Source organism: Hyperoodon ampullatus, assembly GCF_949752795.1.
Source record: "Hyperoodon ampullatus genome assembly, chromosome: 1".
Taxonomy (NCBI): domain Eukaryota; kingdom Metazoa; phylum Chordata; class Mammalia; order Artiodactyla; family Ziphiidae; genus Hyperoodon; species Hyperoodon ampullatus.
Window position 1 is genome coordinate 174,531,337 of NC_136914.1, and position 288,358 is coordinate 174,819,694.

The following is a 288,358-nucleotide window of genomic DNA, read 5'->3' on the forward strand; positions in this document are numbered from 1 at the left end:
ACTTGGCTATTCCAAACAAGCATCTTTGGTTTTTATTTTAATATATGTAACATTGACATCAATGTTGAGACATGGGCATAGAGCTTATGAGAAGTGACATTTTGCGGGGGGGGACTTAATCGTACTGTCTGTAATTGGCTCTTTACTTGTCTAGCAGCCCCGACAAATCACTTGAGTCCAGATACTGATTTATGTTCATGAATAAACTTCCTAGCTAGCACCCTGTCATGACTGAGCAAAGTCACTGAATCAAGCTTCCACCATGGCAAAGGCACTCCTCTTTAATGGGCCCCAGGAAAATCCAGCTCTGCACCCTTTGCTATCACTTCTCTGGCTGTTGTGTGCACCCCTCCATGGAAACCCATAACTAGGACTATTCTAAGTTTTCTTCCATCTCCGAGGATGCCTGAAAGTCTCTGTATCTTTTTCATTCCTTAGAGATTTAGGGCACTGTTATTTTCAGGTGGACAGTTAGCAGTTGAACAACATATCTGGGCTGGTTCATGTTAAAATTTACCATTGAGAATAGAAAGAGACAACTGATATTAATAGAACGACTAATATAGGCATCTGCTCTCCAGGAGCTTTAGGTAACTTTAGTTTCATTCATGATAATGCTGATAGGACATTAAGTTTTGATGAGGAGAAAAGGGGTAGGAACATTGATAGTTTAAGTAGTGATTAAAAGTGCGAACTCTGGAGTCAGAAGATCAAGGTTCAAACCTTCGTCCCAAACATATAAGCTGCCTGATCATTGGCAAGTTGCTTCAAAACTCTAAGCCTCAGTTTTCTCAGCTCTAAAATGCGGATGATAATAGTATGTACATCTCAGGGTTGTTAGGTGATGTATGACTTAAAAGGTGAAAGGGCCCTAAGAATCATGCCTGACACATAATAAATATTAGCTGTCATTATTATTGTTGATCTGGAGGCTAAGACCTTTGGGGCATGAAAGCTCTAGATTAGATGCGGGGAGGGCTGGAAAGTGGAAGGAGGAGTTGGCAAGGTAAGACTCTCTTGAATAATTTTGTATACCTGAAACGCTATCAGTGTGTGTGTGTGTGTGTGTGTGCGCCTGTGGTGTGTGTGTGTGTGTGTGTGTGCATGTGCGTGTTTTGATGGGAGCTGAAGAGAGCAGAGAGGAAAGAAGGTGATCTGAAGTTTGGAGAAGGAAGGGAACAATAAAGGAAGTCACCAATTTCCCTCCTATTATGTCTGGTTCTTAGATCCCTAATCCCTTTCTGGGGTTTTCTTAGGCAAAGATTCAGAAATTAACAAGCAGGAAGGATTGCGGACACCCATCTTTCTTTTTCTTTTCTTTTTGTTTCTTTTTTTTTTTTGGCTGTGTCGCGCAGCTTGTGGGATCTTAGTTCCCTGACCAGAGATTGAACCTGGGCCCTCGGCAGTGAGAGCACGGAGTCCTATCCCCTGAGCTGCCAGGGAATTCCCCGACACATCTTTCTGCTCCGCTTTCCTGAGAACTACCAACACGCTGTCGCCCGCCCAGTCTGCACACACCTCCCTCACCCTCACTCTGACTTAGGTGCTGAGAATTCCAATATCTTGGATTGGGCCTCGGAAACCCTGCTGAAACAGTTCCCTAATTCTGCCAGGATACTGTGGTCTCTGGGTGGACAAGAAGTAGCCTTCTTGCTTTTTGCTTCTCTTTACTGCATCTTAGCCCTGATCACAGGTAGGGGTGTACTTCCTCTGTATCTCCAACTTACAGTCATCAGAGCAGGAGCGGTTGTGTGGGCAGTTTGCAACACAGAGCAGAATTACAACCCTTTGACAGGAGAATAAGGGGGGGAAATGCCTCATATCACAAATCAGAAGAGGCAAAGGGAAAACTCGCTGGGCAAAGCTAATGGCATGTTGTTGCTCATCTAAGCATCTCAGATATTTGGGAGAAATGAACACATGTATGCAAGCTCCAACGTGCATAAAAGGAGATTCCATTCCTCATTAGCGATGTTTTCCAGCTTTAATCTCTCATTTCACCCCAGATTCCTTTATTCTTATAGTTTTGCTTTCTAGCAACCAATTAATACTTTTTTCTGATAAATGTTCCTTTTTAAGAATAATCTGTCTTTGATGTTTAAGCTCAACATTCTTCTAACTTCTAAAAGAATAGAAGCTGTGTAAGACTAAAGAGCTGGGGAGAAAAATACAACGTGTTTCCTACCTGGATCTTGAAATATCAGCTCCAACTAGTTGGATTTAAACACTTCTAATTTTTTCTTTTATTCATGACAGTCCCTCACAAAGTTAGTCAGAATTTTAATGTATGTCCATACAGGGCAAAACGGAAAAGACAAAATTTGGAATCCACATTCATACATGGTTTTGCCTAGAGAATGATGAACGTTTAGCTATGCTCAGTGCTCTCCAGGAAAATTTAAATAGAAATATAAAAAGAGATCTGAGAGGACACAGAATAAATTTTTGTGTTGTGCTGATTAAAATTAGAGTACGTTGCAGGGCAAACAGTGGGCTATAATACATCTAGAATTTAAACTATCTTATGGTTTTGTTAATTTTTGGAGACACAACTTGGTCTCACCATATTTCAGCCTAGAATTCAGAAAAGAATTGTTAAAATCATTCCCAAATTAATTGTGAGATTTTCTGTTCTTTTCATTTTGAAGGAGTATGCATTGCTTTGTTTGGTTTTCTCTGCAGAGCACACACTGGTAGTCACTGAACTAGCCTGTATATTGAAGATGTTGGGTAAGATGCATAACTTCATTCTGTTCTCATTATGAGAATTTTAGTGGGTTTCATCATTAGAGATAATGATGACTCTGCCTAATTCACTACGGTATAGATTACAGAACAGGGTGGTATTCATTGTTTCATTTAATGATATGCTGCAGGAGTTATAACTACTTTGTAAAAACCTGTGCTCCTACTTGCTTTTCATTAATATGCTTCTGGAATTAACTTTTGCAGTTTATACACACAGTCTAGACTTAGAAAACTGGAGTGAGACACGTTTGCTAGGCTGGGAGACAATCAGGATATGTCCCAGTGATCTTGGTACCGATGTGTTTAGTTTTTCCAGGACACTTGATCATTTGTGTTTCATCAGAGACTTCGGATACGTACTTACAGGCGTTCTCTATGGACTCAAGAATAAAATCCTCCAATATTGGCTTGTTTAAAGTGAGTCCCCTGTATGATCTGGCAGCTGTGAAGCTATTCACACATTTTAAAAACTTGATGCAGGTATTTATATATTTCAGAGCTAAAAAGGAAAAAAAAACTAGACCTTATCTTCTCTTTCATTTCTTTGACTTTCCATTCTGTGGACACAAATTAAATTCTGTTTTTACATCTTTAAAGATACAAGCATTCAGGGCACAATGAAAAATAAAGGCCTTATTACTTCATAATATGTTTGGAATTGTGCATAACTACTTTGAGTTGATTAGATGGCTATAGTAATTGCAGGACCATACAGTAACTGAAATTAGAAATGGAAAATACCCATTGGGTATCATTATCCTTCTTCCTGTCAAGGCAAGACTGTTTTCTGACATGCTGTGTGTGTGTGTGTATGTGTGTGCTTGAGAATTCTCTCTTAGCTACATAAATACACAATTTGATAAACTTGTTTAGCAAAATTGTGACAAGAACTGAGCATCAAACCAAATAAGATAGAACTAATAGAGTGTTGAATAAAAGGATAGAAAATAACCACAAAAGTAGTAGTAGCAGCAGGAGGGGTAGTAGTAAATATTTATAGAGCACCAACTATAAGCCATCTCTAATATAAATATCAATCATTCCAATCAGATATTATCATTCCCATTTTATACATGAGGAGGTGGTATAAATAAGAATACATGGGAGGGGTGGTGGTGGTGGTGGTGGTGGGATGAATTGGGCGATTGGGATTGACATGTATACAATGATGTGTATAAAATGGATGACTAATAAGAACCTGTTGTATAAAAAAAATAAAATAAAATAAAATTCAAAAGAAAAAGGGCTTCCCTTGGTGGCACAGTGGTTGAGAGTCCGCATGACGATGCAGGGGACACGGGTTTGTGCCCCGGTCTGGGAAGATCCCACATGCCGTGGTGCGGCTGGGCCCGTGAGCCATGGCCACTGAGCCTGCGTGTCCGGAGCCTGTGCTCCGCAACGGGAGAGGCCACAGCAGTGAGAGGCCCGCATACCACAAAACAAACAAACAAACAAACAAACAAATAAATAAAAAAGAATTTACTGTATAACACGGCGAACAATATTCGATATTTTGTAATAACATATAGTGGAAAATAACCTGAAAAAAATAATAGATATATATACCTGAATCACTTTACTGTACACCTAAAACTAACACAATATTGCAAATCAACTATACTTCAATAAAAATGTTCTTAAATTAAAAAAATAAAAAAGAATACATGATTTAAACAAGGTCAGATGATTTGCAAAAGATCCTACAGCTATAGGTAGTGGAGCCCAAATTCAAACTCTGGTCACCCAGCCTGCAAGCTCTGTTCCTTCCCCCCACTATGGAAGTGAGGGGAAAAGGGATGACTTTGGCAGCAGTAGGGCTCCTGGGTAGGCCCACAACCTAACGCAGAACAGAGAGTGAGAAAAGAGTGTTGTCAGATGATGTCGATGTCACCAAGATGGTGGAGTACGAGACCCCAGCCTCTGTCTTCCCACAAAGAACAATAATTAGACAGCTACCCATGAATGAAAGAGCTCTAGGAGAGCTCTGGAGTCCACTTAAGAAACTTCAGTGTCACAGTGGAGCAAAAAACCTGGGAATAGCCACACAAAAAGGGTAGGAAGAACAGTTTCATTTTGCCTGCATCATCCCATCCCCCAGATGGCACTGTCCAGTGCCAAGAGGGAACTTCCTGGACCAAGAGACTTCCCCTCACCAGGGTGAGCTTCCCCTTCCCCAGTTTTTTGGGCACTGCCTGAAGGACCCACTTTCGTTACACCTTCCTCAAAGACTGGCAGAGTGAGACATCTAGAGATGGATAGGAACAAGGAAGAGGGTCAGGGGTACCAGTATCAGTCACAGGGTTTGAGAAACTGTAGCTCCCAGTGGACTGCTCTGCAGAGGACTCCAGCAACCTTCACCACTGAGGACCTCAAGAGCCCTTGTGGATCCTCTGTAAATTTCATCCCTGAGGACTCCATCATGGACTCCAGGGAACTGCTCCACAGAGGACTCCAGCAGCTTTATGCCACTGAGGAGAGCAATGGCCAGCAAAGCCACTGTGGATCCCCTGCAGATTTCATCCCCAAGGGCTCCATGGGTTTTTGCATTTGTGGACTTCAGCTACCTGAGTCCCTCTCTTTCCCCACCTCCTGCCAGAACCCCCAGCTAGTGCTGCCAGAGATGCCCTGGGGTCTGGGTCCTGGTATTCACTCTGCTGCAGGCAGCCAGCCTCCGCTCTGTAGCTGTGTGTGTGCACGATGCCAGTCCAGGTCCCCACAGCCGACCCTCACTGCCACTCATGTGCCCGTGGCTAACCCTACAGCCACACAAGTGCACATCAGCAGCTCAGATCCCCACAACTGCTCATGAATCAGACTCTGGTCCTGACTTCTGACACAAGCCTTCACTGCCACATACCTGCAGCCAGCGACTGGCACGCTATCAGCCCTGACTCCTGTCATGGGTACTCACCACTGTGCATGAGCTCAGATTTTGTCCCAAAGCTGCTTCTGAGCCCAGATCTGGACCTGATTCTAGCCACTGACGTGCACTACCAGTAAAATTGTCTGTTTGCAGATGACATGACAAGTGGCCATTAGGTATATAAAAAGATGCTCAACATCACTAATCATCAGGGAGTAAAATATTAATAAACAGAAACTTCAGTTAAATAGCATTAGAAGACCCACAATAGGAAGAAGTAGAGCCCAATAGAAAGAAGAAATTCTCATCTTCTTTCCTGGCAAGAACTCAGCCACTAAAAAGCCATGAACTCTATTTACTATAGAGTAATAGTAAATAGAGTATAGTGTGCTATAGACTCCCAACTTCCTTTTCCTTTCTATAAAAGTGTTCTCCTTCCCTTGCCATGTGGGAACTTGCATATGGCTTGCAATTGTTGCAGACCTCGAATTGCCATTCTCTGCTGATCTTGAATAAACCCATCTTTGCTGGAGAAATACCTGGTGGTCTATTTCTTTTAGGTCAACAAGGGACATGCAAATCAGAAGCATACTGAGACATCACCTCGTACTTGTTAGGATGGCTATTAACAAAAAGTCAAAAGATAACAAGTATTGGTGAGGATGTGAAGGAAAGGGAATCCTTGCGCATTGCTAGTGGGGATGTAAATTGGTACAGCCAATGGAAATTAGTATGGATTAAAAAATTTAATTAAAAAATTAAAAATAAGACTACCATATGATCCAGCAATCCCATTTCTGGGTGTATATCCAAAGGAAATAAAATCACAAAAAGATACCTGTCCTCCCATGTTCGTTGCAGCATTATTCATGGTAGACAAGAAACAGAAACAACCTAAGTGTCCATCCACAGATGAATGGATAAAGAAAATATCATGTGTATTATGATATTATTATTAAGACATTATGCTAACTAAAGCAAGTCAGGCACAGAAAGAAAATATTGCATGATTTCACTTATATGTGGAATCAAAAAAAAATGTTGAACTCACAGTAACAGAGAGTAGAATGGTGGTTATCAGAGGCTGGGTGGGAGGTGAAGGAAATGGGGGGCGGGGATGTTGGTCAAAGGCTACTAACTTTCAGTTATAAGTTAAATAAGTTCTGGAGACCTAATGTACAGCATGGTGACTATAGAGTTAATAATAATGCATAGTATACTTGAATTTGCTAAGAGTAGGTTTCAAGTCTTCACCCCTCACCCCCTGCACACACACACAATGGTAACTACGGGAGGTGATGGATCTATTAATTAGTTTGACTGTGGTAATTATTTCACAATGTATACCTATACCAAACATCACATCGTATACTGTAAATATATATATATATATATACTTTTTATTTGTCAAAAATAAATAAATAGAAATTAAAAAAATAAAGTGTGTAGAGTGTAGTCTACTTAACAAAGACTTGTTCCTTGACCAAAGTTGAGTCAGGTTCCTCTGAGTCCTGTTTTTGACTTGACTCTGACCTGGGGAATCTGTCCTGGGCCTGCGTAGTCCAGTTTCAGCAAGAAATCTCCTGGGTCAGTTTAGCAAAAGTCCTCCACCTTTGATAACTGATCAAATTTCTTATCCCCCATTCTCAATATCTTATTACCGCTTGCCTTACCCAAGGATCCTGTCAAGTTGGACTAGCCTTGATGTATCCGTCCTCTGCCCTCCACCCTGCATATTGGGCTCTCTCTGCCTGGTCCTAGGTTGGAAGCAGGGGAAAAAGTAGGGAAGCTGTCAGTTATTAATCGAATCCTGGCCACTTGGGGCTGACCATTACAGATTTTTATTTTAGCTTCCTGGATTGTCACTGGAGATAACAATCTGACTTTCTGCAAGTCTGACTTACAGCAGGCTGGCTTCCAGGGCTGTTTATTGTAGATAAGGGGATTGATCTCCTGGGCAGGTTGCTGAAGGGTGTGGGTCAGAGTTCTATTTTTATACCTGGTCTGGCCATTGTCTGTTGGTATATTCAGTCTCTCAGTGTTTAGGATTAAGGGAAAGGGAAGCAAAGGGTGGATGTGAGGTGTAGACAGAGCTTGAATGTGTGGGCTGTGGAGTCTACACACACTAGCATGAAACCCTCTGGGTCTGGGATGAAGCTAGGGGTGGAAAGAAAATGGGATCACATCACAGCTGGGAACTGGGAGCCAGGGTCGACAATCCCTACGGAACAGAATTCTAAATCTTAGACTCGCTTTCCAGTTGTTACAAAGGAATATGTTTTTCAAGGTGAGAGGGCAGAACATGTTTTATTTTCTTTAAGAATTTGTTAACGTTTCTTACAACTTCTAATATTCAGCCATGTCATATGTGGCCCTCCAATTTTACTCTTGTCCTTCACTCTGCAAATATAAGGAGTAGAACTGTGCACAAGTCCCAGGGTCTTTGGTAAAAATCCTGATATTGGGGCAGCCTCCCAGGTTACCAGTATCTGATCTCTCTTGTCATACCAGAGCACCATCATCTGAATCAAAATGGTACCTTCAGGTCAGGGCCAGGTCCATAATTTGTGGGGGTCAAGTGCAAATGAAAATACAAGGTCTGTTTGAAAAAGCTGGAAAAAAATGTTAAAGGTGATAAAATAGGAAGTTTTTTCCTTTCTTCCATAAGCTTTCTCTTAAACCTTCATAGTGTTTTTTATTTTCCATATTTCATGTCTTCCTAAGTGAAGAAAAATCGAAATTTTAAATGATTAGCATAGATTTTGCCATTCATCTTTATAGTGTACAATATCAGTTTTAAATGTGACTTTAAGAGCACTTATCTAATGTGTAGAATCACTAAAATGACATAATTTTTAAATTGAAGTATAGTAGATTTATAATTTTGTGTTGGTTTCAGGTGTATAGCAAAGTGATTCAGTTTATACATATATATCTCTCTCTCTATATATATATATATTCAGATTCTTTTCCATTGTAGGTTATTACTAGGTTTTGAATACAGTTCCCTATGCCATACAGTAAATTCTTGTTGTTCATCTATTTTATATATAATAGTGTGTATCTGTTAATCCCATACTCCTAATTTGTACCTTTCCCTGCCCTTTCCCCTTTGGTAATCACAAGTTTGTTTTCTATGTCTGTGAGCCTGTTTATGTTTTATAAATAAGTTCATTTGTATTATTTTTTTAAGATTTTTTTAGTGATATCATATAATATTTGTCTTTCTTTTTCTGACTTGCTTCACTTAGTATGATAATCTCTAGGTCCACCCACGTTGCTGCAGATGGCAATATTTCATTCTTTTATATGGCTGAGTAATATTCCATTGTTTATATATATCACATCTTTTTTTATCCATTCATCTGTTGATGAACACTTAGGTTGCTTCCATGTCTCATAATTTATTTTATAGCTCGTACATGGATATTAAGAAGGGAGTTGGACAATGAGAGGAAGAATATTGTTGATACCATGAGGTATTGGGTTGGCCAAAAAGTTCATTTGGGTCTTTCCATAACATCCTATGGAAAACCCGAACGAACTTTTTGGCCACCCCAATAATTCGGTTTGAGAGTTCAGTTTATGAGTTCAGTGAGATACTTACATGGACTTTGAGTTAATTATGGAAGACTTTGCAGAAATCAGGGAATCCAGTAGGAACAGATAGTTCTAAATTTAGAAAATTTGGGCCATCAGTTAGTATGATGTCTTTTTTGCCCAGTGGGATATGAACACTAAGGGAATTTTAGTGAAATTAAATGTAAAATGAAAAAGTGGAATAATAATCACTTCTTTATATTGCTTTCTAGATTCATCTCTAAAAACTTCGTGCTAGGTATCACAGTTCTTTCTTGCTCACTTATTTAATATGCTTTTTTTGTGTGTGTGGTACGTGGGCCTCTCACTGTTGTGGCCTCTCCCGTTGTGGAGCACAGGCTCCGGACGTGCAGGCTCAGTGGCCATGGCTCATGGGCCCAGCCGCTCCGCGGCATGTGGGATCTTCCCAGACCGGGGCACAAACCCGTGTCCCCTGCATTGGCAGGCAGACTCTCAACCACTGCGCCACCAGGGAAGCCCTAATATACTTTTTTAAAATCTCTCTCTTTATGTTTTAACAGCTTTATCAAAGTGCAATTTACATATCATAAAATTCACCCATTATAACTACAATTCAATAATTTTTAATAAATTTACAGGGTTGTGCAACCATCAACACAATCTCACTTTTGAACATTTTCAGCAACACAAAGAGTTCCCCTGTATCTATTTGCACTGTTCAATTCAGTCCCAGGGAACCATTGATCTGCTTTCTGTCTGTATGAATTTGCTTTTCTGGAAGTTTGATTTACATCATACAATATTCTAAGTCATTTGTGTCTGACATTTCACTAAGCATAATGTTTTTGAAGATCATTCATGTAGTAGTATGTAAAAGTAATCCATTCCTTTTTGTTAGTGGCTAGTGTTCCATTGTATGGATATATCACATTTTGTTTGTTTATTTACCAGTTGATAGATATTTGGACTGTTTCCAGTTCTGGGCTATGATGAGTAATGCTCCTATGGTCATTTACATATTTGGGTGGACGTAAGTTTTCATTTCTCTCAAGTACGTACCTAGGGATGGAACTACTGGGTTGTATGGTAAGTCTATGTTTAACTTTTTAAAAAACAGCCACATTGGTTCCCAGAGTTTCCAGACTATTTTTCCACCAGCAAAGCACAAGAGATCCAGTTTTTTTCATATTCTGGCTAATATTTGGTACAGTCTTTTTGATTATAGCCATTCTAGTTGCTATGTAGTAGTAGTTCATGTAGTTTTAATTTCTCTTTCCCTGATGACTGCTGACGTTGAACATCTTTTCATGTGTTTATCAATCATGTGTATATTTTTCTTTGTGTGTATTCAAATCTTTTGTCTATTTTTTTAGTTGGGTTACTTGGCACCTTATTGAGTTTCAAGAATCCGTTTTACGTCCTGAATAAAAGCCCTTTGTCAGATATGTGTTATGTATATTTTATCCCAATCTATGTGCTACCTTTTCATTATCTAGCTGCATATTTTGAAGACCAAAATGTTTTAATTTTGGTGAAATTTGTGAAAAATATCCATCCAGTTTATCAATTTTTTATTTTATGGATTCTACTTTTGGTGTCATATCTAAGAAATATATGTCTAGTCCACAATCTCAAAGATTACCTTCTATGATTTCTCTAGAAGTTTTGTAGTTTTAACTCTGACATTTATGTCCATGATCGATTTTGAATTTATTTTTATATATGGTGTGAATATGAACCAAAGTTTATATTATTGGCATATGAATATCCAGTTGTCTTGGCACTTTCCTTTCTCCATTGATTTGCCCTGAAATCTTTGCCCCCAAATCTCTTGACCATTAATGCAAGGGTTCAACTTCTTCTATATTACATTTAATCTCCTTTCTCCTACATTAGGAATTCTAGTTCTCAAGGACACAGAGGATGGCTGAATATCCCACAGTACACTTGTGTGTTATCCCCTATTACACCCAGTAGTTTCATAATAGCAACATTTTTCATTGAAATATAGTTGATGGGGCTTCCCTGGTGGCACAGTGGTTGAGAGTCCGCCTGCCGATGCAGGAGACACGGGTTCGTGCCCTGGTCCGGGAAGATCCCACATGCCGCGGAGCGGCTGGGCCCGTGAGCCATGGCCGCTGAGCCTGCGCATCCGGAGCCTGTGCTCTGCAACGGGAGAGGCCACAACAGTGAGAGGCCCGCGTACCGCAAAAAAAAAAAAAAAAAAGAAAGAAATATAGTTGATGTACAATATTATGTAAGTTACAGGTGTACCATATAGTGATTCACAATTTTTAAATGTTATACTCCATTTACAGTTATTACAAAATTTTGACTATATTCCCTGTGTTGTACAATATATCCTTGTAGCTTATTTTATACATAATAGATTTTACTTCTTACACCCCTACCCCTCTATCGTCCCTACACTCTTCCCTCTCTCTACTGGTGACCACTAGTTTGTTCTTTATATCTGTGAGTCTGTTTCCTTCTTGTTATATTCACAAATAAGTTTGTTGTATTTTAGATTCCACATATAAGCATTATCATACCGCACTTATCTTCTCTGTCTGACTTACTTCACTTACCATAATAATATTAATAATAGCAATATTAATACTACCAACACCAGTATGATTTTCCATTCATTTTTTTCTTTCAGATTTTAAAGCTGTTTTTTTCTTTTTTTAACATTTTTATTGGAGTATAATTGCTTTACAATGGTGTGTTAGTTTCTGCTTTATAACAAAGTGAATCAGTTATACATATACATATATCCCCATACCTCTTCCCTCTTGTGTCTCCCTCCCTCCCACCCTCCCTATCCCACCCCTCTAGGTGGTCACAAACCACCGAGCTGATACCCCTGTGCTATGCGGCTGCTTCCCACTAGCTATCTATTTTACATTTGGTAGTGTATATATGTCCATGCCACTCTCTCAGTTCATCCCAGCTTACCCTTCCCCCTCCCTGTGTCCTCTAGTCCATTCTCTACGTCTGTGTCTTTATTCCTGTCCTGCCCCTAGGTTCTTCATGACCATTTTTTTTTTAAGATTCCACATATATGTTAGCATACAGTATTTGTTTTTCTCTTTCAGACTTACTTCACTCTGTATGACAGTCTCTAAGTCCATCCATCTCACTACAAATAACTCAATTCGTTTCTTTTTATGGCTGAGTAATATTCCATTGTATATATGTGCCTCATCTTCTTTATCCATTCATCTGTTGATGGACACTTAGGTTGCTTCCATTCATTTTTAAAAGTGATGCACTGAAACACTGACTGGAAGCTCTGGAGCAAGGGTGGAGCATTCCAATTATGGGCTTCACTTTGGTGTGATGTGGCTGCTCTGTTTCATTGAGAAACTCCCCAAATGCCCTGTCTATTGATCTTTCTTCTTGGGTTTCAGTTTGCTCATAAAGGATTCTCCAATCTCCAGCCAAGAGGAAAAAGGGGCTGTACCATAAATACATTTCCATGTAGTCCTTCTTTTCAGTGCTGTGCCTCCTCCCTGAGTAAGCTTCAAATCTCCGAGTCCTATGTCTCTCTGGAAAGTTTTCATAGAATAGCTGCAGAAAAAGAAGAATAAATCCTCTCCTGCTTAATTGGGTCTAACCAGAGGTGTGCTGGAGCCAGCGTGAATCAGCTCTCTAGAGGTGGTATGCTCATCCCTTCCCAAGTCTGAGTTCAGTAACATTATATTAGTAGCTTGAAATTACCGATGATGGAAGTATTTACACCATGAAAATTGGTAAACAGGGCTTTGTGTGTGTGTGTGTGTGGTGGGGGGAGTGAACAGGGGCAAGTAGAGAGCTGGGTACTGCACACTGTTTGTTCTTGCTTCTTATTAGAAAACCTTTCAATAAACTCTCCAGTTTTCAGCCCTATGTGTAGTGTCACTTTTAGATTTTGGAATTCCAAGGACTAAATCAGCTTGCTTCTGGGCTGGTTTCCATGTCTCTTGTTTTGCTAAGTCTGTTACAACTTGTCCATTTGCTTTCTATCTTCTTAAACTTTGTTGCTACTATCTCTTTTCCCATTCCTTTTGACCTTGTGAGTTTATCCCTACATTGTTATTTCATAGGATATTGAAAAGAAGCATGCATTGAGCACAAAGTAAATAAGTATTCACTTCATCATATTTAATTTTAAGTCCCCTTTAGTTTTAAATGTTCTCTTTGACTCTCTACACACATGCAAATACAAACGGGTACTGGGTCCTATCTTTTTTGCTCCCTCGGATCTACTCTGTAGATATTAAAAGTGGGTTTTAAAAAAGTCATTTTGTGTTTTATGGAAGGATACTGTGAAGAAAGATGTAATGAAATGGGCTTCTCATGTTTAAATGAACAAAACATAACACACTAAGGGACAGGATGTATTCCAAGATGTTAAATGTTAGCTACCTCCGGGAGTGGGATTTTTCTCTTCTTATTTTTGTTTCTCTATTCTTTCTCATGTATCTACAATAATTCTTCATTTATTTTATAAATAAGAAAAAAAGTTATTTTAAGTTGACTAAAACCCACACACACATGCACATAGACACACATTCAAAAGAAACTGACAAGTGTTAAGGTAGAATTATTGGGGGGTTTACTGAGCTCAGAAAGGCAGATGTAACATTAGAACATAATGTTATTCTAAGGTCTAATTCCAAGACATGTTGTGTATTTCTGGCCTGACCCTCATTCCTCACGCATACATACTTTTCAGGGTTTCTAAAAGTACAATATTATTACCTGAGTTGTGGTGGTAAGTGACAAGTTGCAAACTGTTGTCGCTTTGAGTTTCACATTTCTCAGAGTAAATGGAGGAAGCCATTATTTCTCTTCCTCATCAGGTGAAAATTCCATAAACATTGAGCACACATGTACTGTAACACAAAACCTTTCCATGTGTCAGTATACACTCCTAGGGTGGCAATATCATTATCCCTTTTTCTGTAAAAGGGTGGGATTTTGAAACTCAGGACTTTGCTTTTTACTCTGAGGAAAATCAGGAAGAAAAAAACTAAAAGGGACCCTCTAGTTTCCTGCCAATTCCAACTTTCTAGTCCCTGTCCCTCCCAGGGATGCCCAGTGTTTTAATTGTAGTAGAATTTTCTAGGCATTTCCTACTGGCTGCAGCTCTGCTAATGACCAAGCTGACAGCTTTATTCTTACTTGTTAGTGTTAAGAGCACATTTAGATTACATTTGGACTGACGAAGAATGGGTAGCCAGAGTCCATTTTGAGTGACAGCTTTCAAATGCTGCCAAAGATATAAAACCCAGACGTGAAAACGGGTAGAATTTGCAGGGGTCAAGGAGTTTGGACCGATATGTCAGTTGTCCACAGAGGACCTGTCTCTGAGATCTCCCCAGGGGATCAATCGTTGACATCCTTTCTTGGCGACACTCCTGAGGCCAGAAGCCAGACCATCAGCTACTGGGCAGCACTGGACAGAGGAAAAGTGTGTTTAGAGGAATCAGGACAGTTGGCCAAGGACTCCGCCATCCAGGAGTTTGACATATGATAGGTTAAGAGTAATAAATCTCTTAAGTGAGATGCGGTTAGAGTGTCTACTTTGTTCTCAGCAAATCTCTAAGGAGAGAAAAAATTAATTCACAGGATCGAAGGAATGGGACTAGATGCTACAATTAGGCTCCAAGTCCTGAGTGGGCCATCAAGAGATGAGGTAAGCAGGGAGCCTGTGTGATTCAAATGAGGACCTCCAGGCTCTGAAGAGGCTCCAAATTTGTTAGAATTGGAGCTGATATGGGCGTGCTTGGCCTTGGGCAGGCTGACAGTGCACCATTGCATTGTGATTGCTATGATTGAAGGTGATGTTAGTGTAAAGACTCTGTGCTCTGTGACAATGGGCAGCCGTCCTCTGCCATTCTAGTTTCTGAGGGTTCCCTTTAACGACTCTCAACCTTAATCTTTTCTTTTTCCTCTGAGCTTTTAATTTTTCTCAAAAGTCAATATATATATATATATATATATATATATATATATATATATATAATTTTATTTATTTATTTTTTGCGGTACGCGGGCCTCTCACTGCCGTGGCCTCTCCCGTTGCAGAGCACAGGCTCCGGACGCACAGGCTCAGTGGCCATGGCTCACAGGCCCAGCCGCTCCACGGCATGTGGGATCTTCCCGGACCAGGGCACGAACCTGTGTCCCCTGCATCAGCAGGTGGACTCTCAACCACTGCGCCACCAGGGAAGCCCCCTATATATATTTTTTAACATCTTTATTGGAGTATAATTGCTTTACAATGCTGTGTCAGTTTCTGCTTTATAACGAAGCGAATCAGCTATACATATACATATATCCCCATATCTCCTCCCACTTGTGTCTCCCTCCCACACTCCCTATCCCACCCCTCTAGGTGGTCACAAAGCACTGAGCTCACCTCCCTGTGCTATGCGGCTGCTTCCCACTAGCTATCTATTTTACATTTGGTAGTGTATATATGTCCATGCCACTCTCTCACTTTGTCCCAGCTTGCCCTTCCCCCTCCCCATGTCCTCAAGTCCATTCTCTAGGTCTGCATCTTTATTCCTGTCCTACCCCCAGGTTCATCAGAACCATTTTTTTTTTTTTTTAGATTCCATATATATGTGTTAACATACAGCATTTGTTTTTCTCTTTCTGACTTATTTCACTCTGTATGACAGACTCTAGGTCCATCCACCTCATTACAAATAACTCAATTTTGTTTCTTTTTATGGCTGAGTAATCTTCCATTGTATATATGTGCCACATCTTCTGTCGTTGGACAGTTAGGTTGCTTCCATGTTCTGGCTATTGTAAATAGAGTTGCAATGAACATTGTGGTACATGACTCTTTTTGAATTATGGTTTTCTCAGGGTATATGCCCAGTAGTGGGATTGCTGGGTCATATGGTAGTTCTATTTTTAGTTTTTTAAGGAAACTCCATACTGTTCTACATAGTGGCTGTATCCATTTATATTCCCGCCAACAGTGCAAGAGGGTTCCCTTTTCTCCACATTCTCTCCAGCATTTATTGTTTGTAGATTTTTGGATGCTGGCCATTCTGACCCATGGCCAGAATGTGGGTATGAGGTGATACCTCATTGTAGTTTTGATTTGCATTTCTCTAATGATTAATGATGTTGAGCATTCTTTCATGTGTGTGTTGGCAATCTGTATATCTTCTTTGGAGAAATGTCTATTTAGGTCTTCTGCCCATTTTTGGATTGGGTTGTTTGTTTTTTTGCTATTGAGCTGCATGAAATGCTTGTAAATTTTGGAGATTAATCCTTTGTCAGTTGCTTCCTTTGCAAATATTTTCTCCCATTCTGAGTGTTGTCTTTTGGTCTTGTTTATGGTTTCCTTTGCTGTGCAAAAGCTTTTAAATTTCATGAGGTCCCATTTGTTTATTTTTGTTTTTATTTCCATTTCTCTAGGAGGTGGGTCAGAAAGGATCTTGCTGTGATTATGTCATAGAGTGTTCCTCCTATGTTTTCCTCTAAGAGTTTTGTAGTGTCTGGCCTTATATTTAGGTCTTTAATCATTTTGAGTTTATTTCAAAAGTCAGTCTTGATTGAACTTCTTAATCATGCTAGCTTCTCTTCTTTAAAATTACTTCCCTTTGACAATCTCTTAATAGTAACTAAGGCATCTATGCAGAAAATTAGAAATGTGTTGCTCATCCACCTCCCATGCTCATCCCCCATGCAGTGAGTGGGCACTGTTGGCTGGAGCCCAAGGTTTTTTTTTTTTTTTGCAGTACGCGGGCCTCTCACTGCTGTGGTCTCTCCCATTGAGGAGCACAGGCTCCGGACGCGCAGGCTCAGCGGCCATGGATCACAGGCCCAGCCGCTCAGCGGCATGTGGAATCTTCCCGGACTGGGGCACGAACCCGTGTCCCCTTCATCGACAGGCGGACTCTCAACCACTATGCCACCAGGGAAGCCTGAGCCCAAGGTTTTGAGAGAAGCAGAAAGATGCCTTCAAGAAAGAAGAAACCATATTATGTCACTATACCATTCTTGGAATCCATGTCTCCCTCCCCCTGCCTCCCACCACCTTTTTTTCTTCCTCTTTCTCTTCCCCTCCTCCTCCTTCCTCCTCTTTTCTTCTTCTTCTTCTTCTTCTTCTTCTTCTTCTTCTTCTTCTTCTTCTTCTCCTTCTCCTTCTCCTTCTTCTCCTTCTCCTTCTTTTCCTTCTCCTTTTCCTTCTCCTTCTCCTTCTTCTTCTCCTTCTCCTCCTTCTCCTTCTTCTCCTTCTCCTTCTCCTCCTCCTCCTCCTCCTTCTCCTTCTCCTTCTCCTTCTCCTTCTTCTTCTTCTTCTTCTTCTTCTTCTTCTTCTTCTTCTTCTTCTTCCTCCTCTGCCTCCTCCTCCTCCTCTTTCTCTTACCCTCCTTCTCATTCTCCTTCTTCTTCTTCTGAATTTATTAGCTGTTAGGCAAGGGGTTCTGTACTAGGTATTAGAAAGTGATACAGAAATCAGAGCAATATATTGCTTCTGTTCTAAAGAAATACTCAACCTGGTAGGAAAGCTGCTAAGATATAGTAATGAAAGATTCAGGATTTGGAGTCAGAGAAGCCGAATTCCAATCTTGCTCTTCTACTTCCTGGCTATAGGTCCTAGGGAAAATTATATACCCTTAATAAATCTATGTTTCCTCAGCTGTGAGATGGGGTTAATAAAATAACACCTTTCTTATATGGTTGTTGTGTGAGGATTAAATGATAGAGAGTGGTGTCTGATACATATTAAGCACTTAAAAATGTTGGCTGTTTTTAGGGGAGGTAGGATGAATATACACATCATTTAAATAGTATAAAATTAACATTATACAAGTGAAAAATAATGAAAATGAAATAGCTACAAAGAATCAGTTATTTAAAAACATTTTCAGGAAGGCACCCAGTAGCATACATTTTATGAAATAGGTAATTTACAGTTCAAAAATTCAAAACTAAATTGTGTCCTAAAAGCTCTTCTAGCGAGAGTCAAAAATAATAATATGGTGCTTCATTTGCCTGTTAAAAGTAAAACTCACTGTTACCTTTAATGCAGCCGTATTTGAAGTGAGTAAACAGACAAGTGTCCAAGATAATGTGGACTGGGAAAGATATTAGAATCTACAGAAAGTGAAACATGTCAGAAGGTGACACCCTCTGTTAGCTGTCAGGACCATAATCAAGATGCAGTCAGGAGATGACCCCATTGAAAATGTCTTTCCTTGGTGTTGAAATCGAATATGTGATATTGTAATACATAGAATACTGGGGAATAATGAAAAACAGTGGCTCAGAGTAAGAATATGCCATGTTTTCAGGCTTAAACTGAGAACCAATGGACTCTAATTCTAATGAGCAGCTCCTCTTTATTTCCTATTTAATTTAAAAATATAGCTATGAATATTATGTACTCTTTGAAGGAAAGGAACATGCCTCATACTTTGTCATCTCTCCATGGAACCCAGCAAGGTGCTGAACATTTTGAAGTCCCAGAAGGACTCTTAGAAAAGAGATAGTAAAAAAGGTCTTGCTTTACAAATGCCAAACTTGAGACCCTCAACAAATATCTTGGTTGATTGTAGAGACTGAGAAGTGTTTTTAGGGGGAAAAGTATCCAGAAGAATATATGAGGCAATATTTTTTTTGACCCATAGGGAGATTGCTGATAGAGAATTTGATAGATTATTTCATTGCATACAAAGAAATTTTGACTATTGGTCCAGATACATTTTTCAGCACATTTTGAAAAAAGATGGAATCTCTTTTATCTGCCTCCTGGAGTTCAGTTCACAGGGACTGGAGTGAATGATGGAATCAAATTTCCTGCCCAAGCAAGGCTGAGAACAGGCTCTTGCAGCTGAAATAATCTCATCAGGTCAATAGAATAATTATTAATATCTGTAGAGTATTTTACACACTACTCATTTCTTCATTTAAGAAGTGTTTATATAGCATCTTCTATGTTCTATACTTAGCTACTGTATATTATATTTATTTGTAACAAAGAAATAATAACTGCATATGTTGAGAAGTCTCTATGTCCTATACTTTTTTTTCTGAGCTTCTTATTTATACTCATTGGATCCTTACAACAACTTCCCACATAGGTAGTATTATCTGCATATTACAGGTAGTAAAATTGGGGCATAAAGAGATGAGGCATCTTGCTCTGTGACCCACAGCTCATAAGTTACAGAGCTGATATTTAAACCCAGGTGTGTGTTTGTCAGGCTCTAAGACACTTATGCTCCATGATAGCTACCTTCTGGGGGCTCGTGATACAGAAGGAACAGCAATAAAAGAGCAATTGTGGGGCTTCCCTGGTGGCGCAGTGGTTGAGAGTCCACCTGCCAATGCAGGGGACACGGGTTCATGCCCCAGTCCGGGAAGATCCCACATGCTGCGGAGCGGCTGGGCCCGTGAGCCATGGCTGCTGAGTCTGCGCGTCCGGAGCCTGTGCTCCACAACAGGAGAGGCCACAACAGTGAGAGGCCCGTGTACCGCAAAAAAAAAAAAAAAAAAGCAATTGTGATGTATGATAGGAACTAACACAGAGTTATGTGAAAATATGTATGATTTTTTTATTCTTTAAATGTGCATGTGCTTTATTCACAATGCTGCAAATTCTCATGATTTTGTAAGTTATTGTAGTAGTCACTTCCGAACATTAATATTCTCTTTTTCAATCTCTTGCTCTATTTTTGGTGGAGGAAATGACTTTAGAGTAGGTTTAACTGACAATTAAAATTATCAGAGTAATAAGTGAGTGAGCTAGGATTCAAACACAGGGTTGTCAAGTGTCAAAAACTACCTTCTACTGCTTTTTGAAGCGCTCGGAGTCTTTGGTGTTATGAGATGATAGGAAGGGTTTACTCAACCCTGCCTGGGGGAGTCCTGGCTGACAAAGCAGCTCTTGGACTAAGGTTTGCAGGTTTAGAAGCCCAGTAAGTGAATGAGAGGATGGAGGGCATCTCAGATTGTAGAGTCAGCATGTGCAAACTCTCCCAGGAGAGAAAAGTAGAACTGATTTGGGGAAGAGCATGCCATTTGCTACAGCTGTTGACATGCAGTGGCTTTGATTTCCCACGACATCATAAATAAAGCACCAGCACAGTTCAGAGAAGTTAAGAAAGTAATGTTGACTCTAGGAGAATTAGATAAGATCTCATAGGAGTGACATTTGAGCCTTGGAGGATGAGTAAGAATTGGACAGATGGGGATGGAGAGGAAAAAGCATTCCACAGGTCAGGAATAATATTAGAAAGGGAATAAATAAATATTCAGTCTGTGAACAGAAATCATGACTAATCACTCAGTTTGACCAGACTTGGGGAAATAAGACTGAGAAGGATACTTTGCCAGATCCGGGAAAGCCTTGACTATGGGCACAGGAATTTTATTTTACTTGTAGAAATCACCAGAGGAGAGACATGAACACAACTGTGCTTTAAGATGTTGGAAGTTGATATAGAATTAATTTATAACACCCTTTAGTAAAAGCCATTGTTGGAATAATTTGGTAAAAATTAACACCTAGACAAATAACCAAACTGGATTTTGTATCACCTTTTTAAGTTTATGACCCATTTCAGCTAAGGATTCATTTGATCCTTAAGCAATTTTGGATGCAGGCAGATGAGGAACCTTGAAAAACGAGATTTTAGGAGATGTTCCAAAACTCACCCTGTTCTTACAGAGGGCATTCAGATCTTCTGACTCCATGTTCCCTATCTTCTGAGTATTGTTATGGTAGGCATTGGCATTTTACATTTCTTTGTTTTCTTCTTTAGATCATCTTGTTCTTCCCACAAAGAAATTGATAAAAGTCTGCAATGTCTATTTCAGCAAAAATGATAAAAGCTAATATTAATGATTATTGTATATCAGGCACAATGATAAATGTTCTCTGTGAATGAGATAAATTAATCATAACAACTATCCAAAGTAAGTAACTTTTCCATTTTATAGTTTGCCCCAAGTACTTGAAGCTATTAAGTGACAGAGTCTGGATTTGAACTCATGGAGTAGGGCTTCTGTGTGTATTGTATCACCGTGCCTTACTATTTTTCCAAGAGCAAGAGTTTTTTGAGGGTTTGGTTAATATAAATGCAAAATAAGCAACATTTTAAAGACAATAGAATTATTTCCGGGCTTGACAGGATATATATAACAATACTTCGCAATAATAATCATAATATAAATCTATACAGTGATTTATTTGAAAGTAACGGTTCAGATTTATAGATTTTCCAGGGGCTGTTGAGATGATCTTTGTAGCATTTTGATCCCTTTATGAGCCAACCTAGATTTGTGCACTGGTGACAGTAAGAGGAAGGCAATGGTTTATAGGATCTATTCCCATTGGTCTTAGTGGTTAGTAGCAAGTGTCTTAAAGTCATTCTTTATAAAATAAAGAAAGCAGAAATAATCTCTAAGAAACTTTCTGATTGTCGATAAAAGCATCCAGTATTCTCTCTTTATCTGCTTTCTCTTTATATCATTATATCAATAGGTACATCCACCCACTGATGTGATACCTGCCACGGGCATCAGATCCAGCTTGTTGAACTATTTTCCCAGAGTGACTTATATAATCATGAACAGGTCACAAATCATGAGATCTTAGGGTCTGGGCTTGTCCACTAATAGAAAATTACATTTTGCTGATGGAATAATTTGAACCACATCTGAGTAATCGTCTATCTAATTTATGGTTTTAAAAAGATAAAAGGAGGCATCAAGATGAGAAAGAGAATAACCAAGATGATTCATGGAAAATGAATTTGAAAACGTGTGGCAGAGCTTAGAAAGCTTGGAAAAGCAGTAGCTATTCCGCCCACCCCCCGCCTTTTCTTTTTTTTTTTGTTAGCCAAAACTTGTCTCTTTCCTTCTAATCCTCCCTCCCCTAGTTGCCTGCCTTATTCAAGAGAACTATCAACATGCAAGTTCAGGTTCTTTGTAGATGTCAAGTCAGTTAAGACAGGGCCCAAGTACTCAATGAGCTTAAAATCTACCTTTGGAAAGAGACTGAAAGCCTCTGTTATACATAGGAAGCAGTCTCTGGGAGGTAGAGTTTTTTATTTTTATTTATTTATTATTTTTTTAGGAGATTTTATTTTTATTTATTTATTTATTTATTTATTTATTTATTTATTTATTTATTTTTAAAGCAGAGGTCTTCTTAGAAGCCCATATGATTTAAATTTATTTATTTATTATTTATGGCTGTGTTGGGTCTTCCTTTCTGTGCGAGGGCTTTCTCTAGTTGCGGCAAGAGGGGGCCACTCTTCATTGCAGTGCGCGGGCCTCTTACTATTGCAGCCTCTCTTGTTGCGGAGCACAGGCTCCAGACGCGCAGGCTCAGTAGTTGTGGCTCACGGCCGCAGTTGCTCTGCGGCATGTGGGATCTTCCTAGACCAGGGCTCGAACCCGTGTCCCCCTGCATTGGCAGGCAGCTTCTCAACCACTGCGCCACCAGGGAAGCCCTATTTATTTATTTTTATTGGCGTATAGTTGTTTTACAATGTTGTGTTAGTTTCTACTATACAGCGAAGTGAAGCAGAGTTCCCTGTGCTATACAGCAGGTTCTCATTATTTATCTATTTTATACATATTAGTGTATACATGTTAGTCCCAATCTCCCAATTCATCCCACCCTGCCTTTCCCCCTTGGTGTCCATATATTTATTCTTTACATCTGTGTCTCTATTTCTCCCTTGGAAACCAGTTCATCTGTACCATTTTTCTAGATTCCACAAATATTTGTTAATATGCAGTATTTGTTTTTCCCTTTCTGGCTTACTTCACTCTGTATGACAGTCTCTAGGTCCATCCACATCTCTACAAATGACCCAATTTTGTTCCTTTTTATGGCTGAGTAATAAAAATAATAATTTTTTCGGCAATGTTGGGTCTTCGTTGTTGTGCGTGGGCTTTCTCTAGTTGCGGCGAGTGGGGGCTACTCTTTGTTGTGGTGCTTGGGCTTCTCATTGTGGTGGCTTCTCTGGTTGCGGAGCAGGGGCTCTAGGTGCGCAGGCTTCAGTAGTTGCAGCATACAGGCTCAGTAGTTGTGGTGCACGGGTTTAGTTGCTCTGTGGCATGTGGGACCTTCCTGGACCAGGGATTGAACCCGTGTCCCCTGCATTGGCAGGTGGATTCTTCTTTCTTTTTTTGGAAATGATTGCTGTCTCTTTTATTTTATTTTATTTTTTTAACATCTTTATTGGAGTATAATTGCTTTGCAATTCTGTGTTTGTTTCTGCTTTATAACAAAGTGAATCAGTTATACATATACATATGTTCCCATATCTCTTCCCTCTTGCATCTCCCTCCCTCCCACCCTCCCTATCCCACCCCTCTAGGTGGTCACAAAGCACTGAGCTGATCTCCCTGTGCTATGCGGCTGCTTCCCACTAGCTATCTATTTTACGTTTGGTAGTGTATATATGTCCATGCCACTCTCTCACTTTGTCCCAGCTTACCCTTCCCCCTCCCCATATCCTCAAGTCCATTCTCTAGTAGGTCTGTGTCTTTATTCCCGTCTTGCCCCTAGGTTCTTCATGACCTTTTTTTCCTTAGATTCCATATATATGTGTTAGCATACAGTATTTGTTTTTCTCTTTCTGACTTCACTCTGTATGACAGACTTTAGGTCCATCCACCTCACTACAAATAGCTCAATTTCGTTTCTTTTTATGGCTGAGTAATATTCCATTGTATATATGTGCCACATCTTCTTTATTCATTCATCGGTCAATGGACACTTAGGTTGCTTCCATGTCCTGGCTATTGTAAATAGAGCTGCAATGAACATTTTGGTGCATGACTCGTTTTGAATTATGGTTTCCTCAGTAGTGAGATTGCTGGGTCGTATGGTATTTCTATTTTTAGTTTTTTAAGAAACCTCCATACTGTTCTCCATAGTGGCTGTATCAATTTACATTCCCACCAACAGTGCAAGAGTGTTCCCTTTTCTCCACACCCTCTCCAGCATTTATTGTTTCTAGATTTTTTGATGATGGCCATTCTGACCAGTGTGAGATGATATCTCATTGTACTTTTGATATGCATTTCTCTAATGATTAATGATGTTGAGCATTCTTTCGTGTGTTTGTTGGCAATCTGTATATCTTCTTTGGAGAAATGTCTATTTAGGTCTTCTGCCCATTTTTGGATTGGGTTGTTTGTTTTTTTGCTATTGAGCTGCGTGAGCTGCTTGTAAATTTTGGAGATTAATCCTTTGTCAGTTGCTTCATTTACAAATATTTTCTCCCATTCTGAGGGTTGTCTTTTGGTCTTGTTTATGGTTTCCTTTGCTGTGCTAAAGGTTTTAAGTTTCATTAGGTCCCATTTGTTTATTTTTATTTCTATTTCCATTTCTCTAGGAGGTGGGTCAAAAAGGATCTTGCTGTGATGTATGTCATAGAGTGTTCTGCCTATGTTTTCCTCTAAGAGTTTGATGCTGTCTGGCCTTACATTTAGGTCTTTAATCCATTTTGAGTTTATTTTTGTATATGGTGTTAGGGAGTGTTCTAATTTCATACTTTCACATGTAGTCAGGTGGATTCTTAACCACTGCGCCACCAGGGAAGTCCCTGGGAGGTAGAGTTTTTTTAAAATGAAGGTGTTAATAGTCCAGGAGGTCTGAAGCTCCAAAGGAAATGATCTCTGTAACAGCTGATATCTAATAAAAAGAGAGGATGGAAAATGTCACTGGAATTTTGCTAAGAATTGCACTGAATCTGTAGATTGCTTTTAGTAGTATGGACATTTTAATAATATTAATTTTCCCAATCCATGAGCATCAAATGTCTTTTCATCTATTTGTGTTTTCTTCAGTTTCTTTTATTACCGTTGGTGGGCATGTAAATTGGTGTAGCCACTATGGAAAACAGTATGGAGTTTCCTCAAAAAGTTAAAAATAGGTCTACCATACGATCCAGTGATTCCTCTCCTGGGTATCAATCTGAAGAAAATAAAAACACTAATTTGAAAAGATATTTGCACTCCTATGTTTATTGCAGAATTATTTACAGTAGTCAAAATATGGAAACAACCTAAGTGTCCATTGATGAGTAAATGGATAAAGAAGATGTGATATGTATAAACAGTGGAATACTACTAGGTTATAAAAAAGACTGAAATCTTGCCATTTACATCAACATGGATGGAGCTTGAGGGTATTATGCTCAGTGAAATAAGTCAGACAGAGAAAGACAAATATCACATGATTTTACTTATATGTGGAATCTAAAAAACAAAACAAACAAACAAACAAAACCCAGACTCATAGATACAGAAAACAAATTGGTAGTTGCCAGAGGGAAGGGAATGTGGGTGGGGTGAAATGGGTAAAGGGGGTAGGTACAAGTTTCCAATTATAAAATAAATGTTGTGGAGATGTAAAGTACGGCATGAGGAATATAGTCAGTAATATTGTAATCACTTTGTATGGTGACAGATGGTAGGTAGACTGATTTGGTAATCATTTCACAATATCTACAAGTATTGGATCACTATGTTGTACACCTGAAACTAATATAATATTGAATGTCAGATATATACATACATATATTAGTGTATGTGTGTGTGTATATGTGTATGTATATATACATAGATAATATATATATATTATCTATGTATATAGATGGCTTTCTTGGGCTTTTGTCTCAGTGACTACTGCAATGGAAATCAGGTAGATTTCTACATGGCTCTTTTTTTTCACCCATCAATATGAATACACAATCCCACCCCAGGGGCTAATCCTCCTCCTTCCCAGCCACCATTTGCTTAGAAGAATCTGGATTTTGCCAAAATGAAAAATACTGATATGTTAAGAATTCAGGTTCACAGAAAGAACAGGTATGGGCCTGAGGCTTGTCTTCTTGCCTAGGGGTGAAGAGCTAAAATCTTCACACATTCTTCACACATTGAAGATTAGCTTTGAGTGTCATGATTTGGGACAAAGCCAATAGGTCTTACTGTCAAGGAAATCCCTATGCCACTCTTCTTCAACTTCGAACTGAGCAAGTTGAGCAAGTTGCTAAACCTTGATAACCCTCCATTTCTGTTATTTATTTATTTATTTATTTATTTTTTGTGATATGTGGGCCTCTCACTGTTGTGGCCTCTCCTGTTGCAGAGCACAGGCTCTGGACGTGCAGGCCCAGAAGCCATGGCTCACGGGCCCAGCCGCTCCGCGACACGTGGGATCCTCCCTGACCAGGGCACGAACCTGTGTCCCCTGCATAGGCAGGCAGACTCTCAACCACTGTGCCACCAGGGAAGCCCACCCTCCATTTCTTAATCTTTAGAGAGAGAATAAGACTTCTTGGTCTTCAGGATTGTTGTGAAGAGGAACTAAGTTTGCTTTGCAAAGTAGGTATAAGATGATGCCTGGTCTACACCTGTTGGTTCTCTTCACCCTTCCTCATAAATACCTCATTTCACTGTGAAGAATGGGAAAAGCTTTAAGACAGAGTGAAGTGGTTAAAGTTGCCAGAGGTCTGGGCATTGGGAACCCAAGTCCCATACATATTGCCAATAGTCATTGAAAGAATATCTCTGTTTTTCCAACCTCTCCTTCGTCCTTGAAACATCCGTAGTTTATTTGTGAACTTCTTGCACTTGTGTTAGGTGTTTGTGAAGAGAGAAACGAGGAGAAAAGTAAATGGTCAATTCTTGGCTTGGAAAACCTACTGTACTCTCGTATCCAAAACTGACCTTGTAGTACAGCTTCTAGAATCAGGCTGTGTTTGGAACATGAGTCCAAGCTGAAGAGGGAAACTCAAGTGCTAGAACCAATCTGATCTGACTGAGGGAACCATGACTTTTTCCGTCTCTGTCGAAGGCAAGCTCTCTGGCTATCTTCAAAAAAGTATTATTCTAATCTGCATAAATTTACCCAAGTATAGATTTTTTTTTCTCTTTATAGAATCATTTAAATCATGGAAAAAAAATTTTAAGCATTTTTTTTAAGCATAATGTTGGTCCAACAAAATGGAGTGCCAGAATTCTGGCTGCATGTGGACCCTGGCAAGAGATATTTGTCCAAAATGTGCTGATCACTTGAAATCTCTCTCCTGGTTTGGAGACCCGGTTCCCTGTTTTCCAGTCAGGGTGCTACCACTTCATTTTTTTTTTTTTTTTTGCGGTATGCGGGCCTCTCACTGTTGTGGCCTCTCCCGTTGCAGAGCACAGGCTCCGGATGCGCAGGCTCAGCGGCCATGGCTCACGGGTCCAGCCGCTCTGCGGCATGTGGGATCTTCCCGGACTGGGGCACGAACCTGCGTGCCCTGCATCGGCAGGCGGACTCTCAACCACTGTGCCACCAGGGAAGCCCTACCACTTCATTTTGGGTGTGCTGAGATCTCATGAGTTTCTTTTATTCAGTGTGTGAAACCCAGTGCCAGGTATATATCAACAAATATTTTCGGATTTGTTTCTCCCTTTGCCATTTTTACTTTTATACAAGGGAGAGAGAAGGAAAGAGTAGAGGAGATGATTAAAAAAAAATGCATGGAGTGAAGAAACTTTGGCCAGGAGTGGAATTTTCATGATCCTTTGGGTTATGGTTAGCTATATGCCTGTTAGAATGTGGAAAGACCAAGTAAAGACAAATGCCTGTAAAAAGCTAAAAAAAAAAAAACAAAAATTAAAGAAATTTTGGGAGAAGCTCTTCTAGTACAAGGGCTTTATGGTAGAAGTGTGTTGTGCCTTCTAGAATAGTAATAAAACTGTATTTCCAAATGGAATGGAACTGCTGGAATGAGACAGGACTTGGAATGGAAACACCTGGACCCGAGTTCTTGCTTTGCTGACTTATAACAGTGCTTTTTCAGGCAAGTCTCTGGCCATCTTCTTCATTTATAAATGATTGCATCTACCTAAATGACCTTTAATATGATTTCCAACTCAGAAGACTCCATGATCCTAACTGAGGCTTCCTGTCCAGACTCCATGTATAGGGCCCTTTCAGTTCTCTGTTTTATGATTCTGAATGAAGGTCTCACTTCCACTTCACCACTGTGTGGAAAGGGAGGAGAAAGGTCTGGAAAGGTCTGCCATCTGGCACAAAGAACAGCTGTACTACCAGAATTTCTTCTTCATAAAAAAATACGATATGTGGAAGTGGACAGAGAAAGACCACGGAGTAGAAGGGCTGGAGCCTCTGGAATGTTTGTTTTATTTAGCTCCTAGCGATTGGCAGCCAGCTGTGACATTATTACTCAGTGCATCTATGTTGCCATTCAAAACATTTGTTGCAAGTGCTCAAAAGAGAACAGTGGGCCTGTGTAGCTCTGTTTTCTCTCTCTCCTAAGGGGTGGGGAGGGATGCTTACAAAACTTGCTTTGAAGAATATTAGTGGTTCGAATCAGGGTCTGGTGATGGTTGGTAGAATTTCTCTAACTCCTCATGTGGTCTCATTTTAAGAAAAATGCTTTCCTCCTTCTGATATATTCATAGCGTATACCGATTGCCCATCAGAATCATAACTTCAACACCAAGACATCACTACATTTTGGAAAAAGATTTCATAAGAAATAGATCAATAACAAGCCAAAGGGGGCTGGGAGGTAGGAGACACATACATCCACATAGGAAAACAGACCTGGAGAAGTTAAGCAACCTTTGCGACATGTACAGATTCTTTATACTACACCACACTTCCTCCGGGGCTCAGTTAAATCTTTCAGAAGAGTGAAAGCACTGTTGACACTGAAAAGCTAAAGTCAGGACTTGGGATAAGGCAATGTTGTACTCTAGTTCTGAGAGAAGAAAAGAATCACAGTGCACACCAGGAAAATAATTTTGGAAACTTAGTTAATTGTGAAGGTGATGCTGAGCCAGCTTGTGGCTAGAGACAAAGGAAATATTGTTCACTTCCCATAAATGATTTCCCATATGTAAAGTGAAGCTGATCCTAGCAGGTGACTTCAGAGATGTGGAAATATTTAATCACATATGAATAAATCTTGCAAACACTTAAAAAAATGCAAAATGTAACCTTTAAAATAAAATCATGGCTGTCACATTTTAAGACTGAAAGCTCTAAAAGTAGAGCTTGTTTATAGCAACCACAAAGGCCAGAGACCTGTGGTTTTATTGGATTTCTCATCCCAAGAAAATATTTACACTTGGAGGAGATGATGTGTTTTTAACTATAAAAGCCATACGTAGAATATTTGTGGAGAATGTTGAAAATAAAAATGTTTTTTCCCTTCAGGCTGGCAAAATTGACAGTTCTGCTTAAGGCATCAAAAAATAGGTAAAATAAAGAATTGTGTTCCTTTTAAATGGGTGAAGTTTTAAAAGTCTTAGTGGGGAGGTGTTTGGTTGATTGCCATGAAGGAAAAAAAGATCTTTGGGGAGCCTCCTGCTTTCTACTGTCACAAAATTCCAGTCACTAGAGTTATTGGAAGCTCAGATACATGAGAGGGAGAGAACAGAAAACCACAAGACAGAATGAGAAAAAAATAGTTAGCGTAGATATAGCTCAACAGACCATAGGCAAAGTGGAATAAGTGAACATTGTAGGGAAATAAAGGCAATTTGGGGGAATTTAACAATGTTTGCCATTCAATCATTACAATCCAATTAAAAAAAACCCAATTACTGATTTAAGGATCAATTGGTTTGTGGAAAGAAAAACACCCCAGACAAAATATTTGCCTTTTGCCTTACCCATTATGCCATAAAATAAAGTTTTTATTTTAAGCGGAAGCCTCCAGGCTTCTAAATAACAGAGGCAGAAATAAAACAAAAGCTGCAAGCTGGAAAAAGTGATCCAGAAAAGGATGTGGCAACACATGCTGGTATTTTGTCCTAACAAAAGTAATATCCAAATGCACTAAAATGGAAGGAGCCAGACCTCTGCCTTAATATTCCCTATTGCTTCTCTCACTTTTATAGTTTCTGAATGCCTCTCTAAAGAATATAAGGCCAACCCCATGACAAAACTGTATAAAGAACTTCTCAAACTGTATTGCTGGACTGACATTTAATTGTAGCAAATGTAACAAATATTGCTTGGAATATAGAAATGAATGATCTCAAGAATTCAGTGTTTTTTTGATTATACTGTTGTGAATTAAAGAAATCACTGATGTGATTATATATATGCTTCTCTCTCTCCAGTTCCTGACACAGAGCTCCTAAAATCCTTGTAGTTTCCTATTCTAACGGGGTGACTCTTGGTGGGCTCCTGGGTGGGGTCTGGTCATGAGAAAGACCAAGCCATGATTAAAAGTTTGGAATTTTTGCACACACACAGCCCCCAACCCCCAGAGTGGGGAGAGGGCCTGGAAGTGGAGATAATAATCGATCATGCCGGTGTGATGAAGCCTCCATAAAAATCCCTACAGTATGGTGTTTGGAGAGCTTCCAGGTTGGTGAACATGTCCAAGCTGGGATGGTGACACACCCAATTCCATGGGGACAAAAGGTCTTGCAATTGGAACCCTTCTGGACCTCACTCTATATATCTCTTCATCTGGCTGTTCATCTCTATCCTTGATCATAGCCTTTATTATAGAGTACAATGATAAACATAAGTATTGTCTCTGAGTCTGTGAGCTGTTCTAACAAACTATAGAACCCAAGAAGACAGGTGTGGGAACCCCAATTTATAGCTGGCTGGTCAGAAGTACAGGTGACTATCTGGGATTTTTGAAGTGTGGACCGCCTGTGGGACTGAGCATGTAACTCGTGGGTTCTGACGCCAACTCTAGGTAGACTGTGTCAGGACTGGGTCAAATTGCCGGTTACCCAGCTGGCGTCAGATAATTGGTGGGTGTGGGAAAACCCTCACATCTGATATCAGAAGTCTTGTGAGTGTGAGAGTAAAGGAAAACAGTGAGTTTTTCCTAGACAAATGAGATATTTATTTTCACAGTGTTTGTTAGACCACACTGGGACTTGATTGGAATAACAAATGTAAAAGGCCACAAGTCCAGCAAAAGAGGGGGCACCTAAGGCTTCACGCTAATTGGAAGGAGTTAGCAGAGGACATTTTTCCATACGCCCATGTGACTTCTGTTCTGGCTCAATTCCTTGGCCAGATGTGTGTAAACTAGAGCAGATACTTGTAAAAGTGGGAGAATCCACTTCAGAGAGGTTGTGCTAATGAGAGACGACATTCATTTACCTGTGTGAGTTGTGGAAAAATATGGCTCCTCTATGCCTCATAATCGTAAATTTTAACACTTTCTTTAAGTCCAGGGATGAGCCCCTCCTGCCAGCCCTCCTCCTACTGCCGAGTTAAATGGACTGAGGGAATTAGCTTCCTTTAGCTGTTATATCTAAAACAATCCCTGCCCAACCCAGTTTATGGCTGTCTTTATAGCCCTCTGAATGGCAAACTGCTACCTTTTTTTTTTTTTAACATTTTATTTTGAAATAGTTGTAGATCCATAGGCAGTTGCACAGAAATGTACAAGGAGGTCTTGTGCGCCCTTCACCAAGCATCCCGCAATGTTAATGTCTTACATAAGACATTATAGTACAATATTAAAACTAGGAAGTTGATATTGTACAATTCCATTGTCACCAGTTAAACATATCTCATTGTGTGTATGTGTGTGTGTGACTCTATGCAGTAACCACCACCATAATTAGCTACTTTACCATCACCATAAGGGTCCCATCTATCTGCTGTCCCTTTATAGCCAGCCCCGATCCCTAATCCCAGGCAGCCCCTAATCGGTTCTTCATTTTATAATTATGTTATTTCACAGAAGTGAACTAAGAGTGGAATCATATGCTATTCAAACTTCTACCTTGAATACATAACAATGTCTTACCCATGACAGTTTTTGATGGAGTGTCAGCTGCGGGCCTAGCACTTTTCTTATTGCTTTCCATATATTGTCTCATTTAATGCTCACAACAGGGTTAAACTAAGAATGCTCACTAGTTTACAGATGGGAAAACTTGTTCAGAGAGGTAAGTGCATCCAAGCTTACACAGCTAGCAAACATTGTACCGTACTCACATGGGGGCCATGGGTTGACACCCAAGCCCACATACCTCTGCTACTGACTGTTTTAGAAAAGAGAGATTACCTGTAGTTTGAAAATACTAAATATTCCAATTTCCTTCCCAGTAAAAATCATCAAAGGGAAAGCTAATCAACATCTTCTTTATTGTCAAAATACATGTAAGATAGAGGGAAAATTATTGTTTGGGCATGGGTTGAAAATGGATGAAAATAATGGCCTAAGAGCTACACAAATTTCAGACCTTTGGATACCACCTTTAACATTTTTGCTGTAGCTTTGTAATACCTGCATTACTACTTATTTTACATGGACTTATCTTTTTTTTTTAACTTAAAATTGTATTTATAAAGAAAAAGTTATATCATGGTGCTGTATGGAAAACTAGCATCATGTATTGTAAGTAAAACGTAACCAGAAAAATATATAATGAAAACATGGCAACTTTATTAAGTTTTAGCTCCCTCCATTTTTGGATTTCCTCCCTCAGTTTCTAGCCCCTCTTCTCCCTCAAGTTCCTTTCTCTTTCTCCCACTACACCAGATGGATAGAGGTTTTCTGTTTGAATTCTCTTAGGAGTATCCTCAGGGTAAACATCTTGAAAAATGAATGGCACTCTGGTTCACTTCCCTTCTTTCATGTTTTGACTCTTTCCCAGTTGCTACCCACTCTTGCATCATCTTCAATGCCTTTAAAAAGTTGTCTTTGGTGTTAAGAGTTTGCGATTGAAATTTGCAAAAGGATAATTCTGACGTAAGCTACTCTGCCATGATCAGAAGCTAGAACTTCTCTTTTATCATAGTTAGAAATAGATTTCTGTGTTTTTGTTTGTTTGCTGGTTTGTGTGTATAATGTCTATCTCTTCCATGAAACTCTAAGCACAGGAAATGAATGTTATAAAAAGAGGTCCTCAGGAAAAATTCTCATTTGTCACAAGCTCCTTCTTACTGACCTTAACTGTTTTGCCTATTTTAATGGCCTCACCTTGATTTCAGGAGTAATATTAATAAATTGCTCATTCTTTATCCATTTTGATTATTATAAATGAAGGTTATAATGCAAGAAATCTTTAATCAGAATGCAACAACAGGGGCTTCCCTGGTGGTCCAGTGGTAAAGAATCCACCTTCCAATGCAGGGGATGTGGGTTCTATCCCTCGTCAGGGAACTAAGATCCCACATACCACAGAGCAACGAAGCCCTCGCACCACAACTACTGAGCTTGCGTGCCTCAAACTAGAGCCCACGCACCCTGGAACCGGCGCACCACAACTACAGAGCCTGCTTGCCCTAGAGCTCGTGCGCCGAAACTAGAACGGGAAAACCCACATGCCATGATTAGAGAGAAGCCTGAGCACTGCAACGAAAAATCCTGCATGCCTCAACAAAGATCCCACATGCTGCAACTAAGACCCGACGCAGCCAAAAATAAATAAATAAATAAAAAATAAATCTTAAAAAAAAGAATGCAACAACATAAAACACCCATGAAATAAGGCTAGAATAATAATCTTTTATAATCATTTAAAATGAGCAAAGTATATTTTAGCTCTAAATGTTATGAACAGAAACATGAGTTGAGGGCTGGTGTTGTCCAAGGAAAGGGGATCCCAAATAAAAGGACTGTGGGTCCAGTACGGTGTTGCCTTCTGGAAGACAAGGAGAAGGGCTTCCTGGTCAGAGGCTGAGATGCCCCACACCGTTAGTACTTCACAATGGCCGGGTGGATCTTTGCACAATCTACTCTAAGACCCAGAAGTTTGACAGACAACTTTTCAGGTGGAGTTCTCTGAAGAACAGCCTTACTGTCTGCTCCCTGAGCCTAAATCCTAAATCCACTTCAGCCAGTGGTTTCAGAGGGTTCCTTTTTCCCTTGGTGACCTCACAGGCAACAGAGTAGAAGTAGTATTGGCTATATTCTTTCCCCCTTCCTAACCATCTCCTTTCTCTACTCTGAATCTATAAGGAATTGAGGGGTGGGAAGGGGTGGCAATAATACATTTAGGAAAACTACAGGTAACTCTCTACTTACTCTTTGATTCTTCCCTGAGTAACTCAGAATAAAAATGGGATGCTTTTAAAACAAAGTTGGGGTGCTTTAATTAGTAGATTGGAAAATGATTCAAACCCTGACAGTATGTTCAGGGACTGACTTGTTGAGTTGGTTCACTTGTTTCCTCATAGGGTTTAGCATGGTGGTTGACTCATTGTAAATGCTGACTATTATTCACTTGGTAAATGAATCAATGAATTTAGGGAAATAATATACTAAATGAGCTTTGGTATATTATCTTAGCTTGCATGGTTAAGGCAAGCCCTGTTCTCAGAAAAGTTATAAATCAATGGGGAAGTCAGACAGCTAATAAAATACCATGAGTGTCATGATAAGAGGTACACAAGATACAAGGGAACATGGGACAGGGGGACCTAGCTTGTTTTGGGGAATGTGTCCTTAAAAAAGTAACTTTCAGCGGGCCAATCAAAGAGGAGTAAGAGTTAGCACAGATAAAGTGAGAAAAAGTTCCCAGCAGAGAAGGCACCATTTGCCAAGAATCAGTGTGGAGAAAGAGCACGAAGCATGGTAGACTTGGAAAGCTGAAAAAGGCTAAAAGAGCTTATGTGAGGAACACTGGTGTGAATGTGCAGGGAAGGGAGGTGGGAACCAGGTCACGCAGGCTTTGTATAGATCAACAAGTTTGAACTTGGGCAGAGGACGATCTCCGAACAATGTGTATTTTAGAAAGATGACTCAGGCTGCAGTAGAATCTGTTGGTTGGGAGTCCATTTGGAGGTTTCCAGACTTAAGAGGATTTCCACTGACTTTGCACAGAGTAGAGGCCACAGGGATGAAGGGAAATTGACATATGTAAGACATATCAATGAGTTAGAGTCAACAGTGTTTGGACGTGGGCTGCACGTGGCAGGAAGGAGAGGAGGACAAGAGAAAGGCTCAGGATGGTATCTAGGCCGTGCAGTGGTCTTGGATTGAGGATCTGAGAGAGAGGTCTGTGCAGGTTCTTCTAGACCGTCCATCTCATGCCACACAGAAGACTGTGCTTGCTCTCCAATGTAGCTCATCTAAAACAATTTGATGATCACCGAAATTGTTCTCTTTCAATCTGATTTTCCATTTTATTTGGTTCAATTTCACTCTTTGATGCTTCCTTTCCTGATTGTGGGTCTCCAATGCATTGCTTTATTCACTGTGGGAAGAAAATACTTCTGAAGTTCCAAACCAATCCCTGAAGCAAGATGAACAATTAAAGACACTCTCAAATGCACAAACCGTCACGGGATTTAGGTGGATTAGCTACAGTTTAGTCCTGAGGCATATGACACACCTGTGCATTGTCACAAAGAGTTTAGAAATAAAACCCATTCATGACCTGCAGCAAAGCCTTCGAACCTGAATGTTCTCTTTCTGGTATTTAACACCTGGGCCAAAGCTGAGAGCACACACCTCCTTGAATTTTGCATCCTGGGCCCCTCACTTGCTTCATCCTAATTCCAGTTTTGTTTAACATGTCTCCAAATAGTTCATAGGAATGTAAGTGGAGTTTAGATTGTTTTGATGGAGAGGTGTTTATAGGAGGATGATCTGAGTGGCTAAATCTGTGTTGGTGGAATAACAGTTCTGGTGAATTTAAATCATGTTGATGAGGTAGACAGACCCCCTGGCAGCTGCGCCCGAGAAGCACTGTTATTAGAATCTGATACCACAGCTGTGGGCGTGAGCTGGAACGCTCCCAAAAGGCTTTCTATGGGCTCTGCCTCTACTGAGTGCTTTTTGTTCTTAGTGCTTCTAAACTCAACGGTTGAGCTTTGAGTGGTATTGAGTGGTTCTTGTGATTACTTGTATGCCATTGTTAGTACTGGCCTGTCAGCACCTTGAAGGCAGAGCATTTTCTGTTTGTTCTGAAAATTACTCAATAATAAATCCTTAATTATATAGCAGTATGGCTTTTTGAAATGTTGAGTGATGCACTGCTGTTGTTTTATGTTGCTTTCATGCTAAATCTTACGGTGTGTATGGCCTTCAATCAATAAATGCAAATAATGTAATGTAATCCCACTTGAGTCTGCCATTAATTATCTCACAGATATCTTCATTGCAGTTCTGGTGATATGGGCCAACAGTCAAGACAGCTAGAAAAAAATATCCACTAAAGTTTCTTTATTTGGAGGGGATTTATGATCTGTAGAGACACATGAATCATGTATATATACACACTTCCACTTTCATGTACCTAGGTCTATACTCACTCATACATATTTACATAAAACCACATGTGTGGATAAATAGACATAAACATGCAAATATATATTATACATATGGACACATATGCATATATATGTATCTATGTATATATAGATACATGTACACACACCTCAAATATATATGTGTACAGTATACGAATCTTTTGGTTGCAAGTAGCAGGAAACTCGACCCAAATAGACCTAAACCATAAAAGGAATTTATTTGTTCTCAAAGTTTTGGTTTCTTCCATCTTTCCTCCAGATCCGAAAGCTAGTCCTCTTCATATTTATGAAATGGCTGCCAAAACCTTCCACATTAGCAGGAAGAGCATGACTTTTTAGACAGTTTCTATGAAAGAGTGAGAAGCTTCTTTCTTAGAAACCCTAACATACATTTTCTCATGTCTCATTGGGTTTCAAGCCCAGCTCTGATTTAATCCCAGTAACTAATGAGATGAGGTGTGAAAATGGCCTTAAATTAATCCCTGGAGCTTGTGGGTTATTGGGTGGGGTGCAGTGTCAGCATGTCCAGAAGCACAGAGTCTGCATAGGGGAGAGGCAGATACCCAAAGGAAAATCAGATTCGGTTACTAAGAGAACCCTGAGAGTTGACTGCATTCTAGATGGCCCAGATTAAGAAATGCCTCAGCTGCTGGCTTCCACACATACATCACAGTTGTCAGAATCTTCACAGTCAAAGATTTCTTTTATAACTGATTTACTTTCTGGACTTCATGTTTTGACAGATTCTATCTGCTAAGAAACTGAGAGCATTGTTATAACTAACTCATTTTTGCATTTTCATGCATGAGAAGCTGGTATTATTACCAAAATGAGTTTACATAATTCAGCCTAAAGCAATAAAATGAATGTTTTAGATAGCCTGGGAGACCTGATAGGAAGTAAATATACAATTGCAATTATAAATACTGAAATATTAAAAATAGCTTGATGAGTCTCAGGAGTCCAGGGCCTTGTTTGGGGTGACTTTTGTAAAATATACATCCTTAGGTCGGGATTTGAGCAGATCTTTCTTGGCAAAGGCGAAAATCAAGATGAATAATTCACTCCACACACAACTGAGGGTAGAATTGCCCTTTGGTGTGCCTCACCCCACCTGGCCCTCCTTCACTTCCTGTTTCACTTCCTTTTTCCTCTAGTGACAGGATATCACCAAGAGGCTCCCCTGCTGGAAAAGAGTATTTTGAAGTCACCAAACTTTTTCCTCTGGCTTTTTGGTTTAAAACATAGTCATTATTTGGTAGTCAGAGAGCGTATTTATCAGCCAGTCCCCGATCTCAGTGGTTTAGCAAAGTAAACATTTATTTCTCATTCACACCACAGTGCAAAGTGGGCTGCTTGTGGGGTAGGTATTGGGGTCTGCTCTACGCGTTGATATAGGGAACCAGGCCTCTTCTATCTAAGGAGTTCCTAGGACATCGGAGTTCTCCAGTGGCACCTTTAAATCCGATCTGTGGATGAAGGGCAATGATGACATATGGACAAAACACAGATGATTGTGTGGGCAGATTTCAGTGATCTAGCTTGGAAACGGTACATATTCTTTCTGCCCACATTCCACTAACTGCAAGGGAGGTGACACATGTGGTCTAATTGTGTGCCCAGATGGAAAAGGAACTAGGATTTGGCTAACCCATGGCAATCTTTGCTGCAGATAGAAAAATGCTTATTTAGAACCTTACTTTTCTCCTGATACAGGTACACAGGAACATTGTGAATGCCAGGAGTTTTGAATCTTGGCATTTCAAATTGGGAGGGTCAAAGTCTTGACTGATGGAGCTGAATCCCTATTGAGTAACAGCTTGTATTGCAGTTAAGAAAGAGTTTCTGTGAGATATATTTTTACCCCAGAGGGCACTGCATTTATAGTCTCTGAGCACTCCAGGACTTCTAGAGAGAGCACACCAGTAGCCAAACCCATAATGCAAGTAACATATTCATTTCCCTCCAGCTTGGAATGTGGACAGAGTTTGGTGGCTGTCCTGAATAGCAGGATTTGGTGTGCTGTTCTGAGGCAGTACCCTGGGAAGTTGGCAGGATCTCAAAGGGATTACTGTGTGGTTTTGAAAGGGAGTTGAACCTAAGGGCTTAGATTTACACCCTTAAAGTATTCCCATGTCTCAAAAGCAGAGAGTCAGTGGACTGGAAGGGACAATGGCAGGCGTGGAGACTGGATAGTGGACATGTTGGCATTAACCAGTAGGGACCAAAATTGGGAGGTGAGAGAATGGGGCCACTAGGCATTAAAAAAAATTTGCTCTTCACAAGACCTTAATTATCTTGTATGGCCCTAAAATGGAGTGGAGAGGACTCAATGACAAATTAAATTACCAGCCAGATTTGCTAGATGAGCCCATGAAATCAGACATCTTTTTGTATAAAGAAAACAAAGAAATAAAAAAATTTTTTTTCTTACTCAAGATGGGGGCTGTGAATTCATAGGTCTTACAATCAGAAGGGCTTTAATGCAGGAGTGTTAGTGGAATGAGCTCTCTGTAAGGTGAGAATACAGAGAGATTGTGGGCAGCAATGGAAGCTACTAGAGAGAGTGTTGGGAGAACTAAGGTTCCCTTGGGCCCCTCAAGACCCTTTTGGGGGCCCACACTTATACTAAGAAAAGATTTGCCTTTTTCACTCTCATCTTTCTTTCCTCTATGAGTATACAGTAGAGTTCTCCAGAGGCAACGAATCAAATGAGAAGTAGATATAAACATCCAGCTGTCTTCTCTTAAGCCAGGCATAAAAGAGATTTGCAAAAATGCAAAACACTCTTCTCACTAAACATTCTTTGTTTATGATTATATGATTACTTCTCATAAAATATTTATGCTCACATGCTTTTTATTGCTGTTTTAAATGAAGTCATAAGTAAATATTCTTAAAATTTCAGTTTTAACTTCAAATAGAGTAAATAGAGATAAATACAACCTACTTTTAAAAAGCTCTTTAGAGGTTTCAATTCTTTTTAAGAATGTAAAGAGATCCTGACACCAAAATGCTTGAGAATGCTAGACTGGAGAATTCTATCAGAGCTGAGAAAAATTAAATTCCGCCATTTGTGGTCTAATAATTTCAGAGAATGTGGAGCACTGAGAGAGTAGAGTTTTTCTTTCTAGAGAAAAATCATTATAAGAGCAGTCACAATTAGCTAGAGGTTATGGTGTAGATGGCCATTGGTGGGATAACTAAATTTTAATAACACTTCATCCAGCTATTTGTAAACCTAAAAAATTACAATACTGCCATCTAGTGCTCCATAATGAAAATATTTTAATATTTATTTATTTTTCATTCAACTTATGATTGCTTCAGAACTGAAAGACTATAAGGACTTTAATTTAATACCATGCCCTGTATTTTTTTTTAACATCTTTATTGGAGTATAATAGCTTTACAATGGTGTGTTAGTTTCTGCTTTACAACAAAGTGAATCAGTTATACATATACATATGTCCCCATATCCCTTCCCTCTTGCATCTCCCTCCCTATCCCACGCCTCTAGGTGGTCACAAAGCACCGAGCTGATCTCCCTGTGCTATGCGGCTGCTTGCCACTAGCTCTCTATTTTACATTTGGTAGTGTATATATGTCCATGCCACTCTCTCACTTTGTCGCAGCTTACTCTTCCCCCTCCCTGTGTCCTCTAGTCCATTCTCTAGTAGGTCTGCGTCTTTATTCCCGTCTTGCCCCTAGGTTCTCCATGACCATTTTTTTTTTTTTTTTAGATTCCATATATATGCGTTAGCATACAGTATTTGTTTTTCTCTTTCTGATTTACTTCACTCTGTGTGACAGTCTCTAGGTCCATCCACCTCACTACAAACAACTCAGTTTCGTTCCTTTTTATGGCTGAGTAATATTCCATTGTATATATGTGCCACATCTTTATCCATTCATCTGTTGAGGGACACTTAGGTTGCTTCCATGTCCTGGCTATTGTAAATAGAGCTGCAATGAACATTTTGGTACATGACTCCTTTTGACTTATGTTTTTTGCAGGGTATATGTCCAGTAGTGGGATTGCTGGGTCGTATGGTAGTTCTATTTTTATTTTAAGGAGCGTCCATACTGTTCTCCATAGTGGCTGTTTTTATTCTCACCAACAGTGCAAGAGTGTTCCCTTTACTCCAAACCCTCTCCAGCATTTATTGTTTCTAGATGTTTTGATGATGGCCATTCTGACAGTGTGAGATGATATTTCATTGTAGTTTTGATTTGCATTTCTCTAATAATTAATGATTTTGAGCATTCTTTCATGTGTGTGTTGGCAATCTGTATATCTTCCTTGGAGAAATTTCTATTTAGGTCTTCTGCCCATTTTTGGAATGGGTTGTTTGTTTTGTTAATATTGAGCTGCATGAGCTGCTTGTAAATTTTGGAGATTAATCCTTTGTCAGTTGCTTCATGTGCAAATATTTTTTCCCATTCTGAGGGTTGTCTTTTCATCTTGTTTATGGTTTCCTTTGCTGTGCAAAAGCTTTTAAGTTTCATTAGGTCTCATTTGTTTATTTTTGTTTTTATTTCCATTTCTCTAGGAGGTGGGTCAAAAGGATCTTGCTGTGACTTACGTCATAGAGTATTCTGCCTATGTTTTCCTCTAAGAGTTTGATGGTGTCTGGCCTTACATTTAGGTCTTTAAACCATTTTGAGTTTATATTTGTGTATGGTATTAGGGAGTGTTCTAATTTCATTCTTTTACATGTAGCTGTCCAGTTTTCCCAGCACCACTTATTGAAGAGGCTGTCTTTTCTCCACTGTATATTCTTGCCTCCTTTATCAAAAATAAGGTGACCATATGTGCATGGGTTTACTTCTGGGCTTTCTATCCTTTTCTATTGATCTACATTTCTGTTTTGTTCCAGTACCATACTGTCTTGATTACTGTAGCTTTGTAGTATAGTCTGAAGTCAGGGAGCCTGATTCCTCCAGCTCCATTTTTCTTTCTCAAGATTGCTTTGGCTATTCGGGGTTTTTTGTGTTTCCATACAGATTGTGAATTTTTTTGTTCTAGTTCTGTGAAAAATGCCAGTGGTAGTTTGATAGGGATTGCATTGAATCTGTAGATTGCTTTGGGTTTAAGAGTCACTTTCACAATGTTGATTCTTCCAATCCAAGAACATGGTATATCTCTCCATCTATTTGTATTATCTTTAGTTTCTTTAATCAGTGTCATAATTTTCTGCACACATGTCTTTTGTCTACTTAGGTAGGTTTATTCCTAGATATTTTATTCTTTTTGTTGCAATGGTAAATGGGAGTGTTTTCTTAACTTCACTTTCAGATTTTTCATCATTAGTATATAGGAATGCCAGAGATTTCTGTGCATTAATTTTGTATCCTGCTACTTTACCAAATTCATTGATTAGCTCTAGTAGGTTTCTGGTAGCATCTTTAGGAGTCTTGTGTGTAGTATCATGTCATTTGCAAACAGTGACAGCTTTACTCCTTTTTTTCCAATTTGGATTCCTGTTATTTCTTTTTCTTCTCTGATTGCTCTGGCAAAGCTTCCAAAACTATGTTGAATAATAGTGGTTGTCTTATTCTTGATCTTAGAGGAAATGGTTTCAATGTTTCACCATTGAGGATGATATTGGCTGTGGGTTTGTCATATATGGGCTTTACTATGTTGAGGTAAGTTCCCTCTATGCCTACTTTCTGGAGGTTTTTTTTTTTTTAATCGTAAATGGGTGTTGAATTTTGTTGAAAGTTTTTTCTGCATCTATTGAGATGATCATATGGTTTTTCTCCTTCAATTTGTTAATATGGTGTATCACGTTGATTGATTTGCGTATATTAAAGAATCCTTGCATTCCTGGGATAAACCCCACTTGATCATAGTGTATGATCCTTTTAATATGCTGTTGGATTCTGTTTGCTAGTATTTTGTTGAGGATTTTTGCATCTATGTTCATCAGTGAAATTGGCCTGTAGTTTTCTTTCTTTGTGACATCCTTGTCTGGTTTTGGTATCAGAGTGATGGTGGACTTGTAGAATGTGTTTGGGAGTTTTCCTCCCTCTGTTATATTTTGGAAGAGTTTGAGAAGCATAGGTGTTAGTTCTTCTCTAGATGTTTGATAGAATTCGCCTCTGAAGCCATCTGGTCCTGGGATTTTGTTTGTTGGAAGATTTTTAATCACAGTTTTAATTTCAGTGCTTGTGATTGGTCTGTTCATATTTTCTGTTTCTTCCTGGTTCAGTCTCAGAAGGTTGTGAATTTCTAAGAATTTGTCCATTTCTTCCAGGTTGTCCATTTTATTGACATACTGTTGCTTGTAGTAATCTCTCATGGTCCTTTCTATTTCTGGAGTGTCAGTTGTTACTTCTCCTTTTTCATTTCTATTTCTATTGATTTGAGTCTTCTCCCTTTTTTTCCTGATAAGTGGCTAATGGTTTATCAATTTTGTTTATTTTCTCAAAGAACCAGCTTTTAGTTTTATTGACCTTTGCTATCATTTCCTTCATTTCTTTTTCATTTATTTCTGATCAGATCTTTGTGATTTCTTCTTCTAACTTTGGGGTTTTTTGGTTCTTCTTTCTTTAATTGCTTTAGGTGTAAGGTTAGGTTGTTTATTTTTTATGTTTCTTGTTTCTTAAGGTAGGATTGTATTGCTATATACTTCCCTCTTAGAACTGCTTTTTCTGCATCCCATAGGTTTTGGGTCATCGTGTTTTCATTGTCATTTGTTTCTAGGTGTTTTTTGATTTCCTCTTTGATTTCTTCAGTGATCTGTTGGTTATTAAGCAGTGTGTTGTTTAGCCTCCATGTGTTTGTATTTCTTACAGATTTTTGCCTGTAATTGATATCTAGTCTCATAGCGTTGTGGTCGGAAAAGATACTTCATTTGATTTCAATTTTCTTAAATTTACCAAGGCTTGATTTGCGACCCATGATATGATCTATCCTGGAGAATGTTCCATGAGCACTTGAGAAGAATGTGTATTCTGTTGTTTTTGGATGGAATGTCCTGTAAATATCAATTAAGTCCATCTTGTTTAATGTATCATTTAAAGCTTGTGTTTCCTTATTTATTTTCAGTTTGGATGATCTGTCCATTGGTGATAGTGGGGTGTTAAAGTCCCCTACTATGATTGTGTTACTGTCGATTTCCCTTTTTATGGCTGTTAGCATTTGCCTTATGTATTGAGGTGCTCCTATGTTGGGTGCATAAATATTTACAATTGTTATATCTTCTTCCTGGATTGATCCCTTGATCATTATGTAGTGTCCTTCTCTGTCTCCTGTAATAGTCTTTGTTTTAAAGTCTATTTTGTCTGATATGAGAATTGCTACTCCAGCTTTCTTTTGATTTCCATTTGCATTGACTATCTTTTTCCATCCCCTCACTTTCAGCCTGTATGTGTCCCTAGGTCTGAAGTGGGTCTCTTGTAGACAGCATATATATGGGTCTTGTTTTTGTATCCATTCAGCCAATGTATGTCTTTTGGTTTGAGCATTTAATCCATTTACATTTAAGGTAATTATTGATATGTATATTCCTATTCCCTTTTTCTTAATTGTTTTGGGTTTGTCATTGGAGGTCTTTTCCTTCTCTTGTGTTTCCTACCTAGAGAAGTTCCTTTAGCATTTGTTGTAAAGCTGGTTTGGTGGTGCTGAATTCTCTCAGCTTTTACTTGTCTGTAAAGGTTTTAATCTTTCTTTGAAATCTGAATGAGATCCTTGTTGGGTACAGTAATCTTGGTTGTGGGTTATTCTCCTTCATCACATTAAATATGTCCTGCCACTCCCTTCTGGCTTGCAGAGTTTCTGCTGAAAGATCAGCTGTTAACCTTATGGGGATTCCCTTATGTGCTATTTGTTGTTTTTCCCTTGCTGCTTTTAATATTTGTTCTTTGTATTTACTTTTTGTTAATTTAATTAATATGTGTCTTGGCATGTTTCTCCTTAGATTCATCCTGTATGGGACTCTCTGTGCTTCCTGGAGTTGATTAACTATTTCCTTTCCCATATTAGGGAAATTTTCAATTATAATCTCTTCAAATATTTTCTCAGTCCCTTTCTTTTTATCTTCTTCTTCTGGGACCCCTATAATTCGAATGTTGGTGCATTTAATATTGTCCCAAAGGTCTCTGAGACTGTTTTCAATTCTTTTGATTCTTTTTTCTTTATTTTGCTCTGCAGTAGTTATTTCCACTATTTTATCTTCCAGGTCACTTATCCGTTCTTTTGCCTCAGTTATTCTTCTTTTGATCCCTTCTAGAGAATTTTAAATTTAATTTATTGTGTTGTTCATCACTGTTTGTTTGCTCTTTAGTTCTTCTAGGTCCTTGTTAAACGTTTCTTTTATTTTCTCCATTCTTTTTCCAAGATTTTGGATCATCCTTACTATCATTATTCTGAATTCTTTTTCAGGTAGACTGCCTATTTACTCTTCATTTGTTAGGTCTGCTGGGGTTTGCCTTGCTACTTCATCTGCTGTGTGTTTCTGTGTCTTCTCATTTTGCTTAACTTACTGTGTTTGGGGTCTCCTTTTCACAGCCTCCAGGTTCGTAGTTCCCATTGTTTTTGGTGTGTGTCACCAGCGGCTAAGGTTGGTTCAATGGGTTGTGTAGACTTCCTGGTGGAGGGGACGAGTGCCTGTGTTCTGGTGGATGAGGCTGGATCTTGTCTTTCTGGTGGGCAGGTCCATGTCTGGTGGTGTGTTTTGCAGTGTCTGTGGCCTTATTATGATTTTAGGCAGCTTCTGTGCTAATGGATGGGGTTGTGTTCCTGTCTTGCTAGTTGTTTGGCATGGGGTGTCCAGCACTGTAGCTTGCTGGTCATTGAGTGGAGCTGGGTCTTGGTGTTGAGATGGAGATCTCTGGGAGATTTCTGCCATTCGATATTACGTGGAGCTGGGAGGTCTCTTGCGGTCCAGTGTCCTGAAGTTGGCTCTCCCACCTCAGTGGTACAGCCCTGATGCCTGGCTGGAGCACCAAGAGCCTGTCCTCCACATGGCTCAGAATAAAAGGAAGGAAAAAAAGAAAGCAGAAGATAAAATAAAGTAAAATAAAATAAAGTTATTAATATAAAAATAATTATTAAGAAAAAATTGTTTTTAAGTAATAAAAAAAAACCCAAACCAGACAGAACCTTAGGACAAATGGTAAAAGCAAAGCTATACAGACAAAATCACATACAGAAACATACACATACACACTGACAAAAAGAGAAAAAGGGGGAAAAAAAATATATCGCTGCTCCCAAAGTCCACCTCCTCAATTTGGGATGATTCGTTGTCTATTCAGGTATTCCACAGATGCAGGGTACATCAAGTTGATTGTGGAGATTTAATCCGTGGCTCCTGAGGCTGCGGGGAGAGATTTCCCTTTCTCTTCTTTGTTCGCACAGCTCCCGGGGTTCAGTTTGGGATTTGGCCCCGCCTCTGCGTGTAGGTCGGCTGAGGGTGTCTGTTCTTTGCTCAGACACGACAGGGTTAAAGGAGCAGCTGATTCGGGGGCCCTGGCTCACTCAGGCCGGGGGGAGGGAGGGGCACAGAGTGCGCGGCGAGACTGCGCCTGCAGAGGCCGGCGTGACGTTGCAACAGCGTGAGGCATGCCATGCGTTCTCCCGGGGAGGTTGTCCCTGGATCACGGGACCTTGGCAGTGGTGGGCTGTACAGGCTCCCGGGAGGGGAGGTGTGGATAGTGGGCTGTGCTCGCACACAGGCTTCTTGGTAGCGGCAGCAGCAGCCTTAGCGTCTCATGCCCGTGTCTGGGGTTCGCGCTGTTAGCCGCAGCTCGTGCCCGTCTCTGGAGCTCCTTTAAGCGGCACTCTTAATCTCCTCTCTTCGCGCACCAGGAAAGCAAGAGGTAAGAAAAAGTCTCTTGCCTCTTCGGCAGCTCCAGACTTTTTCCCGGACTCCCTCCCGGCTAGCCGTGGCGCACTAATCCCCTGCAGGCTGTGTTCACGCCGCCAACCCCAGTCCTCTCCCTGTGCTCCTACCGAAGCCCGAGCCTCAGCTCCCAGCCCCGCCTGCCCTGGCAGGTGAGCAGACAAGCCTCTCAGGCTGATGAGTGCCGGTCGGCACTGATCTTCTGTGCGGGAATCTCCCCGCTTTGCCCTCAGCACCCCTGTTGCTGCGCTCTCCTCCGCGGCTCTGAAGCTCCCCCACTCCGCCACCCGCAGTCTCCGCCCGCAAAGGGGCTTCCTAGTGTGTGGAAACCTTTCCTCCTTCACGGCTCCCTCCCACTGGTGCAGGTCCCGTCCCTATTCTTTTGTCTCTGTTTTTTCTTTTGCCCTACCCAGGTATGTGGGGAGTTTCTTGCCTTTTGGGAGGTCTGAGGTCCTCTGCCAGCGTTCAGTAGGTGTTCTGTAGGAGTTGTTCCACATGTAGATGTATTTCTGATGTATCTGTGGGGAGGAAGGTGATCTCCGTGCCTTACTCTTCCGCCATCTTGAAGCTCCTCCGCCCTGTATTTTTAATGTTTATTTCACCAAACACATACCCTTTAAATATCTTCTCTCATCTCCTTTGATAGTTAACCTCTTCTTTCTTCTTAGGATTAGGATAACTAGAGAGGGTAGGATTTCAACCTAGTTATACCTCATTCCAATCGTGTGTTCCTGTCATTACACAGTGTAGGATGAATTACTGCTGTCTTAGGGGAACTGAATCAGTAACTCTCTTCACTTTGAAATTTCCTAACTCCTCTTTTCACAGGCATTAAAAAAAAAACAACTTAATTTTGGATCAATTTTAGATGTACAGGAACGTTGCAAAGATAGTACAGAGTATTCCCGTGTATCCCTCTCCCAGCTTCCCCTATTGTCAACATCCTGCATGACTGTGGTCCACAGGCTGAGTGTCTGGCACAGTGGATGAGCAATTCCACATCAAGCATGTGACTGTGAAATTTCAGAAACAGAAGCTTGGGGAGCAGGGAGGGTGGGCTGGGGCACAAAACAGGTGACATATGAAAGACTAGGACTTGGATTGTCATTAGACTTCTCAGTCGCCACACTGGAAGCTAGAAAACCGTAAACTGATGCTTTCAAAATTCTGAATGAAAATTATTTCTGCCATAAAATCCCATAGTAGTCAAACTACATATCAAGTGTGACATTAGAATAAAGATAATTGCAGAACTACAGGGTTTCAAAAAACGTGCTTCCCATGCCCATTTTATCAGAAAGTTATTCAAGGATCTGTTTCTCTAAAAAGGGAAAGGAAAAAAAGACGGAAAAAGCCCAGGAGACTGGTGAGGGAAGTTAAAGACTACATAGCTCTGTGGCTGCCTAAGAAACAAACTGCAGAGTGGAACAAGCAAACAGAGGTGTTTAAACATAGATTCATAGTCCTGTCAGACTGTTTGGGGATAAATTAGTGATAAGAATAGAGGAATTTAAATATAAAATCCAGACAGTTGATGAACCCTGGAGAAAATGAAAAGTTGCCTGTAAGCATGGTATACTACACAGCTCAGCTTTGAGTCATATGCAGTCATATTTATGTAAATATCGAATATTTATTTAAACAGAAGAGGTAATCTAACCACATTGGGTGGATGGAGGAACGGGAGAGAGAGAGAGCACACATGCTAAGATCTTCCACCCTTATATCCAGAAGTCAATAGTTACTATCTAAAATTGAAAAACAAATTAAGAGGCACCAATCTCAGCCTGTTATTTGACAACATGGGAATAAATATCACAAGAAACAGTTGAAAATGGTGGCCTCTAGGGAATGGGGATAAGGAATTGGGAGGAATTGGCCAAGGGAAAGTTCTAGTAGGATTATGTGACTTAAAAATAATGTCCATGTGTTTCATTAAAAGGGAAAAGATTAGATGAATGGGTGCCCTGCCAAAGCAGGGACCTGGTCTGTCCCCAGGCTGGCCCAACTCTGTTAAAAATTGGGAAGTGTCTGGAGAAGAACAATATAAATGGTCCCTCTGAACCAAGTGTCTTGGCTTCAAATCAAGGCTGTGGCCAGTCAAGTGGGATGCTTTAATCAGGTTCCCTTCTTGTTTGCGTACTCGTTTGCATTCTGAGACTACGGTCAGGGTGAGAGTTCACTTACTGTTTGCACAGCTGCTGGACTCCTCTGCCTGAAGAGTGCAGCTCTGTTGCCTGAGTGTTCCGGTCGGCCGTCTTCTGAAAGCATGGATTTTCCTGCAGGATTTGGATGGGGGGCAGTCACCTCAGCTTATCAAGTGGAAGGTAGGAGAAGCTTCTTCCCCTTCTCCAGAGCTGGGATGGCTTACTTCTCATGGATTCTGTATGTCTGGGGAAGAAGGTCGGGTGAGGAGGCGAAAAGAAGAGAAGCAAAAGGACTGAAGAGCCCATAACTGCATAAATGAAACTATCCCTTTTCACATAGAAGACACTTGCTTTCCATGTCCCTTTCCTTAGGCACAAGGGTGGTGGTGACGAGGGGCTGAAGACCCCTCTGCGGCTGTAATTTTGGTCCGTTCCAGCTCATCTGAGACATCAGTGTACACTGGACCAGCTGCTTTCATCACTGGTTTCTTGAACACATTTTCCATAACCTCCCTAAAAATGATAACAATTTCTCCTATTGGTTAGAAAAATGTTGACTAAATTCCTTCAAGGAGTCCAAGAGACATCACTGAAAGATGTTCTTCAGTTGGGAGAGATTCCCTGTTCTATTTCAAGGCCCCCCCATGTCCTGGGTGGCTGAGAATTAACTGTGAGATGGCAAAGAGCACCCAGAGTGGAGTTGGAGGTCTGAGTTCTGGTCTCCATCCTGCCAGGCATGAGCTTGTGAGTCTGGTCTCCTCCTCGAGTCTCAGTTTCTTCCTATGTAAAATAGGAAGATTAGATTAGCTTTTTCCTATATATATTTTCCACCTAAGGAATTAGGGATTGTTAATAGCTATCATGGGAAAATATTTATTTGGTCAAATAAATGTGGAAACCCAGGGATAAATAAAGCTAAGAGAATTTCTGGCAGCATTTTCCTAGAACTGCTGTAGCAAATGACCATAAACTGGGAGGCTTAAACACAGATATGTATTCTCTCACACTTCGGGGGGCCAGAACTAGCCATCTGAAGATGTCAATAGCTAAGTTAAGGTAAGCTCATACTGGAGTAGAGTGGGGCTTTAATCCAATATGACTGGTGTCCGTATAAGAAGAGGGAAATTTGGATACAGAAACACATGTGGAGAATGTCTTGTGACAATAGAGGCAGAGACTCAAGTGATGCAGCTGTAAACCAAAGAACACCAAGGGCCGATGGCCACTCCCGCAAGCTAGAAGAGACAAGAAAGGGTTCTAGCAAGAGTCTCAGAGGGAATATGACCCCGCTGAAACCTTGATTTTGGACTTCTAAGCTCTAGAAATGAGAGAGAATGTTTCTGTTGTTTAGGCCACCCCTTTTGTGGTACTTTATTATGGCAGCCCTAGAAAACAAATACATCAACCAAAACAAGTAAATTAATAAAAGATATAATTACTGCTTATGGTAAGTGCTAGGGTGATAACAGGTTTTGATTTAGGAGGATCTCTGTGAATTACTGTCATTTAATCTAAAACTTTAAGGACGAGAAGGAGGGAGCCATTTGAAGATGGTGAAGGTTTTTCTAGACAGAGTGCAGGTTGATCCTGGCATAATCCATGCTGCTTATGATTCCCATCTTCAGTTGCCATTTCCCAGACCTCCAGAAATGAGAATGAGGAATCTCTGCTATGATAATTGCAACAACTGCCATGTAGAAGACATTTTCCATGGGGACTATGTATGTTATGACACATATATGCTCTGTGATACAAAGCACTTTCAAAAGAATGTCTGGGAATGTACAGGTTAATAGGGATTCCACATCACTTTTTTCTCTATGGTATCTTCTACATTTGTTCCCAGATAATTATCACTTGGTCAGGGTGGGTGACTTGATGAAGCTGGCCTTCTAGTAGTGAAAACAAGAGACAGGACGTTGGCTAGTTTCCTTCTCAGAAGAGAGGTCAGACAGAACTGAGAGGGGGTTGCAGTGCACAGAATCAGGTTCTAGAAGGTGCACAGCATGGAAACTGGGAAGTTGGGTTCTGGAGCCAGACTCGCTAGACTGGGGGTCCATCTCTACCTTTTTCTAACTCTGTATGACTTTGAGCAATTTACTCAACTTCTCTGTGCCTCCTTGTCGGTAAGATGGGGTGATTATGGTATCTATAGTGCTGCTGTGAGGTTTAAATAAGATGACGTGTGTTAAATGCTTGATGCTCAGTAAGTGCTGAATGCATCGTATTTATATTTAGGTGGGGGAGGGTCACAAACGGGCTACTAAGAATGAATCACTTTAGAACTCCACAGTGAACTTGGCTGAAGCACACAGTCAGTTATACAAGACAACACAGTGGGTTTCAGTTCCCAGCTCCCAGATCCTGCTCACTCAGTCCCGGGGATAAGATTACTGGTCCTTTCTGAGCTCCTCTCTTCACAGGATCTCCACATTGCTGTACCTCTTCTGTCTGCACTGGGCTTGCTGCTGCCTTATTGTAAGGTCTTTATTTGTTGTCCCTAACCTGCTATTGTGCTGTTAACTCTCTAACAACAGCTTTCAGAAGGGAAATTGATCTTCCCTTATCTTTTTGTCAATGCACAGATGCCTTTTATATGTTTCCTTGGTTTTCTTACCTATCCTTTTGTGCTGAGTTTGAGTCCTAGCTCAAGCACTTACTAGCTGAGTGACTTTGGGCAAATAACTTATTTAAGTCTCAGGTTCCTTATTGTAAAACTAGGAAAACGGTCATGCCCACTCTGTATGTTTGTTCTGGGGATTAAAGAGGTCAGCATATATAACTGGAGCACAAGAGTGCCTGGGTCATAATAGCCACGAAATAACAATCACAACAGCACTACTGCTACTACTACTAGTAATAATAATAATGATGATGATGTTATTCTTTCTCCTGGCTGGATTCTCTCCCACTCTGTACTGATAGGAGAGCTACATCATCTGCTCCATTTACTGGGAATGGTCCTTTCTTCTTTGGACCACAAGTAAGAATATACTCCCTTCTTGCTCATTCTTGTCCTGATATTCCAGCAGCGGCTGGGAGAGTTACTGTTTAGCTACCCCTTCCACCACTGCGAGGGTCACATATGCAGGACGTCAACACGTGGCTTTGTCAAATCAATGTGGCCTGGAATTTAAAAGCTGAAGTCACCTTGTCGCTTTTTGATTTTGAGAATCTTTGCACTTTTGAGCTTCCCTGGCCTTTGAACGTCTACAGAGCCTTTGGAAGTCACGGACACTCAGCAGAACTGAGGATTGAGCATGAATTGTATTTATATAGAAAAAATCTGTCTCGGTGATTTGTTATAAAACATCACTATGTATCTTTTTCCAGAGATTTTCAGAACACACTGTCTGTGCAGGTATCTTTGTTTTCAGACATCCTCTCCGGAGTGCGGAGATATAGCTATAATACTCCACCCCCTCCCCATTCCCCTACAGACCCACGCCCACTCCCACACAGAAATAGAGATATTTGGGCTCTGTCACTTTTAATCAAAGGCACTCTCAGGGTCTTTGAAGGTAGAGTGACCAGAAAATGCAGGACAGGCCTTCCGGTCACTGGACCTCCTAATATACTGACTACTTGCTTGCATATTTCACCAGAACCATGGCTCTTCATTCTTCCTATGCATGTCTCTTGGGCCTTCATGCTGGCCACTTCCCTGACTATAGTTTTTTTTTTTTTTTTTTTTTACATCTTTATTGGAGTATAATTGCTTTACAATGGTGTGTTAGTTTCTGCTTTATAACAAAGTGAATCAGCTATACATATACATATGTCCCCATATCTCTTCCCTCTTGCATCTCCCTCCCTCCCACCCTCCCTATTCCACCTCTCTAGGTGGTCACAAAGCACCCAGCTGAACTTCCTGTGCTATGTGGCTGCTTCCCACTAGCTGTCTACCTTACGTTTGGTAGTGTATGTATGTCCATGCCTCTCTCTCGCTTTGTCACAGCTTACCCTTCCCCCTCCCCATATCCTCAAGTCCATTCTCTAGTAGGTCTGTGTCTTTATTCCTGTCTTACCCCTAGGTTCTTCATGACATTTCTTTTTCTTAAATTCCATATATATGTGTTAGCATATGGTATTTGTCTTTCTCTTTCTGACTTACTTCACTCTGTATGACAGACTCTAGGTCTATCCACCTCATTACAAATAGCTCAATTTCGTTTCTTTTTACGGCTGAGTAATATTCCATTGTATATATGTGCCACATGTTCTTTATCCATTCATCCAATGATGGACACTTAGGTTGTTTCCATCTCTGGGCTATTGTAAATAGAGCTGCAATGAACATTTTGGTACACTACCCAAAGCAATCTACAGATTCAATGCAATCCCTATCAAACTACCACTGGCATTTTTCACGGAACTAGAACCAAAAATTTCACAGTTTGTATGGAAACACAAAAGACCCCAAATAGCCAAAGCAATCTTGAGAACTGACTATAGTTTTTAAGAAGAGTTTAATGTAATGTTTATTACGTCAGAGTTGGCTGTGTAGTGCCTTTTGGAGGAAAGCGCCATATAAATCTAATAAATAAATAATAAGTGGTATAAGCAGGAGGAAAATTATGTGTTTTACGTGAGCTGTAAAGAATATTGTAAAACCTGTAAAAATGTATTTGTTAGATGAAGAGGCAGGGAAGAAAATGCAGATGATCATCATTCATACAGAAGCGAGTTTCATGCAATATTTTAAAGTACAGAAAAATTCCCATGATTTTTAACCCTTTGTGAAACTGACTCTGCCTATGCTTTTGGCTACAGGGAATGTGAGGCTCAAAACAGCAGGTAGCTCAGTGGCATTTTGTTTACTTCCTCAGTAGGCCATGGAGGGGCTATGAAAATAACATTTAGAACCTGATTCTACAGATCTTATGAGCTTGTACCTCCCAGTGATTTCACGGAGGATCTCTTAAGGGGTGAATGTGCTCTGCAAAATCCCGCGGATCATAAGCAAAGTCCAAACTACTCCGTTAAGGCCTCCTGGTGTGATCTGAGTTTGTGGGTTTCTTTTATTTTTGTCTTTTATTTTTTTTAAATTTAATTAATTTATTTTTTATACAGCAGGTTCTTATTAGTTATCTATTTTATACATATTAGTGTATATATGTCAATCTGAATGTCCCAATTCATTCCCCCCCTTCCCCCCTTTGGTGTCCATACATTTGTTCTCTACTTCTGTGTCTCTATTTCTGCCTTGCAAACTGGTTCATCTGTACCATTTTTCTAGATTCCACATATATGCGATAATATACGTTATTTGTTTTTCTCTTTCTGACTTCATTCTATATGACAGTCTCTAGGTCCATCCACATCTCTACAAATTACCCAATTTCATTCCTTTTTATGGCTGAGTAATATTCCATTGTATATATGTACCACATCTTCTTTATCCATTTGTCTGTTGATGGACACTTAGGTTGCTTCCATGACCTGGCTATTGTAAATAGAGCTGCAATGAACATTGGGATGTATGTGCCTTTTTTTTTTGGGGGGGTGGTACATGGGCCTCTTACTGTTGTGGCCTCTCCCATTGCGGAGCACAGGCTCCGGACGTGCAGGCTCAGCAGCCATGGCTCACGGGCTTAGCTGCTCCGCGGCATGTGGGATCTTCCCAGACTGGGGCACGAACCTGTGTCCCCTGCATCGGCAGGTGGACTCTCAACCACTGCGCCACCAGGGAAGCCCGTATGTGCCTTTATGAATTATGGTTTTCTCAGGGTATACGCCCAGTAATGAGATTGCTGGGTCATATGGTAATTCTATTTTTAGTTTTTTAAGGAACCTCCAGACTGTTCTCCATAGTGGCTGTATCAATTTACATTCCCACCAACAGTGCAAGAGGGTTCCCTTTGCTCCACACCCTCTCAGTACTTATTGTTTGTAGATTTTCTGATGATGCCCATTCTAACCTGTGTGAGGTGATACCTCATTGTAGTTTTGATTTGCATTTCTCTAATAAGTAGTGATTTTGAGCAGCTTTTCATGTGCCTCTTGGCCATCTGTATGTCTTCTTTGGAGAAATGTCTATTTAGATCTGCCCATTTTTTGATTGGGTTGTTTGTTTTTTTTAATATTGAGCTGCATGAACTGTTTATATATTTTGGAGATTAATCTTTTGTCCGTTGATTTGTTTGCAAATATTTTCTTCCATTCTGGGGGTTGTCTTTTCATCTTGGTTATAGTTCCCTTTGCTGTGCAAAAGCTTTTAAGTTTCCTTAGGTCCCATCTGTTTATTTTTGTTTATATTTCCATTACTCTAGGAGGTGGGTCAAAAAAGGTCTTGCTGTGATTTATGTCAAAGGGTGTTCTTCCTATGTTTTCCTCTAAGAGTTTTATAGTGTCTGGTCTTAAATTTAGGTCTTTAATCCATTTTGAGTTTATTTTTGTGTATGGTGTTAGGGAGTGTTCTAATTTCATTCTTTTACATGTAACTGTCCAGTTTTCCTAGCACCACTTATTGAAGAGACTGTCTTTTTTCCACTGTATATCCTTGCCTCCTCTGTCATAGATTAGTTGACGATATGTGCGTGAGTTTGTCTCTGGGCTTTCTAACCCGTTCCATTGATCAGTATGTTTGTTTTTGTGCCAGTACCATGTTGTCTTAATTGCTGTACCTTTGTAATATATTCTGAAGTCAGGGAGTCTGATTCCTCCACCTCCATTTTTTTCCATCAAGGTTGCTTTGGCTATTTGGGGTCTTTTGTGCCTCCATACATATTTTAAGATTTTTTGTTCTAGTTCTATAAAAAATGCCATTAGTAATTTGATAGGACTTGCACTGAATTTGTAGATTGCTTTGGGTACAGTCATTTTCAGAATATTGATTCTTCCAGTCCTAGAACATGGTATATCTCTCCATCTGTGTCATCTTTGATTTCTTTCATCAGTGTCTTATAATTTTCTGAGTACAGGTCTTTTACCTCCTTAGGTAGGTTTATTCCTAGGTATTTTATTCTTTTTGTTGCAATGGTGAATGGGATTGTTTCCTTAATTTCTCTTTCTGATCTTTCATTGTTAGTGTATAGGAATGCAGGAGATTTGGGGGCCTTAATTTTGTATCCTCTAACTTTACCAAATTCATTGATTAGGTCTAGTAGTTTTTTGGTGGAATCTTTAAGATTCTCTATTTATAGTATCATGTCATCTGCAAACAGTGACAGTTTTACTTCTTCTTTTCCAATTTGGCTTCCTTTTATTTCTTTTTCTTCTCTGATTGCCATGGCTAGGACTTCCAAAACTAGGTTGAATAATAGTGGTGAGAGTGGACACCCTTGTGTTGTTCCTGATCTTAGAGGAAACGATTTCAGTTTTTCACCATTGAGAATGATGTTTGCTGTGGGTTTGTTATATATGGCCTTTATTATGTTGAGGTAGGTTCCCTCTGTGCCCACTTTCTGGAGAGTTTTTATCATAAATGGGTGTTGAATTTTGTCAAAAGCTTTTTCTGCATCTATTGAGATGATCATGTGGTTTTTCTTCAATTTGTTAATATGGTGTATCATATTGATCGATCTGCAGATATTGAAAAATCCTTGCATCCCTGGGATAAATTGAACTTGATCATGGTTTATGATCCTTTTAATGTGTTGTTGGATTCTGTTTGCTAGTATTCTATTGAGGATTTTTGCATCTGTATTCATCAATGACATTGGTCAGTAATTTTCTTTATTTGTACTATCTCTGTCTGATTTTGGTATCAGGGTGATGGTGGCTTCATAGAATGAGTTTGGGAGTGTTCCTCCATCTTCAATTTTTTGGAGGAGTTTGAGAAGGATGAGTGTTAGCTCTTCTCTAAATGTTTGATAGAATTCACCTGTGAAGCCATCTGGTCCTGGACTTTTGTTTGCTGGAAGATTTTTAATCACAGTTTCAATTTCATTACCTGTAATTTGTCTGTTCATATTTTCTGTTTCTTCCTGGTTCAGTCTTGGAAGGATATTATACCTTTCTAAAAATTTGTCCATTTCTTCCAGGTTGTCCATTTTATTGGCATAGAGTTGCTTGTAGTAGTCTCTTAGGATGCTTTTTATTTCTGCAGTGTCCATTGTAACTTCTTTTCATTTCTAATTTTATTGATTTGAGTCCTCTCCCTCTTTTTCTTGATGAGTCTGGCTAAAGGTTTATCAATTTTGTTTATCTTCTCAAAGAACCAGCTTTTAGTTTTATTGATCTTTGCTACTGTTTTCTTTCTTTCTATTTCATTTATTTCTGCTCTGATCTCTATGATTTCTTTCCTTCTACTAACTTTGGGTTTTGTATGTTCTTTCTCTAGTTCCTTTAGGTGTAAGGTTGGATAGTTTTTTTTTTTTAATATCTTTACAGGAGTATAATTGCTTTACATTGTTGTGTTAGTTTCTGCTGTATAACAAAGTGAATCAGCTATACGTATACATATACCCACATATCCCCTCCCTTTTGTATCTCCCTCCCATCCTCCATATCCCACCCTTCTAGGTGGTTACAAAGCACTGAGCTGATCTCCTTGTGCTATATGGCTGCTTCCCACTAGTTATCTATTTTATATTTGGTAGTGTATATATGTCCACGCCAGGCTCTCACTTCACCCCAGATTACCCTGCCCCCTCCCCGTGTCCTCAAATCCATTCTCTACATCTGTGTCTTTATTCCTGTCCTGCCCCTAGGTTCATAAGAACCTTTTTTTTTTTAGATGCTATAGATACATCTTAGCATATTGTATTTGTTTTTCTCTTTCTGACTTACTTCACTCTGTATGACAGACTCTAGGTCCATCCACCTCACTACAGACAACTCAATTTTGTTTCTTTTTATGGCTGAGTAACATTCCATTGTATATATGGGCCACATCTTCTTTATCCATTCATCTGTCGATGGACACTTAGGTTTCTTCCATGTGCTGGTTATTGTAAATAGTGCTGCAATGAACATTGTGCACATGACTATTTTTGAATTATGGTTTTCTCAGGGTATATGCCCAGTAGTGGGATTGCTGGGTTGTATGGTAGTTCTATTTTTAGGTTTTTAAGGAACCTCCATACTGTTCTCCATAGTGCCTGTATCAATTTACATTCCCACCAACAGTGCAAGAGGGCTCCATTTTCTCCACACCCTCTCCAGCATTTATTGTTTGTAGATTTTTTGATGATGGCCGTTCTGACTGGTGTGAGGTGATACCTCATTGTAGTTTTGATTTGCATTTCTCTGATGATTAGTGATGTTGAGCATCCTTTCATGTGTTTGTTGGCAATCTGTATATGTTCTTAGGAGAAATGTCTATTTAGGTCTTCTGCCCATTTTTGGATTGGGTTTTTTTTTTTTTTTTTGGATATTGAGCTGCATGAGCTGCTTGTATATTTTGGAGATAAATCCTTTGTCAGTTGCTTCGTTTGCAAATATTTTCTCCCATTCTGAAGGTTGTCTTTTTGACTTGTTTATGGTTTCCTTTGCTGCACAAAAGCTTTTAAGATTCATTAGGTCCCATTTGTTTACTTGTGTTTTTATTTCCATTTCTCTAGGAGGTGGGTCAAAAAGGATCTTGCTGTGATTTATGTCACAGAGTGTTCTGCCTATGTTTTCCTCTGAGAGTTTTATAGTGTCTGGCCTTACATTTAGGTCCTTAATCCATTTTGAGTTTATATTTGTGTATGTGTTAGGGAGTGTTCTAATTTCATTCTTTTACATGTAGCTGACCAGTATTCCCAGCACCACTTATTGAAGAGGCTGTCTTTTCTCCATTGTATATTCTTGTCTCCTTTATCAAAGATATGGTGACCATATGTGTTTTTCTCTGGGGTTTCTATCCTGTTCCACTGATCTATATTTCTGTTTTTGTGCCAGTACCGTTACTGTAGCTCTGTAGTGTAATCTGAAGTCAGGAGCCTGATTCTTCCAACTTTGTTTTTCTTTCTCAATATTGCTTTGGCTATTTGGGGTCTTTTTTGTTTCCATACAAATTGTAAAATTTTTTGTTGTAGTTCTGTGAAAAAATGCCATTGTTAGTTTGATAGGGATTGCATTGAATCTGTTGATTGCTTTGGATAGTATAGTCATTTTCACAATGTTGATTCTTCTAATCCAAAAACATGGTATAGCTCTCCATTTGTTTGTTTCATCTTTAATTTCTTTCATCAGTGTTTTATAGTTTCTGCATACAGGTCTTTTGTCTCCTTAGGTAGGTTTATTCCTAGGTATTTTAGTCTTTTTTTTGCAATGGTAAATGGAGTGTTTCTTTAATTTCTGTTTCAGATTTTTCATCATTAGTGTATAGGAATGCAACATATTTCTGTGCCTTTACTTTGTATCTTGCTATTTTACCAAATTCATTGATTAGCTCTAGTAGTTTTCTGGTAGCATCTTTAGGATTCTCTGTGTAGAGTATCATGTCATCTGCAAACAGTCACAGATTTACTTCTTCTTTTCCGATTTGGTGATTCCTTTTCTTTCTTTTTCTTCTCTTGTTTCTGTGGCCAAAACTTCCAAAACTATGTTGAATAATACTGGTGACAGTGGAATACCCTGTGTTTTTCCTGATCTTAGTGGAAATGGTTTCAGTTTTTCACCATTGAGAACGGTGTTGGCTGTGGGTTTGTCATATATGGCCTTTTTATGTTGAGGTAAATTCCCTCTATGCCCACTTTCTGGAGAGTTTTTTATCATAAATGGGTGCTGAATTTTGTCAAAAGCTTTTTCTGCGTGTATTGAGATTATCATATGGTTTTTATCCTTGAATTTGTTAATATGGTGTATCACATTGATTGACTTGCATATATTGAAGAATCCTTGCATTCCTGGGATAAACCCCACTTGATCATGGTGTATGATCCTTTATATGTACTGCTGGATTCTGTTTGCTAGTATTTTGTTGAGGATTTTTGCACTTATATTCATCAGTGATATTGGCCTGTAGTTTTCCTTTTTTGTGACATCTTTTTCTGGTTTTGGTATCAGGGTGATGGTGGCCTCGTAGAATGTGTTTGGGAGTGTTCCTCTCTCTGCTCTATTTTGGAAGAGTTTGAGAAGGAATGGTGTTAGTTCTTCGCTAAATGTTTGATAGATATGGCCGGGGAATCCATTTGGCCCAGCGCTTTTATTTTTTGGAAGATTTTTAATCACGGTTTCAATTTCAGTGCTTGTGACTGGTCTTTTCATATTTTCTAGTTCTTCCTGGTTCAGTCTTGGAAGGCTGTGCTTTTCTAAGAATTTGTCCATTTCTTCCAGGTTGTCCATTTTATTGGCATATAGTTGCTTGTAGTAGTCTCTCATGATCCTTTGTGGTTCTGAATTGTCAGTTTTTACTTCTCCTTTTTCATTTCTATATCTGTTGATTTGAGTCTTCTCCCTTTTTTTCTTGAGGAGTCTGGCTAATGGTTTATCAATTTTCTTTATCTTCTAAAGAACCAGCTTTTACTTTTATTGATCTTTGCTCTCATTTCCTTCATTTCTTTTTCATTTATTTCTGATCTGATCTTTATTATATCTTTCCGTTTGCTAACTTTGCGGTTTTTTTGTTCTTCTTTCTCTAATTGGTTTAGGTGTAAGGTTAGGTTGTTTGAGATTTTTCTTGTATCTTGAGTTAGGATAGTATTGCTGTATACTTCCCTCTTAGAACTGGTTTTGCAGCATCCCATAGTTTTTGGGTCGTCATGTTTTCATTGTCAATTGTTTCTAGGCATTTTTTTATTTCCTCCTTGATTTCTTCAGAGATTTCTTCGTTTTTTAATAAGGTATTGTTTAGCCTCCATGTGCTTGTGTTTTTTACGTTTTTTCCCCTGTAATTGGTTTCTAATCTCATAGCCTTGTGGTTGGAAAAGATGCTTAATATCATTTCAGTTTTCTTAAATTTACCAAGGCTTGATTTTTGACCCAAGATGTGATCTATCCTGGAGAATGTTCCATGTGCACTTGAGAAGAAAGTGTAATCTGCTGTTTTTGGATGGAATGTCCTATAAATATCAATTAAGTCCATCTTGTTTAATGTATCATTTAAAGCTTGTGTTTCCTTATTAATTTTCTGTCTGGATGATCTGTCCATTGGTGTAAGTGAGGTGTTAAAGTCACCACTATTATTGTGTTACTGGCGATTTCCTGTTTTATAGCTGTTAGCATTTGCCCTATGTATTGAGGTGCTCCTATTTTGGGTTCATATATATTTGTAATTGTTACATCTTCTTCTTAGATTGATCCCTTTATCATTATGTAGTGTTCTTCCTTGTCTCTTGTAACATTCTTTATTTTAAAGTCTATTTTATCCAATATGAGTATTGCTACTCCAGCTTTCTTTTGATTTCCATTTGGGTGGAATATATTTTTCCATCCTGTTACTTTCAGTCTGTATGTGTCCCTAGGCCTGAAGTGGGTCTCTTGTAGACAGCATATATATGGGTCTTGTTTTTATATCCATTCAGTAAGCTTGTGTCTTTTGGTTGGAGCATTTAATTCATTCACATTTAAGGTAATTATCGATATGTATGTTCCTATTACCATTTTCTTAATTGTTTTGGGTTTGTTTTTGTAGTTCCTTTTCTTCTCTTGTGTTTCCCACTTACAGAAGTTCCTTTAGCATTTGTTGTAAAGCTGGTTTGGTGGTGCTGAATTCTCTTAGCTTTTGCTTGTCTGTAAAACATTTTATTTCTCTGTCAAATCTGAATGAGATTCTTGCAGGGTAGATTAATCTTAGTTGTAGGCTTTTCCCTTTCATCACTTTAAATATATCATGCCACTCCCTTCTGGCTTCTGTAGTTTCTGCTGAGAAATCAGCTGTTCACCTTATGGGAGTTCCCTTGTGTGTTATTTGTCATTTTTCCCCTGTTGCTTTTAATAATTTTTCTTTGTCTTTAATTTTTGTCAATTTGATTACTGTTTGTCTCAGTGTGTTTCTCCTTGAGTTTATCCTTCCTGGGACTCTGTGCTTCCTGGACTTGGGTGGCTATTTCCTTTCCCATGTGAGGGAAGTTTTTGACTGTAGTCTCTTGAAATATTTTCTTGTGTCCTCTCTGTCTCTCTTCTACTTCTTTGACCCCCCAATAGTGCGAATGTTGGTGCATTTAATGTTGTCCCAGAGATCTCTTAGGCTGTTTTCATTTCTTTTCCTTCTTTTTTCTTTATTCTGCTCCACGGCTGTGAATTCCACCATTCTGTCTTCCAGGTCACTTATCTGTTCTTATGCCTCAGTAATTCTGCTATGGATTCTTTCAAGGGCATTTTTCATTTCAGTCATTGTATTGTTCATCTCTGTTTGTTTGTTCTTTAATTCTTGTAGGTCATCGTTAAACATTTCTTGCATCTTCTCAATCTTTTGCTCGATTCTTTTTCCGAGGTCCTAGATCATCTTCACTATCATTATTCTGAATTCTTTCTCTGGAAGGTTGCCTATCTCCACTTCATTTAGTTGTTTTTGTGGGGTTTTATCTTGTTCCTTCATGTGGTACATAGCCCTCTGCCTTTTCATCTTGTCTATCTTTCTGTGAATGTGGTTTTTGTTCCACAGGCTGCAGGATTGTAGTTCTTCTTGCTTCTGCTTTCTGTGCCCTGTTGGATGAGGCTATCTAAGAGGCTTGTGCAAGCTTCCTGATGGGAGGGAATTGTGGTGGGTAGAACTGGGTGGTGCTCTCATGGGCAGAATTCAGTAAAATGTAAATCTGCTTGTCTGCTGATGGGTGGGGCTGGGTTCCCTCTCTGTTGGTTGTTTGGCCTGAGGTGACCCAGCACTGGAGCCTACCTGGCTCTTTGGTGGGGCTAATGGCAGACTCTGGGAGGGCTCACACCAAGGAGTACTTCCCAGAACTTCTGCTGCCAGTGTCCTTGTCCCCACCGTGAGCCAAAGCTGCTCCCCGCCTCTGCAGGAGACCCTTCAACACTAGCAGGTAGGTCTGGTTCAGTCTCCCTTGGGGTCACTGCTCCCTCCCCTGCGTCCTGATGTGCATACTACTTTGTGCGTGCCCTCCAAGAGTGGAGTCTCCGCTTCCCCCTGTCCTGTCGAAGTCCTGCAGTCAAATCCCACTGACCTTCAAAGTCTGATTCTCTAGGAATTCCTCCTCACTTTGCCGGACCCCCAGGTTGGGAAGCCTGACGTAGGGCTCAGAACATTTTCCTCCAGTGAGTGGACCTCTGTGGTATAATTGTTCTGCAGTTTGTGAGTCACACATCCATCGGCCATGGGATTTGATTTTATTGTGATTGTGCCCCTCCTACTGTCTCATTGCAGCTTCTCCCCTGTCACTGGATGTGGGGCATCTTTTTTGGTGAGTTCCAGTGTCCTCCTGTCGATGATTGTTCAGCAGTTAGTTGTGATTCCAGTGCTCTCACAAGAGGGAGTGAATGCATGTCCTTCTACTCTGCCATCTTGAACCCTGAGTCTGTGGTTTTTAAGGAGGCAAAGGCCTCAGTTTTATGAATGCTATTGTCACCCCTGCGTGCTGAACTGGATATCAATGTAATGTTGGGACTTTGATTTAACTTGGACTTTGACTTTATTTTGGCAGATATTGAGGCTGGCCTCAAACTTTAGCCATTTGTTTGTTTTGGTGTGTGAAAGATGGAATGCTATAGTTGAGAAGCTTGGGGTTATTTTTGCACTTACAAAAGTGGGAGAATAAACAAAGCAGCTGAATTCCTTCATTTTAGGTACAGTTTGTAGTGATCCTATCCAGGCTGTTTCTTCTCTGTACCTTTTAAAAACTGAACTGGTCCATTCAAACCTGAGCTAGAGACATGTTTTATCTGCCTGCTATAGATGTCAGCACAAGCCCCATATTTCTTTAGATCGCTTCCTCTTTGCTTTCTCTGCTCAACCAATTTTGGCAGTGTGTCTTGGTTCCTAGTTCCTACTAAACTCTTTGGAGGAAACATTCCAGTCTGAGACTTAATCTCTTGGCTGCCCTTGGTAGTTTTCTAGAACGGAGCTCACCAGATTGGTCTGCCCTTTGTGTGGACCACCTAAGAAAGGAGTGGGAGCAGGCTTAAAAGCATGGTCATTTATTTCTTGATGTGTAAGGAAAAAGGAAGAAGAGAGGTGAGACTTTATTCATGAAATTTCTCACAGATTAAAGTTGAGATGACAGAAAGGACCCTTATTTCCCCCAGTTTCAAATTTGAGATTCACAAAAACTCAAAGTTGCCCCTTTTTTTGAATGTACCATGAAATTATGTAGTCATCATTGAATGAGTATGGGCTTTGGCAGGGATGATATTCAGGTATTCATCAGCTGATACACTGGCCAATCCAATGTTAACTATAAACAATAGGTGTAGACTGGACTGGCACCTGCCTTAACTGAGAGTAGATGCCAGCCTTAAACAACTGGTAAGGAACAGACCAGCATCAGCATCTTCATTGACCATTAAGAGTAGTGGCCAGCTGTCAACAACTGATTTGACTAGCCTGGCACCCACATTAACTAATCAGAGTGGGTGCCAGCTGTAATCAACCATTGGGGACACACTTCCATGAACTGACTGAATTTTAGCTTTAGGCTTATGAGTGGGACACAGCTGGAATATATCAGACTCTATTTGTGAACTACTAGAGAGTCAAATCATTTAATTTCTTCTAGCCTCAGATTTCTCACCCGCAAAATTCCTAATGCTCACCTCTTTTTTTGAAATTTCATTGGATAAGTGTTGGAGAGCTTTTTTTTATATTTTGTACTTCTTTGGATCTGAGGTGATTTCCTCAACTTTTTCTTCCAGATTATTAATTTGGATGTTAGCTTTGTTCATTCTATTTATCAGTCCCTCTATGGAATATTTAATTATGGTGATCATATTTTTAAGTTTTAAGAACACATTCTTATTCTTTGATTGCCTAATTTCCAGGAAGTCAGTTTGTTTTTCGGATGTAGTCACCCTCGAATCTTTCTAAGAATGCTAGTTAAAAAAATTAAGTCTTTTTTTTCTTTTTCTTTCTTTCTTTTTATATCAATTTGAAATCTTTGAATTATTTGTTCATTTGGGTCCATATTTTTTATGCTATTTGTTTTTGTCAAATGGCTGGTGATCCTTGAATACCCGTTTATGTTTTTGAATGAAATAATATGTTGATAGTAGTAACTGAGTTAGGCTTCCTTTGAAGTTAAGTAACTCTGTTGAACTGAAACAGTGCTGACCCTATAAGAAGCAGTGTTCTGTGTAAGTGGGTGGGGCCTGTTGACAGTCAGGCTTCTCAGTAATGGACTATGTGTATGAAGGAAGGGAGCCAAGATTTAGATCTCAATAATTGCCAGATAATGGGGTCTTTAAGAAAGAATGTTTTGTTTGCTTTTTATTTATTAATTTTTTTAACAACCTTTGAGAGACTACCACTTGTGTAGTTTAAAACATTTTATTTATTTATTTATTTATACTTATTTTTCCCCAACATTTTACTTAGCATTTCTTTCTTTCTTATTTTTTTAAAATTTTTATTGGAGTTTAGTTGCTTAACAATATTGTGTTAGTTTCTACTGCACAGTAAAGTGAATCAGCAGTGTATATATATATATATACATATCCCCTCTCTTTTGGATTTCCTTCCCATTTAGGTCACCACAGAGCACTGAGTAGAGTTCCCTGTGCTATACAGTAGGTTCCATTAGTTATCTATTTTATACCTAGTATCAATAGTGAGTGAATATATGTTAATCCCAATCTCCCAATTCGTGCCTGGTCTTAGTTGTGGCACGAGGGATCTTAGTTGTGGCATGTGGACTCTTAGTTGCAGCATGTGGGCTTCTCAGTTGTGGCATGCGGACTCTTTAGGTGTGGCATGTGAACTCTGAGTTGTGGCATGCATGCGGGATCTAGTTCCACGACCAGGGGTCGAACTCAGGCCCCCCCTGCATTGGGAACATGGAGTCTTATCCACTGGACCACCAGGGAAGTTCCTTGCTTTTTAAAAGTGTTCTTATTAAGTCTATTTCTTTTTCTTCAGTTTAATTGAGATATAATTGACATATAGCACCTTATAAGTTTAAAGTGTACAGCATAATGACTTGACATATATATTGTCAGTTGATTACCACAAGAAGCTTAGTTAACATCCATTGTCTCCTTTAGATACAAAAAGAAAAAAAGCAAACAGTTTTTTACTTTTGATGCAAAATGTTAGGATCTACTCTCTCAGCAACTTTCAAATATAGCATGCAACAGCTTTCACTGTAGTCATCATGTTTTATATTACACCCTCTGTACTTATTTATCTTATAAACTAAAAGTTTAAACCTTCTGACCACCTTCATTCAATTCCCCCTCCCCCCACCTCCCATCTCTGGAAGGCACAAATCTGATGTCTTTTTCTATGAATTTGGTTTTTCTCTTTTCTTAGATTCCATATGTAAGTGAGATCATACAGTATTTGTCTTTCTCTTCTGTTTGCTTTTGCCTTTTTTTTTTTTTTTTTTGTGGTACGCGGGCCTCTCACCGCCGTGGCCCCTCCCGTTGTGGAGCACAGGCTCCGGATGTGCAGGCCCAGTGGCCATGGCCCACGGGCCCAGCTGCTCTGCGGCATGTGGGATCCTCCTGGACCTGGGCACAAACCCGCGTCCCCTGCATCGGCAGGCGGACCCCCAGCCACTGCGCCACCAGGGAAGCCCCTGCTTTTGACTTTTGTTTCCCATCTACACTACCCTTCAAGTTCACGTTTAGTCTAGAGTTTATTCTACTTTTCTTTACTGTGTCAGTGCCCTTGATAGCAAGGGCTATCTTGTCCCGTCACATCTCTCACTTTTATTAATCATTTCTTGGAACTTCCACCTGGGGTGAAGGCAGCACTAACTGCTCTGTTTATGGGGGAGAGGACCAGTCAGGCCAATAGTACATTAGATAATCCTTTAATTAATTACCGTGATGACTGCTCTGAGCCTGCTGTGCTCTCTGCAGTGGCTGACCTGCAGATTCTCTAGGGCAACCCCTCTGAATCCTTACCAGCCGTCTTCAGTGTGTGAGTGTATGTTGCAATCCTTTTCTTTAGTTTCTCAGGCAATTCAGCCCTAGTTTCTTTCCATTTGCCAGAAATACTTTAGTCAATGTGATATTCTTTGGGGGCTTTTTTGTTTTCAGCTCTGTTGTGGAACTTTAAAAAAAAATTTTTTTTACTGTCATTTCAATGGGGTTGTGAGAGGGAGAGGAATTAAGTATGTCCACTGTACTCCCCATCTTGAACTGGAAGTGCTTATTAATATGTGTTTATAAGTGCCTTATAAACCATGCAGTTTTATTCAAAGTTAACAAGTGAATTTCCCTGTCTTCTTCTTACCCTTATCCTCCTCTATTACTAACACATCCAACCTCTGGAAATTTTCTAGTCCTATGCTTTTTAGAAAGAAGATGAGATAACATGGAATTGATGGCATTTTAGACAGTGTAACAAGAGAAAGTGAAATATTGAGACAGGGTGAGGAAAGCCATAGCGGAGGAGGGGTACTATGACCAAGGAAGGCCATATGTCTAGGTGCCTGCCTCTGGGGTCAGCTGCTCTAAGCCATTTGCACTTTTCATCATTTCTTACCTCCCTTTATCCTGGACACACAGATTTTCCATGTACCAAGTTTCCGGGTACCTCCACTGGCTTCATGGGCAGTGCTGAAATGTATCTGCTGCCATCACTGTTGGTACATGTGGATTATTTATTGATAACAATCTGCCTGCTTGTGTATTCTTTTCTATAGGTGAAGTTCTAGGTACAGAATGGATGCTTATCACATATGTTTAGGAAAAACATTTTTATTTGTACTATGAATGTATTAAAAAATAATTGTAGAATAGTTAAAATATACAAACAAGAAAAAAAAGCAAAATAAAAAATCAGCCAGAGAGGTATTTTCAGATTTTGAGTATGTACTTTTTCTATACATTCACAGACTTTCATGCACTTCTGTTCACCCTAATAGGTACATTCTGTAAATGGTTTTGGTTTCTGTAAGACCCTTACAAATATCCTGATAGGCTATAACACATCTGCCTCTTTTCTCCTCTTCTGGTGCCCTTTCTTCCTTCTCTATCTTTCTATACACATGGATGTTACATAGAAAGCTAAATGTGAGTAAATATATGTATCTTTGAAAAATAAGAGATAATTTGCTGCATTTCAAACATTTGTTTGGAGTAGGGTTCTATATATTGTCCTACAAATCTGTACATAAATTATTTTGTCACCACTAAATTCATCAGTTAGGATGGAACATTTGTTTATTTGGATGAATGTGTGCCAGCATTGTACTGAAAAAAAGGCATTATTTATGCTGTTCCTTCCTGGGCTTGCCCATCTGGTAGGGGTTGCTTTCCAGGTAAGTTCACTGGTGCAAAGCTTAAGCGATTCTTCAAAAATTATTAGGTCGTCACACAGTGTCCCAGACAGTATGGGACTCATGCTAGACCCTTCTTCTTAATCTCTCCTTTATTTAATCAATTATTTTTTGTTCTATCTCATCTGTACCTCTTGATTACACCCCTCTTCCCCATTACTACTTCCTTTCTTTTAGTTCCAGAACTCACCGCCTCTTGTCTTAAATTCTCCTTCCCTCCCCTCCCCTGTCCTCCAGTCTCTTTGGCACACTGCTCCAGCATGGTCTTTTTTTTTTTTATATATCTTTATTGGAGTATAATTGCTTTACAATGGTGTGTTAGTTTCTACTTTTATAACAAAGTGAATCAGTTATACATATACATATGTTCCCATATCTCTTCCCTCTTGCATCTCCCTCCCTCCCACCCTCCCTATCCCACCCCTCTAGGTGGTCACAAAGCACCGAGCTGATCTCCCTGTGCTATGTGGCTGTTTCCCACTAGCTATCTATTTTATGTTTGGTAGTGTATATATGTCCATGTCTTTCTCTTGCTTTGTCACAGCTTACCCTTCCCCCTCCCCATATCCTCAAGTCCATTCTCTAGTAGGTCTGTGTCTTTATTCCTGTCTTACCCCTAGGTTCTTCATGACATTTTTTATTCTTAAATTCCATATATATTTGTTAGCATATGGTATTTGTCTTTCTCTTTCTGACTTACTTCACTCTGTATAACAGATTCTAGGTCTATCCACCTCATTACAAATAGCTCAATTTCGTTTCTTTTTATGGCTGAGTAATATTCCATTGTATATTAGCATGGTCTTTTAAAATTCTGACCACACCATTCCATTTCTTGAGAGATAGCATGAACTCTGAAATCAAACAGACTAGGTTTGAATCCCGACTCCACTGCTTATCAGTTGTGTGACCTTGGGAGATAGCTAAGCTTTGCATACCTTGTTTCCTCATTTGTAAAATAGGAACAGTAAGGGTGTCTATCTCAGGGTTGTTGTAAATATTAAATGTGTTTATGAACATCGAATGCTTAGAACATTTGTACTGGGCAAACTGTATGTGTTCAATAAATTTTAACAATTATTTAAATTTTTTTTATTTTTCTCTTACCTTCTACAGAATTATTTCTGAACATCCTGCATGGCGTAAAAAAAAACCTTTTGTAATTTTACCTCTGACTACTTCCCCAGTTTTATCCCTTGTTTTTTCTTCATTTGTATCTTATTCTTTGACCAAAATGAAGCACAAGTAATTCTTTAAATGTGCCATGACCTTCATGTACTGTTGCACGCACTGTTCCCTCTGCTTGAGTGCATACCTGACTTCTGGCATGAGCAGAGACCAACAGAGGACACCGATCCAGGCTTCCTAACTTCCAGGCTGGATCTCTTCCTACTGCAGCATACTACCTCTTTCATCGTCATCCTTTATGCTACTCTTCTAAGGTGTTATGTGAGCATGGTAGAGATAGTAAGGGGCTGGGAGTCGGGTGTGGCAAAGGAAACCCCCCAAAGAAGTTTTTAGTACTTATGAACAATCTATTCTTGTATTAACTATTTGGAACAACATGGATAATATGTCTTTTACCTGGGGGCATTTGGACATAGCTCCATGCTTTTAAGGATGACTGATATCATGAGAGGTATTGATATGGATTGATATGGTATTAAGATGGATATTATAGCTAAGTGTTTGTATTTCAGATGACAAGGGAGCAGCTGGGCCCCTGTTATTTTCCTTCGATTCTGCTATGTGGGCCTCTGCCTTGAGGTGCCCTAAACCAGCTGAGCAGATCTGTATTGGCTTTGGATCTTTCTCAAGGTGCCTGCTCTTCCTTTCATTAGTGTGGATAAGCAGAGTTTGATTGTAAAGTATGCCCGGGCCAAATACAAGGGCTTTTAAAATTGTCTGCTGTTTCAGATTATCCAGGCCACTGATCCCCCTTCCTTACCATGGATAATTGAGAATGGACCAAGCTGAAGAGTGCTAAGCAGAACCAATTGACAAAATAAATGAGATTTTTAAAATCCTTTATGTTTTGATAATAGAAAAAAAACCAAGCTAGATATTCTTCTTTTTTAATCTAAAAGAGCCTATTTTATATTTTGTAACAGTAAATATATTGGGTTTTAAATTGATTCAAAATAGGAGACTATTTCCTATGATGCACTAGTTTAAAATGTATACTAACCACAGCATGTACTTAATGGAGTTAGGGGAAAAATTGAAAATATAGGCAAGAGGTTGGACAGTTCCAGATTCAATGTCAAATTCTCTTATAACCATGTTTATGTTTCAACTAGGTAGAAAGGAGTGGGTGGGAATTACTTGAAATTCTGAAAATTTCTCTCTTGAAAGTGGAGGCTATAATTCTTTGTCCCTAATGAGCAATAACCACGTAGAGAAGGGCACTTCTTTTTTTTTTTTTTTTTTTTTTTTTTGTTTGTTTGTTTTTTGCGGTACGCGGGCCTCTCACCGTTGTGGCCTCTCCCATTGCGGAGCACAGGCTCCAGACGTGCAGGCTCAGCGGCCATGGCTCACGGGCCCAGCCACTCAGCGGCATGTGGGATCTTCCCAGACCGGGGCACGAACCCGCATCCCCTGCATCGGCAGGCGGACTCTCAACCACTGCGCCACCAGGGAAGCCGAAGGGCACTTCTTGAATGTTTGTGTAAGATTAACAGGATTCTGATTTCTGGAAATATCTAATCTCACCTTCTCATTTTCATCCTTTCCTCTTTCCCAGTGCATCCTTGCATGCAGGGAGAAATGCATTTACATGTTACTTGACTGGGAATTTAGAGGACATGTTCTCAAAGGAGCAATGTTGTAAATAGGGATTGGTGTCATTGAATGACTTTCAGGTGTACAATGAGATAAATAGATTTTGGGAGTTGGCCTGGGAATTTGGAACATAATGTAAGAGGCAATGGTGAGTTTCTGGGCAGGTGACTCATAAACAAGATTTTTGAAACATTATCCATTTTTATGTTGGGAATTGCCAAGCTAAGGCTTAAAGTCTCCCACAGCTCCCGTGAATAATCATTTAAATACAGGCTTTGAGACTTGGGGAAAAGAGTGCATTATTTAAAGACAATAATCTTCCTTTGGAGTCATTGTAGTCCTTCATACAGATGCATACTTGGGGATCTTTGAAAGAGCAACATTTTCTCTTGATGGTCCATTCCTTCATATATCTTATAAATTATCATCCAGGTCTAGGTGGCAGGTGCAGGTTAGGGATGCACGACAGCCACTCTGCAGCAGCGTGTACTAAGGCTAAGAGACTAAGGCTCTTTCGAAAGGTGAAATATTACAAAGCATCTTTGGCCATTGCTTATTGTGCTTGTGTGAAGAACAAGACATGGGGATGGAGATGGTAAGGGCTTTAGTGTATCCTTTGGTTCTTTGTAGTGCCAAGAACTTGGCAAACGTAGGCACACAATACATTCTTGTTGCCCAATTGATTTGATGAAGGGAAAATGGAAGAGTTCTCAGCATAGAAACTATATAGCTGGGCCAAACATCCTCCAGGGTCATCTCAATACACTCTCTGTGGCTCAAAGAAAGACCAGGTACAACTATACTAAACTTATGATACAGTTGGCTTGTTGTTAGATGATGACTTTTCTCTTGTTAGAGATTTCTTTTCTCCAAGAAATAATTGGAGAGAAATTATGCAAGAAGATTCAGAAAAGTTATGTCTTCATGTTGTACCTCGAGACCTGGGTCCCCTGGCATGAATTAGTAATTAAAGTTAAATTGAATAGATATTTATTTGAATTATTACTATGTAGTTCTTTCCAATTAGATATTTGTTTACTGTGGGTACTAGAGTCTGGAGGTGTAAAAGGTAAATAGAATGATCATTTGAATCCAACATTCTAGTAAGGTCGAGCATCATATAAATGACTATGATATCATGTGACAACTCTAGCAGTAGAAGAAACAATGATGTTGGAGCATAGGTGGGAAGAGTGGGGTACAAGAATAAAACTGGGGAAGATGGTTTGCCATCTAAATTGAGCTTTTAAGGGGAAGTTTGTTTTGTTTTGTTTTTCAGGGAAAGACATAAGGAAGGGCATATTAGCAGAGAAAACATTTTGAGTCAAGGATCAGAAGTATGAATGCTTATGTTATCTTTGGGGAATAATATAGTCACATTTAGCAAAGTAGGTAAGGGGTTTAGAATTCTAATACTTTAGAATGTATTAGAATCACCTGGAGTTCTTGTTACAATGTAGCTTTGGGGGCCTAGTACCAGGTTATATAATAGTGGTATTTACAGATGGGGCCCAGGAATTTACATTTTTTAGTGAGTTCTCTGTGTGATTATGTTGTGGATGGCTCATGCCTTGAGAAATTCTGCCACAGGCTCTGTTTTCTGATAACAGGTGAATGGTAGGACCTGAAGCCAGAGAGGTAGAGAGGTCCATGTCTTGATGCACATAAGGTACCAGGCTAAGGAGTTGGTGTTAGGATCATGTGCTCTAGGTTCTTGGGACCTACAAAATATTCTTAAGCACAGGGAGTATTATGATCCAGTCTGTATATTAGAAGAGTTTTGACTGCAGTGTGGAGGATGAACTGAAGGAAGGAGGCGTGGAAGCAAAGGAACAGTTGTTAGGCTATTGCAATAGATGAGGTAGATGATGATGAAGTCCTGAATTTGGGTGGAGGGGACAGAATGGAGAAAAAGCAGAAAGAGACATCACTGAGGGAGAACCAAAAGCATACATTCATAAGTACGATGTAGGGCATGAAGGAAGTAGGAGGAAGACTAAGGTGACTCTTGTGATAACAGTTTAGGTAACTTTCTGGCTGATGATGCTATGAATAGAAATAAAATACACTGGAGAAGGAGCAGGTTTGGAATTTGTCTGGAAGATATATAGTAGGTTCAATTTGGATTTGAGAGTCCCTTAGTGCATTTAAAGGGAAATGCCTGGGAAGTCACTGGAGATTCATACTTCCATTTCAGACTCGATTTGCTGTTAGTTATCAGTGTGTAGCTGATAGTTCAAGTCATAAAGGAAGAGAATTCTTGAAATAGGGTTATAGAGGGAAACAGAAAAGGAGCAGGTTGCAAAATCTGGATTATGTGCTGTAGAAGAATTTAAAAGACTCAGAAGAGCCCATAAGGATGTGACATTCTTCCAGAATATGAGGATGACTAGAAAGAACTTGAGGAAACTTCCAGTCCAGTGGTGTTAAAACATTTTTTTAATGCGGCAGAACTCGGTTTTCAAGGAAAATCTAACTCAGGGCTTTAATAAAGCAGATACAGACGGAGCATCTGGTTGGAGAGAAGAGTGGGAGAACATGTGCCTATCCACCCAGTGTTCCCTTCTTTACTGCTGCTTCCCCTCTTGTCAACTCCTGACTCCTCTCCAGGGAACATGGTTTTTAAAACATAGATGTGCGTCCTTTATTTTATAGAGGCTGGATGATGGACTACATGATCAATGTCATGAAACTCATTAGTGACTGAGGGGGAACACAATGTGATAAAACCCACAAGAAACACATCAACAAAAGGGAACCAGCCCAGTGGTGAAGACAGTACATTGTTTCAAGGAATGGGGGGTTAACATTCTGAGTTATAATTTTATGGGAAGGAGTTGCAGACGTGGTAGATTTTGAGAGGCTAAGAAAACATTCAGGGGACTTCCCTGGTAGCACAGTGGTTAAGAATCTGCCTGTCAATGTAGGGGACACGGGTTCAAGCCCTGGTCCAGGAAGATCCCACATGCTTGGAGCAACTAAGCCCATGTACCACAACTACTGAGCCTGCACTCTAGAGCCGATGAGCCACAACCACTGAGCCCACGTGCCACAACTACTGAAGCCTGCGTGCCTAGAGCCCATGCTCCACAACAAGAGAAACCCCTGCTAGCCACAACTAGAGAAAGCCCATGCACAGCAACGAAGACCCAGTGCAGCCACAAATAAATAAATAAGTAAATATACTTTTTTAAAAAAGAAAGCATTCAGGGATTCAGTTTCTTTAGCTCTGCCCATTTAAGAGTCAGAGCTAAAGGTTTTTGCTGGGTTGGAGAAAGTTAGAAAGTGGGTCTTTCCAACTTCTACAATACTGAGGCAGTTATCAGAGACATTGCATTGCACTTATAGCCCAGACCCCATCCAAATTCCAGTAGAAGTGAAACTTCAATGATGGGATGAGAAGTGAAGGGCAGCAGTAGCTTTCCTTTCATGGAGGAGGGTCTTTGGGAGGACAACCTAGTTGGGAGGCGAAATCTTGATAACTTGCCTTAAAGTTCTATTTGCAAGGCAAATATGCTTTTCTTATTAGAATGCATATTTATTTAAGAAGACTCTTTTGTAAGGTTGCTGATGGAACACCCCTTTATACTGCCAACTGGCATATAGTAGAAACTATTTGTAGCAACTACAATCATTCTTTCACATGAAAACTCTAGAATACTCTGTATTCAGGGAGTTGTTTTGCAGTATCAGCTGAAATCTGCCAAGACTGAAGACTGACCCAGTGTTTCCTGGGGAACCTTGAGGAAAGTCAATTCATTTATGAGTCAAAGGAAGCTCAAATTATTCTAAATGACACTTGCTGCTATTGGAAATTTCTGTTCTGGAATTAGCAAGCTGCTACAAGTTCCAAGCTGCTGTCTTTTCTTAGAAAGACGCTTATGGGATATAAATCCTTTTAAGTGCATTTTATTGTACCAATTGTTTTGTTTAGAAAAAGCCTGTTAGTTTGTTATTTAAAGTGGTCTATTTAATACTGTCAGTAAATTCTAAAATTGGAGACTGGGTATTGTTATTTTGGATGTTTTTACAGTTCTGGTTGTCTAAGTTACTTGGCCTTGGCTCATTTGCTTGACCTTTGTTTGTTTTAATGGCTTGGGAAAAATTCCCCACTACACAGAGTTGATATAGTGGCTCTACATATATGTGATACAAATATGGAAAATATTTGAATATGTTAACTAACAGTATTTGAATGATTGGATCAGGTCTATGTAACCAAAATGAAGCAGACTAACTGAAAATTTTAGAGGAATCAGAAAGTTCAAGTAAAAATACAATTTCTTACAAAAAAAGTTTAACTTATTACGTTTATTATTTTGAGTATAATTATAACTGTGTAATAACTATCCAGAAAAAGGATTAGAAGATTGTACTGCAAAATAGTAATACAGAGAAGTGATATAATGTGCTAGTTACTGGCACCAGTGCTTCTACACTTCACTGGCTTAGGAAAAACAAGCATTCAAATTAGACTTTCACAAGAAATGTAGTCTTGTTTTTGTTACTTAACCTTTTAAGACTTACTTCCCTCGGGTGAGTAATATCTACCTTTTGGAGGTTATTGGGAATAGTACATGAAATAATTTAGGCAATCTCTTAGCACAGGGCCTGACATTTTTTTAAAGAACTCATTAAATGTTAGTCCTTATCATCATTGTCTTCATCACCATCACCATCACCATCAGATGATGTGTGATTCTGGGTCCTCCAAGAAGCAGGTGCCAGGATGTTATTGAACATGTAAGAATTTTATTAGAGGAAACACCCATGAGAGAAACTGGAATGGGAGCCAGGAGAGGGTGGGATGCAGGTCTGATGAGTCAAGGAGTAAGGGAAGGAAGAAAGGAAGTTTGAGTGAAGCATTTAGACGTAAGTGAAGTTCAAAGAAAGTTCACCAGGTCTTTGGGGAGTCCTTGATGCAAAGTCTCCTGTCAGAGAGTCCCACATCTTCCAGGTCCAGGATTGTCATAACCTTGCCATGCTCATCATTGGCTGGGACCAACCCTGGGAAGTGGACCTCAGTGCCAGCTCCAGCACACGTGATGGATTTCAGGGCTCAGTAGCTGGGGCCCTCAGTCAATTACACTCCTTGGAGTTGCGGGTTTTCAAAATGTGCTATTATGGCAGTCACAGTTGTGAGTGATTTAAACAATCTTCCCATTTTGGGGGTATTTTATTAATATTTTATATTTAACCTTCATTACTGTAACATTTGGTAGAAGAGGTAAAATAAAGAATTTAAAATACTTCCTTTTGCTTGGGTAACCTGAACTCTTTTAGACTTGCTCAAATCTCACAGTAATTCCAAGCTTTGACTTTACTTGAATATTTCGGTACAGTTATGTTATTACTTCAACTGGATCTTTCCATGAAAAGTTTTATTTTTCTGCTTCAACTTTAATTTCTATTTAGAAAACTGATTTGATGAAAGAGTGAAAGTTTAAGTGTTTGTAACAGGATTCAATTAAAATAGGTCATTCTTGGGGCTCTGAAAATGGTAACTGGCCTTGAGCAAATTGGAAGGAAAGTTGTAAAATTCAGTTGGATGCATCACAACATTTAACATCTTTAAGGAGGACGTTTTGCCTAATAGATTCAATTTAGAAATATTTAGTGTAGGTCATCAGCTTAAGCACCTAAAAAAAATGTGTTTGTTTTTTTCTCCCTTTAGTTATAGCTAGGCTCAGGACACCTGGACTCTATTAAATAAACAATTTGTGATGGGACCTTGAAGAAAGTCAATTAGTTTCTGTGACTTTACCGGTAGGTTAAAAAGGAGGTTGTAATATTGGTGAATAATGTGCTTAGAGATGTTTGCATAAAAGATGCTTTGTCATTATAAAGTATTATTGAATATTTATGGTCTACCAGACTGAGCCAAATGGCCCAGAGGAAAAACAGTCAGATTTATGTAAACCTTGTTCAGTGTCCCAGATACTTCAGGATGGGTGCTCTATATATGAATGAATAAATAAATGGTAAAAACATTATTTTAAAATTTGAAAGTACATCAGTAGTATCTGGGGTGTTAGTCAGTGTGCCTGACCTTTGACATTGAATGAAATGTCTTCCTCCAGGTAACTGTTTCAATTTTGTAAATATTTTTAAAGCCAGAGGAATTGATGCAAGTAATGTTTTCTCAGAATTTTTTGTCTGCAAATAAAGGTAAATTATATCTTTACCTAAAACCTACAAGAAATGATTGTCTCTCACCCACAGAGTTGCTCTGAGAATTCACAGACTGAAATTGCATATCTTATACTTCTTTTCTTTCCTTTCTTTTAAAAAGGGCTTGACTCACTGTCTGCACAGTATTCTATCACTTTATTGTGATAAATCTGAGACTTAAAGAAAAAAAAAATTAGCCGTAAACACTGCCCAAGGACTTAATGGATCTTACTGAGCCACGCAATGCAGATGTATTGGGACATAAATAGGTAATAGGAGATAAGAGGCACAGAAGCAATTTATTTGGATTGGATCACTGCTTAATCCAAATGGGTTCAGCACAAGAATTCATGAAACGTGACAGTGGGCCAAGAGGAACTTGCTGTGACATTTCAGACTCCCCTACCTCTTTTAATTAACCATTTCAAGTATAACAAAACTTAGATTACATAAAGATTCATTAAGACCCGTCAGTACCAAGTGTAGACCTGTCTGTGGGGGATGGATGGTTCTACTCGCCTAAGGCAATGGACTATGACTCAATTTTACCTCAAGTTGGGCTTTTAATTTCTATGATACATTGATTCTGAACCGCATTTTTCTAAAAGACAAAAAACACAGCAGAGTTACCTTATGACACAGCCTGTCATTAAATGCACTTGGAAATATTGCATGGATCTAAATATACGTTTGCAAGTTTAATGAGATATTTGAAAACATAAAAATCACATAGAAAGAGCTTGCTATCATGGGAATGACGGGAATAATAGCAATAGCAATAATATGTGCCTTTTTAAAACAAATACTGTTTGCCACCACGCCAGACATTTAACACATTTCCTATATAATCTTTCCCTTTTAAAAAATAAGGAAAGAGATTCAAAGAAGTTAAGTTGTCCAGGGCAAACTAGTATGTGGGAGTTCTAGATTTTTTTTTTTAATTACAGACAAAAAAATAAACCCACATTCCTGCTTAGGCAGATTGTAAGGAATTCTTGCCCATTAATTTGTGGGTTTGACATTCTTTAGATGCTAATATCTGGATATGACCCACCTCTCTTCAGGTCTAGCTCTCTAAGTCTACCTACCCCCAGCTCTTCTCTCTTCTCCTGGGAAATGGGAACTAAGAATGAAAGCCCAGAGTCGTGCCTCAGTATCTGAAGCATTGTATGATTCATAAATATTTGTTGATATGGGCAAAGAAAGATCCAGCTGACTCTGAAGTCTGTGATTTTTTTACTCGTTACAAAAGGATACCAAGAGAGACCTTCAAGATGGTGGAGGAGTAAGACATGGAGATCACCTTCCTCCCCACAAGTACATCACAAATACATCTACATGTGGAACAACTCCTACAGAACACCTACTGAACGCTGGCAGAAGAGCTCAGACTTGCCAAAAGGCAAGAAACTCCCCAAGTACCTGGGTAGGGCAAAAGAAAAAAGAAAAAAAGAGACAAAAGAATAGGGATGGGACCTGCAACCTTGCGGAGGGAGCTGTGAAGGAGGAAAAGTTTCCACACTCTAGGAAGCTCCTTAACTGGAGGAAACGGGGGGTGCACAGGGAGGAAGCTTTGGAGCCACGGAGGAGAGCGCAGCAATAGGGGTGCAGAGGGCAAAGCAGAGAGATTCCTGCACAGAGGATCGGTGCCGACCAGCACTCACTAGCCTGAAAGGCTTGTCTGCTCACCTGCAGGGGCGGGTGGGGGTTGGGAGCTGAGGCTCGGGCTTCTTCAGAGGTCAGATCCCAGGGAGAGGACTGGGGTTGGCTGCGTGAACACAGCCTGAACGGGGCTGGTGCACCACAGCTAGACGAGAGGGAGTCTGGGAGAAAGTCTGGACCTGCCTAAGAGGCAAGAGACCATTGTTTCGGGGTGCGGGATGAGAGGGGATTCAGAGAGCCGCCTAAATGAGCTCCAGAGATGGGCGTGAGCAGCGGCTATCAGCGCGGACAGCAGAGACAGGCTTGAGATGCTAAGGCTGCTGCTGCATCCACCTAGAAGCCTGTGTGCAAGCACAGGTCACTCTCCACACCCCCCCTTCCAGGAGCCTGTGCAGACCGCCACTGCCAGAGTCCAGTGATCCAGGGCCAACTTCCCCAGGAGAACACAGGGCGCACCTCAGGCTGTTGCAATGTCATGCTGGCCTCGGCCGCATGCTGCTGCCTAATATCATAATAAGGTCACAGGCACCCCAAAACACATCACCGGACATGGTCCTGCCCACCAGAAAGACAAGATCCAGCCTCATCCACCAGAACACAGGCACTCGTCCCCTCCACCAGGAAGCCTACACAACCCACTGAACAAACCTTAGCCACTCGTGACACACACCAAAAACAACGGGAACTATGAACCTGCAGCCTGTGAAAAGGAGACCCCAAACACAGTAAGTTAAGCAAAATGAGAAGACTGAGAAACACACAGCAGAAGAAGGAGCAAGGCAAACCCCGGCAGACCTAACAAATGAAGAGTAAATAGGCAGTCTACCTGAAAAAGAATTCAGAATAATGATAGTAAAGATCATTCAAAATCTTGGAAAAAGAAAGGAGAAAATACAAGAAACGTTTAACAAGGACCTAGAAGAAGTAAAGAACAAACAAACGATGAATAACACAATAAATGAAATTAAAAATTCTCTAGAAGGAATCAATAGCAGAATAACAGAGACAGAAAAACGGATAAGTGACCTGGAAGATAAAATAGTGGAAATAACTACTGCAGAGCAGAATAAAAAAAAAAGAATGAAAAGAATTGAAGACAGTCTTAGAGAACTCTGGGACAATATTAAATGCACCAACATTCAAATTATAGGGGTCCCAGAAGAAGAAGAGGAAAAGAAGGGGACTGAGAAAATATTTGAAGAGATTATAGTTGAAAATTTCCCTAATATGGGAAAGGAAATAGCTAATCAAGTCCAGGAAGCACAGAGAGTCCCATATAGGATGAATCTAAGGAGAAACATGCCAAGACAAATATTAATCAAACTATCAAAAATTAAACACAAAGAACAAATATTAAAAGCAACAAGGGAAAAAAACAACAAATAACACATAAGGGAATCCCCATAAGGTTAACAGCTGATCTTTCAGCAGAAACTCTACAAGCCAGAAGGGAGTGGCAGGACATATTTAAAGTGATGAAGGAGAAAAACCTACAACCAAGATTACCCAGCAAGAATCTCATTCATATTTGATGGAGAGATTAAAACCTTTACAGACAAGCAAAAGCTAGGAGAATTCAGCACCACCAAACCAGCTTTACAACTACAGGAACTTCTCCAGGCAGGAAACACAAGAGAAGGAAAAGACCTACAATAACCCAAAACAATTAAGAAAATGGTAATAGGGACATACATATCAATAATTACCTTAAATGTAAATGGATTAAATGCTCTAACCAAAAGACATAGATGGGCTGAATGGATACAAAAACAAGACATATATATATGCTGTCTACAAGAGACTGACTTCAGACCTAGGGACACATACAGACTGAAAGTGAGGGGATGGAAAAAGATATTCCATGCAAATGGAAATCAAAAGAAAGCTGGAGTAGCAATTCTCATATCAGACAAAATAGACTTTAAAACAAAGACTATTACAAGGGACAAAGAAAGACAGTACATAATGATCAAGGGATCAATCTAAGAAGAAGATATAACAATTATAAATATTTATGCACCCAACATAGGAGCATCTGAATACATAAGGCAAATGCTAACAGCCATAAAATGGGAAATTGACAGTAACACAATCATATAAGGTGACTTTAACAACCCACTTTCACCAATGGACAGATCATCCCAAATGAAAATAAATAAACACAAGCTTTAAATGATACATTAAACAAGATGGACTTAATTGATATTTATAGGACATTCCATCCAAAAACAACAGAATACACTTTCTTCTCAAGTGCTCATGGAACATTCTCCAGGATAGATCATATCTTGGTTCACAAATCAAGCCTTGGTAAATTTAAGAAAATTGAAATCATATCAGATATCTTTTCTGACAACAACACTGTGAGACTAGATATCAATTACAGGAAAAAATCTGCAAAAATACGAACACATGAAGGCTAAACAATACACTACTAAATAACCAAGAGATCACTGAAGAAATCAGAGGAAATACAAAAATACCTAGAAACAAATGACATTGTTTGACAAATGACACGACGACCCAAAAACTACTGGATGCAGCAAAAGCAGTTCTAAGAAGGAAGTTTATAGCAATACAATCCTACCTCAAGAAACAAGAAACATCTCAAATAGACAACCTAAAGTTACAACTAAAGCAATTAGAGAAAGAAGAACAACCCCCCCCCCAAATTAGCAGAAGAAAAGAAATCATAAAGATCAGATAAGAAATAAATGGAAAAGAAATGAAGGAAATAATAATAAAGATCAATAAAACTACAAGCTGGTTCTTTGAGAATATAAACAAAATCGATAAACCATTAGCCAGACTCATCAAGAAAAAAAGGGAGAAGACTCAAATCAATAGAATTAGAAATGAAAAAGGGGAAGTGACAGTGGACACTGCAGAAATACAGAGATCATGAGAGATTACTGCAAGCAACTATATGCTAATAAAATGAACAACCTGGAAGAAATGGACACATTTTTAGAAAAGCACAACCTTCTGAGACTGAACCAGGAAGAAATAGAAAATATGAACAGACCAATCACAAGCACTAAAATTGAGACTGTGATTAAAAATCTTCCAACAAACAAAAGCCCAGGGCCAGATGGCTTCACAGGTGAATTCTATCAAACATTTAGAGAAGAGCTAACACCTATCCTTCTCAAACTCTTCCAAAATATACCAGAGGGAGGAACACTCCCAAACTCATTCTATGAGACCCCTGTCACCCTGATACGAAAACCAGACAAAGATGTCAGAAAGAAAGAATACTACAGGCCAATATCACTGATGAACATAGATGCAAAAACCCTCAACGAAATACCAGAAAACAGAATCCAACGGCACATTAAAAGGATCATACACCATGATCAAGTGGGGTTTATCCCAGGAATGCAAGGATTCTTCAATATCCGCAAATCAATCAATGTGATACACCATTTTAACAAATTGAAGGAGAAAAACCATATGATCATCTCAATAGATGCAGAAAAAGCTTTCAACAAAATTCAACACCGATTTATGATAAAAACCCTCCAGAAAGTGGGCAGAGAGGGAATTTACCTCAACATAATAAAGGCCATATATGACAAACCCACAGCAACATCGTTCTCAATGGTGAAAAACTGAAACCGTTTCCTCTAAGATCAGGAACAAGACAAGATTGTCACTGTCACCACTATTATTCAACATAGTTTTTGAAGTTTTAGCCATAGCAATCAAAGAAGAACAAGAAATAAAAGGAATCCAAATTGGAAAAGAAGAAGTCAAGCTGTCATTGTTTGTAGATGACATGATGCTATACATAGGCTATCCTAAAGATGCTACCAGAAAAGTACTCGAGCTAATCAGTGAATTTGGTAAAGTAGCAAGATACAAAATTAATGCACCAAAATCTCTTGCATTCCTATACACTAATGGTGAAAAATCTGAAACAGAAATTAAGGAAACAATCCCATTTACCATTGCAACAAAAAGAATAAAATACCTAGGAATAAACCTACCTAAGGGACAAAAGTCGTGTATGCAGAAAACTATAAAACACTGATGAAAGAAATTAAAGATGATAAAAACAGATGGAGAGATATACCATGTTCTTCGATTGGAAAAATCAAGATCGTGAAAATGATTATACTACCCAAAGCAATCTACAGATTCAATGCAATCCTGATCAAACTACCAATGGCGTTTTTCACAGAACTGGAACAAAAAATTTCACAATTTGTATGGAAGCACAAAGGACCCCAAATAGCCAAAGCAATCTTGAGAAAGAAAAACGGAGCTGGAGGAATCAGGCTCCCAGACTTCAGACTATACTAGAAAGCTACAGTAATCAAGACAGTATGGTACTGGCAGAAAAACAGAGGTATAGGTCAATGGAACTGGATATAAGCTCAGAGATAAACCCACACACAAATGGTGACCTTATTTTTGATAAAGGAGGCAAGAATATACAATGGAGAGAAGGCAGCCTCTTCAATAAGTGTTGCTGGGAAAACTGGACAGCTACATGTAAAAGAATGAAATTAGAACACTCCCTAACACCATACACAAATACAAACTCAAAATGGATTAAGGACCTAAATGTAAGACCAGACACTATAAATCTCTTAGAGGAAAACATAGGCAGAACACTCTGTGACATAAGTCACAGCAAGATCCTTTTTGACCCACCTCCTAGAGAAATGGAAATAAAAACAAAAGTAAACAAATGGGACCTAATGAATCTTAAAAGCTTTTGCGCAGCAAAGGAAGCCATAAACAAGACGAAAAGACAACCGTCAGATTGGGAGAAAATATTTGCAAATGATGCAACTGACAAAGGATTAATCTCCAAAATTTACAAGCAGCTCATGCAGCTCAATATCAAAAAAACAAACAGCCCAATTCAAAAATGGGCAGAAGACCAAATAGACATTTCTCCATAGAAGATATACAGATTGCCAACAAACATATGAAAGGGTGCTCAACATCACTAATCATTAGATAAATGCAAATCAAAACTACAATGAGGTATCACCTCACAGCAGTCAGAATGGCCCTCATCAAAAATTCTACAAACAAATGCTGGAGAGGGTGTGGAGAAAAGGGAACCCTCTTGCACTGTTGGTGGGAATGTAAATTGATATACCTACTATGGAGAATAGTATGGAGGTTCCTTAAAAACCTAAATATAGAACTTCCATATGATCCAGCAATCCCACTATTCGGCATATACCCTGAAGAAAGCATAATTCAAAAAGAGTCATGCACCACAATGTTCATTGCAGCACTATTTACAATAGCCAGGACATGGAAGCAACCTAAGTGTCCATCGACAGATGAATGGATAAAGAAGATGTTGGTACATATATACAATGGAATATTACTCAGCCATAAAAAGAAATGAAATTGAGTTATTTGTAATGAGGTGGATGGACCTAGAGTCTGTCATACAGAGTGAAGTAAGTCAGAAAGAGAAAAACAAATACCGGATGCTAACACATATATATGGAATCAAAAAAAAAAAAAAGCTTCTGAAGAGCCTAGGGCAGGACAGGAATAAAGACGCAGACATAGAGAATGGACTTGAGGACACATGGAGCTGGAAGGGTAAGCTGGGATGAAGTGAGAGAGTGGCATAGACACATATACACTACCAAATGTAAAATAGATAGCTAGTGGGAAGAAGCTGCATAGCACAGGGAGATCAGCTCGATGCTTTGTGACCACCTAGAGGGGTAGTATATGGACGGTGGGAGGGAGGCTCAAGAGGGAGTGGATAAGGGGATATATGTGTATGTAGAGCTGATTCACTTTGTTATAAAGCAGAAAGTAACACACCATTGTAAAGTAATTATACTCCAATAAAGTTGTGAAAAAAAATATTTATATATATGTATAACTGAATCATTTTGCTGTATACCTGAAACTTACACAACATCATAAACCAACTATATTTCAATAAAAATTAATAAAAAAGAAAAAAGGATGCCATTAGCCCATTTTCATGAGTGCTAGGTTTAAATAGGTATTTAAAAGCATATATCAAAATGGAATTAATTTAAATAAGACATTTGAATTAAACTGACAGAATTGATTTACTAGGCCTAATTCTCATAATATATTTAGGGAGCCCATTATTTTGCTTAGTTATGTTGGACAATGAAAATCTGTAATTTGTGTTTGATAAGAAAATAATGAAAATCAAATGAGTGTTTATAAAATTCTTGGGTTGATTTGTTCCTAGAATTAGGCCAGAATTCCAGGACTTGGGGTATTTTGCGTATCACATGATGTCACTGGGAAATAACCAATAAAGGCATGGTGCTCTTTGTAATTTTCATGCATCAGAGGCAGGTAAGAGTTAAAGGGTTTATATAAGTCTTACAAAGGGTGTTTCTTCTGGGCAACAGCAGTTTGAATGTAGGGCACTTTTTGCATTTTAAGCACTGTTTGATCCCTTGTCCCATAGTTATGTAATAAGAGAACTTTATTATTATTACTTTAAAAAGGGAAACAGAAAAAAAGCCACTGGAAAAAAATGCTCGCCTCTAGGGGAAGAGCTTTCATAGTGAATTTTGTCCAGGAGCCATTGCCCCCTGCCCCAAAGTCCTGGAACAGGATGAATGTCCTTCTCACGGTACTGAGAGGATAGATGATGCTGAAATGCATCTCCAGAAAAGAGAACCAGCCCTGTAGTCATCAAGGAGGGCAGGGAGTCAAGGTGCGTTCCTAAAAGGACTATTTACTTTGAGATCTCTTCTTAGGAGAGAGTGTAGCCTAGAGTCGTAGGTACAAATGCTGTTTATCAACAACAACAATGAAACACTGCCTCCCAGTTTTAAGTGCCTCAAATCCCATAAACATCCAAGAAATTTTCTCAACAACACTGCCAAACAGGAAGACCCAGGTTTTTTATCATCCTCATTTTGCAGATAAGGAAACTGAGGCATAGAAAGGTTGAGTGAATTCTCTAAGGTCACAAAGGTAGTGAGGTGTAGAGATATATTAACATAAAGAAAATATGAATTGAAAGACCATTGAGCGTAGTCAGAGCACAGTCTTGGATCAGTTACACCAGCTTACAATTTTAGGTTCACTACTTACCAGCTCTGTGATCTTCTTAAACTCAAGGAAACCTCAGATTCTTCATGGCTAAAAGGGGTAGAATCAGAAGGCAGAAAGCATGTGATGGGGTTCAGGACAAGTTCTCGCTCTCCCAAAACATGGCTCTTTGGAAACTGAAGGAGTTTGAGAAAGTGGCAGAAACAGGAAGGTCTCTCTGATCCTCAGCCCCTGAAACAGGTCATAAAACATTCATGTGAGAGGTGTTCTCCCTATACCTGGAGGAAAGGCGCATTCTTATCTCAGAAGACAGAGGGACATTGAGAAGAATCTGAATAAGCAGGCCTTGCTAAGTTTCCCCCAAGTTAGCACATACTCCTTGACCTATCATATTTCTCCACAACTGTCTACTCTTCATCAAACCCAGCATAAAAATACTCAGGTTTAACCATTTTATCTGGTCTTCATTTCCTTACGAAGTCTCCCATGTCATGTAAAACTTATATCACATAAATTTGCATGCTTTTCTCTTGTTAATCTGTCTTTGTCAGTTTAATTTTCAGGCCCAGCCAGGGACCCTTAGAGAGTCAAGGAAAACTTTTTACCCTACACATGTAAAGTGCTTAGCAAAGTGCCTACCCCCTGCTGAGGGCTTAATACATAATAGCTATTATCATCATCATGATGCTTTTTCCAGTATACCATTCCGTCCTCCCAAATGGGGCTCAGATTAGCATAGTGACAATCAGAGGCTGAAGCCAGCCTAGATGAATGCAATGCTCTGATGGATGAAAAGAAGAGAGGTTTTCTTTCAAAGGCGGAGAAAAGTGTCTTTCAGTAGACGGAGGAATTCTGTGCATAAATGCCTGAATGCAAAGAGACTTAACTGAAAGATTAAAGAATAATTGCAGTAGAATAGCAGAGGCAAAAGCAGTTAAGACAAAAAGGACAGGTGTTAAACAGGACTACAGTGAATGAAGAGGGAGTCAGGAGTCTTTGTAGCTGAAGACATTATGATTATCAGAAAACAAACAACACAAGTACAGGGTTGGAGCCCAGAAAGTCAAGTCCCAGAACCAGGATTAAATTTCCTCTCACTATTTATTCCTAGAAGAATTTATCACTTCCCTGAATTATTGTCAGTAATTAACCTATAATCATGTTCTGTTATACATTATATTTGTACAGTCCACAGGTACAACACTCAGGCACGCTCATAAAAGTAACTTCCTAATTTTCCCCACTGTACCTTTACATTTACCTAGTGGGGGTAGTTCTTCCCTTCTCTTTAGAAGAAAACACAGGTGGGCTCTGTTTATCTGGTGTCCTTAAGTCTTATTGTGTACTGGATATATTCTTTTTTAAACTGAAGTACAGTTAATTTACAGTGTTGTGTTAGTTTCTGGTGTACAGCAAAGTGATTCAGTTCTACATATATATACATACATTGTTTTTCATATTTTCCATTACAGTTTACTACAAGATATTGAATATAGTTCCTTGTGCTCTACAGCAGGACCTTGTTGCTTATCTATTGTACTGGATATTTTCTATGTGTCCATTGGGACCCACTCTCCACCTTTCCCTGCTCTTGGCCCTGGGAGAAGACCTATATGGATGGCATTGTCCTTTGGCTTCAGTTTGGACTTGATCAACAGGAAGCATTAGCAGGAGATGGTAGAGTCCGGGTAGGAGGAGGGAGAAGACAAAGTATTTATTCTTCCTGTTCCCCCATCTACTGGATTGCAGTGGGTTGGCTCTACTAAAGAACCCCTCTCCTGCCAGGCAGCCCTCCGCAAGCCACTACTCTCTACATGCTTTGGAAGCCCATTCTGCCCCAGCACCTTCTGTGGTGCTGTTGACTTCCTGCTGCTGCAAGCCTGGAGGTTCTGCGCCATCCTTGTTGCTTTCCTCAGACCCTGCTCACACCATAGTAAAATGTCCCTGTATAAAACTCTCCTCAATTACCCAGTTTGAGCGCCATCTGTTTCTTGCTGGGACCCTGGCTGATACATATGGCCACTTCAGTTGCAACACATAGTCTCATTTTGGTATTTAGAATAATTAATCTATAAAATAGTTAAAACTCCAAATCGGATTTAAGGTTAAGTCCCTTTCTTAGCTCTATTGGAGGAGAGGGTGTGTTCATCTTCTTTTTTTCCCTGCTTCTCTGATTTCCGATTGTTTATCAAAGCTTCTGACCTAGTTAAACCTGGTTGACCTGGTTGAAGGCAATGTAATGAAAAGGAAAGTTCTGAGGTTGGCTTCACAGCATCCAATTTTGACAGATATTTAGATGATTCTTTTTCTCATGGACACATCTGTGGCTTCCAGAGACCTCCCCATGCTGGGCAGTATCTGAGTACAACAAATGCATATCTCCCCCAGCCCATCACTTTCTCTATTCAGCCTCAGCTCCCATCTGTTGAGGAAACGTCTGCTCTATAGAAGCATTTAGCTGCATTAAAGATGTTTGTTTTCAGGTTTTTGCCTTTTCTTAAGATAATTTTAATAACACATTTTTCCTCAAAATCCATTCTGCTTTATTTTCTGTTTACTCCAAGATTTAGTTAGAATTTTAAATAAAATCCAAGTGGATAGATTGGCTTATTCTTTGGTTGTTAAAATCTTCCTCCCTTCCTCCCTCTCTCCTTCCTTCCCTCCCTCCCTTCCTTCCTTCTTTTCTTTTTTGTTTAATTGTCAGAGAATGTAGCCTGCATGAGTTCTAATTGTGAATACTTCAAGGGTGTTTGAAAATAATTTTCTATTGCTGATTACCAATCTTTGTTTCTCTCGTTCATGTGTGTGTTTCATATGTATATATACACACACATGCATATTTACCTATATGTGTAAAGTCATACATAGACTTCTATCCATAAGAGAATAAGCTTATAAACTATATTAACCAAATTCTTTCTTTTTCAACTTCTGAGAGAGTTTCTCACTGTCTTAATTAAGTTTTCAATATATCCCAGCATTTGTAGCAGATTTTTTCTTGTATATTTCAAAACTCTGTTGTTAGATGCACAAAAGTTCATGATTATAGTTTTGGTGGACTATAAGCTTTATTAATATGAGCTTATTCTTTGTCTTATTTGATGCTTTTTCCTTGTATTCATTTTTATATCATATTAATATTACTAAATCTACTTTATTTTTATCAGTCCTTACATGTAAATATTGTTTTCCTCTTAATCTTTACCTTTGGTGAAACAGGACTGTTTAATGGATTTCTAATTTTTTTTTTTTTTTTCGGTAGGCGGGCCTCTCACTGTTGTGGCCTCTCCCGTTGCGGAGCACAGGCTCCGGACGCGCAGGCTCAGCGGCCATGGCTCATGGGCCTAGCCGCTCCGCGGCATGTGGGATCTTCCTGGACCGGGGCATGAACCCATGTCCCCTGCATCGGCAGGTGGATTCTTAACCACTGCGCCACCAGGGAAGCCCTGGATTTATAATTTTTATGATTACCAATATGGTTCAACTTTTTTCTGCCATTTTATTATTTTATGTCTTCTAATGTAATAGTTTCCTTTTGCTTTGTCCTCCCTCTCTTCTGTCCTTTTTCCCTTCTCATTGTATGTTTCTTTACTCTTTTTCCCATCTCCTGCAGTGTTTTCCAGTGGAGGTGCCGCTGGCAGTTGTTCTGGCCATTCCTTTGTGTGTGTGGCTGCTCTGTACTTAGCAGGACCTCTTATTGGCCCTGTCACTAAATATCAGCAGCATCCCAGTCACTGGCACAGTCAAAAGCACACGTGCATGTTTCCACATGCCTCCTTCTGTGACATGCCCTCCTACCTGCAAACAGGTGCTGACTAGTTTGGGACCTAGGTCTAACATTTTCCTTCTCTTTATTATCTTTATTTTTCTAACTTAACTTTTAGTTTTATCTTAGTAACATACGTGCATAGTTTAAAAACTCAGATAGTACTGTGAGAGTTATAATACCCAACAACAAAAAAGGTCTTTTATGTCACTCCTCTCTGCTTCTTATTTTCCCCAAAGCCAATGCTTTTGAGTCTTTTCACTTTTTCTAGGATTTACTTTATGTTTCTAAAGAGCATGCCTATACAGCTATTATTTGATGTTCTAGTTGAAAATATAACATATTGACTTTCTATTATGTCAGATTAGATTTTTTTTTTAGGCCTGCTTACAGTATCTGCTCACAAAGCAAACTTTCTCTTCTCCATTTTCTAATGTGAGTATTTGGGAATTAAACAAATTTTGTTTAAATTATCATTTAGTTTTTGCATCACAGTTTTATGTAAATATTGTGTGCAAGTGAGCCTAACATCCTATGACTTTCTTTTCTTGTACAGTTTTTATTTTTGCCTGAGAGTTAATACTTTGTTGTTGTTGGCTTCCTATTCTGTGATTCTTTCACTAATTCACCCCACACTGTCTGCCAGAAATATAAATTACTTCTTGATATGTTCAAACACATCACATACTTCATCCGTTTCTTTTGTTTTTATTTTCTTGGAGACATCCTTCTGGAACCCTCCATCCTCCTGTGCCGTGATAGTGAAATGCGTTTCCACTTGGTATGGTGGTTTTTCTTATCACTTTTGGGGCCCTCATCCCTTCTGAATTAGCTTCAGGCACAGGGCACTGTTTCTAGATCAGGGAATCTTTGCTCTCTACAACCTCAAAGTTTCACATAAAATAGTTATGTCTAATATTCTTAATGAATGTTAGTTGTAAAAATATATAAATGTTTTCATTTGAAAGTACATCAGGTCACAATTTTTGAATGGCAATTACTCGAATTTTTAACTATGTCTCCTCTTTCTTAAAAAATTTAATTAATTTATTTTCAGCTGTGTTGGGTCTTTGCTGCTGCGTGCGGGCGTTCTCTAGTTGCGGCGAGTGGGGGCTACTCTTCGTTGCCATGCGTGGGCTTCTCATTGCGGTGGCTTCTCCTGTTGTGGAGCACGGGCTCTATGAGCGCGGACTTCAGTAGTTGTGGCACGTGGGCTCAGTAGTTGTGGCTTGCAGGCTCTGGAGTGCAGGCCCAGTAGTTGTGGCTCACGGGCTTAGTTGCTCTGCGGCATGTGGGATCTTCCCGGACCAGGGCTAGAACCCATGTCCCCTGCACTGACAGGTGGATTCTTAACCACTGTGCCACCAGGGAAGTCCTATATTTCCTCTTTCAAGTAAAGAATTTGAAATCACTTACAAACATGGAGACAGCTTTTCCACATTTCTGTGAAGCAATGACATAGCAAACATCAATATTCCTATTTTATGTTAAGCATGCCACACAAAAAGCATTTTCCTAAGCACACACTGTTCCCATATGCCATTCTTGCTACTGGAGAAACAAAAATAAGTGAGTGACACCTGGACCCTGCCTTGACAGAGCTCAAAGTGCAAAGGAGGCAAAAGATGTTTTTAATGTTGACTCGACACTATGTGTTACTTGTCCAGTGTGTACCCTGAGGAGGGTGTGATCGTGAAGAGTTAGAGAATGCTCTTGAGAAGAGGTTGTAAAGTAATGTCATTTGGGGGTTTTGAAGGAAAAGTATATATACACACACACACGTCAGACACTTATTTAGTTTTTGCTTGATGTGATTTCCTTTGTGCAGAGGACTGAGGTCTGTATAGATCTATGTCCTCACAAAGGGCATTGTCATGGAAAAAGTGAAAGTGACATGACACCATTTGTAATGACGGCTTCTAAACCAGGTAGCCGAGGACCCCACAGACCCAATCATGCAGGTCCAGACACTGAATCTTCATCACAGGCAAGTTTGCAAATATGAGTTACAGTGCTTCCTACGTGTGTGCTCTGGCATCAAGAGCTGGCCACAGAAAGAAGAAAAAAGAGCAAATGGTTGCTTTTTGTGTAAATTTTTAGTTAGTATTTATTGCATTGAGTCTAGAAGACTAGAAAACTAACACTCGCTGGACACATACTGTCTGCCACACACTCTGTAGACACTTTGACTTTGGCTCAGTTGATCTTTATGAGAACCCTACAAAGTGGATATTATCCTCTCACTTCATATACAGAGAAGTCAAGTAGTGATGGAGCTAAAGCTCCTCTATGCCAGCTTTAGAGCCTGTGCTCTTTCCATAATCCTTTGCAGCCTTGGAAGTGTTTGATATTTTGATTTGTAGGTAATGTCAATATTTTACATTTTTTTTTGTGGGAATCCTTTCTCTGTCCTCATATGGTAAGAATTTCAGAGGCAATTTTATTTTCTTCCAAATTACTAAAAAAACAAAATACAGGAATTTGTCATTTTTGCCAAAGATATTGCAACAACCTGCTAATAACTGGTCTTTGGGCTTCTAGTGCCTTCTTTCTGCAATTCACCCCCGCCATTGCCACCGAATTATGTGTTTGCTTTTCCCTTATCAGAGCCACTGTTATAACTCCTACTCATCTTTCAGCACCTGCCTTAAAATGTTTTCTCGTGGGCAAGTCTACCTGCCTCCCAATGATGGAAGTAACTCTTGAGTGCTTGCTTCTTGGTTCTCCTGTAGTGCTTTTACATGATTTTAATATAGCTCTTATCTTAATGTAGTCTAAGACTTTATTTGTCTGATATTGACTAGACTGTGAGATCCTCAAAGGAAGGTAGATATTGCAGTTATTATTTGGGAAATGTGTAGAGGTGGAACAAAACATTAATTCACAAAGAAAGATTTCATTTTGTCTAAGACTCACCTAAGTTGTAAGTAATGAAGGAGTTTAAACTGTTGATGTCAATAAGGGTAGGACTGGGGTATCATGTTTTGATAGTCACAGTTATTAGCTATATGATATTGGAAAGTTACTTAATCTTTATACTTTTGTTCTTATTAGTAATAGTAGTACATTTTCTAAGGGTTGTCTTGAGGGGAAGAATGAGATGGCCGACGTAAGTTTTTGATATAGGAGTGATAGAAAGCTAAGGCTCAGTAAATGGCCCTTATTATGAACAATGAAATGTATTATAAGATTTGTTTGTTCAAAAAACAATTGCAGGCTTTGTGCAGTGGCAGTATCGTAGCCAATGATGTTTATCCGAGGCACGATTATTGCTAATTGAAAACTTTTCCCAAAAAACAATAGCCAAAAACGTTTATAATTTATGTGTATAGAATCAAAAATAAAACTGATATCCACATACTCATCATATTTCTAGGACCCCCTCTTCAGTACTTTCTCCTATCCCTTTTCCCAGAGGTACCCACTAAGATGAGTTTTGCATTTATTCATTCCTTCCTTTTCTTTATGATTTTAGCATGGGAGACTATATAGCTAAACAATTTCTTGTTTAGCTTTACATGTTTTGGACATTGTATAAATGGAAATACATTGTGTGTATTTTTTGCTTCTTCCCTCTCAATATTATATTTGGGAAATTTATGCATGTAGATACAGGTGTGGTTCATTCATTCTTACCCCTGTATAGTCTTTCATTGTATGACTATTCCATAGTTTATTCATTCGTTCATTGATTTGTTATCCTGACAAAGGAAATTTGGGCTGTTTTCAGTGATGGTTTTTGTTGCTGCTTTGCAATCATGGTTATATATGTCTCTTGTTCTACATTTGTAGAAACAGGATATATGGTGGTATGTGAATTATGGGGTTTTGATATATGTGCTTCTTCAACTCTACTAGATATTTCTGTATTGTTCTCCTACCAGCATTGTATAAACATTCTTGCTTTGCAACAGTCTCTCTAATGCTTGATATTGCCCAACTTTTAAATTTGTGCCAACTGTGTGGTTGTAGAATAGTATGTCATTGTGGTTTTCATTTGCATTTCCCTGTTTTTTAATGATCTCCTATGTGTTTTTAAATATTTACTAGCCATGTTTTTCTCATTCTGTGAAGGAACTATTCACATCTTTTGTCCATTTTTTTATAATCTTATTGGTCTTTTTTTTTTTTTTTTTTTTTTGCGGTACGCGGGCCTCTCACTGTTGTGGCCTCTCCCGTTGCGGAGCACAGGCTCCAGACGCGCACGCTCAGCGGCCATGGCTCACGGGCCCAGCCACTCCGCGGCATGTGGGATCTTCCCAGACCGGGGCACGAACCCGTGTCCCCTGCATCGGCAGGCAGACTCTCAACCACTGCGCCACCAGGGAAGCCCTGGTCTTTTTAATTGAACTATCCAAATACAAATGTGGATCTGTCTATCTTTGCAGTTCAATCAGTATTTGCTTCATGTATTCTGAATCTCTGTTATTAGGTGAATAAACATTTAAGATTGTAAATCCCCTGAATATATTGACCCCTTTTAATATTATTAAATGGCTTTCCTTATACCTGGTAATATTCTTGCTCTGAAATCTACCCTGGTATTAATATAGCTACTCCAGTTTTCTTTGATTAGTGTTAGCATGGTACATCTTTTTAATCCTGTCACTTTTAACCTTCTTTTGTCTTTATATTTAAAGTGGGTTTCTTATAGGCAGTATATAGCTGAGTCTGGTGTTTTAACCGATCTGATAATCTCTGCCTTTCAATTGGGTTGTTTAGATTCATTCATCTTCAATGATATTATTTACATGGTTAGGTTTAAATCTACCATCTTGCTATTTGTTTTCTATTTGTCTCATCTGTCTTTATTCTCTTTCCCCTCTTTTTATCTCTTTTACAGATTATTTTTTTTTTGTTGTTGTTTTTTGTTTTTTGCAGTACGCGGGCCTCTCACTGCTGTGGCCTCTCCTGTTGCGGAGCACAGGCTCCGGACGCACAGGCTCAGTGGCCATGGCTTACGGGCCCAGCCGCTCCGCGGCATGTGGGATCTTCCCGGACCGGGGCACGAACCCGTGTCCCCTGCATAGGCAGGCGGACTCTCAACCACTGCGCCACCAGGGAAGCCCCAGATTATTTTTTATAATTCCATTATATATTCTTTTGGCTTTTAGCTATAACTTTTATTAATTTTTTAGGTATAAGTCTTATTTTTTTTCTAATATATGCATTAACTAGATATCACAATATTTTACTATTCTTTGTGATTTAGTTTTTAGTATTTTCTGTTGACCACTATTATGCCTTTTTTTTTTTTTTTTTTTTTTTTTTTTTTTTTTGCGGTACGCCAGCCTCTCAATGTTGTGGCCTCTCCCGTTGCAGAGCACAGGCTCTGGACGCGCAGGCTCAGCGGCCATGGCTCACAGGCCCAGCCGCTCCACGGCATGCGGGATCCTCCCGGACCGGGGCACAAACCCGTGTCCCCTGCATCGGCAGGCGGACTCTCAACCACTGCGCCACCAGGGAAGCCCGCCTTCTTTATTTTTTTAATTAATTTTTTTTTATTATTTTAGCCCTAGCATTTTTTACATTTTATTTATTTATTTATTTATTTATTTATTTATTTTAACATCTTTATTGGAGTATAATTGCTTTACAATGTTGTGTTAGCTTCTGCTGTATAACAAAGTGAATCAGCTATACCTATACATATATCCCCTCATCCGCTCCTTCTTTAGCCTCCCTCTCACCCTCCGTATCCTACCCCTCTAGGTGGTCCCAAAGCATCAAACTGATCTCCCTTTGCTATGCAGCTGCTTTCCACTAGCTATCTATTTCACATTTGGTAGTGTATATATGTCAATGCTACTCTCTCACTTCGTCCCAGCTTACCTTTCCCCCTCCCCATGTCCTCAAGTCCATTCTTTACATCTGTCTGCGTCTTTATTCCTGTCCTGCCCCTAGGTTCATCAGAACCATTTCTTTTTTTTTTTTTAGATTTCATATACGTGTGTTAGCATGCCCTAGCATTTAAGAAAAAATTTTTTTTGGCTTTGCCACACGGCACGCAGGATCTTAGTTCCTGGACCAGGAATTGAATCCCTGCCCCTTGTAGTGGAAGTGTGAAGTCTTAACCACTGGACCACCAGGGAAGTCCCTATTATGCTGTCCTTGATTTTAAGCTATTCTGATGTTCCTTTTCATATTTTTGAAGGAAAAAGCTAATGTTCTTTAGTTATTGAGTTCTAACATTATTGGTCAAAGATTGCCGTCTGTATTTCTCCAGCTTTTTGAAATTTATGGCAACTTTATTTATGGACCAATTTGTGCTCAGCTTTCATGATGTTTTTGTTTGAATGAAAACAATGTATATTTTTCAATTGTAGCATTCATTATTGTGCAATGTCATATATATCAATTAGATCAAGTTTGTTAATAAATGCTATCCTTATTCTCTCTTGTTTCAGCTGCTGAGAGAGGTTTTAGTATCAAGGTTATTCTAACCATGTGAAATGAGTTGAAGAATTCTTTCTTTCTTACTTTTTGGAATAATTCATGAAAGAGTAGAATTTATTGGTTTTGTTCTTTAAATGTTTGCTAGAACTTGGGTTGATTAAAACCCAAGGTGGAGTTTTGGGTTATGGAGGTGGATTTGTCAAGTTTACATTTCAGTTGTGTCAATTTTTGCTTCACATGTTTTGAAACCAGATTCTTAGATGTGTACATATTTAAAACAGCATTGTTATTATGTGGTGACCCACCTTATCTCTAGTGCTTTTTTTCCCTCCTTGAAGTCCTTTGCTTTTTTGGGGGGTGGATATCTTTCTCTATATTTTGACTTTCAATGTTTTTATATTCTTATGTCTTAGGTGTGTTGGTTAACAGTATATCACTGAATTTAAAAAATATATATAGTCTGACAATCTCTGTCTTCTATCTGGGGTGTATAGCCCATTGACATATTGTTATAAGTGATTATATATCTTGTCATACCATCTTATTTTATGCTTTTATTTTTCTTATTTCTTTGTTTACTTTTTATTATTTTCCTGCCCTCTTTTAAATGTATTTAGTTTTCCTCATTTAGCATAATGTTTAAGAGCATGGGCTCTGGAATTCAACTGTCTGAGTTAGAATCTCAGCTTTAGTACAAACTGATCTAGGCAAATTAATTTAACCTCTTCATTTCTCAGTTTCCTTACCCAAAAATGGGGATAATAATTGCAGTTACTCATAATATTGTTGCGAAGCATCAATATATATAAAAAGCTTAGAACAGAGCCTGGCACAGACTTGATATATATGTGTTGGACTTGTCTTTAAAAAGAAATTACATTTTTTTCTTTAAGTGCTTACCCTAGAAATTTTAACCTGAATATAAAATATAACAAAGTAAAATGTTAATCAATATCTTTAGTCCCCTTCTAGACAGTATATGAATCTGAGAACACTTTAACTCTGATTTCTTACCTTGGTGCTCATATATCTATATCTATATCTATATCTATCTATCTATATATATATATATATTCTTTTTTTTGGGCCCAGCATTTTAGTTCTATCTAGTTATTCTTTTTAATTCTCACAAAACAGACATTTTATTGTTGTTTTATACTTTAATAGCTTGTTTAGATTATCCACATATTTAATAATGTCTATTTTTATGCCATCTTTTCTAATGTTTAATATAATTTCTTAAATTCATCTTCATGCTAACTAAAGTTAATATAGCAAAATAATTTAAAGAGTCATAACAAGACTGTTTCAGAAACCATTAATCCCTTGTTCTCTTCCATGTTCCTCTCTCTAGAAGAAATCCCTTTTAATTCTTTTGTTTAATCCTTTTGGCATTGACTTCTATATCTTAAATATAATGCTTATATTACTAGTTTTTGAGTTTTTTTCCTGTTGTAGGCATAATCTATTGACTTCTCCCTGTGAAAGATGAAGATTTACCCATCTGTCCACTTTTTCTCCCTCTCCCTTCCCACTTTCACCACCCTCATGCACAATTAGAATGGGAATAATTGCTAAGTTGTTACAAAGTTTCAGTTTTGCACAATGAAAAGGGTTCCAGAGATGGATGGTGATGATCGCCCAACAATGTGAATGCACTTAATGCCACATAACTGTACCCTTAAACATGGTTGAGGTGGTAAGCTTTATGTGATGTGTATTTTACCCCAATTAGAAATATTCTTGTCAGCTAGAGGGTGTACTGAAATGTGTGTAGATTAAATGAAGAAGCGTGGGTGGGATAAAGATGAAACAAGGTCGGCAAAAGTTGGAAACTGCTGAAGCTGAACCAGGGGTATATGGGGCTTCACTGTACTATTGTGCATGTTGACAATTCTCTAGTAAATTTTTTAAAATTTGAAAAAATCAAACTAAATATTCTAGTAGTATAATATTCTTGAAGAAATATTTCCCATAGCCTATGGGAAATAGGCTGGTTTCCCAGGGACTGGTTACTCCTTGGGTTTGCTGCACAGCTACATCATTCCACAGATTTCTTCTGCTAGATTCTTCATTTCTTGGATCCTGGATCTTTCTCTTTCTTGTTTTACATCATTGTTTTGGAGAAATTTATCCTCCAGTAATATCCAATGAGAGGAAAAATTTTTTCCAGTGTCCTGTGAGAGCTCGTATGTCTGCTAAAATCCTTTTCCATTCTCACACTTAATTAATGGTTTGAGAGCTGAGTTGTGGTTACAAATATTGAGGAGTAATTTCTCTCCCACAGGCTAGCTGCTTTGTTGTCTCTTAGGCAGAGCTTGTTGTTATTCTGGCACTGTATGTGAAGACCTTGCATCATCAGACTTATGTGAGCATCTTACCACAGGCTTCCCATTTTGGTGAGCTTTAGACTTTGTCTCTTTTCTCCCTTGTCCCACAGGCCATTAAAATGCAAGCTTACATCATCTGGGCTTCTCAGATGCTCTCAGGACAAAAGCCTGTATCGCTACTCACTTACGCTTCTGAATTACCTCTCACTTTGATTTTGGGTTCCCTAACATCCTGCCAGATCGATGGCACATTTAACAATACATTTCCCATATTCCATCCAGCAATTGTTGTTTGAAGGATAGCTCAGGATATGTAGTCTGCCTGGAAATGGTAGTCTTGTTCCTCATAAAGAACAATGAACTTTTAATATGTGGACATAATTACATCTTGAGAAGATCCCTAATGAGCAAATGAGTTATTAATATCATTCATTCAGGAAAATTTACATTCAAGTACTAATGAGTACTTGCCACTATATAAATTTTTTATTTTTTTAAAGGCCATTGTATATTTTTAAATCAAAATTTCACTTATAATGGTTAATTTGCAATTCATATTCTAGTTCTCATAGAAACAATGTTGTTTACCTATGCTTCATCTAGTATACATCTAGAATGAGCTACTCTACATAAGTACATTTTCCTGCTAAATGACATTTACCTCTTGAAATTGTCAAAACTTGTTTTAAGCACTTCAGATGGACTGTTTTCCAAAATGTGTAAGTCACGTTATGCATTTCTTAGGCTTCATAAATTGAGTAGCACGGGCATCAGTTGACTCTTCCTTCATTAGTCAGTCATTATTACTAAAAGCAGTGTGGTCCAATGGAAGGATTTGGACTTCAACATCAGACAGATCTGGAGACACATCTTGGTTCTACTTCTTACTAAGAATGTGATCTTAGGCAAGGCACAATCAGTGATGTGGCGAAGCCAGCTTGTACTGGCTCACCAGTGCCTACTGTTAAGTTTTCAGCAATTTTATGAGCTAATTCTTAAACACAGCCAGCATTAAAAATTCAATTACATAAACTTATAAGTAAATGATTTATATTAAAAAGGGGTAATAAATACTCAAAATCCTTACTTCCTCAATATTTTACTACGTTTATTATTAGCTATGCCCTTGAAGCTGTTTAGATTTCTTGTATCTGTGTAGAAGAAATACTATATAATGATGTGCCACTGCCCATCTTTTTGCAACTCTGCCTTCAGTGCTGTCACATTGGTTGCTTGAAATTGGTCATGTGTAAGTATTTATACCACAGATATTGGCAAGTGCTACAAGTCAATATTTGATATATTGTTTTGTTGGTTGTCTGGACCTAAGAAAGTTATAGAAAAAATATTAATAATACAGAGTAAATGACTGTGTCATGTCTGTAACTGTTACATTGTGAGGAGGACAAAACATTCAAGGAAATATTCTTCCGCTGTTTGAAAACTATTATCCAATTCAGCAAAGAAGCTGCTCATGTCACTAATGAACAAGTGAAATTCTGGTACATCTTTGTTATTTTCCTTTCATTGTGCTTCTTAATTTAAGCAAAGATATCAGTCAACAGTCATGTGAGGACTACTCACATTTGTCAGATTGTATGTTGCAGTTTGGCTCCCGATACAAGAGTTTGGCAAAAATCTAAACAAGACTTGTATGAGAATCAATTGGCTATAAGGAATTTACAGTAAAGAGCATTGCATATTATTGCTTGGAGATGGTGTATTACACATCCTTTATATCAATAAAATTTATAATAAACATATATACATATAGGTGTATACATTTTTAACATATAGCCACTTGTTAATATTTACCAATACACTATGCCCAAACTCTATGAGATTAAGCTTCTTCATTTATTGTAAATCTATTAACCCAAACTATAAGCACCATGCTTGACCAAAATTGCATTTTAATATTCATACCTATTTCATTCCAAGATTGAATACCAGTATTCTTTTTCTTCTTTCCTCTAAACCCTATATACAGACGTAACTTGAGAGCCATTGGGATTTATAAAACTTTTTGCCTCTATTTGACATGGCTCCAGAGTACAATTTTTTTTTTTTTTTTTTGTGGTACACGGGTCTCTCACTGTTGTGGCCTCTCCCATTGCGGAGCACAGGCTCCGGACGCACAGGCTCAGTGGCCATGGCTCACGGGCCCAGCTGCTCCACGGCATGTGGGATCTTCCCGGACTGGGGCACGAACCCGTGTCCCCTGCATTGGCAGGCGGACTCTCAACCACTGTGCCACCAGGTAAGCCCCCAGAGTACAATTTTTAATATTCATGATTTCTTTGTATAGATCTTTAGTACCCTACCTTGATATCAACTGTCATTTTTGCTTTTGTTAGAGCTCCTTCTTTTAGCAGCCTCTCCTATCTCCTCATGGTTCTCTCCCATAAGTTATAGCCCAGGTTGTCTTTTTGTTGGTCTGGAGACTACATCTAATCCTATTAGAATCGTGCAAAAAATATGAGTAAGTAAATGCTAAATGAGGATCTAAAAAACTTTTCTATAATTGCTTAAGTCTATTTACTCTAGCTGTGACTTCCTTTCTTACATGAAAGTCATTACGAACTATTTTAGGTATATAAAAAGGATTGTGGATAATGTAATCAACAGCCTCTCATATACCTGTTAGCCAGCTTAAGGAGTGAAACATAAGAGATGCAAAGGGATGGGCTTCCCTGGTGGCGCAGTGGTTGAGATTCCGCCTGCCGATGCAGGGGACACGGGTTCATGCCCTGGTCCGGGAAGATCCCACATGCCGCGGAGCTGCTGGGTCCGTGAGCCATGGCCGCTGAGCCTGCGCGTCCGGAGCCTGTGCTCCGCAATGGGAGAGGCCACAACAGTGAGAGGCCCGCGTACCGCAAAAATAAATAAATAAATAATAATAAAAAGAGATGCAAAGGGCCCTCAGGCTCCTCCTTGTTTCCCTTTCCCTCCATTTTCTACCCAAAGGCAACCACCAGCCTGAATTGATCATCCCCAGGCATGCTGTTGTATGTTTACCTCATATGTATATGTTCAGAAAATCCATGTTTTGTTCTACATATTTTGCATAAAACATGATAAAAGTACTGTATGTACTCTTTTTAAAATTAATAACCTTTATATTTTAGAGCAATTTTAGATTTATAGAAAAATTGAGCAGAAAGTACAGCGTTCTCATATATCACATTTCTCCAATTTCCCCTACTGTTAACATCTAGCATTAGTGTGGGACGTTGGTTACAAATGATGGGCGAATATTGATACATTATTATTAAATAAAGTTCATAGTTTATGGGTTTTGACAAATGTATGATGTCATGTATCCACTATTACAGTATCATACAGTCCACCCATGAACAAGTCAGGGTTAGGGGAGCAGACCCACAGCACAGTGGAAAATCCGTATACAGTTTTAGTAGTTTCACTTCCTTAAAAATCTCCTGTGCTCCATGTATTCATTCCTGTATACATTCTTTTGAATCTTGATTTTTCGTTGTTGTTTAATATTATAGTTTCTAGGATGTCTTAGTCCATTTGGACGGGTCTAACAAAATACCATAGACTAGGGGGTTTATAAGCAACAAACATTTATTCTTCACAGTTCTGGATGCTGGATATTGGGGATTAGGGTGCCAGCATGGCCAGAGGGCCCTCTTCCACATTACAGACTTCTTGTATCCTCATGGGGCAGAAGGAGCTAGGGAACCTGGTGGGGTCTCCTTTTAGGAGCACTAATCTCATTCAGGAAGGCTCCACTCTCATGACTTAAGCACCTCCCAAAGGCCGCACTTCCTAATACCATCACATTAGGTGTTAGGATTTCAGCCTCTGGATTTGAGGGGACACAAACATTCAGACCAGAGCAGAGGGGTATGTATGCTCTGATTCATTCACTTCAACAGCTGATTAGTGTTTCCTCTCTATGGATATACCCAAAATTAATGATCCGTTCTATTGTTGATAGGAAATAGGTTGTTTCCAGGATTTTGTTATTACAGAAAACTCTGCCTCAATAATCTCATATAATCTCTTTGTGAAAATACATGAGTGTTCCTCTAACGTATGCCCTTAGAAGTAGAATTAGGGAGTCATGAGATTTTTAACATTACTCCTTTATACCATGAAATGGATTCTGACTACCATTTTAAACAAAATTTCTATGTGAACAGGGACTTCAAATCTAATGTAATTTTTTACCTTCTGTCCCTTTAATGTGTGGCACTCTCTCTTACCTCTGGGCTTATTCTGACCCTGGCTCCTCTTTTTAAAAATTTCCCCCCCACTCCCACCTCTGAGAAATTCACCTTGGTGAGTCAACATTTCCTTTAGATTTCAGTCTAGAAGCCATTTCTCTAAGAGGCTTCGGACTCCTGCCCACATCTGGATAAACGCCCCTCCCTGGCTTTCATGAAACGGTCCTTACGCTGGCTGTTTTATAATCGCGTGTAAGTTCTCCAAGGACCTGAGGCACAGCAGAGTTCACCATGATAGCCACCATGCTTAGCATAGAGCCTGACACATTGCATTTGCTGAATTAAGGGAGGTATGAAGGAATGAATGTAGGATACCAGTATTATCCCAACCATGGCAAAAACTAATCTCCTCTCCACAATAGTTGACTAGACCATCTCAGGCTCCGTGGTCAGATGACAGGAGAATAGGGTTCAGGTGTCAAGGGTCAAAGATAATGTCCCAAGACTGCTTTGTGCACAACAAGGACAAGGCATGTCAGTCATGGCCAGGAGAAATGTTCACAAGGAGTAGATGTTTTCAATTCAGACACTCATGAGCTGAGCCCTGCCTCTGTCTACCAGCTGGGAGATCTTCAGATAATGAACCGTGAAAGCCTGCTATGCCACGGCATTATGCAACAATTTTTCATTTGCCACCAGTCAGCTTCAGGGATCAAGGACAGCTGAACATATAACCCACTCATGCATGTTATTTTAAAGGCATATTTTAAAGTTATCAATATGACACATTGAGTTAATGAGGGATGTTCTTTGGGTGACAAATATTTACATTCCACATATGCCTCTTGATGTCAAGAGTGTAACTGTTTCATTTTCTTCTTTTTCTCAGGAGGCTGGGATACAGATGGAAAAGGCCCTTGTGTCTGGGACACATTCACCCATCAGGGAAGAGACAGAGTTTTCAAGAACCAGACTGGCGATGTAGCTTGTGGCAGCTACACTCTGTGGGAGGAAGATTTGAAATGTATCAAACAGCTTGGATTGACTCATTACCGCTTCTCTCTTTCCTGGTCACGTCTGTTACCTGATGGGACGACAGGTTTCATCAACCAGAAAGGCAAGTGTTTCTTAAAAATAGAAGGTTGCAGCTTTAATTCAAGGTTATTGCTGCAGCCTGGCATAATTAATCCAGGATGCTATTCTGCAGTGTAGCTTTGAAATTGCAAGTTTTTAGAGTGATTATAGGATAATTTTTTTGAAATGGGTTTGCATTAGCTTTCTCAGGACTATTCTGGCTTCCCTCAACTGGAGATCTTTGTTGGGAGGGGTGGAAATAGATGGGCAGGAAGGGGGTTGGAATAAGTGTTTTATTTATGCAAGAGGTTATTTGACTGTTGACCTGAAGGTGAATTTCCAAGAGTTGTGTATAAACGATTTTCAGTTGTGTTATGCTGTGATGAGTCATGAAGAGCCCTGCGGAACTTGAGAAGGTTCTGAGCATTTCAATTGAAGCTGAATTAGTGGAGCTAATTAACTAGCACAGAGGTTAGCACCAGAGCCCCTGGAATCTGTTTACTTGGGAATAAGTGCCAGCGAAGTCACACTATCTATGTAAGCATCCCCTGAGCATGGCTTGGTGCCTCAGTTTCCCCATGAATAGAAAGGGACACTGTAATAGCTCCTACTTCAGAGCATTGTTGGAAGATTAAATGAAATAATCTTTTAAAGTGCTTTACACAGTAGTAGCTGGTATAGCGTAAAAGCATTCAGTAAGTGTTAGTTATTATTCATATTATGCCTTGTAATGAAAAAGACTACTGTCCTATTTGAAAGCCTATTATTTATAAGGCATTTTACATACATTTTCTCTAAACCCCACAAATCAATGAGGAAGCTATAAGTATCACATTTCACAGAGGTGCATGTTCAAATCCAGATATTTTGTAAATTTGTATTTTTTGGTGGATCTGGAATTTAAGCCTAAGGTCTGGCTAGCTCCTTCCACACAACAGGGTTGGCGGACTATGACCTGAGGCCAAACTTGGCCTGATTCCTATTTTTTAAAAATAAAGTTTTATTGCAATACAACCGTGCCCATTCATTACGTATAGTTGGTTGCTTTCCCAATGTAATGGTAGAATTGAATAGTTGGGGCAAAGACCGTACAGCATGCAAAGCCTGAAATGTTTACTGTGTGGTCCTTTATAGGAAAAGCTTTGTAACCCCTGCATCACGATTTAAAGACTTCTTAATAAAGAACCATTATGGCTCCTCTGTTCTGGAAAAGATTTCACATTACTCCCAGGGTTGGGACCAGGTGAGGCAAGGAGGGACCTAACATGGAAAATTTGAGAGGCGTGTACTTTCAGCATCTCACAACTGCAAGGTTGTGCATGAAGTCACCTGCTTGCCTTGCTGCACTTCCAGCCCAAAGGGCCAACATAGATATTGAGGGGTTCTTTTTGAGTAAGTTATCTGATTTCCTACGTAGTAAGAACAACCTGTGATAACAGTTCCTAGGTGGACTTGTGCACTTGCACTGTAAGGTGGGGAAATCTCTGCATTGTGAAATGGAACCACAATTTATGCACTCACCCATAACACATGGCCTTAAAGTAGCCTCCCCCAGATAAGGACAATGCAAGATTAGCAGGTTCATGACTTGATTCTAAAGACTTTAGCCTCTTTTTTTAACCACTCTTGGTTGAAGGTCTACTTTCTTGGCATCACCTGCCAGTTTTATTTTTTGACTTTGAGCAGTGGGTAATTTGTTATTCAGTTTAAAAGTTAACTCATAATTTCCCACCATTCTAATCCATCATCTGTACCCTCTCTTTTCTCTGGCACCATCATAACCCTCAAGGATTAAAAACTAAGAGTAATCTCTGAATCTTCTCGTTTCTTTGCTTCTTACATCTAATTGGTTGCCAAATATGATCCATTCTTCTTATGCCTTTTTAACTTCTCCCCTTCTAGCCTTCTTCTCTGTCCATGCCCTTGTTTAGATGTTTTTGATATACCCTTGATGGTTATACCTACTTTCACTCTCTTTCTTTGTCGTTTAACCCTTCATACAAAATGCCACCACAGCAATTTTCTGAAAGCTTGGCCCAAGTCCTGGTGGCTTGCATCACCTCCTGCTAAAGCAAAGCAAGATAAAAAATTCTTTTTTGTCATTTAAACTCCTTCATATATCATTCCAGTTTTTGACTTAGTCTTAACTCACCTCTGAAGCATTCTAGGCTGAATCACCCATGCACGTGGTCCATGCAATTCCTCCACGCAAGGCCCTAAGCACATAACCCATTACTTACTAAACATGCTATGCGATTTTCCACCTTTGTAGAAATTTTCTTAAGCTCTTCCTCCTGCCTGGATTGGCCTTTTACAAAAACTCCCAACTATACCCGCTGAATGTTTATTCTACTGTTAAGGGCTAGCACAAATGTTTCCTCTTCTTTAGAGTCTTTCCCTATTCCAAGACAAAAGAAATCTTAAAAAAAAATTCCCAGAGCACTTTGAAAAACTCTTAGGGTCTTTCTTACATTCTTCATTCTTGGCATTATTAAATCCCTTGCTAGACTGTGAGCACTTTGGGTTTAATTCAACCCAACAAATGTATATTAAGTGTTTACTGTGTGTCAGGGACTCTGTCTACATACTCATAATGAAGATAAGAGAATCCCTGGAATTTTTTACAGGATAAAAAGGAGATGATTCTGCCTTGTTCACCCCTGTGACCTAGAACAGTGTCTTGCAGGGATGAATTCAGTAAACACTTAATTGAATTTAATTGAATTAGGTCAATAATAACCATACAGATCACTCTAAGGGCAGTAATGGTTGCCTTTTAGTGAGCATGTAGTATGTGCAACTCACTATGCCAAGCACTGCACTTGCGTTTGCAAATTTAATGCTCCGAACAGCCTTGTGAAAGAGGGCCCTCCCTAAACAGAGGGAATCATGGTAATCTGGGGTGTAAGGCTGGGCGTAAATTTGCCAAGATGACAAATTTATTTAGAGCTGAGTTCAACCTAGGTCTGTCTGATGTCAAAAAGTAGGATCCAGAGACATTTACAACCTCACCAAACCACTTGTATTCTTTGTGCTACAATTTCCCTGTTGGTAACATGAGGTGGAAGCACTGAATTACTAAAACTCTTTCCACTGTTCTAGCCTATGATTCTAGCAGTTTGGAGTTTTTAACTGAGCCTCCATTTGGATGGTAAACAACATAAAAATTAAAAAAGAAAACCCCACCAACGTGTAATATAGGTCCATAATCCCTTATGTGAAGTCCTAAAATCCAAAAGGTTCTGAATATTGAATCCTTTTTAGTAAGTTTAGGTTTAGTAAGTTAGTAAGCTTTCTAAAACAGATTTAGCAGCAAAAGCTGACCTGAGTTGATGGGAAAGTTTTTTATCATCTCAGTTCGTTTTGCTTGGTGAGATTATTTATCTATTTTACTGCAGAAATATTAAGGGATACTGATCCACACCCACTGGGGGTGTTAAACTTAATACATAATATGGACTCTGTTTCTTTTCTAAAAATCCTCAAATTCTGAACACATGGCTGCCAAGATTTTCATATAAAGGATTGTGGACCTGTACCAATACGTCAACATATCCAGTTATTTAACACCAACTAAAGATACACAGGAGTTCATGGAGCTCACTGTAGATCAGGAATGCAAGAGCAGGGCAGCAGAAAAGCTAGAGGGTAGTGGTGGTGGTGGCTGGAGTCACTGGGGCCACCTGGACAACGTGAAGGATTCACTTGTGCAATTCTCACATGAGGATCACGTGCTCCCAGCACTAAGCTTTTCATGTTTGGCACCAGCTTTTGTAAAGCCATAGCTGATTAACATTACAGACTTTTCTATGAACAAAAGGGCAATGGAAGTGCTTCCAGTAGGCAGAATTTCAATAAGTGGTTGCTCACTCTTGTGCAGTGATCTGTTGAAGCAATTGGAACTGTTTTAGATCAGAAATGCCATCATTTGTTTTCTCTGTTTAAACATTTTCTCAAAGAGCATGTAAAGAATTAGAGAACCCTTGTCACTATCTTTTCCAAGAAACTCCTGTTTTTGTATTTGACTCCCTATTTTAAAGCTTGATGAGAGGACATTTAGAAACTTGTAAGTAAAATCCTGTGTTCCCAAGCTGGAAGAATATTTTACAAAATGTCACTGTTACACAGTCCTTCTCTTTCAAATGTCAAGTTTTTGAGGTTTAACAAGAAGAGATTGAGCTGGCAACTGAAATTACATTTTTCTGTATTTCTCAACTGTTCAAGTGCATTTTCATATCTGCTGCAAATGTAAGTTTCAGGTGATTAGCAAAAGGCCCAAGTATTGGAAATAAAAAGGAAAAGGAATGGCTATGCAGAATTTCTTTTGCACTTTAAGATTTAAAATATGAGCACAGTTAGCAGGAATGGTAGCTAAGTAAATAACTAAAGAAACATTTATTAACCTCCTACTCTAAGTTGGGCAGTGAGGTAGGCTGAATAATGGCCCCTCAAAGTGTCCATGTCTTAATTCTCAGAAACTGTGAATATATTATCTTACATGGTAAAAGGGACTTTACAGATGTGATTAAGTTAAGGATCTTTAGATGGGAAGATTATCCTGGATTATCTGGATGGTAATCACACAGATCCTTAAAAAAGGGAAGAAAGAGGATCAGAGCCAGAGAGAAAAGATAGAAGGACTGAAGCAGAGGTCAGACAGGAGACAAGGTGTTTCAGTGCTGGCTTTGATGATGGAAGAAGGGGCCACGAGCCTCTAGAAGCTGGAAAAGGCAAGGAAATGGATTCTCCTTGAGAGCCTTCAGGAGGAATACAGCTCTGCTGACATCTTGATTTTAGCTCAGTGAGAACCATTTTGGACATCTGATGCCCAGAACTGTAAGATAATAACTCGGTGTTGGTTTAGGCCATTACGTTTGTGGTAATTTATTACAGCAGCAATAGGAAACTAACACAGTTAGTATGTCAAGAGAAGATAGGTCAGTGAAAGAAATTGGTGGTGTGGGTCTAGCGAGGAGTGAACCTAGAGAGTTATATGTTTGACATATGGTGGGCACTTGGTCAAAATTAATTCTATGTTAAGACATTTACAGTTTGACTAGGAGAATTCCAGTGTGGGTATTTTATGGACTGAGACATCACCTTTGCAAGTTTCAGCCACATCCCCTTCTAAGCAAATTTCCCCATTTCTTTGTTCTACATAATCCTGCTCCACTCTTGGCCGCAGCTGACTGGATGAGGGAAAGACTTATTTTCCTGTGACATATAATTTGTTTAACTTCATTAAAAAAGATAATCCTGCTCAACTGCCTTCCTCTTTCAGGGATGTTTGGAATTGAGGAGCTGAGAGGCTGAGTCGGTGGGTGGTAGGCACTAGGGTTATGAGGTGGCATTGGCAGATGGGTTGGCCATTTTGAGACCATAGCAAATTGGATGCACAAAGGAAGCTGGTTCTTTGAGCAGGAGAGGAATGGAGTAGATGTGTTGAGAGAAGTTGGGATGGGAGACATCAGTCTTTCCTGAGACGCAAGATTTTCTCAGCTCCCAGCTTTAATTCCTTTAAGTTCCAGTGTGATTTTTTCCTGTCATTGGGTATCTGACATCACTCATTTCAAATAATGCCCACTGCATCACATACTAACCAGCCTTCTACCTCTAATGTCACCTTTACATTTGAGTTAATGTGAGTGGGCTTCTTTTCCCTATTTCCAAAAGACCTTTAACTTAAATATGCTTCATATTTTCAAAGATCAAATAAGAAGTGGGTTTAATTAAAACAGAGATGATGATAGTAACTATGAAAGAAGGCTGTGGAGATTTTAATACTGAAAATAACCCTGCCCTAAATATCCAGATGTAGAACAGGGTCCAAATGACCCCTCAGGGTTTCATGCTCCCTAGATTAGTAACAGATGATCATTTAAAAATACATGTTTATGCATAGAATTAGTTACCCTGAATTTTATGAGTCTGATAAAGCTAAAGAACTCTCTATTGTTCTCATTCAAAGCTTAAACACTCCTGAGGTGGCACTATTAATATTCCTCTTTTACAGATGAGGAAACGTGGGTGTAGAGAGGCCACGTGATTTGTCCACAGTCCCTTGACTGAATTGTCTGACTCCAGAGCTCTGCTCTTAAAAGCCTCACTCCACTGCCTCATGGGAAAGTTTCATTACAACACCGAATAAACTGCACAAACCAGAAGTAAAGTGCTCAGTTCTGGGATGATAAATATTAACTACGCAATGCTTTGTTGCTCTGCCATGTTGACGAGTAAAAAAAAGTTTTACTTAAAAACTTTTAACTTCAATTGCAGATCATCATGTTGTTTGAATTACATTGATTGCCATCATTAATGATAGTGTTGTATCTAATGATGCTTATAAATAATTGATTATTCCAGAAATTAAAAATAAAAAACCCTGATATTATGAATCAGCTCCAAAGTGGTGATTATTAAGGCTAGGGAAACAGTATCACCATGTTTCTGGATCTGAAACATTTGTGTGAGAAGGGGAATGTTGTAGTGGGGACAGCTCTCAGTCTTTGTAGTGAGACAGACTGGCTTCAAATGTTGGCTGTGCCATCTGACAACATTGTCGCTTTATGTCCGGTACTCACTCTCTGAATCTCAGTTTTTTCATGTGTTTATTGAGACTAAAAATGCCCACCTCTTACGCTTAGTGCAGGGATTAAACAAAATGTGTGATGTTATGTACATATAGTATGAATGCAAAACATTAAAGCTGATATTATTTTTATATTCAAAGCCAATGGAAGGCGTTGGCTATAAAAACCTTAACACAGTCCAGTATCAAGATGATCCCATCTTACAAATCTTTGGATATTCCATTTTACAAGTGAGGAAATGTGGGCTTACAGAGGCCCAGAGATGGGATGGCAGAGTGCTCTTTTAGTGAGAGAGGAAAGAAAAGCTTTATAAACTTCGTTGGGAATACTAGTTTTCCTTGGCTGCTGCAACAAATTATTACAAGCTTACTTGCTTAAAACAATACAAACTTATCACCTTAGAGTTATGTAGGTCAGAAGTCTGACACAGGTCTCTCCTGGATGAAACCACAGTGCTTACAGGGCTGCAGTTCTTTTTCAAAGATCTAAGGGAGAGTCTGCTTCTTGGCTCATTTAGTTTGTTGGTAGAATTCAGTTTCTTGTGGTTGTAGGACTGAAGTCTCCATTTTTTGATGACTGTGAGCTGAGGATCATTTTCAGCTTCTAGAGGCTACCTGCATTCTTGGCTGGTAGCTCCCTTCTTCCATCTTCAAAGCCAACAATAGTAGGTTGAGTCCCTCTCATGCTGCCATCTCTTGTGCCTCTTCTTCTGTTGCTGCATCTCTTCGATCCACTCTTCTGCCATCCTCTTTCACTTCTAAGGATGCATGCAGCTAGATTGGGCCCACTTGAACAATCTAGAGAAATCTTCCCATCTCAAGATCCTTAACCTGAATTACATTTGCAAAGTCCCTTTGCAGTAACATAAAAAGTAAAGTAACATATTCACATATTCTATGGGTTACTGCATGGACATCTTGTGGGGCTGGGGTGGGGGTGGTAGCTTATTATGTCCACCCAGAGAGTTAGGGCATACAAAAGGGGCTTCCAAGTATGGAGTTGTTATGCATGATTCACATTATGTTCATGCTTGCAAAATAAGTGAGCTGTTGTTAAAAATTACCCACTCTTACAGACAGATAGGCAGACAACACATGACCTTGCATAATTTGGCTTCTGCTTACCCTGCTTACCTCTCACTATTCTTATTGCTCTTCTGCTGAGCTATACACTCTCCTTATGGTGAACTTGCAGTTCCCAGAAGAGAATGAATACACAAACAAACAATGGCCAGGCCATACATGACAATAAAACTCTGATCCACAAGAGAAGCTCAGGAAGCCAAACGACACCCACTGCAGCAGTTGGCCTAGAATAGTCAGAATGTGGTCAACAACTGTCAGCTTCTCTATTTTTTGCTCCTCTGTCCCCTACTTTGAACTTAGAACCAACCAGAAAAAGCCAAATATGCTTCCCAAACCAATTGCCTGGGATGCCCTTGTTCTAGTTAGCCTACCTCCAGCCTCCCTGTGCCACAACCTTCAATCAAAAGTACCTGAATCCTCCCCCCATTTTTTAAAAAAATAATAAAGCTTTCCTGCTTCCCTGATAGCCTTTAATTATCTGCCAAATGCAAGTGATAATGGCTGGCTCCTTGCTACAGCAAGCTTGGAATAAATAAGCTGCTCACATTTGGGTGGGCTTTGTTTATTTCCATTCCTCCTTTGGACTTTTGCACATTTGTTTCCCTTTCTTCTCTTCCTGGATCACTCCTCCTTGCCTTATGTGGGTCATTTATTTTCATCTTTTGAGAATCAGCTTAGACGTCACTCATGACAATCATGACAATAATAATCATTATTAGGATGATAGCTAACTATGCCAAGAACTGTTCTAAGCATACTCAGTTTATCAACTCATTAATTTCTCACAACAATTATTGAAATACGTTTCTATTATTGTCCACATTTTACAGACAAGGAAAGATAATTCAGAGAGATAAAGTAACTTGCCTGAGGTCACCAAACTAGTGGGTGAAGGCCTTGGGATAGAACTTAGGTAGCCTGTCACCATAGTTCACTTTTTAAACCATTATGCTACATTGCTTTCAGAATGGATTTCCAAATGCCCTCAGTTTGGGATAAGGACTCCTTATCATATGCTTAAATAACATTCTGTACTTTATTTTTAATAATAACATTGTATGATAATTGCTTATGAATTTGTCTGTAGTCCCGACTAAAATTTAAGTTTTCTTTGGACAAGGACAATGTTTGTCTTACGTTTGTAAGTCCAGCATATAGTAGTTTCTCTATAAATATGTATTTGAGGAATGAATAAATTAATGATTGACCGAATGATACACATGCAAAAGTCTAAATTATTATATTTAAAATTGGTAGATAATAAGTTAAAAAAAAGAGAGATAAAGGGACCCTACTTCTGTGCAAACTTTGAATGTAATACAATTCTACATATGAATTTATAGTTATATTCACAACCTCTCAAAGCAGGACAGCTTCTCTCTTCTTTGCTTAGTTTCCCTCCATACTCTTAGACATACAATCACATGAAGAACAAATACCAGCCTTTCCTCAGAAAGTCTCTTCCAAGTTGACAGTCATTGTTAGGTTAGATCCAACATCTTCTTGGCATTGGTTTCTAAGGCAGAACATGTCCAACTTAGTAACATTCTTCTGAACTCTGCCACATCCAAAAACTCTCTCTCTCACACATGCAGTGCTGGGAGAATCAGCTGAGAGCCAAGGGTAGCTGTGTATTCCCATGGACTATGTCAGAAATTTAGAGCAAACTCCCCAACTGAGCATTCCTTAATGTGCCACGCCCCTGGCTCACTGCCCTTGTAACCCACACTCTGGGACTGATGCTGAGCCCTTGTCCATGATCAGTGGGTCTCTCTTCCTAGACTTGTGAGACTGATGGGTCTGGAGAAGCACTAAGGCAGCCATTGGGTCCAATTTCTTTACTTATATTGAATACTTTTGAAATCTGTTCATTCATTCAACAACTATTTATTGAGTCTCTACTAAATTTCTGGGATTGTCCCAGGATTTGGGGGATCCAGAGATAAATTAGATAGATAAGGCCCTTATTATCAGGGGGCTTGTATTCAAGTGGAGTTGATCTACATACAAACAAGCAAATAAAATAATTTCTTTTTTTTAATATGAACACATAAATTTATAATTTTTAATTGAAGTAGATTTACAGTGTTGTGTTAGATACACAGCAAAGTGATTCAGTTATACATATATATCTATTTTTTCAGATTAATTTCCCTTATAGGTTAGGATAAAATATTGAGTATAGTTCTCTGTGCTTCACAGTAGGTATTTGTTGGTTATCTGTTTTATATATAGTAGTGTGTATATGTTAATCCCAAACTCCTAATTTATCCTTCCCCCCTACAAATAAAATAATATCAATAAGCATGCCAATAACACAAAGTTAAGTGATACCGACTTGCCCAAGTGAATCCCTTTCAGAACATACATCTTCCACAATCGTGTTGCCCCATCACATTTCCCTCTCTGATCAACCAGTCTTCCTTGGACTTCTTCATGTTTCCTCCCAGCCTTTAATTGATTATAGTTAGAAAGTAATGAAACTTATTTTGGTTTAAAGTTATTTAGGATATTATTATTCTTGATCTTCTCCCAATCCTTATTTATTGTCAATGTACTAAAAATAACTTTTCTTATGCTTTCTTTTATTTTTATCCTAGGAATTGATTATTATAACAAGATCATTGATGATTTGTTAACAAATGGGGTCACGCCCATAGTGACCCTCTATCACTTTGATTTGCCTCAGGCCTTGGAAGACCAAGGAGGTTGGTTGTCAGAGGCAATCGTTGAACCCTTCGACAAATATGCCCAGTTTTGCTTCAGTACATTTGGGGATCGAGTCAAGCAGTGGATCACTATAAATGAGCCTAATATTTTTGCCCTGCTGGCATATGAGTTTGGTGCATTTCCTCCTGGTGTGCCTTACGTTGGAACTAAAGTTTATCAGGCAGCTCATAATTTGATTTAAGCTCATGCCAGATCCTGGCACAGCTATGAATCCTTATTCTGAAAAGAGCAGAAAGGTATGGTGTCTCTCTCAATTTTTGCTGGCTGGGTGGAACCAGCAGATCCCAACTCAGTGTCTGACCAGGAAACAGCTAAAAGAGACATGGCTTTCCAATTGGATTTCTTTGCTAAGCCCATATTTATTGACGGCGATTATCCTGAAGTTGTCAAGTCGCAGGTTGCCCTCACGAGTAAAAAGCAAGGTTATCCTTCGTCCAGGCTTCCAGAATTTACAGAAGAAGAGAATAAAATGATCAAAGGCACTGCTGATTTCTTTGCTGTGCAGAATTATACGATTTGCTGACTCAAGTACCAGGAGAACAAGAAAGGAGAACTGGGTTTACTCCAGGATGAGGAAGTTGAAGTTTTTCCATACCCATCTTGTATAAGTTTGGATTGGGTCTATGTGGTGCCATGGGGAATACGTAAACTACTGAAATACATTGAGGTAAATGCACCTTTTGTTTGCATCCATGTGTATTCAAACATGGGAAGATGGGAAGACGGGCATATGTCTGTGTGTATAGGAACCCGAACAAAGAATGATTTAGGCAATAGCATATACATTTGTTGGCCTGGGAAGAGATGATTAGGATTTAAGTCGATGGGGGTTAACTAGCTGATAAAGGGCTTCAAAGCTATTATTAAACTTAGGATTAAATTAAATGCTAAATTAAATTAAATTCAGTTGTGGCTACAGTAGCTTGGACATATTTTTCAGGCTGGGGTCACAACTGGAATTACTAAAAGGGATAATAAGGGTTGAAATAGCTGGATCCTTTTTGGGTCTCTGTTACACTGGATGGCATCCAGGTAGCTGAAATTAAAAATTTTAAGTTATCAGTTTTTAGGATCCCTGCTGTGTTGGGGGGATAGAGGCTGTAGCTGCTGGGAGGGACCAAGGGGTTAAGGAGAAATGACAGTCAGCAGATGCTGATGGAAGAAAGATACTTCTGTCTTCTCATTATAACAAAAGTCATTTGACTGTCTTCATGGATACTTGGACAGTTTTTCTTTTCCATCGTTAGTTATAGAAGGTCAGCACGCAGAACATGAAGTTAATAGGGTCAGTGCAATTTGATGAAAACTAGTTTTGGGGTTGTAGTTTAGAGAAGGTAGAGGGGAATGCACCTGATATAATGAGCTTTTTTTTTTTTTTTTTTAAACATCTGTCTGGAATAAAACTTCTGCTTTCTTGTTCCAGGATATGTATAATAACCCTGTAATTTACATCACAGAGAATGGATTTCCCCAGGGTGACCCGACATCTTTTGATGATGCTCAGCGCTAGGAGTATTTCAGACAGACGTTTCAGGAACTGTTCAAAGGTACCATTTGAAATGATGAAAGATCAATTGTGCAAGCTTAATATAATTTTCCCATGTGCCTATTTGCATTCAGCAAAGACCAATGATTTTGAAAGCTGAAATTCATGTAAATCAGTGTAAAGCCATGTAATTAAGAGAGAGGGGAGAAAAAAAGTATTTAGGAAAGAGGAAGGTGAGGATTTTGGTCTAGCTTCAACCTGTTGAAATTTAAGCAAGTAAAAAGCGACTGTCTTCCACATTTTGTGACTCCTGGGTGAAGGTGACATGAATAGAAGGAGTGGTGGCTGTTGGGAGAGAACCTCAGTTATTACAAAAAGATCAGCTGTGACCAACTAGAGCATGTTTATTTGCATATTTTAATATCCTAACTACCAAGAAATGAATTGACAGAATTCTTAAAGGACCAAAATTAAGTATTTGTTAAATAAACTTTAAAGGGGAATGTGTCTTCAATCAATACATGTTTCATTTAAACTGTTACCAAGCAGCAGAAACAGGTTTTTTTTGTCATATAGAATCTGTGAATTTTGTTTCAAGACAATATTATTATTCTGGTATCTCCTTTTCCCTGATGGGATTCTTTTCATATTTGAAAACAAATGTGAAGGAATAATCTTTAACTGGTAACACACATTTCTACCCCAGTTAATTTCTCCCTTTTAGCTACCACTTGGAACACTGTTGCTTCGTAAATTTAATTTCTCCTCCCTATAAAGGAATAATATCATAGCAACAAAATTCAATGCAAAATTAGATTTTCAATTTCCTTTTTTTTAACCATGATAGGCACAGTTATTTCTCATCATTCTGTTTGAGAGGTCCTGGAATGATTCTTTCCAAAATAAATCAGTAACATATTGGAATCAGCCAGAAGGAATTCTGGAAAGTGACATAAAGTGATTTCTTCCCCAAACCTAAAATATATTGACTCAGTCCCTCACCTGGGCCTGGAGTTTATTGACAGAGGGCAATTGGATTCCTACAAATTGATCCAAGCAAAATCATTCTTTTGTGTTACAGACAAAACGGATTCATCCTCTGTATGGGAATTCCCCATCTGATAAGAAAAGGAAATCTCTAGGTTTCTGAGATTCTCCCCACTTCTCCCTATAAATGACCCTATTCATAGTTAATACACTGATGTTCCCAGCTTCACCCCAAGAGGCAAGTAGGCTAGTTACCATCATAAGATTTATGGATGCCATAGGGACCACAAACGACTCGTCCAAGATTGTTCTGTGCATGTTAGGGAAAAGAGAGAAAAAATAGAAATTGGCTTTCTTCATTCCCAGCTTGGTGCTCTGTTTAGTGCTAACATAAGGACATTTCATTGCTCTCTGAAATTGTTTCAAGTGCTTTATACAGTCCCTTAGATCTTTAAGACCCTCAAACTAAGATAAGTTAAAGATAGAAAAGTTACTGAAGGCAAGAGTAGAAAATGTGAGAAGGTTTGGTTTGTGAGCGACCGGAGAGAAGAATAGGGTTAGGAACAAAATCCTAGTTTTGAACTTGTTGAATTTCTATTGTACTTTTGAATTGATGTAAAAAGTATCACATACTTAAACCATTAATTTTTCACAGCATCTTCAATCTCTTCTGATTCTTAACATTAGATAATTTATATTCATTGTAATTAACACACAATATTGTATTTATTTTGATTTTTTAAAAATATATAGCCTTCCAAAATGTGAAGAAATGTACACATTGACCAAAAACCCTATATTAAGTGTATTTTCTGGACTGGGTATAGTGATAGCTATTTTCCATATGTTGTTGTAGTGGACAACAGTTTTTTCATCTGCAGTGAAACTTTCTTTTCTAGTAACGAATCCGTTTTTTTCTATGAAATACCCACCTCCCCCCATCCTTAGACTTACCATACCGAGGGCCATGTAAGTAGAATAAAATACTTCTGTTTGTCAATAGATAATTGATTGGTCTAGATATAGGCACATGACATGAGCTGGGCCAATCCCAGTTCTTCCCTAGGATTTAAAACTTGGACCAATCAGTTTGTTTGTCTCATAGCTTGGATTGACCTTGGCAGGCCATTGGTGGCTATGCCTTGCCATATAAAGCTTAGGGGTAGTGAGAAGGTGAGCTGTAGGTGCCCCAAGGGAAATGGAGACAAGAAACGTGGAGAGATTCAGGAGGGCACTTGCACCTCTAATTCCAGTTTTTCTTCAGAGCCAGTTGCATGCATGTTCTTGAGAAACATTACTTTTACTTACAACTAAGTGCTCTTTCTGCTTCATCTGCTTCTGACTGGATTTCTATCACTTGGAACAAAGAAAGTCTTAATTGATGCCATCATCTCATTTTATTTTCAAAACAGTGAGATGAGGTTATTGCTCCTAATTTACAGATGAGCAAACTGAGTTTCAAAGAAGCTAAGTCATTTGCTCAAGATCACAAAGTTACTAAGTAGTATTTACTAGAACAAGGCAGAATGTGTATATTATTATTATTATTACTACTACTGTTGGTATTGGGCTTTCTGACTCAGAGTGCTTGCTTGTCCCACCACACTTCTCCAAACTTTTCCTCACCTTTGGTGCCCTGGGCTTGCACAGATTCTTTGAAAGTGCTTCATGCTGCTTCTGCAACAGCCGACAGGTCCTACGACCTTGGACAAAACTCAGACACCCTGTATCCTGCCTGTTGTCAGAGGCACAGAGCTGAAGTTACTGATCGATGTCCTGAGACTGCCCAAGGTAGCGCCAATGATCTTGGTTGGTGAGAACCTTACTAGTAAGAAGCACCTTGTGCGCAATTAAAAATAATAACAGACTGAGGAAGACATTTGTGGGAAGCGCTGCAGGTGGGAGCCCTCCAGAACCCAGGGAGTCCATAGATGGACTATGGCTTTGTGATTCCCATGAAAAAAGCCCTCCCTCCAACATCACACATCGGACAGGCACATAATGACACCATAGTTGGATCAATGGCAGTGTCTGCCTGGAGGTCTTACTAATCTCTTCAGGTAAAATCCCACAACAGTTAATTGAGCAGTAAAAAGAAAGCTAATGTTTCTTTTTCCTTTGGGGAAAGAAAAAAAAAAAAAGAGGAAAAATGTCATTTCAAGAAAAAAAAATCAGCTAACACCTTTTTAATCATTGCATTATTTAAATGCCTTTAAAGAGATTGTGTTTTAATTAATGCAGATATAGATGAGAGAAAAGCAACACAGTGGAGACAAAAACACTGTAAATAACATAGAACTAGGCTTGCATTCCAGTTCCAGTTATTCAAGGACGGGCAAAAGGTTCAAGCTACCAAACTCTCAGTTTGTTCAGCAATAAAAATGGGATAACACTTTCCCTGGCAGAGTTGTTGAAAAGATTTTGTTTAATAAGCTATTGTGTTAAACACCCCAAGCAATTGTCTGGCACATGGTAGGCCCTCAACAAATGGTATAATTATTATTATTACAAAATGTGCATTTTTAAGAACATATTTATCACCCTAAGTTATTTTCCTTATTATTTAAGAAATAGAATACCAAGACATTAAAAAAATTCCATTCTCCCTCAAGTCTCTAAGTTATGGCAGCACATTCCCCCATGTCTGCAATTTTCTCCATCATTCTTTTTGCGAAACCTCTGAATGGGTGTTGTAACATTGGCTCTTTGGCTATTTATGATTGAACCCTGTGGAGGACAAAGCAGCCAGGACCTCCCTCCATTCGTTATTCCTTTGGAGAGGTTGCCAGGTTATGTGAAAAATCAAATCATTGCAGCAGAAACAACTGTCAATCAACTGGGTACCTGGAATTGTTCTGCCACAGGAATTTGGGAAAAGCTCAGGGAGCAGTAATCGTCAAAGAGTTAGGCTTTTCTCACATGATAGGAATCTTTATTATATTCATAAAATTTACACCAGTCCTTGCTGCTCTGGAGCCAGCAGGCAAGTTTAAGTTCGTATGTAATCACACACAAAGGGATACCTCAATAATCTGAATGTTGTTGAGCAGGTGAGAAAGTGTGAGAAATCAGGGGAAGTTATTCTCAATGGGCGATACTTGACCCATGACCTAAACTCTCCTAAAAGGGGATTCCAGTTGGGTTCAACCTGCTCCTCACACCTACTGAATATATGCCTGTTCTTGGCTTGGTTCCCAATCTTTCCTCAACTGGAATGTCATGGTCTTTACCTTCCTCCTGGCCCAGTCCTGTTTGGAGTAGATCAACTAGCTTGAAGTCAGGCAAGACATGGGTTTGAAATTTAGTTCTTCCACTTACAAGTTCAATAATATGGAGAAAAGTCTTAAGCAAACAATACTTCAGCCATCTAATTTTCAAAATGGGGATAATAAGAACATCTGTCTTCTAAAACATGGTGAAAAATGAACAAGATAATGCATATAAAGCCTACATACAGAGTCTGGTATAAGAAAGATTCCATAATGATGGTTAGCTTTGGGGGGCATCTCTGAGCCCTCTGAGAGTTGGAGCTGTTTCTTTTTTATAATTATATCTTCAGCCCAGAGCACCGTTTCTGTCATGTAGTAGCTTTCTACACGTTTGTTGAATTTGGTTGTTTCTATCGGGGAAGAGTTAGTCAATGGAAAATGAGAAATAAATGATGTAATGATTGGGAACTGTATTTTCTTTCCCTAAAGAAATATACCCCACACAGGAAAAAAAAAATGCAGCCTTCTGGAAAGTTTCTGAGCCAGCCCAACTTTCCAGTGAGATCCATGCCTGAGTTAGCACAGTAGTAGATGATTGCAGAGAAGATTTGTTAATGACCAGCTTTAGGCTTTTAATGACAAAACTCCTCAGCAAGATGTCATCAAATTTATTGAAGACTTCACTGAAAGTGTTGAAGCTGATGCATTGTAACAAGAAGGTTATAAATCTTGCAGCTTGCGTATACCACCAAGACAGGATGCTGAGCGCAGAATCACCCTGCTGTTGTCTGTCAGCATTCTCCCTCCCTCACTTCCCATGGAGAACCAGGAAAGGAGAAATACATCCATTTCTGAAAGTGGTGCAGACCTGGCAGCCACCTGCCTATGTCAGTTTCAGACCACAGAGGCCCATTTAACTGGACAAAATGTGTTAAGCACCTGTGTTTTTCTAAATGTGCATTTAAAAAATCCTAAGAATTAGGGAAAGATCTCAAAGTTTGACACATTGACCTTTTGGAAAAATGAACCTATTAAAAACCCATTGCAAGCTCAGAATAGAGACTCAGTTACCTGAATATAGAGTATCACTCCATGTCTATTGTTTTATTGCTTCTCAAAGTAAACCTTTGTCAACGTAGGCCTATGGAGCAGTTCATCTCATAGCTCACGGAGAACTCACAGCTTTGGGGACGTGTGGGGTGGAATGTCGGATGAACTTAATACTGTTGCTCCTGGCTGGACTGGATGGAGCTAGCGAAGAGGAGTCAAGATCGGAATAGAGAAGGAAGAATGAAATTCAAAGGCCGTGCACAAGAATTGTTTGTGTGTGCTAGTGTACAGACTTGTAGCATTTGAAAAGTCATGAAGAAAACAATTTCCAATATATCTGTATCCCACCAACCTACATATTCAGACCACACATAAACTCAGACAGCCAAAGATTACAGAGTAAACCTTAAGCAGAGATATGCCAGATGACCTTCCCCTATTGCTTCTCCCCTACTTCTCCCCAAAGTTCAGTAGCATACTTACCTTTGTCTTCCATTCTCCCATATGAAGGGTGGCAGAGTAGAAAGTCTGAAGGGTCTGAAGAGTGAAGACTAAGTCCTGGGCTCTGGTGGTGTGCCCTTGGGGAAGTTCTCATTAGGACTCTCTGAATGTCAACCTCCTCACCTGTTAAATGGGACAGATGCTAATTGCCATCCTGCCTAACCCAAAGTCAGTTGTGAAAATAAAATAATTTATGTATATATATGTCCTGAGCACCTTAAAATGTTAGATATTATTCTCATATTTGATATAGTTACTTTACACCTTTAAGGATATCATCACTCTGGCCAAAAATACATAATCTGGACCTTAGTGTTCTCCACTGCAAAGGGAAGTGTTTGGTGCCCATTATCCAGATCCTGTCAACATTTACAATTCTCATATTCTATGGTTTTCATTTTCCTGCACGTTTCTGAAGGGCTATGACAGTGGGATCACATTAGGGGTTTGAGAGAACGAGTTCTATGACCAAGTGACTGGTGTGGTGCTTGGCAAAGCTCAGAATCAAACACACACAAACACAAACACACACACACACACACACACACACACAGACACTGCTGTTGCTGAAATACTTCACCAGACTTATCCAGGTGAGGCCCATACTGATGTGATCAGGAACATACACCATTTAACAGGCACACCCTCTTAGAAACATAGAACCTGTTGCATCTGCTTCCTGGGAATAGGTTTCATGGAGTTGCCCATTTGAGAAGCAGCTCAATCACACATCTGCCCTTGTACTTCCTGATTAGAAACCATTCTTTATCTTCTATTTCCATAGCATTCTAATACATATGCTCTGCCCCCACAGATGGACATTCCCTTGGGCTTCCTTTTAATTCAGTTCCAACTGTTTTGAGGGGATAATTACTTAAGGTTCTCCACCACATCAGACCCAGTGAATTTTAATACTACTATACAGCCTTTAAAAAATTTATTTAGATGATTCCAAACTCATCCTCCATTTTTAGAACAATCTGTCCAGTAGTTTTTGTGTTGATGTAGCAGCAAACAGAAGTGCAGTTGTATTTTTATAACTGTAAAACAGACCTGTAAAATAATCAAAGTATAATTTATCTGAAGAAAATCTATTTTTCCAGTATAAGGAGTAGACTCAATAGAATCTTGAAAAAGGGGCAAAAATAAGGATTTGATAATGCTTTTTAAAATGAAGTATAATTGAGATATAACACTGTATAAGTTTAAGGTATACAACATGTTGATTTGATACACTTATATATTATGATATATATTATAATATCACCACCTTAGTGTTAACTAAAACCTCTAATATGTTACAGAGTTATTATTTCCTTTTTTTTTTGGCAGTAGGAACAATTAAGATCTAGTCTCTTAGCAACTTTGCAGTTTATAATACAGTATTGCTGACTATAATCACTATACTGTGCATTAGCTCTCCAGAACTTACCTATTTATCTATTAGTTCATAGTTTGTACCCTTAAACAACATCTCCCTCCACCCCCAGCCTCTGGTAACTACCATTATACTCTCTGTTTTTACAAGTTTGGCTTTTTTAGATTCCACATATAAGTGATTTTATACAATATTTGTATTTTTCTGTCTGACTTTTCACTTTGCATAATGCCCTCAAGTTCCAGCCATGTTGCAAATGGCAGGATTACTTTTCCTTCTTCTCGTGGCAGAATAATAGACCGCTGGGTGTTTGTGTGTGTGTGTGTGTGTGTGTGTGTGTGTGTGTGTGTATGTATGTATATATCAAAACTTCATTATTATACATTCATCTGTAGATCTGTTGATCATTTGTTGATGGACACTTAGGTTGTTTCCATATCTTGGTTATTGTCAATAATGCTGCAATAAACATAGGAGTTCATATATCTCTTGACTATCATCAAGAAGACTAGAGATAATTATTGGCGAGGATGTGGGGATAAAATAACTCTTGTACACTGTTGGTAGGAATGTAAATTGATTCAGCCACCATGGAAAACAGTATGGAGGTTCCTGAAAAAATTAAAAATAGAACTACTATATGATACAGCAAAATCCACTTCTGGGTATATATCCAAAGGAAATGGAAACAGGAGTTTGAAGAGTTGATGACTTTTTTCACCTGTCTGGGGAGAGAGCAATACTGGAATATTCAGGTGTTGAGAGGGCTATTGGAATTGAGAGAAGGTGAACATCTCAGGTTTTCCCCAGGTGAAGTTGTCCTCAATTGACTGTCTACATAAGCTCTTATTTTCTGATCTCCAAAATAAACTGATTACCACCTGGCCTCTTAGTTATCTAAGAACCTGCTTTGGAGCAAGGCTAGTAGAATTTCTCTTAGTGTGATTGGCAGGGATTGCCTGGATAACTGTGTTAAGATGGATTCTGTTGGACAGCTGTGGGCTCTTGGAAAGAAGAGGGAGAAGTGGATGGCCAGGTGTTAGTCATTCCTACTCAGGAAACTTTTGGAGTTTTCCAAATCTTGGAAAAGGATATTCCCCACTATAAATTATTACATTGACATTATGTCTTTTAAATCAAAGTCTTGTGAGTTCATCAGTGGAGATTAGCTCTGGGTGCACTAAGCAAATGAGTCTCTGGATTTGCAGCGTTGCTAATTAGACCTTAAGCAGTGTTAATCTCACCAGTTCTATGGCATTCCCCTCTGTGGTCTTATCTTACCTATTTATAACTTTGATATTACTTATGCTGGACAATTGCTCTACAGTGACATAAATATTGTTTCTGCCAGCTTTCCCAAGCTTGTCATTGAGTAAATTCCTGGTTAACTACACCCTATATTGTTTTTTCAATATTGAGCCTGACACTGTATACAAGAAAATCAACAATATTATGAATAATACATTAAACATTGGTGCCATAAACTGATTCATGAGACCCTCGTACAACTGCAGCCCTGTCACAATTGAATACTTGTTGAATAAGCCAACTGAATAGATGGAACTTGGGAAACACTTTGGTTTTTGAAGACAATGCCCATTATAATCCTTGAAAGGAAGGGAAAAAACATTTTTAGGAGAAAATGGAAGTTATTAAAAGGTATAAGCATTCACAGGCAAGAGCAGTGTGTAGTAAGATTTTATGCAGCACTTTTTTACAGACAAAATTCTAACCAGAATACAGTTTTGGGGTTTTTAGTTCCATACTTAGCATTCAGTAAGTGTTAAGTAAATGTTTAATGAGTGACTAGGAGATTGAACCTACCTTAGTAGGAAAACTGAATTACTCTCCAGAATTTCAATGAATATTAGATTTATACCACCATTTTGTTTTTTAAAAGAATTTAAATAAATGGTAGATTGTTTTTACTATTATGAGAACAATCTTCATGCATCAGGATTAGGCATGAGTGCTAATTATACCCTTTTGACATTAAACTTGGGTGTGTTGTGACAACAATTGAAATCTATGCTAAAGTTTTTTAACCTTCTTTCTATAAATGCACTTAACCTCTCTGTGCCTCAGTTTCTTCATTTGAAGAATAAAAATCTTGAACTAGCTATTCTTTTGGGATCCTTCCAGTTTAAGAATTATATAACCCTCTAGATATTCTTTCTAGGCAGGTATGTCTAGGATCATATTTTATTAGAACTCTTGATAATTTCTTAGGCTATTTAAAAAAAATTAAGTCTAAGGAATTATAATTAATAGTCTTTTTAAAAGAACTTTCTTCATTCTTCTTATCCAGCTACTTAATTTGAAATGTGAACACCTTTTTTATCTGGGCATAAAATTAGACCTTGCTCTCCAATGAACTGATTCTATTGATATTGATTCAGTTTCCAGGTAACATTTTCTTGACCTTCAATCTGGATGTTTCCTCCTTTATTCATTTGTATTGAAAATGAACCTCACTTTTCTTCCCCTGAGAAAGTTATCCCTTGGAGTTCAGAAACAGAAGGGTCACCTCAGATTCAAGTTTTACAAAGTTACTGTGGAGAGTGTAAAATCTCAGAGAGGAAATTGAATGAACAAATCAATTCAAAGCATTAGAGGAAAATTCTCAATTGAACAACTCCATGGCAGTTACAATAATGAGCAGTGAAATCACCTTCAAAACATGATCATGGCAAGCACCATGTAATCTATCAAGTTTTAAGACAGTTAAGTATGATTTTCAAGCTTCACCATAAATGCATAATTTAATTCAGTTAGGCAGTGCAGTAATTTTAACTTTCTTTAAATTTAACTTGAGCATGAAACTTTTGTCTCTGGGCAAGATCCTGAATTAGAAGGGAGGATCAGATTTCAGAATTACCTTCCCGCCATAATTCTGGAGAGAGAATTCATATATGGGAAGTCTGTTTTTTTTATTCTGAATTTTTGAGCAGAGAGATAACTCCAATCAGGGTTCCTTTGACCCCAAGTTACTGTTTAGGTAGCATTTTCTTCAATACAATGAAAATATCAGCATGGTGCTAGAGATGAAAATAGTTCCTTTTAAGACTTCTTAAGGTTTATCTGGAAATGCTACATTCAGCAAGAAGGCCAGTCTCTTTGATGAGGGTCATCTCAGAAGTGCAACGTCCCCTTGGTGTGAATGAGATTAGCTAATGAAACAGTATCATGGCCGGAGATTATTCCATGCCCTTCTAAAGTTTATCCACTTTCCCCCCTTGTTTGTGATATTCCATTATAGGAATCACTGTCTGCTTTTGAGATAAGTGAAACCATTATGTGTGGAGGAAGAAAAGGCATTTGAGCCTTGAAGAATGTTAATTGGCGCTTGTGAATACGGGTGAACAAGAAGCCATAAATGTCTCAGGTGAAATTGTGAATGAGTTTGGGACTAAAAAGTAGATGATGGGAGAAGGAATGTACCACACCTGTTTATGAAATAACTGTTTTCTCCCTTAACAAGTTGAATTCATTTCTTTTATAGATGTAAATCCAGCCTAAAGTCTTAAATACTTTTAAATGACCATGTTCTTTTGTGAGGCAATTCAAATATTGGGTTGGCCAAAAAGCTCGTTCGTGTTTTTTTGTAAGATGTTATGGAAAAACCCTAACAAACTTTTTGGCCAACCCAATATATTTTATAGCTAAAGATAAGTGTATTAACACAAAAATTAGATCACTGAATAAAATATGAGTAAATGAATGTATATTAAGTATATACATTTATTGGTAAATCATTTTGTTATGTGGCTGAGGCTGTGCTAATTTAGTCTCTTAAAATATTTTCTTCCGAAGATGTTCAGGCTATATTCTTCATGCTTTGAATGAGCAGTTGACCTTTTATTAAAAAAAAAAAAACTTACAAAAATATTTCATGCCCAGAGTTTGCTGCCCTCATGAATACATGGTAGCAGTCTCAAGAGTGGCTGAGAAAAATTCTTCAGTGTGTCTGGAAAAACAAAGGGTATGACCCACTGACTGTGCTTGTTTTATACAGACAGGCAGAAAATTTTATGACTACTTTTACATAACAAGAATTTGCTTGTTTGACATAGTGAAAGAACATATTCCATAAAGACACAGTTCTGCTCTCAAAATCTGTCTCTGACACCTTGTCTTGTTTTGTAACCTTGGACAAGTTATCCTAACTTTATGAGTCTCAGTTCATCATCTGTGAAATGTTATTTTTGGTGGGGATTAATGATATACTTCATATCCTAGAAAAATGCTTGGCACATAAGTCTCCCAAATGATAACGAATGCAGTGAATTCTTTGTTACCCAGCATCTATTATCCAGGATTTTAGAAAAACTGTGACTTCCTGAACAGTCATCAAGCACTGATAATTTATATTTCTCTTGATGACCCTGAAATGCATTCTGAATAATTAGAGAAAGATTAAATTATAATCAGTTTAGTTTCAGTGTTAAGTGTATTTTAATATTCTCATTCTTTAAAAATTTGTAATCCTTCTGCATGTGGTAACAATTAACAGAAAATATTTGATTAGCTGGAGCACTCTATTTCCTGACTATCTGACTAATAAAGAGTTTATTGTGTATTGCTGGAACCCAAACTCTGCCCTGTGGATCAACTGGGCATTTGCTGTGTGGGTTCACTTCACACCAGCCTTATATCCATTCTCAGAGTCAACGTGTTGACTTTATTGCCTGGTGGAAATTCTAGAATTAACCATTAAATATTCTCAAACAATAGTCTGAGTCTACACAAGGCCCTTTTTTGATCCCAAGGTCATAATACTGGTCATCCAGTCTGATTTTGTGCAGATGAGTAACTAAATCTTCCAGCCCTGAGCCTTGTCCATTCTTTTCCTATGGATTTCTAGAGATGGACATCTCAACCAACATTAGTAACCAATCTGTCTTGGTGTTTCATCAACCTTTACTTTTATCCAATCATGTTTTAGACATCTTCACCGGGCTTTTTAATCTACATAACCTTCTAGATGAAAACTTCGCTGTGCATTTAATCATTTTTGTGGTTCTTTGAATTATCCACATTTCTCCCATTTGGCTGGTCCCCCACATAATGTCACATGCTTCTTTAAAAGATGGCTTAACAACTGACTTGTGTTAGAAATAGTCTTTAAAAATGTATCAATGTATAGTTTCTTTGTGATCTCAGCTAGTAAGGTGGATTTTCAGGCAAGCAGATTGATTTTGGAGGTTTAATTGATCACCGTAAGACATAGTATTCATCCGTCCTTCTCTGTCTGGCCTCATGCTGCCTTCTTTAACTCTGTCTTTCCCTGAAATCCCCCTTCCAACCAACAGTCTTCTCTTCCATAATATCCTTCACGTCCAAGCTGACATTCCCAGTACTTAGGGAATACAGTGATGGCTGCAGAAGGAGGCTGAAGGTTTCCTTTAAATAGGGAGCAAGGACAGGTAGCTGGTGAAGAGTTAATTTTGCTTTCCAAGATCAGGCGACTGTTGGTCCTGGTATGAAGCCAGGATTTGTGAGGAATACTCCTGTCAAAATATGGGGTCTTCCTTGGCAATGTCTGGGTGCATGCCAGGTGAAGACAGGGAGCCTGGGTGACTAGCCAGAAAGCAACAGTTAGCACTCTAACCCTGTGCTGTCTCACACTAAACACACTAGGTAACCATAGATCAGTTGATAAGGTAAGCTACCTATTACTACTACTGTGTGTAATTTCACCCCAAAGTGACTTTTTTTTCTCCTTATATAGACATATATTAAAACAAACAACTCAATGGTAATGCTATCACTGTTTCTCTAGGAACAAAAAACTTATATTTGTTTGGCTATTGCAAACATGTTTCATGTTTGACAAACCATACTTACATTATAGGGCTATGCTGAATCTTCTGAGAACCATGATTTTGAACTTTGGTATATTAGAATCGTCAACTGCAATCAATTGACCATTGACCAAAAAAATGGTAAATTTTTACTGAGGAGCCTTCTTTAAGAAAATGTGACATTTTTGTAATTATGGAATCAGAGCTCCTTGGCAGAACAAATGAATTTATGTTAACATAAAATGTTAAAACTTAAGAATGTTCATTAAATTGAAGTTAAAATCTCTTCACTGTTTTTTTGTACCAATACATTCCAGAAATGTCATGTTGAATATTTGTATTGGCCAGTAGTTGAGGAAAGTTTATATGAAGTTTCTTATTCTTTAACTTAATTTTTTGTTGTTGAGATATAATTGACATATAACATTATATTAGTTTCAAGTGTACAATATAATAATTCAATATTTGTATATATGTTGTGAAATGATTCCCCAAATAAGTCTAAGTTATGTTTTAACTCTTGATATTCCTGATGCTGGATTCTCTTATAAATTTGGGTAATTGCATTCAATCTAATCATTTATTGCTTTCCTTTTATTTAAGAGAGATCTGCTTCTTTAAAAAAAATCTTCTTTTTGTATTTCTATTTTGAAAAATATTTTTTGAATAACACAAACACTGTTAAATCTCTCTTATTCAGAATAATGGTAGGGAGGACAGTTAAATGCCAGTTTAACTTGTTGAGAGGTATTAATTTTTGTCAGTTATCAAAGATGGGCCATTTTATTATATATTCAGGTTCCTGATGAAAAGAAATACAAGCTAGTAAGCCAGAACCAGGAGGGAAAGGGAGAATACAAATGTTCTGACCATAGATGTTGACAGAAAGCTTGAAAACTGGCACATAGTTCCTGGCAAAGGGATTCACCATTCATTACAGCAGTAGTATTCAGACTGTGTGCTGTGGAGCCTTGGGTTCTGTGGAGATATCTCTGGGGACTCTGTTAGATTGTATTGAGAGAAAGTGAGAAATTAGGGCTCCGGGGCACATCAGTTTTCGTTGGCTGTATATATTAGAAATCCATGAAAATTTTCATTTGAAAAGAAAACTCTGTTGCTAAAAAAGGAAAAATTGGATACCCACTGACTAATAAGGAACTCATTATCAGAGGGGAAAAAACATAGTAGCAAATTGGTTAAAGATAGTGGAGTAGAAGGTCATGTGCTCACTCCCTCCTGCAAGAGCACCGGAATCACAACTACCTGCTTAACAATCATCTATAGGAAGACACTGGAACTCACTAGAAAAGATACCCCACATCTAAAGACAAAGGAGAAGCTGCAATGAGATGGTAGGAAGGGCGCAATCACAATAAAATCAAATCCCATAACCACTGGGTGGGTGACTCACAAACTGGAGGACAATTATACCACAGAAGTCCACCCACTGGAGTGAAAGTTGTGAGCCCCACATAAGGCTTCCCAACCTGGGGGTCTGGCAATGGGAGGAGGAATTCCCAGAGAGTCAGACCTTGAAGGCTAGCAGGATTTGATTGCAGGACTTTGACAGGACTGGGAAACAGAGACTCCATTCTTGGAGGGCACACACAAAGCAGTGTGTGCATCACGACCCAGGGGAAGGAGCAGTGACCCCATGGGAAACTGAACCAGACATACCTGCTACTGTTGGAGGGTCTCCTGCAGAGGCAGGGGTGGCTGTGGCCCACTGTGGGGACAAGGACACTGGCAGCAGGAGATCTGGGAAGTACTCCATGGCATGAGCCCTCCCAGAAGCTGCCATTATTCCCACGAAAGAGCCTGCAGCCTCCAGTGCTGGGTCACCTCAGGCTAAACAACCAACAGAGAGGGAACACAGACCCATCCATTAGCAGACAAGTGGATTAAAGTTTTACTGAGCTCTGCCCACCAGAGCAACACCCAGCTCTACCCACGACCAGTCCCTCCCATCAGGACCCTTGCACAAGCCTCTTAGATAGCCTCATCCACCAGAGGACAGACAGCAGAAGTAAGAAGAACTACAATCCTGCAGCTGGTGGAACGAAGACCATATTCACAGAAAGACAGACAAAATGAAAAGGCAGAGGACTATGTACACGATGAAGGAACAGCATAAAACCCCTGAAAAACAATTAAATGAAGTGGAGACAGGCAACCTTCCAGAAAAAGAATTCAGAATGATGATAGTGAAGATGATCCAGGACCTCGGAAAAGAATGGAGGCAAAGATCGAGAAGATGCAAGAAATGTTTAACAAAGACCTAGAAGAATTAAAGAACAGACACCAAGAAGAATTAAAGAACAAGCAAACAGAGATGAACAATACAATGACTGAAATGAAAAATACACTAGAAGGAATCAATAGCAGAATAACTGAGTCAGAAGAACGGATAAGTGACCTGGAAGACAGAATGGTGGAATTCACTGCTGCAGAACAAAATAAAGAAAAAAGAATGAAAAGAAATGAAGACAGCCTAAGAGACCTCTGGGACAACATTGAATGCAACAACATTCGCATTATAGGGGTCCCATAAGGAGACAAGAGAGAGAAAGGACCCGAGAAAATATTTGAAGAGATTATAGTTGAAAACTTCCCTAGCATGGGAAAGGAAACAGCCACCCAAGTCCAGGAAGTGCAGAGAGTCCCAGGCAGGATAAACCCAAGGAGAAACACGCTGAGACAGAGAGTAATCAAACTGACAAAAATTGAAGACAAAGAAAAATTATTAAAAGCAACAAGGGAAAAATGACCAATAACATACAAGGGAACTCCCATAAGGTTCTCAGCAGAAACTCTACAAGCCAGAAGGGAGTGGCATGATATACTTAAAGTGATGAAAGGGAAGAACATACAACCCAGATTACCCGACAAGAATCTCATTCAGATTCAATGGAGAAATCAAAAGCTTTACAGACAAGCAAAAGCTAAGAGAATTCAGTACCACCAAACCAGCTCTACAACAAATGCTAAAGGAACTTCTCTAAATGGAAAACACAAAAGAAGAAAAGGAACTACAAAAACAAACCCAAAACAATTAAAAAAATGGTAATAGGAGCATACATATCAATAATTACCTTATATATGAATGGATTAAATGCTTCAAGCAAAAGACACAGGCTCACTGAATGGATACAAAACAAGACCCATATATATGCTGTGTACAAGAGACCAACTTCAGACCAACGACACATACAGACTGAAAATGAGGTGATGGAAAAAGATATTCCATGCAAATGGAAATCAAAAGAAAGCTGGAGTAGCAATACTCATAACAAATAAAATAGACTTTAAAATAAAAATGTTACAAGAGACAAGGAAGGACACTACATAATAACCAAGAAGAAGATATAAAAATTATGAATATATATGTACCCAACATAGGTGCACTTCAATACATAAGGCAAATGCTAACAGCTATAAAAAAGGAAATCAACAGTAACACAATAATAGTGGGGGACTTTAACAGCTTAGTTACACCAATGAACAGATCATCCAGACAGAAAATGAATAAGGAAGTACAAGCCTTAAATGACACAATAGACCAGATAGATTTAATTGATATTTATAGGACATTCCATCTGAAAACAGCAGATTACACTTTCTTCTCAAGTGTGCATGAAACATTCTCCAGGATAGATCACATCTGGGGTCACAAATCAAGCCTCAGTAAATTTAAGAAAATTGAAATCATATCAAGCATCTTTTCCAACCACAAAGCTATGAGATTAGAAATCAATTACAGGGCAAAAATGTAAACAGCACAAACGCATGGAGGCTTAACAATATGATACTAAATAACCAAGAGATCCCTGAAGAAATCAAAGAGGAAATCAGAAAATACCTAGAGACAAATGACAATGAAAACACGATGATCCAAAACCTATGGGATGCAGCAAAAGCAGTTCTATAAAGGAAGTTTATAGCAATACAATCCTACCTCAAGAAACAAGAAAAATCCCAAATAAACAATCTAACCTTACACCTAAGGGAACTAGAGAAAGAAGAACAAACAAAACCCAAAATAAGTAGAAGGAAGGAAATCATAGAGATCAGAGCAGAAAAAAATGAAATAGAAACACAGAAAACAATAGCAAAGATCAATAAAACTAAAAGCTTGTTCTTTGAGAAGATAAACAAAATTGATAAACCTTTAGCCAGACTCATCAAGAAAAAGAGGGAGAGGACTCAAATCAATAATTTTAGAAATGAAAAGGAAATTACAACGGACACCACAAAAAATACAAAGCATCCAAAGAGACTACTACAAGCAACTCTATGCCAATAAAATGGAAAACCTGGAAGAAATGAGCAAAGTCTTAGAAAGGTATAACCTTCCAAGACTGAGCCAGGAAGAAATAGAAAATATGAAATGACCAATCACAAGTCATGGAATTGAAACTGTGATGAAAAATCTTCCAACAAACAAAATTCCAGGACCAGATGGCTTCACAGGTGAATTCTATCAAACATTTAGAGAAGAGCTAACACCCATCTTTCTCTTCCAAAAACTGCAGAGGAAGGAACACTCCCAAACTCATTCTACAAGGCAACCATCACCCTGAGACCAAAACCAGACAGAGATACTACAAAAAAAGAAAATTACAGGCTAATATCACTGATGAATATAGACGCAAAAATCCTCAACAAAATACTAGCAAACAGAATCCAACAACACATTAAAAGGATCATACACTATGATCAAGTGAGGTTTATCCCAGGCATGCAAGGATTCTTCAATATATGCAAATCAATCAGTGTGATACACCATGTTTACAAACTGAAAAATGCAAACCATACGATAATCTCAATAGATGCAGAAAAAGCTTTTGACAAAATTCAACACCGATTTATGACAAAAACTCTCCAGAAAGTGGGCATAGAGGTAACCTATCTCAACGTAATAAAGGCCATATATGACAAACCCACAGCAAACATCATTCTCAATGGGAAAAACTGAAAGCATTTTCTCTAAGATCAGGAACAAGACAAGGATGTCCACTCTTGCCACTATTATTCAACATAGTTTTGGAAGTCCTAGCCATGGTAATCAGAGAAGAAAAAGAAATAAAATTAATACAAATTGGAAAGGAAGAAGTAAAACTTTCTCTGTTTACAGATGACATGATACTATATATAGGGAATCCTAAAGATGCCACCAGAAAACTACTAGAGTTAATCAATGAATTTGGTAGTTACAGGATACCAAATTAATGCACAGAAACCTCTTGCATTCCTATACACTAACAATGAAAAATCAGAAAGAGAAATTAAGGAAACAATCCCATTCACCACTGCAACAACAACAACAAAAATACCTAGGAATAAACCTACCTAAGGAGGTAAAAGACCTGTACTCAGAAAACTATAAGACACTGATGAAAGAAGTCAAAGATGACACAAACAGATGGAGAGATATACCATGTTCTTGGATTGGAAGAATCAATACTCTGAAAATGACTATACTACCCAGAGTAATCTACAGATTGAATGCAACCCTTATTAAATTACCAATGGAATTTTTTTACAGACACAAAGGAGACCAAATAGCCAAAGCAATCTTGAGGGGAAAAAATGGAGGTGGAGGAATCAGATTCCCTGCCTTTAGATTATACTACAAAGCTACAGTAATCAAGACAGTATGGTACTGGCACAAAAACAGAAATATAGATCAATGGAACAGGATAGAAATCCCAGAGATAAACCCACACACCTATGCTCAACTAATCTATGACATAGGAGGCAAGAATATACAATGCAGAAAAGACAGCCTCTTCAATACATGGTGCTGGGAAAACTGGATAGCCACTTGTAAAAGAATGAAATTAGAACACTCCCTAACACCATACACAAAAATAAACTCCAAATGGATTAAAGATTTAAATGTAAGACGATACACTATAAAACTCTTAGAAGGAAGTTCTTCATAGGAAGAACACTCTTTGACATAAATCACAAAGAGATCTTTTTTGACCCACCTCCTAGAGTAATGGAACGAAACAAAAATAAACAAATGGGACCTAATGAAACTTAAAAGCTTTTGCACAGCAAAGGGAACTATAACCAAGATGAAAAGACAACCCTCACAATGTGAGAAAATATTTGCAAATGAATCAACAGACAAAGGATTAATCTCCAAAATATATAAAAAACTCATGCAGCTGAATATTAAGAAAACAAACAACCCATTCCAAAAATGGGCAGAAGACCTAAATACACATTTCTCCAGAGATACAGATGGCCAAGAGGCACCTGAAAAGCTGCTCAACATCACTAATTATTAGAGAAATGCAATCAAAACTACAATGAGGTATCACCTCACACCAGTTAGGATGGGCATCATCAGAAAATCTACAAACAACAGATGCTGGAGAGGGTGTGGATAAAAGGGAACCCTCTTGCACTGTTGGTGCGAATGTAAGTTGATACAGTCGCTATAGAGAACAGTATAGAGGTTCCTTTAAAAACTAAAAATAGACTTGGAGCTTCAAGAGGGCGGAAGAGTAAGGCACGGAGATCACCTTCCTCCCCACAAATACATCAGAAATACATCTACATGTGGAATAACTCCTACAGAACACCTACTGAACGCTGGCAGAAGACCTCAGACCTCCCAAAAGGCAAGAAACTCCCCACGTACCTGGGTAGGGCAAAAGAAAAAAGAAGAAACAGAGACAAAAGAATAGGGACGGGACCTGCACCTCTGGGAGAGAGCTGAGAAGAAGGAAAGGTATACACACACTAGGAAGCCCCTTCACTGGCGGAGACGGGGTGGGCAGGGAGGAAGCTTCAGAGCCACAGAGGAGAGCACAGCAACAGGGGTGGAGAGGGCAAAGCGGAGAGATTCCCGCATAGAGGATAGGTGCCGACCAGCACTCACCAGCTTGAGAGGCTTGTCTGCTCACCCGCCGGGATGGGCCGGGGCTGGGAGCTGAGGCTCGGGCTGTGGTCGGATCGCAGGGAGAGGACTGGGGTTAGCTGCGTGAACACAGCCTGAAGGGGTTAGTGCACCACGACTAGACGGGAGGGAGTCCGGGAAAAGTCTGGAGCTGCCGAAGAGGCAAGAGACTTTTTCTTGCCTCTTTGCTTCCTGGTGCACAAGGAGAGGGGATTAAGAGTGCTGCTTAATGGAGCTCCAGAGACTAGTGTGAGCCGCGGCTGTCACCGCGGACCCCAGAGACGGGCGTGGGAGGCTAAGGCTGCTGCTGCAGCCACCAAGAAGCCTGTGTGCGAGCACAGGTCACTGTCCATGCCCCCCTCCTGGGAGCCTGTGCAGTCCGCCACTGCCAGGGTCCCGTGATCCAGGGACAATTTCCCCAGGAGAATGCACGGTGAGCCCCAGGCTGGTGCAACGTCATGCCGGCCTCTGCCGCCACAGGCTCACCCCGTATCTGTACCCCTCCCTCCCCCTGGCCTGAGTGCGCCAGAGCCCCCGAATCAGCGGCTCCTTTATCCCATCCTGTCTGAGGAAGAACAGACGCCCTCAGGCGACCTACACGCAGAGGGGGGTCCAAATCCAAAGCTGAACCCTGGGAGCTGTGCGAACAAAGAAGAGACAAGGAAATCTCTCCCAGCAGCCTCAGGAGTGGTGGATTAAATCTCCACAGTCACCTTGATGTACCCTGCATCTGTGGAATAACTGAATAGAGAACAAATCATCCCAAATTGAGGAGGTAGACTTTGGGAGCAGTGATATATATATATATATATATATATTTTTTTCCCTTTTTCTCTTTTTGTGAGTATGTATGCATATGCTTCTGTGTGTGATTTTGTCTGTATAGCTTTGCTTTTACCATTTGTCCTAGGGTTGTGTCTGTTTTGTTTTTTTTTTACTTAAAAATTATTTTTTTCTTAATAATTATTATTTTTTATTTTAAAGACTTTATTTCATTTTACTTTATTTTATTTTCTTCTCTTCTTTCTTTCTTCCTTTTTTCCTCCCCTTTTATTCTGAGCGATGTGGAAGACAGGCTCTTGGTGCTCCAGCCAGGCATCAGGGCTGTACCACTGAGGTGGCAGAGCAAAGTTCAGGACCCTGGTCCACAAGAGACCTCCTAGCTCCATGTAATACCAAATGGCGAAAATCTCCCAGAGATCTCAATCTAAACGCCAAAACTGAGCTCCACTCAACGACCAGCAAGCTACAGTGCAGGACACCCTATGCCAAACAACTAACAAGACAGGAACACAACCCTACCCATTAGCAGAGAGGCTGCCTAAAATCATAATAAGGCCACAGACACCCCAAAACACACCACCAGATGTGGACCTGCCCACCAGAAAGACAAGATCCAGCCTCATCCACCAGAACACAGGCACTAGTCCCCTCCACCAAGAAGCCTACACAACCCACTGAAACAACCTTAGCCACTGGGGACAGACACCAGAAACAACGGAAACTACAAACCTACAGCCTCCAAAAAGGAGACCCCAAACACAGTAAGTTAAGCAAAATGTGAAGACAGAGAAAAACACAGCAGATGAAGGAGCAAGGCAAAAACCCACCAGAACTAACAAATGAAGAGGAAATAGGCAGCCTACCTGAAAAAGAATTCAGAATAATGATAGTAAAGATGATCCAAAATCTTGGAAATAGAATGGAAAAAATACAAGAAAAGTTTAACAAGGACCTAGAAGAAGTAAAAGGCAAACAAACAGTGATGAACAACACAATAAATGAAATTAAAAATTCCCTAGAAGGGCTCAATATTAGAATAACTGAGGCAGAAGAACAGATAAGTAACCTCGAAGATAAAATAGAGGAAATAACTACTGCAGAGCAGAATAAAGAAAAAAGAATGAAAAGAATTGAGGACAGTCTCTGAGACCTCTGGGACAACATTAAACACACCAACATTCAAATTATAGGGGTCCTAGAAGAAGAAGAGAAAAAGAAAGGGACTGAAAAAATATTTGAAGAGATTATAGTTGAAAATTTCCCTAATATGGGAAAGGAGATAGTTAATCAAGTCCTGGAAGCACAGAGAGTCCCATTCAGGATAAACCCAAGGAGAAACATGCCAATACACATATTAATCAAACTATCAAAAATTAAATACAAAGAACAAGTATTAAAAGCAGCAAGGGAAAAACAATAAATAACACATAAGGGAATCCCCATAAGGTTAACAGCTGATCTTTCAGCAGAAACTCTGCAAGCCAGAAGGGAGTGGCAGGACATATTTAAAGTGATGAAGGAGAAAAACCTACAACCAAGATTACTGTACCCAGCAAGGATCTCATTCAGATTTGACAGAGAAATTAAAAGTTTATGGACAAGCAAAAGCTAAGAGAATTCAGCACCACCAAACCAGCTTTACAGCAAATGCTAAGGGAACTTCTCTAGGCAGGAAACACAAGAGAAGGAAAAGACCTTCAATAATAAACCCAAAACAATTAAGAAAATGGCAATAGGAACATACATATTGATAATTACCTTAAATGTAAATGGATTAAATGCTCAAACCAAAAGACATAGACTGGCTGAGTGGATACAAAAAAAAAGACCCATATATAGGCTGTCTACAAGAGACCCACTCCAGACCTAGGGACACATACAGACTGAAGTGAGGGGATGGAAAAAGATATTCCACAGAAAAAGAAATCTAAAGAAAGCTGGAGTAGCAATTTTCATATCAGACAAAATAGACTTTAAAACAAAGACTTACAAGAGACAAAGAAGGATGCTACATAACGATCAAGGGATCAATCCAAGATGAAGACACTCCAACTGTAAATATTTATGCACCCAACATAGGAGCATCTCAATACATAAGGCAAATACTAACAGCCATAAAAGGGGAAATCGACAGTAACACAATCATATTAGGTGACTTTAACAACCCACTTTCACCAATGGACAGATCATGCAAAATGAAAATAAATAAGGAAACACAAGCTTTAAATGATACATTAAAAAAGATGGACTTAATTGATATTTAAGGGCATTCCATCCAAAACCAACAGAATACACATTCTTCTCAAGTGGTCATGGAACATTCTCCAGGGTAGATCATATCTTGGGTCACAAATCAAACCTTGGTGAATTTAAGAAAATTGATATCATATCAAGTATCTTTTCTGACCACAACACTATGAGACTAGATATGAATTACAGGAAAAAATCTGTAAGAAATACAAGTACATGGAGGCTAAACAACACACTACTCAGTAAACAAGAGATCACTGAAGAAATCAAAGAGGAAATCAAAAAATACCTAGTATCAAATGACAATGAACACACAATGACCCAAAACCTATGGGATACAGCAAAAGCAGTTCTAAGAGGAAAGTTTATAGCTTTACAAACCTACCTTAAGAAACAAGAAACATCTCAAATAAACAACCTAACCTTACACCTAAAGCAACTAGAGAAAGAAGAAAAAAAAATCCCAAAGTTAGCAGAAGGAAAGAAATCATAAAGATCAGATCAGAAATAAATGAAAAAGAAATGAAGGAAATGATAACAAAGATCAGTAAAACTAAAAGCTGGTTCTTTGAGAAGATAAGCAAAATTGGTAAGCCATTAGCCAGACTCATCAAGAAAAAAAGGGAGAAGACTCAAATCAATCGAATTAGAAATGAAAAAAGGAGAAGTAACAACTGACACTGCAGAAATACAAAGGATCATGAGAGATTACTACCAGAAACTATATGTCAATAAAATGGACAACGTGGAAGAAATGGACAAATTCTTAGAAATGCACAAACTTCCAAGACTGAACCAGGAAGAAATAGAAAATATGAACAGACCAATCACAAGCACTGAAATGGAAACCGTGATTAAAAATCTTCCAAGAAACAAAAGCCCAGGACCAGATGGCTTCACAGGCTAATTCTATCAAACATTTGGAGAAGAGCAAACACCTATCCGTCTCAAACTCTTCTGAAATGTAGCAGAGGGAGGAACACTCCCAAACTCATTCTACGAGGCCACCATCACTCTGATACCAAAACCAGACAAAGATGTCACAAGGAAAGAAAACAACAGGCCAATATCACTGATGAACATAGATGCAAATATCCTCAACAAAATACTAGCTAACAGAATCGAACAGCACATTAAAAGGATCATACATCTGGATCAATGGGGTTTATCCCAGGAATGCAAGGATTCTTCATATACGCAAATCAATCAATGTGATACACCATATTAACAAATTGAAGGAGAAAAAACATATGATCATCTCAATAGATGCAGAGAAAGCTTTTGACAAAATTCAACATGCATTTATGATAAAAACCCTCCAGAAACTAGGCATAGAGGGAAATTTCCTCAACATAATAAAGGCCACATATGACAAAGCCACACCAAACATCATCCTCAATGGTGAAAAACTGAAACCATTTCCACTAAGATCAGGAATAAGACAAGGTTGCCCACTCTCACCACTATTATTCAACAGAGTTTTGGAAGTTTTAGCCACAGCAATCAGAGAAAAAATAAAAGGAATCCAAATCCGAAAAGAAGTAAAGCTGTCACTGTTTGCAGAAGACATGATACTACACAGAGAAACCTAAATATGCTACCAGAAAACTACTGCAGCTAATTAAGGAATTTGGTAAAGTAGCAGGACACAAAATTAATGCACAGAAATCTCTTGCATTCCTATACACTAATGAGGAAAAATCTGAAAGTGAAATTAAGAAAACACTCCCATTTACCATTGCAACAAAAAGAATAAAATATCTAGGTATAAACCTACTTAGGGAGACAAAAGACCTGTATGCAGAAAATTATAAGACAGTGGTGAAAGAAATTAAAGATGATACAAATAGATGAGCGATATACCAAGCTCTTTGATTGGAAGAATCAACACTGTGAAAATGACTCTACTACCCAAAGCAATCTACAGATTCAATGCAATCTCTAACAAACTACCACTGGCGATTTTCACAGAACTAGAATAAAAAATTTCACAATTTGTATGGAAACACAAAAGACCCCAAATAGCCAAAGCAATCTTGAGAAAGAAAAACGGAACTGGAGGAATCAGGCTCCCGGACTTCAGACTGTACTTCAAAGGTACAGTAATCAAGACAGTATACTACTGGCAGAAAAACAGAAATGTAGATCAATGGAACAGGATAGAAAGCCCAGAGTTAAACCCACGCACATATGGTCACCTTATCTTTGATAATGGAGGCAAGAATATACAGTGGAGAAAAGACAGGCTCTTCAATAAGTGGTTCTGGGAAAACTGGACAGCTACATGTAAAAGAATGAAATTAGAACACTCCCTAACACCATAAAAAAATAAACTCAAAACGGATTAAAGACCTAAATGTAAGGCCAGACACCATCATACTCTTAGAGGAAAACATAGGCAGAACACTCTAGGACATAAATCACAGCAAGATCGTTTTTGACCCATCTCCTGGAGAAATGGAAATGAAAACAAAAATAAATGGGACCTAATGAAACTTAAAAGCTTTTACACAGCAAAGGAAACCATAAACAAGACGAAAAGACAATCCTCAGAATGCGAGAAAATATTTGCAAAGGAAGCAACTGACAAAGGTTTAGTCTCCAAGACATAGAAACAACTCATGCAGCTCAATATCAAAAAAACAAACAACCCAATCCAAAAATGGGCAGAAGACCTAAATAGACATTTCTCCAAAGAAGATATACAGATTGTCAACAAACACATGAAAGCATGCTCAACGTCATTAATCATTAGAGAAATGCAAAGCAAAACTACAGTGAGATATCATCTCACACCAATCAGAATGGCCATCATCAAAATATCTACAAACAGTAAATGCTGGAGAGGGTGTGGAGAAAAGGGAACCCTCTTGCACTGTTGGTGGGAATGTAAATTGATACAACCACTATGGAGAACAGTATGGAGGTTCCTTAAAAAAGTTAATAACTACCATACGACCCAGCAATCCCACTACTGGGTATATACCCTGAGAAAACCTTAATTCAAAAAGAGTCATGTAACAAAATGTTCATTGCAGCTCTATTTACAATAGCCAGGACATGGAAGCAACCTAGTGTCCATCAACAGATGAATGGATAAAGAAGATGTGGCACACATATACAATGGCATATTACTCAGCCATAAAAAGGAACGCCTCTGAGTTATTTGTGGTGAGGTTGATGGACCTAGAGGCTGTCATACAGAGTGAAGTAACTCTGAAAGAGAAAAACAAATACTGTATGCTAACACATATATATGGAATCCAAAAAAAGAAAAAAAATGGTTAGAAGAACCTAGGGGCAAGACGGGAATAAATATGCAGACCTACTAGAGAATGGACTTGAGGATACAGGGAAGGGGAAGGGTAAGCTGGGACAAAGTGAGAGAGTAGCATGGACATATATACACTACCATAGGTAAAATAGATAGCTAGTGGGAAGCAGCCGCATAGCACAGGGAGATCAGCTTGGTGGTTTGTGACTACCTAGAGGGGTGGGATAGGGAGGGTGGAAGGGAGGGAGATGCAAGAGGGAAGAGATATGGGGACATATATATATATATGTATAACTGATTCACTTTGTTATAAAGCAGAAACTAACACACCAATTAGAAGCTAACACAGAAACTAACACACAGCAATTACACTCTAATAAAGATGTTAAAAAAAAAAAACTAAAAATAGAATTACCATATAACCCAGCAGTCTCACTCTTGGGCATACCCAGAGAAAACCATAATTCAAAAAGACACATGCACGCCACTGTTCATTGCAGCACTGTTTACAATAGCCAGTTCATGGAGGTAACCTAAATGCCTGTGGACAGGCAAATGAATAAAGAAGTTGTGGTACATATATACAGTGGAATATTACTCAGCCATAAAAGGGAACGAAATTGGGTCATTTGTATAGACATGGATGGACCTAGACTGTCATACAGAGTGAAGTAATTCAGAAAAACAAATATTGTATATTAATGCATATATGTGGAATCTAGAAAAATGATAGAGATGAACCGGTTTGCAAGGCTGAAATAGAGACACAGATGTCGAGAACAAAGGTATGGACACCAAGCAGGGAAAACAGTGGGGACGGTGGTGGTGGGGGAATGAATTGGGAGATTGGGATTGACATATGTACACTAATATGCATAAAATAGATAACTAATAATAACTTGCTGTATAAAAATAAGATAAATTAAAAATTCAACACCCCCCCGAAAAAACCCCAAAACAACAAGAAAAACAACAACAACACAAAACAGTAGCTCGTTTGCGGAAATGAGGCTTCACTTCTTTTCTCTTTTACTTAAAAAAATATTTCAAATATACAGAAAAACACAAATACACATATAACTATGACCCAGATTTAACAAATGTTAATATTTTGCCCCATATATTCTACTTTAAAAAAAAGAAATAAAATATGATTGACCCAGGTGAAACCGCTTTGTGCCCTTCCCAAATCTCCTGTCTTCCATCCCTTACCTGGGATAACCCTGCTTCTGAAGATGATGGGTATCAACTTGTGCACTAGATGTACATTTTGCTACAAAATGCATCTACCCATAACCTATTTGTACATTGTTTTGTGCATCTTAGTATTTATATAAATGGTGTCACAGTAGACATAGCTGTTTTCAACATTACATTGTTTAAAATTTATCCATGTCAATACTTTTAGCTTGAATTCATTTTTTTAAATGGCCCTATGATAGTCTGATGTGTAAGCAGACAACATTTATGTATCCATTTGCTTGCTGACAGACCTTGGGGTCCAAATGATGGATATTTTTTTCACTTTTACAAACAGTGCTGCCGTGGATGTCCTTGAGTAGCTCATATGTTTAAAAGGCATTTCCTACATGGGAGTTTAGGAAGCAGCCCCATGGTTAGCCCACATGGTATCTTTGTACCATTTAGAATAAGGCTCCCTTTCCTCAAAACGTTTTCTGGAAAATGGTCGCAAAGACTAAACAAATATACAATGGCTTTATGTCAAGGGTGTTCTCTAGAGTTGTGCAAAGTACAACGTGTGTAAACATAAGCAGCAGTCCTTTATGTAGGGGACGCTATAGGTGTGAAAATCTGTAGGATGTGTAGAGTTTGGGTGAGTTAGTGTGCTTAAGAGTTTACAGCTGGAATCTAAATAGAAGATTTGTGCTTAGTATTTCCTCAAGGTCTTTCTAGCTAAAGGTGGGGACTGGGGAAAATTGCACCTTCTTTGGAGATGCTGTGTTGCAAATGGAGAACACAAGAAAGATGTACGAGCCTTTCGCTTTTTCCAGGTCACAGAGGACTGGTGGCCGGGACAAGTGATAATGTGTGGCGGCGTTGTATCTCCCCCTTTCTAGAATATTGCCCTCAAGCCTCTTCAGTGTAAACACATATACAGTGCAGGCTTTTACCAGGCTTCAGCTGCTAACTCAACAGTGTGCTACTAAGGCAGGCAAGTTGTGCAGGAAAGGTGTATCTGCCTTTGCTCTGGGAAAGGAAGTTTGAAGTGTATCAGGCTGAGGTACCAAGCTGTGAACCTCCCACTGCGGCTGGTGCTACAAGTATCAATACCTTGAAATGCGTTCATCTAAAGTTCCTTTGGTCCTCACTAGGTGGCTTTGCCTGGAGAGGGAAACAACCCCACAACAGGCAGTACGATGTTCTCTCTATTATTGATGGGAGTTTAGTAGGAGAGGAATTCCGCCCAGCTTTGGATATCCTGAAAGCTTATTATTCGCTTTACAAAGTCCTTGTAATTAGATGCTGCTACAAAACAGTCTAACAGGAAACTTGGAGGTGCCTAAAGCTTCTCTCTTCTTCTTTTTTTCTTTTAGCAATAAACTATTTTTTAATTAAATGTATGTACATTGTTTTTCAGACAGAATACTATTGCATGCTTATTAGACTACACTATAGTATGAACATATTTTTTTTCCCACAACTTTATTGGAGTATAAATGCTTTACAATGTTGTGCTTCTGTTGTACAACAAAGTGAATCAGCTATACGTATACATATATCCCCATAACCTCTCCCTCTTGAGCCTCCCTTCCACACTCCCTATCCCATCCCTCTAGTTCGTCACAAAGCATCGAGTTGATCTCCCTGTGCTACGCAGCAGCTTCCCACTAGCCATCCATTTTACATTTGGTAGTGTGTGTATGTCAATGCTACTTCCTCACTTCATCCAGGCTTCCCCTTCCCACCCAGTGCCCTCAAGTCCGTTCTCTACATGTGCATCTTTATTCTGGCCCTGCCACTAGGTTGATCAATACCGCTTTTTAAAATTCCATATATATGTGTTAGCATACGGTATTTGTTTTTCTCTTTCTGACTTACTTCACTCTGTACGACAGATTCTAGGTCCATCTACCTCACTTCCTGACCCTGCCCCATGCAACATTTTAACCAATGATTTGGGTAAAGAGCTGAGGGAATGCATTTCAAATTTGCAGATGACAAAATTTGCAGATGACAAAAATCTCATTAGGAGTGAGCAAAAACACGCTTGCTGCTCCTTTTATGATGGTTTGTTCCTTTTCATCAAATAGGTCTTGGCTTAAATTTCACCTTCTCACAGAAGTTTTCCCTGTGCATCTGACTAATATATGGCCTCCATTTCCAATCAATTTTTACCTGTTTTCTTTACCTGAAATTGTATTTCTTAGTTGTTTACTAGTTTCCTAACACATCTTCATAGACTATAAGCTTGATGAGAGAAGGGACAGGGCTTCCCTGCTCATTTCTGACAACCCAGGACATAGAATAGTTCCTGGCACATAATAGGAAGTTAATAAATTTCTGTTGATTGAAAGAAAGTTGGGGGAACCATCAAAGAATGTTAGGCAATAAAATGACATGATCACATTCCTGGTTTAGAAATGAAACTTGGTAGGAGTCAATCTAGAAGCTTGATAGAAATTGTTGAATATACTCCATGTATACTAAACATACATGTTTTAGTCATTTAAAATTTTGCTTCACTTGCATTCACAGTGTCAAATCTCCTGATTATAAGATGTAATAGCCTCACTCTCAGTTTATATCTGGAATATTATCTTTTTTTTTTTTTTTTTTTGCGTTACACGGGCCTCTCACTGCTGTGGCCTCTCCCGTTGTGGAGCACAGGCTCCGGACGCGCAGGGTCAGCGGCCATGGCTCATGGGCCCAGCCGCTCCGCGGCACGTGGGATCTTCCCAGACTGGGGCACGAACCCGCGTCCCCTGCATCGACAGGCGGACTCTCAACCAGTGCACCACCAGGGAAGCCCTGGAATATTATCTTCTATCTGTGGCACCATTAAGCATTAATGTTAATATTAACAATCTAAATCATACCCAGAAGAGAACGCCCAGGATAATCTCATATAGGGAGAGGCCTGTTAATTTTTGTTAAAATTGTGTAAGAGCTATCACATAAAAGACTAAAAAGACTCATTTTGTGCTGTTGGAGAGGGCAGAGGTCAGGCCAGCGGGGGCCCATTACATGAAAGCAAGTTTCGATTCAACATAAGACAGGGCTTTCTAACAATTAGTGGGACTGAGTAAGGGAACGGATGTCCTCAGGAGTTCATTAGATACCTGTCAATAGATGGCATGAAAACAGATGCCAGATGCCCATCCGTCGAAGATGTCATTCAGAGGATGTCTGCCCCATGTGGGATGGTCATTCCACAAGTGTGTGTAATCACCTAATATTTATTGAGTCCCCATGGTGTGCCTGTTTCTGTGGGGAATGCAGAAATATATAAGGCACAGCTGCTGTCTAGATGTGATCACCTGCCAATCCTGAATTCTGTGAATCTCAGGGAGTTTTAACCAAGGCCCTGATGTCATTCTCACAAATTCCACATTAGAGTCGCCCAAAGTTATGAGGTCTCAAAATACCACCAACCTACCAGTAATACTTAAACTTATGCCCAGCAGGGAAGAACACGGTTCGGAGAACCACTTCACATAGCCAAGTCCTACTACTGTCCCTGAATTTAAGCTCTCACTTTGCTGGTTTTTCTTTTAAAAAAATTGAAGTCTATGTGACATATAACATCATGTAAATTTAATGTGCACAACACAACAATGATTTGAAACATTTATATATTGTACTACAGTTGCCAGGGTAGCAATAATTAGCACCCTCTATCAACTCACATAACTATTTCTTTTTAGTTTTTGGAAAAATTAAGATCTAGTAGCTTTTCTTTCATGACATGAAAGATTATAGCATATGAAAAGTGAGTTTCTTTCCTTTGGTTCACATCTCTTCTGGTCTTTAAAGTTAATATGAATCCCGAGCTCAGGATGACGTGTGTTGGTTTTATTTAATCAAACTCTGTCAGGATAGATATTTTTGCATTAGAATTGGATCTCAGGAATTCTCATTGATGGTAAAAACATGAATTATAAAGCAGAGAGTTCATGGAATTATAAGTAAGCACACTTAATTCTTTAAAGTCAAGTCTGCCTCAATCAATCACAACGTGTTTGACTTGGAAGCCTCCTTCAGGGCACTAGAACATTCATAAATAAATGTCTGGATGGAACAGTTTTGGGGGGTTATGTTTGGATATCACATTAAGAACCTAACATTTTGGTCTGAATTCTCTGTGCTGTGCCAAAGACCTGACCTTGGCTGTTGCATGGATCTGGCCTTTCTGTCTTTCACACACTTCAGAAAGGAGTGTTAGAATCTGATTAACATATTTCATGCAGTGACTGGTCCACATGCTATCACAGTGACCTAAGAGATGAACATACTTCCTTAGGCTACTTATAATGTTGGGAGCCACTTTGACACTGAGTAGATTACAGCCTCAGATCTTTAATGTTTGCTTACCTTACTGTGTTAGTAAATATGCAAGATACTTGGGAAGGCTTTAAAAATATTCCTTTGCCATATAGTCTGGGAACCTAGTTACTTCCTCTATTGGAGAGTGTCCCTTTGTGTGTGTCTCTTTTCCATTTTTTGACCTTGAAATTAATCCAGTTTAAAATTATGTTTTCCCAATGTAGTTTATTTTAGATTAAAGTGCTGTGAGTAACAGATATAGTACAGAGGGAATGTGTGATGGAGACAACTTTCCCAAGCCTTTGCTTTGGAGTGGCTAAGAATGATCAGCCAACAGGGCCTAAAGCTTCCATTTAGGATGATATGCAAGTATTTTTAAAGGATCTTAGCTGGAAAAGTAAAAAACTTTGGGAAATTAAAAATATTAAAATAGAAGTTTGCATATTCTGACATTACTCTCTTTTTATTACTCTCTTTTTTGCTATATACAGAGCAAACATTTGGAGCACTGCTTCTGAATCTCAGCTGCACACTGGAATAGCCTGGGGAGATTTCAAAAATAGTGAGTTCTACCTGGTTCCCCCCACCCCCACCCCAGTGATTATAATTTATTTTTTCCCCATTTTTTGAGATATAATTGACTTATAACCTTATGTAATTTTAAGGTGTACAAGGTGATATTTAGATACATATGTATATTGTAAAATGATTACCACAATAGAGTTACTTAACACTTAAATCACCTCATACAATTGCCTTTTTTTGTGTTTTGGTGAGAACATTTAGGATCCACTGTCCTAGCAACTTTCAAATATACAATACAGTGTTATTAACTATAGTCACCATGCTGTACATTAAATCCCCAGAACTTATTCATCTTATAACTGGAAGTTTGTGCCCTTTGACCAAACTTCCATCCCCTCCCTCCCTGCCCCTGGCAACTATCATTCTATTTCTGTTTCTGTGAGTTAGGCTTTTTTTAGATTCCGCATATAAGTGAGATCTTGACAATATTTATCTTTCTCCTTCTGACTTATTTCACTTAGCATAATGCCTTCAAGGTCCATCCATGTTGTTGCAAATGGCAGGATTTTCTTCTTTCTCATGGCTGAATAATATTATAATATATATTATATGTATATGTATAATATATTTGTACATATATATAATAGTGTGTGTATATATATATTCTTTCTATATATATAGTGTATTATATACACATATGCACATATATGTGAGATCTGTATCTATATCACATCTTCTTTATCCATTCATTTGTAGACAGACACTTAGGTTGTTTCAATTTCTAGGCTATTATGAATAATGCTGCAATACACAGCAGAAACAGAGAGTCTAATTTAAATGCAGAGGGTGTGGCCTGGACATTAGGGATTTTACAAATTCCCCGGAGACTCTAATGTGCAGATAATGCTAAGAATCACTGATTTAGGGGCTTTGATCTCCTTATATTAAAGAGAAATCTAAAAATTTCCATGGTATTATTTGTGGAGCATCATTTGCATAGAACATAGACTCTCTGTGGATCTGAGAATTGAAAAAGACCTAGTTTCTAAGAGATACTTCAGACCAGTGTTCTCATTTATGCTGAGCTATTGTGAAGTGGTAGGATCTTTCTGAAAATTACTCAGGAATGAGTTTTGTACAGGTGTAATGTTTTCAGAGCATTTCCGACATCTACTGTTTGAGAGTGCATTTCCGTTGCACTTACACACGAGTAGCAATGTGTATGCCTCTAAAAATCTCCTTCTCCTCTTTCTTTTTCAAATTAAAAGTTTGATCCATTTTCTTCTGGATGTTACTGTTGTGGAAGCGAAGTTTGTAAATTGATTTGTGTTTCTTTGTAGATGATCAAGCATCTGCATGGATGCTTATGAGAATAGCTGTTTTTTCTTGAGGTATGTAACCCATGATTCCTGTCTTTTCATTAATGTAGTCTGCCAATAAGCCATTTGCAATAAAAGTTTCAGGTTTTTCTTAAGCTCTCAAAAATTTTATGCTATTGTATCTTTGAGAGTTAGGTCTGTCTTATCTGTACCATAGCCTCTAATTGAGATTCTAATTTTTACAGATAGAATGTCAGCATTTCTGAATCTGTTCTCCATGTCTTTTATTTTTTCCCTTATAGTTAAATCTGCTTGCCCTTCGGTGAGATTTGGGCAGATTTCCAGTTGTGTCTTCCACCATACTAATTCAATTTTTGACTATGTCTGGTTATCTGATTTCTACCACCCTGGTGATTTTTGATTCAGTAATCTATTTTCTCCATGTGTTCTTCAGTAATTTATTTTTTCCATGTGTTCTTTCCTGATCTCATGACTACTTACTTTAGTTTCATAGATACAATAAACACTCATATAATTTTGAGACAAAAGGACAGAAATGTTTTAAACATGTGTACTTTTCTTGCAATAAGTCTCTTTTAGAGTAAAGCATTTTCTATAGTTTTTAGGGGTAGTTCTTTTCTTATGAAAGGCAATAACTTTTCAAGGTTATTGTTTTCCTCCTCATTTATGTGGAATTCAGGCTGTGGTATTCCTGCTGGGGTGTTCATCTTCCACAAGGGTGTTCTGTATTTACTTCTTGTCCACATCCATCTACCCTCTGTTCTTCCTTCAGTCTGGTGCCATCTGCCCTCTCTCTCCAGCAGACAAGCCAGAAAACTTACATTTTTTTTGGCAAATGGAGCAAATCCTGTATGGTTTCCAGAATTAATGCAGGTTTTACCTATTGTGTATTTTAAAATGTTTATAGGAATATGGAAATTGGGAGAATTAGGTGCTCATATTGACAGCTCATATAAAATCATGATAAATCGTTGGAAAATATTTTTTTGATCCAGCTTCTGTTTATGTCCTTAAAATATAATTCTAGATGGAAAATTACTGAGTCAAAAAGTATGAACTTTTAAAAGTGTTTAAATATATATTTTCAAATTGATTTGCAGAAATTAATTTTTTTCTTAAGACTTATTAGGATACCCATTTTGCCACATCTTCACCAATAGTAGATATTGTCTTTAAAATGCACACATACACACAACATACAATTTGATAATTTGAAATGATGTTTACATTTGCATGTATGTTTCTCTTGTTTTCATTTACATTTATTTAATTTTAGAGAAGACAATGTTTTATTTATTTATTAGTTATCTGAAATTCTTCTGTAAGGCCTCTGTTCAAGTCCTCTAAACATTCTATTGTGGTTTTCATGTTTAGCATATGTTTTAAGAAAATACCAGCCATTATAATAGCTGATGGTCATTTCCCCTAGCAGTCTCCAGAGAGTATGTAGAGAATGATGATTTTAAAATATGTGGTAAAGTCTTCAATTTTCTTTATATATTTTTTAACATTGAATCCATTCTTTATCTTAGATGCAGTTTTACACATTTTTTAAAGCTCAAAATGAGATTGTAAGATGTAATTATATTAATGACATCATATGTAAGTGTCCAGAAGAGGATAAAGTGAGGGAGAGAGAGGAGGAGAGGGAGAGTTTCCCCTGTGGGATATGACACTCTAGTTCCATGAAGCATAGTTTAAAAACCAAAGTTTAGAACTTTTCCTTTTCTGTTTATGCTAATCAGACACTTTGGTATCATTTTACTGTAACTTCATTTGCCTTCAATGTCAGCAAATCAAGTGACATATCCCCCTAGCTGCCTACTGCTACAGGGATACCTACATTACGGATGCCTATCATAAATTTAGTGATGATGATGATGGAGAAAAACATGCTGCTTGTTAAATCCTGATTAAACCCAAAGTTAATTTTATGATTCCTTAAATCTAGGCCACACTTTAATCTCACAGACATATCTCATACTGAAGGCAAACAAATATATTGCATTATCTTTTTCTGGCTGTTTATGATTTATGCCCTTTCTGGGTGAAAATATGTTCATATGATTTTGCTATTGTGATACATTGAAGGTGTGATATTACAAACTAGGATTTGGAGCAAAAAAGACTATGAAAATTAAAGTTTCTGTTAACATGCAAGATGCTTTTTTAGTTGTTACTGAACTTTTTAGTCAACAGTCAAGATCTCTGTATAAAAGTTGTAAAAGTCCTCCAGTTTTCTGGAAAATGACAATTTTCCAAACCTCATTTTTATATCCCTTGCTTATTTTATGACAAGGCCTTTATTTCCTTGATGTGCCTTGTTCTTTACCCTTCTGTGTTTACTGCCATTCTTTCACCATTAATAGTCTTTCTACTTCAAAATGGGCAAACTGTAAGGTTTGAGGCTCAGTTCAGCCCGGCTTGAAATAGCTTTGTATAAATAAGAGAACTGTGTTATATGCTGTTCAATCTTAAGGAATAAAAATGACTTTCGAGGACTTCCGGGTAAGATGGCGGAAGAGTAAGACGCGGAGATCACCTTCCTCCCCACGGATACACCAGAAATACAGCTACACGTGGAACAACTCCTACAGAACACCTACTGAACGCTGGCAGAAGACCCCAGACCTCCCAAAAGGCAAGAAACTCCCCACATACCTGGGTAGGGCAAAGCGGAGAGATTCCCGCACAGAGGATCGGTGCCGAGCGGCACTCACCAGCCCGAGAGGCTTGTCTGCTCGCCCGCCGGGGCGGGCGGCGCTGGAAGCTGAGGCTCGGGCTTCGGTCAGAGCGCAGGGAGAGGACTGGGGCTGGCGGCGAGAACTCAGCCTGAAGGGGGCTAATGTGCCACAGCTAGCCGGAAGGGAGTCCGGGAAAACTCTGGAGCTGCCGAAGAGGCAAGAGACTTTTTCTTCCCTCTTGGTTTCCTGGTGCGCGAGGAGAGGGGATTAAGAGCGCTGCTTAAAGGGGCTCCACAGACGGGCGCGAGTCACGACTGAAAGCGCGGAGCCCAGTGACGGGCGTGGGACGCTGGGGCTGCTGCTGCCGCCGCCAAGAAGCCTGTGTGCGAGCGCAGGTCACTGTCCACACCGCCCTTCCGGGAGCCTGTGCAGCCCGCCACTACCGGGGTCCCGGGATCCAGGGGCGGCTTCCCTGGGAGAAAGCACGGCGCGCCTCGGGCTGGTGCAACGTCACGCCGACTTCTGCCGCTGCAGGCTCGACCCGCACTCCGTGCCCCTCCCTCCCGCCCGGCCTGAGTGAGCCAGAGTCCCCGAAGAGGCTGCTCCTTTAACCCTGTCCTGTCTGAGCGAAGAACAGACGCCCTCCTGCGACCTACACGCAGAGGCGGGGCCAACTCCAAAGCTGAGACCCAGGAGCTGTGAGAACAAAGAAGAGAAAGGGAAACCTCTCCCAGCAGCCTCAGAAGCAGCGGATTAAAGCTGCATAATCAACTTGATGTACCCTGCATCTGTGGAATACATGAATAGACAACAAATCATCCCAAATTGAGGAGCCAGGAGTCAGTGCTGTGCCTCTGAGGTGGGAGAGCCAACCTCAGGACACTGGTCCACAAGAGACCTCCCAGCTCCACATAATATCAAATGGCGAAAATCTTCCAGAGATCTCCATCTCAACACCAGCACCCAGCTTCACTCAACGACCAGCAAGCTACAGTGCTGGACACCCTATGCCAAACAACTAGCAAGACAGGAACACAACGCCACCCATTAGCAGAGAGGTGGCCTAAAATCATAAAAAGTCCGCAGACACCCCAAAACACACCACCAGACGTGGACCTGCCCACCAGAAAGACAAGATCCAGCCTCAACCACCAGAACACAGGCACTAGTCCCCTCCACCAGGAAGCCTACACAACCCACTAAACCAACCTTAGCCACTGGGGACAGACACCAAAAACAACAGGAACTACGAACCTGCAGCCTGCAAAAAGGAGACCCCAAACACAGTAACATAAGCAAAATGAGAAGACAGAAAAACACACAGCAGGAGAAGGAGCAAGAAAAAAACCCACCAGACCTAACAAATGAAGAGGTAATAGGCAGTCTACCTGAAAAAGAATTCAGAATAATGATGGTAAAGATGATCCAAGATTCTATTTCCCAGATCCAAAATCTTGGAAATAGAATAGACAAAATGCAAGAAACAGTTAACAAGGACCTAGAAGAACTAAAGATGAATCAAGCATCGATTAAAAACACAATAAATGAAATGAAAAATACTCTAGATGGGATCAATAGCAGAATAACTGAGGCAGAAGAACGGATAAGTGAGGTGGAAGATAAAATAGTGGAAATAACTGCTGCAGAGCAAAATAAAGAAAAAAGAATGAAAAGAACAGAGGACAGTCTCAGAGACCTCTGTGACAACATTAAACGCACCAACATTCGAATTATAGGGGTTCCAGAAGAAGAAGAGAAAAAGAAAGGGACTGAGAAAATATTTGAAGAGATTATAGTTGAAAACTTCCCTAATATGGGAAAGGAAATAGTTAATCAAGTCCAGGAGGCACAGAGAGTCCCATACAGAATAAATCCAAGGAGAAATACGCCAAGACACATATTAATAAAACTGTCAAAAATTAAACACAAAGAAATCATATTAAAAGCAGCAAGGCAAAAACAACAAGTAACACACAAGGGAATCCCCATCAGGATAACAGCTGATCTCTCAGCAGAAACTCTACAAGCCAGAAGGGAGTGGCAGGACATAATTAAAGTGATGAAGGAGAAAAGCCTGCAACCAAGACTACTCTACCCAGCAAGGATCTCATTCAGATTTGATGGAGAAATTGAAACGTTTACAGACAAGCAAAAGCTGAGAGAGTTCAGCACCACCAAACCAGCCTTACAACAAATGCTAAAGGAACTTCTCTAGGCAAGAAACACAACAGAAGGAAAAGACCTACAATAACGAACCCAAAACAATTGAGAAAATGAGAATAGGAACATACATATTGATAATTACCTTAAATGTAAATGGACTAAATGCTCCCACCAAAAGACACAGATTGGCTGAATGGATACAAAAACAAGACCCATATATATGCTGTCTACAAGAGACCCACTTCAGACCTAGAGACACATACAGCCTGAAAGTCAGGGGATGGAAAAAGATATTCCATGCAAATGGAAACCAAAAGAAAGCTGGAGTAGCAATTCTCATATCAGACAAAATAGACTTTAAAATAAAGACTACTAGAAGAGACAAAGAAGGACACTACATAATGATCAAGGGATCGATCCAAGAAGAAGATATAACAATTGTAAATATTTATGCACCCAACATAGGAGCACCTCAATACATAAGGCAAATACTAACAGCCATAAAAGGAGAAATCGACAGTAACACAATCATAGTAAGGGACTTTAACACCCCACTTTCACCAATGGACAGACCATCCAAAATGAAAATAAATAAGGAAACACAAGCTTTAAATGATACATTAAACAAGATGGACTTAATTGATATTTATAGGACATTCCATCCAAAAACAACAGAATACACATTCTTCTCAAGTGCTCATGGAACATTCTCCAGGATAGATCATATCTTGGGTCACAAATCAAGCCTTGGTAAATTTAAGAAAATTGAAATTGTATCAAGTATCTTTTCCGACCACAACGCTATGAGACTAGATATCAATTACAGGAAAAGAGCTGTAAAAAATACAAACACATGGAGGCTAAACAATACACTACTTAATAACGAAGTGATCACTGAAGAAATCAAAGAGGAAAGTAAAAAATACCTAGAAAGAAATGACAATGGAGACACGACGACCCAAAACCTATGGGATGCAGCAAAAGCAGTTCTAAGAGGGAAGTTTATAGCAATACAATCCCACCTTAAGAAACAGGAAACATCTCGAATAAACAACCTAACCTTGCACCTAAAGCAATTAGAGAAAGAAGAACAAAAACATCCCAAAGTTAGCAGAAGGAAAGAAATCATAAAAATCAGATCAGAAATAAATGAAAAAGAAATGAAGGAAACAATAGGAAAGATCAATAAAACTAATACCTGGTTCTTTGAGAAGATAAAGAAAATTGATAAACCATTAGCCAGACTCATCAAGAAAAAAAGGGAGAAGAATCAAATCAATAGAATTAGAAATGAAAAAGGAGAAGTAACAACTGACACTGCAGAAATACAAAAGATCATGAGAGATTACTACAAGCAACTCTATGCCAATAAAATGGAGAACCTGGAAGAAATGGACAAATTCTTAGAAATGCACAGCCTTCCAAGACTGAATCAGGAAGAAATAGAAAATATGAACAGACCAATCACAAGCACTGAAATTGAAACTGTGATAAAAAATCTTCCAACAAACAAAAGCCCAGGACCAGATGGCTTCACAGGCGAATTCTATCAAGCATTTAGAGAAGAGCTAACACCTATCCTTCTCAAACTCTTCCAAAATATAGCAGAGGGAGGAACACTCCCAAACTCATTCTACGAGGCCACCATCACCTTGATACCAAAACCAGACAAGGATGCCACAAAGAAAGAAAACTACAGGCCAATATCACTGATGAACTTAGATGCAAAAATCCTCAACAAAATACTAGCAAACAGAATCCAACAGCACATTAAAAGGATCATACACCATGATCAAGTGGGGTTTATTCCAGGAAAGCAAGGATTCTTCAATATACGCAAATCAATCAGTGTGATACACCATATTAACAAATTGAAGGAGAAAAACCATATGATCATCTCAATAGATGCAGAGAAAGCTTTCGACAAAATTCAACACCCATTTATGATAATAACCCTACAGAAAGTAGGCATAGAGGGAACTTTCCTCAACATAATAAAGGCCATATATGACAAACCCACAGCCAGCATCGTCCTCAATGGTGAAAAACTGAAACCATTTCCACTAAGATCAGGAACAAGACAAGGTTGCCCACTCTCACCACTATTATTCAACATAGTTTTGGAAGTTTTAGCCACAGCAATCAGAGAAGAAAAGGAAATAAAAGGAATCCAAATCGGAAAAGAAGAAGTAAAGCTGTCACTGTTTGCAGATGACATGATACTATACATAGAGAATCCTAAAGATGCTACCAGAAAACTACTAGAGCTAATCAATGAATTTGGTAAAGTTGCAGGATACAAAATTAATGCACAGAAATCTCTGGCATTCCTATATACTAATGATGAAAAATCTGAAAGTGAAATCAAGGAAACACTCCCATTCACCATTGCAACAAAAAGAATAAAATATCTAGGAATAAACCTACCTAAGGAGACAAAAGACCTGTATGCAGAAAATTATAAGACACTGATGAAAGAAATTAAAGATGATACAAATAGATGGAGAGATGTACCATGTTCTTGGATTGGAAGAATCAACATTGTGAAAATGACTCTACTACCCAAAGCAATCTACAGATTCAATGCAATCCCTATCAAACTACCAATGGTATTTTTCACAGAACTAGAGCAAAAAATTTCACAATTTGTATGGAAACACAAAAGACCCCGAATAGCCAAAGCAATCTTGAGAACGAAAAATGGAGCTGGAGGAATCAGGCTCCCTGACTTCAGACTATACTACAAAGCTACAGTAATCAAGACAGTATGGTACTGGCACAAAAACAGAAATATAGATCAATGGAACAGGATAGAAAGCCCAGAGATAAACCCACGGACATATGGTCACCTTATCTTTGGTAAAGGAGGCAGGAATGTTCAGTGGAGAAAGGACAGTCTCTTCAATAAGTGGTGCTGGGAAAACTGGATAGGGACATGTAAAAGTATGAGATTAGATCACTCCCTAACACCATACACAAAAATAAGCTCAAAATGGATTAAAGACCTAAATGTAAGGCCAGACACTATCAAACTCTTAGAGGGAAACATAGGCAGAACACTCTATGACATACATCACAGCAAGATCCTTTTTGACCCACCTCCTAGAGAAATGGAAATAAAGACAAAAATAAACACATGGGACCTTATGAAACTTCAAAGCTTTTGCACAGCAAAGGAAACCATAAACAAGACCAAAAGACAACCCTCAGAATGGGAGAAAATATTTTCAAATGAAGCAACTGACAAAGGATTAATCTCCAAAATTTATAAGCAGCTCATGCAGCTCAATAACAAAAAAACAAACAGCCCAATCCAAAAATGGGCAGAAGACCTAAATAGACATTTCTCCACAGAAGATATACAGACTGCCAACAAACACATGAAAGGATGCTCAACATCTTTACTCATTAGAGAAATGCAAATCAAAACTACAATGAGATATCATCTCACACCAGTCAGAATGGCCATCATCAAAAAATCTAGAAACAATAAATGCTGGAGAGGGTGTGGAAAAAAGGGGACACTCTTGCACTGCTGGTGGGAATGTGAATTGGTACAGCCACTATGGAGAACGGTATGGAGGTTCCTTAAAAAACTACAAATAGAACTACCATATGACCCAGCAATCCCACTACTGGGCATATACCCTGAGAAAACCATAATTCAAAAAGAGACATGTACCAAAATATTCATAGCAGCCCTATTTACAATAGCCCAGAGTTGGAAACAACCTAAGTGTCCATCATCGGATGAATGGGTAAAGAAGATGTGGCACATATATACAATGGAATATTACTCAGCCATAAAAAGAAATGAAATTGAGCTATTTGTAATGAGGTGGATGGACCTAGAGTCTGTCATACAGAGTGAAGTAAGTCAGAAAGAGAAAGACAAATACTGTATGCTGACACATATGTATGGAATTTAAGAAAAAAAAATGTCATGAAGAACATAGGGGTAAGACAGGAATAAAGACACAGACCTACTAGAGAATGGACTTGAGGATATGGGGAGGGGGAAGGGTAAGCTGTGACAAAGTGAAAGAGCGGCATGGACATATATACACTACCAAACGTAAGGTAGATAGCTAGTGGGAAGCAGCCGCATAGCACAGGGAGATCAGCTCGGTGCTTTGTGACCGCCTGGGGGGGTGGGATAGGGAGGGTGGGAGGGAGATGCAAAAGGGAGGGGATATGGGAACATATGTATATGTATAACTGATTAAATTTGTTATAAAGCAAAATAAATAAATTTAAAAAAATGACTTTCACTTGACTGACAAGAAGCATCACCATGTTTTAAAATTACAGACTTTGAGAGCTGAGAGGAACCATGGAAATCGTCGAGTCCATCCGTCTTGTTTCATGGATTAAAAGCGATCGTGCAATCATTCTGTCATAGGAAAACAGCTCCCTGTCCTCATGGGCCTGCTTCATATAGCCTGCCTCTCTTATTTCCTCAGATTAGGACAAGCCAGAGTTAGGCTCAAGTACAGTACCTAAGAGCATAAGTTTGAGGTTAAGAAGATATGGGTTCAAACCAATTCCCTATCTTTCAGCTCTCAGACCTTTGACAAGTCATTTTACTCTGCTGAGTTTCAGTTTTCTCATCTATAAAATAGGGTGAATTGTATCAACCACATGAAGTCATTATGAGGACTGAGTTATGTCGTATTTGTAGAATATTTAGTTCAGTGTGTGGTACAAAGTAAGTGTTTAAGAAATGGAATTACTTTTATTGATATGTGTTTTCTTGTCCATCTCCTCATCTGGACAGTGGGTTCTCAAAGCCCCCATATCTTGTTCATGTCTGTGTGCCTAATGCCTTGACACAGCGTCTCATTTAGCAGCAACTCCCAGCTTCCAATGACTTGAGCTCAAAATCATGGAGTCATTTTTGTCTCCTCTCTTTTTTTTGTGCCCTCTCAACCAATAAATCTGCAGACACCTAGGTTTAAGTTACCATCATCTTTGCCTGGAATAATGGACCAGGCTCTTACCTGGTTTCTCATTTCTCCATCTTACAGAAGCCAGAATTATCCTTTTAAAGTGTAAGTCAGATCATATAAATACTCTGCTTAGAGCTCCCCAATGGCTTTCCACATTACACAGAGTAATAGTGAAAATGCTTAACTGATTGACAGGGTCCTACACAGTCCCCTTCTTATTCAGACTCTTGGACCTCATCTCCCATTACTCTCTCTGCTTCATTCCACTCCAGCCACACTTGCCTTCTTTCTATTTCTCAACACTCCAGACACATGACTGTCCAGAGTTAGGATCAGAGTCATATTTTAAAAGAAAGATGGTTGCTAACCCATCCACATATAGTTTGTGCATTACCAGTTAGCTCCTGCAATCATCAGACATTTTTAAAATAGCTAATTTACTTTGGCTACTTGCTTTCATATAGGAATAGACAGGGCTTATAACAAAATTAACACATACAATTAGATTAGTAACAAAAGTGAAAATCTAAAGGAAGGTAACTCTTTAGGAATCTTAAGCTGGTCTAGGAAACCAATCAATATAATCACAAGGAAGATGGCAGAGCACTTGTGCTGAATTCACAGGAGTTTTGCCCTGACCAGTTCCTTTCTTTTCTAGATTTTATGATCTCTAGGCACCATATGTTTTACTTCTATTTTATTGTCTGTAGTTTCTCTCTCCAGTCTGAAACACTATTCTAATTTCCTGGCTTTTCATTTTGCTAAATTTTTAGTTAGTTAGCTCATCCTATAATATAGGTGACCCATCACTAAACTCTACAGTTTTCATGACCGCTATGTAGTTTCTTCTTGGGCAGCTCTGCCTGAATGTGGCTTGAGCCCAGCATGTCTGGCTTAGAGTGAAAGGCATGAATATACCAAAACATTGGTCTAGCAAAGTTCCTGTGATTGAGCATTATGTTTACTGCTGAGTCACCTATCAGCCAGGACGAAAAGAAAAATACTGTGGGCGGCATTGTTTTCTTCACCCAGTGGAAGGGTGCATGTGAGTTCTTCAAGATGCTAAATAGTATTATCTCCTGATAACAAAATAAATAACACTTGACAGTCTGTGACTTTATCAGTAACTCACTGTGTGGTATGTAAGAATTAGAACTCACGTTTAATTGACAATGTATTGAGATTGAGATTTCACTTGATCTATGTTGAAATTTTATATGAAATCTTAGGATCATTATAGTAAGGAAATGGAGGACATAAGAGCAGTTATAATTTGGTTACAAACTAATCAGAGTATTTCACCTTTGAAATGCAATCAAATTTCTACACTGAGGACATAGACTGGGATTGGCTATATTTTCAAATTTAATTCACTCAAGAATAATTATGAATTCAAATGATGTTGTAGAAACACGGTTTTTGGTGGATATGGTGATAACCTTGATGGTCTTTGGGGACCGTTGTGCTGCAATGGAAAAAACCCTAGACTTAAACCAAGAATCTTCAGTTTTGTTTCTGCCAAAAATGTGTGGACATATACAAGTCATTTGATTTCTTTGAGATTCTTTGTCATCACTTGTGAAACGAGGACTCATTACAGCTCTTAAATTCTGTAGGGTGTTTTGCCTTTTGGCTGCTTTGAATAAGGTGGCCACAAAATTCCAACCTACAAAACTCTCATATTTCTAATTAGAGCGGAGGCTAATCCTTTGCAATGAAGTCGACCTTGCTGATGACCCTGCATTGCTATTGTAGCTTGAAAGGCATGAACAAAAGGAAGGAGACCCACAGAATCCAGCCAGTTAGTTGGAGGACGGCCATAGCCATGCTCTTCAGCTTTGCTTGTTCAGAAACTGAAGTGTCAGCATTTCCAGAGTATAGCAGTTTCTCATGGAATAGATTTGTAGCTAACAACTTGCAAGACACTGATATATAAACCAAAGTGTTGATTTATTAATTTATGACTTGAAATACAACTGTTGAGGACATAAGGTATTTGTGTCAATTAGTTAACACATTCTCTTTCTGGAAAAAAGCTATAAGTAAAACATAGGAAGAGCTTAAAAGGTAGCTAGATGGTCATGTCAGGGCAAGGACTAACAGCCTCATCATCTTTTAGCCTAATGCATTCACATCTATTATAATAATATTCCTACATGGGGGCACAAAAATTGTACTTGTTGCCCAGGGCACCAATCCCTGGATGTGCTGGACACATATTGATAAATTCTGCCCAACTTCCTATGTTTTCATGGCTAAACTTCTCTTTTCTCTTGCTCCATTCTGTCTTTAGATGTAGCCACACCTTCATTATGGCTTTAATCAGGCCTGTTCTGTTCCAGCATGGGGGCAAGGGGAAACTGTGTTGCTCAAGAGAATTTCTGCAGCTGTCTTTGCTCATCCATGTTTGCCCAATGGTGCTCTTCTAACTCACTGAGCACTGGGTACACTTTTTATTCCCCCTGTGTTCTGCCAACATCATACTGTGTGCTTCTCCCTACTATATATTTTGGCAGTAACAAGAGGAATTCTCTCCAGGATCTGCATTCCCATGGCATGAGATATCTCCAGGCCTAAATGCTAGGGGAGGGGAGAGGAAAATGAGATGGGAGGGGGTGATGGGAAGGATGAGGGGAGTGGCTACTGCCAAAGCCAGATAATTTGGCTTTGCTTTGCCCTTGCTGGGCTCCAGCCCTGGAGGACGAACGCTTGGTACTTAGCAACACTCATAGTCATATCGGACTCTCTTTTTGCAGTCCTTGAATATTTTCCCCCCTCAGGGAAAACTGGATTCTCAAGAGTAAAATGAATTATCTAATTGGCTAATTAGCTAGGACATAACAGAATTCTCGGGAGGATCATCCCATCTGAGAATTTCTATAATGTATGCTTGTTTTTGCAGAGTCGATCTCTTCTTGTTTGTAGCCTGCCTGTCCGATAGATAGTTCATGCCTCACAGAGAAGGCAAAATTGTCATGTAGGATAAACCTCTTTCTCTTTCCTTCACCTTTCTGCCTTCCTGTTCTTGCTCTGCCTTGTAAATTCTGATGCTCACGGCTGACCTAAGGCACTGGGTCCTCTTGGTCTGACCCGGTTCTTGCATTTGCTTGCTCTACCAATTTCCTGCTGTAGGAGATGAAATGCACCCCCTTTATCCCACAACCCCCCAAACTCCCACACAGACTAACCCCCTCGCACACTCTTCTTTCCTTGTACCAGGCTTGTACTGACAATCAGTGAAAGCACCAATACCCTGATTAAGTATTAAAAACTTGAAATGGTTTTACACCTTACCCTTTCCCAGTGGACATGTGTTACTTCTGACATTGTCCCACGTTTCTCCTGAGCAATTCATTTGGTCCCCATTTCAACCCCCTAATTTTGGCAAGAATGGTTCCACCTTAGCTTCAGAGACGAGCTCTAGTTAGTTCAAGTCAATAAGAGAATCCCTTTCCTGAGACACTGTTGATTGGAGCATGGAAAGGGATGTTACCCAAACAGAGCTAAAGGGATGCAGGAAGATATTGGTTGGCGTTTCTACAAAGATGGTTTCTGTCCCTTGCATTGGAGCACTTAAAGGAGACGCTTGGTCTTTCTCACGTGGTGTGAGAAAGGGAAGTCTAAATTCTGGCTGTTGTGTTACATTCACAAGAGGAGAGCCTGGAGCTTTGGGGGCACTGAGAGAATCCTGAAACTGCAGCAGATATCATGGATGTCAGAATAGACGGATGGAGAGAACCCGGATCCTTGGAGCATGCAGATAAATATTTTGGAGAGTAGATTGGAATTCTCTCATTTGCTGTTACCCAGTCTTTCCTAAAAAGCCACGCCCACATTTGTATAAAGGGAACCATGCTGACTTCACAGAATTGTTTGGCAGTTAAATGAGACAATGTACTAAGGGTGAGCACTGGCATGGGGCTGTGGGCTGTGCCTAATGCATGGCTCACTCAGAAAGCAGCATTTTCTGTGGTCATCATATCATAATATATACATATATAAAATCATTACACTGTACATCTTAAAATTACACAATGTTCTATGTCAATTATATCTCAGTAAAGCTGGGAAAAAATGGCAGTTCCTTCTCTCCCCACAAACAGCTAGAGACAGTCTAATTGAGTGATTAAGGGTTTGGAATTAGAGTAAGACAGCCTGGCTTCAAATTCTGGTCTCTTCTGGTCTCTTCAGACTTCGGGGATTCATGGGCAAAGGCATGGTAATGAAACCATCTGTTCCGCAGTTTCTTCATCTGTAAAATGGGGGTAATAATAGCATGTACTTCGTGGGGTTCCTGAGAGGACTGATGAGGTAAAGCAGGGGCAGGGGGACCAGAGATCCTGGGAGCAGAGGGTAAGGGTGGAGGTCGAGGGCTGGTTGCAGCATATATCTCATTGAGTAGGGGTCTTGTGAAGGTTGGCTTGGAGATGAGAGTGGAAACAGTCCTTCCATTTGGGAAGAAGCTCCCACGCAGAGGGAAGATCCAGCATAGAATTTCTGAGCTGGGATCTGGCCTGGCATGGCCCGGGAACAGCAAGGGGGCCAACGTGGCTGGAACGACATGGCTGAGGGGAAAGGAATCACTGAGGGAGAGAGGAAACTTCTGTGAACAGATCCTGTAGGACAGGGTAGGCCTTTAATGGCATTGGCTTCTTCTTTGATACTTTGATGGAAATAGGCGTACTTGTAAGGTTCTGGGCAAAGGATGGAGAGAATCTAATGTGTGTTCTCAGTGGGTCCCTGAATACTCTATCAGGGAGAGATTTGGGTAGAGTATTAGTCTGCTAGGGCTGCCATAGTAAAATACCACTGGGTGGCTGAAACAATAGAAATTTATTTTCTTACATTTCTGGAGGCTAGAAATCCAAGATCAAGGTGCCAACAGGTTGGTTTCTCGTGAGGCCTCTCACCTTGGCTTACATAGCTGCCTTCTTGCTGTGTCCTCACATGGCCTTTCCTCTGTGTGGATGAGGAAGAAAGAGAGACATCTCTGCTGTCTCTTCCTCTTTTTATAAGGACACTAGTTTGATAAGATCAGGGCCCCACCCTTATGACTTCATTTAACCTTAATTACCTCCTTAAAGCCCATTCTCCAAATACAGTCACATTGGAAGTTAAAGCTTCAACATATGAATTTGGGGGTGGGGGTGGGGAAGTGATTCAAAATCTAGTCCATAACTAATACGATGGTTAATTTTATGTGTCAACTTGGCTACGCTATAGTGGCTGGATGTTTGATAAAACACCAGTCTAGATGTTGCAGTGAAGGTATTTTTTCAGTAGTTATTAACATTTAAAGTAAACTTTGAGTGAAGCAGATTACCCTCTATAATGTATGGATGGGCTTCATTCAATCAGTTGAGGAAATTAAAAGAAAAAGACTGAGGTTCCCTGAAGAAGAAGGAATTCTGTGTCCAGACTGCCTTTGGACTCAAGCTGCAACATCAGCTTTAGCCTGCCCTGAAGACTTTGTACTTGTCAGTCCCCACAAGCAAGTGAGCCAGTTCCTCAAAATAAATCTGCCTCTCTACAACCAACCCCCCCCCACTCCACCCCCACCGCTCCATCCTACAGGATCTGTTTCTCTGGAGTGCTCTAATACAGGTAGCAGGGTTGCGATTAGGGGCACAAGTCAAACAGCTGTTGTAGTGGTTCATCTAGACCAGGGTCAAGTGAGATATCTTACAATACTATACTGAGTTAATATGTATGATTTCTTATGTATAATAATATATCTAGATTTGGATTAAGTTATCATAATATGTAATATTATATAAATATAATATTGAAGTATGTATATCATATTATAGTCTGGGATATTTACATCTGCTATATAAGATATTTTATAATATTCATACTATATTCTACAAAAGAACTAGGATCCCAACATGAGAAAAACAATGGCCCATTTTAAGGAGGATGGCATGTACAGGCTTACAGATATTTTGTTTTGAACCTTGTCCCTTCTGGGAGGTTTTAAAGTAGACTATGCTTATAGCTGAAACTTATGCACTGAGCTCATGGTAGGTGCTCAATACGTATCACATAATACATAAACGGTGGGAGCAGATGCTTGTTAGAAATGAACCTCTGGGGGCCCTCGTGGTGCTGAGAGCTGCCGGTGATGTCTCTTTGGCCCATTGCCTGTGGCGTCTTCGGGGTGGGTGGGGGACCTGTTCTATTTCTTAGTTATTAGTTCCCCATGGTGCACCATTCAACCACTCTCTAATCCCTGTATTCATGGCAAGTTTATTCTTCAAGTAAATGTGTTTCAAAAGCCTCATAGCTTAATTGTTTTAAGGCAGGGGACAGAATCTCAGCTCTACTATTCTTACCAGTGAGAATTTGGACAAGTAGCTTCCCCTCTTTAAGACTGAATTTCCTCATTTTTAAAGTGGGGATGACATAGAGACAGAATGTAGATTGGTGATTTCCAGGGGCTGGGAGGAGGGACGGAGGGGGAGAAACTGCTTAATGGATATGGAGCTTCCCTTTAGGGTGATGAAAATATTTTGAGACTAGACAGAGGTGGTGGTTGTACAACTTTGTAAATGTACTAAATGCTTTTTCACTTTAAAATGGTTAATTTTTGTGCCATTTGCAAAGACATGGATGGACCTAGAGACTGTCATACAGAGTGAAGTAAGTCAGAAAGAGAAAAACAAATAACGTATATTATCGCTCATATGTGGAATCTAGAGAAAATGGTACAGATGAACTCATTTGCAAAGCAGAAATAGAGACACAGATATAGAGAACAAACTTATGGCTACCAAGTGGAGAAAGGGGGTGGAATGAATTGGAAGATTGGGATTGACATATATACACTACTATGTCTAAAATAGATAACTAATGAGAACGTACTGTATAGCACAGGGAACTCTACTCAATGCTCTGTGGTGACCTAAATGGGAAGGAAATCCAAAAAGGAGGGGATATATGTATACATATGGCTGGTTCAGTTTTCTGTACAACAGAAATTAACACAACATTATAAAGCACCTATACTCTCATAAAAAGTAATAAAAAAATTAAAAAATGGTTAATTTTGTGTTATGTGAATCTCACTTCAATAGAAAAAAATGGACATGAAAATAGTACACCCCTCATAGGGTTATAATGAGACTATGGACATTAAATACTTAGTGCAACAGCTAATACTCAGCACATGGTAACCAATCGAAGAATGTCAGTCTCCTCTTCCTCCTCCTTTTCTTCTCCATCATCATTGTTGTCTTCATTGTCATAGCCATTTTAGAACCAATTCCTTCTCAGATAAAAATGCTAATTTGTGTCAGGTCACCCGAAGGGGAATGCTGGGAGATAAGGCTAAAAGTTTAGGATATCTAATCTTGTGCCAACCTGAGATATCCAGAATGTAATTAATAGGCAGTGGGTAGCCACAGAAGATCCTTGAGCTGGACAATGAAATGAGTCAGACTGTGCTTTGAATCAGTCAGCCTGGAAGCCACATGTATAGTGGTTTAGAAGGATGAGGCTGAATGAAAGAGGGGACACAGTTAGCAGGTTACTCTCAACAGAGTCCTTAGATTTCACACCCTTATTTCCTCCTCAGCCACCTTGGATTTGGCTGGCTACATGGCAAACACTTAATAAATACTTGTAGATTAGTTATTTTAAACTTGTTTAATGCCTTCCTTTGAAGTGCTTCCAGTGGAGATTACTTCTACAAATCACATAATGCAAGATAAAATACCCCATATATCTGTCAGTTTTCTCTAAGACTGTTTTCTAAGTATTATATGTGCATGGTTCATGGACTGGGTGTTCAGTTGCTGGAAAAATAGAAATCACCCCATTAGTCATGCCTCTGCAAATTTCACATTTTATATTCCAAGTTTTGTGGTGGGTGTTATTTAAAGCCTTATTTTTTGCTGGCTATTGCATCACTACAACTGTATATAGCTTGTGGACACTTTGTGATCTCAGATCTAAGGAAAATGATGATGTTCCATATGTTATCACTTTGAGGGAAGCACAAAAAGACCTTAAAGTGAGAAACATAGTTTAATTAGCATGTTGGTGATTTATATTACCCAGAGTGAAATCTCCACCGGCACAAAAAGAAAGATGAAAACAAAAGGCATCTTTTGGATTTTAAATTTTTTTTGGTCTTACTCAGAATCCACAACCTTATTTCCATGACCCTAATCAGCAAAACCCACAATGTAACATCATTGTCTCAAAGTTTTCACATTTCACAATACCAGGCAAATGTACACAGCTGCTTATTGATTAATCTCGGAGGACTAATGTCCCTGTATCATTTATGAACAAGTTTATACCTTGATGTATGTAATGCAAAGAATTTTAAACATCATAGAGTTTTAGAACCCGAAAGGATGGCCAAAATTTTCTTTCTTTTTCTTTTTTTAATTAATTTTTATTGGAGTATAGTTGCTTTACAATGTTGTGTTAGTTTGTGCTGTACAGGAAAGTGAATCAGCCATACGTATACATATATCCCCTCCTTTTTGGATTTCCTTCCCATTTAGGTCACCACAGAGCATTGAGTAGAGTTCCCTGTGCTATACAGTACGTTCTCATTAGTTATCTATTTTAGACATAGTAGTGTATATATGTCAATCCCAATCTCCCAATTCGTCCCACCCCTCCTTCTCCACTTGGTAGCCATAAGTTTGTTCTCTATATCTGTGTCTCTATTTCTGCTTTGCAAATGAGTTCATCTGTAGCATTTTTTCTAGATTCCGCATATGAGCAATATTATACGATATTTGTTTTTCTCTTTCTGACTTACTTCACTCTGTATGATTCTCTAGGTCCATCCACGACTCTGCAAAATTTTCTAATGGTACCTTTACTATATATTGGTTGAGAAAATCCTACTAAAAACATGTAGAAAATTATTTTTATGCTGATTTTTATTTGGCTCATTATCTACATATATTATAAAAATATTTGTATATCACTGAATTAGACTGGATAAATAATTCAACGTATAGACTATATACATCAGATACATCTCTTTCAGTTACAAAAAACTTAACAGAAACTGGTTTCAGTTACAAAAAACTTAAGGGAGTTTATTTGCTCAAGTGGCTGAAATGTCCAAGGATAGTTTTAAAAATTAATTAGACTTAGAGGCTTAAAGAGATCTGTTCCTTCTCCATCTCTTGGTTCTATATTTTTCTGGTGAATTTTCTTCAACTCTCAGTCTCTCTCCTTGTGGTGGGTGCTAGCAGATCCAGGCTTGCATCAGTGGATACTTGTGTATGTATGGTTGAGTCTTTTTGCTGTGCACCTGAAATTATTGCAACATTGTTAATTGGCTATACACCAATATAAAATAAAACGTAAAAAAAAAAAGATCAAAGGGAAGATTCCTGATTTGATTCTTTCCTTGGACTCGGGTGTTTTCTTCACATGCATGTTATGACCAAGGCAAAACTGAAGCCTGAAGGTTCAAGGAAAACTAGCCCTATTTGTATCACCAGCAAAACTATTGCCATTGAGAAGTTACACAGGACTGAAGCTGTGTGGCTGACAGGATCTTGGTGCTCTGGCCAGTGTCAGGCCTGAGCCTCTGAGGTGGGAGAGCCGAGTTCAGGACATTGGACCACCAGAGACCTCCTGGTCCCATATAATATCAATCAGTGAGAGCTCTCCCAGAGAGCTCCATCTCAATGCTAAGACCCAGCTCCACTCAACGACCAGAAAGCTCCAGTGCTAGACACCCCATGCCAAACAACTAGCAAGACAGGAACACAAACCCACATGTTAGCTGAGAGGCTTCCTAAAATCACAATAACTTCAGAGACACTCCAAAACACACTACCAGACGCGGTCATGTCCACCAGAAAGACAAGATCCAGCCTCATCCACCGGAACATAGGCACCAGTCCCAGGAAGCCTACACAAGCCACTGAACCAACTTTACCCACTGGGGACAGACACCAAAAACAACGGGAACTACGAAACTGCAGCCTGCAAAAGGAGACCCCAAACACAGTAAATTAAGCAAAATGAGAAGACAGAGAAATACGCAGCAGATGAAGGAGCAAAGTAAAAACCCACAAGACCAAATAAATGAAGAAGAAATAGGCAGTCTACCTGAAAAAGAATTCAGAGTAATGATAGTAAAGATGATTCAAAATCTGGGTAATAGAATGGAGAAAATACAAGAAATGTGTAACAAGGACTTAGAAGAACTAAAGAGCAAACAAACAATGATGAAGAACACAATAAATGAAATTAAAAATTCTCTAGAAGGACTCAATAGCAGAATAACTGAAGCAGAAGAACGGATTAGTGACCTGGAAGATAAAATTGTGGAAATAACTACCACAGAGCAGAATAAAGAAAAAAGAATGAAAAGAATTGAGGACAGTCTCGGAGACCTCTGGGACAACATTAAATGCACCAACATTCGAATTATAAGGGTCCCAGAAGAAGAAGAGAAAAAGGGACTGAGAAAATATTTGAAGAGATTATAGTTGAAAATTTCCCTAATATGGGAAAGGAAATAGTTAATCAAGTCCAGGAAGCACAGAGAGTCCCATACAGGATAAATCCAAGCAGAAACATGCCAAGACACATATAAATCAAACTATCAAATATTAAATACAAAGAAAAAGTATTAAAAGCAGCAAGGGAAAAGCAACAAATAACCTATTAGGGAATCCCCATAAGGTTAACAGCTGATCTTTCAGCAGAAAATCTGCAAGCCAGAAGCGAGTGGCAGGACATATTGAAAGTGATGAAAAGGGAAAAACTACAACCAAGATTACTCTACCCAACAAGGATCTCATTCAGATTCGAGGGAGAAATTAAAACCTTTACAGACAAACAAAAGCTAAGAGAATTTAGCACCACCAAACCAGCTTTACAACAAATGCTAAAGAAACTTCTCTAGGCAGAAAACACAAGAGAAGGAAAAGACCTTCAATAATAAACCCAAAACAATTAAGAAAATGGTAATAGGAACATACATATTGATAACTACCTTAAATGTAAATGCATTAAATGCTCCAACCAGAAGACATAGACTGGCTGAATGGATACAGAATTAAGACCTGTATATATATTCTGTATACAAGAGTCCCACTTCAGACCTAGGGACACATACAGACTGAAAGTGAGGGGATGAGAAAAGATATTCCATGCAAATGGAAATCAGAAGAAAGCTGGAGTAGCAATTCTCATATCAGACAAAATAGACTTTAAAATAAAAACTATTAAAAGAGACACAGAAGGACACTACATAATGATCAAAGGATCAATCCGAGAAGCAGATATAATAATTATAAATATTTATGCACCCAACACAGGAGCACCTCAATATATAGGGCAAATGCTAACAGCCATAAAGGGGAAATTGACAGTAACACAATCATAGTAGGGGACTTTAACCCCCCACTTTCAGCAATGGACATATCTCCCAAAATGAAAATAAATAAGAAAACACAAGTATTAAATGATACACTAAATAGGATGGACTTAATTAATATTTATAGGACATTCCATCCAAAAACAACAGAATACACTTTCTTCTGAAGTTCTCATGGTACATTCTCAAGGATAGATCATATCTTGGGTCATAAATCAAGCCTTGGTTAATTTAAGAAATTGAAATCATATCAAGTGTCTTTTCCTACCACAACACTATGAGACTAGATATCAGTTACAGGAAAAAGACTGTAAAAAATAAAAACACATGGAGGCTAAAGAGTACACTAATAAATAACCAAGAGATCACTGAAGAAATCAAAGATGATATCAAGAAATACCTAGAAACAAATGACAATGAAAACATGATGACCCAAAACCTATGGGATGCAGCAAAGGCAGTTCCAAGAGGGAAGTTTATAACAGTACAATCCTACCTCAAGAAACAAAAAAAATCTCAAAGAAACAATCTAACCTTACACCTAAAACAATCAGAGAAAGAAGAACAAAAAAACCCCCAAAGTTAGCAGAAGTAAAGAAATCATAAAAATCAGATCAGAAATAAATGAAAAAGAAATGAAGGAAACAATAGCAAAGATCAATAAAACTACAAGCCGATTCTTTGAGAAGATAAACAAAATTGATAAACCTTTAGCCAGACTCATCAAGAAAGAAAGGGAAAAGACTCAAATCAACAGAGTTGGAAATGAAAAAGGAGAAGTAACAACTGACACTGCAGAAATACAAGGATCATGAGAGATTACTACAAGCAGCTATATGGCAATAAAATGGACAACCTGGAAGAAATGGACAAATTCTTAGAAAAGCACAACCTTCCAAGAATGAACCAGGAAGAAATAGAAAATATGAACAGACCTATGACAAGCACTGAAATTGAAACTGTGATTAAGAATCTTCCAACAAACAAAAGCCCAAGAACAGATGGATTCACAGGTGACTTCTATCAAACATTTAGAGAAGAGCTAACACCTATCCTTCTCAACTCTTCCAAAATATAGCAGAGGGAGGAATACTCCCAAATTCATTCTACAAGGCCACCATCACCCTGATACAAAAACCAGACAAAGATGTCACAGAAAAAGAAAAGTATAAGCCAATATAACTAATGAACATAGATGCAAAAATCCTCCACAAAATACCAGCAAACAGAATCTAACAGCACATTAAAAGGCTCATACACCATGATCAAGTGGGGTTTATCCCAGGAATTCAAGGATTCTTCAATATAAGCAAATCAATCAATGTGATACACCATATTAATAAATTGGAGAAAACCATATGATAATCTCAATAGAGGCAGAAAAACCTTTTGACAAAATTCAGCACCCATTTATGATAAAAACTCTCCAGAAAGTAGGCATAGAGGGAACCTGCCTCAACATAATGAAGGCCATATATGACAAACCCACAGCCAACATTGTTCTCAGTGGTGAAAAAATGAAACTACTTCCACTAAGATCTGGAACAAGACAAGGTTGCCCACTCTCACCACTATTATTCAACATAGTTTTGGAAGTTTTAGCCACAGCAATCAGGGAAGAAAAAGAAATAAAAGGAATCCAAATTGGAAAAGAAGAAGTAAAACTGTCACTGTTTGCAAATGACGTGGTCCTGTACACAGAGAATCCTAAAGATGGTACCAGAAAACTACTAGAGCTAATCAGTAAAGTAGCAGGATACAAAGTTAATGCACAGAAATCTCTTGCATTCCTTTACACTAATGATGAAAAATCTGAAAGAGAAATTAAGGAAACAACCCCATTTACCATTGCAGCAAAAAGAATAAAATACCTACAAATAAACCTACATAAGGAGACAAAAGACCTATATCTAGGAAACTCTAAGACACCAATGAAATAAATTAAATAAATTAAAAATGATACAAACAGTTGGAGAGATATACCATGTTCTTGGATTGGAAAAATAAACATTGTGAAAATGACTATACTAACATAAAGCAATCTACAGATTCAATGCAATCCCTATCAAACTACCAATGGCAGTTTTCACAAAACTAGAACAAAAAATTTCACAATTTGTATGGAAACACAAAGATCCTGAATAGCTGAAGCAAACTTGTGAAGAAAAAATGGAGCTGGAGGAATCATGCACCCTGACTTCAGACTATACTACAAAGCTACAGTAATCAAGACAGTATGGTACTGGCACAAAAACAGAAATATAGATCAATGGGACAGGATAGAAAGCCCAGAGATAAACCCATGCACATATGGTCACCTTATCTGTTGGTGGGAATTTAAATTGCTACAGCTACTATGGAGAACAGTATGGAGGTTCCTTAAAAAACTAATAGAACTACCATATGACCCAGCAATCCCACTACTGGGCATATACCTGGAGAAAACCATAATTCAAAAAGAGTCATGTACCACAATGTTCACTGCAGCACTATTTACAATAGTCAGGATATGGAAGCAACCTAAGTGTCCATCAACAGATGAATGGAGAAAGAAGATGTGGCACAAATATACAATGGAATATTACTCAGTGATAAAAAGAAATGAAATTGAGTTATTTGTAGTGATGGATGGACCTAGAGTCTGTCATACAGAGTGAAGTAAGTCAGAAAGAGGAAAACAAATACTGTATGTTGACAGATATATATGGATTCTAAAAGGAAAAAAAAAATGGTTCTGAAGAACCTAGGGGCAGGACAGGAATAAATATGCAGACCTAGAGAATGGACTTGAGGACACAGGGAGGGCGAAGGGTAAGCTGGGATGAAGTGAGAGAGTGTCATGGACATATCTACACTACCAAATGTATAACAGGTAGCTAGTGGGAAGCAGCCACATGGCACAGGGAGATCAGCTCGGTAAGCTTTGTGACCACCTAGAGGGGTGGGATAAGGAGGGTGGGAGCGAGGGAGATGCAAGAGTGAGGGAATATGGGAATATATGTATATGTATAGCTGATTCACTTTGTTATAAAGCAGAAACTAACACACCACTGTAGAGCAATTATACTCCAATAAAGATGTTAAAAAAATATGTAGGCTAGAAGAACTAGGCTAGCCTAGTCTAGGATATTCATCTGCAGGAAGAAATGTTGTATATAGTAGAAATATTCATAAAATTGTAATACCTACAACAGGGTCAGCATTCTAAATGTAAGAAATTGTTGGATTTTGCCTTATTTTCATAGCTATCATTAAAAAAGATAATACTATATAAATCATATTTTAAATATAAATTTCATATTCTATTATATCCTGTAATAGACCCATCAACTTATTCTAATTAAAACCCTTTGGAGAAAAAAAAAAGATCAAATAGAAGAGAATGACATTCTCCCATTTCTCTAACCAATGCTTGGCTTAGCTCTGATTATGCAACTTGAATCAGGAGTTCATCCTTGGGCCAACATCATTAAGACTTCAGTTTGGATAAAGGTTGATTGACCAGAAATAGATCTTGTGTCCAGACCTGGATCTAGGGGATGGAGCCAGTCCCATCCAAACATGTGCACTGAGTATGGAGAGTATGATTTTTCCAGAAAAACTGAGGTGTTCTTACTAGTGGTTGGTGGGAGGTAGATGCAAGGTAGGCAAAACTAACCAATGCCTGTGAGACGTTTACAGTGGATTCCAGGCTACCTTGCAGTAAAAACAGGATGGGAGGTAAGAAGTATTAGGAGGAACTCTCCCCAAAGGACTGTAAATGCACAGATTAGGAACTGTGTATTTCTATACGTGAACTCTTTAATGCGGATATCATCTCTGCAAAAGGATGTGACTTGTCCATAGAATCACAGTTTAAAAGGTGGAGGCAGGCTCACATCATTCTATTGCTCTACTTACAGACCATGCTATTTCTTAAGTTAATCATACACATGATTTAAAAAATAGTCAATTTTTGAAAGTGATATTTTTGCCTAATTTCAAAAATTTGGAAAATCCAAGAGCAAGTGAATATGACTTCATGAGAAAACTATTAAACATTTCTGTGTTGAATTGTTTTGAATTTAATTCTGTAAAAGGAGAATATATGTATAAGCTCTATTTAATCAGTCTCTTGTTATGGAATTTTTTAATGTAGAAAATTTTTACTGGGTGTTTTCACAATTTAAACCATATGTGTTTGCGAATTCCTCAATGAGTTATCACCAGAATTACATTATTATCATATAAATGGCAAGTTTTAGGGTAAGGGGCTTATTAGGCTTTCTTAGAGCCCTTTAGTCTACTTTCCTTTATCAACTGGTTTTCACTCTTCTTTGTGGCAGGTTCCCCAAGAGTTACCTCTTATGGGTGCTCAAGGGAGAGCTGTTGTCATACCTGCCCTACACAGTCACCTGGCCCAGGAGACCTGGGCCAGTCTTAATGTCTTCCTGCCAGCTTCAGTCCAGACTATGGGCAGGCCAGTCTTAATGTCTTCCTGCCAGCTTCAGTCCAGACTATGGGCAGCCCACTCACCCCATGAAATCTTGCTGCAGGGTCCCCTCATTTAACGAACAGCCCTTTTGGAAGTGCTTAAATTCCTCCATCTTCTGGCATCTGGTCGACCCATAAGAACTTTCTATATCTTTGCCATGGTAAACTGTGGCAGATGCAGGCTGCTCTCCAACCATTGCCCATCTTACCTCTGCCATCCTGCTCTTGCCTTTAGTCCTGAGCAAAGGAATGCTCACCAGTCCCTGACTCAGAAGAGGTGGGGGAGGACATTTGGATCCCATCAGTATTACAGAAGGGGATGATGGAGAGGTCCAAGAAGAAAGGATATTTGCTGCTCTATGACCTGTAATAAGATGCCCTCTTTCCCTTCCTGGTTCTACTCATATCTCCTGGGTTGGGTGGACTGTTGGTAATGATTGTGGTGCTGGGTGATGAACTGAGGTCTTGAATGAAGCAAGCTCTGTGGGGAAGGGGCTGCCACTGCTTACAGGCGTTCTTTAAACTGCTCTGCTCTTGCTTCCTAGTGGTCACTTCTTTGCTCAGAACACTCTGATGACTTTCCATCTCACTTGGAATTAGATCCAAATTCCTTGCTGTGGCCTCCAAGACCCTACCTGATGGTCCTCATTTCCTCTCTCCCTCTTGCTCTACCACTCTTCCTCTGATCATTCAAACCTAGTCTGGCCTTCTTGTTACTTGTACATGTCAAAAATGTTTTCACCTGAGAGCCCTGAAATTGCTGTTTCCTTAGCCTGGAATGCTCATATTGTATACTCTCAGATTTGCTCCCTTTCTTTTGTAAATCTTGTCTCAAATATCATTTTATCAGTGAGGATTTCCTTGACGATTCTATATAAAATAGAATCTTCTGACAGTCTCAGCTCTTACATGATTTCTTTTTCTTTGTATCACCTATCACCAGCTGATGTATACATGCCTGTACTTGTTTATCGACAGCCCTTTCCCAGGGACCTTTTCTGCTTGGTCCATTTTTCTACCCCTTCAGTCAAGGCAGTACCTGATACTTGGTAGCTCTCAGTAAATATTTGTTGACTTAATAAGTGAATGCCTGATGAATTAATTAGGATATATAAAGTAAAACTGAGACAAAACAAAGAAACTTACTTTGATGTTTCAGCTGACTGGTTTTAACTAAATGCAAATTTCAAATCCCCAGCTAAAAAGGCAACTCCTCTCTTAATTTTGACACAGTAGTTTTGACTGTTTCCATTTTCGTGAAGAATAACTAGGTACCTGCACAAATGCTGAGAAGTCCTGTGGGCATTTGGCACTGTAGGTTCATTTCTTCTTTGCCAGTGGGGAAAGTTTTTGCATTCCATATTTTCACTCCCACACTCTGATGTAATGGAAGCTACAAGACCAGACTAGGTAATTGGTAAGGTCTCTTTCTGCTCTAAAATGTACACCTTATGCCTTTCTTTCTTTTCTGTATGCACTTTTGAGCAGCCATTGTTACTTCGCTCATGACTTACAGGTGAGGTTATTGTCGTCCATGATTTGGATGACTGGTTCTGACTGTGTCTTTCAAATGTGAGCTAATGGTGGCTGCAGAGGATGCTAATTTAGGAAGATGATTCAGGTAGTGTGGATGATGCAGTTATTGTTCAGAGTAGGGCTCTGCTTGGGGCTATCAGTTTCTACCTGTAGAGCTATGTGGAGTGTAGGGTTTTGAAGGCCATTAAAAATGGCTTCTTTCCCTTTAGCCAAATAGATTTGCTGAAGTGATTTTACAGTTTCTGAAGCTGTTGACAAGAAACAAGGGGAAAGCTTTTTCTATAAACATTTCTCACCGGAATATTCAACTCTCATTCTTGGTATAGGATTTTAGTCCCACTTTTGCCTAAAATCAATACAGTTAAATTTTTCTGGGTCTAGTAGGATATTGTGTGTGTGTGTGTGTGTGTGTGGTTTTTATTTTTTTCCTCCTTTTAATTCATGTAGCTGGGAGAAAAAGGATTTTGTGGCTAGACTGACAGAATGTTTGTGTTGTGCACATTCCCAGCAAAGAAAAGAAAAGAATGTAAAACAAAGGCCCCAACTTGGAAAGAGAAAGTTGTTTAGAATGGGAATTAACCTGTCTTGAACATGATGAATGCCATACTTTTCAAAGGTTTGTTACAGAATTGATTTCTTTCTCTATGTTTCTGGTGGTTTAATTTGATTGGTATAGCACAATACTGCTATTTGATGTGAGAGAAGTTATTTTTAATGCACAGGACTGTAGGTGTAAATTTTATTTGTGTTAATAATGTTAAATAAACTGCATTTATGTATTGGGTTTATTTCTGGCTACTGAGCTACTACATAATTTGATTGTCCAATGTTCAGACATGGATTTAAATCTTTACACAGCTGGGAATTAGCAGGTCACATTGTATTTGCTTCTGCTTGTGGAATCAGGAAAATGACCACACTGAAGAAAGGAAGCTATTTCAGGGTTTTCTTCTCTTTTTTAAAGCACAAAGTTATGTCCATAGAAACTTGATAATTTAACTCTTTACCTAAGTCTGTTTGAATGACAGGTCTGCAGGTATCCAGTTCTGACTTTTCCATTCAGCAGCTACCTATGTTTATCAAAAGATGTGACATGTTTTTTCTTATTTTTCCTGTAAACAAATCAATATATTATTTTTATGCTTTTAAGGAGATTAAATTAAAAACATAAAAGAGATTGAATAGCAATAATTGGCTTTTACATCATTATGAGGTTATTATGTTCAATACTTACCTTGACAATTATAATTTTCAATAAGTAATCATTAAGTACTCAAACCCATAAAATGTTTACCGGGTTAATGTTTTTTCAATAATATGATACATACTCTTTTCATCTATACTAAAATAGAGTTCAGATTTTGCAGACAATAAAATTATTTGATCAGGTTGGCACAGCTTCAATGACAACTACAGTTAATTCATGAAGAACTTCAATTTGCTTTTTATTTTATTTTAATTTTCGGTCACATGGAGCAGCTTTCAGGATCTTAGTTTTCCAACCAGGGATCAAACCCGGGCCCACAGCAGTGAAAGAGTGGAGTCCTAACCACTGGACCACCAGGGAATTTCCTCAATTTGCTTTTTAGAGTCTCTTCTACTTCTTAGGCTAAACTGTTGACCAACTCCAGTGGCATTAAAATCACGAAGGCTTTTGCATTCATCTACTTTAACTTTCGTATGATGTCCTCAGAAAATAAAGTACCTGTGGCTCAGGAGAAGTATAAGTTCTTGCCTTGGCTTATTTTATTACCATTTCATTCTATGGGTCTGATTATATGTATATCTAATTTGACAGCACAACATGAATAGAGGTTAAATTGATTGGAATCTTTCAATCTTAAAGAATTAAATATTCATGGTAATAAAGTGAACAAACCAATATTCACTCTAGCTGATTTTCATCAGGAATGACAGAAATTTACTCAAGAACATCAATCAGCAAACAAATATCTGTTGAGTGTTTGGAAGGTATGAGCAGACATGAAGGTACATAGAACCTGTCTTCAAGGAGCATAAAATCAGATTGATGAGATAATTAATGCTTAGGTATAAGAAAAGTCACTTAGCAACACAGTGATACAAACTAATAATAAAGTATATCTTAATTGCCAAATGAGGGGTGTAGCAGACATCACAGATGCCCTTAGTAAGTTTACTTACTCAAACTTGAGTAATCAGGGAATTCCCTGGAGGTCCAGTGGTTAGGACTTTGTGCTTCTACTGCAGGGGGCCCAGGTTTGATCCTTGGTCAGGGAGCTAAGCTCCTGCAAGCCACACGGTGTGCTCCCACTTCCCAAAGACTTAAAAAAACAACAACTGAGTAATCAAACTAGAGTAAGTTTATTCTTCCTCCTCTCACTTTTTAATACTGTATTCTTTGGAATAAGGTGGGGTTTTCCACACAAATAATCAAGGGCAGTAAATAAAAGCAGCTAACATGTACTGAATTGTTCTTATGTGCTGAGCACAGGGACATTACCACATTTGAGAGCTCCAAATCCACTGAAATAAGTCCTATGATCCTCATTTTACAGATGGGGAAACTGAGGCCAGAATAACTTGCTGAAGTCTGCACAGCTGGGCCAGAGCTGGGATTTAAATCCAGGCAGCCCAGGCTGAGTGCTTGTGGCTGCACCACTACACCATCTGCCTCTCCAGGACACCTGATTCCAGGTACACCAAGGGAGGAATCTGGCTACAGAGAACTAGCTTCTCGCTGCAAGTTTACTTTCACAGCACTCCAATTAATCCACAGAAAGTTCATTTACTAAATGGACTCTGAGTAATTAGCTAATGGGCTTTTGGTGAGCAGTGTTCTCCAGAGGGCTGTTTCCCTAGCCTGTCGCATTGGGCAATCAAGCCTGTGGTTGTTAATCCCACTCCAGGATAGCCCAGGCCTGCACACCAAAGTTGCTGGAAAACGGTTCCATATTGAAAACACAAACTGGATCCACAGTGCCTGGCTCTAGCTTTCAGAAGGCAACAGCCCAGCAAGTAGGGCCTGGATATCTGTGCTGGTAAACTCAAGAAACTGAGGATAGAGAGGGGGAAATGGCTCTCAACTTTCATATATCGGGTTAAAGCAATGAGGGCTTGTGTTTGGATTTTTCCCTAGTTCACAGGCTTTGAAAGAACCATGGCTTCTGATGAGGAACACAAAGATGTGTCAAGGCACTGACTTACGGCAGTGTGGTTCTGTTTGCTGTGGCACTAGACCCTCCCCATAGGGGAGATGGCAACAGGTAGATTCTTTGCCCCAACGGATACCACTTATTGCTGGCACCTCTTTGCACCTCATTTGCTTCAGCTATAAAATGGAGCCAACAATAATACCTACTGGGTAGAATTGTCATGGGGATTAAATGAATTGATAAATATGAAGTTCTCAGAAGAGGGACTGGGTATTCAACACACACTTGCTATCGTCATTATTATTTTACTACTATTATTACATGTGTTTTGTAGTGGAAAGAAAATGAGATTTAGAAAGGGTTCAAGTTCTAATTCTTCCCTCTGCTATTTTGTGAGAGCTTGGACAAGTCACTTGATCTCTCTATTCAGGGCTCTTGTCTGAGATGAGGATAACACCAGCCTCATAGGTTGTTTAAAGAAATAATAAAACATTATCTATCAATTTCATTTGTATACTGTAAAGCCTCATGTGCATTATCATTTTAAATTCTCCAAACCTGATTATTCTCTTGAATTCTCTTTCTTATTAACCCAGTTGACACAGGTATAAAACTAGGAGTCATATTAAACACTTCCTTTCAATGAGTTGGCTGTAAGATTTAATTCTTCTCTTAATATCTTTAGTATCTGCCCCCTCCCTCCTATCCACTGCAATTTCCTCAAATATAAGGTTTTAGCATCCTCCTAACTGGCCTCCCAGGCTCCATTCTTTGGTCTGTTACCAGAATGATTGTCCTAAAGTGCAAATTCATTCTTCCCATTTTCCTACTTAAAACTCCCTAGTGGTTTTTCATTGCCTTCAACATAAAATTCCAATTTATTAGCATGGTGAGCAAGCTCTCTCATGACATGGCTTTTTACACACTTTTTACACATTCCCCCAAGATCACTCTTGCCCTTTTGCCTTTATCGATGCCTGTGTCACATCAAATTAGGTATAGTTCCCCAGAACATGTCTTTTTCTTGTGCTTTCTGGCCTTTTCCTTCCCATTATCTTCTTACCTGCCCTTCAAGATTATTCATTCTAGCATCAGCTACTTTAAAGAACCTTCTCTGACATCCCTTTTCCCCGATGCCCTGAGTTAACAGTTCCTCTTCTGTGCCCCCCATGATGCCCAGTGTTTGCCCTGATTGCATTGTATCCCAACTACTCCTTTATATATCTCTCTTCCTTATAAGAAAGATGAACATGTGAGGATTAGGATCTCATCCAAGTTGTTTTTGTATTCCCAGTGGCTTGGGAAAAAAAAACAATAAATGTTGATTGAATGGAAGAATAAATATTATGCTCAATGAGAATAAGATGATGTAGTTACCCTTCAAGAATCATCTCCAAGTTGCAAATCCACTCCACTCTACAAGAGATTTACAAAGATCATCTTTGACATGTATTGTCAGATGCATGATTTTGGGCAAATGACAGAGTATCCCTAAGTCATTTTTCTCATCTTGTAAAGGGGGAATAATGAGTATCTACCTTACAGTACTGTTGGAAAGAGCAAATTAAATATGCATATAAAACTCTTAAAAGGGTGCTTGTTATCCAGTAAACACACAGTAAACATGAATTGCTACTATCTTATTAGTTCCAAATGGAAGTGAATTCACCCCATCCTTCATTCAAGAAAGTTGCTCTTGGAGGTGGTCAATGAAAGTTTAGGGGGGAGAGGTGGTCTGTAGGTTTTCTTGACCTCAGTGAAGTAGCTCATAAAAGAGTGGATTTATTATCATCCAAATAAAGAAAAAAATCATCAAGAAAAACAATGGAGTTCAAAGACTTGTGGAGTTCTGGCATAAGCAAGAGAAAAACAAAACTCTGTTGACCCCATTCTCTCCTGGATTGATGATTTTCTTTGCCATACAGTTCACAGTAAAATAAAAGGGTTTCTATTCCCATGCATATTCTCTACACTTTCTGTGTTTCTGCTGATGCCGCTTAGGAATTTTTTTTTTTAATACTCAAAACCAGAAATGATTAACTGATATATGAGAGACAGAGAGGTCAAATGAAGAGACATTGGTTGACTGGCCCAAGCCAGTCACATGCTCAGTGTCAGGCACCTGTCCAGAATTCCTTTGATACTTCATCTGCTATGGTCACCTACACGGCTGTGATCAGCACTCTTTCAAAGCGTAAGTAAAATGGAGAAAAAAAATGGCTATTTTCTACTTCCTAAGCAGGGGTATGAATGTTCATGAAGATGAATCAGGAAGAGGACAAGATAGAATCTTGGGAAGAACATGGATTTTGGAGGCAGAGAGCTGGGTTTTAATCTTTTCTCTGTTACCTGTTCTCTTATCACCTTAAACACATCTACTTTCTCTGCAATTCATTTTCTATGTTCATATAATGGACAGAATAGCATCAGTCTTCAAGAATTGTTGTGAACAGCATGGTTTTAAGCAATAAATCATAGCTGTTCCTTTTCTTTTGTGCCTGGACAGTATCAGGTGTCATCTTTGATAATCCTCTATTCTTCTCCTTGAGTCTGAAAAGGCTTGAAACCTAATGCCCTGGCTATATATTTGTGAATCATTGCTGAGAGCCTGGAGATAACAACAGTTTAGGGATACTGTTAATTGTTGGTCCTTCCTCCTTCCCTCTTTCCCTCCTTTCCTCTTGCCTCTGCTCTTCCTCTTTGCCTCCTCTCTCCTTTATTCTTCTCCTCTCTCCCTTCTTCCCTCCATCTTTCTCTCTTTTTTGCCCTCTATCCACTTGTCAAATAACAAGCCCTGGTTAAAGAAGCTCATCTTCTTGCAATTACTGATGGCATCATCATACCTCTAGGAAGCTAGTTACTTTTTTCATATGACTTCAGGTCTACCATGTAATCCCAGAGTAAAAATGTTTATATCATCTACCATCGTTAGCTTTACATTCTTTATTTTAAAGTCTGTATGATATAATCCTTCTAGGATACAAATCCATAGGCCCCATGTGATCAAATGGAATAAGATGTGATCTTAGCAGTCAAAACTCAATCACTCTAACACTCTGCGTAATGATTAGGCTAAGCGCCTTACATAAAATCCATTCCTAAAATCCTAAAATGTCTCACTGTGTACTATTTTGGGGTAGACTATTAGTTTCATGTAGACTTTTAGTTTGGAAAGAACCCTGGAGAGATTCTAATGCCATATAGACCTATAAAGATCACCCATTCCAAACCCGTCATTAGACCACATGAGCAATCTCAGACACACACGTTTTATTCATGCATAGGTTAATTAGAGGCAGAGATAGAAACAGGACTCTGGGCCTCAAACTGTTATCACCTTGCTGGTGGCCTTGGGAGAGGCCATTAAAATTGACACATGGACAAAGTTCCAACCTTCACTTACTTGGTAGCTAGTGAACTCATAGTTATCTTTCAAGTTTTGATTCAAATGCCTGTTCCTCTGGAAAGCTGTTCGTGAACTTCCCAGGAGAGCTAAGTCACCTCTTCTTTGTGCCGCCAGTGTCTCTTCGTATTCTCCAACCAGTTCTCTTTGGATCTGTCTTCCCAATGAGACCATCACCTCCTGAGGGCAGAAACTATATGCTATCCATCTCTGAATCACCACACCCTGCCTGGAGTCTGGCACATAATAGCTGCTCCGTGGATATTTGTTGAGTGAATAATGAACAAATTTGACTTTTCAAATATTTGGATCAGTTGTGGAGTCACAGGGCTCACTTGTGAAGGGAAACTGTTCCTGCCCCCTCTGCTCTGGCCATTGCTGATGAATGAAGCCCTACCTCAATTCATGTCAAGTGCTCTCCTGTCTTTGAGGGGCTGCATGATTAAACTGCTGCTTTTATTTTTGGGCAGACTGGAGGGTTCAATAGGCAATAATGTTGGAGTCCCTAGAATTTAGGCAGAGATATATTTCATGGCCCTCACTCTGAGGTCTGTAAGAAGTTTTATTTTCTGAATAAGTATTGACTGCAGCTTAAAAAATACTGCAAACCTATTTAATTAAAAAGAATGAGAGAAGTCATTGGTGGGCAGTGCATGGGTGGGTGTAAGAGAAGACAAACTCTTCAGGTTCCTGGATTTTATAATTGTACTTGCTTAGGAAGCTTATTAAAGCCTTGCAGGTGCAATGTTTCATCACCGAGTAGTGAACCTTGGAAAGATATGCATAATAAACAGAGTTTGAAATATGCTTTTATTCCAGGCCATATGGTCCTGTCTGGAGCTTTCCTGGATCTTTGGGTCAGTTCATTGTTGAAAGATGGGCTTGCAAGCACCTACCTCTCGGAGCAGCTGTCAGAGGCCTATCAGAACGAATATGCTTTTGCATGATTATTTATTTTATGTGGCTCTCTGAAATGAGCCTAGCCTTGCTTAGGAGCTGAAATGTGCTGAGCAAAGTCTCTTCCCTGAACAGCTTGTGGCCACATCACCAAGCAGTGTCCTTCTTTGTCCTTAAAAAGCAGACGAGTGAGACTTATACAATAGGCCAGGACAGGCAGTCTGGGTGAGGTGTATCCACCTGGGCTTGAACTTGGTGCCAGCAATATGAAACCGTACACGATAGCATTTTAAAGATGTGCCGCTGCTCTTTCTTCCCAACTCTCTGTTGCTCACTTTCCTGTATCCCTCAACTCTGAGCAATTACAGTGGCCACCAAACGCAAGCACTTGTGTTTTTGTGGTATTATTGTGGTTTGGAGAATGCTAACACTTGCTTTCTCTCCCTTTGTCATTAACAAAAGGAGACTTTAACTCCTCTGAGAATGGCTTTTTAAGGGGTATTTAATGTAATTTATTCAACATTTATCGTATAGGTATGGAAATACTAGTAACTGACAAGAGACATGGTCCTGAAGTCAAGTGACCACAGAAAAATATTCCAGCAACCAAAATGTGCAGTGAGTTGATCATATTGGAAGGAGGTATTTCTTTCTCTTTATTTGGACAAGGTGAATTTGGAGTTGAATTTTGTCATCTTGGCCAAGTAAATAATCTTGCCTTCTTGAGAATGACCTTTTCTCTACTCTCATCTTGCTAACATTATGTTTGGTATTCTGTATCTATTTGTAGTTATTCACTCATTTAAACAGTATTTATTGACAATTATCCTTCACCAGCCACTGTGCTAAGTTTTGGGAATATAAGATCCATGTGCTTCCTGCCCTCATGGAGCTTAGAGTCTGGAGTAGAAGACAGACACTGAACAAATAGTTAATTGCATGTCTTATTCATGTTACAAAAGGGAAGATAACAGTGTTGAGTGAATGCACATAACAGAGAAACTGTATGGGGTCTTTGCTCTTGTATTTCATCTTGAGGGCAAGGTCTGCATTAGGTTCCATACCACCTCACCCCCCCAAATGAGAATCACTATGCCTAAGACAATAACTTGTATATAGAAGATGCTATGTAGTATAAAGTATTTTGTGGATATAAGGGAGAAATTAAAGAAAGAAACTAAGAATGAAGTACTAACACTAGTCCATTTATTCAGAATACAGTTGGACAAATTGCAATTCTAGAGCCTTAAATTAGATTTAGAGCAAAACTACACATTTTTCTTTTGCTCTCACATGCAGCTATACCATTTTTTATTTACCCATGGTGCCTATTTTTCCACCTCTAGAGCCCTAGAATATAGAACTTAGCCTTTCACCTGTGTATAGAAATACCAGACTCTGATATTTCTATCTGGGGAAACAGCTACTTTTTTTGAGAGCTGTTCTTAGGTCACTGTAGTTATTAGAAATAGGCTAGTTCTATATACAAGTAGATCAGCATTCTTATGATCTAAAAAATAATAGCTATTCCGAAGTGTGTACCTCAGGCCTAGGGAAAAGGTCATTTGATGAGAGATGTTTTCTTCTGAAGCTCTACTATGATACCCTAGGGGCTTCTGGGACCAAGGAGCCACCACTCAAGCTTAGTCTGTGTCCAGGAGAGTGTAGTGACATTGCTCAAGAGCACTGAGCACTTACAGTGATAATTCTCAAGAAGGGGAAAACACTCAAGAAGACTACCCCAGAAATACAGCCAAGGGCCAAATAAAGGGTTCCTTGAGAGATACTGGTAATCAGAAGTGAAGTGTGGTAGCAGCAGCTGAGACAGCAGAGAAGCTTTTGGGAAATGTCAGAGAAGAGAGGCCAGTGGAAAGTGATGGGGAATCTTAGGTCTGAATGGCTAGAGAGTTGGAATAGCCAGGTTGGGAATGGAAGCAGAGGCTGGTTTCCCGTGGGACAGGAACATCCAGCAGTGCAGTAGCAGGGATTCAGGTGTTGGATGGGGACTTGGAATCAATGGCATTGACATCTTGGCTGTTCAGCCTGAAGATAATATGATTCTGATACCCAGATGGGAATAGTGAGACCAGAATCCTATTAAGATTATATTAAGATGACTCCCTTCCTCCCTTTTTTCCTTCCTTCCTCTCTTCCTTCCTCCCTCCCTCCCTCCCTCCCATCCTCCCTTCCTCCCTTCCTTCCTTCCTTCCTTTCTTCCTTCCTTTCTTCCTTCCTTCTTCTCTCTTCCTCCCATATCTTTTTCCCTTCCTCATTTCCCTTTCTCCTTCATTCCTTCAACAAGTACTTATTTAGCATCTTCTCTGTGTTAAGTACTATTCTCAGGGTTAGGAATATTGAAAAGAATAGACAGACAAGGTCCCTTTTTTTCTCATGGGATTTTCAGTCTTCCAGGTAGGATCAATAATAAAAAATAAGTACATGAACAAGGCAATTTCACTTAATAATAGGGCCACAAAGAAAACAGTACAGGATAATATGAGACAGAATGAGGTAGTTGGGAATATAAATAGAGGCATCAAAAAAGACCTCTTATGGAGGTAAACTTGAATCAAGACCTGAATGGAAATAAGCAGCCATAAGGTAAAGACAGAGAGGAGTGATTCAAGCAGAAGGGAAGTCTGTGTAAAGGTAGTAAAATGGAAAATAGCTCAGTACATTTTAGGAAGCGAAAGAAGCCCAGTGTGCCTAGAGAATGGCCAGTGGAGAGCAGGAAGGAGAGGACGGGGGAAAGCTGTGCAGAAGCCTGATCATGTAGGACCTTAATGGTCAGATAAGGATTTAAAATTTTGCACTAAGTGAAATAGGAAGCCATTAAGTGGGGGAGTTAGAAAAGGACATAAGGTAAATTGGTTTTTTGAAGACTTACACTTTCTGGCTACATTGTTTGCAAGCGTTGTGGCAGGGAGACTAGTAGGGAAGCTATTGTGGTGGTGTAGGGGGATCAAGAGGTGGGTGGGGGGAGAGCCTGTTACATACAGATGGGCAGGCGAAGAGGATATGGAAAAGGGAGAAGCAGGCATTATGTCTAGGCGTTTGGTGTGAAGAACTGAGTGATGCCATTTTTTGAGATTCGAAAATAGAGTGGGGGCAGGTTTGAGGAATGGGTTATACATCAAGAGTTCTATTTTATATACGTTAAATTTTATTTATTTATTTTAAAATTTTAAAATAAATTTAAATTTACAGTTCATCTTGTTGTGCAACCATGATCTCCATCTATCTCCAGAACTTTTTCATATTCCTGTTGTACCTATTAAACTCCCCATCACTCCTCCCCACCATCCCTTGTAACCATTATTCTACTTTTTGCCTTTGTGAATTTGACATTCTAGGTGCTTTATATAAGTGGAATCATACAGTATGTGTCTTCTAAGTTTGGCTTGTTTTACTTAGCCTGTCTTCAACATTCATCCATGTTGTATAATGTATCAAAATTTTAATTTTTAAAAATATTGAATAATATTCCATTGTAGGTATACACCACATCTTGTTTATCCATTCATCCAATGATGGACATTTGCATTGTTTCCATCATTTGACTATTGTGAACAATGCTGCTTCAAACATTAGTGTACAAATACACCCGTTCAATTTTAAATGTCATTTAGATCACAAGAGCAGAAGTAAAGTCATGAATTATATATAGATCTTGCAGGTAAGAGAGATGCTAGAGCTAGAGATATAAATTTTGGTGTCATCATATAGTATTTGACCAGAGGATCCATGAACCAAATTAGGTTGTGGCCCCAATTCTTTTTAGAAGTCTAATGAGCTAAGCTGAGCCACATGACATAGTTTTTGCCTAAGTAGAGGTGGGTTAGAGTTAGTCTAAAGTTAAAATAGGCTGAAAAGGCCATAATTTCCCCTAAATTTGTCTGAGCATCTCTGAACTTATCCTTCTAATAGGATAAAAATAAGAACACATGACTGTTCCACACCCTAGGAAATGGAAGCAGTGCAACAGACAGCAGGAGAGAGTGCGTTCCCAGTGCTCCCTGCCCCCTCTCCCCACCCCACAAGCCTGCCTCTGTCCTGGGCCTAAGCAAGTCCAGAAACTCTGTTTTCAAGTAACGAAAAGAGAGACTTTGAACAAAATCTGAACATTGGCCAAGTGTGCTCCAGGGGGAAAGAATCTGTGCCATCTGACTGCTCTGACTTCAAGGTACATGAAGGAGAGACCCCTACTCATGCAGGCTATAACTCCATAAGGTGATCCCTTTTAAAACTCTCACTCCCTGGGCTTCCCTGGTGGTGCAGTGGTTGAGAGTCTGCCTGCCGATGCAGGGGACATGGGTCCGTGCCCCGGTCCGGGAAGATCCCACATGCCACGGAGCGGCTGGGCCTGTGAACCATGGCCACTGAGCCTGCGCGTCCAGAGCCTGTGCTCCGCAACGGGAGAGGCCACAACAGTGAGAGGCCCGCGTACCACAAACAAACAAACAAACAAACAAACAACTCACCCCAGAAAAACTTGGACCAATTACTGAGTACTTCTCTTTCTCAGTGGTGCTAGTTTTTTGGTTTTGATCTTGAATTTTCCCTGGAGAGATATAAGAGGATTATAAAAGGGGTGGAGGAGATTTGAGAATTTTCCCTACATTACAAGCACTAGATTTTTGCTCTTAAGGAGTCAGTGCTCCAGGTGTCACCCCCAGCTTTATGCTCTCCACATGCTTTTTATTCTCTGGCCGTGTGATTCCCATAGTGGCTTTGACCCTTGCGTGTCACCCACAGTCCTAGATGTGCAATCTTTCTTGATTTGCAATGTTTCCATGTTATTCTTATAGAAGGATCATGGACTTTGGAGGCAGACAGTTTTAGTATTTATTTCCAAATTCTCCCCTTTTAGTTGTGTGACTTTGGTCAAATTACATCCACAGAAAGTGTCACCTATGGTTGTATCAGGTCAAGGACATGGGGCATTTCTGGCCCTCCTCATCAATCTCTCTTTCCAGCTTATCTTTAAATGTTGGGATAACATGAGGCTTGTACCAAGTCTTGTTTTCTTATTCTCTAAATTCTATTTAACAGCCATGATTTCAATTACCATCTTTACATGATGACTCCAAAATTTACATTTCCATGTCAGACCCTACTTTGAGCTCTTTAATTTGTCTGTCCAACTACCTGTTGAACTTTTCATTTAGAGGTCAAAGAAGCACCTTAATGTCATCATAACCAAAGCTTGATTCATTATCTTCCCTGCCTTTTCTCCAAAACTTGTCTATGCCCAATATTTCCTAACTTAGAGACTGACAATACTATCCATTAAATTGTGCTAACTTTATTACCTTAGCTCCTTCACCACTAATTTCCAATAAATTGTTCAGTCCTGTTGATTTTATCTGAGTATCTTTTGAATCCATCTGATTCTTTGTCTTCACTTATGCCAACCCAGACCAAGCTCCTATCATCTCCCTCATGGTTTACTGCAATCACTCCTAAATGCTCTCTTGGATTCCACTCAAGTCTATTCTCCACAGAGGTCACAGTTCTCTTCTAAAAATGCAAATTAGCTAAACTCACTCCCTTGCTTAACTCCTTCCATGACTTTTCATTGCTGTTGAGATAAAGATTAAAATCTTTATAAGGCCCTGCATGTCTCAATCCCTGCCTCCTGGAGTGTGTGTTCTCTTTCTCTCTAATTATTTTTTCCCTACAGCTTTTTTGAGATACAATGACATACAACATTGTGTAACTTTTAAGGTATACAACATGTTGATTTGACACACTTATGTATTGTGATATAATTCCCACCATAGCATTAGCTAAACCCTCCATCACCTTACATAATTATTATTTCTTTTTTGTGACAAGAACATTTAAGATCTACTCTCTTAGCAACTTTCAATCTCATAAGACAGTATTGTTAACTGACATTACCATACTGTACGTTGGATCCTGCAAACTTATTCATTTTATAACTGAAATTTTGTACCCTTTGAGCAATGTCTCCCTATTTCCGCCACTCCCCAGCCCTTGGTAACCACCATTCCAGTCTCCATTTTGATGAGTTCCTGATAATTCTTTATGATCCATTGAACTATATTCTTTAAATTCCTTAAATGTGCTGTGAACTTTCCCATGCCTGATCTTTGACATATGTTGTTTATTTTTCTTGGATTTTCTTATTCTTCTTCATTTAGTGAAGTGGACATCTTTCAGGTTTTCTGACTGCTTAACACTTATTGAATACACTTGCTACATTTGAGGAATAGCCAGTCTTAAGAGCTGTGTCTAGTCAAGGTAGAGAATGACATTCCCCAGGTTTCTTTGGAGCAAGAGCATGCACATGTGATGTAGTCTCCACCAATCAGACTGACTCATGTGAGTATTTAGCCTGAAAGTAAACAGCTTGAAGAAGGCAGAACCTATCACGTGCTGGTGAGGATAGCAACAGAGGTATCCAGCTTTTGAGAATGACAGTGGTTATAAAGTCTAGTTTCTGGTTCAGAAGTAGTTGAGATGCTTGTGGCTGTGTGGCTGCAAGAAAGTTGGGTTTTGACAGCAACACGAACTATGGGACTTAGTGCCCATTAGGTCATTAGCAGTTAAGGAAGTTTCTTCCACCCACCAGTTCCGTGGTATGCTTTTGGGCACTGTTTCTGAAAGCTTTGTTTGAGCCAAGTTTTCCAGCTTGACACCTTTTTTGCTTCATATGTCAAGGTCAGCTTCTGTTACTTACAAGTAAGAAAGAACCCTGGCTGGTAGCATTCAATAACTCCAACTAATCCTTGAGCTCTGAGCTCTAGTTCACTCTAGGAAACTGTTCCATTTACCCCGTTCTCCAACCCTTGCTGACTTGGATAGATCTTTCACTACAGCATGTTGTCAAGACTCAATATAGTAGTTCTATTTTTAGTTTTCTGAGAAATCTCCGTACTGTTTTCTGCAGTGGCTGCACTAACTTACATTCCCGCCAACAGTGTAAAAGGGTTCCCTTTTCTCCACAGTCTTGCTACCATATGACCCAGCAATTCTACTCCTGGGTATATATCTGAAAAAGACAAAAACACTAATTTGAAAAGATACATGCACCCCAATGTTCATAGAAGCATTATTTACAATTGCCAAAGAATTGCCAAAGTATGGAAGCAATCTAAGTGTCCATCAACAGATGAATGGATAAAGAAGATGTGGTGTGTGTGTATGTGTGTGTGTGTATATATATATATATATATATATATATATACACACATATATATATATATATATATACACACACACACATATACACACACAAGGGAATACTACTAAGCCAATAAAAAAGAACAAAACTTTGCCATTTGCAGCAACATGGATAGACTTGGAGGGCATATGCTAAGTGAAATAAGGCAGAGAAAGACAAATTTTGTATGATATCACTTACATGTGGAATCTAAAAATTACAACAAACTAGTGAATATAACAAAAAAAGAAGCAGACTTATAGAGAACAAACTAGTGGTTACCAATGGGGGGAGGGGAAATATAGGGGTGGAAGAGTGGGAGGTACAAATTATTGGGTATAAGACAGGCTACAAGGATGTATTGTACAACATGGGGAATATAGCCAATATTTTGTAATAACTGTAAATGGAAAGTAACCTTTAAAAAGTGTATAAAATTTTTTAAAAATTAAAAAAAAAACTTGGAGTTGAAAGTAACCTTTAAAAAGTGTATAAAAATTTTTAAAAATTAAAAAAAAAACTTGGAGTTGTAAGCAAAACAAACAAACAAACAAAGAAACAAATGACTCAGTATAGTGTCCTGGCTTGGCATACAGGCTCTGCTGGTATCCTGCCTGAGTTCCAGTCTCAACGCTCCTACTGACCTGATATTTGCTCTCTGTGATCCCTTCCCTTCTCTGTAAAATGGAGACAATGGTAATATCCATCTAACTCACAGGTTTACTGTAAAGATTAAATGAATTAATGCATACATGAAACCCGTAAAGTGGTACCTGAGTGCTCAATAAATGTTAGCTAATATGCTGTTCTTACCCACAGTTCCCATGTCTTTCTTTTCATAATGTTTTTCACGGATTGTAATTAAAGGCTCACAGGGTGGTAATTTGATTAAGATATGTCTTCCATATAAGCTGTTAAGCTCTTCAAAAAGAGAGGCCACTTATTTTGCTCACCATTATAGTCCCAATTCCTAGCACAATATATATTTATTGAATAAGTGTAGGATGGATGCAGGATCCCAGAAACCTTAAGTTATGCCATTCCCAGCTCTGAGTGCCCCAGGGCAGGGAGGCTTCAGCAACGCTCGGTGTTCCTGGCAGCCTCACCCCAAGATCCTTGTCTTTAGTAATTTATTTTTCATGACCCACAACTGACCCTTTCTGACTGAGCACAAACCCTGCCTCAGATGCTGCACTTTCCCTTGATGCCCTGATTTCTCTGGTTCTCAGCACTGAGCACTTTGTGCTGACTGTACACCCTCTGAAATCTGTTTGGAGCCAGATGGGAGGAAGAGAAAAAACAGATTTCATTCATTGCCCTTCCAGACTCTGAGAGAAATAACAAGAACAACAGTACCAACAAGCAGTGTATACTGAGTGTTTACTATAAACTAGGCATTATTCATAGAGCTTTATATGTATTAATTTATTTAATATCCCCAACAATCCTAGGAAGAAGATGCTATTGCCCCCATTTTACAGAAGGAAAAAGTAAGTCTCGGAAGGAAAGAAAGGAAGGAAGGGAGAAAAGGAGGGAATGGGGCAAGGAAGGAAGATTTTCTGGTAGAAGACAGATTTATTTGCTGAGAACTTTGGTTCTAATAAGAACTTCCCACTGTAGCAGAAGTAACCATAAAAATAATATTGATGTAGAAATTATAGAAGATGACAATGAATGTGTACTTATCCTCCAATCAGCTTTATAATTAAATAAGAATACGAATTTATGTGATATCTTTCATCTGCTATTTACAGCTTCCACCCCCCTTCCCCCAATCTAATGTAAGTAATAGGAATGATGCAGATAATTAAGAAAACTTTACAGCTCATTTCTGGTTAATTGCCATTTTCCTATAAAATATTTATACATTAGCCTTTGCTTTTCAAAGACTCTCTTTTCAGAGAGTCATAATTTTTGCTTCTGGGTTTTCCCATGTGCCGGTGGGGCCTCCTGCTTTGGGATTATTTGGGCATTTTCGCAGATGCTGTCCAGCCACTGATATTCACCTGGAGTTGTTAGGGGGGTAGGCTTATTGTGCATTTTCTATGTTTAAATCTTCCTGATGTTGTTTTATTTTATTTTTTTGAAAGAAAGGGGAAACAGCAGGCGTGCCAGTTCTCTTTTAGGAACTCTTATACAGCTAAAGCTGTCCTCCAGTTGTAGTGCTCTTGTGCACTTGCACCAGACTCAGAGAGACTCAGTTAGTGTGGGGGGCAATTGCCAGAAAATCTACTTCAAACTGTGTCCCAGGAAGGCTTTCTCTCTCCAGCTTTGCAGGCCTTGAGAGAGATTAGTATAAGCACTCAGCCTATTCAGATGGGTGGTTTGGGACTTGGAGCCCGATTGGCATCCACACCAAAGAATCTGGTCCGTCTCGTTCCTGTGGCTACTGTAACAAATTACCACAAACTTGGTGGCTTAAACAGCAGAAATTTACTCTCTCAGAGTTCTGGAGACCAGAAGTCTGAAATGAAGGTTTATCAGTAGGATTGGTTCCTTTTGGAGGCTCTGAGGGAGAATCTGTTCCATGCCCCCCTCAGCTTCTGGTGGCTTCCTTGGCATTCCTTGGCTTGTAGGCAGATCACTCCGGTCTCTACCTCTGTCTTCACATTGCCTTCTTCCTTGTATATCTTCTCTCCTTCTCTTATCTTGTAGGGACACTTGTCATTGGATTTAGGACTCACCATTATGCAGGATGATCTCATCTTGAGCTCCTTCACTTACATTTGCAAGGGCCCTTTTTCCAAATAAGGACACATTCCCAGGTTTTGGATGGACAAATCTTTTAGAGGAGCCTCCAATCAAGCCATTACACATGGTGAACTGAGAGGATTTCTCATGATCCACTGGGATAAGGGTGGGCTTCTACTAAGCAGTGGGATGAAAAGGCATTTTGACACTCCTGAGCATGCAGCATCTTTCCCTTAGTGTCTTGTGGTCCTCATGCCTGAAAGGTGCTGTGACTTGGCCTGCACATAGCTGTGTCTCTGCACAGAGCTCCTCTACCTATGACTACTGGGGAGAGGGGCTGATGGTGATTCTCTAACACTTATAAGCCTCCAGAGGGATGCCTCTGGGGTTGCAAGCTGTGTTTAAAAAATCGTAGTTGACCATCAGAACTTATCCTAGGCTTATCAGCCTCAAACTTGATTAAGTATAAAAATCACTCAGGGAGCTTATTGAAAATAGAAATTCTCAGTTCTCAACCTGTATTAGTTTGCTAAGCACTGCCGTAACACAATGTCATAGACTGGGTGGCTTGAACAACAGAAAGGTATTTTCTCACAGTTCTGGAAGCTGGAAGTCCAAGATTGAGGTATCAGCAGGTTTGACTTCTCCTGAGGTCTCTAGCTTTCAGACAAGCACTTTCTCACCGTGTCCTCACTGGTTTTTCCTCTGTGCCCATGCACCCCTAGTGACTCTCTTCTTATGAAGACACCAGTCATATTGGATTAGGGCCCACCCTAATGACCTCATTTTAACTTAATCACCTCTTTAAAGACTTTATGTCCAAATAAGGTCATGTGCTGAGGTACTAGGGGTTCGGACCTCAACATGTGGATTTATGGGGGACATAATTTAGCCTATAACCCACAACCCAAGAGACTCTGATTTTAGTGGGTTTGGGATGAGGCTAACAAACTTTTTTAAAGCTATGCCCCAAGATCTAACTGGTTTAGGTGGTCAGAGTCAACATTTTGAGAAAGTTCCTTGGTGGACTGGTAATCATTTTGACATTTGTTTTGGCTCCATGTCTTTATATTTTCTTGCTTTTTTCCATATGCAGCAACAAATTAATGCAAATAGAAGATACTCCATGACCCTCTGTGAACATTCCCCAAGACCTCTCCCCAACTCTGGTGTCTGTCTGAGACCTGTTCCCATTCTAGTTCAATAACCTTGAATCTGAGGTGGTTTTGCATCCTGTCTTTTGGACTTGTTATGACATTGACTTAGCCACATAATATTTAAGGTTTCAACTCAGACCCACTCTACTAGTTTTTTCCACATCTTGGAAAGGATTTGCTGCTCAAGAAGTAAATCTCAGGATGCACCTGCTCAACTAACATCACACGAGTTTGAGAGCTTGGACATCAGAAACTCAGTGCTTTACGGGGGTCTTAGAACTGCTTCTCAGGGCTCAGGAAGGAAGGAAGCCAGGCAATGACTTGGAGATGTCACCCTGGAGCAAAGAAAGGAGTCTGTCAACTGATGTAAAGAGCCCTGCCTTCAGATTTACACAGTCTGTAGCTCTCCCTTTGTCCTTACAGTCACCTTTCTCAGACTGAATATTGTCCCTGTGACTCCCTTTTCCCTTTTACATGGTTGCAGATGTTCATTAAACCCAATTTCTACTTTATCAAAATGTTTGGGGTGGGGAGAGGGCACATCAAAGTATATTTTTACTTTGGCTTCTATATTCTTCTAAGGGGTGGCCAGAGGAAAGGAACAGAAACCCACCATGGGCTAGGTATTGTGCTGGGGTCCACACTATCCTGTTTCATCTTTACAACAGTCCTAGGAGTAAGTATTAGTGTCTCCACTGTACTCAGGAGAAATGAGAATCCCCTTCAGCTAGTGACTGCTGGACCTGAGGTGCAAACCCAATCTTGCAGAGGTTTCTTTTTCAAAAGATATTCCAAGTTGGTCTCTATGATTTAAACATAATGAATATGGTTATCTTATAGTCTGTCTGACAATTCTAATAACTGAGATCATTCTGGGTTTGTTTCTTATTGTCTGTTGATTCTGGTGATTTTTTTATGTCATTATTTTGCAGCAGTCTGTATGGTCATACATGTGCTGATGATTATACTTTAAAATGTTTGTAATAATAATTTGAGGTTTAGAATATAGGTATCTCCCTTTAGAAAGAATTTGAATGTGTATCTTTCCAGTATCTGGGTACTGTTAGTCTGGGATCACCTCAATCCAAGATCCAGACTTAACATTTTCTGAACCACCATGTGACTTAAGACTTTCCAGTGACTGGTATTCTTCTGGCTCACACTTACACTCAGGGTTTAGTCTTTTGGGATCTTAGTTTTCTGAGTGTGGGGTCTCATATTAGATTTCTTTGACACTTATTCTCACCCCAGAAAATAGAAAAAGTTTCTGATTTCCTAAGACTGGAAAATTCCATCAGGCAAAAATAGCTGCCATGCCCACGAATCTCAGTTCCCACTTCCTGCTTTGGCCTGGTAATTCCCTATGAAATTAACAGCTTTCCACTGTTTTGAAGATATGTTTAAAAAATTTTAGTCAGCATGTTTACTTATTTTCATTACTTGATTGAATAGTGTAATCTGCCATTACCTGAACACAGAAATCTAGGGGCTTATAATTTCCTTTTTTTTAACATCTTTATTGGCGTATAATTGCTTGGCAAGGTTGTGTTAGTTTCTGCTGTATAACAAAGTGAACCAGCTATATGTATATATATATCCCCATATCCCCTCCCTCTTGTGTCTCCCTCCCACCCTCCCTATCCCACCCCTCTAGGTGCTCACAAAGCACCGAGCTGATCTCCCTGTGCTATGCAGCTGCTTTCCACTAGCTATCTATTTTACATTTGGTAGTGTATATATGTCCATTCCTCTCTCTCACCTCGTTCAGCTTACCCTTCCCTTTCCCCATGTCCTCAAGTCCATTCTCTACATCTGCCTCTTTATTTCTGTCCTGCCCCTAGGTTCATCAGAATTTTTTTTTTTTTAGATTCCATATATATATGTTAGCATACAGTATTTGTTTTTCTCTTTCTGACTTACTTCACTCTGTATGACAGACTCTAGGTCCATCCACCTCACCAAAAAAAACTCAATTTCGTTTCTTTTTATGGCTGAGGAATATTCCATTGTATATACGTGCCACATCTCCTTCATCCATTCATCTGTTGATGGACACTTAGGTTGCTTCCATGTCTTGGCCACTGTAAATAGTGCTGCAATGAACATTCTGGTACATGACTTTTTTTTAAACATCTTTATTGGAGTATAATTGCTTTATAATGGTGTGTAAGTTTCTGCTTTATAACTAAGTGAATCAGTTATACATATACATATATCCCCATATCTCTTCCCTCTTGCGTCTCCCTCCCTCCCACCCTCCCTATTCCACCCCTCTAGGTGGTCACAAAGCACTGAGCTGATGTCCCTGTACTATGTGGCTGCTTCCCACTAGCTATCGGTTTTATGTTTGATAGTGTATATATGTCCATGCCACTCTCTCACTTTGTCGCGGCTTACCCTTCCCCCTCCCCATGTCCTCAAGTCCATTCTCTAGTAGGTCTACGTCTTTATTCCCATCCTGCACCTAGGTTCTTCATGACCATTTCTTTCTTTTTATTTTTTTTTTAGATTCCATATATATGTGATAGCATATGGTATTTGTTTTTCTCTTTTCGGTTTACTTCACTCTGTATGACACACACTAGGTCCATCCACCTCATGAAAAATAACTCAATTTCATTTCTTTTTATGGCTGAGTAATATTCCATTGTATATATGTGCCACATCTTCTTTATCCATTCATCTGTCGATGGACACTTAGGTTGCTTCAGTGTCCTGGCTATTGTAAATAGTGCTGCAATGAACATTGTGGTACATGACTATTTTTAAATTATGGTTTTCTCAGGGTATATGTCCAGTAGTTGGATTGCTGGGTCCTATGGTAGTTCTACTTTTAGTTTTTTAAGGAACCTCCATACTGTTCTCCATAGTGGCTGTATCAATTTACATTCCCACCAACAGTGCAGGAGGGTACCCTATTCTCCACACCCTCTCCAGCATTTATTTTTTGTAGACTTTTTGATGATGGCCATTTTGACCGGTGTGAGGTAATATCTCATTGTAGTTTTTATTTGTATTTCTCTAATGATTAATGATACTGAGCATCGTTTCATGTGTTTGTTGGCAATCTGTATATCTTCTTTGGAGAAATGTCTATTTAGGTCTTCTGCCCACTTTTGGATTGGGTTGTTTGTTTTTTTGATATTGAGCTGCATGAGCTGCTTGTATATTTTGGAGATTAATCCTTTGTCAGTTGCTTCATTTGCAAATATTTTCTCCCATTACGAGGGTTGTCTTTTCATCTTGTTTATGGTTTCCTTTGCTGCGCAAAAGCTTTTAAGTTTCATTAGGTCCCATTTGTTTATTTTTATTTTCATTTCTCTAGGAGGTGGGTCAAAAAGGATGTTGCTGTGATTTATGTCACAGAGTGTTCTGCCTATGTTTTCCTCTAAGAGTTTTATAGTGTCCGGTCTTACATTTAGGTCTTTAATCCATTTTGAGTTTATTTTTGTATATGGTGTTAAGGAGTGTTTTAATTTCATTCTCTTTCATGCAGCTGTCCAGTTTTCCCAGCACCACTTATTGAAAAGCCTGTCTTTTCTTCATTGTATATTCTTGCCTTCTTTAACAAAGATAAGGTGACCATATGTGTGTGGGTTTATCTCTGGGCTTTCTCTCCTGTTCCATTGATCTATATTTCTGTTTTTCTGCCAGTACCATACTGACTTGATTACTGTAACTTTGTAGTAAAGTCTGAAGTCAGGGTGCCTGATTCCTCCAGCTCTGTTTTTCTTTCTCAAGATTGCTTTAGCTATTTGGGGTCTTTTGTGTTTCCACAAATTGTGAAATGTTTTGTTCTAGTTTTGTGAAAACTGCCATTAGTATTTTGATAGGGATTGCATTGAATTTGTAGATTGCTTTTGGTAGTAGAGTCGTTTTCACAGTGTTGATTCTTCCAATCCAAGAATGTTGTATACCTCTCCATCTATTTGTATCATCTTTAATTTCTTTCATCAGTGTCTTATACTTTTCTACATACAGGTCTTTTGTCTCCTTAGGTAGGTTTATTCCTAGGTGTTTTATTCTTTTTTGTTTCAATGGTAAATGGGATTGTTTCCTTAATTTCTCTTTCAGATTTTTCGTCATTAGTGTATAGGAATGCAAGAGATTTCTGTGCATTAGTTTTGTGTCCTGCTACTCTACTAATTTCATTGATTAGCTCTAGTAGTTTTCTGGTAGCATCCTTAGGATTATCTATGTATAGTATCATGTCATCTGCAAACAGTGACAGCTTTACTTCTTCTTTTCCAATTTGGATTCCTTTTATTTCTTTTTCTTCTCTGATTGCTGTGGCTAAAACTTCCAAAACAATGTTGAATAATAGTGGTGAGAGTGTACAACCTTGTCTTGTTCCTGATCTTAGTAGAAATGCTTTCAATTTTTCACCATTGAGAACGATGTTGGCTGTGGGTTTTTCATATATTGCCTTTATTATGGTGAGGTAGTTTCCCTCTCTGCCCACTTTCTGGAGAGTTTTTAGCATAAATGGGTGTTGAATTTTGTCAAAAGGTTTTACTGCATTTATTGAGATTATCATATGGTTTTTCTCCTTCAATTTGTTAATATGCTGTATCATATTGATTTGCATATATTGAAGAATCCTTGCATTCCTGGGGTAAATTCCACTTGATCATGGTGTGTGATCATTTTAATGCGCTGTTGGATTCTGTTTGCTCATATTTTGTTCAGGATTTTTGCATGTATGTTCATCAGTGATATTGAACTGTAGCTTTCTATTTTTTGTGGTATCTTTATCTGGTTTTGGTATCAGGGTGATGGTGGCCTCGTAGAATTAGTTTGGGAGTGTTCCTCTGTCTACTATATTTTGGAAGAGTTTGAGAAGGATAGGTGTTAGCTCTTGTCTAAATGTTTGATAGAATTCACCTGTGAAGCCATCTGGTCCTGGGCTTTTGTTTGTTGGAAGATTTTTAATCACAGTTTCAATTTCAGTGCTTGTCATAGGTCTGTTCATACTTTCTATTTCTTCCTGGTTCAGTCTTGGAAGGTTGTGCTTTTGTTTATTGGAATTTTTTTTTTTTTTTCGGTATGCGGGTTTCTCACTGCTGTGGCCTCTCCCGTTGCAGAGTACAGGCTCCAGATGCGCAGGCTCAGCGGCCATGGCTCATGGGCCAAGCCACTGCACGGCATGTGGGATCCTCCTGGACTGGGGCCGAACCCGTGTCCCCTGCATCAGCAGGCAGACTCTCAACCACTGCGCCACCAGGAAAGCCCTGTTGGAAGATTTTTAATCACAGTTTCAATTTCAGTGATTGGTCTGTTAATATTTTCTATTTCTTCCTGGTTCAGTTTCAGAACGTTGTGCTTTTCTAAGAATTTGTCCATTTTTTCCAGGTTGTCCTTTTTATTGGCATATAATTGCTTGTAGTAGTCTCTCATGATCCTTTGTATTTCTGTGGTGTCAGTTGTTACTTCTCCTTTTTCATTTCTAAGTCTGTTGATTTGAGTCTTCTCTCTTTTTTTCTTGATGAGTCTGGGTAATGGTTTATCAATTTTGTTTATCTTCTCAAAGAACCAGCTTGTAGTTTTCTTGATATTTGTTATTGTTTTCTTCATTTCTTTTTCATTTATTTCTGATCAGATTTTTATGACTTCTTTCCTTCTACTAACTTTGGAAATTTTTTGTTCTTCTTTCTCTAATTGCTTAAGATGTAAGGTTAGGCTGTTTATTTGAGATTTGCTTGTTTCTTGAGGTAGGATTGTATTGCTATAAACTTCCCTCTTAGAACTGCCTTTGCTGCATCCCATAGGTTTTGGGTCATTGTGTTTTCATTCTCATTTGTTTCTAGGTAGTTTTTGATTTCCTCTTTGATTTCTTCAGTGATCTCTTAGTTATTTAGTAGTGTATTGTTTAGTCCCCATATGTTTGTATTTTTTACAGTTGTTTTCCTGTATTTCATATCTAGTCTCATAGTGTTGTGGTCAGAAAAAATACTTGATACAATTTCAGTTTTCTTAAATTTACCAAGGTTTGATTTGTGACCCAATATATGATCTATCCTGGAGACTGTTCCATGAGCACTTGAGAAGAATGTGTATTCTGTTGTTTTTAGATGGAATGTCCTATAAATATCAATTAAGTCCATCTTGTTTAATGTGTCATTTAAATCTTGTGTTTCCTTATTTATTTTAATTCTGGATGATCTGTCCATTAGTGAAAATGGGGTGTTAAAGTCCCCTACTATTATTGTGTTACAGTCGATTTCCCCTTTCATGGCTGTTAGCACTTGCCTTATGTATTGAGGTGCTCCTATGTTGGGTGCAAAAATATTTATAATTGTTATATCTTCTTCTTGGATTCATCCCTTGATCATTATGTAGTGTCCTTTTTGTCTCTTGTAATAGTCTTTATTTTGAAGTCTATCTTGTCTGATATGAGAATTGCTAATCCAGCTTTCTTTTAATTTCCGTTTACATGGAATATCTTTTTCCATCCCCTCACTTTCATTCTGTATGAAGTGGGTCTCTTGTAGACAGCATATGTATGGGTCTTTTTTTTGTAACCATTTGGCCAGTCTAAGTCTTTTGGTTGGAGCATTTAATGCATTTACATTTGAGGTAGCTATCACTATGTATGTTCCTATTACCATTTCTTAATTGTTTTGGGTTTGTTATTGTAGGTCTTTTCCTTCTCTTGTGTTTCCTGCCTAGATAAATTTCTTTAGCATTTGTTTTAAAGCTGGTTTGGTGGTGCTTAATTCTTTAACTTTTGCTTGTCTGTAAAGGTTTTAGTTTCTCTGCCAAATCTGAATGAGATCCTTAGTGGGTAGAGTAATCTTGGTGGTAGGTTTTTCCCTTTCTTCACTTTAAATATGTCCTGCCACTCCTTTCTGGCTTGCAGAGTTTCTGCTGAAAGATTAGGTGTTAACCTAACCATTGGATGTTATTTGTTGCTTTTCCCTTGCTGCTTTTAATATTTGTTCTTTGTATTCAATTTTTGATAGTTTGATTAATATGTATTTTGGCATGTTTCTCCTTGGATTTATCCTTTATGGGACTCTCTGCACTTCCTGGACTTGATTGACTATTTCCTTTCCCATGTTAGGGAAGCTTTTGACTCTAACCTCTTCAAATATTTTCTCAGACCCTTTCTTTTTCTCTTCCTCTTCTGGGACCCTTATAATTTGAATGTTGGTGTGTTTAATGTTGTCCCAGAGGTCTCTGAGACTGTCCTCAATTCTTTTCATTATTTTTTCTTTATTCTGCTCTGTGGTAGTTATTTCCACTATTTTATCTTCCAGGTCACTTATCCGTTCTGCTTCCTCAGTTATTCTGCTATTGAGTCCTTCTAGAGAATTTTTAATTTCAGTAATTGTGTTGTTCATCATTGTTTGTTTGCTCTTTAGTTCTTCTAGGTCCTTGTTAACCATTTCTTTATTTTCTTCATTGTGTTTCTGAGATTTTGAGTCATCTTTACTATCATTATTCTGAATTCTTTTTCATGTAGAGTACCTATTTCCTCTTCATTTGTTTGGTGTGGTGGGTTTTTACCTTGTTCCTTCATCTGCTGCATATTTCTTTGTCTTCTCATTTTGTTTACCTTATTGTGTTTGGGGTCTCCTTTTTCCAGGCTGCACATTCATAGTTCCCATTTTTTTTTTTGTCTGCCCCCTGAGGGTGAAGTTGGTTCACTGGCTTGTGTAGCCTTCCTGGTGGAGAGGACTGGTGCCTGTGTTCTGGTGGTTGGGCCTGGATCTTGTCTTTCTGGTGGGCAGGGCCACGTCCGGTGGTGTGTTTTGGGCGTGTCTGTGAACTTAGTATGATTTTAGGCAGTTTCTCTGCTAATGGGTAGGGTTGTGTTCCTGTCTTGCTAGTTGTTCGGCATGGGATGTCCATCACTGGAGTTTGTTTTTGGTTGGGTGGATCTGGGTCTTACCGTTGAGACAGAGATCTCTGGCAGAGCTCTTGCTGATTGATATTACGTTGGGCCAGGAGGTCTCTGGTGGTTCAATGTCTGGAACTTGGCTCTCCCACCTGAGAGACTCAGGCCTGATACCAGGCCAGAGCACCAAGACCTTGTCAGCCACACAGCTCTTATGCTGTAACCTCAGAGCCAGAACAGTACCCAGCACATAGGAGACAGTTAATGAACATTTGTTCAATGAATAAGTGAACTGTCTTGTTAAATATCTGCAGTGACCTGAACTTGAAGGCCTGACTGTTGCCTTTCTCTGGATGAGAAGTTTTAGATTTATTCTCTTGGGCACTAAACAGATGAACCTAAAATGGTCTGATGGAAACATGTTTCTAATCAACCAAGAAATGCCTTTAAAACGAGCAGCACAGAGATGTCTCAGGAGGAAAGTAGTCTCGCAGTCAGGTCGCTCCTGGGCCCTGCCTGGTGTCCAACTCACCCCCAGAGTCATGAGTTAAGGGCCTATAATTTTTCTTCTTATCCATTCTTGGTGGTTTATCTCTCACTTTCTCTCTCTCTCTCTCTCTTTTTTTTTTTTTTTTTTTTTTGTGAGGTGCTGTCTTTTACACTGTCCTGGACCTTTCCACTGTTTCATGTCCTGGCAGCTTGGGTCTGTGGATTAGTGGTATGTTTTATAGCTTCATAGTTATGTCACATTCATGGATGTCTTATATAAGTCCTAGGCAATCTTGAAAACACAGATTATCTATGTTTATAAACTGTGGAGAAATAAATCTTACTGATGCTGAGTGCCCCATTTCTAGCCCTTTCTAACATGATAGACAGAGGCATAATCATGACACCTCGTTAACTCAGTAAATTGAGAGGAATTTGCCCAATACCATGAAATAAGGTGTTTCTAAAATGTGTGTGTTCATATGTGTGTGTGTAGTAAAGGGTTTGGTTTTGCCCAAAGCATGGATTGGCCTTTGCCCTTAGCTTCTGGGAGAAAATAATCTATTCCAACCTGATGAATGTCCTTGTTTAGGGTGAGTGCTAGTCACATTAGGAAGACCAATCACGTGACTGAGCGAGGGACTTTGGGTCACATGCTGTCACTTGACCTGGGGATTGAGACATCCACATGGGCAATCAATCAGTCATGCCAATGTAACAAAGTCCCTATAAAAACTCTGGACATCAAAGCTCAGGTGACCTTCTCTGGTTGGCAATACTCTGTGTGTGTTGTCACATGTCAACACCAGGAGGACAACTTTTCCTGACTCCTAGGGAAAAAGACAATGTAAACTTTGTGTTTGAAGACATCAATTTCTGACCTATGTGTCTTTTCCTTTGGCTTATATTATTATGTATCCTTTGCTGTAATACACCATAACTGTGACTATAAGAGGTTTCTGTGAGTTCTGAGAGTTCTTCTAGCAAATAATTGAAACTGAGCATGCAGTGAGAACAGTCTGGTGAAGGACTGTTTCCTCAACCTTTTCAGTTTGGCCAACACAGGGCAGTAAATGTATGTGTACATGCATAAGTATGTGTGTGTGTATGTGTGTGTGTATAGTACAACGCTGACATGGATTTTTTATAAAGAGAACAGCTGAAGGATATAATATATTAATAAGTCTTAGATAGTTTTCTCCTTGCATCTTTAAATTCAACCTGCTGACTGTGAGATCTTTCCTACTGACCTTTTATTCCAAAACCAAACTCTGACCCCAGGATGGGTATCATATTCATCCCCGTGTACTTTGTACACATCTGCAGTTCCTGTCAGTCTGTGTTTACTTTGCCTGCAACTCTGCTTAAAGAAAGAGAGTGAATTCACAGAAATGTTTTTTCCCTACTAAGATTTGGGACCCCATAAATCATGGTGACAAGAAATGTGATGATGGTCTCTTTCTGTTCTTGAGGAGGTAGGAACAGGAGAAGCATGCAGGTTCGGATACGGTTTTGTAATTTTTACCAGTGGTAGCACCATCAGAAGGATTCCAGCAGGCTAGCTCCTCAGCCCTAACCAGGTAATTCTCTACTTGAATGTTCCTGCAATGAAAATGCAGAGACATCCACCAGTATCACTCAAGCCGTTTAGTACCTGCTGCGGAACTCCTGGCAGTTAACAATGAAATTGTCAAGATTTGCTTTTTGCTCCCTTCCAAGCAGGCAGGGCATTGTTTTTATCTCCTGGTTTAGCACATGAATCAATCCTTTTGTACATGATTGGTGGGACTGTGCATGTTTTCAGAAACTGTCTGGCTTTATACCTGGCAGACTGCCTTGTTGAGAAGTAGTTCTGCAAATGAGAAAGAAGATATGCAGATTTTCACATGTCCCCACATTGAATTATAAGGCAGTCAAAAAAGATTGCCATTTTATGGCCTGGTATTTGGTTTTAGTCATTTTCATTCTTAGATATATTCCTTCCAGAAATTAAATTTAAAAAGATTATTTAAAAATATTGGTATTTTGCAGATTGTGGTTAACAAGAGAGGGGAGTGGACATGTGACAAGGTGGTCAAGTGGGAGGAGAAGGAATACCGAGTAAGTGTTTTAACTCCTGGAAATCTTGATGTGCTTGAATGGTATATATTTCATTTTCCAATAAGACTTTATTTAAAAAGAATCAATCCAGTTTGGTTTAATTCCTGCCTTGAGGACATTCACAGGGCATTCTCTAAGTAAAGCACTTTGTATGCCTCCATGCACAAAGGTATAGGGCTTATGCATCAATTAACCTGTCAGAAAACCTTTGTCAATGGACTATCCATAGTAAAAAAAAAAAAATTCCTTTTTTCTATAGAATATCCATACTAAAAGTAATTCCATTTGTCTACAGAATATCCATAGTAAAAAAAAAATTCCATTTGTCTATGGACTATCCATAGTTAAAAAAAATTCTAAGATTTGGCAATCAACACATGTGTAATAGTATATGGGTGTAGTAATTTTGAGAGACCTGAAAAATACAGTTTTATAACAGAAAAAATTAAAAAGTGGATCTTGGTTTGCTGAAGCTAGAAGAGTCATTTACGTTGAAAGAAAGCCCCAATAAAATTAAAATTTGATTTATTATATAAATGTTCATTTTCACCTAACTTATTTAGGATTATGTCTACCTTATAAAGAAAACTTGCCTTTTAATTTAATTTCTGCACCATGAAACAGATTTAAGTACATCCCATAGATAAGGTTTACTTGCTATGGTTTTAAAAAAAGAAAATGCTCAATGCAAAGATTCATGCAACCTAAAGGTTTTGCCAAACTTAAAATGCTAATTAAAAAATGAGCTCAATTCCCTGACTAAAAGAGAGAAATTAGTGTAAAACTACCTAAAGAATTCTCCACACTTTGGCATCTTAATACGGAGTCCACGGATGGTGTCTGGGGCATCCACAGATGAAATTATATAGAATATTGTGTTTGTGCATATGTGCATTTGGAGGGGAGGTGGTCTAGTGCTTTGGCTCTTAGGGCTTAAGCACTACTCTGAGTTTAGATGTGGGGTAGAGAAGATGCTGTGGCATTTCTGTGCCTACTCAGTCTAGGATAAAGGCACAGCCAGAACCTGTGCTGATCCTTTTCATTTTGGAGATTCTATTTCCAGAATTATAAGATATACCTCAGTTTGGTCACAAGGTAAGTACTGGGGCTTCCTCAGCTGTGTTTCTATCACTTTTTTCCAGTTTACCAATGGGCTTTCTTGATTATCTTGAAGTTGTATTTAGAATCTGGGTAGTATTTTTACTGAATACATTTCTAGGGTACTAGGGAGCAACTCTGTGTGTGTGTGTTTCTTCGTGTCTGAAGAATAGTAGGTGTTGAAAAGATGTGTACTGAGTAAAAGACAATGAATAAAATGAATGTAATAATGAATGAATAACCAAATATTTAGAATTATGTAATTTAACTTCTTTTTTTACTGTCATAATTTATTTATTCGTTTATTTACAATTTTAATAAAAATTAATTGGGGCCTATTATATTCTTGGACCTTGGCTGAAATTCAGAGATTAAAGAGCTCCCCAATCTAAAGAAGGGGGGGGCAACAAATAAAAAGACATGTAAATTAACTTCTTGAATGAAGCCCTTGCTTGCTTAAAACAGGAAATTTAAAAAGGGGATTGAGACAAGGCTTTTTCTGTTCCCACTGTGATCCTCTGTAGGAGAAAGACACCCATCTACACTGGTCATCAGTGATTTTGTGTTCTCATAAAACCTTTGGGGAAATGGTAATTTTTTGTTTTTGTAATTTTAGCTATCCAACCTGATAAAGTCAATCTTTAAATATATTGTGCCTGGTCTTTTCTGGACAACTTGAGTGGACCCACGGGTACAGCAGCCGGTTTGGTCTCTTCCACGTTGATTTTGAAGATCCAGCAAGACGCCGAGTGCCTCACACGTCAGCCAAGGAGTATGCTAAGATTATCCGAAACAATGGCCTGGAGGGACCTCTATAGGAAGGGTGGCTGGGCAATTTCACCTGGAGAAGGGGCCTCTGCTCTCGGAAAGGAAATCTGCTTTGGTAGATCCTTCAGACATCCTCAAGCCTTTGTAATAAATAGGTCCTACCAGCTGATCTGTGATCATGAAGTCTGAATATGTAATGCCTGGGGATGTATTTAATGATGGCTTTTACTCTATTTGTAGTTGATCAATGAAGCTTTTTAAAAAAATAGAATAGAAAACTGCTGCAATTGATTTTTATATTAAGAAATCAGATGGACTTGGAGACTTCGATTTAAATCCTTAGAATTTTTCTAGAAAAAATAATGCAAAATTTATAAACACAGTGTGCTCATGATTTGCAACTCTAACGGCAGAACACTTATTATAAAAATACTTGTTTATGAGCCTATTTTTTTCTATTTACATAAGCTGTTCTTTGCTTTTGTAGGTCCATTGTCATGTGTTCCATAACTTTCTACTATTTAATCTAGTATAAAAATCAAAATTAAAAGTTCGTCCCATTGTATCATTATGCATTCTGTTCACCAAAGGGATTAACTGATAACCTACTTAATAAAATGGATTGGTTGATATATTTGGCACATAGTTTACCTATGCATGAACAAGTACATCTTTCTCTTGCCTGATAAACTTTTGGAAAATAAGAAAGTAATAAAACAAACCAGAATGTGAATGGCAAAAAAGAGTATTTGAGCATTGATGTTTAAAGAAATTGGATTCCTACTCTATAACCACACCAGATTAAAAGCAAAAGAATGAGCAGGGCATGGTGTCTACTTTTGGATATTTTTAAAAATTAAGGATCCGGGGCTTCCCTGGTGGTGCAGTGGTTAAGAATCTGCCTGCCAATGCAGGGGACACGGGTTCAAGCCCTGGTCCAGGAAGATCCCACATGCCACAGAGCAACTAAACTCATGCCCCACAACTACTGAACCTGCGCTCTAGAGCCCGCAAGCCAAAACTGCTGAAGCCCGTGTGCCACAACTACTGAAGCCCACGTGCCTAGAGCCTGTGCTCCACAGTAAGAGAAGCCACCGCAATGAGAAGCCCGCGCACCGCAGCAAAGAGTAGCCCCTGCTCTTAGCAACTAGAGAAAACCCGCATGCAGCAGCGAAGACCCAATGCAGCCAAAAATTAAATAAAAGAATAAATAAGTAAATTTATATTAAAAAAAATTAAGGATCCATCAGAACATTGATGACAGCCAGGAAATAAATACATGAGTTAATTGACTTACGTGAGTGTAAGCAAAGGAGGGGAGGATTTCTTACCTCCGTGGTTGAAATGCCTGAGGTGTATGTGAGGTTGCTTGGACTTGGACATTTTACTCAGCTTCCTCAGTGGGGGTCAGGAAGAGATATAGGGCTCCCTCTGGACTTCCTGTCTTCACTCCATCATATCTTCCACATATGTGGACTTTGTGCCCTCACATCCATATTTAAGTAATATTTACTAAACTTTCATGTGTCTATCAGGCTTGAAGAGAAGAGGTAAGTATTATCACCCCATTTTGCACACTGAGAAACTGAGGCTGCACTAATATGCATCTTCCTCAAGTCACATCAATGCTTGTTTACTGGACCTGGCACCTCCTTGGCATCAGCTCTGTTATGGCCAGCACAGTGTAGATTGTGGTGTCATCGAAGTCTTCTCTGCATTTTTTAAAAAGTAAAAAAGAAACAAGTGTGTGGAGTTACTTTATGCAGGAAGACATAGGGAAGGTGGTTTTCTATATTATCCTCCTGCTTGCCTGAGGAAATGGAACATACTTTGCCATTCTCTTAAGGCTTTGGCCCCGAGCGGATGCTCTGCCATTTTTAAAAAACACTGTGGTCAGTTTCTGGATTGTTTTCATGTTCATAATCAGGGAATTATTTACAGCAAAGTACATTCTCTCAGTAACTTTGGACAGAGTGAGAAAGAAACCGTCATAGTAGTTCAATAAACGTGGATGCACTGGGGAAAATTATATTAAAATTAAAATGGTATACATAGGAATTTCTATTACATCTTTGCCACTCGTTTGTTATTTTTATTGTTTAATGAAACATTATCTCACAATTTGTGTTCATTTTAAAAGCACATTTCCAAATCTTATTTCATTCTTCTCCTATCCAGCCTGTCTTTTTCATTTTTACCATGCATCTTATTTACAGTTTCTGTGCCCTCCTTATATTATCTTTCAAGACAACTGAGTTTTCCTTTTAATTAGGATGTTGCTTTGAATACTACTTATCCTGCAGGGCATATTTACAAGTTTTACAACAATACAAATGAGCATTGTATTTTTGTTACCAAAACTGGAAAATTAATATTCTTGCTATAAATAAAACGATTTGTCACATTTGGTCTACCAATTGAAACAAACAATCTAGCATCAGTGGCTGGGCTGCCTCACAGTGCTGTGGCCTCCGCAGACCTCTGCTGCATTTGAAAGGCCAGCTCTTTGTTCCAAGAGATGGATCAAACCAAAGGTGCTTCTCTAATTAGCCCTGTAAATTAAAATTGTCATAGGTGGGGGATCTTCAAGATGGCAGAGGAGTAAGATGTGGAGATCACCTTCCTCCCCACAAACACATCAGAAGTACAGCTACACGTGGAACAACTCCTACAGAACACCTACTGAACGCTGGCTGAAGACCTCAGACTTCCCAAAAGGCAAGAAAATCCCCACATACCTGGGTAGTGGAAAAGAAAAAAAGGAAAAACAGAGACAAAAGAATATGGACAGAATCTGGGCCTCTACGAGGGAGCTGTGAAGGAGGAAAAGTTTCCACACACTAGGAAGACCCTTCACTGGCAGAGACGGGGGTTGGGTGGGGGGGAAGCTTCAGAGCCATGGAAGAGAGCACAGCAGTAGGGGTGCAGAGGGCAAAGCGGAGAGATTCCCCCACAGAGGATTGGTGCCAACCAGCACTCACCAGCCTGAGAGGCTTGTCTGCTCACCAACTGGGGCAGGTGGGGGCTGAAAGCTGAGGCTCAGGCTTTGCAGTACGAATCCCAGGGAGAGGACAGGGGTTGGCTGCATGAACACAGCCTGAAGGGGGCTAGTGCACCACAGCTAGCCCGGCGGGAGTCCAGGAAAAAGTCTGGGCCTGTCTAAGAGGCAAGAGACTGTTGTTTCAAGGTGCACAAGGAGAGGGGATTCCTTCCCTGTCTGCCCACAGAAGGCAGAGCACCGCCTAAATGAGCTCCAGAGACGGGCGTGAGCCACAGCTATCGGCTTGGACACCAGAAACATGGTCATGAAGCATTAACGCAGCTGTTGCAGCCACCAAGAATCCTGTGTGCAAGCACAGGTCACTATCCACACCCCCCACGACCCGCCGCCAAACGGAGCCTGTGCAGCCCGCCACTGCCAGGGTCCTGTGATCCAGGGACTACTTCCCTGGGAGAACACATGGTGTGCCTCAGGCTGTTGCACTGTTATGTTGGCCTCTGCTGCCACAGGCTCGCCCCACATTCCAATTAGGACTACTGTACCCCTCCCTCCCCCGGGCATGAGCGAGCAAAAGCTCCCTAATCAGCCGCTGCTTTAACCCCCTAATTTCTGGGCAGGGAACAGATGCCTAAGGGTGACCTACATGCAGAGGTGGGGCCAAAACCAAAGCTGAACCCCAGGAGCTCTAAAAACAAAGAACAGAAAAAGAAATTTCTCCCAGCAGCCACAGGAGCAGTGGATTAAATTCCCACAATCAACTTGATGTACGCTGCATCTGTGGAATACCTGAATAGAAAATGAATCATCCCAAAATTGAGGCAGTGGACTTTAGGAGCAACTGTAGAATAGGGTTTGCTGTCTGCGACTGATTTGTTTCTGATTTTTATGTTTATCTTAGTATAGCTTTTAGCACTTCTTATCACTGAGGGATTTGTTTATAGGTTTGGTTGCTCTCTTTTATTATTATTAATTAAAAATTTTTTATTTAAATAAATTTTTATTTATTATTTTTCTTTCTTTTTTTCTTGCTCTTCTTCTGAGCCATGTGACTGACAGGGTTTTGGTGCTCTGTCCTGGTGTCAGGCCTGAGCTTCTGAGGTGGAAGAGCGGAGTTCAGGACATTGGACCACCAGAGAACTCACGGCACATAGTAATATCAATTGGTGGAGCTCTGCCAGAGATATCCATCTCAATGCTAAGACCCAGATCCACCCAACCAACAGCAAGCTTCAGTGCTGGATGCCCCATGCCAAACAACTAGCAAGAAAGGAACACGACCCCACCCATTACCAGACAGGCTGCCTAAAATCATACTAAGTTCACAGACACCCCCAAAACAGAAAACTGGACATGGTCCTGCCCACCCCAAAGACAAGATCCAACACCCACCCACCAGAACACAGGCACTAGTCGCCTCCACCTGCAAGGCTACACAGGTCACTGAATCAACCTTATCCACTGGGGGCAGACACCAAAAACAACGGGAAATACGAACTGGTAGCATGCCAAAAGGAGACCCCAAACACAGTAAGTTTAACACAATGAGAAGACAGAGAAATATGCAGCAGATGAAGGAACAAGGTAAAAACCCACCTGACCAAACAAATGAAGAAGAAATAGGCAGTCTACCTGAAAAAGAATTCAGAGTAATGAGAGTAAAGATGATCCAAAATCTCAGAAATACAATGGAGAAAATACAAGAAACGTTTAACAAGGAACTAAGAGAACTAAAGAGCAAACAAACAATGATGAAGAACACAATAAATGAAATTAAAAATTCTCTAGAAGGACTCAATAGCAGAATAACTGTGGCAGAAGAATGGATAAGTGACCTGGAAGATAAAATAGTGGAAATAACTACCACAGAGCAGAATAAAGATAAAAGAATGAAAAGAATTGATGACAGTCTCAGAAACCTCTGGGACAACATTAAACACACCAACATTCAAATTATAGGGGTCCCAGAAGAAGAAGAGAAAAAGAAAGCATCTGAGAAAATATTTGAAGAGCTTATAGTCAAAAGCTTCCCTAACATGGGAAAGGAAATAATCAAGTCCAGGAAGTGCAGAGAGTCCCATAAAGGATAAATCCAAGGAGAAACACACCAAGACACATATTAATCAAACTATCAAAAATTAAATACAAAGAAAAAATATTAAAAGCAGCAAGGGAAAAGCAACAAATAACATAGAAGGGAATCCCCGTAAGGCTAACAGCTGATCTTTCAGCAGAAACTCTGCAAGCCAGAAAGGAGTGGCAGGACATATTTAAAGTGAGGAAAGGGAAAAACCTACAACCAAGATTATTCTACCCAGCAAGAAGCTAATTCAGATTTGATGGACAAATTAAAATATTTACAGACAAGTAAAAGTTAAGAGAATTAAGCACCAGCAAACCAGCTTTACAACAAATGCTAAAGAAACTTCTTTAGACAGGAAACACAAGAGAAGGAAAAGACCTATAATAACAAACTCAAAACAATTAAGAAAATGGTAAAAGGAACATACATATCGATAATTACCATAAATGTAAATGGATTAAATGCTCCAACCAAGAGACATAGACTGGCTGAATGGATACAAAAGCAAGACCTCTATATATGCTGTCTACAAGAGATCCACATCAGACCTAGGAACACATACAGAGTGAAAGTGAGGGGATGGAAAAAGATATTCCATGCAAATGGAAATCAAAAGAAAGCTGGAGTAGCAATTCTCATATCAGACAAAATAGACTTTAAAATAAAGACTATTACAAGAGACAAAGAAGGACACTACATAATGATCAAGGGATCAATCCAAGAAGAAGATATAACAATTATAAATATTTATGCACCCAACATATGAGCACCTCAATACATAAGGCAAATGCTAACAGCCATTAACGGGGAAATCAACAGTAACACAATCATAATGGGGGACTTTAACAATCGACTTTCACCAGTGGACAGATCATCCAAAATGAAAATAATTGAGGAAACACAAGATTTAAATGACACATTAAATAAGATGGACTTATTTTATATTTATAAGACATTCCATCCAAAAACAACAGAATACACTTTCTTCTCAAGTGCTCATGGACTATTCTCCAGGATAGATTATATCTTGTGTCACAAATCAAGCCTTTGTAAATTTAAGAAATTGAAATTGTATCAAGTATCTTTTCCAGCCACAATGCTATGAGACTAGATATCAATTACAGGAAAAAAACTGTAAAAAATACAAACACATGGAGGCTAAACAGTACACTACTAAATAACCAAGAGATCACTGGAGAAATCAAAGAGGAAATCAAAAAATACCTAGACACAAATGACAATGAAAACACGATGACCCAAAACCTATAGGATACAGCAAAAGCAGTTTTATGAGGGAAGTTTATAGCAATACAATCCAACCTCAAGAAACAAGTCTCAAATAAACAAACTTATCTTACACCTAAAGCAACTACAGAAAGAGGAACAAAAAACCCCCCAAAGTTAGCAAAAGGAAAGAAATCACAAAGATCAGATCAGAAATAAGTGAAGAAGAAATGAACAAAATGATAGCAAAGATCATTAAAACTAAAAGCTGGTTCTTTGAGAAGATAAACAAAATTGATAAACCATTAGCCAGACTCATCAAGAAAAAGAGGGAGAGAACGCTAATCAATAAAATTAGAAATGATAAAGAACAAGTTACAACAGACACCTCAGAAATACAAAGCATCCTAAGAGACTACTACAAGCAACTCTATGCCAATAAAATGGACAACCTGGAAGAAATGGACAAATTCTTAGAAAAGCACAACCTTCCAAGACTGAACCAGGAAGAAATAGAAAGTATGAACAGACCTATGACAAGCACTGAAATTGAAACTGTGATTAAAAATCTTCCAACAAACAAAAGCCCAGGACCAGATGGCTTCACAGGTGAATTCTATCAAACATTTAGACAAGAGCTAACACCTATCCTTCTCAAACTCTTCCAAAACATAGCAGATGGAGGAACACTCCAAAACTCATTCTATGAGGCCACCATCACCCTGATACCAACACCAGTGAAAGATGCCACAAAGAAAGAAAACTACAGGCCAACATCACTGACAAATATAGATGCAAAAGTCCTGAACAAGATACTAGCAAACAGAATCCAACAGCACATTAAAAGGATCACACACAATGATCAAGTGGAGTTTATCCCAGGAATGCAAGGATTCTTCAGTATATGCAAATCAATCAATGTGATAAACCATATTAACAAATTGAAGGAGAAAAACCATATGATCATCTCAATAGATGCAGAAAAAGCATTCAGCAAAATTCAACACCTACTTATGATAAACACTCTCCAAAACTAGGCATAGAGGGAACCTACCTCAACATAATAAAGGCCATATATGACAAAACCCAAAGCCAACATCGTTCTCAATGGTGAAAAATTGAAACCATTTCATCTAAGATCAGGAATAAGACAAGGCTGCCCACTCTCAACACTATTATTCAACATAGTTTTGGAAGTTTTAGCCACAGCAATCAGAGAAGAAAAAGAAAACAATCAAAATTGGAAAAGAAGTAAAACTGTCACCATTTGCAGATGACATGATACTATACATACAGAATCCTAAAGATGCTACCAGAAAACTACTAGATCTAATCAATGAATTTGGTAGAGTAGCAGGATACAAAATTAATGCACAGAAATCTCTTGCATTCCTATACACTAATGATGAAAAATCTGAAAGAGAAATGAAGGGAACAATCCTATTTACCATTGCAACACAAAGAAAATACATAGGAATAAACCTACCTAAGGAGACAAAAAACTTGTATGCAGGAAACTATAAGACACCAATGAAAGAAATTAAAGATGGTACGAACAGATGGAGAGATATACCGTGTTCTTGGATTGGAAAAATCAACATTGTGAAAATGACTCTACTGCCCAAAGCAATCTACAGATACAGTGTAATCCCTATCAAACTACCAATGGCATTCTTCACAGAACTAGAGCAAAAAACTTCACAATTTGTATGGATACACCAAAGACCCCGAGTGGCGAAAACAAACTTGAGAAAGAAAAACAGAGCTGGAAGAATCAGGCGCCCTGATTTCAGACTATACTACAAACCTACAGTAATCGAGACAGTATGGTACTGACACAAAAACAGAAATATAGATCAGTGGAACAGGATAGAAAGCCCAGAGATAAACCCACACACATATGGTCACCTTATCTTTGATAAAGGAGGCAAGAATATACAGTGGAGAAAAGACAGCCTCTTCAATAAGTGGTGCTTGGAAAACTGGACAGCTACATGTAAAAGAATGAAATGAGAACACTCCCTAACACCATACACAAAAATAAACTCAAAATGGATTAAAAACCTAAATATAAGACCAGACACTATAAAACTCTTAGAGGAAAACATAGGTAGGACACTCTATGACATAAATCACAGTAAGATCCTTTTTGACCCACCTCCTAGAGAAATGGAAATAAAAACAAAAATAAATAAATGGGACCTAATGAAACTTAAAAGCTTTTGCACAGCAAAGGAAACCATAAACAAGATGAAAAGACAACCCTCGTAATGGGAGAAAATAGCTGCAAATGAAGCAACTGACAAACGATTAATCTCCAAAATATACAAGCAGCTCATGCAGCTCAATATCAAAAAAACAAACAACCCAATCCAAAAGTGGGCAGAAGACCTAAATAGACATTTCTCCAAAGAAGATCTACAGATTGCCAGGAAACACATGAAAGAATGCTCAGCATCACTAATCATTAGAGAAAGGCAAATCAAAACTAAAATGGGGTATCACCTCACACCAGTCAGAATGGCCATCATCAAAAAATCTACAAACAGTAAATGCTGGAAAGGGTGTGGAGAATAGGGTACTCTCCTGCACTGTTGGTGGGAATGTAAATTGATACAGCCACTATGGAGAACAGTATGGAGGTTCCTTAAAAAACTAAAAGTAGAACTACCATAGGACCCAGCAATCCCACTACTGGGCATATACCCTGAGAAAACCATAATTTAAAAATAGTCATGTACCACAATATTCATTGCAGCACTATTTACAATAGCCAGGACATGGAAGCAACCGAAGTGTCCATCGACAGATGAACGGATAAAGAATATGTGGCACATGTATACAATGGATTACTCAGGCATAATAACAAATGAAATTGAGTTATTTATAGTGAGGTGGATGGACCTGTAGTCTTTCATACAGAGTGAAGTAAGTCAGAAAGAGAAAAACAAGTACTGTATGCTAACACATGTGGAATCTAAAAAAAAAAGAAATTGTTCTGATGAACCTATGGGCAAGACAGTAATAAAGACGCCGATGTAGAGAATGGATTTGAGGACACGGGGAGTGTGAAGGGTAAGCTGGACGAGGTGAGAGAGTGGCATGGACATATATACACTACCAAATGTAAAATAGATAGCTAGTGGATAGCATCTGCATAGTAGAGGGAGATCAGCTCGGTGCTCTGTGACCACCTAGAGGGGTGGGATAAGGAGGGTGGGAGGGAGATGCAAGAGGGAGGAGATTTGGGGATATATGTATACATATAGCTGATTCACTTTTTTATAGAGCTGAAAGTAACACAACAGTTTAAAGCTATTTTACTCCAATAATGATGTTAAAAATTAATTAATTAGGGCTCCCCTGGTGGCGCAGTGGTTGGGAGTCCGCCAGCCGATGCAGGGGACACGGGTTCATGCCCTGGCCCAGAAAGATCCCACATGCCGCGGAGCGGCTGGGCCTGTGAGCCATGGCCACTGAGCCTGCGCATCCAGAGCCTGTGCTCCACAACGGGAGAGGCCACAACAGTGAGAGGCCCACATACCGCAAAAAAAAAAAAAAAAAAAAAAAAAATTAATTAATTAATTTAAAAAGTGTCAAAACAAACAAAACAAAATTGCCGTAAGTTAAGGTGAGGAAAAAAAAGTCCACCAGCCAAAACCCTATCAGACCTTGTAGTATTTTAATTAATCTCATTTTTAAATCCTTGTTTTAGCATTTGAGAAAAGAATTGATTTGCTATTGCCTGTCAAAGAAACAGAACTTGTATTCTTTAAATGGAAAAACAAGAGTTGTTAATTATACTTAAAAATCCATATACACTGTACTTAGATGTTTTGAAAGTCATCTGAGGTTTGTATAGCACATGTTTTATGTCTGCTTTATCTAAGAAGAAACTTGGATATCACAATGATGGATTGGATCTACTTATATTTCTCTCTACCTTCCTTCCTTGATTTTTTTTTAAAAAATGGCATTGTGAACACATGTTATTAACATCCTGGGGATCACTTTTAAAGACTTTTTTTTGATAGTTTTCATTTTAGTGTAAGTCATTTCTGAATTGCTAAAAACATGCAGAAAGTAATAGTAGTCCCTTTTCAGTTTGATGTATAGGACTTTTGTAACTCCTGCAAACAACACCAGGAAATGTCCACTTAAGTCCTTTATTGAATGAGCAGTACAATTTCTCATTAAGAAACCTGTAAACTAAGATTCTGACAACCCTGGTATTTGACAGTGGAGTGCCAGTCAGGCTTTTGTGTTCTGGGAATTTGTATTCGGCCTGTAGTTTTTAATTATTTTTATGAACGAGAGAGTAATGAATACATTTGTAATATATTGAAAAAATTCCCCAGCACTGGCTGACCAAAAAGTAGATTTATATGATAATCCTCAAACATCGATTCTGTTGCTTGGAGCAAGGCAGAAAGAAGATAGAAGACTGAGCTTCATTATTGAAAGAGCAGAATAAATCAAAACTGATGGAATTAATACTGTTTAATTACTAGCAATACTCCTTACCTGGAGAACACATATTCATCACTGATCATGATATTTTAGGCTGCAGTTGTCCTGGGAGGGATATAGTACAGAGCACAAAGCATGATGAGCCTTAAAGAATGAAATCAGAAGACATTTTGACATGGAGACACTTTATGGTGGGCTTTAGAATTATGGGTTATGGCAGCAGGAAGGGAGAAGAAACCTTATAGACTGTGGCAGCAGATGAGATGGGGAGATGGTGGAAGCACTGGGTTAGATTCCCAATGGTGAGAGTTAATGAGTGTCTCTTGCAGAGAGTAAATGGAGCCCATTGTCCCAGAATTTCCCAGGGTCTCTAAGTGTCACCTGACCCACGACTGTCTTTTGTGATTTTGCCTGAATGATGGTATTGGTACCTGTTTCGAGGCCAACATAGTGTAATCATTAAGAGCCAATTCACCCGCATTTAAATCCTGGCTCTGACATGTACTAGCCAAGTGACAGTAAGTACCTTACTGGGTGTCCCTGAGCCTCAGTTTCCCTATCTGTAACACGGGCTCCTCATGAGGCTGTTGTGAGAGTTAAACAAGCCGATCGATGTCACATGTTCAGAGAGGTTGGCCACAATGAGTGTGTGCCATTATGTTTAACTTTCACACCTGTTCACTCCCTCTGGTTCCTGCAGAGTTTTCTGCTCTGGGAACTTGTGATTCACCGTCTCTCCAATTTTTTGTGGCAACACTTTCCCCTGTTACCTCAACTGTCTGATGGATCTAAGAAGAATTGTTAAGTTTCAGTTTGTTTGACTTTCTTCTTGGCCTTAGGATGGGAACAATGACTTGCAAGCTCCTTACGTATTGGACTGGAAGCCAGTCAACATATTGGAATGGCAAACCAGTTGCCATTATTTTTATAATTATTAGAAGTGAAGGTTTCTAACAGCCTAATCAGTGCATATTTGTTAAACTAAACTGTGCAGTACATTGTAGAGACGCAGTACTGCAGACAAGACAGTTCTTCTCTAAAAGAAGCTCATGGTCTGGTTTGGGAACTAGGAGAGGGACATGAAATGATAACAAATGATGCTGGGTGAATTTTCCAGATGCTAAGAGTGGAGAGAGTTCTCTGCTAGATAGCGTGGTCAGATATGACTCCATGGGCAAGGAAAATAACAATATAAAAATAATACAATATAAATATTACATGTAAAAATACAGAGGTGGAAAGCATAAAGCTTGTTGGAGGTGGGAGGCAGGGTCTACTCCAGCTCTCCATAGGGGAGAGGATGGGCAGGTTGGGACCAGAATGTGGAGAGTCTCTGATGTTCTTTAAAGACTTTCTGGTTTCCTCGTAGAGCAAGGCTAAAGGTCTCTGGACAGGATGGTGATGATTTAAAAGCAACATGTTGAAAGATGGCACAGAACTGGGGATGTAAAGCCAGATAGAAAGCTTCTTTGCAGAAGAATACAGTTGATGTGTTAAGGGCCCTGGTTAAGGTGGGAAGTGCATAAATGAACAGTTAATGTATAATTATAATTAATGTATCAAAAGTACTCAGGAACTGAATTGCAACATGGTCCCTTGGATTGAGTCCTGGAACAGAAAAAAGGACATTAGTGGAAAAACCTGGAAATCCAAATAAAGTCTTCGGTTTAATTAATAGTACCTTTACCATTGTTAAATTCTTAGTTTTGATAAATATTCCATGGTTATATAAGAAGTTAACATTAGGGGAAGCTGGGTGAAGAATATAAAATTCTCTGGACTCTCTTTGCAACTCTTTTGTAAATCTAAAATTATTCCCTCCCCCCACCCTCGCCAAAAGTTTTAAAATTGTACATGGGAAGAGTTAATACATTCAGAGTATATATTAGCTATAGAAATATAATCAATGTATATGGAGATGATGGAGATAAAAGATAAGAAAGAAATAACCACTGTTAATGTCTTGATATTTCCTTTTATCTCTCTCTGGGTTGTGGTGTGAAATTTTTTCCTTCTTTATAATTTGTTCCTAAATTTTTTTCCTTAGCTTCTGTTTTCTTTTATTATTAGAACTTTTTTTTTTTTTTTTTTTGCGGTACGCGGGCCTCTCACTGTTGTGGCCTCTCCCGTTGCGGAGCACAGGCTCCGGACGCGCAGGCTCAGTGGCCACGGCTCATGGGCCCAACCGCTCCGCGGCATGTGGGATCTCCCTGGATCGGGGCACGAACCCGTGTCCCCTGCAGGGCGGGGACTCTCAACCACTGCGCCACCAGGGAAGCCTTATTAGAACATAGTTTTAAAGACAAATGTCAGTGGTCAGATGATTCACTGGGTGTTGGAGTAATGGACATAGATAAGCCAGTGATGGCTCTGTAAGGAAACAATGATACAAGTGACAGAAATTGACAAGTATACACTTCACTCCTTCTAGGTGATACTTTAAACACATCATGGCAACAACTGTTCTTTAAGTACTTGTTACACTTTCTAGATATTTATAAACCAGTTGTTACCCCTAGTCTATACTCATCAATTTATTATATCTCTGTCACACGTAATGCTTTTTGTTTGCCCTTCTCGATTTTAAACAACTTTGAGGTCTTAATATTTCTAGTACCAAGCATGATATCTGGCATAGCTAAGCAACTTATAAATGTGTATTAAATCAGTGATGTAATGGATGTTAGGCAAATTCTTATTTTCAATGGAAACTTAAGATATAGATTAACTCCTTTAATCCTTTACTATGATGCAAATTCTACAACTATTATCCTCATTTTGCAGATGAATAAACTGAGGCAGAAAAAAGATAAGTAACTTGCCTGAACCATAGAGCTAGTAAGTAGTGGAGCCAGTGTTGCAACCAGACAGTCTGTTTCCAAACATCAAAATGCTACTTCATATTTTTAATGATAAAGTTGTGGCAGAATCAAGGCTGGCACCGGGGCTTTTGGCTCCCATTTATTTTCAATGACACACGATTTAGCCAAACCACAACATTTCAGTATAAGATCTTCTGTGTCTCTGAAGCTTTAGTTGATTTTCCATATTTCATGGCCAGTCATTTCACAAAGTAGTAGATGTGTAGCTTCTTTCCTAAGACTTCTATTGTTTATACCAAACATTATGTTCTTTGTTTCTGCACTCATGCAGACTGTTTTGTTTTTGAATCTCTTTTAATAAATTAGTTACTCTTCCCAGCAATGGCATTGACCAAACCAAAATTATTCCCATGATAAAACTGCTGCATTTCCAGTTGCCAGTTGAGCAGATGTGTTAAGTGCATGGATAACACCAGCTAACCCAGGATTTCATCACAGCCCCAGCGTTTATGGAACACACGCCCTCAAGTGACTAAATCCGGCCTCTGATTTTTCTTTCCCTCATCTGTAAAGTGAGAATTAAAATAAAACTACCTACTTTATAGGACTGTAGTGAGAATTTAAATGAGGTGGTACAATAAGATAACTTAGGACACCCTCCACTAAGGTGTAATTACAATGTCCATTAAGTGGTAGCTATTATTATTTTTTTCTGTTAATATTAGTGCAAAGACTCAAAAGTTAGGGAAATAATTTCAGGCAGTCACCTCTTGCTACATGCCTACTTTGCTTCCTTATCCCTTCCATGTGTACTAGAGCAGTGATTCAGTGAAGGGCATCCATTGGCAGCTCCAAGAAAGCAAAAGCACATCCTTCTGGCAGAGGAAGGTTATCCTTCCCTGGGCTAGAGTTCCAATCCAGTGCTCAATTCCTCCATTACTTTACCAGGTCCATCCTGCCCAGGGGATGGGGGGGCTGCCTTCCAGAAGAGTGAATTGACTTTCTAAAGCTGCTGGCTGCTGAGTGATGATTTGAGAACTGTCCTGCTTCAAATATAATTCTGTGTTGGGCTCCAGGGGCCTCTTGTGGGTTCAGGTCACACATCAGGCAGAACCGAAAACATTTGATTTACCACTTGCGTAGCAACAAAGAAGACTGGTGTAGAAATCACTCTTGTTTTTTCCTCTCTCTCTCTTCTTTTCCTCCCCATAAATGACAATACACGGTTCTTACTATTTTAATAGACGGTGAATTGATTTGTGTGCAAGATGGAACTAGTGAAAGGGTTTGGCTGCGAATAAAATTTTTTTCTCTTCTCTGTGTTTCATTTTTACAGTAGAATGGGCTCTGAAAACCTTCCAGATCCTCTTACTTCTGATCACACTGTCTATTATAATTCTGCCCGATGGCAAACTTCTTATTGACTCTAAATTACATTTAATCCTGTTAAGATCACTTTTTATTGAAAGGCATGCATTGTGATGACATTGATGGGAGTCCAGAAGCCAAGATGCCCAGCCAGAGGAAAATAAACTCTTGAAGTTTTCTAATGCGTGTCATTTTCATGCTGGGCCCAGCTGTGTAGCCTCTTGGAGGATGTAGCAGGTTGGGGTGTTTCGTGCAGATAATGGTGGGCTCCTGGGTGGTGTGGAAAACTTTCCAGCACAAGGAAATAATCTTTTGAACCCAGTGGACTAAGAACCAAAGACCATCCTGAGCTAAGATAATATAGTTCTATTAGTGAAAAGCCCTTGCATGGGGAAATTGCCTGTGCTAAAATCTGTGGACAAATTAAAATAACAAGGATAAGGGGGAAAATATCTCTATAAAAGGCTTTTTGACTAGTGGATAATAATATCCTTGTCACATTAGGACCTGGGGACCTAAAGATATAGGAGCTTTTTTCTACAGCATATGGGCCTTCCCTACTAAACTTTAGACTGTGCAATACAACCATTCTTGGGTGCTTATCTGATGAATTTGAATGCTGTGCCAAAGCATACTTTTGTTCTTATCAAGAAAAAGGAGAAAAACAAGGTCTGAATATCATTGCTGTGTATTTACACCTTATAAGATTGATGTCATCTAAAAGCCCCATTTTGGCTAAACGTTTTGCATGTGTAAGTTCCCTGTAATTTGCTTGGGGTTTTTTGGCAACAAGTACTGTTAACATTGCTGTTTTGATATGGCTTGTAAAATTTATTTAAATGCACACCTCAGTTTGGAATAGCTTCATTAGTAAGGGATGAATTGGGGAAAAAAAAAAAGCTGTCAGCACAAATGCTGTTCATTTTCCAGGGTGACAGAAATCAAAAGTGCCAAGGACTGTAACAGCTGAATAGCTAACTTTATGTATCACAGCACTATCTGCACAGTGGGCCCTCCTCACTGATTGGATGGCAGCTGCAAATTTAATTCCATGACAAAGACAATGTGAGCAACGGGCTGTCACATATTTGAAAATTGTGCCATGAAAGTAAATACCCAGTTCATAATTCTATAAAAGGATGAGGGCAACATTTATTCTGGAATTAAGCAATAGTGAACCAGATAATTCTTCGAGCTCTAACAATGGACTAGAGTGTCTAGTACCGGTACACCTTTTCTGTAAACTATAGCAGAATTAAGATAGTAACCAACTGGTTTTATTTCCTTCCTCTTTTCTGCCTCCTCACCCCCCTCTTTTCCTTTCCTCCTCCTTTTCTCCCTGTCACTTTACTTTTTCTACCTCATTCTCTTCCTACTGTTCTGTCCAACTCACTCATTCACTCACCCACTTGCTCACTCACTCATTCTCGTATCCTTTCATCAGATATTTATTAAGAACCTATCTTACCTCAGGCATTGTAAGACTACATTGTGACCAAGACAGATACAGCTTTGGTCTTCATGAAACTTACAGTTTATGTGGAAATGGTGTGGGATTTTCCAAAGGAAGACCAACACATGCTTAGGGCACCAGCCAAGGAGCTGCCTTCTGGCACTCTTTTAAAAATTAAGCTTGGTATATGATATTTGGAGCAAAGCATCAAAGAAGTCATGATGGGAAATAAAACCTTGCTGGACATCTTAAACTTATTTGAAAGTTTTGATTTTTTTTCCCTTAATTTCAAAATCCATATGGTGTTGGAGTAGACGCCATTATCGTGTCAGAGCTTAGGGCCTCTAAAAGCCTTAATTGAGAACATGTGGGGAACAAGTAATTAGACAGTGACATTGAACAAGTAATTAGAAGTGTGATGAGGACTGTAAAGGAGAAGCACAGAGTCCTATGGAGCATGTGACAGGGGGGCCTAAACTCCCTTCTTTTTTCTTGATGAAATCCAAGGCATGAACATTTCAAACTACAGTGGAATAAAGCCCTTGAAAGAGTTTGTGTTTACAGTGCCCCTGAAGTGGGCAAGGGGTGGGGAGAAGTAATCACTCTTTCTGACTGCCTATGAATTGGATAAAAACACAGTTCTGGGCAGACTGAGAAAGAATTGAAGACCCTTGAAAAATAATTTGCATAGCTAGGATAAAGATTTTTTTACTTTGAAATTGAATAGTTGGACGATCTTGACTTCAAGAGATAAACATAATTTTCTTTGTCTCCAAATGGTAGGGAATAAGGGGAAGGGAAGCTACAAATAATGGCCATGTCACATGCCTTGTGTGGATAAGCTTTAAACATTCTTCTCCACGTGGCTTTGAGGTTTTCTGGAGGCTTAATATAAAAGCTATTGATATAGGGACTATTTCCTGGGATGGCTTTCTGATTACTGTAGGTACGAGCATATTGCTTGATCCTTAATAAGTTTGGTGGAAAATTATACGGCAATCATAGTAATATGTGGGCTACAATGTTTAGCAAATGCCAGTGGTTCTCAAACATTAGTGGGCATTAGTATCACCTACAGGTCTTGTTAAAATATGGATTGCTGGACCCATCCCTGAATTTCTGATTCAGCACGTCTAGAGAAAGCCCTGAGAATTTGCATTTCTCAAGAGTTGCCAGATGTTGACCACCTTAAGAGGCCTTAGTATATTCCAGTGAGTTAGCTAACATTAATGGTGGCAAGGTAGGTGGCAAGAGCACTGGCCTAAGAATCAGAAGATGCAAGTAGAGCTTCCAGTGCTACTGTTTAAATGCCTTGATCATCTTAGTCTTGCCATTGAACTGCTCTAAGTTTCTTCCCTCATTATAGAATGCATGTTCTTATAACAAGGTTGTTACAAATCAAATTATATATCTGAAAGCATTTTGTAAACTGAAAAAAAACCCTCTGAGACTTAAAACTTTTTCTCAGCTCTCATCATGATCGTCCATCTCTAGCTAGTGTGTCCGATGAACAGATGTCCAAAGATTGGGGAAGGCTTCCCAGAGGGAGGAGAGACCAAATCTCTGACCTCCAATAATCTTGGTGACATGAAGAGTGCAGTGCAGACTATTGATAGGCCACAAATCAGACTTTACAGAAAAATTGGGTGAGAATAATTCTATGGTGTTTTGACACTCTGTCATTTTTTGGGGGGAATCGGAGCTGCCATTTTTCTCAGTTGGTTCCAATTCTGGGTGGATGGATGAAGCCTTTTGGCCAAGAGGGGCTATACCTACTTCAAGAGTAATAGAGTGTAAGGAAAGAATGCTATAGTTTAAGTATTTAATGCTGTAAAAAATGAAACAAACAAAAAAGCCAGAAAACAGGCAACACGATATCTTGGCTGCATGAAGCAACTCATTCCTGTTAGTCGAGGAACGCTACATGTCATTTTTATTTTCTGGTGTATTTCCCCACTGTACACTTCCTATTATTCAAATTTATTAAGGCTTAAAAAATTTAGACCTTAAACGAAAAATCTTTCTGTCCCCATAAGCTAAAACTGAGGCCCTGTATTATATTGATTGTCAGCTTCCTAAGATTCTTTATCTCTAGTCTCAGCTGAGCTCTGCCAGTGCGAGCTGTTCCAAGAGAAATAGATGACTCTGAGCCCTGGTGAAAATTTGAACATCAACGTGTCCTCAACGCATACCTATGAGATGTACTGGGAGCACAGCAAAATTTAGAATCCCCTCCATGGGGTATCCAGAAATCCTTTATTTGGCCATTAAAGTGTTCATAGAACTTATCACTTTCAAGTGGTGACAGGAAATCATTGAGAAAGGTGTTTCCTGTCCAGCAATGACAAAGAAAACATCCCTGAGTATCATTTGTCCTAGTGGTGGTTGTTCTGAGCCCTGGGCACATGCAAAGCAGCTTGCCAGGCAGTCCTGAAGGTTTTACTTGAAATATGTTTTTTCCCTCAAGCTTTGGGGGTACATGTTTACTTGTGTTTTAATAATTATGGGTGGAAGATTTCCTGTAGGAGGCTGAAGAGTCTTACTATAACATTTCTAAAGGAGAATAATAGAGAAGGGAAGAAATCATAGTAAAAAGAGGCCAGGACTGAAGAACTACTAGCAGGAGATCATTGAGGGCACTTCGTAGTTCTCATAAGAGTGAAACATCAGCAGCTGAAAGATGCAAGTCCAAGTTAACAGTCTGGACTCCAGAGACAGACAGGGTTGAATTCCTTGCTCCACACTTTCTAGCTCTCTGAACTTGGTTGGACAAATTAGCTTTTCAGAACCCCTGTTTCCCCAGGTACAAAATTAGCTTAAAAATATTTCCTTCCTTACAGAAGTATGGTGAACATTAGATGAGAGAATGTCTATTAATCTCACCTAGATTGCATGTTTCTTTAGGGAGAAGAATAAGGACTTTATACATTTATTTTAAAAATATTGTATTGAGCAACTACTATATGCTGGGCAGTGGAGACACCTTTCTCCAGTATGTTACCGCATCCCATTGTGATTAATTTCATGCTCACAATGCAGTTGACACTTAAGTATACTTCCTGAAATAATTGAATGAAAGTTTCCTATTTTGCTCTTTTAAAATATGACCTAGTGTGGGTCAACTCTTTATTCACCTCTCACATCCTCCTTAAAATACATGGGACTTTTAATTTGGACACCCTATTATTGAAAAGATGGAATGGTAAAATGTCTTCCCAGGTCTCCCATGTCACAGTTTTTCCTGGGGACATGCTTGATTAAAACGACACAAGGGACGTTTTATTTTATATGGGATAAAATATATGCAAAAGACCATGACTATGTTACTATCATAGTTTGCATTCTTGAAGTTTGTATCTAATTTTTGATTTAGGCGTTTTGCCCCCAATGAAATATTGTGTGTTATAATGTAGCAGCTAATAAGATCTGATATAGTGACTTTAGATTGAGTTTCATTAAAAAAATAAGAGCATAAAATGTCTTCCTAATAGTCTTAATTAGGGAAAATGGAAGATCATAGTATTTCTATATTAATGCACCAACTTAGATAATTGGGATAATATGAAATGTGTAGCGAGAAAAATAGGAAGTTTGGAAGCCAAGGGAAAAATAACCCACTACTTTCCAGTTTCTAGTATTTTTGGTATGGGACCAAGGAAGCTCACCAGATGTCGAACACAACGTCTGAAAGTAATTATTCTCTTTCATGTGTACAAGTCAGTACCCTTCTACTGCAGCCCTTGTTTTGTAGTGACTACTTCCCTGGGAAAGGCATTGTTCCCAACTCACTGCTTCATAACAACTACCACTCGCCTCCTGATTAGGGCATTGTATGAAAACAGTACATTCATCACAGGGTTCTCACTAATCTCTCTCCTTTCATCCAGAGCCTTCCAGTTTTTCAGAGAGCTCTGCCTTTGCATTTTTAATTGAATGCTCCTAAAAGTTGATATTCATGAATTCTGCTTGCCCGAAATCTCTGTTCCTACCTCACTATGAAGGTCTTATCTGTCTCTTTTATATTTCAATCTGGTTGGGGAGTGAAATTAGTGTTGATTCCCTAACTGGAAGCTACATGGGACATCCACATGATAATAACGGTATACAGAACTCAATCTACCCACCAGTCTGAAACAGAAGGTCGCCATTTTGTAAAACCATAGAAAATGCTACCAGGCATTTTACAGAATTGTGAATCAGGATAGAATGGACACTAATTGCTTCTCCCACAGCTGTTAACATTCCTCTTCAGTGGCCAAGTAACCCTTAAGACAGAACAAACTCTCTTAGACGTCTGAAAATTTCCTACAAACTGAAGTACAGGTTTCCAAGGTGACATCTGTGATGAGTTGTCCATTGATTAACATGAATGAAGAGCTAACATTTCTGAACAAATAAAATATTTTAGACAGAATGATCTGATTCTACTGAAAGGATAAAGTGATCAAATAAAATTCTATGTCTATAATTTTGGGGAGTGTTTGTGTTATGATATTATATGTTACTTTACGCAGTGTTCTGCAAAGTAGGCATGAAAAGTGAGCATATCAAGGAATGGATAAACCAATCCACAGGGTCCATACCTATAATGAGTTATTAAAACTTCCTTCTATATTTATTTTTATCTAAAAATTAAGAAAAATCATAAGCCTTATTAAAATTTAAAGTAAAAACTTTCAGTAGGAGATGTTTATAATTCATAGGTAAATATACATATATTGGGACTACATGCCCTGAAAATTTTTACTAATGGGAGTATATGTTAGTTATCTATTGCTGGATAACAATTATCCCAGAACATAACATCTTAAAACAGCAAACATTTATTATCTCAGTTTATGGGTCAGGAATCTGGAGGTAATTTAGCTGGCTGCCTCTAGCTCAAGGTCTCTTTATGAATTTGAAATAGAGCTGTTGACCAGGGCTGTGGTCACATGTGTAGGCTGAACTAGAGGAGAGTGTTTTAAGCTCACTCACCTGATTATTGGTAAAATTCAGTCCCTTTCAGACCGTTGGCCTGAAGGCCTTAGTCCTTCACTGGCTGTTAGCTGGAGACCTTTCTACTTTCCTTGCCTTTTTATGAAGTAGCTAGCAATATGGCAGCTGGCTTTCCTTAGAGCAGTTGAATGAGAGAGGGAGAGACAGTATCCAAGTCAGAAGCCAAAGTCTTTTACAACTTAATCTTAAAAGTGGCATTCCGTCAATTTTGCCATATTCTATTCAGTGAAATAGAATAGAAAGAAGTCTGTTCAATAGAATAGAATAGAATAGAATAGAAGTGAGTTGCTAAATCTAGCTTATTCTCAAGGGGAGGGGATTATACAAGGACTTAAATACAAAGAGGTAGGGATTTTTGGAAACTACCTTAGAGACTGCTTGCCACAGAGGGCATGATCAAATATTCTGGAGACAAATATTTTTTAGAGCACAGGTCTGTAGACTCTTTTGTAAAAGTCAAGATTGTAAATATTTTAGGTTGGGTGGGCCATATATGATCACTAATGCATATTCTTCTTTTTATTCTTTAAAATTTTTTAAAAATCTTCTTAGCTTGAGGACCAGAAAAAAATAGGCCACAGGGCAGATTTTTCCTTCCAACCATTGTTTGCTAACACGTGCTCTAGTAGACTGTGAGGTAGATTTCAGCTCAAAATTCTAAAGATTTCCAACGATTAAGGCTAACCAATAACAGAACGTTTGCTCAAAAAATTAGATGAGCACTTATTGAATTGTTTAGGCAGAGTTACAAAGTTGTCTCTCACTGGGTTAAGAGTGGTGAGGTTGGGGAATAAAGCAAGGAAAATGGACCAGTTGAGCCCTCACCAAAGTCAGACATTAGTTTCACAATAAAAAAGCCCCTGGATGAATAAGGTTGGAAATGCTATGTGCTCTATCCGATTTTGAGAGAAATACAAAATTTTAGCTCATCAAAGTCTCTGGGAAGTAAAGAAACTTGTTTGATTCTGTTTCCTTTGAAATTATTTGACCAAGGAATCTCCCACCCCCTTTAATTTTAATAACATCCATTACTTTTATTCCATGGAACAAACCTAGATTTGTTCCATAAGTTTCAATGACATATATGATCTCTTCCAACTTTTTAATTTAATGTTTAATTTTTATTTTTTCTTTATTTTTTATTGAAGTATAATTGATACACAATGTTACGTAAGTTACAGGAATGCAATATAGTGATTCACCATCTTTATAGGTTATATTCAATTTATAGTTCTTATAAAATATTGGCTATTATAAATAAACATTGTACGATATATCCTTATAGTTTATTTTATACCTAATAGTTTGTACTTCTTGATCCCCTACCCTCACATAGCTCCTCCCGTCTTCCCTCTCCCCACTGGCAACCACTAGTTTGTTCTCTATATCTATGAGTCTGCTTCTTTTTTGTTATATTTACTATTTTGTTGTATTTTTTAGATTCTACACACAAGTGATATCACACAATGTTAGTCTTTATCTGTCTGACTTATGTCACTTGGCATAATGCTCTCCAAGTCCATCCATGTTGCTGCAAGTGGCAAAATTTCATTCTTTTTTTGTAGCTGAGTAGTATTCCATTGAATATATATACCACAGCTTCTTTATCCATTCATCTGTTGATGGACACTTAGGTTGCTTCCGTATATTCCTCCAACTTTTTTAGTTCATGATTCTATACATTGTAAGATAATATTTGGTTCTCTTAGCTTATAGTTTTATGTATATCTGCTTCCCTAAAAGGTTTAGTTCATTTTAACATTTATCAACTACTTATATCAGGCCAGGCCCTCTTGGCAATCATGGAAAGGTAAAGGTAATGTAGCTCTTGTCCTCAAAAAACATGTTAATTTATTCTAACCTCTGGACTTTAGCACAATGCTTTTCACACAGACGGTACTTAGGAGAGGTTTGTTGAATGAATGAAGATTAAAAAACAGTGCCTTTTGAGTCATTTGGGATTATGGACACATAGAAGAACTCAATAAATGTATATAAAATGAATCAATGAATTCTGGGTGAAAAGTAACAATGCATTCAGTCATCCTGAAGTTGCCATACATCTGCCAAATATGTTCCTGAGCAATCAAACTAAACTTATCACCATTATAAACTGGGAAGCTTAAACTAAACTTGTACCCTAGAAATTTGGAGCCATATTAGAATATGCCACTTTAAAAATAACCCTTGCAGATTCAGTTGATGTCTTTCCACTAGATGGTTTGATACGACTGTGGCTTTCATCTTTGTATAATAGAGTGTTATCTAGTTACAACACATAATTCAATTAACATTATCCTTTAAATTTCTCCATCTTTGTTGAAATGCTTAAATTTATTCCTCTTTTATCCTTGCCTCTCCTTTTTCAATCTTAGAAACTACTGTCATTAATCTATATCTTTTGAGGCTATCATTTTACTTTAGCTAAGAACCATTTCATTCTTATCATCCACAGTGCATCATCTGGGCTGTTCTTCTCTATCCTGCGTATTGCCATCAATATTCCAACCTTATATATTTTTAATCTCAGCCAAGAATGTTGTATCATCTTCAATTCTGGTCAGATAAAATAAATGTTCCATTGGATATGTAAACGATCCTCTAAGCCAGATGAATTAGGTGGTTTTGCTTTTAGTGCTGAAAAAAGATCTTTATCCTTAAATCAGACATTAGGGAAACAAACAAAATGTTACTTGTTTGCATATTTTTAAATGCTAATTTTGTTCACTTCCCCATGAAGAAAAAAATGGCATTTGCGACTCAGGATTTGCTCTGGAAAATGAAGTCTTTTTATTTATTTACAAAAAAGGAGGAACAGGAGCACTTAGGGAAACTTTTATATTTGTCTATCTCTCCAGCTGTGAGGTTGTAACAGCATTGGCCTCTGTTTACCAGGGCTGGAAGCAAATGGATGTCCCCCAAACTAGCCTGGGAAATGAAATTCCAGAATGTTTTAACTGGAAGGAATCTAAAATGATACCTGGTCCAACTTTCTGTTTTTATAGTTGAGGACACTGGGGCTAAAGGAAATTAAATGAATTATTAAAGGCCACACAGCTCTCAAGACTAGACTGGAGACTAGGTTTTCTGGCTCCCAACTCAGGGCTCTTTCTACGTGTCAAAAACCAATCTCTGCACACTAAATAAAACAAAGGGAAAAGATGAGTTTATTGCAAATCTTTCCATCAGCGAGCCAGGAAACTCAAGACGACGGGAGCAATGAGTTCCAAGTTGCTCACAGACTAGGGGATTTTTATGCGGTAAATGTAGAAGTCATTTAGTTTAGTTTTGGTTTTTTTTTTTCAGATTATTGGTTGCCTAGAGGTCTTCTTCCCTATTGGATTAGGGACTCTGAGTTTGGAGAACAAGGAAGTCCAGAGATAGCATGAACACACATGGCATTTGGGGAGTAGCTGACTTGCTCTGCTGATTTCTGAGAAGAGTTGTAAGTTCCTGTATGGTTAGGTTAAGGTTCCGTTATGCGCCTGCACTGACCATCTCCATTCTGTCTCTGACATAAGTGACTCCACTAATTTGGCTCTACATACTTCATATCATGGTACATTCTCTTCATCAGCTTTGCTGAATATTTAAGTGAAGACTTCATGAGCAAATCAGAGTCGTTAACAACAGATGTTCACTGAGACCCCCAAGTGGAATATCAAAGCAAGATAGGCCTTAAAATAATATAATAAATGGAATTTTGACTTACAACTAGGTAATCTATGGTGGAGGAAGAAATATGATCATGGGAGTTATTAGTGGGTGGGTCTCCCTTAGTGTCGAAATGACTAGTTGCATCAAGACAGAATAAAGTCCACAGAAAGGGAAAGCATACATGAGAGGTGAAATGTTTGGGAGTTTTAGATCCTCTGATGCTCCTCTTCAGAGGCCTAATCTGTATTTCATTTTCATCGCATTTTACACAGAGATTTAAGATGTTCTGAATGTTTAAAGAAACAAAACAAGTGGCTTGGATGTCAATATATCTGAAGGGTACCTTCCTTTGTTATCTTTAAATTTATGTATTAAAGATTCAAAAGAAACTTCAGACAATTAATGGGATACAAAACAAAATCTATGATGATCAGCAATAAAAAATCAATAGAAATCATTCTGATATCAAAAGGTAAATTGTAATCAAAAATTCAGATGATAACCAAAGCAGTAACTTCCATTATGATTAGGTGTCCATCAAATCTACATCCTCTGTTTATGATTTTGGACAATGGACTAGCTTCTGGTATCTTATATTTCAAACTTTGTTTCTTCCCCCAAACCTACATAATTCCAGTTATGGGAGCCTGAGTTCATACTGTAATTTGGCCCCTTGCCCTGCATCTTTATGTCAGGAGGCAGGTTAACTCCAATTCCCAGTGGTAGAAGTTCCTTAAAGCCATCCCTACATCCCTGTGGCTATCAATAACTTAGCTATACATGAAAGTGACTGTGAATAGAACTATGTAAACCCATCCTCCTAAACCCAAAGTGTGTCCCCAAACAACTTTCCCATTTACTAAGAAAAGGAGAGACCCAGGGAGCCAAATGACATGACTTTGCTCACCCGCTAGTCTGTATGCTGCTAGGGTTAGAACCCGCGTCTCTGGCTCCCAATCTGGTGGCATTTTCCCTACTTCATTCTTGGATGCCTGGGTTTTCCTGGGCTTCTCACTACACTTCCTCCTGGAAGCTGGGAAAAGGAGGGCCTTAGGAATCGCCCCAGCTTTCCAAGGGGATGATTGTCAACGTTTCCTAAAAACAAATATTTCATTAGACTCTTCAAATGGAGGATTTTCAATGTATTCTCATAACTTGATGGTACAGTTGCAGAGAAATCCCTCTTTATGGAAACACATTTTTTTTACAGTCTGGTCCCTGCCTTGCTCACCAGTGTTCTTTCTGGCCCTTCTTCTAGGTGCACTACAAGTTTTCTTTGTTTAGGAATTTTTGCCGTCCTCTGTTTTTTGTTTTTTGTTTTGTTTTTTTTCTGTTTTTCTCCTTGCTTTTATAATTGTGTGTCTCTGTGTGAAATACCCTTCTGAATTTTTTTCCTGCCTGGCTAATTATTTCTAGGTTCAGCTTGGGATATAGAGGAAAAAGTCATATATCTCTCACCAATTTTTCAGTTTCCACCAGTCCCTGAAACAAATTGTATGCAGCACCATGTACCTAAAACTTACCTTCAAATACCGCAAATGGTTACGTTAAAATATCACCTCTTAGGCCTAAGTGGGGACTATACAAATATTTCACAGACAGCGTCTGTAGTTAGTAGGCAATACAGTGCAAGCCAGCTCTTGTTGTTAAATATTATGCCCAGAAGAGATGAAATTTTATAAACAGATGGATTCTTTTTGCTTGATTCACTAACGTTTTACAATTAACTAATTAAGAGGTTTATTGCCAAAATTAGCAACAAAAAGTGTTCAGGAGCTTTGACCAAAGCAGTACTTTGCAATTATATAGATACCAAAACAATCTGCATGATAGTTTGAGGCTAAATGTTGCTCAAATCAGGATTTCACCTGCTGTTTTCAAATAAAAGTTGACAAATACAAAAATGAACCCTGCAGATTTCCACACTCCTTTCATATACACCAGTCTCTGCCTTAATTAATAATAATTACAGGTAACACAAACTGTAGTTGTAAGGCCTAAATGTACCCAGATTGCTTTCAAGTGTGCAAAACTGCTTAACAAACACAGTTCTGCAGAACTATTAGAAACGTTTTTTATGCGATGTCCATCTGCTCTCCTCTAGCTGGCAGGACCTTATTTGACCTATTCAACTTTATCTCCTACTGTTCCTCAACCACCAGCTGGGTCAGTCTCCTGTCCTGTGAGTCAACACCACACTGCTCCTCAGTTTCTACCCCTCATCCCTCTGCAGCACATCCCATTTCAGCTATGTTTAAATCCTTGTACTTCCTTGAATATACCACACTCCATATTTTACTTTGGCATGAGCTATTTTTCTGCCTTGCCTGCCTTCTGGGCTCCTTTGTGATTTAGTTTGGGCATCACCTCCTTTGGGATGTATTCCCTGATCAACTCCCTATTTCTGACTCCAGAAGATGGAATTAGATTTAGAGGGGAAGGAGGGTCAGTTATGTTCTCTTTTCTTGGTGTCCCTTCACTGAACTGTAAGCAATCTGCAGTAAGGGAATATGTTTTTGATTTTAAAAATAATTTTAGGTTCAATAAATATCTATGGAAGAAGGAAAGAAAGAAAAGAGGAAAGAGAGAGGGAGGGAGAGCAGAAGAAAGGGCAGGAGGAAGGGAAGTTAGAAAGGAAGGAAGGAAAAAGACAATGCCATGTTTTTGCTTATTCCTAGGCACTGTTTTCAGAGTATTCCCTCTGTCTGGAATTTCTCAGTTTATCTCTCATAATCCCATGGAAGTTTCTGTTTGTATCATACCACTCATTCTTACATTTTTATAAGCCTTGTTTTATACCTTTATTTTTTCTGGCATGAAAAAAATCTGCTTCATCTATTAGGTTATAAGCTTCTTAATGGTGGAAGAAATGGAACCTCAGTATTCAAAGGGACATAGTGGAATATGACCTATTCTAAGCCCTTTCCCATTGTGAGAATCCCATTGGTCATAGTTCTGGTACTTCTGAAAATTCCCCTGAAGCTTTTCTGGTGCCTAGACCTTGATAAACACTCTCTGTGCATGATTGATCAATGAAACATTCTTTGTGCTTAATAAGATTAAATACTGCTCTTATTATTTTGTTGATTTATTAAATTAATTGCTTTCATATTTATACCCTGCCATGTTCCCCAAAACACATGTGATTGGATAAGAATCAGTTATGATCTCTTAACCTTATGGTGGGACTTGAGCAGTGAGTTAAAGTACAGCATATGTGCCTTTATGTCCTGATTTTCTAGGCTCAGTTCAGCTGACACTTCCTCCTAGAAGCCTTCCCTGACTTCTCCACCATGAGGTAGGTAGTCCTCCTGTGTACTTCCAAAGCACCACTGTGTATAAATTCATCACAACACTTAGCCTTTGCTATTATCTGTCTCCTGATTTTACCTGCCTCCCTCACTAGGTGTCCCCCATCTGGAAGGCAGTGACAGCATCTTCTTTATCTTTGTGTGGCCACTAACACAGGGCCTAAGACATGGCATTCCTCTCCCAATCCAGCAACTGTTATGCTACAGGAGATCTCCTCTTTATAGAAACAAGCCTGCATACATACTCCCCTACAGAAAAACCTCTGAGGACTCATTTTCTGTAGGAGCAACTACAAGCTCTTTAGTTTGGAATAGATGTCTTTTATTATATGGCCCATTCTACCTCCCAGTCTCATCTCTACCCTCATCTTCTGAACCTTTCAGGGCTTACGTGTCCATTTACCCCTACATTACCTTACATTTTAAATAGAAAAAAAACAGTCTTTCTTTCCATTGATCTCTTCCAGCTGAATATTTCTCTTCTTGGGAATGCCCTGTCCTTCCTTAAAGATTCAGCTCAAACATCACCAACTCCTTGGTATTCTGAAAGCACTTTGACGCAACATACCACATAGTCATCATTTAAATAACATTTCAGTAAGCATCTACTAAGAGAGAACAGGAAACCAGGGACTCACTATGTGAGCATGGAGTCTCTTGACTTGTTTGCTTCACTCACCTGACTAGGCAGGAATCCTGATTGTTTTGTCTTTGTACTTCTAACAAAACAGTGTTTGGCTAATGATGACAGTTTGGATGAATTCACTTTTGGGCATTTCTTGGTTGTCAATTCATTATCTACCTAAAGTCAATATTGCATGTTAACAACTAGTCATGCTACAGATCATTTATGAAAATGTAAATGACTATAGGTAGAACTTCCATGAATGATATTTTTTTTTCAGAGCACTACGTTAGAAAACTCTCTGTATTATTCTAGAAACTGAAGACATCTTAATGCTACCATCTCTCTAATCTGTTCATTTAGAATGCCATTCTTTCACTTTTGTGCATTCCTGTAGTTAATTTTTGCCTTAATGTTGTCTTTGACATTGTATTAGATAATAATGCTTTAATTTTTTAGTACAATGTATGGAGAATTAGGTATACAACTTCTCTACTGATAATGGTAATACTGATAACAGCAGTTTTAGTGTTCAAACTCCTTGCATATTTTATTAAAATGTATACTATTATTTCATCCCAGTTCCTTCAGGGAGCCGAGCAGACACTATTCAAGCAACTTTCTAAGAAACACAAACCTTATAAGCTATCATTGTTTTTTGTTGAACAGTAACCTATTGCTGTGCTTTTCATGGAGGAGAAAATGCAGTATAGAAAGATACAGCCCATTAAGAAGTGAAATTCAGTAGGCACACAATACAAATGCAGTTAACACATACAGAGTCCTACTGAAACAAGCATCACAGTCAGTTAAATCCACATCCAAGATCCAGAGCAGTCTCCAAGAAACCAAACCAAGAGCACTGAGTTCTACTAGGTTTTCTCTCCTCTTCTCCCCTCCCCTGGGAGAGCACATTTAAATAGTTGTATTTACCCAGAGTGAATTCACTCTTATCTGATCTCTACTTAATCAAATTGCTGGATTAATGCTTTTCTGGATTGATTTATTGCTTTAATTGACACTCTCCATTCCTTCTCTAAAATATATGTGCTGACAATTCATACCGACTAACACTCCTGGCACTTTGAATACTCAGTGAGCAGTCCACGTTTTTTTTAAGTATATATTTTTTTATGAAATATATCACACATGCAAAAGAGTATTTAAAACATTTATGATTCCTTTAAAAGAGAATAATAAGGTAAATACCTGAGTGCCCACCCTCTAGCTTAAAAGTAGAAACGTTTATGCCCCTCCCTCACGGCACCCTCTCACTGTTCTCCCCCCTCCTGAACTCTCCACATGGTAAGCACTGCCTTGAATTTTCTCTAAATTACTCTCTAAATTTCCTTTATGATTTTATATGTACACATGAAAATATATTGTCTTATTTTTATCTATCCGTAAGTAAAATAATATGATGTATCTATGTCTATGTCTGTCTTCTGTGACATACTTATTTGGCTAAGTCTTATTTTCTTTTCTTTGTTTTATTTTTTCCCTTTATATGGTTGGATGTTATGTGCTCAGTATGTTATTTTTTGTTACTCAAACACTTTTAACAGGTTTATTTAACCACCACCACCAATCACCACCACTTCATTGTCCTGCAAGATATTCAAGGACCTTAAATACTTTAACCTTGATCACTTCTCTTTCCAATTTAAGTCTTAATATTATTCATTTTAATTCTCCTTTATTTTCCACAACAAACTAAAATTTCTTATAGTTATTTTGAACAGTGAATGTTGATTTAAATTCACCCACATTTCCTATTTTCTTCTTATCATTCTATCTCAGGTACTCTGTGATTGTTTTCCTTCTGTTTAAAGTATATCCCATAGGCTTTACTCTAGGGAGAAGCTGGGTTGAGCTTCTCATATATTATCTGTCTAAATATGTCTTACCCTTTTTCTTGAACAATAGTTAAACTTTTTTCTCATAACATCGAGGGTATTATTCCATTACTCTCTGGCTTTCATTATTGTTATTGAAAAGTCATAAATTGGTCTAATATCCGTTTCTGTGTGGGCAATTTGTCTTTTAAGATCTTCTCTTTTCTTGGTGATCGTCAGTATTATGATGATGATTGAGGTGTCTATTTCTTTTAATTTAATCTTCTTTGGATTTATTGTAATACCTAGACCTGAATATTGGTGTCTTTAAATAGTTCTGGAAAATTCTCAACAATTTTTGAACATTACCTTTTCTGTATTCTCTATTATCTCTGTGGCAGAGGCAAAGCTTTGAACATTCAGGCATAGAATAATATTAGCTTGTCTAGCTGTCTTTCAGTTAGAGTTGAAAGAGATGGAGTTATGGCCAGTGGAATGTGAGTGGAAGGGATGCTGGTTCCACTCAAGTTTGGCAGATACACAAATGGTGCACCTGGTTATCATTTTGTGTGACCAGAGGAGGGACCACCTCAGGATAAAATATATATGGATTCATGGGAAGATGTGAATGTCCTGAACAGGTGATCAAACATCTGAAAGGAGAAATAATAGAAGTCTCGTGACAAGGTGATCTGGTATAGAGGCATGTAGGCGAATACGCGGGAATAGATGTTAAGTGTGAAGATCTTTATAAGACGTTAATGTCCATAAGAGAGCATCTTCCATGAAAGAGGTACTGACTTGGCTGGTTGTCATTGGCCAGCATCTGTCCTTGGCCACCCATTGCTGGTATTATGGGCACATGAATGAGATATCCATGGTGACAGAGATGGAGGCCATGAATGGCCTCAACAACATGGGCTTACACTCATCAAGGCTGATAGTGCTGTTGCCACTTCTGAATGATCAATTGATTGATAATAGATATCAATGATGAGACCCTAATACAGCACCACTCTTTGAATAAACCAATAACCAAGTGATGGTAAGTTGACTGCATTGGGTTCCTTCTACCATTGAAAGTCTAGTGATTGAGTCTCACAGGAATAAATACATATTCCATGTATGTGTTCTCTTTTTCCTGCCTTCAGGGGCTCAACCAGCACCACTATTGAAGGGCTTCCAGATCTTTGACTCACTGGTCCATCCACATAATATTGTGCCAGTTTATAGCAAATAAACATGCAAGTGGGCCTACAAACATGACATCTGTGGATTGCATTGTATAGTGGAGGATGGAGACACTGAATATTAGTTATGGCCCAGAAACCATCTGCAGCAGTGGGGGCTGTCTTTTTGTTCCACTATCCTTCCTCTTCTAAGTTTCCTCCAGGAAAAGAGGCCTACTGGGGTTGTAGAGAAACTACTCCTCAAACATGCTAAGAAGTATTGTTGAGGGTCACAAGGGGTGGAATGTGATGGACAAGATGTTTTGCTTAGATGTCTCTTCACAGGATTCACTCCCCTGTGTCTGGAAGTTGTATTACCAGCGATCCTTTAGATAACAGTCTTTTCACAGAATTTCTTGCCTGGAGATAGCCACCTTGCCCAAAGTCACAACCTTCCTGGAGTGGCTTATATCTACTGACTGATTAAAATTGATGTATAAACACCCAGTCATTTTGGCACAGTATGTGTCAATTTTCTTGGGCTATTTTAGTTCCAGAGTTTGCTGTGGGGTAGACTGAGGCTTTCATGGGCCTCCTTCATATTTCAATTTCTTCCTCTGTTTAACCCTCTTGTCTTTCCTTTTCTTTCACAGTTGCTAATTCAAAGGCCATTCATTAATAATCATCTTGTGCATTAAACTCCTATTGAAATCTGCTTTCTGGAGAACCCAACCTGTGACAATGTTATAAAAATGGGATTTGTTCAAGAGAGGTAGGGTCAGTTTGCTAGTACAATAAAAGAAAATAGAGAGAATCTAGAAACTCAAAACCTTGCAAAATTGAAAAAGCCAAAAGATCTAAAAGTGACAACTAGCAAAGTAGCATTGACATATATACACTACCATGTGTAAAATAGATAGCTAGTGGGAAGCAGCCGCATAGCACAGGGAGATCAGCTCGGTGCTTTGTGACCACCTAGAGGGGTGGGATGGGGTGAATGGGAGGGAGGTTCAAGAGGGAGAGGATATATGTATACATATAGCTGATTCACTTTGTTGTGCAGCAGAAACTAACACAACATTTTAAGGCAATTATAATCCAATAAAGATGAAAAAAAACCCTATCAACAGATAAAATGATCCAGGATAGCATCACATTATAGGTTTGGCCACTTCATTCATTATTCCAAATAGCCTTAAAATATCTGCCATTAAATTGAGAGAGAGAGGTATGTGGGACAAAAAAGCAAAGAAATAAATCATATCTGAAGATGATGTCTCTCAGGGTACTTCTGATATCATTATGGGCATGTGTAACTGACTGAAAGCAGATAGATCAGAAACTTAATTTTTAGAAAACCTATATTGACAAAGAAACTATTAGCCTGGGTTTTTAAAAAGCATATGACTTTTACAATTTAAACCAACTTTTGGGTTCCAACTTTTCATAAACAGAAAATCAGTTGTGAAATCTGTGCAGACCACAAGAGTGATTGACTCCCAAAGCCCACTTTAGATGTGGCAAATGATAGTAAGTAAAAAGGAATAATTTACAGCGTGACACCACAGGGCATAAGACCAACGGAAAAAGATTTTAAAATAGGAAAATTAGGGCTTACTCAAGGAAAATCTCCTTTGAATAAGGAGCATGCACTATGTCTGCCCAGTGGATTTTAGTGAAATATTATATGATATTATGTTATGTTATATTATATCTTTCATTCATTTCCTTTCAGAATGGAAATATTTATTGCAATTTTTTCCCTTTCATCATTGTTGATTTGATAGAGCAAATTTGATGGAGCATAATGATGACTTTTTATTTCACAGATCTCATGAAGAGAGAGCCCATGTTTGAAGAGACTAATATGATTATCAAAATCTTTGGATTTTGAGCTGAGAGTAGTAACTAGATGGGACTTTGGGTTTGGATTGAGTGTGTTCTATGTGTGGGTGGAAGTATGGAATGGTTTCATGACTGATGGGCAAACAGAGGCAGAGCTAATGCTATGCATTCACCTTATCATTTTTGATTATTCTGTGACCTTTCAGCTTTCTCTTCTCCTTTGGCAGAAACTGTGGGGACCACTCATTGAGATGGAAGATCCACAGTATCTCTGGGGCTCTTCACGGGAGAATATTTCCCTGAACAGTTGACTGATTCATACTGGACTTTAAGTGATTGAGAAATACACTAGTTTTGTTAAGCCATTAAAACTTGGGGCTTACTTTGTTGCTATGTCATAGACTAGCATATTTTGACTAATACCTTCTCTTTCTGGACCACCAATTAGGTTTATGCTGGACATTTTCCCTGTATTCTTTATGACTCTTACCCCCTTTTATGTTTCCAATCAGTTTTCTTTCTGGGATGCATTCTAGATGATTTATTTGGATCTTTCAGCTCATTAACACTCTTGTCTGTTGTCTCCAATTTGCTGTTTAATTTACCCATTCTATGTTTAATTTTAATTAATTCATTTTTCATGTCTAGGAGTGTAATTTAGGTCTTTCCAAATCTACTTAATTGCTCTTTAGAGTCTTTTTCCTCTGTTTTACTTTCAAGCTCCTCTTTTATTTCTTTAAACATATTGAATTTTTATATTTTATACTTTGCATCTGATATTGCAGTTACTGAAGACTTTCAGTTCTGATTTGCCATCTCATTGTTTCTGCTGGCTATCACTTTTGTGTTTTGTGATTTTTGGCTGTGGTCTGCTCATTTTCCTTGGCACTTTGTGACAATTTCTTGAGGCCAAGGCTGTAGTTGGATTCCTCCAAACTACATTTGTGTTTGTTTAGGATATTTGGTAGCATTACTAACACAGGATCACTCTACTTGTTTAGAATTTTTTAAATTATTATTCAAATGGTAGCATGGATTTAGATTGTAAACTTCTATAATGATTGCTTATTGGTAACAAATTCTCAAATGAGAATTTTTCTCTCTCGACTCAGCATAAAATCAATAAATGCAATGAACTGATAAATGCAGTTTTCCTTGTGTCTCTTTTTACCTTGAGTAAGCAGTCCTTGGAAGCTGAGCCTAGTGGAGTTTGTCTTCACAGGTCCCATCCTTGGGCAAATCCTAGATTTTAACTCCAGTCCCCTTACCTTTTACAGCATCAAAGCAGAGCTCAGGAACTCCAGAGTTTACTAGAAACCTCTATACATAATTTGATTTTGGTATCTTTTATCTTTCAAGGTTCCTGTTTCCACTTTTCCTTTGACCTCTGTGAAGGACTTCCTTTTACGCTGACTCAGCAGTTCTTTTTAGAAGATTGAATATATATGTTTTATCCAACAATTTAACTGTGCCAGTCAAGAAGGTTGTTCAGAAAGACCTAGTTTGCCATACTGCTAGAAACAGAAGTCATTATAGGCCACCCTCTAGAACTACACTCATGCACATGCACCTCTACCAGTCAGGTTGTATGCTTAGCAAAATTAAAGATGTCTGTTACCAAACTGCCTTACTACATATGTGTTTTAGTATAAGTAATTAATTTATAGAAATATTATCCTAACTGATTAAATAATTGAGTAAGAAAACATTTGTCTATTATGAAATAATAATAGCAAGTCTCCATAAAGATGAGCTGTTTAAAAACAGCATTAAATTAAAACTGGGAAAAATAACAGTAATAGATTTGGAAAAATTTAGAAGACTTTAGAAGGATTCTGTACTCAGATTATTTTGCAAGTGTCTTTAAGTTCTTGTTCCACTTTAGCAAAACCAAAATGGAAATTACTGCTGTATTATAGGTATGGTTTATGCAAGAAAGATGGCTGGGAAGCCAACTGAGAGAATTTTATTTGAGTAGAAGATATTAGATTCACATGCAAAAATTAGTAGATAAAAATATTTTTGATATGTATGCATCATTTTTTGTAATTCCTATATCTAACACATTTTTTCAACAAACCAGTCCTGACTGTGGAAGGAAAAGAGCTGCTAGTAATCTTAAACCCATATATGTGTATCAGTTAACACACTTGATACTAGACTATGTGTACAGCAAAGATTTTTGGAGGTTTTTGTTTTTGTTCTCTAACTTTATTGGGGTATAATTGACAAATAAAATTGTAATATACTTAAAGTATACAATGTGATTCTTGATATATGTATACCTTGTGAAAAGATTACCTCAATCAAATTAATTAACACATTTATCACAGAGGTATTTGTTTTGTTGTAGTTCTAGAAATAGAAGGATGGGTTACATCTCAGCATTGCCCAGCAAATAACTTTTTTTTCAAGAGAATATTTTTACTATTTCAATGTGGGGGAAGTCTTCGACCCCACTAATAATAAAATATGCAACTTAAAACAATTATTAAATAAAAACAATTCACAAATCTTATTGTCAAAATTGAAGATGATAACACCCAATTTTGGTGAGCAGAAAAGTCACTTTTTTTTCCAGCTCTGTTGAGGTATAATTGATAATATTCATATATTTAAGGTGAATGATGTAATTATTTGATAAACATATACATTGTGCGATGATGCCACAATCATTTTAATTAACATGTCCATCACCTCACATAGTTACCTTTTACATGTTTGAGTGTTGAGAACACAAAAGACTCTCAGCAAATTTCATTACACTCTTAGCAAATTTCAGGTATCATTTTATTTATTTATTTATTTATTTATTTATTTATTTATTTATTTATTTTTGGCTGTGTTGGTCTTCGTTTCTGTGCGAGGGCTTTCTCCAGTTGCGGCGAGTGGGGGCCACTCTTCATCACGGTGCACGGGCCTCTCACTATCGTGGCCTCTCGTTGTGGAGCACAGGCTCCAGACACGCAGGCTCAGTAGTTGTGGCTCATGGGCCCAGTTGCTCTGCGGCATGTGGGATCCTCCCAGACCAGGGCTTGAACCCGTGTCCCCTGCATTGGCAAGCAGACTCTCAACCACTGCGCCACCAGGGAAGCCCTCAGTTATCATTAACTTTGGTCACCATGCAACAAACAACTTTTGAGTGGATGTTTCATATCCATCATTCTTGAAAAAGTTGTTGGAACAGTTTCTCTTTAATCAGCACTTTTTTTTTGGTTACTACTTTTTACCTTCTTCATAGTTCCTATCTTCTAGAGTCTTTCCTTCATTTTCAGACTCTGGTCTCCGGTCTATCTTTTCACAGTGAAATGTGACACTGATCTATTTTATGTAACAAAATACAATTCTCATCCTCAGAGGGATTTGCCTTTGACTTTAGAAAAGCATTAACTTTTTTTCTTTATGATTTTTATTGGTTTTCTACTTTGTGCCATTGAATTTGTTAGGCTATTCCATACATGATCTTATTTGAAGTCACATAACTCTGTCAGGAAGGTATTATAATTTTCATTTCACAGATAAGAAATAGAGATTCAGAGAAGCTAACTTGCCCAAGGCCATAAACTAGAAGTGGTTGAATTCAGTTTTAAAACCAGGGTTGCCTGATTCTTATGCTCAGGTTTTCTTATTATAGTATCACATTACCATCTACCCCCTTTGATATCACTTGAGCTTAATCCAGTATGTCTAGCTCTAAGCCATAAGCATTGTTTACTTTCTTTCATAGCCAAACTAAATGCAGTCCAAACAATCTATTAGTCTTAATCTAAAATGAGAGGATTTTGTACTAATTTTTGCCCTTTCCAGTCAAACCATCCTCTAGGATGACTTTATTTCAGACATTTAGTTTCCTCTTCAGCATGATCACTAGACTATTAGCTCCAAAATGACATTTTCTATCTTTTTCATCTTTGGATCTTCAATATTTTCTAATGCACCCAGCACGTAGTAGGCACCATATTTATTCAATTTAAGAGTTCCCTCTTGTTCCAACTCAAATCTTCCCTCTGAATTGCTTTCCACCCTCATTACCCAAATGACCATCTTGTAGGGGGATTTGGCTTATGCTGTAGGGTATGTCTAACCCAGGGCTTCACAAAATTCTGAAAAGTATTGCTCTTCCATAAGACACAGTTTCCAAAAGAGGAAATACTATAAATAAAAGAAATGCAAATTAGAGTAAAAAATCTATTCAACTCCCAAATTATCAAAAATACAAGTAAAGATAATATCCAGTGTTGACAACGTTTCAATGAAAGAACAAGTTCATATATTGTTAGTGGGACTATAAAATGGTACAGTCTTTTCCAGAAAGAAATTGGCCAATATGATCTAAAACTGAAAAAAAAAAAAAAAAAAGATTCTTAGCTTTGACTCACTAATTCCATTTCTTAAATGAGGAAAAAGTTTTACATGTGAAGATGTTCTACATAGCTTTATTTGTAAGATTAAAAGCAACGAACCACTTAAACATTCAGTAATATTAAAATTATTACCTATCTATAGTAATTTATATTAGTAGAATACTATACAGCCATTAAATTTGTCTTCAATAATTTATAATAATGTATAAAAATTCTATTTTTCTTAGGCTGATTTCCTGTGAAGCAGAATCTGAGATGAAGGCTTTGTGCCAGTAGGATCTTTAGGATGGGATTCCATGGAACAGGCTTACAGAGCACAGGAGAGGAAAACAGGGAGAAACAAAATGAGGATGAGTTTTCATGTTGTCCATGGCTGATGAACTCAAACCATCAGGATCTTCAGACAGGTTTATGAAATATATCTAAGAACTATCTTCCTCAGGGATGAAAAGAGGATTTATCCACTGGCTCCTGGCTGTCATTGGTCAGGCATGGCTTATGGGCACACCTCCAGGTTATGCATAGGGTTCCCATGAGTCTCCCTGTCTGGGGAATGAGGGATGCCTTCAGGCTGGAAGCAAAAGTCTGTGGGAGGCATTCTCTAGCTGCATCAGGGCCTGCAGGGATCTGCCACGCCTGTAGTACTTGGAGAAGTGGAGAGATTGGAGGGATGGTGTAGTGATGTACAGGATGTGCTTATTACACTGTTGCAGTGTTGGGAGAGAAATATGAGACCTAAAGTTACTTGCTCAATAGGATCTCAATGAATTGGTGCATTCACTAATCTCTTGGGTACCCAAGAGGTCCCAGGTTCTGTGAAAGGAAAGAATAGGACACAAGTTTCCCTTTCAGAAGCATACTTTCCAGGGCAGAAGGAGCATTTGGAGACAGGGGTGTGGTGACAGACAATAAACAAATAAATAAGCAAAGTCATTAAATGTTGTGATTAGGTAGAGGTTAGAAATGAACAGGTATAAAACAAATAGACAATGCAATTATGCTTATAAAAAGAACTTGGTAAAAATTTATATCAAAATCTTATCAGTGATGGTCCCTGAGTAGTAGAACTTACTCCGTGACACCTCTGTATTTTCTAACTTTTCTATAACAGGCATAGATTTCTCTCGATAAGCCGAAAATCCACAGTAAGGTTATTATTAAAAATTATTAAAAGAGAATGAAGGCATTCTCCATTACCTGGCTGGCACCTGGAAGCGACTCCGTATCCCAGTCTGTACTAGGTCTCTCTTCTGCATGGCTTTGGGCTTTGGATTCCCTTTCTACTTATTTTTCGCAGGCTTTCTGAACTTTCACATAGGGAAAACAGATGTGTGGGTCTGTGAGGGTAGGTATGTGTGTAAATGAAAAGAAAATCCCTGAAAACAAGGACATTTCCAAAATTACCATGCCCTTAACAAGAACTTGGTGAGTCAGTGCTCCTGAAATATAACATACCCCAGTCGCTACTTGTTAACAAGGCCAGCCATCCATGAAGTTGATTCTTTTTTGAGTTTTAGTGTCTGAGCATTTAAATGAATGGTTTGGGAGCAAAGTCTATTACTGTATGCAGGATAGCCAGTGATTGTTTAAATTCAGGATAAACTATGGGTAGACTTAGGTTTTCAATTTTCAAGGTGCCCACTTAGCACTGCAATGGGCAACTCAAAATTGCTTTCGTGCTCCCCATTACAAAGTGTTGCCAGAAACACAAATCTATAAGGGGCTGTGCCGCTTACCATCTGCTTGATACTCAGGGTCTCCAAATGGCCTCAAAAGGTAGTGGCTGTTTGCAGCGCTCAGACTTTTGAATTGCATTAAGTACCCGTCTGAATTTTCTCTTTGGCTGACCTCTAAAGAATGGCAGAGGAGACCGATGCAGACGTCAAGTGCCCAGCAAAGGCACCTTCTGGGACAATCTTGCTCCCGTCCCGGATGCCAGTGTGACCAATTCAGCAATTGTGTCTTTCCCCAGGATAAAATGAATATTGTGTCAGTGAAGCTAGAATCAGAGAGTGATGATCTGAGAATCAGTGAGAAGGAAGATGCTGACCTTGGAGAGGTTTAAGAATGCCTGACGAATAGCTATCTGGAACATAATTAAAGGCATTTTTAACATCATAAGCCTTGAAGAATGCGAACCATCACGACTGCACACTGGGGAGTAAAAGATATTGCTTTTATAGCTGCAGAGCTTATGGTCAGAAGTGATAGGAAATATTAGAAATGTGACAGTTTTATAATAATTTTATTCTTGCTCATTGTGATAATTTTCATTTGAAGCTTTTTACCTTTGAATATCTTGAATTACATTAAGCCTTCCCCACTCCGTCCTTGTCCAGTAATACTAGAAGCTGAGGTTTTCATCTGAGGAATTACAGTAAATGTTACAGGCACAAGCAAACAGATAATGGTGTTTATGATGCCTGTTATTTGAAGAATTAAAAGTTCTGAGTGAATTTGTCTCCCAGTTAATAAAAGCAATAGAGCCCTGAGTGAAATATTGCCTCTTCTTTTTTTTTATAGTGTCACTAGCTCTTCTTGTATCCTGTTCCTTCTCTTAGCTGCTTTTTATTTTGGGTGTGAGAGGGGGAGGCAGGATGCTTTCTGTCAAATAATTTACTCTGCTCGGTTTCTTTTTTCTTTGTCTATATTTTTCTTTCAAATACCATATGCATTTTCTTTACTGAATAAATAATATGAATATGAAAAACTCAGGTTAGAATTAGTGCTAGAGGTCATCTGGTTTAAATATTTAAATATTTCCATTTCTTAGACAAGGAAACAGAATCAAAAAGCTCAGTAGCAGCAGAGCTAGGACTACCATCTAGGTCTCCTGACACCACAAAAACAATGGCTAGCATTCACTGAGTGTTGGCTAGAGGGCAGGAAGGCTCTAAGCATTCACATGCATTAACTCTTTTGTGTGTGTGTTCCAATAAAACTTTATTTATAAAAGAAACAGTTAGTGAGCCAGATTTCAGCTGTGGGTGGTAGTTTGACAACCCCTAATTCTTTTAAGCCTCAGAGTGTCTGTATGAGATAGGTCCTGCTATTATTGTCACCTCCATTTTACAGAAGAGTAAACTGAGGCACAGAATGACTAGGTCACTTACCCAAAGCTGAGTACTTAATGAGTGCCTCCATCTGAAGAAACCAAGTTGTTTGACCTGAACTTACATACTCTGCTGCACACAATTGTCTGAAAATCTCCTCCATATTCTTTCCCTTCCCTTCTTTTCCTGGGATACTTTCTTGGAGGAAAAGTATATGGGTTAGCATGTAGAATCTCACACACAAGTATGTACTATGGACTTATTTGGATGATGATTTAAAAAAATTTTTTCTCTTTCTATGGTGGGCAATGCTGTTTAGCACTGTGCTTCGTCTTTTGTGGGGAATCCAAAAGAAGCAGCTGATCAGGCTCTTGCCTTTGAGAAGGTTAAAATTTAGTTCTGAAGTCAAAGAAATTAAAATCAGATATAAATTTACTGAGCACTTACTACATGCCAGTCCAAAATCATCTTTAACTTATGATCAAGTCAAGATTCAAAAGGCTGTTCATTAGCTTATTTGTTCAGAAGTCCCAGGATACCCGACAAGCAATCTCTCAGCATATTTCTGTCAAGTTTTGTAGAAGAACTGTGATTATTTGACAGCTCTGATTTTTAAAACCATCATAAACATTTTCTCCAAATATGCTTGCATTTTCATTTTTTATCAAAAATAAGTTGATAGCATGATAACTGCTTCAGACATGCCATTAATTAATGAAAGACTTGGTCCCCACATCTCAGGGGACCATGTCCAACCATCTGTTGATGACCAGCAGATTGCTTCATTTTTGCCTGAGTGAAAATCTTTGCTACTATGAAAATTTGTAAATTGACTGTTCATAAGTGAGGGGATTTCTGGATTATACATTACAGGTAATACAAAGATTACAAAAATATTTGAAACAGAAATTCTGTGTTTGAGGAATAGAGAATCCAGTTGAGATGAGGCATGATCGCATTTCTGAGATCCCTTTTGATTATTCTATGAATTCATACAAGGGTTAGCTTACTTTCTCATAAGTGTAGTCATTCACGATCTGTCAATAGGTGAGCTGGCAAATATCGGATGGTATGGCTGTGAGCCATGTGATCACAGGGGAAGAACTGCCTGCCTAGGTGTCAGGAAAAGAACGTGTTTGAACTGAATCCTAAAAGTTGGTTAAGATTTAGAAATGTGGGCAGGAGTGAGGAAACAGGTTGACAATTCCATTTTGACATCAGAACCAATTATGGAGTGAATCACAGCCGGAACGAACTTGGTCTCCCCTTCCGCTGCCCCTGCCCCATCCCTCTGCTCTGGCTGCGAGGAAGCAGTTGTTAATATGATTGGTCAGGTGAAAGCACTCCTTACAGGCAGGCAGCATTGTTACAGGCAGGCTTCCAGTTCTTACAGGTGGGAATGGCTTAGTTCCTTCTCCCTTGCGATATCTCTTCATATAATAAGCAGATCTAGGCAGAGCCTGCCATTCTAGAGAACCATGGCTAATTATTTTTCAGTCTCTCTCAGCGTATGATGTGGCAGGTGACTCAGGCCAGGGCCTGCCCTCTGTATTTACTCCTCATTCACTGACTCTTTCTCTCTTCTCTCTATCCTGGCACCTGTCTTCCATTCCCCTCCACACAGATTTGACTTTGTATAATCGCCTCAGAAGTTAGATTTGCAGGAAGAGGGAGGGAATCGTAGGCCCTTCTTAGGTCTCTAGACAAAAACAAACTTGCTCCAATTCTGCCACGTAGCAGAGTAAAATGGTAGGAGGCTCTTGTGCTGCTATTAATTTAGTGGTTCTTTTATTCTAAATGTCCTGCTTCTATATTTTGCATAGATCTCTCCTGGGAACCTTGTGGGGAGATAAGGATATTTGTTAGGGTAAGATTTGAGGTGTCTTAAGTTCTTGGCTATCAAATCTTTACTCTTATTCCCTAACATTAATATAAGTGTTTATCCTGGAAGAGGACACCTCAAGTTGATCTTTGTTGTACCAATAGATATAAAACTATCAGATGACTTGATTATAGCAGTTATAGCAGTTTGTGGTAGTCTTAAAATAATTATCATGTCCTTTACATTCTGTTTCTTATAGATTTGATAGTTTATTTGCTAAGTGATGGAGATCAGATGCGTTAATAGCTCTGATTCTGTCAGTCACTGGGCTGGTGTGTGTTTGTGTGTGTGTGTGTGTGTGTGTGTGTGTGTACACACAAATACAGACCTCATGCTGGTCAACATGGTAATGCCATGTTGATTTTTCTGATGTCTAATCATTGGCCTACGTGATTTCAGTTTTAAAGGAATCCACTTTAGACCAACGTCCTAATTATTTACAAAGACTAAAATTGTATAACTCAACTTTGGAATAGTAGATGCCAACCAAGGAGCATCTAGAACATGTTTCTCAAATTATGGTCTGTGGTCTACTCTATCTGCATAGGAACCACCTGGGACTCATGTCAAATATGCAGATTCCTTGACTTTAGCCCAGATCTACACAATACACAGTTTGGGATAAGATACAAGAATATATATTTTTAATATGTTCCTTAATGTGATTATTATGACTACACGGTTTGAGAACCAATGATTCTGGGCTATGTTTGTGTTGAGCCTATACATATAGAAGTCTAGATGTAGCCAAGACATGAGATTCTGCACAGCTGGCTAAACCACAGACCTGGCTCCACCCTCGAGCCATGCTCCGTGATGAGGAATCAATCTAGTCTCATTGGACAATTCTTTCTACAAGTTTCTTCATTGTGTGTGTAGTAGCTTCTACCATATCTGCAATCTGACCATTTGTTTGAGGGTGATGGGATGTAAGAGTGACAGTTTTAATAAAGTCTCCAAACATTAATTCCTTAAACTCAGCAGATTTAAAGGCAAGCTCACAATCTACAGGAGAATGTGTAGCAATTTATGCATTGCAAGTAACTGGCAGAGTGCAAAGCTGCAGCAAATATTTAAGCAAATTAGAAGAACTTTGAGACTTTTTGATAATTCCTGGAATGACCCTGGTAAGTCAATCTAAATTCTTGACCAATGTCTCATTTCCCAAGGAGTGGTTGGTATGTTTGACAGGAAAATTCCGGATATGCTTTAGTTTTTCACTGTGTTTTCTGTCACCATTATCAGAATTGATTTGAAGCCATAGCTAAAAGCTAAGCCAACACTTTATGTAGTTTGGCCAAGGTAATAAGATATCTGTTTTCTGCAATGTTGATTCTTGAGCATATTGAAAATTGATTCACAGTGCCTTCTATCATCCAGCTTTATTGTTATTCATACTAAAATGCAGTGCTTTGGAAGGTAACAAGCAGATGACCAGCAATTTTCAGAAAGCATGCTTTATTAAATGATATAATGTGTATCAAGCATTCAATGCAGAGCCTGATGCATGGTAGAATTGAATTAAAAAATAGTTACAGAATTTTTTTTTTAAAAAGTAATTTTTTAAATTTACATCCCATCTTACATCCCATCACCCTCAAACAAATGGTCAGATTGCAGATATGGTAGAAGCTACTACACACACAATGAAGAAACTTGTAGAAAGAATTGTCCAATGAGACTAGATTGATTCCTCTATTCCTACTCTATTAAACCCTACTCTATTTCCTCTACAATTCAAGGGGACAACTCAACAAGAGGGTAGGGTATACATAAACACATTTGGAGAAGAATTTCAGCAGTAACCTGCCCACATGAAAATTATAGAAAGCAAAGAAGCATTCCTATAAAGATTGATGCCTAACAGTACTGCTACCCTACTTCCACCTTTCCTGCAGAGCCCACCTTCCAAAGCTTATAAAGCCTAAAATATCAGTTCCTTGCTTGCCTGGCCTCCCGTGCTGCTAGGGCATTGGCATGTGTTCCAATCCTGACCAACAGGACCTGATAAGGACACTTGTCAAAGACTTTCCCCCCTGATGGAAGAGAAAGACAAACAGGGAGTACATCTTTCTCCGTTTTTCTTGCTTTACATATTTTTGTGTGTGAGGATATGATGTTTGGTGGTGTGGCTGCTATCTTTACACCATGAGGACAGGTGCAAGAGCATCACAGAGAAGACGACACAGAGCCCTGTTATTGCTGAGCTACTGAATGAACTCCAGAACCACTCGAATTCTTTTTTATGTGAGAGAAACACACGTTTATTTCACAAAATTTTAGTTTCTGGTTATTTTGTTTGCTGAAACTAGAAGTATCTTCTCTGATACAAATTTATAACAGCTACACTTTCCTTTTAGAATGCAAGCCCAGTGAAGACAGGGACCAGGTCTAGTTCACTCCAAATTACAGTGACTTTAACACAGTGGAAGTTTATTTCTCTCTTACACAAAGTCTGACCTGTTGTGACGGCTGTGTTATGTTGTCATGTGGGTTTCTTTTATGTTGTTGCTCTACCATCCTGAAGGTGCTGCCTTCGTCCATAAAGTTGAAGATGGCTCCCCGTGATGTCTACATTCCAGCCAGCAGAAGGGAGAAAGGGAAGAGGAGAGGGTGCCCTGTTCTTTTAAAGGCACTAGCTGGAAATTGCTCCATCACTTGACTTATTATCCTATTGGTCAGAACTTAGTCTACTGGGTACAGATATAAGACAGATGAGAGATGAGCTCATTACTCTGCATAGCCATGTGCCCAGCTAAAAATTATCATACTGAAAGAAAAGTGGATATTGGGACACAAATAACAGTTTCTTCCATAGCATCACTAAAGAGAATAATAAATGTAAATAGATTTGAAATATGTTAACAAAACAAAACAATGAGACCTTGGTTTATGCCATTCACTCCATTAAGCTCTTTTGCAAAACTATCTCATTCGCCCTTCACAATAACCTTACGACATAGATAGTGTTATCATCCCCACTTTGCAGGTGTAGACAAAGAAACTCAAAGAGTTTGAACAAGTTGCCCAGGGTCCTACATTGAATAATTGATGGAACTTGTATTTAAATCAAAGTTCATGCCTCTGATGTTAAGATCCATCTGTCTCACTGCCACCTGTCCCCGCCCCAGTGGCCTCGCCCTAATCTTACATTCTGTGTTATGTTTACTCTCTCTTCAGATTTTGCTTGTGAAATCCAAAGGCTTACATTTTTTACCAATTACCTCTTGTTCCACTTTTTTGCTTCTCCTGAGTCTCATTCTCTACCCTCTGTCTTTATAGCACCACCCCCCAAATGGTACATATCTCTTTCTCTCGTTGGTTATTTCCGAGGGCCAGTTATTAAGGAATTGTCTCTCCACTCCAAACTGACCCTTCTCTTTTCCTCTTTGTCATGCTGGCACTGGGGCTCTGCAACCACATTTCTGCTTTGCTCTCTCCTCTCTGTTGTTTTGCCAAAAGGAGACACTAGAGGGAGACTGTGAGCAAGGCTGGAGGGGTGTAGGGACCTGCTACTTCCTGTTTTTTTCCTGCTTGCTTTATTCACCTTCCGGTTCCTGTCCGTATCACTCAGGGGATGCTTCTTCACCCCAGCAGCTGAAAGCATGTTGAAAATTTTCAAACCCTTGTAGGACCAATCCCGTCACATACCCTCAGAGACACCAGCTCTAGCCGCGCAGCACTCCCTCGTTGAAAGTCTGAGTTGAGTTTCAGCCTTACTGGGTCTTTGTTCTGTTTTAATGATGCTAATCTGTTCCCTTAGTTTTCCCATCCCGATGGGTCGTAGTTACTTGGTGCAACTGCTACCTCCACGATACTTCACAGTTTTTAAGTTATACTAAGTCAGTTCTGGTTTAACATTTTTCCTTCTCAGTTATTCATTGGCTTCGTTTTATTTTTCTGGTTAGATCTATATTTCCATTTTCAGAAAAATCAAGAAACTGCAGAGACAATCCTTGATTGAGGACAGGATTCCATTCCTATGTCTCTGTCTACTCCATGTAGAGGTAACCACAGTCTGGGGAACAGAGTGGGAACTTGATGAACACAGCAGATGAATGGTTTCCCTTGTGTACACTCCTCCTAGCCCAGAAGCAAACCCGGTTCTCACTGACTGAGTTACTGTCCTGCTTGTGCTCTGGTAAACTCAGAAGTACTTCAAACCTGAAAGCACCTTTGTTTTCAAGTATCTCTCCTAGGAATAAAAATCTGAGTGACTCTGCCCACTCAACAGAAAGGAAAATTGAGGGGGAGCAAGGAAGTTGGCCAAGCTTTCAAATTAGACTGAAACAGGGACAAGACACCATCTAATTTTTGGACTGTTTTCTCCTAAACTCCCTAGACAAGGGCGGGTGGGAAGCAGGCAAAATTGACCATTGACAGCAAGGTTGTTCCTCCTCTTTGACCCTTCTCATTGGCAAGTATAGTCCTTCATTTTCCTGGCCTGTTAGTCTGGCACTTTCCACAGGCAAAAAAGTTCACTTCAGAAAAAGAAAATAAAGTAAGATCAAAGGCTCGCATAATTTCACTTCTCAGGGAGGAGAGAAAATCTCATCTAGCAGCCTGTTTCTCAGGAGTTATCCAAACCACCCTGTCTCTGTGGTTCACAGTGACTTGGAAGCAGCGGAGTAGACTTGGCACTTCTTTCTGAAGTCACTAGTGATACAAGCATTGGCTTAGGCAGCCAAGGTAAATAACCCCTTGGAGGCTCCGGGAGGTGAGAGTAAGTCATGGAACTCCCACCAGGACCATGGGAGCTGCACATCTAAGTTCTTTCATGTTGTGGCGAATCGGAGCCCTGTGTTTATTTGGCTCAAAGTACTAGTTTGGATATTCGTGGCCAAATGGCTATATCTGAGCCTTTCACCAGGTGACGTTTCTTTGATGATGTCCAGCACTACGGCTACCATAGCTCGGTAATTTTCTGACTGCATCTCCAAGCCTAGTATTTTTTCTTTTTCTTTTATTTTTTGATAGTAGGAGATCTTGCCAGAGGAGAGGCTGGATGATACGATAAGTTGCTTTGAAGATGGAGTGATATTTAATATTTTGAGTGACTGCTTCTTGTTGAAGCAATTGGGTTCTTCAAGGACATGCTATACATGTTTAAAATGGGATGTCTGGGGCTGCCACAGCATAATCGACTGTGAAATAAGCCTGTTGGAAAGGACAATTACTCCTGGGGCCTCAAATGCAAGTCAGGCCTCCTGAGGCAGTAAGGGGAGGGTCCTGTTCAGTTCTAGTCAGGAGTAAATTTGACTCTTACTTCTGTGCTTAGCATGGGCTGGAGCCTGCACTGTAAGCTCACTACCCAGCATTACGGAGATATAGGTACAGCCCGGACAATCAACTAACAGTGGCTCATGGTATGAGTGGCTGCTGTGAGCAACCCACCTGTCCATCCTAACATTAACTAATTATCCAAAAACCAGTTATCAAAAACCTACTATATGCCAGGTATATATGTAGGTACTAGGAACAAGGGGACACACAGTATGCTCTTTAAGCACATAGTTAAGTAGAAAAGGAGAGAGAGAGAGAGAGAAAGCATGCATTAACATTTATTGAAACTATAACTGTATATAGTATAAACTATGTACTATATGCCAGAAATTATATATCGTATTAATCCCTCAACCATCTTATAAAATAAGTGTCATGCCCATTTTACAGAAGATGAAACTGAGGTTTGGAGTAGTTAAATAACTAGCTGGTACAGAGCAGCTTTGGGATTCAGTCCAGGCTGAATACATGCGTCCCCACTGCCTGATGGTGCATTGGAGAGGAGCTTACTTGGAAAGTAGCTGTGAAGTGATGGAAACTTTGTTCTTTCACAACTACAAATCTTGAAAGCCTCGTGACTAATGTGGCCATTTTTATTTCTTTCTTTTAATGGAGAAACTTTTTTCTTTCCCTAAACTAATCAGGGATTCTAAAAGCTGCTCAGGAGATTTTAGTGAAAGGTACCTACTGAAGTCACATCAAATTAGATGCACAATTACAATGACAGTTCGCCAATACCCAAACCCGAGACACCACATTGAGCAAACCCCATAGAAACTGAAGCCAACGCTTGACCTAAAACTGCAGCTGATATTTGAAGTGCCAAATGAATTCAAGAAATCCCGTGGATGGCTCCAGGATCCAGTGAGCTACAGTGTAAGGTGACAACAGTAGGCAGTCCTTCTGAGCTGAGGGACGCTTTTTCCTTATCAGCATTTCATTGTTCCCTACTGATAAATGCCCTTATCAGTCATAAAACAATTTCCTTAAAACACACACACACACACACACACACACTCCAAAGCAGGAAAGATATTCTTTTAAAAAAGATTTTTGTCATCAATAAAATCTCTGATTAATATTTAGTTCACATTGTAAAATAAGTCTTTTCATTTGTTCATGTTGGTTTCTCTGTTTTCAGACTCTGTTTAATTCATCCTGGAAAAATTTGTCAAACCATCATTTTTATCATCAGCACTTTAATCCTGTAATAGATTTTCTGAATACTGTGGTTTTGATCACTCAAACCACCAGCTACCTTCTAGTTGAAGAGGTTAAAAAGCTGAAAACTACATTAAAATTACATTTCCTAGAATTCTTCATGGATAGGGCTCTGGGTTTGAATTAGGTGCTACCAATGAGTGATTTTGTGCGATATCTAGAAGGTGCTATCTTCCTGCCCTTCTTGGACAAGGGCCTGGATAGGTGGGTGTTTCTGCAGAAACTTTCCACTGACCACCATCAGCTTCCTGGGCATTTGGAGGAAATCACGGTGGAGCATGAGAGGCAGTTCCAGCTTCCTGATTCTGGCATAGCTCCAGGGGCCTCAGGTATAAAAGCTTTCCTGGTGGCTAATTCTGTATAATCAGCAGATGTTCCTGGAGATACAGTCCAGCAGCTCCAAGAATCCTATAAACTCCCAATTTCCTATGTTAAATCCCTCCCTGACTAAAACACCTAGGGTGTTTTCTCTTTCTAGATGGAAATTCAACTGATATTGAGGCCTGGAAGACAGCCTGGGATCACTTGCATGGGGCCACTCTATGTCTCCAGACAATTTTTTGGTCTTAACATCAAATTTACATTCTTTTTTTTTTTTTTTTTTTTTTTTTTTTTGCGGTACACGGGCCTCTCACTGTGGTGGCCTCTCCCGTTGTGGAGCACAGGCTCTGGACGCGCAAGGTCAGCGGCCATGGCTCACGGGCCCAGCCGCTCCGCGGCATATGGGATCTTCCCGGACCGGGGCACGAACTCGTGTCCCCTGCATCGGCAGGCAGACTCTCAACCACTGCGCCACCAGGGAGGCCCCAAATTTATATTCTTCTAATTGTCACATCATGATTTCCTACTTCCGTGCCTTTGCTCATTTCATTTTCTCTGCTTGGAATGTCCTTTTTTTCTTCCTTCAAACTGCAATTTGGATGTTATCTTCCCCAAGAGCTTTCTCTCCTAGAGTTAGGGGGATGTGAGATATTTGTGTGCCAGGTAAATTCATTCTTTGTGTTTTGATTAAACAGTGGCCCAGAGATATGGAAATGAAAGACAGCCCCTGCTTTTAGGGGGCTTTCAGTCTACGGTGGGAGATAGGTGAGTAAATATATAACACATATATTTATGTTATATATAACAGTGCCATACAACTACACTAGCTTATTGAATCTCAGAGGTTGGTACAGTGTTGGTGCTTCTAAATGTCTGCTAATGTGGTTTGATATGACATATGTGGGTGAAATTATATATAGTGAAATTCACATGGCAGTACTTGATGCCGTGAAAGAAACATTGTCAGTTCCACTATATGGATTCAAAGTGCACGCTTCATTTCAGGAGCACTAGGATAATGATTTGCCTACTGTTTGATCCCTGAAAGCCACTATGATTTCTTGTGGAAAGAGAATATTCCAGTTCTTTCTTTTCTACATAAAATTTGACATTCCTTGAATTAATTTCTTTCAGAAGACATCACATGAAGCTCTATCTGAATATTTTTTAATGTATCTAGTTAATTCCAGGATTAGGGGCCCTCCCCCAGCTGAGAAAGGGAAAATGTTAATAAGTTTGGATTATTGCTTACTGTCTCTGTTTAGTGAAATTAAGCATATATTCATGAAAGGTTTAAACTGAAGTTTTAGTAAAACAAAAACCAAAAAGGAAACCAACAAAGGATGAATTTTTTTTTTAATTCTCCATTTTGTCTGCCTAGGAACAGGGCTACCTGCCAGACTGAGCCACCATCTAACACACATACAATTCAGAGTGACTTACAGTCTAATTTCTTTAGGGCTTCCACCTGTGCTCAATTAATGAACTGCAGAACTTGAAACCTGCTTTCCTTGAATCGTTTTGCTTCTTATTGGGTAACATACTCTTTTCCTGACAAATGGAATGCCTTGGCAGTGTCCATTGTGTGTGGCAACTGCCCCCAGACACCAGTTGTACCAGTTCAACTCTTCCTTTCCCCATAACAATGCTGGCATGTTCTCTGGTCCCTCTTTTCCTCAGTTCTTCCAACTTGACAATCCTCCTTAGGGCCACCAGATGGCTCCAGCTTAATTTTTAACCTTAACATCAAACTTATCCCATTTATCCCATCTACCAATGGTCCTATACCCTGGATTCTTGATTTTGCCTTCTTGCCAAGCTATCTTCCGCAACTCAAAACTGGGCATTGCTCTCTTGTTTAGCAAGACACCAAGATAGTCCAAATCTGCATATTTCCTTTTTGGTGTCCCTTTGAGTGATATGTTGAAGTCCTACTCCCTGGTACCTGGTACCCTTTGAAAATAAGGTCTTTGCAGAAGTAATCAAGTTAAGATGAGGTCATGCTCGGTTAAGGTGGGCCCTAATCTAATATGACTGTGTCCTTATAAGAAGAGAAAACAGAAACACAAGGAGGACACCTTGTGAAGACAGAGATACACAGACATCGAGGAGAGAGGGCCATGTGAAGATGGAGTCAAAGATTGGAGTAATGTTGCTCCAAACTACCAGCATTAGTTGGTGTTCTACCAGTGTAGAACGCCTGAGCTACCAGAAGTTCAAAGAGGCAAGGAAGAGCTCTTCCTTAGAGTCTTTTGAGAGAGCATGGCACTGCTAGCACCTTGTTTTTGGACTTCTAGCTTCTGGAACTGTGAGAGAATAAATTTCTCTTATCTTTAGCCACCCAGTTTGTGTTAATTTGTTACTGCAGGCGTAGGAAACACATATAGAAACTCAAACAAGATGGGGGCCCAGTTGGCCCTACGCTTGGGCACCGAACATCAAGAAAAGCAGAAACCATCTGTTCCAGCTTTCTGTTTGGAAATACTTTCTTATATTTTAATACCACATTAAAGTTCACAGAACAGTTTCCACATACATTATCATCCACAATTCCATGAGTTTGGTATGACCCCCTCATATTACAGATGATGTAACAGTTGAGGCTGGACGCTGACTGTCTTGATCAAAGTGACACAGCTGGTAGGTGGTGGAGTCCAGCTCATTCTTGGTTCTTTTGACTAAAAGCCCAGGGTATTTTCTTCTACCCTGTGGTGCCTACTTGGCATAGTAAAAAGAAGTCCCTTGAATATACCTCTTTTCAACTCTCTCTATGTCTGTGTGAATGCTGCTGGACAGGTGATCTCATGACTGAAATTCAGAACCTGAGTGTAATCAGATCAGGGAAAGTAAGCAAGTGCCAGGCTGATAGAGATTGCTGTTCTAGAATATGGCTTGAATGCTGTCTACCTCTCTCCATCTTGCTGCTTCCACCTGGTCCAAGTCCCCATCACGTCCCAACAAGTTCACAACACCAGCCTCCTATTGGTGTGCTCCTGTTCTTGTCCATGACCTGTTCTCAAAGCAGCCAAGTGAGCATTTAAACATGAAAAATCACAAAACACCAGTTCCTCCCAGAGCCTTCCACAGTTTACAAAAGAACACTTACCTTGAACTACAAGGTCCTGCCAAATCCTCTGATTTCATCTCATGTCTCTCGTCCCTTGTTCACTATGTTCCAGCCTCACTGGTCTACCTTTTTCCCCTTGAACATGTCAAGGTCATTCCCACTACTGACCTTCATCGTAACTCTATCCTATGCCTAAGCATTCAAGTTGCAATTCGAATATTTCCTCTTTAGGGAGGTCTTTCCTAAATATTCTATGTAAACTAGTAATCCCTGTCTCCCTGTCTTAGTCTTTCTCTACTCCTCTACTTTGTTTTCTTTTCTTTTTCTGAAGTATAGCTGATTTACAATGTTGTGTTAGTTTCAGGTGTACAGCAAAGTGATTCAGTTATATATACTCTTTTTCAGATTCTGTTCCCTATAGGTTATTACAAAATATTGAGTATAGTTCCTTGTGCTATAACAGTAGGTCCTCATTGGTTATCTATTTTATATATAGTAGTGTGTATATGTTCATCCCAAACAGCTAATTTATCCCCCCCTCATCTTTTCCCCTTTGGTAAACATAGGTTTGTTTTCTGTGTCTATGGATCTATTTCTGTTTTGTATGTAAGCTCATTATATAATTTTTTTTAGATTCCATGTATAAGTGATATCATATGATATTTTCCTTTGTCTGGTCTATTTCACTTAGTGTGATAATCTCTAGACCCATCCATGTTGCTGCAAATGGCATTATTTCATTCTTTTTTATGGCTAAGTAATATTCCATTGTGTGTGTGTATATCACATTTTCTTTATCCATTCATCTGTCAGTGGACATTTAGGTTGTTTTATTTTCATCATAGAAATTGTTACTATTTCAAACAATCTTTTTTACTAATTTATTTCCTTGCTTTATTGCCTGCCTCCCTTCCAAGTCTCTAAGATTCATGATTGCCAACCCTTGTCTATCTTTTTCTATGCTGTATTTCCAGAACATAAAGGAGTGCCTGATAGATAGGAAATGCTCAGTACAGGTTTGTTGAATGAACACCAAATGTAATAAGCAATAATAGTCCAGTGTTACAGAGCTTACTATGCATCAGAGACTGATGTAATCCTTACATGAACGATCCCATTCACAGCAACCCAGTGAGTTTGAAATTATTCTTCACTCCCATGTTAGAGATGAGACCCTGAGGCTGAGATTAAAGGACATGCTCAAGGTCACACAGCTGGTGAGTGTCAAGACTCAAACCCAGGTTCATGAATGACAAGTTTATTCTCTTGTACTCACCGCTTGGACTATGCACAAACTTGAGAGGTTTATTTCATGGCATCAAGGACTATTTCAGAAAGCAAATGTTAGGTATTAAGGCAATGATTTTTTTTTTTTAATGGAAGTTGACTGGCTCAGTACTTATATTCAGGGTCACAGTTTAGTACATGGAGTCAGGAAAATAGCCGTGTTCTTGGCAGTGCCATTGTTTTTAGGGCTCCATTCTGATGTCATTTACTTTGGTGCTTAATGGATGGGGTTGGAGGCGGGGCACGTTCCAGACAAATCAACGGATCCCCTGATAGTTGAGAATTCTTAGAAACAAAGAGATCATGGTAGAATATCGCTCAATGCTCCCCCTTCTCTTCATATGCCTCCCATTAATTTCTTCTCCTGCGTTAGCAAAGCTGGCTGGGACACAGGCCCCATTTAGCAAAACGATGAAACACAAACGTTTATGGAGACTGTGCTTTGAATCAACAGGGTTTTCCTCAGATTGAGTTGCCGCCAATTATCCTCCATGCAATTATGGCGATCCCAGAAGCAAGCAGATGGGGAAGAGTTTTGTTTTCAAATGGAGGAGAAACCAATATGTAGGAAGAAAAGGCAGCTTGTTCATTTGAACAGACTCCAGGTGGCTGGTTGCCAAAAGGCAGAGAGCTGGGGAGCCAGGTCTGGCCCTGGAGCAGTCTGGCTGCACACAGACCAGAGGAGCCAGCGAGGCGACAGGCTCTGCCCCCGCTCATCCCGCTTGTCTGCTGGCAGCCAGCGTGGCAGGGAGAGTGGAGGCCAAGGCAGAGGTCCTCGCAGTTCAGGCTTCCGACCTTGACGCGACTGGAACATCAAGTCCTGCTATTTTGTTGTCGTTCAACAGCAACATGTTTGTGTGTTTTATTAGAGAAGAAAATTCAAGAAAAGACATGCAAAAGCCCAAGCCGTATGGCAAACCTCCTGGGAAAGGTTTGGTCATTTGGAGTTTCACAAAACCAAGAAGATATTTCCCCTTTCTTAAGGATCACATTGTCCTAAACTTCTTTCTGGACTCTGCCTCTTGAGGGTACCATTCATAAGAAAACCAAGGATGCTATTGAGTGACTACTGTAACTACTTCTGTCTGGGTTTTTATTTACAATTATACAGGGCACCTAGGGCTACATCAAAAATAGTCAGTATTGTCAGTTCCAGGATCATCAATGCTTGGAGGGGATTTTTTCCCCCTTTGACAAGAAAGGACCATGCTCAAATTGAAACAAATCTGAGGCACATGACATGCAGTGTGGGAATGATTTACTCAATATATTAAGTAAGGTGAAAAAAGTATAATTAAATGAGGGATATTTCCATGCAAAAATTAGCCCACCCTACCAGCCAAATAAAGGTGGTTTGAATTTTAGTTATCACCCACATAGCAAATAAGGATTTGTGGTCCTGTTTCAAAAGAGTAGCCAATTTTCCTAGATTAAATAGGCAAAAATCATTTTATATGACCTCAGTTTTAGTCCCTGTTCAGCCACATATAGCTGTGTATCTCTGGTCAAATCATTTATACTGTCTGGGGCATGGTTTCTTCCTCTAGATGAACGTAGCACTCTCAAATTCTGGGGTGAATTTCTCTCATGGATTCTGAAATGTGCATTTTGGTTAGAGGAGAAAAAAATACCCTGATAAATTTTGAGCTTTTTAAGGGGTGGATTCACTTGGTAAGCACCTAAATAATATTACCAGAGAGCATGTTGATGGTTTCACAAATGATCCCAACAATTGCACATCTTTTACCTGACTGAATATCATGGGGATATACGGGGGTATGCAAAACAGATTCTGGCCATACAACATGTACAAGATAGATGGTGTCTATTTTGAGGGTAAGAGGAAAAAAGCCCAGGAAATCCCTTAGAGATAGGAAGCAGATTTGGAAGTGCTACAAAAGACAGTGATATTGTTCTTGGTTTAACAGGTGATCTGCCCCATGAAATAAAGCTGCAGGGCCATGTTTGTCTTGGTTAATGATGTCAGTGGAATGAGGAGGGTTAGCTGTAATAACAGTAATAACTGTGTCAATGTAACTGCTGGGGCTGAATTTCCATCTGCAGCCTCATAATATATGACCTTTGTTATACCTCTACCTGTTGATTTTTTTAAGGCAAAATTGGCTTGTCTGTTCTGCTCAGGGAATGGAGGCTGAAATAGTCCACTTTCCCTGGATAAATCAAGGTCTTGTGGGTGGCGATTTAATCTCACAAGTGTCTTTTAAGACTTGATTAAAATTGCAGAGAAAAAAAGTCGGACATTAATAAATACATTGTTACTCTGATACTGAATCAGGTGGGTTTAAAGCTGGACATTTTTATTTACTTCTTGTCTTTTCTTTCATCACCTTCCTTTTTTTTTTCCCATAAAACAAATACTGATGCCTGTGTTTTCTTCTATGATGTTTTCCCTGCCATCCTCTGATAGAGTTAACCATTCCCTACTCTTGGAATGTGTGTTCTTATTACACCTGTCATAATGTTTTGTAATACACTTGTTAATCCATCTTGTCTCCGTCCCTGGCTTGTGGGTCCTTTGAAGGTGGAGATGAGGTCTTGCCCATCTCTGGATCTCTAACACTCAGCATGGAGCATGGCTGATGTACATTACTTTCTAGAAGTGCAATGGAATATTCTGCCGAACACATTTTTCCCCCCAAATGTTTTCACACAACGTTTCACGTGTTGCATAATTCCATGTGGGTCTTCCAGTCATCGAATGCAGTTGTCAGGAGAGGTAATGGAGTAGAAGAGACTGAGATTAAGTGAGGTAGGTTGATTGGAAATTGGTTGAATCGCTAAAGATTTTCTAACTAATTAGTAGTGAATGCAGGGTCAGAGCTCTTGTTTTCTAATGACTAGCCTTGAGCTTGGGCCAGCCCATGTGAGTTGGGTAACCCATGGGATATGCATGGTAGCAGACACCTTTCTCATTCTTGTTTTCGCTCTAACACACCCAGGCTAATACACTACTTGTATTTATTTTTCTTTCTATCCCATTTTCCTTTCCCTCTATTAGATTTTTTAAATCTTTTAATTTTGTTCCCCTCACCACCACTTTCTTTTGCCCTCTTTTATCTTGTTCCCCCTCATTGGAGGCCTTCAGGCTGTGACACATGCTGAAGCTTACTGCTTAGCTCAGACAATGTTAAGACTTTCCCTGGCAGGCCTAGTCATGTAGCTCAGACAATGTTAAGACTTTCCCTGGCAGGCCTAGTCATGTAGCTCTGTCCTTCTCAAACTTGAGGTCTTGGGATTGGGAGTTCTAGAGACCCTGGGGTAGGCAGGTTGACATAAAAATGTGAACAACAATATACCTAATACCATAAAGGGTATATGATTACAGAAGAGGATGGATGATAAATGCAGTGACTTCAGAGGACACTGAGCTCAGTACATGGGATGTGGAGAGATCTGTGGAGGAGGAGAAACTTTGCTTGGGCCTTGAAGGATCCACCTGAGCTCTGGAGTGAGACAGCTTGGGTTTCAATCTTGTCTCCAGCACTGATTGGCTGAGTGTGCTTGGGTAAAGTAATTATTCTTTCCAAGCCTTCATTTCTCCACCTGTAAAAGGAGGAGGATGACAATAATAATCATACTGTTTCATACTGTGAGGATTAAAAAAGACCATGAAAGTAAAGGGCATAGATCAGAGCCTGGCTCATGATCAGTGTTGCATACAGATTAACTATTATTCTTTTTTTTTTTTTTTTTTTTTTTTTTTTTTTTTTTTTTTGTGGTACGCGGGCCTCTCACTGTTGTGGCCTCTCCCGTTGCGGAGCACAGGCTCCGGATGCGCAGGCTCAGCAGCCATGGCTCACGGGCCCAGCCGCTCCGCGGCATATGGGATCCTCCCAGACCGGGGCACGAACCCGTATCCCCTGCATCGGCAGGCGGACTCTCAACCACTGCGCCACCAGGGAGGCCCATATTATTCTTAAAATATTAATTTTTTGTTAGTTTTTTGTTGCACTCATAGGCACAGGTCCATTATAGAGTGTAACACAAAATTCACCCGAGTCTCTGAATTTCCATGATAAAACATAAACCCTCAAAGAAGCTTTGAACCTTGATGATAGGCAGCTTCAGGCAATCTCCAGGCCTAGACATTCCTTTGACGTGATGGGCACTGGCTCCATGGGATGGTTTAGAAGCAGAGACCGGGATGGGCAAATCCCAGCCGAAGATATTGAAGAGGAGACTGCAGAGTTTGTAGGCCCAAACTGGAGAGTTAACTAGGCTTTCAGGGAGAGGGTGGTCACATTGCATAATTCCTACTGACTGCAATGGCCACTTCCCATACAGCTATGTACAGTGGTCCTTCTTTCAAAGACAAAGTAATGAGAAGTGGAAGCTTGCACTCTCTGGTCCCCTCCTTGCTTCCTTTTAGAGTGTCTCACACTCGATCTCACACACCCGACTCTATCTAGCTGCTCCGCCTGACACCATCTCCCTCACTATTGTGCTAACCCATCTGTGCTTGTCCATCTAGTTCAGGACACTGTCCGTCCATCCCATTCTTCACCTCTATCCTTGCCTCCAACTTCAATTTCATTCCCAAGAGGAGTTAGCAAACCCAGTAAATGAATTTGTGATATGTAGCCATATCTGGATATATGATAAGAACTGGATTAATTTGCCAGTTATATGTTGCCCCTACCGTTGGTCATCTTTTCTTTTCTTCAATAGCTAGCTAAACCTGATCTGTCCTTGAAAGCTCAGCTGAAGTTTCTCTTCCATAATTTCACTCCAGAATCCTCCTGGAGGGCTCAGTATCCTCTAAAATTATAGCACTGACTATTCATACCCCTCACTAATCATATGCCACCTTTTAGAATCAGTTATATTATCATTTACATTCTTGTCTGTTTTTGCCCTGTTTTCTCTGTTACATGTGCATAAAACACATTTGAATATCTACAATGTGCAACACTCCATGCAATGCTCTTTGGTATCTCCGACCTCAAACAGCTCATGACCTTGGAATCATTTCTGATTATTTTCAGATTTGCTTAGTGCTTTCTCATGGCTTTCTTACGCATCTTTGCCTCATTTATTTATCCACATTTATGTCTCTTTACAAGGTGGGCGGGGCCATGGTCAACATCTCCGTTTTATAGATGAGCGGGCTGATCTCAGAGAAGTCAAATAGGTTCTAGGTCACATGGCAACCCAAGTGCAGTGTTGGTGATGATGGTAATGATGTCTCCGCATTACTTGCAAGGAGACACCTGGTGGTGGTGTTGTGGTGCCTTGATGTTTGTGTGAATTTGTTTAAGCAGTGAACTCCAATTTCCCTGAGAAAGGCCTTGAAAAATTCTTCTCTGGTCCAGGTTAGCCACCAGCTGATATGTTGGTTCCAGTTTATCATTACCACCCTGATATGACAGTGAACACTCCAGCAGGGAGATCTGCCAAAAGATGCCAACCAGACTCTTGACGGTAACTCTTTGAAATTCCAGTTCTAATGCTGATTTTCACCATAAAAAACAACTCCAACATCATGGGCCATTGCACAGAAAGAAAGAAGGAGGCTGGAGAAAGAGCTGACAGCAGGAAACAGTTATGATGTAAAATATTTGTATCTGATGCCTCTGGTCATTCCTTTTTGAGCTCATGTTGATAGGGCTTCCTCTGTCTCTGCATTCAGAGTTTTGTACTATTCTAATAGCAGACATTAAACCTTTGTTTCAAATTAGGTCAGAATCACTCAAGCAGAACCCTGAGTTAATGTGTAAATTTCTCCCTAGTGTATCCCTCATTTTGGAATGAAAGGCTTAGTCCTGTCTTAAAAGAATTTCAGGCATTAGTGAGCAGGCTTGGGAGTGGGGATTAGCAAGGAGAATTTTCCAAGTATTATTCCAAGAAAATATCACACGTATCAATAGACTATACTCTGCTTTGTTATTTTTGCATCTCAAAGTTTGTAATAATCTCTGTTAGTCAATCATCTGTCCCTCAGTCTGTCATTTGTAAAGGAGGTAAGTGGGGAAAGACTGTTCTCCTGGGTCTCTTTTAGTCCTGATGTAACTGAAAGTGGGGTCCTGCTGCTTGCTGCCCAAGCCATTAAAGAGGCAAGTTGGTGGAAAGGAAAGTTTGCTTTATATTGGATGCCGGCCACAGGGTGTAGGGTGAGGGCGGAATCCTGTCCAAAGGCTCACTACCCCCCACTGACAACCAGTGGGCAAGAGCTTTTATAGATGGAGGGAGGGGGCTACATGCAGAAACAGCACAGTCAGCTCTGACAGTCATCTTGAAATTGGTCATGCGGTGGTCTGACCAGCGTCATCTTGATTGTTGTAAGTACAGTTAATCTTCAGTTCCAGGGTCGGTTTGTTCCCTTTTCCTTGAGGCCAGTTCTCAGAATTGTGGCAGCTTAGGTCATGGCTACAGTCTGATGATCATGTAGTTAACTTCTTCCACTTGATGGGGGTTTCAGCATCTATTAGACAGTTCACAAGTGAATAGGATATGGCTCAGAATATTATCTACAGCCCTTGAGAAGGAAGTAAGCATCCTTGACTTTGCTTACTGACGAAACTATTATTATTTTGTCCAGTTTGACTGCTTTCTTTTGCTTCTGCATTTTCTCACTTCTCTGATTAAACTTATTCTTTGGCTTAAGTTTTTCCACAGACAAAAGGCAGGCAGAGGACATGGAGGGCGAGGACCAAAAGGTCCTGCCTTCTTTCACTGACATTCTAGGATTCCAGGTTTCCTCTTCCCTTCTTATCTGCTCACTATTCTTTCCAAACTCTTAACACCTTTGTGGTCATGTTATTATTAATTTTAAGTTATTACATAGAAAGGTTAAATAAAAGAGGGAAAATTCTCTCTTCTTGTCCTGTCACTCCATTCCCTATGTCCACTCTTTGTATCCATTGTTGACCAGAGTCTTGAACTACCAGTATTGAGCAAAACCTATTGAAACCCCCTTCCCAACACCTTTAGAAAGGCAAGACATTGGTTTATTATCCATTCCCTCTGTATTTCTCTTCCCTGTTTTTAATTAGTAAGATATTCATCTTCAGTTTGCCTATTGGTTACCTTTGCAAATTTAAGTAATGTGCTTCAACATTTATTTCCTGGTCCATCCACTCTAGTGAGACAGGGACTTTTTTTTTTTTTTTTTTTTTTTTTTTTTTTTTTTGCGGTACGCAGGCCTCTCACTGTTGTGGCCTCTGCTGTTGCGGAGCACAGGCTCCGGACGTGCAGGCTCAGCGGCCATGGCTCACGGGCCCAGCCGCTCCGCGGCATGTGGGATCTTCCTGGACCAGGGCACGAACCCACGTCCCCTGCATCGGCAGGTGGACTCTCAACCACTGCACCACCAGGGAAGCCCGGGACTTTTGTTTTTGTTTTAGATGCCATTAGAAGAAACTTGTCCCTGCTGGAGTCACTTTGGTAAAAGACCAAGCCTGGTTTTTGCACTGTAAGAGCAGCACATCCAGGAAAACTACCTGTCATCAGGTTGCAGATAAAAACTTTGGGAACAAGACATATTGGAAGCCAATATCATAGAAGGTTTAGTAAAGTTAAAACTGATAAACTCAGGGTAAAAAACAAAAAATCAACATGATAAACAGTAATTGGGAAAATCACTCACTTAAAAAAGGAACACTATCCAACAATTAGCCGAATTAGCACCTCTATTGATTCTTGGAAGTATTTTCTCCCATTTAACCTACTCAATTAATCAATTAGCTTGGCATCTGTCTCCAACTTCATATATCAGTATAACTGTTTTCTCCCCAGCCTAGCTGCTACTTAGGAGATAATGGGAGGGGTGGCCCATTTTACAAGACAATAACATGGTTCCCGGAGAAAGAAATTGAGAGGCTGAAGGAATCAGATTTATTTCCAAAGAAAGTGGTACATCCCTCCCTTGGTGCCTGACACATCAGTGGTTAAACAATTAAGTTTATTTTTGGATACAAAGTTAAATACTTTGAAAAGTCAGTGTGACTACCACTGACAAATACTACCCTTAAAACCCTTAGAAATAACAAGGCAGTCACTCAGAACTGCTAAAATGGCAGAATTTGGCATTTGTTATGGCAGGAATTATGGTCTTCCTGTGAAGTTACCTGATCATTCTCATCTTAACTGAACCTCAGCAGGGCAGGCTTTCGAAGTTATCTGGAGGTGGAGACTGAGAACCCCACCATTTTTCTTGTTGGACACAGTGAATATTCCCCAAATGCCTCCACTAGCTGTCAAGCACTTTTCTCTCAGTTCTTAAGTCCCTTGATTTTAAATTCTGTTTAGGATTGAGGCTGGCCCTAAATGTCAAAGAACACCGTCACAATGGCCAAAGAGTGGATTGAAACTTGGTTTGCTTTCTGCAAAGTGTAGTTCCCCGCTAGAAGCCAAGGATCACAAACAATAGGGAAGAAGATGGACCCATGTGCTATACAATATAAGATTTATATGGCCATTAAAAAAAATCTCTACATATAATATTTAATGATAATGAAAATGCTGCAATATATAGTTAGATGCAAAAAGGCAGAAAACCAACTACCCTGTTTCTTTAAAACAGCTGCATATGGAACACCTGAAAAAAAAGGCTGGAAAGAAATAAAGTATGTTTATTTTAGGAAAGTGGGATTATGAATTTTTAAAATTTTACTTCTTTATATTTTTCCACATTTTTCAAAAATTTATTTGACATCCATATCTCTATTAGCTGAAGAAATAGGCTATTTTTAAATAATTAAAGAGACACAAGGTTTAGAAATTTAAGGGCTCCAGACTCTTCTGCCCTCACCCTTTTCTACCTACTATTTCTTGACCTACCACAAGCAAGGAGCTGGATATCTCTACATTTCTCTTTGCAGTTAAAAAAGGCTGATATCTACTTTTCTTTGCCATAGTGGGACACAATGAAGGATGATAAAATGATGTCTATCGAAACATTCAAACTTTAGAGAACAAAATTTATATACTCTTTTCTCTTCATTTAAAAAAATTGAAGTGTAGTTGATTTATAATATTGTGTTAGTGTCAGGTGTACAAAAAAGTGATTCAGATATATATATATATATATATATATATATATATATATATATATATATATATATTTCCAGATTCTTTTCTATTATAGGTTATTACAAGATATTGAATATAGTTCCCTGTGCTATATAGTAGGTCCTTGTTGTTTATCTCTTTTATATATAGTAATGTGTATATGTTCATCTCAAACTGCTAATTTATCCCTTCCCCACGCCTTCCACTTTGGTAACCATAAGGTTGTTTTCTATGTCTGTGAGTCTGTTTCTAATTTGTAAATAAGTTCATTTGTGTCATTTTTTTTTTAGATTCCACATATAAGTGATATCATATGATATTTGTCTTTCTCTGACTTCATTTAGTATGATAATCTCTAGGTCCATCCATGTTGCTGTAAATGACATCATTTCATTCTTTTTATGACTGATTAATATTCCTTTGTGTATATGTACCACGTTGTCTTTATCCATTCACCTTCGATGGACACTTATGTTGCTTCCATGTCTTGGCTATTGTAAACAGTGCTGCTATGAACGTTGTATATGCTCTTTTCATATTGTGTTTCCTACGTGATGGTGGTTCAATTAGAGGCCCAGCAGGAGACAGAGGGCATAGCCACAGGGGATCATTGACAAGAGTTTCATAAAGTGGTTCTTTAAAAAGATGGCAGAAGACTTAAGGGAAACCAAAAAGGGTGGTGGAACCGGGAAATTACCAGTTGTAGGAGAACCTATATGAAAGTAGCCAATGTCCGTCTTTGTCGTGATAGGCCTGAAATGGAATACTACAATGCAATAACCTGTAATGAACTATTGATAGACTCAACAGCATAGATAAATCTCAAAATAATTATATTGAACAAAAGAGTTCGTACTCTGTGATTCCATTTCCATTAAATTCTAATCAAGCTAAAACTAATCTACACTGACAGAAATCAGATCCATAGTCACCAGCACCCAGGAAGGCAGGGACTGACTGCAAGGGGAGACTACATAACATTTTGTGGTGATGGAAGGCTTTCTTTCTTGATTGCGGTGGTGGTTACACAGGTGGTGGTTACACATTTGTTAAGACGCATTGAACAGTACAAGTGAAAGGGGTTTCATAACAGGCAAATAAAGTTGATAAAAAGAAAGAGAGAGACAGGGAGAGACAGAGAGAGAGAAAAAAAGAAAAAAGTGAGAGGAGAGAGAGTGAGAAAGGAAGGAAGGATTGAAGGAAGGAAGGAAGGAAGGAAGCCACATTTAATGATAGGTCCAGCAGAAAGGAAACTGGGGGGATAAAATACAATCTTCCTCCCCTCCCATCATCTCTCACAGGTAGGGTAGCTTCCCAGAAGCCAGGGGACCAGAAGTTCAGTGAGGCAGGGCTTAGAGGTCAGCCTTTTGGGGCCCAGAGCAGAGTGGGGAGAGATCCGTAGGAGCAAGTGGAGAATATCCAGCACGGGATGTTTTCATGCCATGGGAGACCCTTGAAGAACCACCGGGGAGAAAAATATTAGGTAGGAAAATACTTCTTGGTTAAATGACTTGCAAATGGGACAATTGACAATACAGGGCAAATTGATTGAGGGATCCTGTCTATACCAGGAAAGTACAGTGTGATATTGTAAAAGAGTCATCCATGGTGTGCCTCTGTATTTCCCATCACTGCACATAGAAAGAAAAATTCAGGCACCATAGTTTGAAACTTCTTTCTCACCTGCAGAACCCTCTGTCTGATAGTCCCAAGGGACATGTGAAACATAGATGTGCCCATCTTTCTGGATGTCAAAATCAAACATTAGGGGCTACTTCATGCAGCCTAACATCCCTTAGTGATTCATTAGATGTCTGAGATCTTTTTTTAATGCATTTATTTAATATTTTATTTACCTGCTGTCACAAAGTTAGGGGGATTTATATTTGAATTCATTAGATGACTGAAATGTGACATTGTATATAATTTTTAATGAAAAATATCAATAAATTTTTTTTAAAGTTATGGCACACTTTCACGTTTAGAGAGAGAAAATGCAAAACATAATTTTATTCAACTTTGGAAAGATTCAGTTTAATCAGAATACTTATGTACTTCTATAAAATAGAGATGCACTGATGTTATGTGTTAAGTAGGACTTCTTTCCTCTTCATTAAATGGCCTCAGAGTGCTCTCATTATTGTTTTTCAGGTTTTGTCTGATTTTTGGTCTTTTGTCTTCTTTCTGTCAGACTAGCGCTTCCCAGTACTTCTAGCTTGTTTGACTATGCAACTGAGCCTAATCTAGAGAGGATTGAAAGATTACATTTCCATATTTGTTAGAATTGTGTGTAAACAAAAGCTAAACAGGCACCAAGAAACTAAAAGTGACAAATTTTCATGAATAAATATTGTGACACTTATTCTTTCTTTTACTGGACTTTTCTTCTCTTTTTCTAAGATTTTCAGATAAGCTCTGGGTTTTCAAATCCCCTTTCAGTTCTATATTTCTGAATTTCCATTTCATCCCATACCATTTCTCAGGTTTACTGGTTTCTTATGTTTATTACCTATTTTACACAGTCATTTTTAAAGTTTATTTTTCTGAGAATAAGTGACTCCTGCTTCCATATGGCTTGGAGAATGTAGAGAAAAGTCTGAGATCTAAGTGTATCCCAATTCATTTTAAAGGTTTAGTTAAAGGTTTAGTTACAGTCATGCTTGGTCAGAAATTCCTGCCTATAGGTTTTCGATCTCCCAACATGAGTCACTTGCTTTTCTATGGGATCCTATTTTTCCTACTTGACGATACTGTTTTTATTTATGGCAAATGAGGCCATAAATCTTTTTTTTGTTTGCTTCTTTGGATTAGAAATTCTGAACCTGGGGTTTGGACCATATAAATCTTTAACAAGGTAGATATCATGATACCTATTTTACAATGAAAGAAATAAAGAAGTTGAGGCCCTGGAGAGATTTATTCACTTCCTCCAGATATCTTTGTTAGTCAGTGGAGAGTCAAGTCTTATATACAGGCTTGTCTGGTTCAATATTCTTTTAAAATCATTATCAGATTTATTAAGTTCTCATTTGCTCAGAATTCTATAAAGGGTGCCACTATATGGAGTGATAAGAAGACTGTTGTGTTCCTTCTAGTTTGGAAGGTCCATTTTGGAGTCAGAGAATGTATCGTATTCACTTTCTAACACTTAGTGCCTTCAAAAATTTTGTTAATTGAATAAGAATCTCTGATTTCTATACTTATATTTGTGTAGTTTCGGATTGCAGAGTAAAGTAAAAAAAAAATTGCTTTTATAAATCTCTGAATTCATATGTCTTAATTGTCAATCAAGAGTCAGAAGATATTCATTTGGTTACTTGAAGAACATTGATTGAGCAACTACCAAGTGCCCTACATCAGTGTATTAGTTATCTATTGCTGTGTAATAGGTAATCCCCAAGCTTAGTGGCTGAAAAAAACACGTATTCATTATCTCAGAGTTTCTGTGCGTTAGGAATCTAGGAGTGGATTAGCTGGATGCCCTAGATTCAGGGTTTCCCACAAGACTGAAATGAAGGTATCTTTGAGGGCTGCAGTCCTCTCAGGCTCAGCTGGAGAAGGATCCACTTCCAGGTTCATTCACATGGCTGTTGACAGGTTCAAGAATGTCCACTGCCAAGCTCACTTACATGGCCATGAGGAGGCCTCAGGTCCTGGATGTTGATGGGAGACATCAGTTCCATGCCATGTGGGCCTCTCCTTAGGGCTACCCAACGGATAAGGAGATTTTGTGTGGCAGTGATAAGTGGGCTCTATGGCAGCCAAAAGATGAGTGTGAGTCATTTCCATTTCCCAAGAGAATTGCAGTGGAGTTGAAGAGATGGCCTATAACCAACAGGAATTGTTAATTAATACAAGGCTGTGTGTAATTCTTTCTAAAAATAAGTGGCGTTGCTTATTAAGATGAAGCATGTATCTGAATACCTGTGGTTTAAACTAAAAAATCACAAGTTCTGCAAGAAAGAGATTGTATAGGAGTAAAAAGAAAGGGAAGATTACTGCAGCATTAAGGTACTAGTAAAATCTAAAAATTTACCTGGGAAGCCAGTCATAATTTTTAGGTTTCAAAGAAAGACTCCTAATTACTTTCATAAATTTTAATTTATTAAGCATTTACTGTGTATGCCCTATGTATGAGACACTGTGCAAAATATTACAAACCAGAATCTTCTTTAATGCACATAACCCTGAAGGTAGTTATCATTACTCCCATCTTTACAGGTGAGTTCACTGAGACTCAGTTATGCGAACTGGCATGCTCAATGATAGAGTTGGGATTTAAGTTTGCAATGCAATGTCGCAAGTACTGTATCATTCATTCTTTTTTTTTTCCTTTTATTTGTTCAATACTTTTATCTAAATAAAACTGTTCCAGGATCTTTTCAAGGCCTTGGAGATACAGAAATGAACAAGGTAGAAGAGTGCCCTGATGTCTTATGGTTTACATTCTAGTGGGAGGAGCAGTGGGCTGGGCAGACAGTTAAGAAATGAATAAACCAGAAAAACATCAGGTAGGGATAAGTCACTTATATGTCTTTCCCCATTGGAAGGTAAACTTGAGAACAAAGACTTTATCAGTCCACGACAGTATTCCATAATACCTGGAAGAGTTCTCAGCACAGAGTAAGAGTTCAATCAGTATTCTCAATTAATCAAAAATAAATTACCAAGTAATAGAATATAACAAGTAGAGAACAAAATCAAGATGTGATCGAGGGGGATTGAGGGATTATTTCAGATTAGCTAGTCAGGGAGTACTTCACTGAAGAGTTCAACATTAGATCTGAGGTCTGAAAGGGAAGAGGAAGTCAGCCGTGCAAATACCTGGACGAAGAATGTTCCATTCAGAAATGAACAGCTAGTGCAAAGGTCCTGAAATGGGAGTAGGTTTTGTGATTTTTTATCAACAGAAAAAGGTGAGCGTGCTGAAGCATGAGGTATAAGGTGGGTAAGAGAGGAGGCCAGAGAGGTGGGCAGGGCAAGGTCATGTGACGCCCAGGGGGCCACTGGGTAGAGTTTGGATTTTACTTGAAATGCGATAGAAGCCACTGGAAGGTTTTAAATAGAAAAATAAGACAATCTTTTGTAACAGCCCAGACAAGAAGTAATGGAGCTTAGATTAGCAGATAACAGTGAAAATGGAGGAAAGGGGGTGATGTTACTCACTGACGGACTACTTATTGATTGGTGGTTGGAATACAGGGAGTTGTTGAAGAAAATGAACAAATCAAGGATGACTCTTAACTTTGTGACCTTGGGTCTTTGGGAAATGCGGGTGATGTTTCCTCAGACATGCAAGACTGAGACAAAAATCTGTATGAGTTTGCTAGAGCTGTCTTAACAAAGTACTATAAACCAGGTGCCTTAAACAGCAGAACTGTATTGTCTCACAGTTTTGGAGACTAGAAGTCCGAGATCAAAGTCTGGTACGGATGGATCCTTCTGAGAACTGTGAGGGAGAATCTGGTCCATGCCTCTCCCCTAGCTTCTGGTGGTTCATTGACAATCCTTGGTGTTCCTTGGCTTGTAGATGCATCTCCCCATCTCTGCATTTGTCTCCATATGGCATTAGCAGGCTGGGGGCAGGGAGGAGATCTCACAGTTTCTCTTTTGACTATGCTAACAAAGGTTTGACTATTCGATTCCAAGGAGTGATGCCAGTCACTTCAGGAGAGCACAGAAGAAAGAGGCAGATCATAGCCGGAAAGGTTTCATGGAAAAGTGCCTCGAGGATGAGTAGAGTTTTGGCAATATTAAATTCCAGGCTTCTCTGGGACTCCCTTGTCATTTGGATAAGTAAAGGGATAAGCAAATGTATTATAACTACAGAGAAGCATTTATATTGAACAGTTTTTCCTTTCACTGAGGGGAAGATTGCCAAGGAATTATTACACTTGTTATTCCAACAAATAAGTTTAGCCATTTCCAGATGGAGCTGACATCTGCCCAGGAGGGAACGCTGACTTATAAATATCTCTTGCTTCCCAGTGACAGCATCTCTCCTACAGTCTGGGTTAAGCGAGCAGGTCTCAACTGCTATTGGTTTAGTCTCACCCATGGCAAGGAATATGAAATGAAGATAATGGGGATCACAAAATCACTGGATTGGGAAAGACTTCCAGTTCTAACTTGGCATAGATATGATGTAAGGGACTGGCTAAAAATTCTAGTCTGAGCATGCTCCTTCCTTGATTAAAGACTTTTAATTGCTTCCCATTGCTTTTAGACAAAACCCCCCAATCCTAAACTTTGCCTAGAAGAGCTTGCATGTTCTGGCCCTGCTAATTTTCTCTCTTCTGTGAATTCCAGCCTCACTGGCCTTCCTTTATTCCCTCCTCCCGCCCACACGTAGCTTACTCCCTTTTGCATCAGGGACTTTGAATGCACCATAAGGGCCTCCCCTGTAAATTTGAGTTTTCTTACCCTCCCCCTACTCCAACTTATGAATTCCACTTAGCCTCCAGATGACTGAAGTACCTATGTTTTTAGGGCGCCTCAGAAACCTGTTTCATCCTCATTTGACATTCCACACTCGTCTGCTGCTTCTTTTTTTAATATCTTTCAAAGAAGTAGGTAGGTTTTAACAAAACAACTCATTTGTAACGCAGGAAAATTTAGGATATTCCCTGCATCACCACTAGGGGGAGGGCTGCACTGCCCAAGTTTTCTGCTTCAGAACTTTGGTTATAGTTTATTTGATGGAATAAAGTGCAAAAGAGAAAAGTTCAGGGCAGATGCCCAGTTGCAGTGGAGAAGTGGGGGAGTGAAGGCAGTGCTGGTACTGGAGGATAACAAAACAGGACAACACAAGACAAAAATCAGAGAGGAATGTTTGGCGATTACTGGTGTTGAAGTGATGTGACACCAGGTGTTAAAAGATGTAATACTGACTGCATTTGAGAGGAAAAGACGTCTTTGCAGAGGGCACTGCTAGGGTATTTGGTGCTTGAGGGCTCTTTGCTTACTATTCCTTGTTGCCACCACTATGCAAAAACTGGAGATAATCAAGCAGAAGCGCTAAAATGGGGATTTTACAAAACTCTTGCTAGGTAATCTGCAGGTTGGAATTTTGTTGCACACAACAGGTCCGGAAGGTGGGGTTAAAAGCTTGGGCTGTGGTTCTGGAATCTCTGACTTTGAGTCCCAGGTCTGTCACCTACTTGTTGGGTTACCCTGGACAAGTGGCATTACTTCTCTGGGCCTCAGTTTCCTCATCTGCAAGTTGGGAATAATGTGAGTCCTAGGAGGGTTATTGTGAGAATGATTAACAATTAAAAACAACATCCTGCTTATTATGTGTCAGGTGTTATTCTAAGTCTTTTATGTCTGAATCCTTTGGTTCTCAGGGCAACCTATGACAAAGGTATTGTTGTTATTATGATTATTATTATCCTTATTTTACAGCTGAGGAGTCTGAGGCATAGAGGAGTTTAGAAATTTGCCTGAAGTCGCACAGTCAGAAGTGGCAGAGTCAGGATTTGAACCCACCAGGTGCTTGGAACAATGCCTGGCTTACATTAGGTGCTCAGAAAGGGTGAGATGTTCCTCTGCTATTTCCTGGGAATCCCCTGCCTGGCTCTATTTGGGTTCAGGAGCTAGGCATCTAGTTTTCATAATTTGATTTTGTGTGGGAGGGTAAGTCTGGCGGGAGTGAAGGGAGGCCGGGGAAAACCTCAGATGCTTTCTGTTGACTACTTTCTGTCGACTTTGAGAGGATTCTAGACGCCGGGGTCTCAGCAGCACTTGCGTGGATAACCTGGGTGGGTGATCCTTCTCTTCGTTTCTGTGTGAAACGTGGCTTGGTGCCTCTACCTCTGCGAAGCCTGAGAGGGTGGCAGTGCTGTTTTGGGACCCCTCAGCTCACAATGTGGGGAGGAGGGACATTCTGACTCTGACCCCCAGGTGGACATCTTTGATCCCACTGAGGACCCTGGATAACGTGAAAATGGGAGAAGCTTCTAGAAGAATAGGGTGTCAAGTAATGGGCTGGAGTGAAGCAAGAAAATGCTTCAGAGGGTATGTTACACATCCGGGAGACCTCAAGAAATAACCAAGAGAGAATTTAGAGGACGGAAATTGAAATACCTTTTACATGCACGTCAGGTCATCAGGCATCCAAGAACGATTACTCTCAAAGGGAACATATTCACACTTAGTCTGCTATGTTTGGGGTTATGGGAGAAACAGGGATCTATTTCATTTTAATTCTCTCTATATTATAGAAATAATAGAACAATTCTCTCTATATTATAGAAAGGATATGTCTGATGTATTGTATGGTATTTATTCCCTGGGACATCCACCCTACATCGCTCAGAAATCTGCATCTTTGCACCGGAGTTTGATTGACGTGAAAGGAAGAGGCTGTAGATGGCACCGAGTTATAATTCAAGTTCAATTTATGGCTCAGTCTTGAAGCAAAATGGTAGTCAACACAAGTTTTAAGAACATACTCTCTTAGGAAAGCACTTAATACACTTCTACAGAATTTGCCATAAGTAGAGACCACAGTAATAAGTGCTGTTGAAACCCAATATTTTTATGTTATATAACTGAGTGTTGTGTCTATCACATAGGAGCGAGAAGTGCACGCTTGAAGCCTATATGTATCCACAGACTTGGTATGTGTTTAAGCTCCTAGAGGGCAGGATGGCCTCTACTTATCTGGTTTTATATGATGCCCAGAGCTCTGCTGGGAGTAGATGGATACTCCATTGATGCTATTTAAAGCTACTGGTGCTGGTGATTTCTTTCTGTTCACTCACCAGAAAGCACAATTGGAAAATATATCTAACTCTCCTAAGAACTAATGACCCCATGAGATATGAAAGATTTAGATTCCCCTGCTAGAATTATGGATCAGAAGGACTGGTAACCAGCCTCAGAGATCAGAGGGATGTCAACGCATACTGTGGTCACTACAAATTAACATTATTTCCATCAAATTTATTACAGTCTGGTCAAGGTTAATAAACTTGTAGTTCATTTCTCATCAGGATATTAAAGATGTAGAACAATAAACGATCATTTCTGCCACCTTCCTTAGAAGATATAATGACAATAACTGACTGTGGAAGGTGACAAGACATAGAGGTGGTGGTGGGGTATTGTAAGAAACACAGAGGGAGTAAGCTGCCACAACGACGAGTTTGTAAATATTCTCTCAGATTGAGACAACTCTACTTGTGAAGGCGTTTTCAAATAATCACCCCTCCCCCCAGTGTTGCACAATGGCTTACTGTTACTGAGAGTAGATAAACAGGAAGTGATGCTCCCAAGTTTGAAAAGCTTTATTAGAGGTATACAGAGAAATGATTACTAAAGTTGGATCAGAAATGCTTAGAGGGTTTCACTCAGCTGTGTATGTTTTCCCAGAGTAGTTTTTTTTTTTTTAACATCTTTATTGGAGTATAATTGCTTTACAATGGTGTGTTACTTTCTGCTTTATAACAAAGTGAATCAGCTATACATATACATATATCCCCGTATCTCCTCCAGAGTAGATTTAAAATGGTAAAACTCCAGTCCTAAGTATAACAATAATACCTAACATGTACTGAGGGTTTAGATCTGTGAAAGGAGACAGGTGCAAATGAGACATTAGTCAAACTTGATACCTTTGTTGTTTTGATTGTACACTAGGCAGGTATGGATTTGCAGCTCTGAAACCAAGCAACCGGTTTTCCATTGGATGCTAGAAGGTCAAGCATCGGAGAAACGTCAGGTTGCTTGCTCTTTTGTGCACTGAAGTTTGGAGCCAAGGAAAGCTTGGCTATGGGACAGGATACAGTTAAAATACAGTTTAAAATAGGGTCAAGAGATATAGATAAACAGTAATATAGATAATTATGTAGTAATATAGATAATATAGTAATAGAGCAATATAGGTAAAAAAGTAATAATGGGATTCAGCCACAAAAATTTTAATACTGCTTTGCTTTCCCTGAATTTTCTTTCTCAAATGGAGCTTTGTATCTAAAAGTACAATTTTAGCTATTTTTTAAAAGATAAATAAGCTTGGAGATAGACTAGTATAATACAAAGAACCCAGGATTAGCTGTAGACCTTAATGACTAAATAGCTATGTGAAAAATAAAATCAAGTCAAACTCTTTCTGGGGTAGAATTGCCTTATTTGTAAAATATAGAGATGATGATGATGATGATGGTGATGTAAAATGGAGAAACTAGATGACGTCCAAGATGCTGATTAGTACTAAATTCTAGGATTTATACTATGAGATCATATATATTCTTGACAGTTTGGAACCCAGCAGCAGTGCTATGTGACTGGTTTGCCGGGACATCTGACAGTCCTAAGCTGCAACTCCAAGAGGCTGCATGAATCCACTGTTAATATGTTAGAGGAGCAGTAACCAGATCTTAATTTACAACTAAAAGTGCAAACCCCGCATCGCAGGCAGAGACAGGTTTGGCAGAGATGCTTAAAAAAGTTGAAAAACAGTTATTTGATGCGCTGAACTACATGTTACTGGGAGAGAAAAAATTGGATTTACATGTAAACTGACATCTTAAAAGTGGTTGGAGAGAAGAAAGAATAAAAGAAAATGAGACATAAAGGAAGGAAGAATAGGATGGGAAGGAGAAAGGAAAAGACAGGAAAGGGAAGAAGGCAGAAAGGAACAAAGTCGAGAAGGGAGAGAGGATGCTGGCAGACTCAGTGCTGTGGTGATTAAGAGAATGACTTAAAACCAATGTATTGGACTCTCAGCTCTGTCTCCTACTAATTGTGTGACTTTGGGTGGTTACTTAGCCTCTCTGAACCTCAATTTCCTCATCCATAAAATGTGTCTAATAATGCTTGGTGTCTGCACTTTCCTTACCAGAGTGCACACTCCATCGTGATGCTGTAAGATGACACAGATGAGATGCTTTGCTCAGCACCTGGTCAAATCTTTACAAACATTGGCTGTTACTGTATTATTATTGTGGTGGTGGTGGTGAGGATTAAATGGTAAAATGTATCTGAATTCTTGAAAACAATACCTAGCACCTGCTAAGCCGTAAATGGCAGAAAGAAAAAGGAATATAATTGTGCTTATGGAGACTATTGATAATGGTCTCCACTTGTTGAGAGCTTCGTTGTCACCATCATGACATGGCAAGGCTGTGTCATCCCTTTCCTTTGTGTGTGAAAAAAATTGATGCTTGGAGGTTACCTGACCCACAACCATGATGCTGGGAGAGACACGTACTCAAAGATGTTCCAAGCCCTTTCTTCTACAGCATTGCCAGGCATCATCTTTGACTCTTTAATAGTTTATTCATTTATTGTTTACAATAACTCTGAGACATAGGCATTCTGCTTTTCATTTATAGAAAATCCCAGAAAGAGGATCTAAAGCCATAATTCTCAGATTCCAAAGCCTACTCTCTTTCCATACTGAGAACATACAGATGCAGGGACTTCCCTAATGGCGCAGTGGTTAAGGATCCGCCTCCAGTTCAGGCCCTGGTCCGGGAGGATCCCACATGCCACGGGGCAGCTGAGCCCATGCGCCACAACTACTGAAGCCCGTGCGCCTAGAGCCCATGCTCCGCAACAAAGAGAAGCCATCGCAATGAGAAGCCTGCGCACCGCAATGAAAAGTAGCTCCTGCTCGCTGCAACTAGAGAAAGCCCACGTGCAGCAACGAAGACCCAACACAGCCAAAAAAAATAAATAACTATAAATAAATTTATTTATTTATTTATTTATTTAATAAAAAGAACACACAGATGTGTATTTTGTAAAATGTTGAGTGTATAGCCCTCTGCACACCACTATTGTCCAATGGAAATAGAATGTGAGCCCCCAAAATAGGACACAGATGTGATTTAAAATTGCCTAGTAGTCACCTTAAAACAAGTTAAAAAGAGAGAGGTGAAATTAACTTTAATATATTTTATTGAACTTAATATATCTGAAATATTTTTACATGTAATCACGCAATCAATATGGAGATGACTAATGAGGTGTTTGAATTCTGTTTTTCCCCCTTGTGCTTAGTCTTTGATATCCATTATGTATTTTATAGTTACAACACATCTCAGGGGCGGTTAGCCACATTTCAAATAGTAATTGAAATCCTCAAGTGGCTCGTGGCTACCACATTGGATAGGGTAGCTTTAGACAGCAGCTCTGTAAATTTGGATGATTCTCCAAGCTATGGAAGGCACTGAAGTTGGTAGCCACAGCAAGATTGTCACAGTATAACTAGTAAAACTAACAAAAAGGAAAATGTGATCAAAGATTTTATGAATCAATCCTGTCAGTGAAATTTTGGACTACACTAGCTAAATTTACAAAGAAAAGAAGAGTCTAACTTATTTTGCTCTTAAGAAAAAAAACTGATTTGTTCATTCAGAATAGGAACTCGGTTGCTTTTACTTTTTTAAAAGCAAACTTTAAAAAGGTAGTGAGGATTTTATGTGGAACAGGAGGAAATACTTAGAATTCTTTTTTTTTTTTTTTTTTGCGGTACGCGGGCCTATCACTGTTGTGGCCTCTCCTGTTGCGGAGCACAGACTCCGGTCACGCAGGCTCAGCGGCCATGGCTCACAGGCCCAGCCTCTCGGCGGCATGTGGGATCTTCCCGGACCAGGGTACGAACCCGTGTCCCCTGCATCGGCAGGCGGACTCTCAACCACAGCGCCACCAGGGAAGCCCCACTTAGAATTCATTTACCGGATATTTAGGCAATACGAAACAGTGAGATGGGAGAATGAAAACTGTGAGGATGCCATCAAAGTCTTTTATCAGCAAAGCTGTCACTTTATAGAGACATAATCTGACAGGCCCTAAACTGAGTTTGCTTTGGTTGAAAGCATCCACTTGTAAGGTAATTTTATGAACTATACTCAGAAATTCATGGGAAAAGGCAAGAGGCGATATCACATGCTTCTGCCTCTTTTATTTACTTATGTCACATGAACCAGACGTCAGAACTCTTAAATTTGGAGATTTTTAAGTCCCGATGAACTACATAATACAGTTGACGGGGCCAAGGAGTTTCAAGAAAATGCTAAACTTCTGACATTCAGAAGCCACAGTTACATAATACTTCACTGGGGTATTTAATAGTTCCAGAGAGCTACAATGGTGTTCTCAGAGCCTTCTCTACAAACCTGGACCATAATCAGCTCCATTTTTATGTCTATAGTTCACCCAACCAAAATACCTGTTTTTGCCTGGGTTGTATGTAATAATTTTAGGTGTATCCTCGTTTAAATGTTGTTTCTTCATTTCCTATCCCTTGCTTGATTTTTTTCATCTACACCATTGCTTTATCAAACTCTCCTTATTTTTATTTTAATTCTAGAACAACTAGAAATACTAGTAATTAAATTGCTGAAATCTGCCTGGGTAGAGTAAGAACATTTCAATTCTATCAGGATGGGTGTTAATTATTTTAGGCAAGCTGTCATTTAGACTTTCTAAAGTGGATTTTGTTCTTGCAGTCAAGAACATTGCTTAGCGCAGAATTAATTAATCATTATAAATATAAAACCTGCAGTATCAGCTCCTGTTTTCAGAAAGGTTTCAAGAGGCAAGGTTGAAAGAGTCAATAGTCTGCTGAAGGGAATCTTATCAGGCACACCCACCCCCAATCTGATAAAAGGACAATTAAACTATGTACTTCATTTTTATACAGGCTTTTACTTCAAGGATCATTCCAGAAACTGGAAATGTACTTTTCTAACACAGATTTTTTTTCTAAATATCTTCTTTTAAAAAGATTTTTAAAAGCAAGATTGACAAGGCAGTGACTGAAAATTAGAATTTATTTTGGTTGAAGGAGAATTCCTCCCACTCCGCCTTCCACAAAAACCATTTTTGTAGCACTATGCTAAATTGAACATACATCTTTTGTGGGCTCTGAATTTTCTCAGATACTCAGTGGCTACTTAAATGTACTCTACGATGACCACAATAATTGTATTCCTCGCATTAAGGCTCACAGTCATCTGCTACAAGAGAAAAAGTTCACATTTCCATTGCCTTTCCCACTGGTTTTTAAAATAATGATTCTACAATATTGTGTCATATCTCAGCTTTAAAATGGAAGCAAAATTCAGCCAAGTTATACTGGAATACATTGACCAAAACAGGGAGATCATGCCTATATGGGTAAAGAAACCAATTGGTATAATAGTCTAGATAATGATGTTATTAACTAGCATTTAATAAGCTCAATGATAGACACTTTAAGTGCTTTAAATGTAATTGCCTTGTATAAGCACATTATATGTAATTGTCTCACTTAATTCTTACCACTCAGAAGCAAAGGATGCCCTCAATATAGAAAAAAAATGGGCTCAATTTTTAAATGTAATTTTGCTAATACATCAAAATTTAAAAATAATTTATTTAAAATTGTACACTGAGAATTAGTTCTTTCCAAGGCACTCTCCTAAGAACAAGGCAAAGTGTACTGCCTCTCGAACTTGAATGTCTAGGCAAACTACCCGAGCATCTAGTCACACGGCTGATTCTGATTCAGCAGGTCTGAGTGTGTCCTGAGCCTCTGCATTTCTAACAGATTCTCAGGTGATGCTAATGCTACTGGTTTGAAGACAACCCTTTGAGAACAAGGACAGAGTCTATACTGGAAGCAATTTTGAAGTGATAAATGCCAAAGGACTGTGTTATGGTTGTTCTAAGAAGCCAACTAGTAACTGCAGCTGAGAGAAGTGGACTTAGCTTTGTCAAAAGAACAACATTTGAGTTGGATCTTGAATAAAGTAAATAGAAGGGAGTGTTGCTTAGTATGTTTTAACTGGTTAATTAGTTGATAGAAAAGATGTAGAATGTGTCTGGAACCATGATGGGATATACATAAGGCTTTTGGCTCTCAGAAGAGAACCAGTGGGAATCTATACCTTTTATTGGTGTCCACACCTGCATTTGACATGCTCTTCCAGTTGCTCCTTCTTCAGTAAAGGAAGCATCTACCTGCATCTGGGCAGGTGGTGACTGAAAAATACAATGCTATCTATGTGGTACCTAACCTTAATTATGCCAGCATCCCCCATTTTTTAGTTTATTTTAAAAGATATGATTTTATGATTTGTATCACTACAATTATGTTCCTAATGGGATTTTAATTGATTTTGAATCCAATTAAAGAAAAGCTATTTTTAAAGCACATCTCAGCTGCTGCCACTCGGAAGTCATGCCAGGCTGGCACAGTGTAAGTCATCAGAGTGTAATTTGAATGCATTCAGTGTGATCGGCCAGGGAGATTTGTGAGTGACCTATATTTAATATTCTTTAAAAAAGTGTCTTGTTGCGTTTTGTATTTCTCAAGGCTATGTTTATGCCTTAATGATATAAATAACTATTTTTACTAGAGAGAGTTCTATGGTCTTTTCAGTAAAAGTTATTGGTTCAGGTTTTGGGAAAAAGACATTTTCTAGGATGCAGTGCCCCTTTGTCCATATAATGTGTCTGTAAATTATGATTTTTTTTCCCCAAAGTCACATCTATTCTGAGCTCCTACAGAGGACTGTTTCAGATCATTAAGTTTTTTCTCCCAGACTTGGTTTAGTTATATTGCTCACAAATCTAAACGTTTTAGTGGTTCCTCCTTGTCTATTGAATAAACTCTGTAATCATGGCCTTAACAGTATGGTCTAAACCTAAACTGAAGTCAAACTCTAGTTCTTGCTGTCCCTTCCTTCCACCCCACTACTGTTTACTCAGTGTTGTCACTTTTATTCTTCCTGCCTAGAATAAGCCCTTTAATAGTCTGACTTGAAGATATTTTGAAAGACCAGTCAGAGCCAACTTGAAGCCATGTGGTGATTGGGAGCAAGGAAGGGGGTGGATTGGTGGCATGGAAAGAGCAGGTAGCCCCTCCACAGTCCTTTCATTGGCCCTGTATACAGGTGGTTCAAAAGGGATGGAAAGTTCCAGAACTTCAGGCAGCAAACTTAACACCAATTCTTTATTCCCAAAAATATCAGTTAAAGGCTCAAACCTCATAGAAATAAAGCAAAAATAAACAAATGGGACCTAATCAAACTTATAAGCTTTTGCACAGCAAAGGAAACTATAAACGAAACAAAAAGACAACCTATGGGCTGGGAGAAAATATTTGCAAATCATGCGGCTGACAAGGGCTTAATTTCCAAAATACACAAACAGCTCATACAACTCAATGATAAAAAAACAAGCAACCCAATCAAAAAATGAGCAGAAAGACCTAAATAGACATTTCTCCAAAGAAGACATACAGATGGCCACGAGGCACATGAGAAAATGCTCAAAATCACTAATTATTAGAGAAATGCAAATCAAAATTGCAATGAGGTACCACCTCACAACAGTCAGAATGGCTATCATTAAAAAGTCCACAGATAATAAATGCTGGAGAGAGTGTGGAGAAAAAGGAATCCTCCTACATGGTTGGCGGGAATGTAAATTGGTGCAGCCACTATGGAAAACAGTATGGGTGTTCCTAACAAAACTGAAAATAGAGTTGCCATATGACCTAGAAATCCCACTCCTGGGCATATATCTGGACATAACTATAATTTGAAAAGATACATGCACCCATACGTTCATAGCAGTGCTATTTACAGTAGCCAAGACATGGAAACAACTTATATGTCCGTTGACAGATGAATGGATAAAGAAGATGTGGTACATGTATACAATGGAATACCACTCAGCCATAAAAAAAGAATGAAATAATGCCATTTGCAGTAACATGAATCGACTAGAGATTATCATACTAAGGGAAGTAAGTCAGAAAGAGAAAGACAAATACCGTATGATATCCCTTATAAGTGGAATCTAAAATTTGACACAAATGAACTTATCTACAAAACAAAAACAGACTCACAGACATAGAGAACAGACTTTTGGTTGCCAAGGGGGATGGGGACGTGAGGGAGGGATGGACTGGGAGTTTGGGTTTAGCAGATGCAAACTATTATATATAGAATGAATAAAGAACAAGGTTCTACTGAATAGCACAGGGAACTATATTCAATATCCTGTAATAAACCCAAATGGAAAAGAATATAAAAAAGGAAAGTACTTAATATTTCATATCTGTATCCTTAAAATAAGGCTCAAACCTCAAAGGCCAGTAGTTTGTAGCCCAGTGGCACTTTCTACCCTTTGCATCTTAAAGTAGGGGCCTCAAATAATGTTTAAGAAACATAATAAAAGTGGCATTCAAAAAAAAAAAAAAGAAAACAGTGTTCAAAAAGGCAAAATACAGCAGCTCTGCCCATTTTGAGAGGAGCCTTAACTGGAATGAAAAAGTCCCTTACAATAAGTCCTTGCCTCAGCTGAGCTTGTTAGGCTAGGCATCCACAGAAGCCCGCACAATTCCAAGTTTCCTAACCCCTGTACAGCCCCAAGCAGCCAGACAACTATAATTCTCCTGGTCTACCTTGCCACCAATGAGGCTCAGTGTTTCCAGGAGCCTGGCTGTACTGAGATAAAGTGATTTTCTGCTTTATTACCAAAGATGGGTTTTACATATGAAGAGGCAAGCCTGTCTCTCACAGGTCATCAAGGCTACAGCTTGTAGAGGAAGCAGGCTATCACATCCAGTTGTCTCTTAATATCCCTGGGGGGATTGGTTCCAGTTTCCCCTGCCGACATCAAAATCCTGGGACATTCAAGCTCCTTATATAAAGTGGCATAGCATTTGCATATAACCTAGCACATCTTCGCATCTACTTTAAATCATCTCTAGATTACTTACAATACTTAATAAAATGTAAATGCTATGTAAATAGTTGCCAGCACATGGCAAAATCAGAGTTTGTTTTGGTTGTAGGGAAACGTGGAGAAGACTGGTTGAGTGTGAGGGGCTTGAGGTGCGGATGAGGACGGATGCTCTGAGTGTAGGGCACAAAGGAGACCACGGACCACAGTGGTGGTGTTAGTGCCATTTCAAAAGGATTCAGGTGTATCCAGCTACACCTCAGTGGATTCTGGGGCAGGACATCACATGGCCTGGTGGAACAGTTGGACCACATGAGAGTGTGTGGATGAAAACAGACTCAACAACTGCTCCTTCTGGTAATACCATGAGGGTTGGACTTCCTAGGATTTTAGATCAAGTCCAAGGGGAAAAAGAAAGTAAAACGGTGGGCAGAGATCCTGAGAACAAAAGAAAACAACAAACAACAAAACAGACCATCCTTGAAGTTTGTTCAAACCAGAAGAAAGTGTTAAACTGGAAGAAATTGTTTCAATAAAAACTGATGGAACAACCTTGAAATGGTCTGATTGAGTCTTTTGGCACCAAAACCGTAGGAATTAGGGCTCATGAGCAAATTAAGTTGAGTTATAGATAGTTACATGCATCAAAGAGTGTAAACCTCTATCCACCCTGTCCTATTTCTAATGTCTCCTTCTCCCTGATATCTTGTCCATTCCTTCAGTTGAATATTTTCTCTTACTCATAAAGAAGTTTCCAATATAACCTACTTTTTATTGTCTTGGTTCATAGAAATTGGTAACCCTAAAATCATAGATTCTCAGAATAAAAAAGGGTCATCATTTAGAAGTATTCTCCTTTCCACAAGAT

The 288,358-nt window shown here is 39.0% G+C and overlaps 1 pseudogene across 1 annotated transcript; it reads left to right on the forward strand.

The window, feature by feature from the left end:
* The first annotated feature begins 48,536 nt into the window (after positions 1-48,536).
* On the forward strand, positions 48,537-206,486 carry LOC307055035 (cytosolic beta-glucosidase-like; annotated as a pseudogene). Its single transcript has 5 exons — positions 48,537-48,594; positions 102,903-103,130; positions 113,363-114,159; positions 114,916-115,039; positions 206,285-206,486. The product of its transcript is annotated as a cytosolic beta-glucosidase-like (transcript).
* Positions 206,487-288,358: the final 81,872 nt, after the last annotated feature.